Below are 222,512 nucleotides of genomic sequence, written 5' to 3' on the forward strand. Positions count from 1 at the left end.
TCTTCAACAACATTATTTGCAGTAATTCATTTCTGCACTTCATTACTGCATTGTTCTGCTTAATTTTATGCATAAATGCAGATGTTTGCATTTAAGTAATTTTTTTACGACCTACCACAGATCTTGGATGTACATTTGGTTGCAGAATCATAGGCAGGGGTCAATTTTTTCAATTTTGGAAATTCTGGTATGGTTGGGTATTGTCGAACCCCTGGAATGCTATTGATCTTTAAATAATTGAAAAACAATCAGTTTGAAAATTTTTTGCACTTGATTTGCATCAGAAGCGTAGCTAGAAAGGATCTTGTGACCGTTTTTTTTGGAATTCTTGAATATTATGCTACATATTAATAATCATTGATCATATACAATTACTAGTATTTCTAAGCTCGGGCAATGAATGACTCGGAGTTGTCAGGACATCTTTGTGACTTGTCATTAAGACGGCGACGTACCTTAGCGATCGGAAGTGTGAAACTGAACATGATTATATTTTGATCATATTTGTTCAGTTGCACATCACATCTTAAGTTCAAGTAGACTCAGTAGAGGCAATTCCTCCTTTTAATTTGTGTCACCCAGAATCAGAAACCAAGAACTCCTGGATGGAAGCTTTCGATAGAGACAATATTGCATTTGATATTGGCAATTGCCAGAAAGAAGTCAGCGATAGAGCCAGCTTTATGCGTCGATAGCGAACAGAACAGAATGAATCAGAAACTCCAACATTTCATCTAATCTGATCATAATCTGAGCAACAAGATTTATATTCCTAAGCTTGCTTCAAAAAGATCCCAATTCTAATTCTTTCTCTTATAAAAGTTTTTGCTAAGCCATAAAACAGAACTCATTAATTATTTGACCGTCAACTCTAATTTCCTAGATTTCAAAATATTTTGCTTTTACATTTTCTCTCCGAGTCACATCAAGTCATCCGTCAACAGCAGCTATAAAAACTTCTAAACATTTTTTTTTTATTACGACAATAAAAAATTTCTAAAAAAAACAAAAAAATTTGCATTAAAATCTGTGAAAAAAAGTTATCTAACGAGAAGTCCTATGGGTGGTCATGATGGATCCACCTTTTTATGCAAAATGGCAATTCATGTTAATTTTTTATTTATTGACATCAAATTTTTGTGATCACGAAGAAATTGTTTTCTTGCATGTAAATCAGACTTTTGCGACAATAAATTTTATTAACTGATTTCATATTAATTTCAAGTTTGCAGACGTGAATGAAATTAAAAGGAATCAGATTAATTAAAATTAAATGTAAAAGTAAGTCGGTTAGTTTCCAAAAAGGATGTTTGCAAGTGACGTCCATTAAAAAATTACTGCATCTGATTACGTAAGCTTTGTCTTATGGTGTCAAGCTGTCACATTGTCATCGAGACATGATGTCACAGTGTCATTCTGTCATATCGTCACAATGTAACGGTGTCATGCCGACGCATTGTCATGCTGTAATGATGGCATATTGCTACGGTGTTATGCAGTAATGTTTTCATGTTGTTCCAATGTCACACTGTCACGGTGACATGCTGTCATGTGGTCGTAGTGTCATTCTGTCATGCTTTCACTTTGTCATTTTGTTACGGTGTCACCTTTTTATGTTGTTCCAGGGTCACGCTGTCACCGCAACATGTTGTAACAATATTAATCATATTGTTGAGTTGTCACAGTATCATGTCGACGCAATGTCATTCTGTCACAGTTTTATATTGTTACGATGTTATGCTGCAACGGTGACATTTTTTACGGTGTCCTTTAATCACTGTCACGGTGTAGCCATTGTCACGTTGTCATGCTATCAATGAGTCATGCTAGAATAGAAATTTTATTATGTTCAGATGTCACGCTGTCACGGCGACATACTGTCACAAAATCTTGCTGTCATATTATGGCGGTGTCATTCTGTCACGTTGTCATGCTGTAACAATGTCATTTTTGTTACAGGGTCATTTTGTCACGTTGTCATTGTGCCATGTCATCACAGTGTTCGTCTAGCTGAACTTCAATGACGTACGTTCCCAAAACATTATATTTTTGCAACAGAAAAATTGCCCACGCATTAGACATGTGAAATGTATTTAGTGCCTATTAGTAAAGTCGAGTCTAATAAATTCAAACGATAATCGACAATATTTTTGGTTTCGATTTGTTTGCTATGGGGCATCCAACGTCAAATGCTCAATTTGAAATTTTTTCATACTTCAAAAAAAAATATTTTCTTTTTTTTTTATTGGAATTACGCGGATTGAATTTTTAATTACTTTATACTTAGTTTTTAGGACTTATTTCCATTGAAGTCGAGAGAATATGAGAAGGGGGGTCTTAGCAGATGCCACGAGTTATTTCATTTTATAGATCATTATTAAAGGCTTTATTACATCGATGAAGACTGTCGTAAATATCTATCGATGTACAATACTTGAGCATTATTTAGACATTCACAAAATGCCATTGTGAAAGGTTTTAAAATTAGAATAATTCAAGCATTTCCAATAATTTATGCATTACGGTTTATTCCTCCGTCTCTCCATTTAATTTCTGTTGTTTGTGCTGAAAATGAATTGGAACAACTTTGTAAGGTGTGTCGCCACTTGTTGAAATATGTTGTGGATTTGACATTGCGATTAGATTCTCATTTTTTTTTTTGTTTTGCGGACGTCTTTATTGCAAATGCTTAATCGAAATTGGATTCATAATAAAGGATTTGCATAATAACGTCTTAAATTAGATAAATGAATACTCAATAGGGGTGTCGATTACAAATCCCAAGTATTTGGGATTTGGGGTATTTTGTAAGGATTTGGGGTACCCCAAATACTTGGGTTTTCAACCCAAGTACTTGTACAAATCTTTATTAAATAGAATTTTTCCTATATTATGTTTTTTCCATACTATTATTATTTTAGTTTTTCAAAATTTAATTATTCATCAATATTTTCATAAATATTTGATTAGAAAAATCTAAGGCTGCTGATGGGCATTTTTTTTGCTGACCCGTAGTTGAAAATGCATCCAAGTGAATTTTATTATATATGAAAATTTGTTTTGGTTAATTTAAAGCAAATCATGGTGAAAATTCCATTTGCGAGACTCTTTCAATTTAGTGTAGGAAAATTCAGGCAAAAGCTTACAATTTTCTATGAATTTTTACTCTGATATAGGGAATTTAAGGTGAAAAGCTATAATTTTCCAGGATTTTTTACATTTTTAAGAAAATTCTGACAAAAAATTGCTATTTTTCACTTGCTAAAAAAATCAAGATAAAGGTTCACATTTTCAAAAGTTTTGAGAAAATTAAGGTGAAAAATAACAGTTTTAAGGAATTTGAACAAGATTTAAAATAGTAAATAACTATAAATGGTTGAAATTTGAATTGCAACTGGATGTGTAGGCCTAAAACCTCAGAAAATGAGCTTATTTTTTAATGATATTTTGTTCTTATTGAGGATTTGGGATTTGTACAAGTACTTGGGGGTCCTGGATTTGGGTATTTGGGATTTGTACAAATCCTGAAAACCCAAATAATCGACACCCCTAATACTCAAATAGGATTACAATTTTTTTTTGGCGGGGTTTTTGGAGATATCCATTTGTTTTTATGATTATGGACTTTTAGTCTAGTAAAGGATTTTTTTGAAGTTAGCTGCACAATTTTGGAATGAAATTTGAGTATTTCTGTATATGACAGTATATTTTGAGCAACTTGGATCTAATTGACGTTCTTTGGAACATGATTTATGTAGGAACATCTGATATCACCAAAGATCAGCCTGTGCTAGCATCTAGTCATCTTTTCTCCCATTGAAATTGATTGACAATCGCGTGATAGCTGCTTCTGATCCGCACTTACAAATTTATTTCGCTGACCATATTGTGACCATCAATTGTGATCCGTGGCCTTCCTCCGTTGTTTCCTAAAGCTGACTCTAAACTGGCTTCCGTCTGTCCATTTATAATACCAAGAGCTATCCCGTATCTGCCAACAGCCTCCTTCTAAGTGTTCACTGGATCTTTTACCACATAGCTCTTCTAATATCATGAGCAGCCTAAGCAGCCTGTTCTTCTCATTGGGTCTCTAATCTAGTAGTTAAGAATAACAGCTTGGTAGGCCAACGCATTCTGTATTAACCAGAGCCTCTTATGTGGCTTGGATATCTAACTTTGGTGTAATATGTGTCTCTGTGCCATACAAAATATTATCTAGATCTAACTTTACACCAATCCAAAATACAAGATATTAAACTTAAAAATCCCATCGAGTAAATTATCATGAAAATAATATCAAATTATCATAGGCAATTTAACGACGAAAGTATCATGGGACCGATCATTGAAAATTTCCTAAATATGATATTTATTTATGAGCTCTTTTATGTAAAATTGATAACTGCGTAAGCAAAGCCTGAATATTAATAAACACATAAAAATATTGAAATATTCATGCGAAAGAAAGAAAAAAAGCAATTAATGATGGTCGTATAGATAACACACGCAGATTCCAATTCCAAATCATAGGGGCCGTTTAGTTATTGCGTGACGTTCTTAGGCTTTTGGAGAAGGGAATGGGAAGAATAGTGGATTTGATATGTTCACTAAGCGGCACAACTTAGTGGTAAGCATCGATTGAAACCGCACAAGGCATATGCTTCACGGTATTTTCAAAAGATATTGGTGCGACACAAGTGTGCCGCGGCAGAGAAGTTGCCCACCACTGTTGCTTTTAAGCAGTGATTGTGAAGAGCAAATTTACTCATTGATTTTTTGAAATCGCTTTTTCCGTTGAGTTCAGAAAATCACGATTTTTTGAAATTTTACGTAAATCTTTACGTACGATTTTAAATACGTACGCGAAATCATACGTAGTGATTTCGGCTACTAATTTGCTCTTCACAATCACTGATTTTAAGTTAAAGAGTGAGGAAGGGGTCAAAATGTCGATTTTTCTCGTTTCGTCAATTTTGGTCAACCTGTAACGAGTAAGATTCGGCAAACCTACAGTTTATAGTGCAATCAGAACCACTCCTTAAATGACGCTACTATCAGCTTGTTATCTCTACCCTACAAAAGGCAGACTGTTAGCTGCGTTTCCTTCGCATATGATTCGAAAAAGGACATTTGAGTTTCTCCTGCCGGGTCTCGAACCCATGACTGCTTTGCCGGTATCACAATAATTAGGTACCGAGGAACGAAGCCATTTCGCCACCGAGCCACTTCAATTAACTTTGCTTACCACTGCATTACGTTATAATTGGACGAGCCCATAGAATTATACAGCTATTATTAAATATTACGATCATAGAACTCATAATTTCAAGTAATAAAAAAACTTCAGATTTCTAAGGGCGGAAATTTGGGTTCTTATTTCTTAAAAAACTCATTGTAATGCCATACATAACTTATTTATAGTACGCACAATAAGATTTCATTGTCACTATATTAATTTACTCTTCTCTTTCGTTCCTTCCTTCTTTCTACTCTCTTTTTTATATTAAGTGTACTTAAACTTTGTGTTACACATTCAATGAACCTTTTTCCTGTAATGTGCGAACGAGTTCTTATTTTCGGAATTTCAATTTCGAATGGTTCTTATTTTCGGAAACAAATTTAAATTTCAAATGAACGTTAATAATCTAATCGAAAAAACTCTAAATTAGCCTTTAATTATTGATTATAAAGCAAGATTATGTTTAAACTAAACTAAGTAATTGTAAAAAATTAAAGAAAAAATCTCAAATAATGAAGAAAAGTGAATCAAAGACATTTTAGTATTTCATTATTTTCTCAGAATGTTTGTAAACAAACAATGAAAACAAAACCAAAAATTTGGAATAATTTTTGAAAAAAACTAACTTTAAGCTGATAAGTTTAGCTTTAAACTTCGATTAAATGATTGAAAAAGCTTCAATAAACACTACTAAGTTAGTTATTTTGATTTAAATGAAACATTCAAGCTAAAAATCATGAAAAACTAAAAATTTTAAAAGTTTTGATGTTTTTCAAGATGGCGGATTTTTTCCGAAAAAACATTTGAAATATGATTCAAATTTCTTCGAATCAACGTCCGCATCAACTGTTCGCACATTACAGCCTTTTTCATTTCTTTCTTACTTCCAGTGAATGACAATTCTTTATGATGATGAGGCACACGACTGCATCTGTTCATATTTTCATACATTTATTTTGATCAGTTTTCATTCCCGGCAAAGAAGAAGAATTTTTTTTCTCTCAACTTACATCGGCGATGCTTGAATTATTTTCCTAAAACATTTCATGTACGGTACGGTACGGTTGTGTTTGTAATGTTTCCTTCCTGTTTCATCTTCAGCATATGATATTCATCACTTTTCTCGACAATATGCTCTGTGGATAGGCACAAGCCATTTGATGTCACATCTTGAACATTCAACTCATCTTTATTGTATATCGTATTTCTATGGTTAAGTCATTATCATTAGCATTCATTGGCACGTCTCTTTTTTTGTGACTACTTGTCTTTTTAGAAAAAAATTAAAAAAGAAATGAATTTTCTATGAATGAAAGGAAGAAGAAGACATAAAACAATTATAATAGAAATAGATATAGACAAGAAGTGGAAGTGGAACTATCTTGATGTGATTCCTAACTTCCTGTTCCTAAACGTAAAGGAAATTCTTATTGAATTTGATGGTTTTTTGGAAATTTTATGAGATTTTGTAAGAAGTTCCAGGTATTTTTGGAAGTAATCTAGGAAGTAATTATTGAATTTCCTGCGTTAGCCCAATACAAGAGCTGTGCAATGATTACTGTAGTATGGAGATGAAGGTTTAAGTGTGCATTGTGCCAGGTTTAAGAACAACCATCTGTTGCTCAGTAAGTAAGAGCATTCGACATACAGTCAATATGTTGTAGGTTCGAATCTCACTCGATCTAGCTCTTAAAAACTATTCAGGATACTAGATTGAATATTGTCAATGCCTGGGGAAGTAAACACACCTTTGTTACACCGTGTTGTTTAGAATTGGAATGGAAAAAACGCCCTGGAACTCCAAAACTTACACGCAATAGGAGTAGGACTTCAGATGAACTCCAAACTCTGTGCTGTTTCGCCTGATAGAAATGAGCAAACTCATCTATGATGAGCGTATTTCCTTGTTTTCTTGGGTTCTAAATGGCTTAAATACTTATTTACTACTCTCTTAAGAAGGCTCATTTAAAATTCATCGAAAGCTGGATATAGTTATGAAATTTAAAAAACCGTTAATCATTAACATTTAAAAAAACCCAAATTTTTACAGCACATAAAATTTCAAATATTGCCAACATCTGGATAATACTATAAATATCTTCAGAATTTTCTCGCTTAAAAATCCTTAAAATAATTTTAAATTAAAAATCCACATTCTCTAGCAACCTTCATCTCAATTCATTCACACGTTCATTCACAAAACAGAAGTAAATAGCGTCAAATTGAGAAAGGATGAACAATTTTTTATTTTTTTTTATTATTTTTCTTCAGTTTATTTTTGTAACAAACACGTGCTACATGTTGATGGCAGTTACACATTTAGAAAGTGACGATAAACATGGACAGTAAAGAATGAACTTCATTAATTTTTATTACAGATCTCTGTTGCTTGTCTTATTACTTGTTTAGATTTTGTATGCGTCATGCGTAGGCTTTAGACAATCCTTTGTGAGTATGAATGATGGATATTTGTTTTTTAAAGAAAGGATTATTTTCAAGAAAAAAGTAACGGAAACTCTTAAGACTTGATGAATGAATTGTGTCTGAATGGGATATGTTAAGCTAGACATCATGTAAAGGATATTGTTGTTAGTTATAGTGTTTGAATCAATTTAGTAATCCGGTTTGAATATATTATGTCTAAATTCAATTGTTGCTATGATCCAGTAAGGATATTTGACTTTATATCCATGATCCAGTAAGAATATTTGACAATATTTCTAAGATCCAGTAAGAATATTTGACATTATTTCTAAGATCCAGTAAGCATAATTCTCAATATATCTGAGATCCAGTGTGCATATTTGATATTATATCTATGATCCAGTAAGTATATTTGAGATTATATCCATGATCCAGTATCCATATTTGATATTATTTCTAAGATCCAGTTAGCAAATTCCACATTGTATCACATTGTATCACATTGTATCATATGTAGCATATTTGACTTTATATCCATGATCCAATAAGCATATTTGACATTTTATCCATGATCCAGTAAGCAAATTTTACATTTTAAATGTAATATAAGCTAGAATTATTCAAGAAATTACTTCCTAATCAACACGTATTGCGCAGCTTGTTTACCTTAATTTCAAAACATTTGATATTAAACTACAAAAAACATCCCCAGCTGTACATATTAAATTTTTGTTACATTTCCCCAAAAAAAAGTTACTAAACACAGATCATCATTTCTCCACTACACTTTAGATCAAAGAGATCAAAGGCCGACAAATATCAAACATCAATGCAATACAAAAATACTAATTTCTAAATAATCATTCAATATTGCTGTGCTTTGAAATTTCACCGACATAGTCACTGCTTTCATCTTTAAACAGACTCACAAAAAATATATAGGAAAAAATAATCAAGTGAAATTAAGTCGCCGTACTCTTGTGGGAATATTTTTTTTTAGACTCTCAAGTGGAGAACTTGTTATCAATAAATGGAATTAGAGCAAATTATGGTTTGGAGTCTATAGATGTATTTTTGTAATTTGAGTACTTAAGAGTTCAAACTAAGTCATGGAAATATTTGGGTGAGTAATTATTGTTTCTGTGGCACATTCGATTGTTTTGAATAAATTTTTTTTCGCACCATAAATCTAGTAAGAGACCACCCTAGTATGCGAGTTTATGTTTTAGCAAAATAGAACTTTGTAAACAGATTTGAATTCTAGTCTTTTATAAAACAATTGAATTCAATCAATAGCATGAATTTGATAGAATCAACTGTTACGTTAACGGCAAGGCATGAAGATGCCCTGTTGGTATCATGTCGGTTGCTTTCGCAGTGTGCCGCTTGAAAATTGACTCTTAAGATCTACAACTACAAAATTTTACTTTTCAAAACAAGTTATTAATCAATTTTTGACTGAAAAACAGAGTGACTTGAGGAAAAAATCAATCAATATCAAAGATTTGTAATATTTTAACAGGATTTTAATGTTTAACGATTATTTCTGTAATTGTAACTGAGTTTAAATGTAATTAATAACTCCTTACGAGTTGTAATTTTATTGTACGATGTTTATTCTTCGGATTTTAAATGTAAACAGGAATTTTGTACAAAAAGGGGTTTTCAACTATGCAGAATAAATATTATTTAAATCTAAAATAAACGTTATAGTCATTATAGTTCTTAAATCATATTCCGCGTCTTAGTGTATCTTTAGAACCTTCAGATATATGAATGCAAACCAAATTTTCACTAGATTAATGATTAACTATGGAAAAAACCTGCAAAGCAGTGTGAAATGTGCCATAGTCTAAACAGTTTGAGAATCATTGCTTCAAGAACATCATTATTGACTTCCAAAACCCATATTTGAGTCATCATATCTCCAGAAGTTGCCTTGACGGCACCAGGACGACTGATTTCGAAAGATTCTAACAGCAAAAAATGTGGTTCATCGCATTTTTCCGCTCGGGTCATCGAATATCTCTCTGCACATTACTGATCAGTGACTCATAGCTTATGAATAGCTGTTCTAATTCCATAGCACTTTAACTCAGTATTTATTCAAATATTTTTCAAACGATTCAAGAGAAACTAAAATTAGAACAATACCAAACAAATCTATTTTGAGCAAGTCAATGCACTTTCCAGATAAAGCAACACACACTAAAAATTAGCACAACAATGTCGTCATACTGATTATGTGTAGCTCAGCCTACAAAAATGTCAATTCGTTACCAAATAGTCTGCCATTCCTAAACATAATATTATTGTAGAATCAATTGAGAGAACTAAGCATTATCTCTGAGATTGAAGGCTACAAAATCTCATAAAAAATATTGTAATTAAATCTTCGTGAAGCAGATGAAAAAACTTAATAAAAAATGTGCGTAAGTACTTACAACTCCGTAGCTAGTAATTAATTTGTCTGTTTCTAAAATTACAATTTTTCAACACAGTAATTAATTCTCTTTAACCGGTAATATAACCTTTACTTCTTCACATTATATTCAACTCATTTTCATGAATTTTATTTTTAGATTTTGAAATACTAAATTTAAATAAACATCTCCGTACTGCTACTCATAAAAAAAACGAGAGAAATTTCCATGCATATGCAAACTAAACGATGATGGAAATGCAAATTTGCAATCTTTTTTTTTTTTTTTTTTTATTTTCCAGCATGTTGAGGGCATATTGCAACTCATCTCACAGCTTCATATCTAATTCTCTGCCAATTGCTTTCTTTCATTAACTTGCATTTTGTTAAATAATCCCGAGAAGTACAATGTAGTTGCTAGGGCACCGTGTTGATGACAAGATATAAGGAGGCTTAGAAACATCTTTAGCAAATTGGATCTTTGAGATCAAGAGATTCAGACGTTTCGAGGTTAATGATTGTTGAACTAGTGAGGTTGCGACAGAATGCTGTACTCAGTAGACCTGCAGTTCATAGTGGAATCAAAACCAATCCTTTGATGACGCTATTGCCAGTTTATTGTCTTTAGCCTACAAAGTGAGACCGTGAGTCGCATTTTTGCTGAATATGATTCCAAAAAGAGCAGATGAAAAAGTTTCTTCTGCCGAGTCTCGAACCTATGACCGCTTGGTCGATGTGACATTATTTAGGTACCGATGTACAAAACCATTCCGCCACCAAGCCACCCTCGACTCACATAGAATAGTGGTAAGCAGCACATTAGTTTTAACGGAATACGTTTGTGGAACTGTACATGTTATATGGTTTATGACATTTCTAATGGCCGTGGCATCCAGGTTTTTCCACTTATGGCTTAGGCATTTAGACTACTGAACGTCATAATGTGATCAACTGCATTTTCTGCTGTAAAAATTAGTCCAAAACAGTCGTTATGGTGCTGTCAGGATAACCTAAGGTTTCTCAATGCCGAGACTATATTAGTCACGATATTCTCCTAATTTTTTCTAGGCCGAAACATCGGAAAACCCTATTGCACTAGCCAACATGTTGTGCTACTCGGGGTTGCGAAATATTTCAGCCCATTTTTACAACGAATAATCAAATTTACCCAACTATGCTGTTCGGGAATATATAAATATTCCAGTAAAAATTTAAACTTTCATCACTTCATCATCATCGTCATTGTTTACGAGTGAATCGTCTATAAAATTATTTGCTTGCAGTTGCACATTTTTAAATTGACTGAATCGTTTTATATTAAAAGGCTTACGAGAAGAGCGAAAAGAGATAAAAAAATTATTGAAGATGAATAAAAAAAAAAGAAAAGAAATGAAAATTGAATTAATGATGAATGTCTTGTCATTGTTTAGCCTCAGACAAATTGAATTAACGTCATGTCGGGCTGGCTACTTGACCATGAAACGGGATTGTTTCATTCAAAATATTCTCTTTTTAATTATTTAGTCTGTGTATTGAAGGGTTTTGTGCTGATTTAGATCATGTGCCAATAGGAAATTGGCAACAAATTTTGATGTGCCACAAAGGACAATATTTCATTGCATTACATCCAACAAATTTGAATCAACAAGCAATATTTACAATGTCATTTTCCCCACTTCGTGTCATTTCCATATGCAACCACCCACATATTCCTTAAACATTTTTGCCGTACTTAATCATATAAAATAATCATTATATTTTCACAAAAAAAGTCAAAACAGCAAAGCCATTAAAATTTACGGCTCACAATTTTCAGATTCTCTTTTTGTAAACACGTTTTGAACATGAGTATTATTGCTTTGCTATTTTATATGCGTATACATATGATTTCCTTGATTTTTTTGTTATGATGATTTTAAAAGCGTTTCAAATGTTTTTGGGGATGAAGCTGTTGAGGTGTTTTTTAAGTAAAATTGTTACTTAGCAGAATTTTGTGAGTGTATGTATGAATGAATATTTGTAAAGGGTTGAAATTACTCCGCCGTCGGCATTCCATGCAAAATTCGAACTCTACTTCGGGGGCTCCGAGGACTTCGCGCTCTTCTCCGGGGTCCAAAACAGTGTCGAGAGCCAAAAAGGTGTATTCAATGATGAGACGTCTCTAAAATAAGTTAAGGCGCTTCCAATAGTGTTTTAGCTCTATTGAGGATGTCTCCAAATTGAAGAACTTCCTCCTCTGAATATTTGTATAATTTCTTTCATCAGCGTCCTGATTTTAATGTATAAGGCAGCTCTGTTTATATCAAGTATGTTAACATTTAAAGCTGTGAGAGGGCAACCTGTGTGCTGTGGCTCACTATTGTGCTGCCAAAAATGTTGACAATGCCATGAACGGTATGCCGTGTGCGGTTTTGGTCAATGCTTATCACCAAGGTGTAACACGAAACATAAGATTGTCCACCACTATAAAGTATATCAGTGCATTAGTAACAAGATATGACTTTATTTGTGTTATTCAAAGAGCATCTTCTAAGTTTGAATCTAATTTACATACATATATGCCAGGAGTTCTCAAACTTATTTACAGGTGAGACTCTTAAATCTTAAAGATGATGATTCTTTTGGTAAACAATCCAAAATTTTGAATTTTAAGTGTGTCGCCAAACTTTTACCGATTTTGTCTCACCCTGAGATTGCTTTTAAACATAGAATTGTATCGCGGACCATAGTTTGAGCAACACTGATTCATACATTTATGATGTACATCACGTCGTTCATTAAAAACTTCTGCTTAGCTCAAAAACTGCTCCATACCTTATGTTTTTTTTCATTATCAGTTCCAAGAAAATGTCGCATTTATGCCAAAATTATGCTAAAACATTGATGCATTAAATCATCACATTTGATATGCAAAACAAAACAAAACATCGAATAATACACTCAACCTTGGGAGTAATAAACAAACTACGACATAACAGTTTGCTTATAAAAGTATGTAAAATGATAATGCGCTTCATAATTGGATACATGCCCTGAAGAAATGTATCCATAAATCTCAAAGATTTTTCTGGGTGAACTCACCTGAGAATTGTAAATTATTAAACCACTCACATGAAGGAATTTGTATTTATGGAAGGGAGAAATTTTTCCTTTTGAGAGCTTGAAGGAACTCCTTTGAGAGAATTATGAGTTTTAGAGATGATTTTTCAGTCGGAAAATGTTATTGCTTCCAAGAAATGTTGCAAGAACATGAAATGGAGGCTGTTTAATGAGTAATTTTCCTTCAAAAGAAATGAAATGATAGAATTACGTGATTTTACTTGAAAAACACATTTTTGGATGTTTATAACAACGATTATTGAATTCTGCTAGATGTTGCTGCTTTGACTCCTTAAACCTTGTTAAATTTGATGTAATTTAAGTAATTGCTGGACATTAATTCACTAATAAATGTTAAAAGATGTTTATTGTTTGACAATTGAAAACAGACTAAGGGGAGAATCAACTTTAAAAGGGGAAATTAACTAGTTGATTAGATAATTTGAATATAAAATGACGGTTGATAAGTTTTAATAAACAATAATGAATTTTCAGCTTTATTCTGGCTTGTTATCTCTCTGTATTACATATTTTTGTTAGAATAATGTATTATCACTGAATTACAGAATGAACTTAATGAATCAGAACCTTAGTAACTCAGCAATTAATGTCAATAAATCATATTAAACTAAATCCAAGGCTTGCTTACATATTTCCACCATCTAATACATAAATTCTATTTCACCACCGCATCTTCAATATTTAGAACAGTTCCTCGCCAACGTGTCTAGCATATACCGCATCAAAATACTATCATAGTGTACAGTGTCTATTAAATTTATCCAAACAAATGCCATGTGATTGTGCAAAAAAAATAAACAGAGAGTACAGCACATTGAGAGAAACATTTATCCATCCGAGGATGTTGTTTCCTAGGAAACGTACGTGAGATGCAAAACGCGCAAAATCCCGAGGAGGAGATGAAAAAAAAGGAATAAAAAATTTTTTTGCCAGAATTTTTTTGTATTTTGAATGAAGAAAATCTTATTCTTGTGGAAGTTCGCGTGTAGACTAGTTACTTTAATTTTTATTATTTGACAAAGTAATCATTGAAATTTTAGAAAAGTGAATAAATTGATTGTTAGTCAAAACAGCAGTAAATTTACAGTTAGATTTTATAATTTTACACAGTAAAAAAATATACAAAAACATTAAAAGTTTTACCTTGATTCCGTACTTGTTACAAATTTGTGTTTCGTGTTTTTAACATCCTGTCGAGAACGAAACCAAATTTTTCAATTTTGAGTCTGAATCCATATTGTGTGTTGTTGAAAAGATGCTGAAAACTTCCAGTTTCGTTGTGAATAAACATTAAAATGTAACAAATGTGTAAAGTTCACATTTAGATATCAGAAAAAGTTTAAGTCAAAAGAAGAAGAAGGAAGGAAAAAGTTTCTTTTTTACGTATCGTAATCATTTTACTGTAAAATAAAAATTGATGAAGTTTTGAAAGAAAAAGAAGAAAAAAAAAAATGATGGCATTAAGGAACATAAAGGCCAAATGGAAGTGGCCAACATCACTAATGATACGAAAGGCAGTTCTATATCGTGTTTTAGTCATAGGAATTATTGTTTTATCATCATTATACTTAATTGATTATACATCAAATCATTTGGATGACATTTCGCACTATACGAAAATTCCGCGTTTATTTATGGGTAAGGAAGAAGACTACAATGAAATTGAGGAGGTTATTGATGAGAATTATTTTGTAAAAACATCTGGATGTCGTATTGTTAAGATGGATGTGATGTCAGATCAAATTAAAAGTTTTTTTCCATCGGAAAAGCCAAAACATATAAAATGTGGTGTACCGTCATTAACGGCATCAGATGAAAAATACCTGTGGATTAATGTAACAGAAGTTGAATTGAAAAAGTTTTATAATGTATCATCTGATCAGCTACAGTGTTATTATGCACCATTCACAAGACTCACGGACTACTTGGTTGTTAAGAATGAGACATTAAATTCATTGCATTTTGGACAGCGCACAAAGATTGATTCCGAATATATTCAAGTATTTTGTGAGAATCATAATCAGTCACAGATTTATACAGACTATCATAGCTTCTTCCCTGCCAAAGTAGATGACGAAATTGAAAATTCCGATGATGACCAGGCAAAGCAACCAAATCCTGACAAGTACAATATTATGATTCTCGGCATTGATTCCGTATCCAAGCTCAATTTTCATCGAATGATGAACAAGACCTTAACAACGATTGTCGATGAATTAGATGGCATCGAGTTACACGGTTACAATAAAATCGATGACAATACTTATCCGAACTTGATTCCACTCCTTTCTGGTCTCTCATCAGATGAACTTGCATCTGCCTGCTTATCATCAAATGCCTCTGCATACTATTTTGATAATTGTCATTTTATATGGAATGACTTTAAGAACAAAGGATATTGCACGTTGTTTGCTGAAGATTCTGCAGCATTATCATTATTTAATTACTTTAAAAGTGGATTCGATAAGCAACCAGTTGATTACTATTTTCGCACAATACTCTATCAAATGGAAAAAGAGATTGCACATAATAAAATTGGTAATTATAAGTTATGTCTTGGTCATCGAACACCATTTAATGTCTTTATGGATGGATATATGAGAAAATTTATCAAAAGTATGTCAAATGAATTATTTTTCTCATTCTTTTGGACATCATCGATGACACATGACTATATTAATTATCCAATGCTCATTGATGATGACTTGAGTAAATTATTGACATTTATGAAGGATGAGCAATATTTAGATAAGACGATATTACTTATGTTAAGTGATCATGGCATGCGCTTTGGATCATTTCGTCAAACAACGTTTCAGGGAATGGTCGAAGAAAGATTGCGTGAGTATAGATTTACTTTTTTACTTATTCATGATGTCTAAGATGGAAATTTAACGAGCATCACGAGATAACATCTTAAGCCTTAATGCCTTTGAATTTAATGCGTGTTGAGAAAATGTTTATTGCTTGAACGATAAGAACTTCTTTATATTGTATTATACAAAAGAATTGTAGGCTATTGAAGGACGAGATTCGATCTGATTTTGCTTTAGAATGATAATGTGCATGACATAGAATGGATTTTATTCAATGGATTTCTGTATTTTATTCAAAAATTTAGTCAATTAGTGTCAAGATATTATCAGCCATTTATATTCGAATGAGATTATCGATCAGATACTAAATGTTCTTAAAGTAGACATGCAGATTTATCTACAATTGTCCCGGAGGGCATACAACGCAAAAATTGCAAAAAATTCAACCCTGACCTCCGTAACTCTAGACTAAATTTAGATTCAGAGATATCCGACCTCAGGGCAGAATCAAATCAGTTTGAGACCATTTATACACCTTGTGCTTTCCGGGTGAGTGGTCAATCTGATACCAAAGATTTGATTGATTTATATCTCTTTTCTGGTACTAAAAAATATTCCTCATTAATATTATTTATTCATTCTTCATTTCAAATCGAGTGACAATGTTTCTCAAACTCTTAAGCAGAATTTTATGCTTAACAGAAAAATCACAAAGTTGTTTTCTACAATGGCTTACTATAAGGGTGGAATGGGAGATTTGGGGATCAAACACCTCTTTCATTTATTGCAAATGGACCTCTGATGTGTTTAGATACATACAAGTAAGGGTCCGAATGACGGATATCCATACCGTCCGTTACCGGTAAATATCCGTTACCGTCCAATTCCGATTATCGGTAATTTTCGGACCTCTACATACAAGATCAGGTACACAACAGCACATTAACTGCTAAAAGCTATTGTATGTCCACAAAGTCAGTTAAAACTCCGATTCAGATTTTGATGAACCAGTGTTCATCTTAGCTGTCTTTTCATTTATTTAGTAAGTTAAAATGCAATAAAAACAATTCCTCACTGACTTGCTATTTTCGAGGGCCGTACAGATCAACTGTGATCCATGGTCTAAATCCGTTCCATTAAAGACAATTCTTGGTGAATCTAGTGCTCTTGAATTCATCAACTCTTTCTATCATCTTACATTGTAGCCTAATTCTTAGTTCCTTTCATTAAAAGTATCAAGTTATAGCCAGATGTAGTATCCTAAATTCCGAAAAATCACTAACCTGATATTGGGATTCGAACCCTTACTTTACTTACTTCTATGGCTGTAAAGATCAACTGTGATGCATAGCCTTCCTCAGATGACACCTAAAGCTGGTTCTGCCGACTTCAGAATGCTCATTGCCAATATCCTGGCAATTGCCAATACTTGGGATTAGAACCTGAGAATTCAAATTCTACACTTGTTCTACACATACTTCCATGACCCATATCTAGCAAAGTAAGCTAACAAGGCCCTTTTACTTCTCTTTACAACCCGGGAAAACAACAAAAATGAAGAAAAATGACATTTCCTTCTGATATGTCTAGAGTTGTTGTTGTCCTTGGATGAAGAACATGTAAAATGAAGCATAACTCTTGTGATACTTAAAAAAGGACATTAAAAATCTCATTTGGCATACGTCAATTATGAATGACCCTAAAGTACATTTACAAACTAAATTTTCTAAGCTTACCTTTTTTCATCTCCATTCAAGCATGCTAAATTCTTATTCAGATGTAAAAGTTATGGGAAATTATTTTATCATCACTTGTTCCTTTGTTAAAAAGCCATTATAACTTTCTATATTTACTTATTGACAGCAAGATATTCATCATTACATATCCATTGTTCAACAAGTACCATCGACTGTAAAAAAAAAATTGGAACAATGACATCTTATGAACTGCATGTTTGAAGAGCATTATGAGTAAAATGGCATTAATTGTTAAAGACATATCATAATCACATCAGATGCATATAACGTATATAATCTCTAAATGGCAATGTCTGTTCCTAGAAAATATTCAAGAGAAAATCTCTCTTCGTAAAAGCATCGAGATATTCCTCATGATGTGATGCTGGATATAATAAAATAAAAGTTATTCATGTATGTTGTTAATAATTTGTCACTGTATGAGGGAATGGGATGTATTAAGGGGTTTGGGATCAAGGGACCAGAGTAAGGAGAACTCTAATTTGGAGACGCTTTCTTCCAAAGTCCTGCCAACTCTGGAAGGGTCTTTATGGATGACGGTTTCGAATGACACTATGTGCTGGTGTTCGCTAGGGCAAACCAGAGTTGCTGTATTAATGTAAGACAAGAAGTTGTGTTGGCAGTACAGCTCTTGATCCAGGCTTATCAACAGGATGATCTCGGTGGTATTCCATGCAACTTAAGTAAACGGTCTCTTAAGTATGCAATATTTCGTATGGTCGAGCATATTATGTTTGGGAATATCTGTATGTCTAGATTCAGACTTATGAACAGGAAGCTATCGACGATATTCCATACATATGGGGAACTATGTTTGATTTCCCTGATGATTTGTCATAAATAACGTTATGCTTTTTTTTCAACTCTACACAGTTGCAGGACCCAGGGTTGACCCAACGTATACCAATGCTAAGTACTTAGCCACAATATGTAAGTCGTGAATAAACAAACCGAGATATTGTGACTAGCAACAGCGAAAAAGCATGCAAATCTGACTCGGTTTTCCCTGGGATCGAACTCAAGTAGTTAGGTCCGAAAGGCCGACACTCTAACCACTACGCCACTGCTGCTATTTCTCTGCCTGAAATATGATTGAATTTGGACGTTTTTAAATAGCATGCCACCCCGTTTCCAAACCATAAATTCAATCCATTCTGTTAATAATTGAACACAATCTCATTTAAAATCAGTTCCACCTCCGGTCCTGATGTCAATAATATGTCATGACGAGAGCCTTCTCTTTCAATTTAATTAATATGATGAGGAGTAATTAAAATTGAGCACACGGGGATTTTAAATGGAACCCTCCTTTTTTATATACCATATCTCGTTCATTATTTATCTTTGAATCTCACCATCTCTTGCCATCATGAATATTTGATGACTTTTTTTTCCATTATTTTAATAAAAAAAAATTTTTTTGTTCCTTAACATCCTTCACAGCATTTTTATTCGCAATATTTCCAAAATCATTTAAAATGAAATATCGATTAGCTGTAAGAAATTTTAAACGCAATTCAAGAAGACTTACTACACATTATGATGTCTATGAGACCCTCAAAGATTTAACACATTTGGATGATGACTCATTAGCAAATGAGAAGATCCGTAAGCGTTCGGATGAATTAATGGAACGTGGTGGAATTACATTGCCTAGAGGAATGAGTTTATTTTTAGAAGTGCCCGAGCAACGGACGTGTGATTCGGCTGGTATTGAAAGGTATGTGCTGTGTATCAATTACTTTATTGCAGTTGTGGGCAACCTGTGTGATGTGGCACCTAGTGCGTCGCCAAAAACCATATGCGGTGTACGGTTTTGATCGAGCCTTAACATCAAGGTGTCCCACGAAAAATAAAAGATTGCCCAGAACTGCTTAATTAATGACTACTTTGGCAGTGGTGGACAACCTGTGTGTCGCGGCACATTAAAAATGTCATGAACCATATGCTTTGTGCGGTTTTGATCTAGACTTTTCATCTAGGTGTTCCGTGAAGTATATAAGGTTGTCCATCACTGCTTTATTGCAGTGGCGGGCAACCTGTGTTCTAAGGCACATCAGTGTTTGCTGCCAAGACAACCTGTATTGCTGGACAACATGTGTTCTGCCACCAAATAGTATTGCGCCACCAAAAACCATATGCCGTGTACGGTTTTGATGGAGGCTTACCATCCAAGTATTCCGCAAAGAACAAAAGGTTGCCCACCACTGCCATTACTGCCATTTGTCTGATAAAATATTCATATTAATGACTTTTTTCTCCTTTAACAAAATTTACATACGAAATATATTCAATTTCCATATTTTTCATTACACAGTCATTGGTGCACATGCTACGAAAAATTAGAATTGTCGAGTTCTGATCATCGAGTTCAAAGGTATGTAAATTGAAGGTATAAATTGATTCTATTTATAGACATTTCATCTCCTTCCATCCCCTCCAGAGCGGCACGATTTGTTGTAAAAACTATCAATGACATTGTGAAGCCACACAAAGCATGTCATTTTCTATACTTAAATTCAATTGTATCAGCACATATGCACGTATTAAATGATAATGTCTTTAAAGCACCTAATGAGGATAAGAAAGGAGCACGAACACTTAAGCCACCAAAAGGAAGGAAAAAAATTTATGACATTACATTGAAAATAACGACAAAACCTGGACCGAGATCAGAGTAAGTTTGATATTTTTAGATACCGAATGTAAAGTGACATTAGAGCTTTAGAGCATTTCCATGTTGCTATGACATAATTTTATGTTTATTGAAAGGGATCAGGGGTTTTTATGCCGTCATGAAAATTGATGGCTGTGTCATTTTAACATCAAAATTTATATGTTGGCGGGAAAGGCTTGAAAAGGCTGTAAAATGAATGAAAGCTCTAGTTATCAGCATAGAGCAGGGGTGGACAACCTGTGAGCCACGGCACATCTTGGTGTTAAGGCTGGACTGAAATCGCTTATGTCATGCGATTTACATCGTATTGGCTACACTTTATTGTGTCGCAGCACACAGGTTGCTCACCACTGACATATGTCATAAGCTTAACGCAATAATGGGAAACCTGTGGGCCGCGGCACACCTTAGTGGTAAGCCTCAACTAAAATTACAGACGACATGGTGTTCATGGCATTTTTGCGGCATATTAATGGGTCGCGGCACACAGGTTGCCCAACACTGGCGTAGATCATATCCTTAACACAGTGATGGACTACCCGTGTGCCACTAAATTTTTTTGGAAATGCCATGAACCGTATGCCGTGTACGGTTTTGGTAGAGCCTTACCAACAAGGTGGGCCGCGAAAAATAAAATGTTGCTCACCACTGCCTTAACATCTCCAACATTATTTTTAATGACAACAATTAATCTCCTCTCTTTTTTTTAAACAGATTTGAAGCGACTGTGAGGTTGGACGAAATAAATGAGGAAACAAAGTTAACCGGTACAATCAGTCGAATAAGCACATACACAAAAGGATGCGTAAAAGATTCATTTGTCGAAAAATATTGTTTCTGTGATCTAATTTAATTATAACTATTTGTAATTTTTGCTCAAACAATATCAAAACTTGTTAAGACATTTTAAACTTCTTTATCATGTAAAATTGTGGTAATTATAATCATAATAAAAATGAACAAATTATTTTTACTTCTTTTTCCCCCTCACACTCACGAAAAAAATCAAAAAAAAATATGAAGTTTTAGTTCCTTTTTTTTGAAATTTATTATCACCGATTTATTCTTTTTAAAAACATAGAGGTAACAGTTAACAGAATAAGCAAGTAATTTAGTCATTGGTGGCGTATTGTTGCACTTTTGTGATGTGTAGGTCTTAAGGATGTTTGGATGATTGGTATTTTATAGACAGCGGAGCTCGTGGTTTACTTGTATTTTGTATGATAAGGTCGACTCAAGTCGATTATAATCGATATTGCTCCGAGTCGACCTGGAGCTTTAATTCACATCATTTCAATAGAAGGAAAATTACAACGATGCACTTACACACTTTGCTGGCCGTACAGATCAGCTGTGAACCATGGTCACCTCAGTTGTCTTCTAAAATTGGTTCTTTCGCTGGCTGTCCTTTGCCAATTACCAATAACAAATGCTATACTGTCTCTATAGATACCATATTCCCAAAGAGTTCTTTGGATGCCTTTGTGCTCTTTTGTCATCTGTAAATTCAGATGCAGAGCGAAGTCGACACTCTTGAAGACGTTTTGAGTCGATTAGACATCGAATTCTGCTCAGAAGTATAGCATTTGGGATTGATAATTGACAAACGGAAGCCAACGATTGAAACAACTTATTATGCTACCTAAGAGTGGTTATGACCCACAATTGATCTGTACAGTCTGTGAAGTAAATGAGCATTGGCCAATAGAAGTGCTGGCACGGAAGTTAAAGCGTCTTGGAAATTCGAAATTCCATTGATTCTTAAATTTTATTTACCGATTTACAAAGCAGTGTTGTTCAAACTTTTAACGTCACACCACACCTTAGAGACAAGTGTTGACCGAAAACGCACATGGAATTCGGTTCATGGCACTTTCACAAAATTTCGGCTGCACGCACAGCACTGACACACTGGCTTAATATATGGTACGTTAATTGATGATTCAAATTAATTTTTCTCGTTAAAAATGGACCAAAATTAGTTGACATAATGAGGCACTGATGTACCGCGCCACATAGTTTGAACAACACTGGCATAAAGCATTCCCATTGTACAAACAATCATGTGTGCGTAAGAAATTCCACATAATAATTGATTTCCATTTTAGTACTTAACATCTTCATTTAACAATATTTATTCATCATCGGACGCCATAAATATGATCTATAGTTAATTGACGACTAATTGCCTAAATCCATTGACAGCTTACTACAAAAACGCCTATACGATGTATATTGAATGGAAATGTTGCGTGCATGAATCATTTAAAACTATAATTGCCGTGTCTATTAAAGCACATAATGTCAAATAGCTTAAAAATTATTAAAGCTGCCATTAAGACATTGAGACTCACTAGGATTTAATATATTCATCCCTGATTAACCATGAAAATGTTACAGTTATATTCATTAAGTACTGTGAAGCACTTTAGGCGCCATATGAACGTGCTCTGTAACTACCAAATGTTATTCATTTCCATTGATTATTCTTTAGCTGTAGCTGCTCAGTTTATTTCATTTCTGTCAAAATCTGCCAATTTCATCTTAAGTTATGTGCGTATTGAAATTTATTCCTGTCTAAAAATAGAAGCAAGTCCATTTGCATATTATTCATCTGATTGCACGGTAAATTCACATATTTTTTGGTATATTAATGTTAAAAGAGCTTGTGGACGACGAAGGAAATCTTGGAACGAAGCTGTCGATGGAGATAGAGTTGCATTTGGCACTGGGAGTTGGCAGACGGAAGCCACTGGTAATGGATAGACAGAAGCTACTGGTAATCGATAGACAGAAGCCAGCGACAGAGCCAGCGACAGAGCCAGCTATAGATGGCATCTGAGGGAAGCCTTGGCAATTGGATCACAATTGATCTGTACGATCAGCGACTAGCTGACTACCGGCTATCATCTATCAATCCCAATCTAGCTACTAATTTCTATCTAGCTACTAATCCCGATCTAGCTACCAATTCTATCAAATACACATCCATAAGACTATGTCCAAACTATACATGGACAAACCTACTTTATAGTTATGCAATAATGCGCTAAATGACACCACATTTAAAAAAATTAACATTAAAATTGCAATTAAAAATACAAAAAAAAAGTAAAATTTAACAAAAATTTGTTAATAACAAAAAGGAATTAATCACAAATAATTTGAAATTTGAGTTCCTATAAATTTTAAAGTAATCCATGTAAAATGTGTTATGACAAGAAATCCAATAAGTACTTCCATTAATCCCATAACGGATATATGATCAGATCTAACAGGTTTAATATGTTCAATTAGCGAATTAAGACCGCCTTGAGATTCAATCCATGAACCGGCTTCTTCGCCAAGAACAATACACGTTTCATCAATTAGCGGCTGTATATAGTCATGCTGTCCATTTTTAACACAATCAACAATAAATGCAGAAGCAAGTGTTAAAAAACTGATAATTTTTCCCCATGTTATTTCCTCTTGACGAAATAAAGTCTTTCCAATGCTCTCAAGTAAGTCAGGCGCCTCTTCAGGTACAACGGATATATTTGCAAATGTCCTCGGATGCATACGTTCTAGTTCCAATGCCATACGATTAAATATCAATAAGATATTACGGATATGAAAAGCCTTTGCTGGATGTACTTCTATTAATATTGAAACATTCCTCGACAGTAAACCTTCTCGTCTTAGCTTATCTTTGAAAAATTGCGCACACAGATGCTGAATCTACAAGTGTGATAAGTTGACAAACAATATTAAAATGTGTAAGAAGAGCAACAAAAACTTTAAAGTATGTACAATGAAATATGTCACACAATCTTTTTGAAATTTGAATAATTTATTGCCCATTTCAAAGCTGTTTTTTTAATTTTGCTTACCTGATCTGATATCTCAGATCCAACTTGTCCCGGCCATTTCTTCATTTGACTTTTGTCTGACAATTTGTCGTGTTGATTCTCATGATTCCATGATGGCATGTGTTCGGCTAGTATTTGAGCATTTTGTGTGAGATACATTTTTTAATATATATTAAATTCCAATGCCGACTTTGATTTTTTTCTTTCTTCTTTCTTCCGCTTGTTTTTATTTTTTCATTTGTTGATGAATTTTTAATGTTTTTTATTTTTCGTCAAATTATTACATTTAAAATTGATATTTACAGTTATTGTCCATGTACTTTAAGTTAGTTACACATCACAGTTAATGTTAGTAAAGTTTTTAAACTTGGTCGTCGTGTTGAAATGTCTAAAATAAATTAAAATTAAAATCTTTAAAATTTTGTGCTGCTTGTTGTGGACAGGAGTTTTAAAATGACTGACAATTGAGGTGCTTTGAAACATTGACGTGAAACATTGAAATATTGAAGTGAAACATTGAATATTGAAGTGAAACATTGAAATATTCAAGTGAAACATTGAAATATTGCTGCAGTTAATAATCTTCAATGTTGCTCTAATGTTGCGCCAATGTTGCTTCAATGTTTTCATTTCGGAGCTTTCGCAATACTTGATGCAGCAATCATTATCATCATCATTGAACATTAATGAGAATATTCATAAAATAAGTCAATTGAAATCATAAATATTTATGCCTTTCTGAATTCGATGCTCTTACCGTTCGTGCTTAATTTAATGTTTTTTATACGAATTCACATGAAAAAAGTTCACTTGAATGTCTTTAAATACACTTTTACTGATTCCTTCTTTTGCTTTTATTTATTGAAAGATGTCTTTTCAATTTTTGGCAACAACTTGATGTTATTGAATTCCTTTTTCACAAAATATGTGTGGATATAGACTTGTTTATAATAAGAATACGCATAATACGCTTCGTATTATGCTTCTTGTTAAGAATTTTTTGGGTGTTTATGTACGTCACACTTGAGATAATAAGAATAATTTTAGTCTCGATATCTTACAAGTTGCTGTTTACTGCATTTCTGGGGAATTCTATTTTTATGTAGTACATGAAACCAAATTTGGATCTTGGGAAAGAATTTATCGATAGAGAAAGTATTTGCATTTTTAATCGGGAATTGTCAAACGGTAGCCAGCGATTGAAGTAGTCTTACGTGACATCTATGGGAGGTTATGGATCACATTTGGTCTGTACGGCGAGCGAAGTAAATGAGTAAAGTTGAATCCTATCATATTTTGTAAAAGTTGAATTACTTCTGTTTTATTTATGTAATTTGAAAATATAGATTAGTTTAGGGAATTAGGGAAGCAGAAGTTTGATTCCAAAGCTCACCAAATGTCAAGTACACACCTTTTCGTGATCTGTTACTACTATTTCCTGTTAGCCAGGTGGAATTGGAGAAGCTGAAGACAGACTCAAAAACTGACCAAATGTCAAGAGCTTATCTTCTCGTGCTTTATTACCACTATTCCCTGTTATCACAAAATGCACCGCTTGCGACCGAGCTCTGTATCGAAATATATGATTAAAAGAATAGATTGAAAGCATATTCCAACCCTATCTGAAGGGTGGCTGCCCCACAATCAAAATATGAATCGTATGGTCGGCAACCTACCCCGATTAGTACACGTTTTCTATGGCAGTCAGGTGGCGGTCATTTGGCATCCAAGTAACAATACTAACGGCAGCTAACATAAAAATTGCAATGTGTGACCGATCGGGTACAATCCCCGAACCAACTACGAACCCAACATGTACAAAGAAATCAACCAAATGTAGACTGGACCTGAAAGTGAAACTTTGAGGACAACTTACTCACTTACTTCGCTGGTCGTACAGATCAATAGTGATGCATGGCTTCCATCAGATGACAAATAAAACTGGCTCTATCTTTGACTTACGTCGTCTGCCTATTACCAATACCAAGTGAGAACAACTGTTGTGGTAATTCATCCGCCCACAAGATGTATTGCATGCAGTATTGAAAAATCTTTTAATATCTCAAATCTTCCTCTTTTTTCATTCTTTACATCCACGACCCTTTCCCAAATCATAAACGATTTTTCAATTTTGACATTTCATTGTACCACAAATCTCACATTTATCTTTTGATCCTTTACAAGAATGTCAATGCGCATTGTACACTATGACGAAATCATCTCAAGAAGCCGTTCATATGGAAAATCATATTGTCACATATATTTTTAGACATATTTGGAATTTTTCTTATTGACAAAAGTGCTCACTCTTGTTTAAAGTCGTTCCATTCTGAGAATAAAGTTCAATTACGAGTTTATTGCCTTATTCCAACTAAACAGTTAAAAAAAGGAAGTAAATACATTATATTATTAAATTTATTGAACCATTTAGTAATTTTCATTGTTGAGTTAGTAAATTGATTTTTTTACAGGGCGTTGTGATTGGATTTTCTTTTGTGGTTATGAGCTTTTTGGCTTTTGTATGTCTAGTCTTTTAATGTCAGGTGACATAAATTTTTGATCATAAAGGGGTTTAGTGTTCCTGGAATCATCAGGTGGGTGGCCAAAGAACTCTTTGACAAAGGCTGTTGATAGATACAGTGAAGGTTTTGAATATTGGTAATTGACAAAGGGCAGCAAGCCATACAGTCAGTTTTGAACGCCAACTGAGAGAGGACATGGATCACAGATGATCAGCTCGGTCAACAAAGTCAAGGATTTAAGTCCTGAAATCATCAAGTTTTTTTGAATATTGGAAAATCTAAATCAATTCCTATTTTTAGGAAAGATTCAATTCTGTCCTTTTCATTTGGTGTTATTCATATATGGTCAGGATCAAGAGTTTGGAATTGACCAAATTAACAATGATCTTTATTTGTTCTAATATTCATTAATTACATACTTTCTTCCTTATCGAAGGTACACGAGAGCATCATTGTCGCATTTAGAGTTCGTCGAAAGATGAATCTGTCTTTAGATATCTTCAGCCAGTTTCTAATATCCATCACCAATTGACAAAAAAGTGATTGATCAATTCTACATCCATGGTATTTGTTTGGTTTGTAAATACATGCTCTTATGTTGGAGTTTGTAAGACTTGTGCAGTAAATTCAATACAGCAATAAGTGCTGTAGAACTCTGTACATGTTATAGAGAAAAAGGTTTAAGTGTGATTTTTACCATGTGCTCCGGTAGCAACCCTCTACTGGAGGGTAAGGGAACTTGAATCGTGCTTGAATCGTGTTAATCCAGAAGACGTGAGTTCGAGTCTCACGCGAGATTTGTTGGGGGAGGAAGTGAAATTTATTCTATATGCTTTCTCGCTATCGGGATCGGAATCGGGTTTTCCCGGGATATCCCATATTTTCTTTTCTTGAACATTGAAAGAAGTAAGAAAGAGAGAAGCTTCACACACTACTATCGGAGGTTATTTTACTAAATGACAAAGTGCCATACATAAATTATACATTTTCTGTATTCCCCTTTCTGTTGCACTCCCACTGATATCCTGTTGAAAGGCCATTCTGATTCCAACACTCCTGAATTTCCACCACAAAAAATCCTTTGCTAAAAATTGTTTGAAATCTCATTTAATAAAACTTTACAAGCAGCTTACTTGCTCTTCCTTATTGCCATAATACGAAGGGATTTTTATTACATCTAGTTTTTTCTATTCCAACATATTTCCAATGATATTGCGTTCGTAATTGAAAAACAGATTCTCTTTTTTTTTGTAATTGGAAACTTTGAGTAATGAAATTGCAGTCATTTCAATTATTTGAAACTTTTAATTTCTCAAGAGGAAAAAATTAAGTCATTTGAAAGTTTTCAACGACTACTTAGACTTTTTTTTTGCAAGTCAATTAAAAATAAATTGAAGAATCAATTGAATAGGAAATTGTCATTGAGTGGGAATAGAAGAACATTACAAATGGAAACGTAATGAAAATTCTTTAAATAGTTTAGATTGAAAGGAAATGAGCAAGTTGTTTGGAATGACAATTAGTTACTAACCCGGAAGGCACATGGTGTACAGATGGTGAAAATTTTGGTTTTGGGTTGCAGAGCTTGGAAATGAGTCAAATTTGAGTTCTACTCCAACTCTGAGTTGTACTTTGAGTTCCACAAAGTCTGTACGAAGTTAGAAATTCGTTTGAAATCCTTCTACTTTCCTTGTTGGCAAAAAATATTCATGGCAATAATGGTGTTGCCACATTACGTCCACATTGTTGCCACCTAGCGTCTACGTGGTTGTCACATAGTGTTAACGTGGTTGCCACATAGCGTCCACGTGGTTACTAAATTTTGTCCACGTGGTTGCCACATAGCATCCAAGTGACTGCCATATACCGTCCACGTGGTTGCCATATTACGTCCATGTGGTTACCACATAACATCCACGTGGTTACCACATAATGCCCGCATGGTTACCACATAACGTCAACGTGGTTACCACATAGCATCCACGTTGCCACATAGCGTCTATGTGGTTACCACACAGCGTCCACGTTGCAATTTTCATGATAACTGTAATGAAAATATCTGCTATGATGCCATATGTTTGCCACCTGGCTGTCTTTAATATAGCAATATTGTCCAATTTGTGAGCAACTTGTGACACATTGTGATGCTAATTTTTTATGAACATGCCATGAACTGCATACCGTTTACGGTTTTAGTCGTAACATACCACTAAGGCGAGTCATGGAGTGAAAAAGTTTGTACAGCTTTAACAGTCCTTAATTTAAGAAATCTACAAAATATTTTAAGTTAAATTCAAATTCCATCAGCATCTTTAAATTCCTTTAAACAACTGTGTCTCTGTAAGTATTTACAATGAATTACTTTTGAGGAATATTCATCAAAAAAGCAGTTCCATTTCTTCAGATTTTCATAAAGAAATCCATCAAGCTCATGAATATTTTCGCAGAATAAACATGAATGTTGCCTCAATACCAGATGTATACCTCTAAATTCAACATAATACACATCTTTTCAGCCAGAAGTCATCATCCGAGTGCACATTTTGAAGGAACATTTAATTGCTTTTGCATCTTGTTTGTTTAAAAATGGGAGACCAATAAATCAAATACAATAAATGCAGCTTCCGTGAATGTATACACAAAAAAAAAATATTATTCAACAGCACTCAGTATGAATGAATTCATTTACTAAAATGCCAACAGCATGAAACACAATGAAAAAAAAAGCTTAAATTTATGAAGAAAGAGAAAAAAATTTAAATGAAAATGTGCAGGTTTTCAAGTTCAGCACCATGTTCTTATCTTCATTTAGGGGTTGTTCTTAGGTGACATAGACAATTTGTTAGGATTGCATTCCTTTCAACTGTGTTTGGGAGTGCAGTAGTGAAAGATAGACAGAAAATGTATAATTTATGTATCGCATTTTGTAATTTAGTTGAATATCCCTCGATAGCTCAGTGGTAAGAGCATGTGACTAGTTGTCTTAGGACGTGGGTTCGAATCCCTGTCCGGATTCGTTATTTGGTCAGATCAACAAGATTTTAGAGGGTATTCAGTGGGGGTACATTAACGTACCAATTATCAGGCTCATGCTCTTAAGAGAGTCTGCTTGTCTTAAAAATACTAGATGAGCATGCTCTTAGTTTACTCTACCCTTGAGTACACCCTCTTTGCCTCCTAGGGGGAAGACGATACGCCAAATTACAAAAAGTAGAGCACAATGAAGCAATATCTTGAGAAATCCCATTTCTTAGTGACATCATTTGTGAACGACTTCCATGTCTTGTGTGTTGTAATAACAGAATATATAAGAAAAAGCATCAACACTGCATGAACACCAGAACAGAATTTATGAACTTCTTCAACTCATTTTTCATATTCAATTTCCTGAAAATAGTTTAAATCTGCAATTTTCCCCCATCCAGTAACATACAGAATTTGGAGTGCGTATCTATCGAGTGTCATATGAAGCATCATGTGCCCAATCTTATTGTAACATGATGCCATATGCCCAAATTGATCGTTTATTCATTCCCAAAAGTAATCTACAGTGAAAAAAAAGGATAGTATCGTGACGTCAACGTTCGCTGAGATGGAAATAAAAAATTGCCATCATGATACTTGTAACTTGAAATCACGTACATTTAAATGTATCCAAATGGAAATGAATTGAAATGTGAGATGAGTATGAAAAAAAATTGGGGATAATAATTTATGAGGAAGTATAGTTGTCAAGCGGAACAAGGAATTTTTTGGATGATTTTTTATGGATGTTATTCTGAATTTCAGGGATGTCATTGGACAATAGCCATGATGTGTCTGCTGTCCATTTTTAGTGATATTGACGTAACTACTCCGAGCAGCAAAATTCGCCAAATCACTGTGAAATAGAGCCAATTCAGTAATCATGGTGTCATCAGGGCAACTTCGAGTCTTACTGCTCATATGTATACGAAGCGGTTCCCTAACGAACACGATGCTGTTCGGGATATTCCTAATATGGCTTTATTGACCAATATTTCAATATAGAGTCCAAATGAAGACGGCATCAAATTTGGTACCATTTAAAGAGATTTAGCGCAACCTTTAAACTTCCGCAGTGGAGCCTCCTTCATTTGTCGCTCGGGACTGTTAGATTCGGTTAGCCAGCATTACACCACATCTGTCGAAAGTTCGAAACTACAGAATTAAAACCTGTACTTTCTATTTGAAATGGGATTACAACTTCTTCATTAGTCAAATTGCTCATTTGTTCCTCAACTATCACAAACTATCCAACACAGATTTTTTCACAAAATGAATAAAATTTCACAAAGTTTTTTCAATTTTTGTTTGTATTTTTCCGATCGACATAAATTGTTCATGGCAGCTAAATGGATGCTTTATGACAAATAAGATGCAATTTTCATGCTAATTGTTCTAAAACAGTGGTAGGCTACCTGTGTGCCTCGATATACTATTTTGACGCTAAATTATTTTTCTGGAAAAGCCATGAACCGTAAGTCGTGTGCGGTTTGGTTCTACCAATGCTGTTCTAAATCAACTACTGTTCCAAAAAATTCCACTTAGATGCCAACTTGCCGTCATAAAAATCTAGTGCCGATCGGGTTTAATTATTTTAAAACCATCAAAGGATTGTAGAATATTTTAGAATATTACGAATTTTAATTATTTGCTGCCAGTTTGTTGTATAAAAATAGAAATTTGTGTCAGGAAGTTGGAAATAGTATAAATTTAATAGCTGCAAGTTATTGCAAATAGAAGAAGATTTCTATATTGAATTTTTGATGTTACAAAGGAATTTGATCAATCTGAAGTTGATGTCCTTTGTGGAACTGTAGAAGGGGTGTTTATACTTTTTGAGTCAAGGAACACTTAAGGGATTCCAAAGTCTCGGTTTCAACAAATTCATGAGACTACTTGGGAAGTTTCGGTCTCGGTCTCGGAATCTTGAACCCTTAGACACACCTTCGTAGTCCGCATACGGCACACGGCTTGCGATTCATGGAATTTCCATGAAAATTCGGCGTCATACTAGCAGAACTCGAAGTCGACTCAGATTTATATGGAAAAGTTTTGAAATCTGAAGTTCAATTTTGAACTCTCCTTTTGAATTTTGAACTTTCGTTACTTTTTTGAATCTTGAATAACCGTTATTTTTGTATGCTTGAATTTCTATTCTCAACAATAATAAGTCGAATCAAGTCGACTCGACTCCATTCCGGGCTCTACATACTAGTGTGCCTTGTCACACAATCTGAACAACCCTGAACTATAGTATTAAATTTTATTATGAATACTTTCGAAACCTTTTGATGATCAATGAACTTATTTGATATTTTTTCCACAACAATGAGCACAAGTATTGTAATAAAACATGTATCAAGTCAATTGTTTGACAATATGATGTCAACATGTAATTTCAAATAAATTGAAACATCCTGAAAACAATTCATCATCATTTTTTTGTACACAAAATACACAACATTTGCATTTTTTTCACACTCAACCATTGCCATTGCCATTACAGCCTTTTCATCTCGCAATTGTTCAAAAAATCATTACTGTGTTTAAAATATTATATGTACAGCATGGCAAATGGTAACGGATGAGATAAATAGGAAGATCATTACCGTTCAGCAAATAGGAATTTTCACAATCGAGATTTTTGTTAAAAATTGGAAGTAATTTTATACATTGAACATTTTTCCGATTTACTGAACAGTAAAGGGAGGCATTTGAATTGTTTGACTTGTGCTTAATGAACCTTGAAGAAGCAAAATGATACATTAAAGTCCTTATCATTTATTTATTGTCGAATATTTTATCTGGTATTTGTTTTTAGCACATTTTAGCTATTTTAAGGCATGGATTTGCAGGTATCTTATTGTTGGAAGTTTGTTGGATATACAGAAATATCCTATAATGCATTTTATTAATCTGGAACAATGCCTAACAATCATATCCCGAGCGACACAGATGAGTGATGTCCAAATTGTGAATGGAACTTTCATGGTTCAAAAAGACCATTACGGAACCTAAAAGCGGTCTCTTCGCCTTTTTGGTATGGTTTCAGTCGTAGCTAACAACCTAGGGTTTGAACAATAAAATAGCTTTAATGGAGCTTTAAAAGCTCTGTGGTGAAACCATCATTCATGTGTATTGCTCGGGTAAGAAAGATAAATAATGAAACTTCAAACAAAAAAGTGTTGAAAATCACTGAAAAAAAAAAGAAAATTCAATTTGTATAGCCTGCTGAGATCATTTTTAATAAATATACCGAACAGCACAACATGTTCGCTAGGGTCAGGGTCACAGTCAGAATTTTTTTCAGAGAGGATGAATGCTAATTTAGGGGACTTTTTTTACTCCTTATATCCAAAAAGTAGGAAATTTGACCTCCAACTCTCTATCCGGCAACCTACCACATTCCCCCTCCTCTAAATACGCCCCTGGTTAGGACACTGCTATCGACGTTAAGACGCTTAGTTGCCCTGGCAGCACCATGACGACTGGCTTCGACCCGTTTGTACATCAAAAAATGCAATCCACGTTTGCATTGTGCTGCTCGGCCATATTTGTATCAAACACAATTCCGAAAAACACATTCAATATTGGCTAATTAAACAACAGCATTTAATTTTCAGTGGTGCTATTCATATTTTTATCACGATATTAATATAATTTATGAGGAATAAAAACTTAAATCCTACGCAGTATGTACAATACATATTGAACTATTAATGACCAAATTCAATGGAATATTTTTTTTAATTAACTTAAACATGCAAAAGCTGAATTTAATTAGCATTCCATGTTTTAATTTTATGAACAAAGAATTTAATTAGTTACTTAAACAAGGCACACAACTTATCGGAAATTCACAAAACTTTTCTTTTCTTTGTTGTTGAGTTTTGCTTTTGTTTTCTTGATTTTCAGCTATAATTGTCAAGTGTTGATTGTAAAGTAAATTGGTTCCATATTACACTTAGTGACACAAATGAAGAAGGTTCCTTGAACATGTGCTAGACAATGTTCTGAACTTTACTTCTTCCAAAGTTCTAAAGAGAAATGAACACTTTCTTATAAAATTGCCGGAGTGGGATTCGAACTCACGCTTTACGATTTCTGGTCGCATGCTTCTAAAACTTAGCTATGGGGGTTGTTAGGGAATGTGGCACAAAGCACACTTAAAGCTTCTTTTCTCTATCTGGTGCTCATTTTACAGCTTTCACCGTTGTATTGTACCACAGCGCAAATCCCGATCGGCACAAAAACGACCGACTCGTCGCCGTGGTGGCAACATTTCAATATGTGCCGATCGGGAATCTAACTTATAATTGATGAAGGCTCCACAACGGAACTTGAAAGAAAAGTCAGAAGAACTTTCTTTTGCTCCAATTTCTTCTTATTCCTTTCCAACCCTTTGATACCAGCATCTTTAAAAATCCAATAACTTCAATTCCTTTAATTTTAAATGTCTTTCAACAAGAAGATTATAGATTCAATAAAATGTTAAAACTGATTAAAAACAACCTTTCCAAAAAATCCACTTTATAATCTTTTTAAACACCGTGTCTTTGCTTCATCTTTTGTCTACTCATGTAAATAATTTCGGAAGAAAAAGGAAAATTTCTGATTAAACTAAATAACAAGTTCTTCTATTTCTCTCAATTCTCAATAAGAGGTAAGTAAAAAGTTTTTAAACTGTTATCGGCTGGGTTTGTAATGTAAATTAGAGTTTAGCAGCACCAATTTGTAATGCAGTATTTGCTAGTTGTTATCTTGGTGCTGTATTTGTGAAGATTACTGTGATTTGGATAATCAGCACACCTGAAATGTAACCTGAGCAACATTAATGAAGAATAATTGAGGCAAAATTAAGGCGGCTGCTATTTGGAACTAATATAAGAGTTTCGGTGGAGTCTTCAAAGCTTCGTGACGAAACCTTCTTTATTTAAGCAATTCGAGTCACTTGCGTCTGTAAAAAAATTACTTGAAAATTTAAGCTGGCTTATTAAGAGGAGCACAATGAAGTCGCTTGGAAGATCTGTCGCTTCGTTGTCAGCAACACGTAAAGGTGCCCTGACAGGCTCGAGACATTTCATGTCGGCTCATTTTCATTGCAAAGAATGAAATTTGTCTCGTCGTGCTGTCCACGGTTCAAACTAAAAGTTCATTTGATCAGAAATATAAATCAGATTTAAATGTCTAGTTTAAAATTGTCTATACAGCAAATTCCACTTTTCGTCTTAAGAATGGGTCGAAACCAGCCGTCAAAACACACTCACGTTTTGCCATCAAGACGACGATAATGCGGCGCCTTAACAACTTCATCATGCTGCTCGGGATATTTCAACAATAAGATTTATCAAAACAGCATGAATGTGGATGTCTAAAGCTGAAAATAATTCAATATTTCATCAAAAATATATTAAAAATCTTTCAATTTCTTTTCTATTTGAGTTCTTTATTCTTTATTGACTCAAAACTTTTATTGATCTTGACTTTTATTTTTCTACTATTCTAATACACATCAGGGTCAGTTTACTGATAAATAATAGGGAAACCTGATGTCCATTTGAATGATAATTTTTTTTAAGTTTTTAATGTTCATTTTTAAATAATTTTTTTGAGTGTCTTTTTGTTGTAAATAAATATGTATTGTATGTGGTTGTTCTTTAACTCTTATTACATGTCATTTTTCATTTTTTTTCAGAGCAAAAGAGAGGAAATACAAGGAAGATTCTTTTTATTTGTAAAATATGTATATGTATGTCCTTAATATCTAAAGTAAAATAAAATATCATCATATGTATTATAATGTGATAAATTTCAATTAAAATTGAGTGTGTATTTGTGTATGTGTTAGTGTATAATTTTGTATGTGTGTATTTGTGTGTCTCCCGAGCGACACAAATGAAGAAGACTCCGTCTTGGATCTGATTAGTTTCTATTAAACTTCTTCCTATTGACACATGACATGTGACGTGTGACATGTGTCGCTCGGGTGTGTATCTCTTATATACATCATGAAAGCTTCTTGTCATTCATATAAGTAAGCAATCATAAATTATTAAATACTTTTTCATCATCATCATCATTTATTATTATTATTATGAGTATGTCTATATAATATAAACTCAATAAAGTTTGTTAACGTTTAATATTATAGTCATTTTTCATGTATTGTCATGTAATTCTTTTCCTTTTATTATGTATGCCTTTTGGGGGTGATTTTTTTTTAGCATCACACAATAAAAAATTTTCTTTAATTTTTTCAGATAGTTTAAAAGGAAAAATCTTTGGTTTGTCTTACTGTGGTGTTGTCTCAGCTTTGTATTACGGAATAATAATTTAAATTGCGAATAATTAGCAAGATTTATGGCGCTGGTTAGTGCGGAAAAGACAGTGATTATGATTTTATCTTTGGGATCCATAATGTTGATGATTATGGAAATGGATTTTTTTTGGTGGTTTACTCCAGGCGACACAAGCCCGGAAAGCATACGACATAGAGATGACTGAAAATCCAATTTCAGGAAGAATTGAGTCTAGCTTAGGGACGAATTTTATCAAATTTGTCCTTGGGCTAGAGACATCCTGACCTGAGACTGAATTTTTGATAATTTTTACACAATGCGCCTTCCGGATAGACTTTATTTTGAACCCATACAGTATATTGTGTTCATTTATGCTTCCTAAAATAAATCGATCGATCGATCGGGTTTAATTCTAATCTATAACACAAAATGTCGAATGTATCATCTATTCGAGTGACACAATGTGACAAACTGCATTTTTCGCGTTCATAGTGTATCTGTAGCACCGTTATGCAACCGTCAGGCTACACTCAAGTCTTGTCACCAACATACCGTCGTATTGACGCTTCAGAGATTACATTGTGCTGCTCGTTTCAATATAATTTAATAAATCATAGCATCTTTGAAGCAAAAATTTGCATCTTTGAAGCAGAAGTTTGCATCTTTTAAGTTGAAATTTCAATTTTTACCGCAGGTTTTTGCATCTTTGAAGCAAAAATTTGCATCTTTGAATTAGAAGTTTGCGTCTTTGAGGCAGAAGTTTGCATCTCTTAAGTTGAATTTTGAATTTTTTACCGCAGACTTTCGCATCTTTGATGCAAAAATTTAAAACTTCATCGAGTTCGAAGTCTATTGGGAATCTTCATGGACTATTTTTTCGTTCATTCTTCTCCTGCAACTTTGTGTCGTCAGGATAGTAATGTGCTGGTCGAGATACCACGTCTTTAAAAATTCATAATAATCTGCTTCTCGAGTGAATATTTAAGATACATAACTGTTCCCAAACATTCCATTCTCTATTCAACGCAAGTACAAAGCCTTCAGACAATCCCTTACAACATTATGGGAAACAATTTTTTTATTTTTTAATAGTTATTATAAATATTTGTAAAGTATATTGTCTCAATATTATTTCCTTCATTTTATTTTTATTGATATTGTCATTTAAAATTTTTCATTCCTTCCTTTTCCATCCACTTTCCATGAAAAATAAGAGAATTTTTAACATTTTTTTTTTATTAAAAATTATTGTCAATTCAATTAAGATTTTTTATACTTTTTTGTTCATGTTCTTTTTATAGAAAAACTTCAAAGCATTGTCATATGCACAGCAAGAAGTAAATATTACACGGCAGAATTTCGCATTAATTTTTGGAAATAAAAAATGTTTAGAAATAGAATTTAATGGAAATGTTCAAAATTAAGACATAATTTGGTTGAATTCTTTGTGATGTACAGCATATTTCATATTTATTAGATCTGTTCCTTTGATCTGGATTGTCAAATAAAACCTAATCCATAAATCCAAAGCCATTTTCCCATAAAATTTAAGATTCCTACTAAATATGCTTTATAGGATCAACGACTAGCATCAGTGTCATTTGGAACTACGTAGCTACCTTCCCACTAGCATTATGAATCTTATCATCAAAATCATATCCCATTCATAACATTCAATTGAATTTTGTCATTTGACATGGATCATTCAAAGATCAATAAATGTCATTCATTCATGAATTAAAGTAAGTTCAGAACATATTTGTCATAATTTAAGGATCAACATTCGGATTTTGATATCGGTTGTGACAGGGAAGTCATAAAAGTATGTATAGTATTCAGAGATTGATACTCGATGGATTTTTTGTTGTTCAAATATAAAGCATCGATTGTTTGGCCATAACTTGTTGAATAACTCGATTATCAAGCTGAGCTTCGTGAGCGACACAATTGAAAAAGGCTATGGGACTGAAATATAAATGCTTCATTGAACCACTTTCGTGTGACATCCATATATCTGCCAAATAGAGGCGGCTTCCATTTTGTACTCCGTAAATGAACTTGACATAGCTTTAAAAGCTCTGACTCGGAGCCTTCTCATTTGTATTGCTAAGATTCGAAAGACTGAGTACTTTCTACAATAAAATCGACTTGATTCCATATAAAGTTCGAGTCAACTTCAATGTTCTATGGACTATCGAGTATCGAGCATGAATAAAGTATTAATCACTTATTTAGAACTAATATTGACAATCTATTTATGTTCATTTTTATACTGATCTAATTCAATATTGATCATTTCTGACAGAAGCAGTGTAAAAATAGCTATGGATTATGATTAATATTAGGTTCTGTTGATTTATAATTCATGATTGAGTTAAATATAGCTTTGCTGTAGATCCGAATAGCACAAATAATTTAATCTATCAAAAATCCAGCTTTAGACTGGCATGACTTTAATTTGGTAACCGGATTCAATTAAGATCCAAAGTCTCACTGGACTTTGACTTGGTGCTGGGGTTTTCAATATGATTTGCATGAAATACCGGAATTCAATGTCAGTTTCACATACATTTTGATACCGGTATTGAAGACCCTACTTGGTGTCTAATTTGATTTAGATCCGATGATCCGATGACTCGCCTTCCTGTTGCTGAATTTTGGATCGATTAACCAACTTCTGCTATTCAGGAGAGATTCTCATTTTATACTTAGAACCCGAATCTAATCCCAGTGAAGTAAACTTAGATTCAGTTCCTCTTTGTCTCAATCTTGCAATATTTCTCTTTTTAATGACCAAAATTGATCAATTCATTCCAAAACTCAGACATTACTGTCCAAAATGTAACAAATCCCACTCCAAACTGTGTCTTAAACATTTCCATCAAATTCCATTTCTCCATGAGATATCAAAGAAAGCATTTCCTTATCTCATCTGATAATTCGTAAACTATTTTAAACTTCCGCGTGGGATACGGAAAGCATTTTCATCTTAAAAAGGAATAAAGAAAAATCAAAAAGAAAAGAGAAAAAAAGAAGTACGAAAATTGAAAATGACCATAAACCATTCCAGCCACATGATAGATATATATAATTCGATGATGGATGGCCTTTTTCCATTCTTTTTTTCCATTTTTTTTTTGATAATAAAGTAAGCATATAGGAATCAAAATCAAATGAAATAACGTAAGTTTTGAACTAAACTGCGTTGGTTGGATGTCAAATTAATAAATGTTACGTTAATACAGGAGATTTCAATCTTACAATGATATGGCATATATGTTTTCACTTCTTTTTTCATCATCCGTAAGATATTTTATATATATGTATATTATTCATCATAATCATCATCGTCATTCTTATTACTTTGTATTGTATTTTTTTATATCTATTAATAATATTAATCATAATAATAGGATATGAAAAATCTGGATTTCATTCTTTTATTATCATATGTTTACGTGAAAAGTTAGTCAGAATTAAATAAGATTATCGGTAGCCTCAAGTCAATGAGAATTTTAATGTCAAGTGTGGGGCATGTATTACCTTATTAAGTTAATTGAACACTAATACAAGATTTAAATCATTGATATTCTCATTAAATCCTCTCAATAAAATAAAGTAAGGAGATTTAAATTTAATTGAAACCACGGAAACAATAAAATGATACGATGCTTTCAAGTTTTATTGCTAAAACAGCTTTCAATCTAGGCTTTAAAGTTTTAAAAAAGGGAATAAAATAATGCAAATTGTCAGAGTTGGATGTTGTTGTTGAGGAATATGTTGAGTTTTTGACTATGATTTCAATGTATTTTAGCTCTTCTGATTCCTCTAGATTGACTGGTTCTAACGAATTCTAACGGATTGATTGGTTCTAACAGATTCTTGCCTGAACAGCTTATAGATATTTTTGAGGAATCTGTTTAGAAGCTTCGTTAGCTCGGTGTAGTTAATTCACATGTCTAACAGCTATTTCAGACAATATAAAGCATCATTTGGAAGCCACTCATAGTTCGAGTTCCATTTGGAATCTGAATAGTCTCTTTATGGACTGTTTTTCATGATTTGTATCGTTTAATTGAAATTTCTAGCTTTAAGATAAAATATTGATGCTTATGATTGTGAATAGGATCCTTGAGGTATTAATTTAAATAGTTTTTTTAAATAGTGTGGCGCAATAACTATGAATCCGAGCAAAGCGGTGTCCTGATGACAACATCGCTACTGTTTTAAGTCTATTTTTACAGCGAAAATTGAAATTTGTAACGACCTTTGGTTTAGTTGCAGAACTAGGACATAGTATCACTAAATATGCTCCTAAAATAAAGCATTCTCAGATGATTGAGTACACTCAACTTGAATGGACAAAAGAACCGCTAGAACTAGTCAAGAATTAGTCATTAACTTGCCTTCAACTAGTTATGACGTATTTTTGTCCACTCCCATCCACTCTAGCAAGATCACACTAGTTTAGGCGAAAATGCTCTTTGTATGTTAGGGGAACACTTAAGTACTGTCCTTTATCGGCTAATTGTAAAATTGACACAAATCGACTTGAATTTGACCTCTGCTTGATTATATGTCTAAAAGTGAGCATCACCACGTCTACTTCTTGACTGCACTTAATGTCCACACTCATCCAATTAATCAAAATTCACCGACATAAACCAATATTCTTCCAAAAATATCCTTTCTAAGAACCCAAAATGATTGTTACATTTGCTCCAAAAAAAAAATGTAAACATAGAAGCACTTGAGTCAATACAGATTTAATGATAAAGTCAACGATTTCTCATCAGAAACCCACCTAACATACAATCAACTCCCAAGCAATCTTTGAAGTGCATTTTTTTGTGATTTATAAATAAAAAGTATTAAAAATAAAATGTAACAATTGAGAGCACTGAAATGAACAAGCTTGACTCCATATTTCTGACAATCATCACAACTCTGAGTAGGATAAAGTATAAAATAAAGCGGAATGATAATGAGGATTTATCATAAGTGATTCAAACACAATCTATACACAATTTTATCCTTTTCTTTTACTTTCTACCATCTATCCGAACGCCAATTTATTGCTGTTATTCTTGGCGAACGTGATCGACTGCCTGAGCGTGTTCGAACAGCAGATGATAAGCCCCCAAACGATGGATAATGATTATCGCCCATACCCCACTGACCTCTCATACCATTTGTATATTGTTGGTCTTGATCGCATCGTCTACAAGAAGTGCCGACGAGAGGAGCCGGTCGTAGTCTGTCGAGTTGGTAGAAGGATTCGCCCTGTATAATGAGGATATAAAAGAAAAATGGCAATTAAATATAGAAACACAGACATTAACTTATGCTATTGACAGGAATAAAATATATTCAATAAAACTGCAAATTTTAATTGATACAGGCATGAGATAAGGGATGGAAAAAAGGTAAATAAATGAATATCAGAAACTATAACAATGTAAACAGATGCATGCAATAAATTTTGACCATAAGTGTGTTATTAATGGCAATAAAATTGTGTTCGATTTTTTGAATGACTGGATGGATATGAACAATTTTATATTTATAGTTAAGGTACAGCTACTGCAGTTGATAATTTAAGTATGGCTTCATAAATAAATCTCTCTGTCGATGGGAAACATCATCAAAAAAATTTATCGGAAGTGAGTATTTATTGACGGTCGAACGCAAATTGTTGACGAGGTGAAACAATAGAGCCTTTTTTTGTTTTTAAAAGGTTGCTTGTGTAAGGTCAATTATGTGACATTTTGGTGGTCACTTCCGATTTGAAGGTGAACATTAAAGTCTATTTTTGATATTGAAAATGCGGAAGTAATCAAAGTTGCCAATGAATGTTTTAAAATTTATGAAAATTTGAAAAATTTTTCAACAGTTTTTTGAAAATTTAACGGAAAAATTTAAATTCAATTAAAGAATTAAAAAAGCGAAATTAATCAAAGATATCATTGAATGCTCAAAATTGATGAAATTTTGTAAAAAATTTCAGCGGTTTTTCAAAATTTTGAAAGTTTTTACAACGGTTTTCAAAAATTTGAATGTTTCTTTACAATTTCTAAAAATTTGAACGTTTTTCCAAAAACGGTTCCCGGTTTTTAAAAATTTAAAGGTTTTTTGAACGGTTTTTTAAAATTTAATTATTTTTTCAATGATTTTTTAAAATCTAAAGATTCAACGGTTTTTGAAAAACTAGAAAATTTAACGTTTTTTAAAAATTTGAAAGTATTTTGGACGATTTTATAAAATTTGAAAGTTTAAGTTTTTAAAAATTTAAAAATTTAACGCCTTTAAAAATTTGAAAGATTTTTCAACGGTTTTTAAAAATTTAACGGCCTGTTTCACTAAAGTGGATTATCCTCGATTTCGGATTATCCACTTCAGTTTTTTGGAAGAGTTTTCGAAGATATATTTTTTTTAATTTTTGTAGAGCGTACTTTAACTAATGTTTTCGTATATTTGGAATTTTGGGATCTCAATTATTGATAAATTTATAGCAATGATTGCGATAAATCTAGTAGATTTGAGTTAGAAATTGAATAATTAATACATCTTAAGGACCAACAAAAATCAAGATATATAGAATTATCACGGCCGGGTCACATTATTATAAACTGAAATCAAAAATAATTCAACTCTTAAAATGTTGAAGATATTTCCAAAAAACTGAAGCCGATAATCCGAAATCGTGGATAATCCACTTTAGTGAAACAGGCCGTAACGGTTTTAAAATTTTTGAACAAGTTATCTGTGTGTTTTGAAGGAGTAAATTCAAATTCATCAATTTTCCATCCATTTTCAATTTATTATTGCCTAACTTTTCCACTCCCACTCAATAAACTTCCATTCCCGTGAAGTTTTTAATTAGAAAATTCTAAATTTAAATAATTCCCATATATTTTTCATAAAACTTTTTTCACAATCCAAATGCGTCCAAGTTTCATAAAAAATAAACGAGTAACTTCCATATGAAAAAAAAAAAGTTTTTATTGATACGCCCACCCCACTACACAGCAATTTACTCTAGAGTCATAACCATATAAATGTACGCAGCACATACATAAACACACAATAATGAATTTCTTTTTCTATCTCTAGATTACTCGAGGAAAAAAAGGAAAAAAGCCATAAAATCAACCACCGAAAAAGTGAACATCAAATGGTTTTTGACTATATTGTATGCTATGTACTGTCAATACGACAGATATAATTTTCCATGCCGTATAATTTACTGTGTATTAACAATAATAGGATTCAATTTGTGTGAATGCAATCAGCAATCATGTTCTATTATGATTTTTTTTTCAGTAAGTAATTTAATTGGAAGTTTTTTTGCTCTATTGTCTGCATCTAAGTGACGTAATGGAAATTGTAACGTTGTATTTAACGTATAATCGATTGATTGGGAATTTTCATGAATTTCAAAGAATTTTGTGTGGTTGTAGAGTGATGTTTAACAATATTTTGGAATGTTATAATCGAATAGCACATGTCAAGGATGTGAGGAATTTTCTGAGGGATTGGTTTTGAATTTTTGGCATGAATTTCAAAAGCTTAGAAGGAATTTTGGCATTTCTGTGTGGACAAACTCAACAAATAATAGAATTATGTCCAGACAGAGGAGGCTGAGGGTGGTTTTAGCCCCATAACTCGCTTGAGTTCACACCTGGCACATGACACAAAGTAGTGCACGGACAAGTCAGGTGACACAGTTTTGCCTTTTTGTCATGTTTTTGTTAAACTTTCAGTTGTAAGTGAATTTCAGTTAGTGACATTACAAACGTCACGTAACCTAACATGTAGCATGGGGTTGCCAGCTAAGACTTGCAGACATGCCTGTAAAGCTCTCTCCATTTGTTCTAGTTCGACTAGTTATCGGAATTCACCACGAAAAGGTCTGAGATACTTACGTACTTACTGGAACCATGCTCCAACTTGGAGCCTAGGTCATTACAAAAGGCCTTCCATCTGACTCTATTAAGACTGACCATAATGTCGAATATAGTCACTTGGGTCTCCGACACAAAGTAAGAAATGTGACTTGTCCGCAGCATCATGTCAGCTTGGTGCAAGACCAATAATGATTCCGATCTTTCACTGGCCTGATGCTGGTTTTTAGCCAGATTTATCACATCTGCCAATGCATCAAAAAGACTTCTTGTTGCTGTGTATTTAAATATCTATCAAACCAGATGTCTATAATTCGCTGTTATTTTGATGACGTGGATTCGATTCCCATGAATTATCATCTCTCAATCTGTACATAAAGCTATGTTGATAATGAAGAGAACTCGCACAATGCTCAACAACATCACAACAAGGAATTCTTAGTATAACTCATTTTCCCAGAAACCTTCATTCCTTATAAGTGTAGGACTTTACAACCTGTAATTTTCTACCCACGCAACTTCCTGAAAAGTGCCTACAATCTTTTTTTTATTAAATTATAATTACTCTAATCCCGTCCTTTGCAAAATTGCACTTTATAAATGAACTGAGCATTTCAAAAGAATTAATTTTAAATTTCACGGCAAGTTCTTCTCATGATTTCTTATCTTCAGCTATGTAGGAAGGCAGGGAGAATTGATGTTAATGAATTAAAAATCATATTTACACTACAGCTTAAGTGACGAAGAAAGTAAACAGTTAACTTTATGTTTTTTAATTAAAAGCTTCCAGCTAGAAGTGCTTCACGTCATCATCGTCATCGTCTTCATATAATATAATGCCATTGGCATGAATTTCAACTACTTCAACTTGAAAGGATTTTTTTATATTATTCAATATTGATTTTTATATGTATTCATGGTTTCGCATCTTCGAGGAACATCCTTTTAAGGCAGTTATGGGCAACCTTTTATTATTCGTGTGGCACAACTTGATGGTAAGCAGAGTTGCAAAACAGACAGCTGCTTTAGGCAAAAACCGTACAAATTCTTGATAATTTATGGTATTTTCTTACAAAACGTTACAAATTACCAAGAAATTGTACGGTTTTTTTCCTGTGACGAGGTGCTTGTTTTGCAACTCTAATTTTTCTTACAAGACCATCACATTTCTTTTCTTTTATTTGTTCTTTCTTTTTTCTCTTTTTTTGTTGTTGTTGTTAGAGGAAAAAGCCTAAAGAAATTATCAAGAAATTGTACGGTTTTGGCCAGTGACAGATGCCTGTTTTGCAACTCTACAAACAAAACCATACAAATTATCAAGAAATCGTAAGAGTTTTGACTGTGACTGGTGCCTGTTTTGCAATTCTGATGGTATTCCTCGACCAAAACCTTACAAGTTATACGGTTCATGACATTTCTAAAGATTCTCGACAGCACACTATTGTGCCGCGTCACAAAGGTTGCTCAACACTCCTTTATGCAAAAGAACTTCAGCAACTCATGATTTATGCATCAAATTCGCGATCGTTTTAAATTTGCACATCATTTGACTCTCATTTGAGGTAAAAAATGGAAAATTTGCTTCTTCATCTTCTAAATTGAGCATCTACACAACAGTCAATTGTCGTAGTTGTGAACTTAACATCAAATAAATTTTCCTCTCCTTCCTTCCCCATATTCTGCATTGTCATTTTTAGATACAATTTACGTAGCATCTTATGCTGTATATGTATGTAGCTACAATATTGTGTTGTTGTTAATTTATTGCTTCCGAGAACTTGACATCGAAATTTATGATGTGAATAATTAGTTTAAAGCCTTAAAAATTATTGTGCGCATAATTTTAGAATTCTAGAAGATTCATAAGTGTTTAACCCGAACGATTAACGACTCATGAAAAAGGATTTACAACTTCCAACGCTTTTGATATTATTTTTGGAATTCTATAAAGATTTTTATTGGATATTTTTAGGCATATTCAGATTTCTTTGACTGCTTTTTGGATATTTCACATGTTTTTTTAAGAGAACCTAGCAACACAGAGGAAGTAATGCCTTTTATACCATTTAAGCAGTACCCAATGTTGTGCTCTTTACAAAACAAGAAGTTTATCTACCTTGACGACTAGACATTGCAGGTAATTCCTTCCGAATATTCAATATTTTTAGCGTTAATGGAACAATCTGCTTTGCTTCGCCTAAAAATTATTCTATTAATGAACAGCATAAAAAAAAATATTTTATAAATTTGTAGAGATGTGATGCAGAGATGTAGACATTAGATTTGTAACTCGAGCAACGTGAATGAGGTAGGCTTTGAAATCTCTCTTTTAGCGCTTTATTAACAACAAATGGAAGATTTCTCCCTATCTTGTCAATATGATTGTCAAATAGAGGCGATTCCGTTTGGTGTTGATAAAAGAGCTTAAGCGGGGCCTTAAAAGTTCCCTGGTGGCTATTATTATATGTTAGAAGAAGTTTTAAAAAAGCTAAAAATTATCAAAATTCAAATCTTTGTTTACATTCTGAAAGGATTTGTTTAAGATTTTTTTTTTCAGAATTCAGCCTTTCTGGACATAATTGCTTGTTATATTTCTGATCATTTGTTAGTTTAAAACTCAAAATTATGTATTGAACAAGTTTTGATCATATGAAATGCTTTGAAAGTACATAAATTTACGATTTTACGAAACTTTGTGACTGTTAATTTACTAAAACAAGATTTTAATAATTTGTAGTATTTATAATAAGCAGAATCTTGCAATTGTATAATTGTAATTCAATTAAATGACTTTTATACAGATTATAAAGTGATGTTTATTCTTCGGAATTCAAACACAAACTGAATATTTATTTGAAAGGGCCGAACAACTTTAAAAGGGGAAAATCAACTAATCGACTTTGCATACAGTTTAAATAAAAATTGACCGTTGATCATATTTTCAACAATTTTGATTAAATTGAGTCATTTCAAAGCAAATAATAAGTCGTAAGTCTTATAATATCGATACAAAATGCTAAAAAGTTATTCATTGTCGCTTATTCCTTCAATATCAAATCATCAGATCAGTAACCAAACAAAGTTCTTTGTATTAATTAGATTAATTATAGATTTGATATTTAAATGACTTTTTCGCATCCCACAATGTAATGAATTCTATTTGATCATCATTTATAAAATACTTATGGACAGCCATAGATAAATCTACATGACGAAATTTCAATTAAAACATCATCATTACAATCTCAAAGCGAGGTATCATTAAAGTTATCATAAAGCTCTCATCTGTCGATGATAAATGTGAAGGTAAATGTCAAATTTCCACTGCTGAATACAGTATAATAATTTTTTCTAAGGAAATACTTCGATAATGATTTCACGCAATGAAAATATCCCAAGTCATTCAGACTGTAAAGGCAATTGTACCAACATTTGTAAAAAAAATTCATTCTATTCAAGTTTAAGTACAATTTTGGCCTTTAAAATGTAGAACAAAAAATGTCAAATGGTATTTTTCGATTAAAATTCCAAAAATTCCATCATACGAAATGAAAAGTTTTGAAATGGATGGAGAGAAAATAATAAAATAGCAACAAAATTTGCACATTTACATTTACTACCAATTTAAGGAAAATGTGTTAAAAGGGTTAGGGAAAATGAGGAAGAGAACAACAGCAAAAAAACAGCAACAACCAACAATAACATCAAGTTAAAGAAGGGAAAAAGTACAAGTATGTATAAAACTACAAAGTTATTTAACATTCATGTGTACTTAAAATATATACAGTGTGGCAAACACGTCTTCATTATTCATTTTAAAGAGCATTTAAATGCTATGTATGTTCAGCTAATTTTATAACCTAACATAAATACAAAAAAAAGTGAAGAATTTTGGCGCGGATGAAAGAAGGGACATTAAACATTTACTCGAATCCATAGACAGTGGAAGAAGTCTTCTCTTAATACTCATTTGAACTTCAAGTCACAGATGTCATTTTCATTTCAACTCAGGGGGTGACGATAAGAAAATTTCATTTTGCTTCTTTATTGAAAAAGCTTCGCGTCTTGAGTGCGTTCAGTAAACAAATTTCGCCTCTTGACTGAGTTCGGTAAAAAAAAAAATTTGTTGATTGAACATTTGCTCCAAGTGAATTCAGTAAATATTTTTGCTTCTCGAGGACGTTCAGTGAAAAATTTTCGCGTCTTTATTACGTTCAGTAAACATACTTGTATTTTGAGTGTATTCAGTAATAATTTTCGCATCTCAAAAGCAATTTAATTTAATTTAAATTGCATTTACTGAAAAATTCGCATCTTAAGTGCATTCAGTCAAAAAATTTCGCATCTCAAGAGTGTTCATTGAGAAATTTTCTCATCTCAAGTGCGTTCAATGAGGAAAACTTTGCATCTGAAGTGCATTCAGTGAAAAATTTTTCGCATCTTAAGTGCATGCAGTGAAAAAATTTCGCATCTAAAGTGGATTCAGTGAAAAAGTTTTGCATCTAAAGTGCAGTGAAAAAATTTCGCATCTGAAGTACATTCAGTGTTAAAATCTTCGCATCTTAAATGCATTCAGTGTTAAAATGTTTGCATCTAAAGAGCTTTCTATGAAAAAAGTTTCGCATCTCAAGTGTATTCAATGAAAATTTTTCGCATCTCAAGTGTGTTCAGTAACATTTTTCGCGTCTTTGAAACATTCAGTAAAAAAAGTTAGTATTAAAATTTGGAAAATTAATGAGAATTTGTAATCATGCTTAATAAAATTTTCAGCATAGCTCAATAACTATAAACTAACTTTTATCTATTCGCACATCCTGGCTGTTTTGGGGACACAAAAGGGAAAATATATACATAACTAAATGAAACACAAAACGAGATAAATTGTTCATTCCCGCATCTAATCTAACATACATAACATAAAAAGAGAGTAGTGTGAGGGAAGACAAAAAAAAGACATGGAACAGTAAAATTTTTTTAAAAAGTGCTTCATTTTACAATTTGTTCCATATTCTCCGTACGTCCTGATCGACTAAAACGATTTCTTGTCGGCCTAAATGACGGTATCCAGCCACTTCGAGCGAGTGCACCAAGATGACGTTTCTCTAATGTTATTGTTGTTGCTGCTGCATCGTAATCATTATCATTATTATCATTATCAGACTCATAAGGTGCTGCAATATGTTTTTTTTTTTTTTGCAATTTCGAACAGGGATTTAGATGCAAAAAAGGAATGTAATTTATGTAGGATGATGATAGAGAGAGAAAAAAGGTATTTTTTATGTTTTTGTGGCATTTTACGTGCAATAAAATAAAAAAGTTGTAATCATAAAGAAGGATTTTTTATTCTTATTTTACAATACATACCTAAAAATCTCTTTTCAGCATATGGAAAGTCGTCATTTAAAGCCTGAAGGAGTTCATCGTAGTCAACGGGTCCATTTTGAAAGACGGGTTCGGAAAATTCATTTTCACCGACAATTTCGCGCTTCTTTCGGCCTTTGATTGAGTTCTTCAGAGATTGAATATTGCGTTTTCCGTCTTCTAAATTGATGTTTGTAAAGGACATAAGAATTCAAAGAAAAAAATGATATAAATTTTCATGCCTTAAGGATATAAAAGTCAGTGTTTTGTGGATATTTTCTCGTCCTTCTTATGCTTCCGTAGCTTATTAAAAATCACAAATGGAATTTAATATCCCTTTTGTGCACGTAAAAGATTAAGAACATGTGCATTTTTAGACTAATTAGATTGTTTTAATCTCCGCCTTGTAATTAATGAAAGCCTGGGATTTTTTTAAGAAGAATTTCGTAAATTTAGATCTATTCTGATATTTTTAGGAATGAGATTAATTAATTTCGTGATAATTACGTTATTTTAATTGCCTAGACTAAGCCTAGACGAATGGATGTTCTCGAATAAAAATGCTTGACATTTGTCAACCGTCAAAAATTTGATTTTACTGTAAACACTAACACAATTAAAGAAAATTGTTGAAATTTGATTTGCAGAATTTTATATTTTTAGACGAGTTTTGGTGGTATAGAAGCATTGCAAGTGCTTAATAATTAACTAATCTAGCCTATTTAAGCTTAAAAAATAATATATCAATTGATATTTGTGTATAAATTTGAAGATTTGGAATTTTACAAATTTCATTGTTTAGAATGACAGCACTGATATACTGTCTAAACTTTTTTGAACCATGGCACACTTTGATGATAGGCCACGACCGAAATAGAACACGACATGCAGTTTATAGCATTTCCGATAGTGTGCCGCGGCATTATGTGCAATCTTCACAAATTCTTCATGACAGCCACTCATGACTGTCATATGGCGATCAAGTGGCAATTGTTAGATACAAATTGCTGATTGTATGCCATGAGTCCGTCACTTGACTGCCAAGAATATCTTGTGCCGCGGCGAACAGTTTGAACAGCACTGTTTAATATTAGTATACGAAATTACGAATGGTCTATACCACTATTAGTACGGTTGAGTATACTTTGCCTTAACAGGCATAGAGTATGCTTTTATATTACAGAATTACTACGGTCCATAAAGCGTTATTTTTGCCTGTTAGGGTCGTAAATGAACAACTTAATATTGTCAACTTTACAATTCTAGTCTCATTAAAGTCATAGACTTGAATGACAGCTGTTATGTCAAGGCTTACAAAAAGAGTAAGTATGCATCTTGATTTGGGTTTAAGCCGGTTGAAGCACACATATTTTATTTGACGAAACCTTTGCCTCAACTCGAAATTCAATTTAAATCATGCAATTACAAAGCATTTTTCACATGCTTAGTGAGCATTGAATTTTAAAAAACATGAAAAAGTCTTCAGAAGTTGACAAAAAAAAAATAAATTCTTTCCTTGCTGACTTGAGAACACGTCCTTATTTAAATTTAAATACTTCAATATTAACTTTGTAAGCACATTTTTGGATCAATTGAGTTACGTCTTCCGTAATGCATAAGAAAAAAATTCCATCAAAATATTCACAAACACTGAATATAAATGTTTATGCCTTTGTGGCTTCAAATACTTCAAAGGACATATTTTAATACATACCATCAGCATATTTTGAGCCGCCATTTAATTTCGGTAATGCCCAGTCTCTTGCAAGTGTTCCAACATTTCTCTTACCAAAGCCATTACGTGCCAGTGCTGCAACATTTCTTTTACCCGATCCTGGAAACATGTTGTTTCTCATCAATGAGCCTATATTACGTTTACCATTCGCATACTGCCATTGTCTTGCCAGCGACTGTATATTACGCTTTCCACCAATCATTCCTGTACGTGCCATTGATGCTATATTTCTTTTATGTCCATTATCGTCTTCTCCTATTGAATCCATTTCGGTTTCAGGCTCTCGCGATGGTAATTGTCCATTTTTTGCAAGTGTTGCAATTGAACGCTTCTCATCCTCCTCGGAAGATTCATAAAGATCGGAATCACGTCCATAAGTATTTAATAAATTACCAAATATCTTCTCTAATGCTCTACGATGCATTTCATATTTCGAATTTTCTGCAAGAGCTCGTTCAATTGCATTAATTTCATCTTCAATTGTATCATCTGAACTGTACTGTCCTTTGACCTGTTTACGTGACGTGAATTGAACAGTAACAATAAAAAAGAAACAAATTTTTTCAATGGTTATTGTGTTAAGTCGTAAATTGAAATAGAGTGTAAAGTTAAAATGTATAGAATTATTTAAGGGTTTTGAATGGAAAGAAAATAACAAAAGGAATCGACCTTATGGAGTAATCTTAGCGCATTTTTGTCACAGCTATCGCAGCACGTAATAAATACAAATTAATTTGCATTTCCCAATAAAATTATAAACGTTGATAAAAATTGATATCTAACTGTTTTTAAAAATTTAAATTTTCTAACGGTTGCTTAAAATTTAAATTTATTGAAAGCAACGCTTTAAAAATGTTTTTCTTTTGTTTATGAAATGAAAAATCATTAATTAACGTGCATAGAGATGATTTTAAGCTTTCAGACCAATTGATACCGGAATAATTCGATGGCACAAAGCTTATGCTTCAAACTAGAGCTTTCTACGAGGTCTGGTTGCCGAGATCTTGTCCCTTAATCAGTTAGCCAGCCAGTTAATCAGTTATCCAGCCAACCAGCTTGCCAGTGATCATACTAGCCAGCCAACCAGCCAGGCAGTCAGTTACCTAGCCAGCCTGCCACAAAGTGTAATACTATGCGCTATTTTCTTTCAAAAAATGCGCTAAAAAGGGATGAAAAAATGGAAAAAAGAAAATAGAAAATGAAGAATAATTCCTCAATTGAACAATATGATCGATTAAATAAGGTTCGAGTGTTTTATTTTTAATAATATCAAATAAACAAGTGCTTGAGCATTAAATAAAGGGATTTATCTCCTCAAAAAATAGCTTAAAATGATAGAATTGACGAGGAAAAATGATGATAATAACTCTTCACTAAATTATTCCTTATAAATCTCATTCATTCAGACAATTTATAAAGGAAAAAGTGGAAATACTTTATCTCGCATTACTTTTGCCTCCTAGGCATATTACTTTATTTTGTAAGCATATTTCGGCGTGCAGCTGATGATTAGACGAAAAAAAATATATCGGGGTTATATTTCTCTGACGTAAATAGGAATGCTTAGTGAGGCGGAAGCTTATGTATTAAATGTTATTATGGATGCAATAGCTAGTTCTTGGCCTTTTTTCAGATCAAGAAAGAGCTGGATCTGGACTAGAGAGATATTCAAGTAATTATCAATCTCAGATCTTTAAGGATGTGGGTTAGTTAGCTTCAATTAATCATACAAAAGCTTCAAATAGACATTTAAAGTCTGACTTTTGATGATTTGTAAAGATATGGCAACTTTAATTGAAATTAAGAATATCCGAAAATTGCTAAAAAAATTCCAATTTTAAAAAGTCGTTAAAATCTTCAAAAATTCGAATATAAAAATATCGTTAAAATCTCAAAAAGTGACAAAAGAAATTCAAATTTCAAAATTTCGTTGAAATGTTCAAAATTTCCTACAGAATTTTGAATTTTTAAAATTTGTTAAAATCTCCAAAAATTACAAAAAAAAAATCAAATTTCAAAAAGTCGTTAAATTCTTAAATTCCCACAAAACTTAAAACAGCTTTCAGAATCTCAAAGATTAAGCCACATCAGCACTAATTTCAGCATTTTCTTAATCTTCCAAATCTCCCTCATCTCATTTCGTATTAAAAATAAAAATATAAGCAAAGAGATTAAACAAATAAACGAAAGAAGGAAGAAATTAAATTTATTTAGTGAAAAAAGTGCGATATGATCGTGTGGTTGTAGGAAGTTAAGGGATTTATGTCTAATAAAAGACTGATATTAAGGCGGAAAAGCTTCTCCTGATTATATCCACTTTCAATTAACATTTGTGACACTTAATTTACTTCCATTTATGCACCATTATCATTAGCACATCCAGTCGCTCATGAAGCATTTGCCACAAATTTATCGGCATGGTATTGTAATGGCTTTTTAAAGCTTCAAATGACTTTTGTGGAAATTTTTCTGATCAATTTTTTGCTTCCGTTTTGTAATTTGTTTTGCTCATTTGCTGTGCATTAAAAAGATCAATTAACATCCAGTCTGGAACTTTTAGTTAACTTTTTGAATGTTCCCGGGCAGCACAGAACAAAAATACTTCAAAAATTACTTCAAAATCAGTCGTCATGGTGCCGTCAAGTCCACTTCACGTCTTCCCGTTAATACAGCTACTTAACGTTGCCCCAGCCAACACATTGTGCAGTTCGGAGTTACCACAGCAACAATTCATTAATTTTTCATTCAAAAGCTTCAATTTTATCAATCAAATCTGGATATTTGTGGACCGATTTAAAGAATATTATTTAATTAAATCCAATTTGTGGTCACGTGTGCTTTGGATATGAAAGGAATGGAATTTTATCGGACATTGGTTGCAGAGAAGATACACATAAGCGGTTTGTGAAGGTTGGAATTTATGAATCAATTTTAATTCTCTGTATTGTATCGAAAGGGTATTAAAAAGTTAATGAAATGCACGTGACTGACATGTCTGGGTGATTATGGATTGGATCTATTCATTCAGAATTTTATGATTTACTTAAGGAGATTAAGTTTAGATTAATTTTTATGAAATGTGACATAGTTTTAAGGAGAGCTTGAAGTTGACTTGGAAAAATGGACTCAAGTCAAATTTTTATATAGAGTCGAGTCAACTCTGATTGTAAGAATGTATTTCCAAGACTTTTTTTAAAAAAAATTTGGGAAATTGAGTTGGGTTTTTCATAATTTCCTATTTCTACTTTCCTATTTAGAATGGGTTTTTACAATATATTTTCATACAACTGTGCGTCGACCATGCGATAGCTCCATTTGTTGAGTCGCTTGTGTAAAATTGGAACAAATTGAAGCATTTTTTAGTACCGATATACTATATTGGAGTTTAGAACAGGTGTAAACACCCTTTTTGATGTCACGGCAAAACCAGAGCTCTAGAAATTTTTCGCGGCACATTAACTTTTATTATTTTAATTGAGCATAAACTTCATAAACTAGTCTAAAAATTTCAATAGGCAATTTCTAGACTTCACTGGTTTTCTAACTTTTATTTTGAACTTTTTTCTAGCAAAATCTAAAAATTTTAAAGAATATTTGCTTGTTTTAGGGATTTAGGAAAATTTTACAGAATTCAGGGTTTGTTTTCCACGGGTTAATTGCATTTTAAGTGAAATTTTTATAAGATTGCTCGATCTATTAGAAGATAGTTTATATAATTTAGAATAACGGAATCTTGAGTAGAATAACCGTCGGATAGTTTACATACTAAAACCAGCTATAGAGCCAGTTTTAAGAGATGTCTAAGAAAAGTCAAGAATCGTATTTGATCTACAATGACCTGCATCGTAACTAAGTAAGAATGAGACTTAAAACCAAGTCCTAAGATCTTCGATCGCATGCTCCTACTACTGAGCAATCGGGGGGTCATTCCACAATATGACAAAGTGCTGATAACTTTTTTTACTACCACAATCTCATTGATAAACCGTTGAAAAGCTATTACTGGAAAATAATTCCAATAAGTACAAGTTTGTGCAATTTAAAACAATTAACACTAAATTTTGATATCCATAGATCAAATTCTCCCATCACGCAGCAACTTTACAACATTTTTCCCACAACCATGAATCGAATTTACAGTCCAGAAAAAAGCTCATTGCACTTAAAACTTTTTCCATTAACTTCCGCAAGCGGTCTTCAGCTAAGTTAATAACAGTTTAAATTCCATTCAAATAGCTTATCATCAAGCTTGCTGCAACATGCACCAAAAATATTTCAACAATTCCTGATTCTTTAATTTCACTTTACCGTTGAAACTATAAGCACAAAAATTATTCCAATTTTCCAGAACTGCTGCATTTTAATCCTTGATTGAGGCTTTTTTGACTACTTTTTGAAACAATCACTAATTAACTCAAGATTTTATGATTTATAGAACTTTAACACAACACTTCACATAAAATGATAAAAATTTAAGCTGTGCCTTGATACTTTATATTTTGGGAAATGTTTACAGAAAGACAACTGGTGCTTGAATGGTGTGTTTCGGCAAACGGATTCTTCTTTTATACTTACATTCAAGCATTCAACGTGTGGGGAGTTTTCCAAGAGATGCAACAAGGAAGAAAAGCTTCAAGCATTCAACATAATTTTCAACCTCAAACATCTCTGAGACACTGGATTGAACTGCGCATATGCCTAAATATGTTGAAAGCTTTCCCCAAAAGCTCGGCTATGATGACAACGTGGACTATGCTTGCTGTACTCAACACTTGTTGCGTGAAATATGAATTACAATGCTGCCCTAGTGAATTGAAAATGATGACGAAGGCGACATCGAGGGATCAAATTTGTACAAGTCATGTCGATGATATAATTATAGCATTTATTGACGTAATTTATAGACTTCCTTTTGATAAAATATGTTGCTTTATTTGTTGTAATTTTGTTTAGTCATGCTGAATAAATACAAATAAATTTAAACTGTCAAATAAAATTTAAATTATTAAAAAAATTATAGGAAATGAATTTGAATATTTAATAAACGTTAAATTTTTCCTTAAAAAAATAGCAAATTTTTATCCTTTATTGGATATTTTCAAGGTAGTTTCTTGATTTTATGCTAAGTACATAGCACATGATAACAATATTAGCCTATAAGTAGCAATAAAAGCTGCAAATCACTACAATTTATAGGAACATTCAAAACTAAATTTAAATTAAAAACCGTTATAAATTTTATAGCAACTTTCTAGCAAACACAAAACATTCAAAAATAAATAATACGTTAAATTACATAAAATAATCCCTAACTTTGCCTTAATTCCACAAAATATTTTAGAGGTTCCATTACTTTCTTTTTCGCCAAACTATCAACTAACCAAGACTTCTGATAATGCCTACAACTCGGCACATACAGCTCCCTCATATCATCCAAACTTCCTTGCACCTCCCGTCCATCATACAACACCAAATTAGCTTTTATTGATTTTTTCGTCACTTTCCCGCCATACTTTTTAAAGCCATCTATTTCGGTCGCTATCAAGTTGTCTGTATCGAATAGCACAAAACCTTCAAACAGATTCTCACTTGTTAGATTGCTGCTTTCAGAATTACGAGATTTAATTTTCTTGGAAGGCACTTCTTCATCATTGCCTTTATCACATCTCTTGTTATCATCAACTTTACGCTTCATCGCTTCCATTGAGGTTATTTTTGATGTCATTGACGATGAAGATGCAGTTTTAGTAACAAGAGACTTTTTATTAGTATCTATATCATCACTATTGCTTTTCAATTTATTAAGTTCATCAATATTAAGTCCTGCCTTTGATTCCTCATATAAATGCGTCAATTCATCTAATGTTGTAGCCTCTTTGGGTGATTTATCATTACGAATTTTTGTAATACGTGGAAATCTCATTGAAATGGAATTGGCTGTATGTACATCCGAGTTGGTAAATTCAGCAGCAACAATCTCAAATACTGGCATTTTAAATGGATCTATTGTAAGTGCATCGGGTATGAGTGATCGATCAATTTGAATCCATTGCGGTAGCTTCTTGTTGGAATTAAATGGTTCCATTAATGGTGATATCTGATTGTGCATCTTTTCCATTGTTGCATCATCCAATCCACTGTGGACTTTTGTGACTGTCTTCCATATTTTAGACTTTTCATCATAACATCCCATTAAAAAGATACTAAATCGATTACCCATCTTACCCGTACCATAAAAAGCACCCAATACAACCAAATCAGCACTGTCAGCTATTGATCCTTCCAATAAATAATCTTTTTTGACCTTTAACCATCGCCTTTTACCCGGCTCATAAATTGTTTCGAGACCTTTCAATACTAATCCTTCAAGTCCTTTCTTTAATACCTCCTTTGTCATCTCAATAAGCTCATTTTTCTTCGTTAATAATTTATATTCCGACAATTCAATGTGATGCTTTATAGGCTGCATATTTGATTCTAAGAATTTCTTCCTATCCTTTAAAGTTTTCTTTGTTAAATCATCGCCATTGAAATACAGACAATCAAATATGAAAAGACATGCTGAGGCATTTTGAAGTTCATTCTTCTTGTGCTTCCCTAATGTCCCAAATGGCAATAAATTTCCAGTTATTGTATCGACCATAATTATTTCGGAATCTAAAATCAAGTCACTTGCATTTGGGAATGCTTTTGGAAGGTATTCTTTGATTTTTCCAATTTTGTGTTCCTGTACAGGCTTTAAATTACGACTGAAGAATTTAAAGTCATTTCCTTTCTTGTGTATTTGAACCCTTTCGCCATCATACTTTACTTCACTGTAAAATCCATCACGACATTTACTTAATGCTTTATCAAAATCTTTGCATGCTTCAGCAAGCATTGGTGATATTGGTGTCATGACTTGTAAACCACTTAATTTTGTTGATGATGTTGTTGACTTACTTGTTGCACCAAGATTACTTCCATATTGTTTTATAATGTTGTTTAAATTACGAGATTTCTGGAAACTATCGTATGCATCATGATGAATTGCATCCAGCACATGACGTTCACGGCAGTTCATTTTGAGGTCCTTTTTGATGAGACGAATTAGTGTGCGAATGTCATCAGTTGTGGACTTTTTACAGATCTCTTCAAATACTTCAATTTGATCATTTTCGAGGGTCCTTGTGGATAATTCATCGAGGAACTTGTCAATGTCCATGACAGTCAATGAACTTTTGTCAATTGGTTTGATGTTACGGGATGATTCAAAGAATTTGGATATTGTCTCAGATACATCTCCAGCTTGTAGGTCTTTCAGTAAGTCATCATGCTTCAGGCTGAATATCCTTGAAAATAATTTAACAATCTGCTTATCCTGTAAATTGTACACACGATGATCAACTTTTGGAACTAAAAGTTTCAACCAAATTTCGAGATTCCCTTCAAATTTTTTATTATTGCTGCCTTCACGTAAGTACTTCTGGATAATAGCACTTTTATTGTTGTAGCTCGGTTCTCCTGCAATCTTATCAATCAGTCTATTAAATTCACTAAATAAATTGTCTTTCATTGACTTTGAGGTAGATGATGGTAAATGCAAATCTGTGGAAGCCTTAAATTCTGGACCAAATACTTTAATTGCATGTTCACGATCAGCAGCGCTAATTATATCCCATCCGTCAATATCATTTGCACAAGATAGTGAAATTTTCTGCTTGTTTGCCTTTGTTTCACAAAAACAGTCGATATGAAACCACTGCTTCAATGGACCTGATCCAAATGGATTATTGAAATTCAATTTAGCAAGCCTAAGTTCACCAGCCTATGAGAAAGAGTGAGTATTAGTTAAGTTATTTAAATTTCATAATTTGTGCAATCTTACATCAATTTTATTTTTGCATTTCTGGCATTTAGCACGTCCTTGCTTTGCTCTCTCAATAGCAAGAGGTTTTGTGGTCACTTCTTCACTATCGCTCATGATTAATTGATACAATCAGGTCAGGATTTGTGAGTTATATTAATTCTTTTAAAAAATAAACTTTTTGTAAATATTATGATTCGGCAGGTAGGGGCTCAACTGCTTAAAAAAGAGATTTTTGAAATTCAAATTCAAAACAACCGTTAAATGTTGTTGACGATTTAAATAACATTTTGTATCCAAAAATTTCCTTAAATTGTGCAATTCGGGTGATGAATCATTATAATAACATTATTCAGAATAATATGTCTACTATGACTAATCCATAAATCATAATTACATTGGTAAAAAATCAAAGATTTCATTAATTATTCATAAAAATATGTTGACACATTTTATTTTTTTTTTTGGATTTTCATTGTATTTAATTATAGAGCGACTATATCATGTCTTTAGATACTTATATTCATAAAAAATTCTTGGTCAAATACAAATAATGACTTTTACAAATGAAAAAAGGAAAATTCTAAGGTGCGGCTGTCAAATTTTGATTAATCATCCAGTTACTGGATCTAATTGCGATTGCAATAAGGCAAGCAATAGCTGACTATAACTGTATATTCGTTTGATGGCGTGTGAATCTCCAATTCTGGAGACAGCGCATCAACATTCTAATAAGGCATTACACACTTAAATCAACAATCCATAATCAGCGCACCTTAGTTCCGTCTACAAAACAAAACTTAAAATAAACATATTAATACATAAGTCTTAAAATCTCGTGATAAAAAAAATGTAGATAAAATACAAAAAGTTGAAATATTCAAAGTTCAAGCTATTTGCAAGGCTAAATGCAAAAGTGCAATAAGTTAACAGATTGTCCATACATCATGTTCCATATTCAAGCGAAAAAATGTGTAAAAATGTCTGATTTATCGAGTTATGTTAATTATTGATCATGAGAGAAAATATTTTGTGTAATGGGATTATAAATGTAACTGACGCACGCACATACTGTATCGATTCTCACGAACATGTTGGAATCATTTCATAACTATATCCATCACGACCTCGCACAACTAAATAGACTATTCGAATGTAATAGGCACCGGGTATAAACATTAATGTTCCTAAAATCATAAGAGGAATCATCCTGTCGGCATAGACTTTTTCATCAAGATGTCCAAGAAAAATCAATGAACTGACAATTAATGTGAACTAAAATTAGATATAAAGCAATATAATGGTGTAATTAATTTTCTGCGAAGCCATAGAATTGTATATTTAATCAATAGCTACTCACCATGCCCATGAAGAATAAGAAGAAAACCAGAAAAAGTGTTTTATAAGGAGGTCTTTCTTCATTTCTACAGTCAATAAACTTTGCTTCCTCAACATCTTCAATATGTCCATCGATATCATCATAATTTGATTGATTTCGTTCTGTTTTTAATGAATTATAGCCAGTTCTTCGCATTGTTTTTAATATAAAATTATTTTCGTCACTCTTATCACTTCTTGTTTGTACTTGAAAACAAAATCGCACAGAATGAATAGCAGGCTTGTTATGATTCCTGTCCTTTTCTATCTATTCTCTCTCCCGCTCTCAATTTTTTCTGTTTTGTTATGCCGATTCTCTCAATTTTTACTTCCGTGAATACAAAATATGCACCGAAATGCTGATGATTTGCACGGGTGAGGGGTAAAATCCCCGAAAAATATTATTCCCACAGCCCAGCGGGATAAAAACTCCGAAAACCGCAAATTTTTATATGTTTCCTGCGGGATAATATTTCCACTTAGAAATGTACGTGGGATTATTATCCTGCCGGGAAAATATTAATCCCACATATATTTTCAAGTGGGATTTTTATCTTCCAGGAAGATAATATTTCCACTTACATTTCCAAGTGGGAATATTATCCTGGTGGACCACGATTAAAATCCTGGTTTAACTTAAATCCGGGAATTAAAAGAGTCCTTGTGGATAAAAATTCCACTTGTATTTTCAAGTGGGGTTTTTATCCTCAAAGATTTTCATGAAGATAAAAATTTCGCTAAAGTCGGTGGCTAAATGTTCGCTTATTTTAGCGAATATTGTAGTATTGTAGAAGGTTTAATTCCAGATTTAGTTCTTGGAAGTGACTTGGACTCAACTGGATCTTGTGTTTATGGTCGAAGAGACTAAGACTCTACGCGGAAGAATTATGTCAACAATACTAATTGATGGATAGGTAAGATAAGAAGGAAGTCAGAAAGGATTGAGGGGAACACTTGGCTGGAAAAGCGCAAGCTTCTGCTGACTGTGGTAATATTAGCGGCCACTGTAATACTATTAAAGAGCTTGGTAGACATTCAGTAAGAAAACAGGCGCCAATAAAATCAAAAGAGGGAAAAGTCTTGTTCACTTTTGATGAGCAGACTGCTAGGTGGAGAGACCATTTTGAGGAAGGAACAAAGAGATGGAACAGTTGTTGAAACAATCGACAGTCCCCAAGCTTTTCCAATTAAGACGAAATCAGCAAGAATGAAAGAAATAGTCGAGGCAGTCAAGAAACTGAAAATGGTAGCAGATTGCGATGCTATTCCTTCTGAAATCCTTAAAGTGGATGCAAATGCCACGGGAAAGATGCTCAAGCCATTTTTTGATTAGATTTGGTCCCTAGAGTAGTGCATTGAGGATTGGAAAGAGGGTCTCATCGTAAAGCTTTCTAAGAAAGTGGCCCCTAATATTACCACAGTCAGCAGAAGCTTGCGCTTTTCCAGCCAAGTGTTCCCCTCAATCCTTTCTGACTTCCTTCTTATCTTACCTATCAATCAAATAGTATTGTTGACATAATTCTTCCGCGTAGAGTCTTAGTCTCTTCGACCATAAACACAAGATCCAGTTGAGTCCAAGTCACTTCCAAGAACTAAATCTGGAATTAAACCTTCTACAATACTACAATATTCGCTAAAATAAGCGAACATTTAGCCACCGACTTTAGCGAAATTTTTATCTTCATGAAAATCTTTGAGGATAAAAACCCCACTTGAAAATACAAGTGGAATTTTTATCCACAAGGACTCTTTTAATTCCCGGATTTAAGTTAAACCAGGATTTTAATCGTGGTCCACCAGGATAATATTCCCACTTGGAAATGTAAGTGGAAATATTATCTTCCTGGAAGATAAAAATCCCACTTGAAAATATATGTGGGATTAATATTTTCCCGGCAGGATAATAATCCCACGTACATTTCTAAGTGGAAATATTATCCCGCAGGAAACATATAAAAATTTGCGGTTTTCGGAGTTTTTATCCCGCTGGGCTGTGGAAATAATATTTTTCGGGGATTTTACCCCTCACCATTTGCACGCAATAAATGTTATTGTTGACTTTTTTATATTCTAATATTATTTTTATGATTCATAAACTTTATGACTGTAACTTTTTGATTTTCAACAAATAAGATTTGAAATTTTTAAAAAAGTAGGCTTATTTAATTTCAAATTCTCAAAATGCGTTAAAATTTAAACACAAATTTTAACATTTGAAAAATTAAATTTCTGTTTAAACAATCAAGCAAGCTTACAAAATAAGCTTCAAAATTACACAAAGGAAATCCTATAAATGTGGCAAATAAACTTATGAGTATTCTCCGTTCGACGAAATGCAACTGAACAACTGGTCTATTTTGCGTTTTATGGAGAAGATGTAATAGTTTTAAATAGTATTAAATTAATACGTGTTTCTGTTGTTATTTTGTCTTGGTGAGAGAAAAACAACCTAAAAGGCAGAACCTACTCACTATGATATCTTCACCAGAACAACGTGTTCGTTAGGGCATCACTATGTCGTCGTATTAATTGTAAAATGCAAAGCTCTCATGACGGCACCGTAACGGCTGATTCCGACTCATTTTTATGGTGAAAAATACTGTTCGGCGCATTGTGCCGCTCTTGAGCAGAGCAGAGAGTCAACTTCGGGCTTATATGGAGTCTAGTTGGCAAGTCGATGTCAGGCTCTGTATTTCAGGCGACCTCATGCATATATCTTAACAGCTGTTTTTAACCCATGTCTCTGTCATACAAATTACATTTGCCGGAGTGTATTGGACGGACAATTCAATATAATATGTGCTTCCATATTTAAATCAATTGAACTGAAATGACTAGGTACATAGAGCAGTCAGGCATGCCATTATGCCGAGCAAAATATTGAACAATAAGTCTTTGTTGAGTCTGAATTACTACTTTGATGACAATACTGATTGTACCCTTCAAAGGTGAGCTTGTAAGTTTTGTTTCTAAAAGATTAACTAGTTGATTGCTTTCAATCTGAGTTTCGAACCCATTGATCACTGGAATTAAGCCACAAATAACGAAAACCCTATGCCATCGAGCCACCTTGTCATATCTGATCCAAAAAAACGACTAATATCGTCGTAATGCAACCGATGTCATGGTGCAGTCAGTGCATCTTGATTATATGACTTAGTGCTACTTTAGCAATCAAGTTAGGGCGCACGAGAAACTTTCACATGCGTCTTAATAGCAACAAGACACGAACAATTACCCAACTGATTTCGCACATATATGTCTAAATTGTTGATATAAAATGAAATAAATAAATGAGTAAGCGATATATAAAGTCAATGACAAATGACTAAAAGCAAACGTCAGAGAAATTCAGGTGCTGTCTCTGCATCAAACAGAGTAAATAAAAGAAGAAATGCTACAGAAGGTAAGAAGAAATAATTTAATTTCAAACTTTATTTTTTCGGAATTTTTATGCACTTGACTAGAAGCGGATAGGCTATAAAAGTACAAACAGACATAAATCCATAAAAATAGGAAATCCACTAACAATTCGCGCAAGCTCTTAACCCGTGCATACATATTTCCTAATATTCAATAAACTTTCAGCAGAACTTTCACTATTCATTTTCAAATAGCTGAACTTCATTACAATTCTAGCACGTAGAACATGTAAAGCATATGTAATATCCAATTCATCGGTTCTCTTTACTTCGTAAATCAACGTATAAATAAATATCACATGTTCTATATTCTCTCGTGCTTCCGCCCGTTGTTGCCAAATTTACGAATGGAGCATTCCTTTGTACTCTGTGTAACTTCTTCTTATCCTTCATCTCAGATAGAATTTATTTTAAATTGTTCACAGAATATGAAGATTTACCCATTCATAAAATCCATATAATAAATAACATCAGAATTACTCTTCCCCGATCACATGTCTGAGTGCTTTTAGAAGGCTTCGAGAGAAATTGAGAGAATTTTGACTGGAAGAAATGTTGAATATTGGAAGCTTTTTAACTGAGTTTTGGGGTAGGTATGTAGATGAAGTAATTAGGTCGTTTTCAAATGACGTCAAGTACAGTGTTGCATAGATCAGGGGTGGGCAAACATTTTTGCGGCATGGCATACTGAATTTCTAGAGAATTTTGGTAATATGCCTGAGATTTGCTTCGAATCATCAGAATATGGCAACACAAAACCTACAAAAAGCATACTCACATAAATGAGCATACTCAAATCATACTCCTTTTTTTATACAAATGCTCAAGAATGTGAGTATACTCAGAGTATGCTCTTTGTCTGTTAGGGTTGCCAACCCACTAATTCATAGTGTATTTTGTGACACATTGCTAAATAGATCACTTGTATTAATTCATATGAAGGAGAATCTGCTATTGAGAGAGTTAGGCCTCTGTTGACGAGTGGTTATGTAACGGAACAAATATCTGTAAACTTCCCATTTGTAAGGACGTGGGTTCGATTCCTTTCAAACTCCAATCCCTAGCCCATTTCATAGAGTCTTGAATTGCACTTTTACACTATAGTAAGTCTTTAAAAGTGTGTCGCCTTATAAATTCAAGTTTGTGTCTTAAGGATTGCCAATTACCTCCTTCAATTCTAAAGTAGTTTTAGAATAGAACCTAACTACTTTCTTACTTAAGATCATTTATTAATCGTTGGTACTAGATTGTCAGTTCATATTACTCGAGCCTGGAATCAATTGTTTTCAAAGTCATGTAACCAAGCGCCATAAAGTGAGCAATGATTTTCTTGTTGATTCCGTACTGAATCTTCTAGAACTACAAACTCCAAAAGTGACATGTGACTTGCAAACAAACAGACTGATCTTAAGTACTTGTAGTGATCTTTCTGTACCATGAAAACATAATCTTTGTCTGTTTGGGTTTTGCATGACTGATACATGGATTTGCATCTTCCAAATCAAAAACATTAAACCTTCCTATTTCATTCAAATCGTACAATCAGCACCAAATCCTCTACCCAATTCAACAAGCTATAACATTTGAATATCCAAAGCATTTTCAACCTTCCAGTGAGAGAACAGCAAGTAAAAAAAACTGCATTATTTACTACATATGGTATTTCCAATGGAAACAACAACAGGACATTTGCATTACAATCGTACATAATAAAAGCCTTTCTCTCTCTCACTGGAATGGCAATTGAATCTATCTTAAAGCTTCATGCACATCCGTACATTGAAATGAATTCGTACAGCAAGAGAGTAAACAATTTAAAAATCATGGAAAATGAAGAAGGAAAAATTGTAGAAAATGTGAGTTAGAATATTTGCGAGAAGTTCAGTTTTTGGCAGTCATCGGAAGAGTCGAGAAGACCAAGCAAAAAATAGTCCAAGCAGCAGTAACAGACATAAAAATTTATTTTTCAATCCACATCTAGTTCTGTTTTTAAAAAAATAGTTGGAATTACGATTTGTCAGTTCCTCGCATATCCATTTGTGTAATAAATTTCATGGTTGTGAACGATTAAAGCATAAAGGAAGACGATAATATTCAGGCAGCCTTACTTCCACATCCCCTCACACCAACCTCGACTTGAAGTAGGTGGCAAAAAAATATTTGTGCAATTTTAAAAAGCATAAGTGAGTGAAGTTGACAGAAGAAGCAGGAAGACAAGGCATTTTTCGTGTGTGTTTGTTCGAGACGAAATAAAAAGAAGGGCAAGTCTGTGTCCTTAATACGCTCAAGTGGAATTCTCTGTATTTTTATCGATAAATATTGAATTTTTTTTATTTGTGCTGGAGGAAGGAATTCCAATTAATGCGTAATTGGATGTACTTTATGCTGAGTTTAAAGTGAAATATTTTTTGCAAAGTCTAAGAATCCGTTCCACATTCTTTTGATCACGACCTTTATTGTCTCATACTTCAAATAGCTACGTGCAAGTACAAATAGCTTTGAACTTGCAAAACAGGAAGGACAGTGCTTTGGGATAGGGCCTAGGAGGTCGACATTCCTCCAATCTTCAAAGGCCATTATTCCCCCTTTTTTTGACATCGCATCCTTAAGAGCAACTCAAACTCTACTTGAGAGACACTTTTACTGCTGCTGCTGAAAATCTCATAGATAAGCATCCTAAACATTTTAAGGAAGTAGGTAAGTTGCTATTTACGTACATTTTATGACAAATCATTATCCGATGAGGAGTAAAATTGCCATCGACATAACAAAAAAAGCTGTCCAAAAATGAATCTACGTACACAATTATTTTATAAATAAAATCATTCATTTTGTACACAGCATGCATGCATTCATATCAATGATAAGTTCACAGAAACATGAAGAAGAGCTTCATGGAAAATCAATTTTGAGAGTTTCGTGAATCGCATTTAAAGGAACACCAATTGCAAATTGGAGATTGACTGTGTTGTTGAGGATTGTTATGTCATAAGCATGCATTGGAGTCGAGTTGACAATAGTTTATCTAATGATTTCTGTACAGGCATAGAACGTGCTGTCAGAAGATTGCCCTACTTAAATATGCCTGCAAAGCATGCTCGTGAGCGTGTTCTCAGCTTATTATGCTCTTAATAGCAAGTTATTTCCATGTTAGAGACTGAGAGACACACATCTGGTAGAAATCGAACACATGTCCTCATACATGTCAGAGAGAACAACAGATATCGGGTCTGTTGCCTATCTACTCGAACTGGCAGATACACTTGCATATGGCTTGATATCCCAGAATCCACTCTATTTCAACACCATAAGGATATGTCGGGTCTGTTGTCTTTATACTCTTGAACAGAAGCTTTACTCTCGAATGGGCAGATTCACCTGCATATGGCTCGGAACCCTTACCCCAGATTATACTCTACTCCATTCTGTTGTCTACCCACTCGGCAACAGAAGCCTTACTCTCGACCTGGCAGATTCTTCTATATATGACTCAATACCCGACTCAAATTCCTTTCCACTCCAACACCGTAAGGATATAAATGTCAAAGTTTTATAGACAAAAAGGTTCAGTTTTTATATTTATGATTTTATGTCTTCTTGTTGGGGAAAATAAAAGTTTATAAAATCCTACAGACAAATTATTGCAGTCAATTTTCGAAGGCAATAACTTCAAAATTGTTCAAGGTTGGATATGGATTTCACTAATTATGTGCTAAACCGCAAATTTGCGAAATGACTATATTTCAATTATCCATTGTCCTCTTTTTGCTATTCAAAAATTCAGCCAGATATCCGTAAATAATGTAATTAGAACGGCACGTAAAAGCTTTTTTTGTTAGAATTTGGCGACCTGTGTGAGTGATGATGGAGATTTTCATGGATTAGAATTTATTTTGTTTACAAATGTCTAGGGGGAATTTTAATTTGTGGATCTGATGGGGAAATGCTTTTTTGGGATATAATTGATTGCTAATGATTGTTTGGCGAGTGACATGACCCATGCACTCTGATGACTTACAACGGTTCCACAGAAGGTTTTCATGGCTGCTAGATGATGACCATATTCAAGTGGTTATTTTTAAAGCAGCTTACACAGAAATTGGCAATTACGCCATATGACATTTACCTGGCTGTCATGGATAATTTGAGCAAATCGGAACAGTACGTGAGATTAGAACCATAGCATTTATGACCTGTAGCCTACAAACAAAGGCTATGAGCTGTGTTTCCACTACATACGACTCGATAAAGGATAAGTGAAAACTTTCTCCTGTCTAGTCTCGAACCCATGAGGACCGGGTCGGTATTGCAATAATTAGGTATCGAAGTACTTAACCATTCCGTTACCGAATCACTTCGTATCTTTACCCACTTAGGTACAAAACAATAAGAAATTGCATAATCCATCATCATAAGCTCCAAACCCTTTTTCTAGAAAGTTCGACATTTGCCACTTACTAAAATTAAAAAATTTGCATAACATGTGTTCAGTCGCATAAATTATTTTAACACTGCAGAAAATTTAGTTTCAAGTTTATTTATAAAAAAAACTTTGAAGGTCGAGCCCCAATTTTCATAGCGAAAGAAAATAATCCTGAGGGCTACATGCTTAATTATTTCCAAAACTCAATAAATATCCCTGATGTTTTAATCAATTGTAATTAAATATTAATTTATATTAATTTGAACTTTTCTGCATAATTTTAATGAGTTTTTCCAAGTTAATTGGTTGCAAGTTGGTTAATTGATGCAATATTTGGTACCAGGCCGACGTGACTATGACTTGGTGCTGGAATCGGTTTAATTGATCCAAATCCGGCACTTGGCTGATGAGACTCTAATTTTGAGCCGGATTAGGTTTGATGTTCATAAGTCCCGACCCAGGCCGTTGTGACTCTGACTTGGCGTCGGATTCGAATTGACTGGTTCAAAATCCGACACTGGGTTGGCATGACTCTGCCATGTGTCTGGATTCAGATCAAATGAGAGTCATGCCGACCTGGAACCGAGTATGTGGCCAATCAATCGATTTGTGCTATTCCTGTTCATGCTGAAAAATTCAAAATAGATTAAACTTCCTGTCCTTTATCAATGCTTGATTAATTTATTAAGGTGCAAAACACAGCAGTCATTCATGAATGTTTTATGATAAAAATTGCCAACATTTATCAAAACAGCAATTAAAAGTGCATTTCTCATTCATTTCCCCAGATGAAAATGCATAATCATTGTGACCACATCAAATGTGACGTACTTCCAATACAATAGTGCAAATATAAATCAGAGATTAAAATCGATATGTTTCTGTGATCTTAATCGATGACTTCAATTGAAATTTCTTTTCTAATAAAAATGAATAAAAATTGACAATAAATCCATTACAGGTGTGATAGATACAGGAATAATATTTTCGACATTTGAACGTAAAACAAATTTAAGATGAATAATTTATTCATAACATATTTTCACACAAAATTGTGACATTTATTCGATGTTTTGTCAGAATCGATCAAAAAATTTCAATCATTTGGATTAAAATGTTATTACAAAGTATTATAGCAGTAAGGAGCTTAACATGCATGCTTATTTTCTTCACAATACTTTAGTAAAAGATGTTTTATTACTGAGCCTCTATAAATCTGTCGGCTGTGTACTGTAAAAGCTTATGGACTTTAAATACAGTGATTATTTGTTTATTTCCGTCAATTTCTCTGTATGCTGAATGCATAAAAGTATAATTTTCAAAAAATTGCAATATTTTCATAATTTTTACCTCAAAATCCCAGTTAAACACATAAAATGTTTATGCAGCAGGTTTATAATGTTTGACTGTACGTGATGCGTCTCAATTTAACTACATTAAAATGTGGTTTAATTGCTTAAATTAATTATTTTAATTTTACCAATTTTTTTGTTGTCAAAACGTGTTCAGTGAACTGATACCTAATTTAAAAAATTACCGTTAAAAAGAGGGACAAAAACTATGACATGAACTAAAAATTCAAAATTTATCCGTTGAATGTTTTCAAGTTCAATAAAATCAAAGAATTTCCTGAAATTAAACGATTTTAACTCTCTTGGAGCTGATCAATATCCTCAGGCTCTCATTTATTTTTTTTAAATAACCAATGACTATCACACCAAAGCAACTCCTCATCAATAAGTTAGCAATCACCACATCTCCTTCAACCTACATTCGCAATCCATTTATCATCAATTTCCCATCAATTGCCGATCAATTTCAAATATTTATTTCCTCTTACTTCTTCTATTTAATTAGTGTATCAGAAGATGGAAATCATTGCTGAGGGTAAAAACTTTCGACTGGTACATGACGATGAATTGCCGAGCATATTAAATGAATTGGAAAAATATTTACCGTACTCATTAAAGGTGAGATTTATTAAATTATTCACTGTAATTAAGCTACAATTATCATTCCGTTCCGTCTGTAATGGTTGAACGTTGAGAGAGTTCGGTCAACTTTTAGATTGAAGTAATAAGAAGATTAAATTAACATTTTTATTACTGGGTTGGCGACAAAGTAGTGCGATGCTATGTAATTTTTCAATTCCTTCATGACCTTTGGAACAGGATTATTTTTTCTTTCTTCGTTTTGCTTCATAAAGGAATTTCTTTTGGAAAATTGAAGCTTGATAATTGAAATCCATTTCGTGCCAAAATAATTTCAATGATAATCAAGTAAACTTTGAAATTTTAACGATTTTTTTTTGTCAAATTTTAAACAAAGTATCTAAGCAACTTAGCATTTGGCGCCAATTCCAAACATAAATATCCACAGTAATTGCCATATTCAAGGTAGTCGCGATGTATACAAAAGAACAAACAGTTAAGTATGGCTTCACAATAGACTACAACATAAAGTTCGTAACTTCCGGCTGAAATGATTTAAATCACAAGAAACGCTGGGCAAAACAATTTTGTTCGTAATATGTCCTTTTATTGTAAGGTCTGTTGTCTATTTATCAGCATGATAATTATATTCTATTCATATAAATGAAAATGCTACGATTTTGTGGAGAAATGCGATTGTTTCCTTACGCTGTAATGAACATGAAGAAAGAGATGAAGTTCAAAAGTTTTCAGATTCAATAAAATGAACTTGATGCTCAAAATTGTTCAATTGAATAAATTGAACTTGATGTTCAAAATTGTTCAATTAAATGAATTGAACTTGATGATCAAAATTGCTCAGTTGACTAAATTGAACTTGTAGTTCAAAATTGCTCAATTGAATAAATTGAACTTGACATTTAAAATTGTTCAATTGAATGAATTGAACTTGATGTTCAAAATTGCTCAATTGAATAAATTGATCTTGATGTTCAAAATTGTTCAATTCAATAAATTGAACTTGATGCTCAAAATTGTTCAATTGAAAGAAATTGAAGTTCAATCTCTTTAGAACAATTGAAAACATTCAAAAGACAGTTAAGGAAGATTAAATTAATATCAAAATAAGGATTCAAACAAACAAATTCAACAGAGACACGAATCCCAAATGCATTAGTTTTGTAAAACAAAAAGCATTCAAAGAAACAATCCTAATCTTCCGTGTAGAAAGCATTAATGTGAAAAGTAAAAAAATGTGTAATTTGAATGAATTCTTTATTGATTTTTTTTAAATCGAGGCATGCGAAAAACTCGTACTTTTAATTTTCACATAAACACGTTTCTAGATTTTTTGTTCTACTTATTAAAGAAGAAAGACATTCTAATTTCATTAAGGGCACCAGACAATGAACAAAATAATTTATTGTCTTGTCTATTACGGACGGTATTTACTTTCCGTGTCACAGGTATATACAATTCATATTTCTCAAGTGCACACAAAAGTCGTTTCGTGATAACCATGATAAATATTACAGTTGATATATATTTAGTTCAAGTATTATATCCATTAACTCTGCCACCAAAAACCGTGTCAAAGACACAAAAATTGGGTAATGTAATATCAACTATGCTGCAAATTTATTTTTGACCATTTTTAACATTCATTATGAAAAGCCTTCAAGCCCTTTTTATGGTCATCGATGCGCCAACACTTATGTTCTTTGTCCTTGACATCCAAAACGTAAAAAAATTTCCTTTTTACTGAAACATGGCATGCTCTCTCAATTTGCCGTCAACTATGCAGTATTTTTCATTTCCTTTTTTTATGAACTTCATCATAAACCTAGTACAGTACAGTTGAAATAGTTCGAAGCAGTGAAATTGATCGAAACAAATTTAACGGTTAAATAAATTTTGAATTGAATAATAAAATAATTTTTTGTTACTGAACGACCTGAACGATCAAAACATAAACAGTTTTCCTTTATTGAAGTACCTTTCGTACGTTTTCCTTAACGTACTTTGTTGCATAATTGGAATTCGGAAAGCGTAAAGAACAACAATTTCATTTTTTTCAAGTGCACGAAACATTAATTTTCCTTTTACTGCTGTTATCCTTAACATTCAATAGTATTTTCACCGTATTTTCATGTTTTATTTTGCAGTTCCATCAAACAATCAAGACTTATTTAACACATCGTGTTTGGCAGTTTTATTTTTATGTCTCAAAAGAATGGCCAGATGAGAATATTCCAGTATTTCTACACTTTCCTGGCTGCACATCAACACCAAATAATCATATTTACGAAAGTTTTGGATTCTTTTGTCCAATTGACTCATTAGATTATGTTAATATGCTTCAAACTGAGGATATACTTTTTGATTGGTCAATGCCAATGTACCTGAATTATACGCATGAACTAATAGTTGATCGTATGGAAGAATTTTTCAAAAATATTGGTCATATCGAAAGGATTCAGGGTGAAGTGTATATATGCAAGGATAATATCAATAAATTGGAATTAGGTGAATTGCGGTCCAATGAAGTGGTAAATTTTATTTGGACACAACAATCAATCATTATGAGATAGTATATATGTTTACTCATCTTTATTTACAGGAAATGCGTCTGTTATGCGCACAGGACGTGAAGGGAATTCATGATCTATATCCAGCTAGTGAAATTGAGAGTATTGAGCTGTTCGAGAAGCTTTCTGAAGTTTTGCCTGGTTATGGTGTTTTTACAGTCGATGGTGAACTTGCAGCATGGATGATTCAAAGCTATTACGGTGCGATGTTTTCAATGCAAACAAAGCCAGAGCATCGACGAAAGGGGTAATTACATCCATGATAATAACCACAGTGTGGCCGTCTCAAATTCGAGTTTTTCGACATTAGATTGTCGAAAAATTCGAACATTTCGAACTTAACTTAATTTAAAATAAAAAGTTACGTTACGAAGAAAAATAAAAGTAACGGTCAAAAAAAATTTGAATTTTTACGACAAAAAAATAATGGTCGTTTTTGAAACAGCCACACTCTGATAATAACAAAGGATTAACATAATTTTTATTGTAAAATAATCTCATGACTTTTCAGATATGGAATCTATCTAGCACAAAATCTTGCACGACTTGTAATTAAACGCGGTTATAAACCATTTGTGGTTATAAGACATGAAAATGATGCTTCCAGAAGTCTATACACAAAATTAGGATTTGAAAAAGTCTTTGACATGGCCAGGATAAAGTTATATCCATTTGATAGTGTCAAAATGGACAAGGATGAATCAAATGGACATGAAAATGGGAATCACGTAAATAGTAACAAACGAGTTAACAATCATGACGTATGAATCAATTGAATGGAATCTCAGCATTATGCATTGAACATATTCTTATAGTCAAAAAAGCAATCTTCTCCTTCTTAACAATAATAAGAATTCAAATTAATTAATTTTCTCCCACTTAAAGTACTTCTGACACAGCCACACACACACACACACACATATACATACACAAATGGAAACTTATCCTATTTCAAATGATATTTAAAATTCCTAGACTAAATGACACCTTTAATTGGGTATTGCCAAAAATGAACACAAAAAATGTTATCAAGCACATGCTTAATATGATCGGCACATTTTCCAACGTTTTGGTTCATTCCAATTTTATTTGCATTTTACATAAGAAAGTGAATAAAAAGGTCATGTCCAACATGCGACGATATGGTGCCACGCGAAAGTTCATACATTCCATTGAGCTATTCAAAAGACGATAGGTGTGTGCATATATATGCACAGTATCTGACAGGAAAGAGTTTAAAGGAATTTACAGTAAGCTGGAAAATGTTCAATTTATATGCTTACCTTATGTATTTCGACAGGTCATAAAACATAAAGTTTAAAGGAAATAGTTTTGTCCTGCAGATGCTGATATCGATTGACTGTGAAAAATAAAAGTTGAGAAAAGATCCCAAAAAGAAGATAAACGATTGTTATAATGGTGCTAATACAAGAATGTAGATAAACTTAATAATACTTTGGAAAATGTGCTGAATGTCAAATTCTTGAATCGCTTTAAAAACTTTAATGTGGTTGGGTTTGTTTTGTGAATGGTTCTGTTTAGAAAATAATGGACAAAGAAACATTATAACTAGTTGAAGGCTGGTTGATGTCCAATTGATGACTAGTTTTAACGTATTTTTGTCGACTCAGATCAAAAAAGTAATTTTGACCTTTAAAAAAGCTTCCAAAAAAGCTTACAACAATTCCGAAGCTTTCTAATAATTCTGAAGAATAATTTTGATTTTATCGCCCAAAAAGCTTTCAAAAAGTCGAAAAGCTTTCAAAAAAGCTCAAAAATTCAAACCTTTGTTTACAATCTGAATTTTCAATTGTTTTTCAAAATTTAGCCTTCCTGGACATGATTGCTTGTCATATTATCGATCTTTTGTTAGTATGTAGCTCAAGGTTATGTACTTAATAGGTTTTGATCTTGCAAAATGTCCAAAAAGTACTTAAATCTGCAATTTGAAGAAATTTTGTTTTAAAACATGAACTTTTTAGACTTTTTGTTCCGGATCTGTACAAAATTAGTAAATTTGTACAAGTTTGTAACGTAATTGATGTACTAAACTAAGGAATTTGCGGTTTCAAATGTGTACTAAAATAAGAAAAAATCTGAAAAATCGTAGCATCTTTTGAGTTCTTCGGTTTCTGTATTTGGAATAGTGTTCTCGAGTGGACAAAAATGCGTTACAACTAGTCATCGACTGGACATTAACCATGTATAAGGTATTTTTGTCCACTTGAGGTTGTAAAACAGACTAAACTATAAAGTGCAATGAAATGTACAAGAATACAGCAGGAACACTCCACAAACAAACCTAACCAACCAAATATCTCTCTAAGGCCCTCAAAAATATAAATTCATATTTTTGATGATTATTTTCCTTACCAGAATAACAAATTCTTCTCTATTAAATGTTAGACCTTGCCTTTTTATCAGCACCAATTTTTGCTGCTACAAGTTTTAAAAAAAAACTTTCACTTTTTACATACAAAGGACAAAAAAAAAAAGATATTTTCACACCCTTTTATCCACTTCAGCATGATATAGTCACACATTACCGCTAGATATTTCCCGAGGTGCTGCAAACTTCACATTAAGTGTAAAAATGTTTGTAGATAGAACAGATGACAAAAAAAAATTCAAATTATAACAAAGAAAGTGAAAAAATAACTGAAAATCAATGCACAATGCAGAAACTTTAAAAATACTTTAAAGAAAATTATCGAATCTTCCATTGAAACTCAATTTGTGATATAACTAAGACATTATTTTTTTTTTCGCTAGCTAAGAATGTGATTGAGAGATAGATAAATATGCACCCTCGGGATAGATATGCTCTTTAATTATGATATACGAATTAATAGAACAGAAATAAAAAAGGAATTTTTTCTTAATTGACATTCCAATTAATCTGATGCTAAAGAATGAATACAGATGTGAAAAGTGCTTATGTGATGTGTTTTTTAATAAAAATTTTATCCAGATGTTTGCACTCGATGATCGATAAAGTTCTATCTGTGTTGCTGATAAAGTTGGAAATTTTGTAGGCTTTAGGCACTGTTTTCTCGAGAATTATAAACAAAAAAGCATTTATTGTTGCAATTAAAACAGGACTTTGTGATGACGACTTGATGACGGTCAAATAAAAGATAAATGCTTGCTGAAAGCTAGTCTTTATGAATTTATCCTTTTAATAAGCTTAACAAGCAAACAGGCAGGCAAATCTCATAATGTCAAAAGCAATGACTTTGTAAACAGTTGATCTATTTCAGCACTTGGCTTAGTTGATAGTAGAGTTTTCCGAAGTCTCGGTTTCGACTTATTATCGAGAACTAGACCTAGACTTGAAAACAAAAGGAATTCTTTGAACTCTTGGTCTTGAAAACATTTAGTTAAAATGAATTTTCTTTTTTAAAAATAAATTAAAACGTCATGCTTTAGAAATGACGGGAGTAGCCGTAAATCATATAGTTTAACTCGAAATCTCATAAAACATACAATTTAACTCAGAATTTCATAAACTTTAAGATCTAATTTGAAATTTTGACCATTTTTGATTATTTGTAGAAAATCCTTGTTTACATTCTCACATGTAAAGTTTAAAGTGAATATTTAGCTTCAATAAGTATTATTACTTATCCAAATTGTTGATATTTCTTCATTTCTAGTGAGCAAACAGTAATTCAATATGATTTCTTAAAAATAAGTCTTATAAGAGCGTAAAATTTAATATTTTCTTTGATTAAAATGGCGGGAAATCTAATTTTTTAACATTTTCCTTATTAAGTTCCTGTTTATCATTTAAAAGATTGAATCTAACAAATAAAAGTGAACCAGCCCAATAAAAGCGTGCAACAAAGAACTGTTTTCGTAGAAAAAAAGCTCAAAGTTCTCAAATATGACAGGAATCTCTGTCAACAAAGTAATTGCCAATTAAAACGTTTTTCTCAAGCTTTTTCTAAATCTAACAAACTCTAAAAAGTCATTGCATTCCTGCTTTTTAATTTAAATTTTCCTCTAAACTGAACACAAGATATCATTTCAATTAAATTAAACTCTTGTTCAGTGCACAGTGCATAAACATCTAAAGTCCGCGAGCTTTCCAACTCTAAATTGTTGTTTCTGTAAATAATTGAATTTAAATGACTCTAATAACTTAACATAATAATATTATTAATAATAATAACTTAAAATGACATAAAATTGAATTAAATTTTCCTAAAAAAAATGAGGAACTTCGCATCGAGAAGTAAGAAAAAAATTGTGATAATATGAAATTTATAATACGAAGAGAAAAATATTTTATAATACATAAAAAAAAACTTATTTTTCGTCAATCTTAAACGTCAAGAATGGATAATAATAAAGAAAATATGAATAATTAATGAAAATAAAAAAGAAAATAATTGAAAAAAAAATGGAATGAAATATATTTTTGTAATAACAACATTATAATATTAACAGCATAAATCTGTGATAATAAAAGAAATATTGTAATAACCAAGAAGATGATAAATGATGATTAAAATACTCAATATAATCTACAATTCTGCTGAATTATGCTAGCTGAGAAAAGCTGCACTTAAAATTCATTTTCATGCTCAGTAAAAAATAGATTTATTTTGGTGATAAAAGATTGAATTCTTTAAATGTTTGCAACCTGTTGCTGACATTTACTATAGCATTGAGTTTCAATTTACATTAATGCACGTCATCAAATATAACTGGGTCAGTAATGATTTTAGTTTTTTGCTTATTGATATTTTAGATTAGGGGTCTATTGATGCATACCATGACCTCGCCTAGGAGACCTTGATTATTAATTAGATTTGAGTCGTAATGGTTAGGTTCCAAAATACTTACTTACTTCGTGGCCGTACCGATTAGTTGTGATCCATGAATTCCCTCAGATGTCGCATAATAACCAGATCTACGCTGGCTACCGTTTGTGAAATTCCATCTGATTTCAAATAATCCGATAGTGAAATGGTTGCTCGAATAACAAAAATCGGATAATCGATCACAAATCCAATCCCAGGTCAATGTCACTCTGACTTGGTAGAGGACTAGTTTGAATTCGGCACCATGTCAGAGTCACGAAAGCTTAGATTTTTGCAATTAGAGTTAAGTAATTTGGTGCCCAATTGCTGTAATATCAGCCTTATAATCTTATGGGTTCTAGGCTCTTCTTTAAAGACTAAATACAGTAATGTCATTAAAAGAGTGGCCTTAATCCAACCATAAACTAGGTCAATTGGGTGCAGTGGTATAGCGCAGTGTTGCAAAACAGTCACATGTCACAGACAAAAAAAAACCGTACAATTTCTTGATAATTTGTAAGGTTTTTAAAAAACAAACACATTGTTAAGAATTTATACGGTTTTAGACTGTTATAGGCGACTGTTTTGCTGATCTGGTATGACGTACCTTCAATCTTTTTAGTTCAATCTGTATATTTGGTTCCAATTCAAAATTGTAATTTCCATAGTCGTAATTTCTACAATTTTTTCATATAAAAGTTGTAAAAATCTTGATTTTTAAGAACATTGAATTGAAGAAAAAAAATTAAAAATCTGACTCTTGCCTTTCGTAATCAGCTTCTTCAATCAAAACATCTAAACTCAGCTAGCTATCTGTTAACCTTCAAATTAGTTTCATCATAGTGTTCATCTAATTTAAAAAGTTTATAAATATTGTAAAACCTTAAGTACTTACTAGAATATAATGAATAATAAATCGAGACTCGAGTGCAAACGATTTAAAATAATCTGGATTAAATTAATATGAAAATTTAATGCGAGTTTAATGTACTTGGATATATAAAATAAGAAATTTTTTGCTATGGGCTAGACATTTTCTGTTGTTTTTGAGCTTTTATGTTGAAAATTGAGATATTTAAATGAGATTCTTAAATGCAAATGGAGTGCATGAGATGCAGTCTGACTAAATTCACGTTCAAGATGCTCTATAAGACTGGGTTGATCTAGGAATTTGAATTTAGGAGAAGATATATAAGCTACCCAATGCATTTTAAAGAAATTCTAAATTTTGAGGTTAAAAACTTTATTAAAATTGATGCTTGAATGCAGTGGTGAGCAACCTGTGTTCCGCGGCACTCTAGTATATAATTTGAACCCCTCCAAAAATGTTTGGAAACGCCATGAACCGTATATCATATACGGTTTTGGTCGAGGCCAACCACCAAGGTGTGCTGGGAAAAATAAAAGGTTGCCCATCACTGCTTTAATGTCTTATTTCCTAAAAATCACAAGATATTGACATTGACAAACTTGATTCAGTTTTGATAATAATTTATGCACTAGATAAGAACAAATTTAGAATATTTAATGAACGTACATACAATATAAGTATGGATAAAACTGATATAAAATAAACTTTAAACTGAGCTTTTATGCTGCTTTATTAAAGACAAGATTTAAATTCATCATATCGGCGTAAATCGCGTCCAATTGAAGACATCAAAATTTACATGAGACAAAAAGAATGAATTTTAAAAATTATTAAAGGTCCAAAATTGATTTTGCATCAGTTTAATGGATAGACATTCTAGCGACTTATTGTGTATTAGAATATTGCTTATTATATGAGAATCTCATTGACTTCCTAACATTTTAAATGACAAAAAGTAAATAAATGCTATTTAATTTTATATTTAATTAACTAGGCAAGAAAATAGATAAATTAAAGTATATAATCGAAAGTGTGCTCTAAAATTAAGTAAGAATGGATACTTACAACAACAAAAATAAGGAATTTGATTCTTTAACAATCTCAATAAAATTAGTATTTTTGAGAATATCATGATATTTAGCACATAAGTGGCTTATGTTTTTGAAATTTCATTATCATAATGGACTCATCCTTTTTGAAATTCAAATTGAATTTTCCTTAAATTTTTCTAAAATTTACAAAACATTGAAAAAATTTAAATATGTCAAATACATTTGTATTTATTCAAATTAGAGAATTATTCATGTGCATCTGCAGTTTTGTGGCTGCGTCAGCTTGTTTTGATTGATAATTCATAAATATTTGGAATTTGAATGAAATTAAAATTTCACAGAACCATACAATTTCTGTTTACATAATTGCAATTTCTGTTCTCATAATTTAAATTTTAAATTTTCTTTGTTTAAACTCAATTGTGTCACTCGGGACAACCATCAATAAATATGCACAGAATAAAAGAAACAAAACGTTGATCTAAATAAAATTGAATTTATTATAAAAAGCTGATCCAGCCACAAATCTCTGCAGATTCACATGAAAAGGAAAAATAAGAGACTTTGATGAATTGACATATATTTGATTATTCAATGGATATTAGCATAAAACGAGATGTTTTCCTTTTTTTATCTAATATTGCTCAATATTTGATATTCTGAATAAATTTTTATCATCAAAAAGTCATCTTCATGCCTCAAAAGTTTCATATCCAATTTTTTGATCTGGTTACAATCTATGCATCTACATCATCTTTTAGCACACAATGAGAGTAAATAAAAAAAGCTTAATTTATAGCTCTAAAATCAATTTCAAGACAAATTTAAATGAGAATCAAATTGCTAATTGAGAGAAAATGAAAATAAATAAAAAAGCATCTAAAACGCATTCATTCGTGTCTTTTCATTCAATCGATTATATCGGTCACTATCGAGTGACAATTTAATTATTTAATTGCAGCTCTACAGCTTGTGAATTTTATTTTATTTTTACTACAAAATCATTCAATTAGTGTAATTAAATATGGAACATGAAGTTACAAATGGAAGCGGTCAGTATGGGTTTGGTGAGATTGCATCGATAAGATATTCTGATGAATGTGAGTATTCATTTCCTTATTACATTACTTAATTTTAAAATTTAACTCTTTAAATCTTGAAATCCTTCAAAAATTTGAATCAATTCTGATTTAACGTCCATTTGAGATTTGATTAATATTTATAACACATAGTTGCAACCCCCTTTTTGTAATCAATCCAATTTTTAAATTTACAGACACAAAAATCCTAAAATGTTTCAATAAAATAGTCACTGACGAAGATTATTCAGACAAAAGCTTGAACCTAACAACCCAAGCCATCCGCTACAATCAGTTTAATTACAATTTCTGGATTATTCGACGAAAAATACTTAATAACATCCAATATGATCCATTTAAAGAACTCTGCTGGTTAGAGGAAATGATTGTCGAAAATCCAAAAAATTTTCAATGTTGGGAACATCGTAGATCTGTTATTAATAAAAATTTAAATTGCTGTACATCAGCTATAGAGTTTAAAGTGACTGAACAAGTTTTGGTACAAGATCCGCGGAATTATTTTGCGTGGCATCATCGCCAATTTGTTATCAACACATTCAAGTACACAAATCTTGGTATTTTGACAGATGAGATGAAATTTACGGACAGAATGATAAAAGAGGACATTCGAAATAATTCAGCATGGAATCAGCGTTATTTCATCATAAATCAACGTGGAAAAGTTGATTTTCCACTTGTTAAAAATGAATTTCGCTATGCGTTTGAAAAGATTAAATTAGCGAATGAAAATGACTCGTCATGGAATTATATACGAGGATTGTTACTCAATTTTGGTGCGAAAAGGCTATGGCAGTTTCAGGAACTTGTTAAATACTGCGAAGATGAATTCTATGAAAAAGAAAATACAAATCGAAACATTGTTGCTTTTTTGATTGATTTAAAGATTGAAATGATACTGGATGACTCAAACGATGCCAACGAACTATTAATCTCTCAGAAAATCTATAATTTATGTACTCTTATGGGCCATAAATATGATAAAATACGGAAAAACTATTGGCAATTTGTGCACAAGCACTTTTGTTTTGAGAAAATCATTAAAAGAGATACAATGAATGACAGCTTTAATAATGAAGGAGGTGTTAAAAAGGACGACAGTTGGAAAGGACGATTCGCTAAAAAGGCAAATGCCACAGAATCACCAATAATTAATGAAATAAAAGTCGATAAGAAAAAGAAAACAAAGAAAAGTTTCCACAACAAAAAATAACGGAAAAAAAATTTGAAAATTTCATAAAAATTTTTGTGAGTGCGTTCAGTAAAATAAAAATCATTAATCATCAATTGTAATCATTCTGTTTTCATAGAAATAAAAATTTAATCATAATTTAGTTATTTAATCACATCCACAATGAGCGATAGTTCTGATGAAGAATTTACTGAAGGATATGTGATGTACAGGCATCGTCGCGAGTGGAGTGATGTACATCCCATCAAGCAAAATGATGGAAAAAATCCAATAGTTGCAATTGCTTACAGTGAACGATGTAAGATAATTTTCTGTGGTTTTAAACATATGTTTTTGATAATTAATGCCTTTATTCTACAGTTTTGGATGTCTATGATTATTTTCGTGCAATATTGGCAACACAGGAGAAGTCTGAACGAGCATTGGAACTAACAAACGATGCACTAAGACTCAATGCCGCAAATTACACTGTATGGCAATACAGAAGAGAGATTTTAAAAGCATTAAAAAAGGATTTATATGAGGAGCTCAACTATATATCGGATGTCATTGAAGATAATCCAAAAAATTATCAAGTCTGGCATCATCGTCGTGTTATTGTCGAGTGGCTTAATGATCCATCGGAAGAACTCTCATTGACTGAAAAAATACTGGATCTTGATGCTAAAAATTATCATGCATGGCAACATCGTCAATGGGCAATTGAGACTTTTAAGTAAGCATTAATTAATCATCATTAATTTTTTTAAATATTTACATTGTCTGAATCATTTTAGTCTATACGATAACGAATTGGCATACATAGACAAGCTGTTATCTACAGACGTAAGGAACAATTCAGCATGGAATCAGAGATTTTTCATTATGAAACATATGGGATTAAATCTTGAAGCTGTACAACGTGAAATTCATTATGCCATAAATCGTATTCGTTTAGTTAAGAACAATGAGAGTTCTTGGAACTATCTTAAAGGATTAATAGAATCAGGAAATTACCAAATCAGTCAATTTCCAGATGTAGAAGCATTTACAGAAGAACTTTATAATTCTGGCAATCGTGCACCATACTTATTGGCATTTCTTGTGGATATGTATATTGAAAAGACATTACACATCTATGAGACAAACAGCTATGACGATCCAGAGATTTTTGCCAGAAAAGTTTATGAGTTATGCGATATGTTAGCAAATCATTATGACACAATCAGATACAAGTATTGGAAGTATATAAGTCAAAAGTTTAGAACAGAAAAGGAACGAGCAAAAGAGGGACCAAATAATGACGAGACACCTGCGGGCGATGCTGGCATGAATGTTGAGGAACAAAAATTAAACGGCGAAGCTAATTAAATTTTACTTATTAATATCAGTAAAGCTTATTAATTTTGTAGTTTTGTTGTATCCAAAAAAAGAAAGAAGTTTTTATTAAATTGGAATTGAAATTTTTAATCAGTCAAAAGTGTAATTAAGGCAGTTCCTCGTAATATCCAAAAATTTGGTGGTTTTAAAGATTTCAGCAATATTGAAAGTATAAAGTTTGTCGAATGTCCTGTAGTCGATAATACACCAGCCCTTACTGGCGTTTTGTAAAGTGGAGCTTCATAGCGGTCAGCAACGACGATTTTCTGGCAAGGCTTAAGCCATAGAACTGGAAAGACAGTTTCTAATTCACCAATTTTCGGATCTGTCAATCCACCTCTTGAACTGTCCCATTTACCAGCTTCTAAGAATAATCCATGCACATAAATTCCATCGTCTGGTGCATGCAATTCTCCATAAACATTTCCTGTATCTCCGTCTAGTCTTGCCTCGTAAATTCGTTTCTGCATTAAGGTTGTGTCTAAGACTTCAAAGTCAAATTTCAGCATATCAATTGCTAAGTTATAACGTCTTGAATGGGTCTGTAGTACTGCAGTTAGAAAGCTCTGTGGGAAGAAGAAGCCTGAAAGCCATACTGATGTTGGAACGCCATGTTCTATCCAGTTCTGTAATGTGAGACAATGAAAATAAATATTAAAGTTTTAACGGATTTTTTGGATTTAAAATTTACATTTCATGTGTAAATTCTTTTGGATATAAAATTTAAATTTTTGAAAACCGTTAAATTGAATTCAAAATTTTGAAATTGTCAAATTTTTAAAATTCAAATATTAGAAAACGGTTGAATTGTCAAATTTTTTATTTGAAGTTCAAAATTTTGAAAACCGTTAAATTGTCAAAAACCAATAATTTTCCAAATTTTTACCTGAACATGCTCAATTCTCAATATCAAGTCTTCAGTCCAAGAGCTTAATGATTTTGTTGATAAAAATCCATGCGTTGCCCATAATTTAGGTACTTGATTCATCAAGAATGAATCAAAAATGGCTTCTAAATTCTCAGACATGACAACAAATCCATTAATTCCTTTTTCCAGTTCCTTTAAACTTCGATGAATAGTTTTCAATAATTTATTAAATCGTCCAGTTTCCTGCATTAAAACAGTCGTTAAAGGCATAACGCGGTCCTTAGAATCTGTGTCATTTAGTTCAGCCTTCATGTTGTCAGTTGTTATTGATTTAGCAATAGAACCTTTAAGTTTCTGTATCAGTTCCATAACCATAGAGTCATTTGAACTTGTAGACGCGCTGACAAGCTTTGATTGATTTTCTAAAATCGTTTTAAGGAAGAAACTTCCTTCCTTCGTCTCATACACAATGTCGGCATTCTCATGCATACCAAATATCTCCGGCTCTTCCTTAAATGGCAATCCATTAACATACTGCTTAAAATCATCAAGTTTCGTCAAACTAGGACAATAATACACGCCACTCTTACTATACACGTAATCCTCATCGACGATATTTTCACATGAAAATAATTTCAATATTGTTCGTGCACAACGTCGATCCCATTCATCTGTTATTCTACCGCCATATGTTATTTCACCATTAATATACTCGAGTGCCTGCCATGGTATTTCTTTACGATATTCACGATCAATGAATAAATTTAATGTATTTAAGGCACAATCACGATCACTATCATTAAATTCATAAAGTATATTAAATCCTAAACTTCCGAATTTCTTCCTTTCGATTATGACACCATGAAACATGCACAAACCAAATATCATTTTTCTCCATGTATTACCATGAATATGAATCTCAAACATTTCCTCGTTTAAATCCATTAATGATCTCATTAAATTTGATTTCAATCCCTTTGGTGTCTCGTTCGTGAGCTTAATAGAGTTCTGTAATATGCTGATGGGAAAATATCTTGATGGCATTGATGATAAGAATAAACGAAAATCTGGATGTACTTTAAAATTTCCCAATACCAAATCACGTACGATTGCTTCGAGGGATGGCATCCATGAGATTGAGAGATGACAATTTTGTAAGTAGATCCAGTTGCCGATGGTACGTGCTTTGGTTAAAAGTGCTTCAGCTGTTACGCCTGGAAGTTGAGAATTGAAGGAGGTTAGAATATGAAGTTTGATAAATTAAGGCAATTTTAAGGCTTAATCTACCCTTTTTTAACTATTTAACAAGTTCCCAGCTCTACCATGAAGCTTGTATATTAAACAGAGCTGGAAGTCAACTAGGATTTTGGATGGAAAAGTCAATATGAAGTCCTTAAGAATTCAGCTGATAGCTTGTTATCTGGCAGATCTGTTCTGGATAATTGACACTACAGTTATCCATTTAATACCCAAACCCCCTCTGTACGGCCAACAAATGGAGTACAACGAACCTAACCTCACTCTCGAACAGCACATCATGTTCGCTAGACTGGGGCATATTCTAGGTCGCCGCATTGTGCTGCTCAGGATACCCACTAATAAGGAATATTAAATGTCAACATACCTTGTCCTTGTCCCAACGATATTGACTGCAACTTCTCACTAAACTCCTGCTCATTAGCAAACTTTTGTAGTGACGTCATCGGATCACTTCCGCTCGACAATATAAATATTAATGGTGTTGATGGTGTCATGTCTTTATAGACAGATGCTATAGATGTCGTCTTTGATTCCACAAATTCTCTCCCGAGCGTCTCAAGTATGTAACTGTTAACAGCCAGCATAAACTGTTCAGGCTTCAATACCGATACGAGAATTAATTTTGAAAATGGAGTTAAAGTCTCATTCCAGTCAGTCGGTGAGTCTTCAAAGCCATCAGTAAGATTAAATTTTTGATCTTTAAATTTTACGACAATCTTCTTACTCAACTCGACTGTAAGATTGGCAAAATGTGTAAATTCAGTCTCTAAGAAGATGCAGCTATTCCATTGCTTTTCACTTATTTTCACTAAACTATCTGGTTTATTACGGACATTATCGTCGTTGAGATTTTTACTGCCACCAGTAATGCCACGCAAGAGAAAATCAAACTCATTATCAGTAATTTTATTATCATGCTTTTCAATTTCCGTTGCTAAAAGAAAGCTATAAATAGCTTTATGCTTCTCAAACAAACCGCGACTTATATTCAAATAAATTGATCGAATTTCCTGTTGAAATAGAAACTTGATACGCTCGTTGAATTCCATTTTTGGTATATCCTGTTCAAGAACGGCTGAAAATATTTGGGTAAAGTATCTCAAGCTTACTTGATACATTGGATCGATTTCGGATAGTGATGAGACAACGAAATATAAAACAGCACCTTTTGCTGCTAAGGGACGATACTTTTCACGCTCGAGTGTTATTGCTTCCTCTGTCTTTTCCGTGTCAATTAGACGTGATTCTATAACAATTGATATTTCTTTTGATTCATTTAATGTCTCAACCAGCTCATCGTCATCGAGGATGTTTCCTTCCGATGAGAATAAAAGTTTAAGGATTTTATCTTCGAGCATTTGAAGTTGCTGCTTGTCGGAATTAATGCTGACAATTAAGTCGTTTCTTTGTTTCTCCATTTCTGGGAGTTCTATTCGGACAATGTCGCTGTGGATGAAAATATGAGAAATTTAACGGTTATTTAAAATTTAAAAAAGAATGTTCGTTAAGTTTAACGAAAATGAAGCTAACATCAAGCCAGTGAATCAAAAAATGGCATTGAAATAATAATGAGAATTTTAACGGTTATTTAAAATTTGAAATAAATATTCGTTGAATTAATCGAAAATTGGAGCTAACCTCAAGACAGAAAAATGAGAAATTTAACGGTCATTTAAAATTTAAAAAGTAATAATCGTTAAGTTTAATGAAAATGAAGTCAACTTCAAGACAGAAAATCATAACTATGTCGATGAAAAATATAACAAATTTAACGGTAATTAAAATTTCAAATCAGATATTCGTTAAATTTAACGAAAAATGAAGCCAACTTCAAGTCAGTAAAATCAAAACAAAGCAATAGCTTGGCAATAATATTGAAATATTCCACTCACGCTAACAATTGATCCTCTAATCCACCCATTGATACCAAGAAATTGATCAATGTGACTTGAATACAAATTTCGGGTAAATAATGTGGATTTGAAAGCTTTGTTGTCATATAAAGCTTGAAATTTTCATCATATTCTATGTCATTTTCACCAAATCTCATCATAACTCGTCCACCTTGATTATAAAAGGATCTTGCAAGGACTGAATTTAGTGATGGATCTAATGTCTCTCCAACTTCTTCAATTAGTACCGGTATGCCACCTATGATGGCATTTTCAAGTAGCCTCACAAGATTCGGATTATCCATTTTAGTGATAATCAGGTTGTTGTCCTTTTCCATATTCCTAATCCATCGATTAGCCTGCTCTTGAGGATCAATACATAAAGTCCATCGACTAGATTGTGTCGTTATTATTCCATTTTCAATCGACACATCATCACGTGGTAGTCCACAAATATTCCATTCCCGGATCTGATAAGGATCTCCCAAGCAGTTGATAAAATCAAAATTATCACCGCTTGGAATTTGAAGTCTCTGACATTCAACAATCCACATTTTACACATATCCTTACGATAATGTATGGGAAATGCACCAAGATATGCAACATATGCAGCAGCAACAAGTATATCACCAGGAATTGTAAAGAGATTATTATCTAATCGTTCAACAGTTTCTCTCCATCTTGCTTCCTCTTCCGACAGTGCAGATGTTAATCTTCCGGCACTTGTCAATCGCTTATTATTCAAATCATATCGCATTTGAATTTCGTGCATTTCTTTCTGCTTCCTGTCTCGTTCATCAATCAATAACTGAACTTTTCCTTCAACTTCCGCTAGTTGATTTTGCTTTTGACGTAAGATGTAAATGACTTGCTTTAGTTCATTTTCAGCAGCATCACGTTTACGAATTTTTGGTTCAATGTCCTTAAATACTTCAGCATATCGATTCATGGCAATGACCCATGCACACATTGACCGGGCTGTTTTGGAGACTTTCTCGACAATTGCTGGTTGAAAGTCCTTATGGTCGATGTATGTCTTTAGCTTTTTAACCATTGGTTCCGATATGTTATTGGCATTGTACTCTTGAAGCTTTTTAAGGAAATTGACATCGGCCATGATTTGTTTTGCATTATTCCAGTCTGGTTTGGTGTTGAGGAGAACGCAAACAGCTTCCATGACAAATTGAACAAGCTTTGGTGGCTTTTGAAAGACACGAATTTCGTTGACGTCACTCTTGTTTAATGCTCTGAGGGCATCTTGGGCGGTTCTGGAATATTAAGGTTGGAAATGTAATTGACATGCGAAAAATCAGGTGTGGACAACCTGTTGCTTTCCGGTCCACCTAGACGATAAGCCTCGACCGAAACCGTACACGACATACGGTTTATGGAAGCACACAAGTGTGCCGCGGCACAAAGGTTGTCCACCACTGTGACACTTACCTCAATTGCGGCAAAACAAGCTCTAAATCCTTTGAAGCATCATCAGCCAACTCCTGTGTCTCAGCTGCTTTAATCTTAGCCTCGACTTCATCCTGCATTACAACTTTCTTTATAGCATCAACTTGTGCTGTATCCTTTTCCAACTTTGCGTACGTATCCTTAATTTCAAGTGACTTCTTCTCCATAATAGGAACAATGACTTTAAGTTCCTGTTCCATTATGGCCACAATGTCATTAGTTTCCAAAATTTTATTCAATCCATTAGCGATTTTGTTCCTTAATGCCGATATTGAGTGCGTACGCTGTTTAATTAAAGCATGATATTGCTTTAAAAGCTCTAAGTAGCTTGACGGTGTTGTGTAGTAGTGTCGCTTTGTTTCCAAAAAGAACTCCTCAGATGCCTTCTCAACACTAGCATGTATCATGACACAAACGGATGCAATATTCTCACATTGCTGATCGTCATCAGATATTGTCTTTAATGAGCCATATGCAACTGAGTAGAGTGCTTCTTGTGGCCACATCTCGAACCAATCGATTGTACAGCAATTGACCAATGACGGAAACATTCGACATCGTTTGCGGAATGAATCGCCAATTGGACTCATGCACAGGACAACATGCAAATTTTTACGGACACGTGATATGAAAAATTCATAAATTCCGTCACGACTTTGATCCTTGTAATTTGCTTCCATGCATGGCACACGAGTGCTTAAAATCAATTTCTCATATTCGTCGCCCTCAAATAAATTTGGAACGTCTCCAGAATTAAGGACATTATTGATGTCTTCCAAAAATTCTTCTTGCAATATTTGCGTGTCATTTAAAAGGAAGACAATCGGTGTATTATTAATGCCGGCAACAGAATAGCATTTTCTTAAATCCTCACGAAATGATGAGTAATCGTAGCCACGTTTAAGTTCAATTTGCATGCATTGATAGCTGTTGATGTTCGATGCAAGACGTGTTATTGATTGCTTACCCAAGCCAGAGAGGCCAACGAGTCTGGGAATTGAATGGAATTTGGTATAAAATATTATAAATTGGGTGGTAATGGGATGTAATGTATAATAGGAATGTAGGGAATATCTGCTGAATTTCCCGAATTGCAGAAGTCGATTAATCAATTAAAAATCTGGTTCCAAGCAGACGTGACTCTGACTTGTTGCAGGACTTGGTTTAAATCCGACATCATGACAGTCATGCCAGCCTGGTGTCTGTTTGGAATGACTCTGACATGGTGCAGGACTTAGTTTAAATCCGTCATCATGTCTGTCATGCCGTCCTAGTGCCGGTTTTGGGATTGATTAACCGGCTTGTGCTATTCAGGTAAACGATGTGAGTTCTAGGTGCATAATCAGGGGCAGGGGCAAAAAGGATTCAACAAATACTCACAATCCATTTCCCCTTTCAGCTCTCAGTAATCTCGATAGTCTCAAAATATGCTCAATTGCGTCTTGAAATAGAATCAGGTTCAAATCTTTACCCGTCATTGCATTGTAGTCTTGTATGTAATCCAGCAATATACTTTTTAATTTATCGATATTTTTAATTTCCTCATAAACTCGATTCTCACGCGCTTGACCAAACACCATAAAGTCACCAAACATTAAAACTTCATTGTTTTCAATAATGTTGCATTTAAATTGATCCACAGATATTTCATTGAGTAAATTCTTAAAATACTTTTTATCGTCATCTGACACAAGACGGTCATGAAATGTGCGAAGTGCTTCATGATAAAATAATCGTAAAATTTGACTTTGATTTGTGTATGATGAGCTGTCGGCTTGTAGGACGCCTTGTATACACTTTGACAAATCTCGTAAATTGAATAAGTAATGGGATTTTGTGGGTGTTGGAAGTAGCTCTTGTGCAATTCGCTCATATAATGTTACAGCTGCAACAACAAGAGGCTCCGCTAAGCTCCAAATTGTTTTCGTAAATTCAGCAAAGAAGCCAACAATAATGCCACCAAAAATTCCAATTAATGTATTACGATTTGGTGTTGGAAACGACAAGACTGAAAAATGCCGCAAAAATCTTGGTGATAATGGATTTCTTGCACCACCTGCTGGTGCACATGCTGCGGTTAAAATTAAATCTACAATATTTTTCCAGTATAGCTTCTCACGGTCATATAATCCTTTGAAATCTAAAAATTGTCGCAGCAGCTCTATTGGCGGTGACGCACCATAAACTTCAAGCTTGGGCATATTCACATCATCAATAAAAATCAAAATTTGCTTTCCAAATGGAGCACCGAGAAGTGTCTTCTTCCTCTTTTCTAATCGATTTTCAATCATTTCTTGTGTCCTTGTGCTGTTTGTTTGAGCCGAAAAGTTCATAGACACTGGAACAATTTGTCCTTCAGCTGATAAACGTGACAAAAGCTCTTTTGCAATTATAGATTTTCCAACGCCAGCTTCACCAATGAATAGAACTGGGTGTGAAGCTTTAATTAATATTTCGCTGATGTAACCAAAACGGACGGTATCAGATGTCGGTACAATCATGTCAAAGAATTGGACATTTGGATTGAATTGAAATTTAGGAATTATTTTTTCCCACTTCTCCCATACCTTCTCTTCTGGATTAATACGATATTCCCACAAACTTGTCTCGGGCAGGTCAATGTTATCGTGTCCTTCCAATAACTTTCTCACATGAGCTTCTAAAATTATTCGCGATGCTTCAAAGAAATTTGACCCGATTGACCACAGAGTAGCAAACAGCCATAGCTTACATATGTATGCTTTTATGTCCGAATCTTCCATAAGATTCATATTTGGTATTTTCATTAGTAGAGATTTAAGAATTGTACACAGCATGTCAATTTTACTTGACTCAACTTGATTCTGTATGACTGCACATTTTCGTCTTGCGAATGTGAGGATGTCATCAAAATATTTATTAAACAGCTCCTCAATGTACGTCTTTAAGTCTGTGTCAAATTGATCTTCGTCAATTGTATTTAACCATGATTTGACCAATGCTTGCCATGTCAGATGCTGTGAATCGACATAAACCATACCGCATCGTGATACGGTAGCTGGTGATGCTTGCTCTAGATTTTCAACCTCAAATACCATATGAACCCATGGAGTAAGCTTGATTCTTTCGGAATTGGCAAGACACAACATTTTATTATCATCAAGCAGTGTATTAAGGTTCTCTATCCAAACAGCATCAACTGGACCATCACAAACAATCCATTGATGTTCCTCTTCGGTTACAGTGACAGCTGATCTTACTGCCATACCCAATAATCCATCATTCCATTCCATTGTCATTGAATTAACACATCCATAAAGTTCATCGCTTGTTATTGATTTAGGATTGATGGTTTGCATCTTTACATTACGATAATTTGGATTTTTAACTCCATCATTGTATAGCTTGATAAGGGAATCAGCCAGTGTATGTAATGTTGATGTCTTACCACTTGCAGCAAGTCCAACAAGCATAACACCCCAACGGACATTCATCGTCTCATACAATTGTACACATTTTGTTATTAATGTTGGCAATGGCTGAAGATTTCGTGCATTCATGCTATCTTCGATTGCCTTTTGTAAGTCACCATATTCCACAACAGGCAGGTCAATATTTGGGAACAGATCACTAATGATTCCATTGAATAAAGCAGCATCATCTTTAAGGAATTTTGGTAAATTTGAGTCTCTTAATGCGCAAATCAGAGTTATTTCCTCTCGTCGATTTGGCGATGCTCTTTTTAGGGCACCAGCCATGACTAAAACTGACTTTACAGCTCTCATTCCAAAATCATAATGAGATTGCTGACTTAATTGTTCACTGCATAGTTTGTAAGTTTGGACCATTTTTTGTGCCAATATCTGTGAGCCTTCAAATCCCTCAGAATACAGGATGACTTCAGCAATAAGCTTATAGTCGGGAATCATCATTGAAACAGGACGGAATAAAGCTATTAAAAGAGAATTAAGCACAAATTTCCACAGTTCATAAAATTTCACAAACCTTTTAAATTATCAGGCAATTCAGTTCGTCCAGCATAACCAGGATTCATTGTGATGAATGCTGCACATGATTGAACAAGTTTGATTTCACGTCCTTCAAAAATAAATCTCTTCAATTTCATCGCTTTAGCGTTTCTTATTGTTATTAATTGCTGTGCAATTACTGACAGTACTTCAATATCAATTCGATTGAACTCGTCGAAGCAGCACCAGCTTCCAGATTGAGCTAAACCGGAGAAGAAGCGTCCCATCTAGGAAATATTTGAGGGTGAGTTAGAATTAGAGTTGAATTTTTATAAATCCCGAGAAATACGCTACAGCTAATTTACACCCAAAAACAGCCATGCAGGTAACTAACTATGTTGCTATCAAAACGGACCCGTGACGAACAACACGTTGTGCGGGAGTCACATATTCAATACTCTAGCGACTCCATTGTACTGCTCGGAAATATTACTCACCATTTTATAGTCAAGTCCATCAGAACAATTGAATACTACACATTGAACTGCAATAGCTTTTGCTAAATCTTTAGTTGTTTCAGTTTTTCCAGTTCCTAAATTACATAAATGAAAACATTTCAATTTAATCACGAAATCAGTAATGCTATACAACATGACAGACTACAATCATGACAAACAAAAGGCAATAGATTTAGCAGACGTCGAAGTCGTCACGGATTTTGTATGGAAAAGTTGATTTGAGTTCAGAGTTGGTAGAATTGGATTAGACATAGTAGGATTCCATTGGACATGGCAGGCCTCTTTTGGACATGGTAGGACTCCATTGGATATGATAAGACTTTATTGGATATGGTAGGACTCCATTGGACATGGTAGTACTTCATTGGACATGGTAGGACCCAGAGGTCCGAGGAAGTTCTACTCTCTTAGTCCTGCCAACTCATCTTGAATTAACCCGACTCAATATAAAATTCGATTACAACTTCGAACTCTGACTATTACAAAAGAATAATACCTGCAGGCCCTGCTGGTGCACCTCCTAATTCCATTTGTATAGCACCCATCAGACAAAGATAACAGCGATCTGTTAGTGGAGTTATTACCAAGACACCACCTGAAATTTAACACAATTCATAATTTGTTCCTTAAATTTTCATATTTCTTAGAATGCCGAACTCATCAGTTCCACCATAAAAAATTTACCTGCACCCAAATATTCATACAAATATGGAACATTTGCAGACGCCATCCGAACTTGCATTAACTCTGAATCTGGTTTCCAATAATATCTCAACATTTTAAGCCAGTTAAAGTCATCACTGGAATGTTTAAAAATGTCAAAAAATTAGAAATAATGAAGGTTCTTCTTTACATCCATACGTAGAATGTCATGCACAATTGCCATTAAAATAAAAATCCTTTTTAAATTCCACATAACCAAATTTCATTAACCGAGTCAGGCTGAATAAAAATGTTCTTACCTTTTCGTGACATTATTCTGTATTAAACTGGATATTGAATCCTTTGCATGAACATCAACTGTAATGAGGGCACACAATATCTTACGGATTAAAGGTTGAAGTCTTGTTCGTGCAAGCGATGCCAAAACACCAAGATCATTTACTAACTCTGCCTCAAAATCAACAAGTCGTTTACTTTTATTATCCGTATCGTCATTTGAGTCTAAAATGTCATGAACATTTTGTGCCCACGCCTCTTGTGAGACGGTCAGTACAACTTGATTTGCATTTTCAAATATCCATTGGACTCTATCCATTACTTTATATCGAACATATGCTGACTTCATGCATCTTTTAACAGCCGAAAACATTGCTTCCTCCATTTTACTCAGCCAATCTTCAACAGATCCACGTGCCTTTAAACCTTTGGCAAACGTCACTCGTTCACCTTCTGGCGATATCATGCTTAATATGTCATTCGTTTGTACTTTTTCACCTTTCTTATCGCCCTCCTTCATGCCAAATTCTATACGTGAAATGGCATCAAAGCATTTCCTTAAATGAGGTTGAACAGCATGAGGATTTTTTGTTTGTGCCAAAATCTCAAGTAATTCATCATTTGATAAAAAGTAAAAACGTGGAAATGCTACACGTTTGACTTCCAAGTACGCCTCTAAGCAACGTGTAATTTGTTCAAGTAATATGCTGTTCTTTTGAAGTTCTTCATAATATCCGTTTTGTGTCATTGCTGGCATTGCAAGAGAATATTTTGCTACATTTCTCATAATTTCCTTCCATTTCTTGTCAACAATAACGAAAATTTTTGCTTCCTGTGGTAATTGTCGCTGTATGTCAGGTGCAGAGAAAATTGCTTCTAAATATATCCATGACTGTTGCACTTTCATCCATTCCTCGAATGTCTTACCGAAAAGATCCAGCTGTCTTATCCATTCATCTATGCGGGGCTTTAGTGTTCCTATGTGCTTTGAGGCAGCAATTGTCGCAATTGTAACATTTGAGTCATCAAGAACAGCTTGAAGCTCATCAGTTCCACCTAGAATATAAATATCTCTAGCATCACGGTAGGATATGATGGAAAGCTCTAAAGTTTTCCATACAGTGTCGACCTTTTTTAATGACTCTTCAAGCTTAGCTTCACCGATAGCTTGACCGGAGATTTCTTGGATAGCTGTTGAATTGTCACCGCCATCAAATGCATTTGCATCCTCAAAGGTATACATTGTGATATTTTCATTACCAAGTAGTTTCCTATCCAATGTCTGTTCAATTTTCAACCAATGTCGTGGCTTTAGATCTGACGAACGGAGACATTGTAAGATTGGAATTTTTTCCTTAAATTCCTCACAATTTCCCTTCAGTCGTGGCACAATCTCATTTTTTGGTAAATTCTTCTCAAGCATGCCACAATTTTTGAGTATTTTTGTATTAAGCTCAACCACTTGTTGAATATTCAATTTATGGAATGGAATTTCAATTAATTCATCATAACAGTCTTTCCATTGTTGGAGTGAATCCCACAGCATTTGACGTAGACGAACTTCTTGAAAAACAACATCAAGTGAATCAAATCGTGTAACATCAATCCGAAATTGCTTTTGCCATCCACGAATTTTTTGTGAATTTTCTTGGCATTCGTGTAGCTTCTCCATTAGTTCCGACAAATTTTCACGGACCTGAATGCTATTAGCATTTTCCTGTTGATGGAAAAATAAAGAATATTATGTTAATAAGGTGGACTAAGAAAAATTGTTGGAAGAGATTTATGGTTCATGCTGATTAGTTGCTCATGGAATAATTTTTTTAGGTTATGTCATCAAGTTTTAGGAAGGAAATGAAAAAGTATTTTTGGACGCGGATCAAATGGATTCTTTTTGAAAATGCACTTCCTGTATGGCATAAAAGTTTCAACGTAATGGAAATGATTATGGGAGAATTATATAAGACATGACTAAGATCTCTAATTGCTCGAGCAATGGGCCATCATGTGCCAATTATAACTTCATGTCAAGACCCAATGCCAAGACCAGACAAAAGCTTTCAACATATCAAATGACATGAAAATTTTCAAATGATTTTAAAATTAGTATAGGCAGCCCCCAGGAGCCACATTCGACTATACGTGACCGGAAGCCACTGTCGACTGACCGTTGCTGGTAGCCAGTGTCGACTGAAGGTTACTGGTAGCCACTGTCGATCAGCTGTTACCGGTAAGCACTGTACCCACTGTCGACTGACTGCTACCGGTACCCACTGTCGACTGGCCTCTACCGGTATCCACTGTCGACTGACCGTTGTTCGTAATCCACTGTCGATTGGCCATTGTCGATGGAAGCTGCTTTTTGAGGGCTGCTTCCTGTTACCGATGTCAGATAACATTCAGCAGACTATTGCCGATTACCGATGGCGCATTCTCAACTTTAAATTTAACTTACATCAATCAATTCCGGTTTCATAACTTCAATCCTGACAGACTCAATTTCATTGAAAATCTTAGCAATGTCCTTCTGCAAGCTTGCTGCCAACTGCTCAATAATAAATTCACGTGATTCAATTTTTGATTCCAATTCAACTTTTAATTGCTGCAAAAACTCTTCAACGTCTAAAAAGTTTTCCTTTTCGTCCTCATCGACCATAATCTCAAAGTTTTGCATGATTTGGAACGCTCGTAAGGCATAGCTGAGAACTTTTTCGATTTCAGCAATTTTACCTTCACATTTTTCCAAGAAGTCAAGATAATTGACGAAATTTTGTGCTTCTTGTGGTGTTGTTGTAAGTTTAGTCATTAAATTCTCAGCTTTCTCACGTACTTCCGTAACTGTATCTTTGGCAAGTGATGGAAGGTGTTCTTCAAGTATCGAAAGTAGTTCACGGCATGTTGGCAAAATTTTATCACGAAATGATCCTTGCTTTAACTTTAATAGACCTAAATTTATTTCTGGTAAAAGTCCATCGAGTGAATACATTTCAGTTGTAAAGCGTTCACAATATCCAATCAATAAATCCAAATCCTTTTCTTTTCGTAATTGCTCCCTGTCCATTTCTAAATCCTCTTTGTAAGCTATACGGATTGACTCAAATCTCTTTATGTAAATCTCAACCTTATCATATGCTAAATTTATTATCGTTATTATTGATTTTTTATTACGGTTCAAATGTGAATTTATGGTCAACATGAAGTCTATTGAGGCTGGATTCTTATAAAGGCATTCTTCTTGATGTCCAACGATACTTGGTTCGGTAAAAAGCTTAAATTTTTCATCACTTTGAAATGGCTTTACATTATGAATCGCTTCCCAAAACAAATCAATCATTTGTCCAACGACATAAAGTGTCACATCACGTGATGGATCGGTTTCAACTTTATCAGGCTTAAGGACAAGCTCGGATACAAGAAATGGATCTTGTGGTGCATAAATTGGCCTTGGCTCTTCCAATCTCATTTCAAATTCATTGCTGGCCTTCAACCTTTCAAAACTTGGACCGTATTTTGTATGAATTTGAAATATTTTTGTCAAGTCCTCAAATGAGTCACAGAGAATGGTGCTTAAAAGATTTATGGTAATTAAATCGGCCAAATATAAATAATTTGTTAAACGTGAACAAAAATTTTTCTTGCTGGCTCGTTCCGTAAAACTTATTTGATCCTTTAGCTTCTTAATGGACTTGCAATTCAAGATCTCATCTTCTGGCGTAAATCCTTTATGTATCATTGCCTGATAGCACGCATCAAATAGCTTCTTTTCCATTTGTTCACGAAACTTGTACAGTAAATTTCGTGTCAACTCAAATTGTGCCATTTGACTCTCAATGAAGTAGAAGAGATGCCAATTCTCAACTATATCGATGTGTGTAAACTTTTCTTTAATTAATTCACAATTTTCCTTTTGTAATTCAAGCAATGTTTGATGTAAAATTGGATTTGCAAAGAATAGATTCTCTTCGATAAAGTTACGGCAGTCATGAAACTTCTTCCATTTAATTGCTTTGTGCCAAACTGTAAAGCTTTTCCATAGACGAAACCTTTTGAATAGTTTGATCTGTAATTGAAAGGACAAGAAGATAAAAGTTAGAGATGAAATGTTGGAATCAACTTTAAAGGAGACATTTACGTCTGGGAATATTAATAATTTAAGTGATTTGAATTGAATTGAGATAGGTTTGTAGGAATATATTCGGATACTTGTTACATATGCTATTGATTAATATATAATGTACAGCTTAAGAGCAATGAAGTTGATTTTAACAAACAGATGCTAATTAATTGTTGATTGTAAACAAACTGAATGTTTTTTTGAAAGGGGTTGACAACTATAATAGGGGAAAATCAGCAAATTGAAGTTGACAGATACAATTTAAATATTAAATGACCGTTGAAATATTCTCAACATTTAAGCAGTAAAAATTCAACAAATAAGCAGTAAGAAGGGTAAAATTAAGATAATACTTGCTCTTTTCGAGTGACTTCAGCACATTTGTGTCTTAATTATTAGAAATTGATTATTAAATAACGGTTATTCAAAATTCAAATTTCTGAACAAAAATTTTCATTCGCAGCCAACTTCAGATATGTTTACAAATCTCAAAGATATCTAGTTGACGAGTTTTAAAAGACAACAGACGACCGAACGACTGTCTGTTTTCAAATACGCATTAAAATAAGGAAACCTTACCTTCGCAACATTACAATAATTTAAATAATCTCGATACCAATCGCCAATTCTCGTAAAATGATTCTCCGCTGAGCTCCATAACGTAAATCCTTCTTTAGATATTGTAAAAAAGTGAGCCTTATCAACTTTTGAGTATGGAACTTCAACAAAGCTATAAGGCGAGAACAGTTCACTTGACAATGGATAAGCATACATTAAGTACAAGAAGGCATTTTGTCTCAAATGTTTTACACGATGCTCAACAAGATTGACAATGTCTACAATTTCAATGTCTTTATTGCTTGTCGATGACTTCCTTAAGCTATCAGTTCTTGATGTCTTTCTTGAGATCGATGGCAGCGTAAATGCAATTGAATCTTTGTAATTCCTCTCAAGTGGCTTCGATTTCTTCAATATTGGTGGATATCCGTGCTATAATTAAAAGTAAATTAATCATTTCATCAATTATGTTAATTTGTAAATTATGCCTTACAATTATTCTGTCATAATCATTAACATCCAGATGCCGACAATTGCTTGTTGAAATGGAAATCTTTAATTGAATTTGTGGCGATAATTAGTAACCTTCATCATGTTGATAATTGGAAATGGAATATAAATTACCCGCTTATTATCATTTTTCACTGATGTACTCGGCAACATAATTATTTTAATTTTCTAAATTCTAGACAGCAAATTCAAGTTTTAGGAAAAAAAATTTCTCGATTGTTTGTGAAAAAAACATTGGTTACTATGACGGTTAAAAATTTGCAAAAGAATTAAGACCGTAACCAAAACAATATGCTGTTCGTGATGGAATTTTGTTATGCAGCGGCATTTTTGAATGTGCATGAAAATATGAAAATGGAAATTCCATTAAGTGTTGAGGCATTTCATATTGAGTTGTGGTTATGTGATGGAATTTCATTGTTTATATTTGTGTCAATTTTGAAAATTGGGGTGAAGGATTGTTTACAGTCTGTGATGTTGATTGTTATGATTTGTTATTACGGAATTTTGGTTGTCAATGAAATTGTTGATTGGGCTTTTTGGAATTTCCTATTGCATTTATCGTCTGTTGTTGAGAATGTTATGGTTTGTTATGGCGGGTTGTGACATTTTCCAGGTTAAACCGCATCAAATGTAGGGATCTATAGACTGTCTAGAAACCTTTTTAGCCTTGGGGACGAATTCTCCAATGGTGGTACGGTTCGGTATAGTATAGTGCAGGCGTCTACAATCGAACACTCGGTGTGGCAAAGTGGTATACCTGTCACGGTACAGTGTAGTGGTAGAATATTGATATATCAATGGAACGGTACAAATGCGCCAATTCCGATTTATTTTTCCATGCCACCAATGAATCAGGAATATACCAATGATCCACCAATACCGAACCATCGTTCCACTATTCCGTACCACCGATGTACTATTAGTACACCACTGCTTTGCCATTATACCCATGGTATACCACTTTACCAAATCTGGTATGTGCCATATTTTTGGAATATCGTACCAGAGGTGTAGCTATACCATACCGTACTATACCATCCTTACCACCATCTAAGAAATCAGATCTTGAATAATACTTTAAATCGACATTCTGCCAAGTACTTCAAATACCTATGATTGCTTAGTGGCAAGAGCTATTGATAGCAAATCGCAAGACGCGGGTTCGATCCCCGTTCGAAACAACAAGTTGGGCAAGTGATCTTTTTCTGCTATACAGTCAAGACTCAACTTACAAAGCCTCAAAATGAACTATCAAGACAAACTGAGAGCAGCAATAACCACATTTTCCTCAAATTAATTGCCAAAAACTATACAAATTGAGGAACAAAACATGAACACGCCATTAAAACCCTTAAGACAATCATCAACAAAAAAGAGCAAATTTGATCCTTATATCCATTGAAGGATAAACAATGAGAAACACCAATTATTTTAACTGTCTGTAAACCCTAATTAAATTATTCTTAAGGAATGCTCAAGGAAAGGAGGTTTAAGAAGATGAAAAAAAGCAAACTTTGCGGTATAAAAGGTAAAGGTACAGCAGCAATAAATCACAATAGAAAAAAATTTGTTCTTCTCTGAGAATTAAATTAAAATTCATTTCGTACAAGGAGCAGTAAGAAGGATGTAGAGTTAAGAGCTGAGAAGATTATTAAATTTTCTTTTGGGTTTTCCACCAAATATTTACCTTTCATCTTACCTAAGGAACTTGTTCCTTTACATTCTTGAAAAATTCTTCAAACATAATGCACGAACTGAACGTAGAACTGCTCAAATATTTGAATTTATGATAGCTGCAACTTACTCTTCTTATTGACTTTCACTTTTGAACCCTCAAAAAAGGCACTTCCATCCGTCAAGTTCCAATGGAAATTCATCATATCAAATTTAAAGCATGATTTTGTTTATATTGGAACTAAACACATGCTAATGCCACGTGTTTCCAAACATTGTTGGAATCCTTTAGTTCCAATAAAAGCTCACACGTCCTTCCACGACTCGAGAGCTTTTCATGAAAATTGTAAGGAAAATTTGAATTTTCCATCAGTCTTCATCGGAGTGTTTCAGTTGTTAGACGCAAAAAACCACAAAAATTCGGTTATCACAATATAAAAAAAACTTAGAAAAATATTTATGACAGATTTCAATAATTTATTAATTCGATACACAAGTGTAAAGCTTAATAGAAGTGAAAAAAAAAAAATAATTTAAAAAATAAAAATTTTTAAAAAAAAGTGAAAAAATTTTTTTTTGGATAAAATAAAAATAAAAAAAATTAAAAAATAGAGTTGGATATAGGAGAATCACATACATAAATTTTCATTGTTAGTGGTGTATTTTTCATTGTGTTTCTTTCTGTTCCTTCCTGCTTTCCGTCTTTCTGACTGTTGTGAAGTGTAATCTAAGCTCTATCGATTTTTATTTTTAAATGCTTTAACGTGCTCCACTACTCGGTTTTCGGTGTGGCATAAAGGAGAATCATGTGAATTGAATGAAATGTAAGACACAGTTCTTTTGATGACCATTGTTGTCTTTTTGTGGTGATGAAAATATTATTAAGAATGCTCACAGTGATATGCGATTGATTTCTCTAGTTTTTTTTGTTGATGTTCATTCTGTTAAAAAAAAAAGTCTCAGAAGAGCAATTTTCATTTCTTTTCAATTTTTTTTGGATGAATCGGAACTGGTTGAAATTTTTTTCTCTTGTGGAAATAAAGTTTTATTGAGTGTTTGATAATTCTTAAGAAATTAAAGTTTGGGAATTTTGAAAGAAAAAAAAAATGTTGAAAATTCTTAAAGTTAACTTATTAAATTTAGGGTTTAAAAAGTTTATGAATTGAAAAAAGAATTTTTGAAATTTTCAAAAAAAATCACTTATCAAATTTTTGATTTCAATAAATTAAGTTTTAACTTTAAAAAAATTGGTTTTGAAAATATAGAAAACTAGTTTTAAATTTCAAAAATTTAATATTGAAAATTTAAAAATTAGTTTTTTTTAAGATTTTTAATTCGTAAAATTTTTGAAAATTAGTTTTAAATTTTTTTTAAAAATTAAATTTTTAAAATTTAAAATTACAAATTTAAATGATTTTTTTTTAAAAAATTTGAAAACTAAATATTTAAAATTTAAAAATCAATTTTCTAAAATTTGAAACTATTTTTTTTAAAACTTGAAGATTTAAAAAAACTTTTTGAAAAATTTGTCAGAAATTTTAGAAATTAAAAATAAATTTTAAAATTTAAATCTAGAAATTATTGGAATACCTTACAAGTTTCAAAGTTCTATTTTCAATAATTAGCTACGGAAAAATTTTTATTTTTAAAAGAAAAACACCGTAAAAATTAATAAAATTTAAAAAATTGTGATTTTTTCAAGATTGTTAAACCAAAAACAGGATCAAAACCGTGAAAATTATAATTTTTATTTTTTGAAAAAATTCACTTTTTATGATTTTTTATTTGAAATTTTTCCCAAAGTGTTCGATTTTGGAAACTCAAAGTATTATTAAAATCTAGTTTGAAAAATTGAAGACTTCAATTCAATTTTTTTTTTTTTTTGATTTTCTTCAGATTTTAAAAATTTTAAATTCATTTACTATAACTATAAAACCTACATAATTTACTGACTCAAAAGTAATCAAAATTTTACAAAAATAAACAAATCGGAAGTGATTTTCAAAAATAGCTTCATGTCTGCCAATTTTCATGATAATGAACAAAAAACAATAATTTAATGAAGATCGAGCAAAAAATTGAATTTCCATGTGAAAATAATTGCCCCATTTTTTACTTTCCATCAAGTGAAATTTATTTTGTATGTTTTGCTATGGCACAGCTATCATAGTGAGCAAAATAAAAGAAGGAACAATGGAAGTGATGAACACGAAAGGAAGAAAAATTTAATTACATCAATTATTGATTGTAATAATGTTAAATTGTGTGAATCATGCTGTATAGAGTGAGAAGAAATGAAATTTATCACGTCAGATATAAGCCCGAGCAGCACAATGAAAATTGGTCGAAATTAGCCGTCATGTTCCTGTCAGAGCAACAAGATTCCGTCAGGGCAACATGGTTCCGTCAAGGCGTCATGGTCCCGTCAAGACAACATGGTTCCGTCAGGGTAACATGGTTCCGTCAGGGTAACATGGTTCCATCTGGGTAACATATTTCCATCTTAGTAACATGGTTCCGTTAGGGTAACATGGTTCCGTCAGGGTAACATGGTTCCGTCAAGGCAACATGGTTCCGTCAGGGTAACATGGTTCCGTCAAGGCAACATGGTCCCGTCAGGGCAACATGGTTCCGTCAGAGCAACATGGTTCCGTCAGCGCAACATGGTTTCGTCAGGGCAACATGGCGTCTTACCATTAATACGGCGACAAATTGTTGTCTTAACGAACACACCGTACTGCTCGGGCAAGGCAACTTGGAAGTGTCCATGATAAAAAGTGATTTGATTCATCCTTCAAATGACGATGAGAATGTTAATGAAGATTAAAATGGATTTTTGTTCAGAATAAAATGTAAATGAATGTCACCTTTAAGTCACCGTTAAAAAAGGGAGGAACTTTTGTCGTCCTCCTTTTTGTTCGCTTCCTTCTGTCATTTTCCAGTGATTGATTACAAAGCTTTTATATGCCTCATGCAAAAAAAACATTCTATTTTTGTGCTTTATTGTTATTTGAATGAATGAAGATTTGCTGTAAAAAAAAATTATGAGGATATTCTATCTCCGGAATCTTTTTTCATTATTCTTGCAGGAAAATTTCTTAAGTTACAGTCTTAATTTGAAATGTGAATTTATTGAAGGAAATTTGCTGTAAGCTTGTAATTTAAATGTATATTAGGAGTTTTTAAAGAATTTCATAAACCCGAGTGACACAAATGGAAGTAGGTTACGTTACAGAGCTCTTAGGAATGTTTTTAGGATCCAAATGGACGGCAAACGAAAGAGGCTACCATTTGGTGGTAATAAAGGAAATTTTGAGAAGCCTTAAAAGTCTCGTGGCGGAGACTTCTTCATTTTTATTGCTCGGGCTTGTTAGCAGCAAATGGAAGTAGTCTTCATAAGACATTCAAATGGGTGTCATTTGGACTCTGCACAAAGCCAGTTTCAACCAAGATTCAACCTTCAACGCGGTGACATACCCATACCCTAAAGACTTGATTGTGCTGCTCGGGACTATTTTCCAATTTTGTGCTCTCTTCCAAGTCGTGGCGCCTTACTTGCTTCATTGTATTTTAAAAATATCAATTACTATGACTTAAGAAGTGACTACTCAGGTTACATGACATTCAAAAGTTGTACACAGAACTTGAAGTCGATTCGGATTTTATATGGAAAAGTCGACCAAATTTCCGGCTCTAAACCAGTGGTAGACAAACTTTTTTGTGTTGCGGCACACCTAGGTGGTAAGCCTCGACAAAAACTGCAGACGGTCAGTTGTTCATAGCATTTCTAAAATATTTTGGAGACTCATTAGTGAGCCGCGACACACAGGTTGCCTACCACTGCTTTAAACAGTTAATTAATTTTTTTTAAAACCTAATTTTTTTGCTAATTTTCCCCAACTTCCATTCTTCTCAAAATCTCTAAAAAAAATCAAGAATTAAGAAAATTCAATTAAATATAGCCCCAAACAGCATCAATTAGCATATATGACAATATTTAATCAATAAATTATCAAACACTCGAATAAACATTTTCTCATTTCCCCTCAATTTACTTTTAATTATTGATAAACAAATATTTATTGACAAAATTTATTGAATATCAATTGAGTCAGGCGTGTATAAGTTTAATAGTGACGTACATGAATCAATAAACTAATTAATTATTCATAAAATGGACGATTCTTAAAATGAATTTTGGTTGAATAAACTCAGGAATAAACCTTGAAGCAATATTCTTGTGACATTTACTGTCAATTTGCTTCCTTTTTTGAGGTTGAGCATTTTTAAAGGTTAAAGTTGTCACAATTTTTTTTAACATGAAACTTTTTTGAACTTTAATCATTTCCAAGAACTTGCTTTAACGTTCCCGAGCTACTCAACGTATGGAACCGCATTTGCTGCCATAATAATGGGGTCAAATCCGCCGACACGGTCCCGTTAGGATAACTGCCCGACTTCCGTTCATACGGCGCAGTGGTTCCATAACTAAAACTCAATGATGTGCTGCTCGGGTTCAGATTTCCTTTCCATCGCAACCCAGAAATAAAATCCAATTGTTCTCATATGAGTCTGAATCACAAAAATATGAAGCACAATCTGTAAAATTAAGCCACAAAGGGAATTTATGCATCCTCGCTAAATGAGATTAAGTCTTCTAAATTTCAATGGATTCTATAAATAAACACAACATTCATGCGAAATATGAATATGGCATGGAATATGGTTATGGGATTGCATAATAAAAGTTAAGTCATGAAAATGACATTTTTACTGAGTGAGAGTTGAGCTTATGCAGAAAACGAAGACTTTTGATGGTGGAGATTGTGAGATGTGTTTTGGGAAAATTGAAATACATAGACAAGATGATGAAAATCGATAGTCTTGGACTTTAATCAGTGCTTATTGCTGCACTCAATCTTAATTTCATGACCAATATTATGATGGAAATCGATTTAAGCAGCTTATATATTAGAGAAGCAATTTTATCACATGCTAAAGTATTGACTCATTTAATGGAATTGCAATTCCGATTCTGTAGCATTCAGAATAACAGTCTGAAATCTAAAATTTTCATAATATTTTCGAATATCTCAAATCGACTTCAGTGATTTGCAACTCTTTATTTTTTGCGGCATATCTTGGTGGTAAGCCACAAGCTCTAATGCATTCGGAATACGTTTCGTTGCATTTCTTAAAAATGTATGTCGCGGCGAACAGGTTGTCCAACATTGTGTCAATTGATCAAAAATCCTGCTACAGATTGGTGTGACTCTGATTCAAGGGCAAAGCCAATGGAGTCTTTTAAAGGGATAAACTCCATCCTCTTTCCAGGGGCGTATTTAGGAGAGAGGTTGAGAGCACCGAATTTTGGATCAATTAACCGACTTGTGCTTTTTGGAAATTAATCATTTTAATTGACAGACCAAAAAAGAGAGCACAGTCAACATAGAAATTTTTCTCATAAAATTTTCAAAATTTCCCAAAGTTTTCCTTCAAAAACTTCAAAATATTTACTCTATTCCAAGTACTACAACCCAATCTGTTTGAATAAACAACTACGTCAGCAATGTGGAAAGTCATAAAAAGTGTTCATTCAACAAAAAATTCATCTAAAGAATCACCAAACAAAAAATATTGATTTAAACGATTTATGAATGTTGAAAGCAAGCTCAATTCATTCATAGTAAGGAGCAAGTTCAAGCAATAAAAAATCATTCATAAGTAAGAAAGTTATAGCCAACAAAATGTAAGGAACCTTCCACAATAAATTTCATGTAAAAACCTTTACCGATTCATGAGAAAAAAAAAGGCAAAATAAATCAATAGAAATGAATGAACAAAAAAAAAGTAGAGAAATTGCATAAATTATGGAAGCATACATAGTGACATGACGTATATATGAGTGCTTTATTGTGTGTGTATCACTAGAATTATTTCAGTTCTACACGGAGAGAATAAAAATCACAAAAATTGCTTGTAAATGTGTGAATTATATGAAAAATTAATAGGAAATATAGGAAGGAATGTGTAATAGTTATGTGCTATAATTAACTACAGTTAAATATACATCAAGTTCAAAGACAATGAAGTGGGTTTTCATACTATTATTCTTTATTGGATTTATTGGCCATAAAGCACGCGGCAATTATGATGATCCGGCACCAGGTCGATCGCCAGGTCCGCCATTACAACAAACATCATCATCATTACAATTAGCAAATGACTTTTACTCAATTGAGGCGAGTCATGAAGCATATCGGCCTCACGAAACTTCAAGTAAATTACAACAACAGCAACAACAACATAATAATAATAATAATCCAGAAGTAGAAACGATAATGAACAATGAAAATCGATTTAGTGACATTTTTTCAAGTATGAGTCGTGAGAATATTGAATATCATGACAATCCTAATGAGAATCATGATTTTATTGCCACGACTGATGATGATGATGATGATGATGATATGGTTAACATTCATAGACATAACTTGATAATCAATAAATCAATTGAAATGATTGGAAGTCTCCAACAAAATGATAGCGACGATGAAACGGAATTAAATGCTCTAAAAAATTCATCATTGTCCTCACAATCGACACAACATGTCTCGAGTTCAAGTAGACCTAATTTAGATACAATCATGATGAATAGCATTAATCCGATTAGTGAAAATGAAACAATAAAAATGATGAAATTGGTTGAATCGGTTGGAAGTGATCAAAATAATGAAAATGGATGTGGACCGAGTGCTAAAATGTTAAAATATTTAAGTCTTGGTGATAAAGTTGTTAAAATTAATTTAAGTGATACAGATATGGAACAAAGAACATCCAGTGGAATGGAAAGATTACAAATTTACGTCACTCATGACGTCTTTAGTACTGAAACGAGTTTACTTGCTGGAATTATTTATAAAGGTAAGGTTTCCACCTTAACATTATTATTATTACAATCATATCGCCATAATTCTGTTCAATATTAACATTGCTCGAACAGTGTCTTGATTGAAATAAGCGAATAAAAAAAACTACACGACGGAGGTAACACGGGGGCTATGGTTTCGGGTCTATTAATCATTCATAAACAGAGAAGAAAATTATGAAAAAAAGAAAAGAATTTCTTTATTTTTGTTCATTCACCACATGGAGCTCAGAAAAGGGCTGTGAAAATATTACGTAACGCTAAAAATCGACTTAATGACCAGTGCGGGGGGAAGGGGTAAGCTGACTCGTTATTGGGATCGGAACCGGTAAGTTCCGTGAAAAGTCCCGCCCCGGTTACGGAAGATTTTTGGGAATTCGGGAAAGCATAGGAAAAGGTCCCGTCTCGAGCCCTCTTCTTCTCCCTAAGACCGTTACGTAATAAATGAACAACCCCAAACGACAACATCATGAATTTTATACTTGAAAGCTGTTAGAACGCATTTTTTATGTCTTCAAAAAATTAAGAACTCAATTTTTGTTCATTTAAATTTTTTAAAAATTTTCTTAGAATTTTTACACAAAGGAAAAAAAAAGTTTTTCTGAAGGAAATGAGGAAAATAAGGAAATTTTATGTTCAATGGGAAAAATAATTCCAAACTTAAAATTACTTTCTTAACTAAGAAAGAAAGAAAGAAAGAAAGAAAGAAAAGAACATTTTTAATGATTTTTTCCTGGAAACTCGACATTGAAAATTACTTTTCGTACTTTTAATAATGGTAGATTTAAAGTACTTAATTGGTTTCGAGTTGTGATTTGTGAAACTCTTATTGAGCAGTGATTTTATTTTAAATGATGTATCAAAATTGAGTATCGTGGCTCAAAGGTTGAGTTTCTTGTCTTATCTTCCTTGCTTATTTACTGCAGCCATCTTGATTTTGTGTTCCTGTGGAGTGGGAGATTGAATCAGTCGAAGTCTTACTCCAAAGCTGACAAAAAGTCAAATGCATGCCTTCTTGTGGTATTCTAATAAATACATTGGTGATGAATGTGCAATGTATCGGCTTTAGAGGCGTTTTCAAGGGAAGTGCCTCTTGTGTAGGAGTATTGAGGTTCAATACCTGCTTTGTATTGAATGCAAAAAATTTAGGGGGTTTGGGATTTTGCCTCTAAAACCCCTATCCAAATTGATTAGTTCACCCAAGGCTAACCTCCAGGATACTCCTCAAACCCAAAACATATCCAAATTACCTTTTATGTAGGGTTATTGGATTTACAACTGATAATTTATGAATTTGACAAGATCAAAGAAAGCAGCATAAGGTTACCTTATCGTTGGCTGTAAGGCACCAATTAATTCCAAAATTTTTGAAATAATTTCAAGACAAACAAAAAATTCCAAAACAGCACGATTAGTTTTTGTAGTTCTGACAACAAATCAGCTGCTATACCCAAAATACTATTGTACAACCACGCCATAAAACAAAATTCAAAAGAAATTCTTATATTTGACTGTGAGACGGAAACACGAGAAAGAATTTAAGACATACATTTATTTCCTTCCCATATGCACGATATACATACTCTCTTCATCCATAATGTATGGCAAGCAAGTCATAAATCATAATGTATGACGTCCTTTTTTTTCACTGATGACTCATTCTATGTGTATATACACATATTGACTATCTGCATACGTTGCTGAGAGGAATGAGAAAATATTGTTCAGAGTTGATGATTGAAATCGATTGAGTGTGCCTACATGAAATATTCAAGAACTACTCTAACTGATAGCTATGTGCTAAAAATGAACAGAACTGCCAAATGAATGTAATGGAAATAATTTTGTTTAGGCTCAATTAACCCCAATGAATATTTCATATCCATGTGACAACTTACTTCATACACAAAATTGACATCTTTGAGAGACAATAATAAGAAGCTCGTGCTTGTTTAAAATAAAACAGCCAAAATGTCCTTCAACCGCAAAAACGTCAATTCATATCACAAAAGTTCGTTGAACGAGTTGACATACGAACACTTTTTTTACATTCGACCATAACTATAACCGACAATGAAGGAAAAATGTTACGATAATGCCGGAACTTAATGAAATGTAAACGCTTGTAAAAGCTCACATTTGTAGGAAATAGAAAAGCGTGACAGAAACCATGACCTTGAAGTTTTTTTCACATCTCTTTTCCTCACTTCCATTTGTGTAAATTGAAATTGCTTGAAGAAAAAGAAGGCAAGACTAGTCTTGTAGACTTTAGATCAGTGGTGGGCAACTGTTCATTTTTCGAGGCACACCTTGGTCGTAAACCTTCAACAACCGCACGCGACTCATGACATTTCCAACATTTTTTGGCTACACACTTATGTGTCGCGACATCCATGTTGCCCATCACTGCTTTAGATCAATCCTTATACTCATTTGTTTCGTTCTTAAATGACATGGAAGTTGATTAAATTTAATTTTCATTCCAGAGAATTTTTACTCTTGTATATTTAAATTTCAAGTTTAAGTACTCTAGGAGAAGTAGTTTGAAAAGAACGAGAGAATATTTCAAGACGAATGGAAATTCTTTTCGCTTAGAGTATGGAATTTGTTGCTAAGGGCATTGCGGAAATGGGAAAAATATTTGCTTCGGGGCAAGGCTCAGACACTCAACAAAAAATTGTAGAAATTGTACAATTTTTAGAATTCGTATGGAAAAAATTGTGAAAATTGTAAAAATTGTACAATTTTCACAATTTCGCAATTTTTGTATGAAAAAATTGTAAAAAATTGTACAATTTTTACAATTTTCACAATTTTTTGATGTAAATTTCAAGAAACTAATAAATTTTATAATCCAATTAATAGATGAAAATCATTGTTTTGACAGCAGGAAAATTACTTTGTGAAAACTTGGAAAAGGTGAAAAATTTCTATTTTGACTAGATTTCTTGAAAACTCACGTTTTGATGCATAATTCATTGGCGAAATGCGAAATTTTTATTGTTTTACTTACAAAATGGGAAAAATATCTTGTAAATTGCTATTTTTCGCAATAATTTTATTAAACTAAGATAAAAACTTCAACGAAATAACAGAATTTTACCTCGGTTTTCTTAATTCAGATGAAAAACCTCTCGGAAAAGCCGAATTTTGCCTTGGTTTTCATATTTGGGGTGAATTACCCCTCAGAAAAGCCAAATTTTATCCCGGTTTCCATACTTGGGGTAAATTACCCCTCGAAAAACCCGAATTTTGCCTCGGTTTCCATATTTGGGGTAAATTACCGCTCAAAATAGCCGAATTTTGCCTCGGTTTCCATATTTGGGGTAAATTATCGCTCAAAATAGCCGAATTTTGCCTCGGTTTCCATATTTGGGGTAAATTACCGCTCAAAATAGCCGAATTTTGCCTCGGTTTCCATATTTGGGGTAAATTATCGCTCAAAATAGCCGAATTTTGCCTCGGTTTCCATATTTGGGGTAAATTATCGCTCAAAATAGCCGAATTTTGCCTCGGTTTCCATATTTGGGGTAAATTACCGCTCAAAATAGCCGAATTTTGCCTCGGTTTCCATATTTGGGGTAAATTACCGCTCAAAATAGCCGAATTTTGCCTCGGTTTCCATATTTGGGGTAAATTATCGCTCAAAATAGCCGAATTTTGCCTCGGTTTCCATATTTGGGGTAAATTACCGCTCAAAATAGCCGAATTTTGCCTCGGTTTCCAAATTTAGGGTGAATTACACCTCAAAATAGCCGAATTTTCTATATTTGGGGTGAATTACCTCTCAGAATAGTTTCGGTTTCCATATTTGGGGTAAATTTCCCCTCAAAATAGCCGAATTTTGCCTCGGTTTCTATATTTGGGGTAAATTACCCCTCAAAATTACCGAATTTTGCTTCATTTTCTATATTTGGGGTAAATTACCCTTTAAAATTTCCGAATTTTGCCTCGGTTTCTATATTTGGGGTAAATTACCCCTCAAAATTACCGAATTTTGCTTCCGTTTCTATATTTGGGGTAAATTCCCAATCAGAAAAGCTTAATTTAGCCTCGGTTTTCATATTTGGTGTGAATTATCCCTCAGAAAAGCCTAATTTTCCCTCAGTTTCCTTATTTTGGGTGAAAAATCCCTTTAAAAAAATAAATTACGCTTTAATTTTCATATTAAGGATGAAAACCTCTCGAAAAATTCAAATTTCGTCTCTATTTTCTTATTTGGAGTGAAAAATTCCTCATGTAAACCAAATTTTGCCTTATTTTTCTTAAATTAAAATGAAAAATCCTCGGAAAAGGCAAACTTCATATCAATTTTTCATATAAAAAGATAAAAATCCTATGAAAAATCAATTTTTCACGTACATTTTCCAAATATGAAAATAATTCAAACCAGTTTATGTTAATTAGAAAATTGTACAATTTTGTCAGTTTTGTATGAAAAAATTGCGAAAATTGTACAATTTCTACAATTTTCACAATTTTTATATGAAAAGATTGTAAAAATTAGAAAAATTGTACAATTTTTACAATTTTCACAATTTTTGTATGAAAAAATTGTAAAAATTGTAAAAAATTACAATTTTGGTTGAGTGTCTGAGCCTTGCTTCGGGGGGAATTTTAGCGCATTTAAAATGGAGTTGAATTTGAATTTTTGAGATTTAAACTAAAGGGGGATTGATTGGTGGATTTGTCAACTGATCTACTGATGATCCTTAAGAAATAATTTTAAACCAGTGCTACTCAAATTATGTTCCTTGACACTCTACTGTGTTGTGATACGTTGACATGATTTAAAATGTATCACGACAAGATGATTCGATCTCAAAAATGTCTTGCCACTGTGATTTGATCTTAAGTGTGCCGTGATAATGTAATACGTTCCAAGTGTGTCTTAAATGTGTCATGACACGATCTCAAGTATGTCGTGACACAGCGATTCGATCTCAAATGTAACGTGACACGATCTCAAGCGTGTTGTGACACTGTGGTACGATCTCAAGTGTGTTATGATACGGTGATACGATCTCAATTGCATTGCGACACACTGACACTGTTTTAAATGAGTTGCAAAAAGCTACAGAGACACAATAAACATGAACATTTTTGGACTTTTACCAAAAAAGTAAAGACTATCATTACTAAGCTAAGTATTTTAATGTCCTACATGCTGAAATTTTTGTAGACCATTGTTTTACAGCAACAAAACATAAAAGCTCATTCATTCTAAAAGTTCCTCATTACTTGAAATTCTCAGTAATTAAGCAAACAGTCATCAGAAGTCACGCTTAACAAAATAGACCAAACATGTTTCTCTTTACTTCCATAAATCGTACAAAACAGTTTTACTCTCATAACATATATATCACGTGACAAATAAAAATAGTTTATTTCTGTCTCTTAAACTTCTTGGTCACATTCTATCGATTTCTTTAGTTTTTTTTATTGCTGCTATCGTGAATGGCATGCTACATTCTGAAAGAATTTTCTTATTCGCTTCTGCCTTACATTTTCATGTAATAGAAGCGGAAAAAAAGTGAACTGAAAAACGTACGGACTTCAATAATAATGCTCATGCCCTTGTCTTACTTTCTTCCTTCATATTACATTGGATTTATAAGTTCACTGCTTGAGATTTAATTGCCAACACGATAATGATAGAGTTAATATATATTTGTTGACTTCAAGAATAACGTCCACTTCGCTAACAATAATATAGCAGTTACAATATTTTTTTTCATGGACACAGTTGACGAATGGATGTAAAATAAAAGCCTGTGTGGAATAACAAAAATCGATTTCGAGCCAATTCTTTGCGTCACAAAAACATGGAAAAAGAAGGAAAACACAAGAAGAGATGAAAAATTTTCGATAATTTTCATGTCATACACAGAAAAAGGAACTTCCCTTCAGATGTCCGAAATTAAAACAAAAAATGTTCAGGTGCTCAACTATAGTAAATTTTAGCAGTTTCTATGTGGGGATTATTAATCAAGATATCGTCAGCTGATATGCCATGAAGTGCTTTTATACGCCCACTTAATATACAACATTTTATATACAAATAGTGGAATTCATCGATTTTTTAACGATATTTGGACTAAGGTGGGACTTTGTGGTGTTGCTATTGAGAATTTTTCAACTTGAATTGGACTTTCTTAATAACTTACAACAACTGTTGAACTGGACGTAAAAAAATTACATGGCTTTGAGGGAGGAATGGAGTTCAGACAAGTTAGTAGATAGATCTGAGCAGCATAGATAAGAAAAGTTCGGTCATGACTCCTTGAAGGACGATAAGGAGTCTATTTGGCGTTGAAAGATGTGATTGGGTTTCTTACTTACTTACTTCGCTGGCTATTCAGAATTGTAATACATGGCTTCCCATAAATGTCGTTTAAAACTAGCTCTATCGCTGGCTTCCGCTTGCCAATTCCCGATTTCAAGTTCAATACTATCTCGATTGGCAGCTTCCTTACCTAAGGATGGTTTCTTAAAAAGCAAAATCGTATGTGTCTTTTTAAAAGTATGCCTTATCTTCCGAAATTATGTACTCCGAACTGCATGCGACTTTCAAATGGTTGCCAAAAGGAGCTTTGTATCATCTGGGATGACTTTTAGAACCAGAAATGACACAAAATATGTTTTCAATTAAAAATTGTATTGAACAAATTTATCAAGTTACAAAATTTAGCCCGATCTGCACTCATTGATATCTTGCAACCACGTTACCGAGACTATAGTTTTCTAAGCACTAAGTGGTGGACAATGGATGAATTTGTTCCTTTTTCTAAATTTGCCACCACTTGACTCTAAGTACTACATTCTCGATAGCACTTCAATGTGTTCCAATCGGGCAGGTGCCTTTTAAAATATCATTGCATTCCTACTTTATAATCGTCGTAAATATAAAGGATTCCACTTGAAATGTATCTGATTTATATTGTCCAAGCTTTCTTATATAATTTCCTTCTTTTTATCAAGTTTTCACAAAAAAGCAAGCATTCTAAAAAGAATTGTCCTTGCCAATTCATCGTACCCGTTGCATACTTCCGCTCTCATTCTTTCTTTTATAAAATAGTACGACAATTCAAAATTCAACAAACTTTAGTCTGACCACCCCTTTACTCAGCTAGTAGACAGCCTACGTTATTATAAAAATTACATAAATATCTAAGCAAATAGACGCGACAAACAAATGAAAATATTTTCATGAATGGAAGCGAAACGTTAGTCAGCACAAAAGTGTTGACCACTAATTATGAAAATAATTACATTTATGAGAATTTTTGAAAAGGTTATATAATTGCTTTTGTGAGCTACACACTCGAAATGTCCAAATACAAATTCTGATGAAGTAATTTTGGTATTATGCGTACACACATCCACATACACACCCACTCAGTTGAGTCATAAAAACGTGATATGCTCAACGAAAATCAATAAATTGGTGGTTAATCCTTAAAAAGCTCAAATAAAGTAAAATCAGCTATAAAAATGACATTAAGGCAAGAAGAGTGGTAAATCGATATTGAAATTTAAGGAATTTTTCTGCTTTTCCTTCCATTTTCATGTTTTTCTTTCTTCCTCACGATTTGTGTACATTGATTTAAGTTTTGCTTTTGTGGAGATATTTAGTTATGATGTTCAATAGTTTAGAGGTTGATGTGGTATGGTTGTATGTTTTGAGATCGTGGAGATTGAGACAAAAATATGTTTGGCGATGATAACAACCTTAAAATACATTTGATTTCCGAATTTTCTTCGTAATTGAGTGTTTACTTACTGTTCTCCTGTTTGCTTAGATACTTTATGTCTTAATCTTCATTCCTAAGTCTTTTTCAGAGCCTAAATTAGTTAAATATCACCAAATATCACTAAAATGTCCTAAAATGCTTTATTCATCTCAATTTACGAATTAAATACGTCTGATCAACATGAAGTTGACTCCCCGTTTCGATAAACATAACGAAATAAATTTCGAATTTCCAATAACCGTTAAATTGATTAACACTCTAAATTCATTGAATTTTATATAAAACTATCATTATTTGAAGCAATGAAGCTGTGTAACCTATATGTACCAGATGTCACTTACGAATGACACCATAACATCCGAAAAAAATGTCTGTGACTTGCATGAAAACCTTGACGAGTCATATCAGCTTACACACATGAAGCCACTTTTTTCCAACCATTATTCACATACCTTTTTTGTCATGCTTTCCTTTCAATAACTTTTTTTTTGTGTCTGATGTAATCGTTTAAATTTGTTCACGCTCTTACTCGCACTTCTTTTTCCATCGGTTTAATTCAATTTCTACGCTTTTGAATTGAACAGAGCAAAAAAATATTATTATTGTCATCGATGATGACGAACGGAAGGGAGGGGAGAGAAGAAAATGAAATTTGAAATGATGAAAGTTTTTATGCTCTTTGAGAATATTTAGAGATATATCTCCCCATACAATGATATTTCCATATCTATCTTATCATTTTTCTCTGTTAAACTTTCATTTGTTTTCTTTTCGATTGATTTCAGGCTGGGTTTATATTCCTAATTGATGTATTGCTTACATTTATTTATTTATTTTGTCCCTTAATGTTGTTTTTCTTGGAAATTTTTAATGACTTGGGGAAAAATTTAAATGTGATTGACCTACTTTGAAATAAATTGATTTATTATTGAGGAAATTTTGGGGGAATGAAGTTGTCGATTAAATATAGAATCAAGATTTTAAGAAATTTATTACGGTAGGGGTAAGAGCGTAACCAGAATATAACGTAACAATTTAGTGGTAGTTTGGGAATTTAATCTCGAAAAACCTTAGAAAATTGAGAAATTTTGTCTAAATAGAGCACTGATGTCATTTTTTTTGTGTCACGATACATGTCGTATGGTTGTAAGTCACGACCAAAATTGCACACTTTATACCGCGGCACAGAATTTGGAAAAAACTGTAATAGAGGAAGGTTCTGGCCTCAAGCAACTTTCCGCTTCGATAAACATCAGTAATGCAGTGGTCAAGCAACACTACGTAGTCGATAGAGCAACGCTTGTCACTGTGTTAATGACAACATGTGACTGTCACGGCACCGTCACAATTGATAAAGGCTCATTTTTATGATTTAAAGTATAACTTGCCGCTTCACGCATTTAAAGATAGGAAGGTGGGGATGGGTAAGTTGAGAGATTTTCGGCGATTTCTACACCACGTGATTTCCAAGAATTTGCCCAACAATTTCCTAAAAATCCAATTTTCAAAAGCCAAATTACCCAGCAGTTGTTGTCATTCAAATTTCTTCTAACTTAATTCCAAAATAAAACAAGCCTAAATTAAGTTCTTCAAACTTTTGTGTCTGTCAAAGAAAGTTTTTTTCTGAAAATATAATTAAGTTATGGTTCTGTTAAAATATTTTATTCACAGAATTTCATTTCTCTTGACACAGCCAAAATGAGAAAAATTATAAATGCAAACATAAATTAAGCTCGTCACACGTGTGTGACACAATCGAAATAAAAAATTTGATGTTGAACTTTTCTAAAAATAATTTACCATAATGGAATTAGCATGTCAAAACAGTGAAATGGATATTAATATAATTTAGGTCAATTGTCTTTATGTCGTTCTGTCGCTCTGTTGTTTTGTTGCTCTGTCATACTATCATTTTGACACACTGTTGTCTTGTCACACTATCGTTCTGTCACACGGTTGTCTTACAACACTGTTGTTCTATTCTTCTGCCACTGTCACACTGTCGTACTGCCTTTCTGTCAGTCTGCCGTTCTGTCCTTCTGTCACTCTGTCGCTTTGTCATTCTTTCACACTGTCGTTCTGAAACTCAATCGTTCTGTTGTTCTGTCACTATGTCGTACTGAAGTTCTGTCATATTATCGTTCTGTGGTCCAGTCAAGCCACACCACCATTTCATAACTTTTCTTCGAGCACTTCCCACGATGTTTGACGGGGTTTCATTCTAGTAAGACAATAAAAAAATTTCAACTGTATTATATGTCGTGTGAGTTTTATTACTCAAAGTTTAATATAAAGTCACAAAAAAAAAACTGCCTGAAAAAGAGATGAACACCTTTAGTCGAAATCAATAAATACCGTAAAAAAAATTCAGCATAAAAAAACTTTCAAAACTTTTTCAATTTTATATTTATTTCAAGTCATACTGCCGAAGTAATAAATTCCAATGTGATATCATGACAAAATGTTTGTCAAGCAAATAAGCAACAACAAACAAAACAAAAAAAAAATCATAAGCTTGTGAGGAAAATACATCAACAAATGGAAAATGAATAAAATATAGGCAAAATAAAGGAAAAAAACAATAAAATTCATAAAAAACGGAAATTTTTTTTCATACGGGAAGCATTTTTCCTCATTTCATTCCTTTCACCATGAATTATAAATGGTAATGAAAATGTAAATGGATGTGAAAAATTTTTTTTTTATTTCATATTTCATTAAGAGTTTTAATTAGATTTTAATGAAGTTTCTAGAACAAAAGAACTTATTGTGAGTTAATTAGGATTTTATACATGTTAATTGCATTTTTGCGCTTATCAACCCGCAGTTTTATTGCTTTTAAGATTCGAGGAAATTCTGCATGAATAAGCTGCATTTTTTTATTGCTTAATTTAAGGGAGAATTGTTGGAATGAAGAGCTAGTTGCATGCTTTTTTGAAGCGTGAATTTGAATTTTTATTTCCTACAGCTCCGTGGTTTATGTTTTAACAGTCGTATGGATATTCCACACTGTAAAAATAGAATAAATTAATAAATTTCAATTCTTTTTAATGAAGTATTCAGAAAGTTTTAAAGAAACTTATAAAAGTTGAGTTCTTAACGTAAATTCAAGTTTTAAAAAGTTAACGAATGTTAAAAATTTAAAAAAAGTTAGGTTCAAAAATAAAGTTCAATAATTCATTGTTTGTAAACAATTGAAAATAGGACAAATCCGCCAAGTTCAAAAAGTGCAAAAATTTTGTTTTTTACAAATTTTTCTTTAACTCAGCACTTAGAGTAATATTGTGGTACCAAATGAAGTGTAATAACAACAAATAAACAATTTAAGGTGATATTCTGATGCTATAAGTCACTTATTACAGAGAAAATTTGATTTTTCGAGCGTCAATCGATCCTGCACACAAAAAATTATTTTCTAAAAATTCAAATAAATGTTTAATTAGCTATCTAGACGGTATAAGCTCGTTTAATTTACCTTTCAAATGTGCAATTGTATCGAAAATTTTCATCAAGTATTAAGTAATCTAACTTAATAAGACAAAATTAACAAAAAATAGCGTCAATCGATCCTGCAAAATCGATTATTGCAAAACAAATTCACGAAAATTTGGAATGTTTACAAAATTAATTTTACTTAATTTATGATTTAAGCATCATTTTATCGTGCCTAATAATAGAATTATGTTATTTGTTGATGTTAAAATTATGTTTTGAATGAGAACTTCGTCTAAAAACGTCTCAAATTAGTTTTTGGTGCCAACTTTAACGAACTTTTCGGAATTTGAAAAAAATAACAAATTTTGTCAGTTTGTGTTTTCTGCGGATTTGCTCAATATGATAAATTCACATTTTTTGCTTTATCTATACAGATGTAATGTTGGGTAACATAGATTGTAGTTCATAGGGCAAGATTTTGACCAAATTTTACTGAATTCAGCAGATTCTCAAGAATTTTCTCTCTAATTCTACGAATTTACTATCTACGACTTTCGAGTTACCACACCAAAATTGACCCAAATGCCTTCTTGATTACTCCACAGAGGCATTTACTTGAATTTTATAGATCCACTCAATAGTTCAAAGTTCAACTACTATAAACTCCGTACCCGCACTTGAAAAATCCTCATTTATATCCACATTTCCCTCTAAGATCAATATCACAAAGTTATTGCAAACTTTTTTCTACTTTTTTACTTCTAAGCCTTCATAAAATAACTTGAAAATAACAAGATATAGAAGAAAATAATCCAAGTTAATCCCTCCTCAAAATCAAACCAATAAAGTGCTTCTTACTGTTCAATAAAAAAAACTTTATTTTTTTTTTTTCTTTCCTTGAAAAGTTTTCAATCTCAAAGCAATCATAGTACGGAAATGAAATGGATCAATAAATTGCGAGAAATACGCTATTTACAGTTGATACTTCACGGTGAAATTGAATTTCCTGAATTTATTTACGGTAATTTGTAGAGTAAGAATTGTAAATTGTGAATTTTGTGGTTAATTGTGGATTTAAATTGATTGCTTTGTTTCAACTATTGATGTTACGGTACTTTACTGACAGTACAATCTGGTAATAGTTTAAATGTAGTTTAATTAAAACGACTTTCTTACGGATTTATAATTATTCGCAATAATGTTTATTCTTCGAAGTTCAAAAACAGACTAAATTTTTGTTTATAAAAGGGCTTTCAACTATGTATAATAAATATTATTCAAATCTCAAATGACCGTTACAATCGTCCGTTGAACTTTAAATTCAGATTAAATCGAAGCAAATCAATATTTGCTGCGCTGATTGCAATTAAAAATCAAAACAAAATGACTTGTGCATTAACAAAACTCAACACAAACTACAACTTTCATGATTTTTCTCACATCCACAATAAAGTGTGCATTCAATTAAGAAAATCGATTGATTAAAACTTTTTTTTACAGATCTACCTACATCCCTTATTTGCAATCAATTTTCCTCTGCCTTCATTTTCTTCGATTTCCTTTTTTTTTTCATGACCTCAAACTCATTTATCAATATAACGATGCTTACTCAACAGATTAATACACCCTTATTCCTTATCAATTTCATCGTATTGTAATCTCAATAAAATATTATTACGGAGATATCGAAATGATACAGTAATTCTCACTATTTGTCGACGAATGAGTCTGTAAACGTAGATTAATAGAGTCAATAGTCAAGAAGGATATAATGTATAAGATGCGATGGATGTGAATGAGGAAAGTGAAGTGGAATTATTTTGTGTGCAACTGAAAAGACTGTAATAAATTCTCAAATGGTACTCTTGCGACACTTTATTGCTTTCAATTTCAATGAACACTTTCATTAATTTATTTATAACGATGAAAAAGATAGAAGTACTTCAAGTCTTATGGTTTTTAAGGATGAGTTGTTGAACTGACTTTAATGAGGCGCATTTTCAATAGATTTGTAAAGTTTAAAGCAAAGCACGAATACGACATCAATTTTTATGAAGTCGAGACGACATTATGTTCTAGAAATACAAATCTATAAGCTAGCTTTTCTTTTCTGTGTTTGAAATTCGAGATAATATTAAAACCAATAAACCGTTAAATTGAATTTTAAAAATTCAGTTCAATTTTTGAACTTTAAATTATGCAAACAATAAAACGTGTAAAAATTAAATTAAATAGTTTAAATAAGTAATTAACAGTGAATAATAGTGATTATTAAGTTTAAATGATAGATAACTGAACTTAATCATATGTCTGACAGTGAAAAATCTCAAAAAGCAGCTAAAAATAGAAAAAAATTCAAAAAGTTTTTTTTTGAAAAAATTTAATACATTTTGATAGAAATTGGATACAATAAGCATGCTTTTGTATAGTCTGCAGACATTTTTGCCTATAGCTAATCATATATTGGTATGGATTACATCTAGTTAAAGTAAATATGACAAGATATGACAATATACACGATTTATCCAAGATGAGTCGACAATTTTTTATACAAAATATCCACAAGAATAGAAAAAGTGCCAACAATACTATTTCCGTACTTTACAAATCCAGTTCCTTCGAACATCAACGCTATAGAATGTGAAACACCGAAAAGATCATGAAAAATGAACGTAGACGAATGGTTAAAATGTCGAGTCCATGAAAAATGACTTTCGGCAGTGACTATTGACGTGAAAAAAGGTAAAATTGATCCTTCAAATGGGCACATACACAAGATTTCTCATACACAATTGATGGAATTTTATTCACAAAATTCTTAATTCCATTTATTTTGACTCGAAAGAAGTCAATGTTAAGACAAATGAACCGATTGCTGAAATATGACTTTGAATATTTATGACTTAAACTGCTCGTTCTTTTTTTTGTTGCGAAAATAAATTACACGATTGAATGGATTGGATTTGAAACGGAAAAAGAAAAGCCATTAAGTTTGGATGAAAAATCATAAAAAAATATATATTGAATAAGTTTCCTTTTCCTTCAATTCTCAGTAAACATTGGAGGAAGGGGACGGAAATAAGGAAACAAAGTGAACGAGTTAACTTCAAATGGCACATTTTTTGAAAGATTCTTGTTTTGGCTTTTCATGTTAAATATACAAACGTAAAACACATTTAACATAAAAGGCATTCGCACAATCAAAATATTTGAGCATAAAAATTGAAACACTTGTTTTGAAATATGAAAAACTTTTTGGTTTATAACATAAAGTTATGGTTTTGTAGGAGGTTATTTAATTTGACTGGGTGGCTGAAACAGATGTACAAATGATGTACATGCATGTTGTGGTTTAGCAAAAAATACATAACCACATGCATGTATTTTAATTCTTGTATAATCCAATGTGCATCAATCATAGTGTGTAATTTTATGGCATGAAGCTCTTAATCACTTACCGGATATAGTTGTACAAAAATTATGGTAGTTTTAGTTATGCTGTACAGCAGAATTAACATATAAAAGTTTTAAAATGTGGACATGAACAATAATTAATTAGAATCAGAGAAGTTGACTTGATGACGAAGAAGTCTGGAGATTTTGAAATTGAATGTGATGTCTTTAAGGTTAAGGTTAGTTATTGATGTGAAAGAACTCATACTAATTTACTTATACTCAACTCAGCTTGACTTGATTCGACTCAACTCGGCTTGGTTCGACTCGATTCGGCTTGGCTCGGCTCGATTCGATTTGGCTCAGGTCGGCTTGGCTCGACTCGACTCGATTCGGCTCAGCTCGGCTTGAGTCGACTCGACTCGTCACTGTTTCGTTTATCGCCAGGCTGCGCCTCTGGAAATATCATATCTACGCAAATTATACTATACGCTGTTGAGCTTTACAATTCCACAATTCTGAGAAATACGTCAAAGAGCTTCCTTTGAATTTAAGCATGCATGAAAATCTCAAAAATTACAGAGTTAAATTCTACACAAGCATTCAGTCACACTCATAATAAATTACTCAGCAATCAAGATTGCAGAAATTATGAATCTTACAGAGTTAAGCTTCGTGATATGATTACCCACATAACTCCTTAACATCAGAAAATTATAAAAAAAAAATCCACAAAGCATAAATTCCTTCGAGAAATTCACATCAAGTTTCGTAAATCTTACAACTTCTATGCTTTTACTTCATTCACATGTTTATGCCGCATAAAATTTTCTTCTTTTGCTTTTCTCCATTAGAATAATTCTTATCTTGATATGAGATAAGCTTCTCTCATAAGCAAAACAACATAAAAAATTTGAAAACAGCAAAAAACTTCCATTCTTCTTTAATTTTCACAATCTGTTGTAATAAATTAGCGCTATTAATGTTTTTTTTGTGTAATGGTAAGCAGCAAAAAATTAAGAATTGTCGCTGAAAGTGCTGTTCATGCAAATCACAAAACATCTCAATAAATAGAGTTTATTTTTTTGTTATAATGCTGATGGGAGCCGTAATAAGGGGAACCCTTGTAAAACAGACTTGGCTCGACCCAACTCGACTCGGCTTTGTTCGACTTGACTCGGTCTCACTCGACTCCATTCGGCTTAGCTCGACTCGACTCGGCTCAGCTCGATTCCATTCGGCTTAGCTCGACTCGACTCGGCTCAGCTCGACTCCATTCGACTTAGCTCGACTCGACTCGGCTTAGCTAGACTCGACTCGGCTTAGCTAGACTCGACTCGGCTTAGCTCGACTCGACTCGGCTTAGCTCGACTCGACTCGGCTTAGCTTGACTCGACCCGGCTTAGCTCGACTCGACTCGGCTTTGCTCTACTATATTCGAAAGACTAGATTTGGAACTGAAAAGCCCCCAAATTCACATAAGCTCCCTTTTTTCAAATTTGTTTGCTTCGCTACTGATTCTTTAGGAAGAAAAAATTAATAAAAAAAAGTCTTTTGACTCTCTTTGTATCGCTGAAATTAAGCTTCATCGGGCTAGACATTATGGAGTCGACAATAAATTGCGCGGCAAAACTAGAGAGAAAATTTTTCTTATCATGCAATCTCAATTCTTTCATATTTTCATATTCATATATTATACATTTTAGTGCTAATACTATTTCATGTTAAGAATTTCCCTCCTACTTCTACATATTAGTCGATATGTTGTTATGTAAACTGAATATTTTTTTTGTATGCGAAATAAGCGGAAAACATACATGTATATTATGGAGTCAGGGTGTGCCAATGGACGATAATTTTTGGCTACTGAATGGACACAAAAATAAAGAAAATTTGACCTAAAAACATTTATTCCGGTGCGATAGTATTCTCATTTGTCATATTTTTTTGAGGCGTAACTGGCGATTTTGATTCTTTAAGAAGAAATTTTTATGTTGCGGTGAGAATTCTTATTAATATATACCAAAAGTCTATTGGAAGAAGTAGACTTGGAGTAGACAAATAACTTTGAGTAAGGGGCCATTTGTTTATTACGTTTAGGAAGGGGAGAAATGGATAGGGGATGGGGTTAATTTGAACTTCTAAGTAAACGTAATAAGTAACGATCCCTAATGTCCTTAGGTTTGTGCGAATCCTTATCATACCCAAACTACTTTATGCAAATATTGAAAAATCGGCTTCCGGTAGGAATCAAACTCACGACTTTACAATTTACTTGGTTCATATATGAATCTGGATTAGTGCTTTACCACTCGGTCACAGAGACGTTACTCTTGTAATGATAGAATTGCCTATATCTTCCTTAAAAACTATTTTGTGACAGTCCCGAACGTGATTTCAATTAATGTATCTGTATTATGGACTTCCGATTTTGATATTGCCTAGTAGAGTTAGGGTCAGATTGTCTCTTAGTTAAGGTTGGATTACCTTATTTAGGGAAGCTTAGGAACTCTAATTTAATCCGATTTCAATCATTTTGATAAATTATATATCTTTAATTGCCTATATTCATCATACTTTCCCTTCACTTTTATCAAGCACTAAGTCATCTAGCCTATTGGCACACCCTTGCCCTCCTAGGTTCAAATTATCATAACTTTTATTCAGTGTTTCATAAAAATAACAGAAAAAAGAAGAATTGAGGGGAAATTACATAGCTTTGACGGCATTTAAAGGCATCTCCGCTCATTTCTTCACAACAATGATCATGACGGCGATAAAGTAGATAGGAAGAAAGCAAAGGGAAAAAAGAGAAAAAATTTTTACGATCAAATTGTAAAGATTTTTTTCTTCGTATTGAAGGCAAAATATGTCTCAATATTTTGTCGTGTGGTGGATGTTGAATGAAGCGATGAGCTTCATGCTCCATTTGGAAAAACACATGATAACAGATGATAACAACCGCTACATACGTAGGGATGAAGATGTTTTTGGTGGATAAATGGTAATCGATATTTATTGTTAGGATTTTTTCGGGTATTTAGATAAACTTTTTGAGGATTTAAGGAATTGAGACGAGGGAATAAGAAATTCAAAATTGTTGTCAGTATGAAGCAAGGTTCGAAAATTGCATGAAAATATGCGAATACAGTTTGTAAGTCTTGCATGCAATTGTCGAACCCTAGTATGAAGCCTTTGACAGTCTCACACGAGAATTCCATTAAAAACTTTTCATATACAAACTAATTCGAATTTTCCAATCATAACATGAACAAACAACATTGACATCTCCAAAGAACAGCATAAAAGTTAGTCTAATATCCTGTCTACAACTATGACACGCATTGTTTACTTCTATGCTTGCTCAAAAGCCAAACGATTAAGATTTATTCAAACACAAAATCGATTTCTTTATCAGCTAAGATCAGTGGTGGGCAACCTGTGTGTTGTGGCACTCCGAAAATGTTTGGAAATATCGTGAACCGTATATAATGTAAGGTTTCGGTCGAGGCTCACTACCAAGGTGCCCCAAAAATTGAAAGGTTGTCCACCCCTGCATCATACTCAAGCATCTAAACTATATGATAAAATACTATGAACGGGATAGATAGGAAGACTTAACATATTGAATTTATCTTTCTCATTTTCACTCATCGTCTGAGTCTGAATTGTGTGGATTTATGAAAATAGGGATTTACGTGCATTTTAAATCAACAAGAACGAACTAAGCCTGAAATGAAATGCGGAAAAGTCCTCATAATAAGCACATATTGACTTTTCTGTATTTGTGGCACTTCCAAGCAATTGATTTTTAAGCTACATAATGTAATTTAAAGAAGATGGGATAAAGTGATACATGCTGGGCTTCGCCTCGTTCTTCCTCACTTTATTTCGCTTGAAAAACTTTAACTGCTTTTAAATAAAATGTTCACGTGACGTGGCTTCATGGATATATAACGTGACTTCATGAATTTTTAAAATATTTCTTGCATTTTTTATTGTAACTTCTGCAAGTTCTGTGGATTTTTTTCTTCTATGGCTTATTTTCTCATTCGTGAAATTGGAAGTTGATTCTGAAAAATGCAAATATGGAATGTATGGAACTATTGAAGAGGCATGCAATTGAAAGCATCTGTGGCTTGATTCGAATCGAAATATATTTCAATATCGAGAATATTTGTTGTATAAAATATGTGTCGTATTGTAGAAAGTAGGATAAAAAGTTTGAATATTTGTGTCAGGGGTGTGCATTTGATTAACATACTATTCCATACTATTCAACTCCACATTTCCAATACAGCAGCTTTATGAATAGCAAACCAAGAGTCATGTAGAAATAATTTTGCAAAAGCGACGTACAATGTGCTTGAATCAGCTAAAATGCAGTACAAAGTCTCAAAATTGAGAGTCTAAAAATAGTATAACGATCATTTGAAATTCACATTTTATTGCTTCAATTTAAACATAACTTGAAGTCAACTTCAAGTTAATCGAACAAAGTTAATCCGTACATTGCGAAAAAGAAAGCATTTTAGGGCATTTTAGTGAATTTTATTTAATTCGAACGAATTTAAACAAATTTAAAGTCTGATGATTATTAACATAGGAAGACTAAGACACGAATGATGTGAATAAAGAGAAAAAATAGTAAACATAAGCCAATAATAGTCGCGAAAACTCAAATCTAAAATATAGAACAAAACAAAATGTCAATGATCTTTCACCCTAAAAATTCCTTTAAACAATCACATTTTAGTTTTGAATAAAATGCTGCCAGTATTATGTTGGCAGGACTCCCAATAGAACATAACAATAGTAACATAGTTTTAACTGAAGTATTTACTTTGTTATCCTGATCAGTAAACTTTACAACATTTGACACTTTTTGGTATGTTTCATGGCGTCGAGACGACAGTTTACATACTTAGAGCTGATTTGCCAATTTGATGGTTTGTTCCCTGATCAGACCCTAATAGACAGAGCTTTCTCTGCCTAAATATGCTACATAGTTGAGCATGCTCTGAGCTTATTCAGTTCTTAACTGCAAGTCCTTTGTCTAGATCCAAATTCTAAATCCTAGATTCTAAAACAATAGTCTGTTTGACCATCATCCAGACATAATTTCAATTTTTGCCATTCATATATGCTCTGCATGAAAATGATCTAAATAAAGAAAACATATAATAAGCTTCTATTACCATCATGTCTGCCTGTAAAGTCTTTAAACTCCATGCTGTCAAAATACTATCAAAATTACTTCTAACCACAAAAATCTCTTAACATCTATTCATAAACTAATTCAGTCTCTTGCTTAAAATTTTCATTTTTCTACTCATAAAATCTCAAAGCATCTGCTATAAAGGTATAAAAGATAATGAAAATTCCCGAATTTTCCTTCACTCAATGTTAATATAAACTTTCACAATGTGGTTCTTTAATTACAAACTCTTAACATGCAATAGAAAATTTATAATTTTTTTGGAAGAAAACATTCGTTGAAGGAAAAAAAAACAAAATATTTATAGCATTTTCTCACGAAGATTATTAGTAACGGAACATCGAGAGGAGATTCAATGAAGAAAGTTATCCAATAAAAAGTTTCGTTTCATTTCGTTTGTTAGCACATATCATTTTTAATGAAGCAAGTGTTGAGGATCCTTGTTGAAATTTCGAGGGTAATTTGAGATTTGTAACGGTTTTCAAAGATTTGAATTTTCGAAATTGTGCAAACTAAAATGAAATTTTGATTTTTTAACATTTTGGATTTTAAAAGAAAAAGAATTTCAGATTTTTAACGTTTTTTTAAAATTTGAATCTTTTTACTAAACAAAAATTCAAAAATTCGATTTCCGCTCAAATCTAACAAATTTATCAACTGACATTCAGCACAAATTTTAAATTTTTGCATTTTTAAAGTTTAGAAAAAATTTGAAATTTTAATTTTCTGCTGTCATTTTAATTTTAAAAGAAAGTTTGAAATTTGTAACGGTTTTTTAAAATTTAAATTTTCCTAACTTTACACAAATTAAAAAATTAAAATTTCCATTTAGGAAATTTCAATAAAATTCTGCTAAAATCTCCACAACAGCAGCATATTATAGCTTTAAAGAGTAATAGTGAACATAATGAAGAAATATAGACATGTCTTTATATCTGTTCATTTGTTGTTATTGCTCATCCAGCACAAAACTTTTCCACAACTTTGTGACAATAACATTTCTTGGAAAGGGAAATAAGCTGGAAAGTTTCGTAGTAATTTTGTTTTATTTTGGTTAATTCGAATTGATAAAAGTTTTTTTTGTTCCTCAATTCAGCATTTTTGTTGTTCTTTGTTCTAATTTAATTTTACCACTGCCGGTTATTAGACATAATTTTGAAATTATTCAATGATACCAATACTGAGTGCATTCAACTTTGTGGATTGCTGTTGTATCCTTGAAGTTTATTCTGAATTTAAAATGGAAGTAAAGTTTTAGAATTTCTAATTTTCTAATTTTACAAAACTCAAAATTTTCACTCATAAATTCATTTAGTTTTTAATGGATGTTTGAAAATTTTATTATAAATTATTTTGTTTAGTTTTTCATCTGTAATTAGAATTTAAATACTAAAAAAAAGAGTATAAAGTTTTTATTGCGCATTGTTCCATAGACTAGCTTTTAATGAGTTTAAATGTGCGAACAGTATGAATTAAGTTGAAATTGCTGCTATAAAAGGAAAAAAGAAGTGGGAAGAAACTTTACCTTTTTATTGAAGGTGTTCATACGGCAGCTGAGCAGACAAAGCTATGATTATTGCTTAAGAATGCAGCAAATTGAAGAAAGTTTTTTTTAAAGGATGTTGCTTTAATCCACAGTTATACCAGTGAAATGTCATCAGTGGTACAGCATTGGCTTTGCATGCCAACAGTCTTGGGTTCAATTCCTAGATCATGTAGAGTAGACGGCCTGCTATTCATTTCAAAGATCAGTCTTACATACTTAACAAAAACAGATCGTCAGAGACGTAATTGGCTGTATTGATTGACAGCATGACATTTGATCCCCTTCGGAGTCAGTCGTTGCCTTGTTCAATCATAATTTCTTCACATTCTATCAATCTTAGTTGCTCTGAGTATGATCTTTAAAGGTCATCACTCTGAAGACTACATCACTCCTACTTGCATAAACTATCGTCATATACCATAGAAATTCAAAAATAAATAATATCAAGGATCAAATCCAAGCAGAATACAATAAAAGTCACATAAACACCCACTCAATTATGAATCCATAAAACAAATTAGTTTCTTGTATGCCATCAACAGAAGATCCTCTCGACAGCAAATACATAGCTATCAAGAAATAATTACCATACTCTTAAGGCATACTCATCCATCTATATTTTCCTAGAATAAACAATTTTTTATTTGTTTTAACGCCTACAGCTTAATTCCTTACAGCCTATGATTGGCTAAAAACCATAAATGACACAACTTTTTTTTGCTGTTGTAAAGGATTCAATAAACATGAAATAATTTGTGGTTACTGAACAGAGTTTGGATCATTAAAAGTTGAATGGGGGAAGGAAACCACAATTCATTATCAATTTTCAATGTCTTACTCACGCCATTAATGACGCACGGAAAGTGATATAACGTAATAAGGTTAAGAACAATAGAATTATTTTATGAAACCGCAGATTCGTTTGTAGACATGACGGGTTGATTAGTGGAGGGTATGGAAGTTTGAATTCAGGATTTCATAGGATGTTGAAGGAGATGCTTGGATAGTCGGAAATTCAAATTTAATTTAAAGACTTAAGAAGAAATTTCTAAATTTTGTAACGGTTTTTCGAAATTCAAAAATTAACGGACATTTAATTTTTGAATATAAAAATCATGGATAACTCAGATATCTTCCTTTCTCAATCATCCTTATTGTAATCTACCACAATTCTATGTATAAAGCCACACAGTCAGTTCATCAGTTCATTGTCCTATCCCTCCGAGTAAATGAAGTTTAATCTCCCACATTCTTACTTATTCTATTCATATCTGATAAGACAAAAGTGTGTGACGTTCTAGATTTATGAAAGGCACACAAAAAAGCTCATGAAACTTTAATGTTACAAGCAACAATCAGAAACGTGAATTGAACGAGTTTTTTTTTTGTGCTTCTCTTCCTTCATTCACAAGACAATTGTAATCAAAAGCTCTTTTCAAGAATTTTATAAATGGAATGTCACTGTACGTCCTTTTATGGGAAGAAGCCTTTTCACGAGGAATGATGGTGTTACTGTCGTCATTATGTTTGATTGTCTTGTTGCACGTGGTGTTGTGTGTTATTTATATGAAAATGAGGTTTCACGTCGTATTCTTAAATGTTGTAAAACTTGATATTTAAGGTAGCAACATCTTGATTTATGGAGGGGTAGTTAAACTGCTGTTTGACTGGGTGGATGTGCTCTAGTTTAGCACTAATTTTTGCAGTAATGTGCTAATCTTTGTCTTTTGGACAACACTCTATCTCCGAAAGGTACGGTCCAACTCTGGCATTGAGATCGAGCTTTTGATGGGATTCGAACCCTTACATAAGAAAGAACGATAGAAATCCAGTCTGTTGCCTAACAACTCGGTCAAAGAAGCCTTAGATGGTAGATTAACCTTTATATGGCTCGATACCCAAGATTCCACTATGTTCAGCCACCACATGATGTTTCGTGCAAAACTGCAGCCCTGCGTGTCTAATATGCAGGAATTACAAATCTGTGGTTCTTGGTCGAACATCAAAAATTTCTAGATTTTACTCAATTTACGAAAACTTTTCGGAAATTCGTTCAATATTTCATCTGACCATAATCCTTTACAAACCAGTTGAATGCTCATTGATACTTGCTTTTCATATTTATAACATGAACCTGTTCCGCCTACATTGAATGAAAAGGGATCCTTTCGGTTTACGTAAATCTTGAACAATACAAAAATACGAATGAAAACCATATGGCAATTGCATGACTATGTTGTAACTTTTTTGTTTGGAGGTTTTATGCCTTGGTTTTGTTGCATGCTGTTTTTGTTATTTTTAGACTTTTTTGCTCTTTGAATGCTACGTGGCTAATTTGAGATTGTTGCTGCAGATGTGAAGCGATTTGAATTCTTATTACTTATTTTGATGGTGGTGCCGATCAATTGTGATCCATGGCCTCCCTCAGATGCTGTCTGAAACTGGCTTTCTCTTGCAAATTTCCAATAATTCCAAGAATTCTTCTCTAACAGGCAACGAGACCACTTTTAGGTATCGCAGTGGTCTTTCTGTTGCTAACATGATCTTTGCTTGTTAGTGCTTATTAAAGACTATAATTTAAAGTCCTTATTAAGTTACATCCATCATTTAGTTAAACTCATTACAATTATTGCCACAAAATTAGACATAAATCAACTAGTTTCTGGAAAGAATTTTCATCAATTTGCTATACAGTGCCATAAGTCATAAAGGCAAACAATTTAATCGACTATAAAATTTCTATTTGCCATGAAAAGGAACCATTATGACGAAAAATTGATTATTTATGTCATATTTTTTTGAATAAATTATGCCGACATCATATCAAATTTAATGTATATACATCTTTGGGGCTATTTCGATATAAATTTTCATTCTGGGACAAATTATGCAAATCTCTAAAAATATCAAGTTGAAAAAAAAAGCTGCGAGAACATAGAATTGGAAATGAGACAGATTCAAATTGTCATTTTCATTTATGAGACTTGAATATCGAGCCAAATGTGTACCTAGAAAATTATATTTTGAGTATAAATGATTTCTAATGGAATTTAAGCTCAATTCTTTTTTACTGGTTTTGTGGGATGATGAATAATTGAAATTTTGTGGTATGATCGAAATGTGACTTTAAATTGAAATTGAAATTGAGATATTTTTGGAAGATTCTTAAGGCAAATCTAGTGTTTGAAATTGGAGAAGAAGATATAGCTCAGTTGACATGATACATTCCTAAAGAATCTTGCAAAATTCAGGATCAAACGTAATTTTTTTAAATTTAAATCTCACAATCTTAAAGGTACAGGGCATGAAAAAGACGGAAAATAAGGAAAGATTTTGCTGAATTAAACTTGAAGCCGGAGTCACGTCGGTCTTTGGACATTATTTCTAGGCTTTTTCACATCGTGTGACTTTCCGGAGTCAGTCAAGGAGTTTTTCACATTTTGGGAAATTCCACAGAATAGATGTCTAATTCGGAATCTAATAAGATGAATTCGAATTGCACAAATTGGTTAATTGTTCAAAAATCCGTCTCAAGTCTCATTTGACTCTGACTTAATCCCAAATTCAATTAAAATTCGATACACAAGAAGATTCATGTCGGTCTGGTGCTGAATTTTGGATTAATTAACCGACTTGAGTTATTCGAGTAAGCCTTGCACTTTCCATAATCCTTGACTTCAACTGACTAGTAAATTTGAACGATAACTGATATAAATATTGCAATAAAATGAATAATTTGAAAGTATAGATTGTTCTCGATATCCTTGAAATAATTAATCCCGGAAGCTCAAAAGAGTTCATAAAATAGCAATAAAAATCCACCTACTCATAACTAGCCACACTTAACAACAGCAGCTTATCCAACTTGACGACATAATACACAACAAATTATATAATGAATCAGGTTAAGCCTTTTTTGTATCTACTTATTTATAGATATCGACTATAAAGTTTTAAAACGGAACACGAGCATGCAGCAATTAAAGCAAATGTCAATTCAGTACATCCAATTTTCAGTTCAAAATTACCTCCCAAAATCCCGTGAAGTTTTAATTGCAATTCGATAAATATAGGCACAAATAAACAAAGTTCATGATGAGGTTCAATAATAAATAGCATATCGATGTATATTTCAACAGCATGCGAATGCATTCATGTCATAAAAAATAGTCCGCGAATAAGGGTAATTTACTAACTGATGATTGCTTCAAGTGCTCATTTTCACACGTGATTCTATTCCTAACAGTATGTTTGCACGTTATTATAACTATTTCTCATACTTTGTGTACATTTGCATATATTTTAATGACTTCCAAACACAAACAGTACACACCAGCTATCTATATTAAAATGGAACAAGTTCTAAGTACAATTTTGATGCAAGCAACTCGTTGAATGCTCACGAAATATTAATATATACATTCCCAAGTGTATACATCTTCCTATCCTTTTCGTAACAACTATCTGTAGTACCACTCAATCTTAAGTGTTAGTTGTTCATTGTTTTGTAGTGCAACCGAGATTTTGTTGCATTTTCTTGAGTTTGGAAAGGTTTTTGTGCTAATTTTTACTGAGAATTTTTGGAATGAAATTTTGGAATGATGAAGTTTTTGGTGGAAGTTTATGTTTGTGTGAGATTATGGATCATCTTGAAAACAGCTAATCAGTTAATTGAATAAAAACTCGGATTATGGTCCTATTCGGTTTGAATTCGGCTCTTTGCCAGAATCAAGTTGACCTGGTGTCGGATTTAGGATCGGTTAAGTGACTTGTGTTATTCGGAACCGGCCTAGAGATGAAACTGAGTGCTTTATTATGGATTGAGGCTTATGTTAACGAGTCTGGAAGTGCAAAAGCAAAATCTCGTTAGCTGAATCGTTCCTTTCTAAATGGTTTCTTATCGAATAACGAAGTCGTGACACAGTCTTCACATTTCTATAATACGGCTTCTTATGACATAACTTAGTCGCGACAAAGCCTTTTTCATTTATGTTGCTTGAACCAGAATTCCCCCTGTCAAATGCAATTCCTCCAAAAGCTCCGCAATATATTTCTGTCTCCAAAATAATACATTTTAAGTCAGCATCAACATCCAACTTTATTCATTGATTAAAAATTAATTCTGCTGCTTTTAGAAAAGCACGAAATCACTGCAGACACAAAATATTCATCATTTTGAATATTCAAGAGCAGACAAAAGAAAGAAGATTCCTCAAAAACTTATTCATGCAGTCTCAGCACTTTCTTTAAAGCCAAAAGTAATTTTAATATTTAAGAGATAAAAATATATTCAATGACGATTCATGACTGGCACGTGAATTGAATATCGGTGGGAAAATAAAACAAATATTTGTGGGTGATGGCAAGATGCTTCCATTCAGCATGATGGGAATATCAAAAGTAGAACATATTTGTTATTTGAAGTGAACCTTGAGAGAAGGTTAAGGTCTCTAGTTTATTGTATTAAATTAAATTGGATTGAGAATTGATAGCAAATATGCAGGAAGTATTGAGGAAATATGTTCTTCCTATATATTATACATTATAGTTTCATAAGTAAACACTGAAGTACGATTTACAAAGCAATGGATTAAGATGATGAAAAGAAAACTGAAGAATTTATTGGAAGGAATGCTGAGGCTTTAATCTTGGAATGTAATGTATGTTTGCCATGAATGTTGGTTTATAGTTGAGAATGTTTGTTGATTTTATATGCTTTTTAAGTACGGATGGAAGAAGCAGAAATGTCATGAAATGTCACTTAACGAGGTACAGTCAATAAATTTAGGGTTCGAATCCTAGCATCCTAGTCTGAGTACCAAACAGTACAATGTGGGCATTTCAGACACTAGTAAGACAGTGCTGTAAAGCATAAGGCAGTCAAGGCATAAGCAGATTCAAGCTAAAGACGTAGAAATGACCAAAAATCCAGTACCAGACCAGCATGACTCTTGTCCCAGACCAGATTATATGAAATTAGATTTCAATCCATAGTCTAGTCTGCCATGCGCTGGATTTTTGCTCATTTCTACGCCATGTGCTTTCTGGGATGTTTAAGTGATTTATAATTGAGCTATCATTTACAAGTAACACACATGTGCATGTCATTGATGAATGTTCCCATTAGAGACATAACCTCAATTCACAAAAACCTCCAATTTCCATCTTATCAATCCAATTTTATTTCCACACAATCAAATTTCATCGATTTCAATTGTTGATACAACAATATCAACCAAAAAAATGTCACGAAATTTTGCGTGATTGACGTAAACAAATTTTTAGTCGTGCAGTTCACGAATCAATCTAAATTGTCGCAAACCGCGCCATTTGCTTGTGCTTTTTACAGCCATTCACAATGATGAATGAAGCATTTTTTTTTTTCATCTCAACAACATCTCAATTTCCATTATCGTCTATTCATCTTTATCTTGTTTCTTATGTTTGATATTATCATGAATGAATGAATGGATGCAGCTTGTAAGGATAGGGGTTGTGGTGATGTCTTTGACAAAAAACTATGAATGGTTTTTGAGGTTATTTTTCTGTGAGGAACTTGCTTGATATATTTGAATTTGGTCTGGATTCAGACGTAATCTACTCCCAAATAGATTTAGAGTCTGAATAAAGGACTTCTATTAATAGTAATTGAATGTCGAGCTTTAAAATCCCCTAAGTCAATGAAATATATTCTATATGTTTATCAGACTGTGGAAATGTCGAAGTTGGTCGTTATTTTTATTTTCAAAAAAATAAATGATTTTTGAATTTAGAAAGACCGTTATAAAACCTCCGAAATTTTCAATATTTAGAAAACCAAAAAATTATTACGAAATTAATTATTTCTTAATCTTTGAATCATATTTAGGTTGTGTAGCAACAAACCAAGCTTCATGTGACGGCTTAAGTTGAAAATTTTCAGATTTTTGCATCAATTTTTATAACGGTCAAAATTAATTTGAAATTTCGAATTTCAGTGTCGAAGGAATTCGACAATCAGATTTCCACAGACTGATGTTTATAATAAAAAGAAGCCTGAAAGCATCACTTTCTATAATTCCATCACTTTGCATGTATATGTTTATATATTTTCTTTGCAAATAGTCAGAACAATGGAGATGTTTGATTATGCATAAGAAACAGCTCTTTGAATCCTATTTCTGTACATTCATTTTTCTTCTCTTGATATATTCTTTCCATTTTCCTTCCTTCCTTCCTTCTACTCTTTTATATTATGTATATAATAGCAATGTCAATACACTCTCATTGTTGACGTCAATCGTCATTCCTTTATACTGACAATGAGTAATTTAAAAATGGTATTTATGGAGGTAATTTAATTTACCTCAATTGCCATGCTGATTTATACTTGAATTTCCTTTCATCCTATTTCATTTCATCTGTGACTTTGGCTTCTTTAACCGACAGTTTTATTGATATACTTTTTATTGTGATGTTGTTATGAGTAATGGGATATACTAAAGCAATCTTTTGGTTGAACAATCTGATGATTTTGGTTGTAAGGAATGACATACTTTTTTCTGTGTATTGTCTGTTAAAATTAGGTTAGATCTGGATCTGGAACTGCTTTTTGTATGAATTTTGCTGTTTCTAATAGCTGTACACCAGTTACTTAGTTAGACTCCTTCTGTAATTACTTATTTACTTACTTTGCTGGCCGGACAGATCAAGTATGATCCATGGCCTCCCTCAGTCGGAGCAATTTTATAATTAGAGCAGCAATTCTTCGTCACAACATTGTAAAAGCTCTCTTACGGATAGCTTCACTAATGCCAAGCAGAATCCGCTTCCATATTCCATATGAAAACTGCTTTAAAGTCATCCGTGACAGAGTCTATTTGCTGTTATTTATGACAGCAAGAAGTCGGGGTCACGTGCACGACTGATGAAATATGCAAAGGCTTCGTCAAGACTCTATCAAGCCTCCGTCGAGGTGGCTTTCTCATTTTGATCGTTCGAATAACAAGTCCTGATAGCACAAGTCGGTTAATCGGCTTTGAGTCAGATTCTTGATCAATTAACCGTTTTGTGATATTCGGGCTATGAATTTGTAAAAGCAACTCTTGCCTCAGCTTCAAAATCTAGCTTAGTTTCCTACGATGATACATGATACGATGATTCCTGTAAGTTGATACATGACGATGTTAAGTCATGTTCAATTGAAGACTGCTTTCTCCTTTATAATATAAGCATATATTAAGAAGCTTTTGAAATACCTCAAAAATCATAAAACCCAATTTTGATTATTTTAGCTACGTCATCATGCTAAAAAAAAAGCTTCCTTAAGAAAGACTTAATTAAAACTTTTCAATTTATTTTCTGGATTAAACAAGCGTCATTAAAAGATTTCCTTTATATTCATCATCTCATTCTACTTAATGCTTTTTCAATGATATAAAAATGAGGTTTTAAGATGACATAGATCTTTCATGTATAAATTGTTTTGAATATTTCCTTATTGTCACCGCAAGACTTCCATTTCCTAAATGAAATGAGATAAGATATAAATAAATTCATCCTTTTGAGGATTTTTAAGAACTAATCTCCTGTTCTGATTTTGTCTGCCAGTCTTTGGGCAGTTGGAATGACTTCAATGATCTCCTGATCGGTAATAAGTTACTTGAGTGTCATGTGACAGTCACTTGAGAGTCATGTGAGAGTCACTTGGGTGTCATGTGACAGTCACTTGAGTACCATGTGACAGTCACTTGAGTGTCCTGTGACAGTTACTTGAGTGTCTTATGGAAATCACTTGAGTGTCCTATGACAGTCACTTGAGTGTCATGTGACAGTCATTTGAGTCCCATGTGACAGTCATTTGAGTCCCATGTGACAGTCGCTTGAGTGTCGTGTGGAAGTCACTTGAGTGCCATGTGACAGTCACTTGGCTGCCATGAACAATTTGTTTCAATCAGATCTGTTTTTTATCAATTTTAAATGCTTTCAATACTCTCCAACACTCCATACATTTCTTTAACTTTATAAATCATATATGAATCTTCCTTAATTTAATGGGGAAACCCTTTTTTCATGATGAACAATTGATGGAAATTTTCCTCAAGTTTTTCTCGTCTCAAGAAATTTAATAGAATTTTTATTTAATTCAATCATACTTTATTTCGTTGTGGTCAAAAGGGACTTGATGTCGACTCAATTATTTGGGTTTCTTTCTCTTAATAAGAAAGCTTTGATCAGAAAGACAGACAGAAAAAGGATTTGAGAGCAATTTTAAAACTTAATTTTTATTTTGGGGTTTTTGGAATGAATTGTTAATGTGACTCGTGCTGAAAAGTTTAATTGGAATTTGATGAAAGTTTTAGAAGTTTGTGGATTTGGGAAGAAAACAAATTGATGAATTAATTGAAGTGTTAATGATTGATATGGTTATTTTATGTCTATATTTTGGGGAAAAATAGAATTTGAGTTAATTTGGTGTTAGCAAAGCATTCAATGATGGAACCTTTTTCATTTCAAGCTGCCAATTTGATTGAAATCAATTAAAAATCCTAAAAATGCTTTATTTTGCAAACTGTACGGATTAAAATTTAAGATCAATATGAAGTTGACTTCAAGTTTCGATAAATTTAATGAATTTGAATTTCCTATGACTATTATGATTCATTTCGATTGTTAATTGAATGAAGCAATGAAAAAGTGGATGTTTTACAATTTTAACATGTCGTATACCTTACAAAACATATCATAAATTGACTTTATTCAAGACATTCTTCCTTAAATTCGATAAATTGATAATCTGTCACAGACTTGCGTCATTTCATTTCGAAAAAATTCGAAATTAGTTCGAAAATATTCGAAATTGATTGCGAAAATTCAAAAAATATTTTACCGTTGATATAAATGTAAACAACGAAAAATATTTATTAAAAATTATCAGTTCTTTTGATGAAATTCCATGAAGTTAAGACTCAAATGATCATTAATATCATTGCTCATTTGAAAGAAAACAGTTACATGCATCAAAATTTGAATAAATATTGATTTTTTGTTTGTAACGTATTTTTTGAATTTAAAAATTTTCAACGGTCATTTATTTTTTAAAAATATAGTTTTCATCCCCGTTTTTTCATTCAAATAATAACGATCAATATTTGAAATGACGCTAGTCTGATCTGTCATAAGTTTCATGATGTTTTCCCATATTCTCACATCAGTCATTTCAATTTGCACAAAACATTAACTCCATAAGCAAAACGACATGACAATCCAATCGATTGAGCTATTCCGATAATATCTAAGAAGCTTTATTCTACAAAATAAATTTTAATGTTTGTCATATGACGATAATCAGTTTAATAACGTAAGAAAAATATTTTACATTCCATAAAATAAGAGCATAAAAGAACTTCCACATATTTGTATTTTTCATATTTCAATCAGCATTCTTGTACGACAAAAGGAATACTTCCAATATATATATGAAGGCATATGACAAAAATAATCTGCGAAAAATGTTTTATGGAAAAATCAATATGACGGAAAAAAGGGAGATTGTAGGTCGTGAGACAGACAAATTGAATTTTTCTCTTTTTCGGATGTGCCGTAATAGAATTACAATTTTCAATGCACATTTTTAAGTACAGACCTTAGCGACACAAGTGATAGGGATCCATATTAAGGTTTCGTGAAGTCTATATCTTGATAAATTCTCGAGACAGAAATTATCCGGGAAGTATCGGTCTCGGAATCAAGAAACCTTAATCCATATGGTTTCCAAGGTTAGGCTGCTTCCGTTTTGTACTGATAAAAAAAGGTTTATTGGAGTTTTGTCGAGTTTTATTTCCGAGTCGAGGTGGCTCAGTGGCGGGATGGTTTTGTACTTTGGTATCTAATTATTGTGATATACCGACCAAGCGGTCATGGGTTCGAGACTCGGCAGGAATAACATTTTAACCTGTCCTTTTTCGAATTGTATGCCGTGGAAATAGGTCACAGCCCTTTGTAGTCTAAAGACATTAAAATTGATGATGATATCGTCATCAAATGAATATTTCTGATCCCACTGAGGATCTATTGAGTACACAGTGGTCTGGCGTACACCTTCATTCGATAAACAATCATTAAACGTGAACCCTTCAAGGCAGTGCCTTATTCTCATTTATATCGCTCGGCATACAAGAACATATATACCTAAAGAGCAAAGGTTAAACCTTCATTCCTCATAAAAAAGTAAGCAGCAACAGAATTTATAAAATTTTTATAACTCCTCATTGGATACGTCTACGTAATTGACATACATTTGATCTGACACGGTGTATAATATCATTAATTATTCATTTGTTTTTTTTTTCTGTTCCTTAATATTTTTCTTTTCAGTTGAAATTCCACAACCTCAGCCACGCGATGTCATTGATTTCATACTTGAGACGACGACGCCGAATGGAAATGTAATGGGAATTTTTCCAGAGACACCTGTAGTTTATCATCGTAATGGTTATGCCAATGAAGTTGTACGAAATGGTGTTCAACAAATCGTAACATCGGATAGTGATAAAAAATTAGATGCAAATCGTAATAGCAATAACAAAAAGCAAAACGTTATTGAACATAATGACTGTGAACGTAACGTAGTTTATCATAAATTTAGCATAAGTGACGAAAAAGTGACATTCAATTGGACAACTGGCGACGTTAAGCTGTCGAATGAAAGCAATTTAGTAAATTTTCGGTAAGTTTCACTCTTTTTTATCCTTTTTGACAATAAAATGTTTTTGGGTTTTAATGGCTAGCGCATGTTTTTGAGATATGTAATTGAGGGTATATGACATGGTTTGTGAATAGATTATTAGTGACATATTCTTTGTGGATTTTATATGATTTGAAAGGTGATTGAACTCATACATAAATTGTCGTTAGCCCAATTGAATTGATCAGGGTTATTACTCTGCCTCAATTTCGGTTTGATTCTGAATACCTCTAGAATACACAATTACACAATACAGAAAGCTCTGCTATCCATCTTCTACAATAAAGTCAAAAAATATCTTAATGTGCGCAGTTAATAGGTTATGTCTGACAATGCCTACCAACTAGGAATCATCTTTATCTAAGATGACTAAAATAGATTCTAGCCCAGTATGCTAGATGTACCTAAGACAAGCTAGAGCCTACCAAAGCCAATGGCTAGCTGGCTGTAGGTTTACCCTTGTAAAGGCTAATTTTAATGCCTTCCCAAAGACATGTTGTTGAATCACATGACTAAAAAAGTATAATTCCGAATAGCGGATCCCGAATAGGACTCGAACCCTCGTCCTACGATTCTCAGTCTCAAGCTCTTACCACTGAGCTATTCTGGGTTACTCAGCTTTTTTTTGCAAAGCACCGTATATAAATTATGCATTTTCTGTATCCTCTTACTACAGAATTCTAAATGACACATTCCAACATATGCAGATCATAATTCAAATGTTACACGGATGATGTTTCTAATAGCTCCCTAAGCTACCTGGATAAAACGCTGTTCTGTAACACATCATCCACCCTAAAGTCCTCTCAATACTCTATTTTCTCATGGATTTTAGAATGATATGAGAAGAGTTCTTGTTTTGCAAACGAATGTTGACATTTTACATTCCATTTTTCATCATGTAGTCCAGTGTTGCGCAAACTGTTTGTCGCGGCACACTAATTTCAAAAATGTTTGATAATGTCATGAATCGCATGACATATATGGTTTAGGTCGTGGCTTCATACAAATATGTGCCGCAGCTCACAGTTTGTACAACACTGACACAGATGAATAGATAGATGGAAATGTATTTCAGTCCTCACTCAACTGAATTTAACTGCTTATGAACGAATAAATAATTCATACAGAAAATTGTTTTTTTCTTTTCTTCATAGTTTCAATCTCCATTTTATGCCTTTTAAAGCTTATTTATACAAAATCCTGCCCACTTTTGTGTGAGAACAAGAGCATGAGCGACATAAGACTAATGGACGACAAAACAAAAAAATTTACATTATACAGAAAACATGCTCGACAATTAAATGAGGCAATTTGCATGATATTTTTATTTCCTTTCTCTTTTGTTACATCATATTTCCGTTTATATTCATATCCTACCTGTTCCATTACATACACAACAGTCTTGTTGCTTCAAGCTACTTTTCATATCAATCTGGAAAAGTCGGAGCCTCTTTTCTGCTTCTTATTTTAAAACTCGAGTTTATTTTTATATTAAACATTTTTCTCTCATTTTTTTAATGTTCACATGATGATAAGGGTTTGATAGAGTGGAGCTTTAAGTTTATACATTCATGTGAATGTATTTATCTAAAATTGAAGCATTCTACTATCCTAAATTTTTCATGAAATATCAAGAATTCTCATCTTTTTTTGTTAAGCATATTGTAATTTTTGCAAGAATATGCCCTGACGGTAACTCTTTACAATATAGTTGAAGTCAAATGTAGAAAAGGTCAAGAAGCTTAATATTTTGGTAAAATGTAATGAGGGTAAATCACAAATTATGTACTCTAATATCGATCATTTTTCAAATAACAACATCAAAATACCGTCGTGATGATGGTTTTTGTCCAATGGACATTTTGATTTCTTTAAACTCTACACAGTTGCCCAGGGTATACCAATGCAATGTACCTTGCAACAATTTGTGTGTCGCGAATCGCACGGTAGTCCGACGCTCTAACCACTTGACCATTGCCGCTTTTTCGCTGCCCCAACATAATACCATCTTCTGGATATTTTGCGTTTATCCATCTAACAACATCATATTGGTCAAAGTCTTGGAACATGAGTGTGGAGGGTGAACGTTCTATTGGCGTTTTCGAGAAGGATTCTCAGAGTCATTTTTGGTCTAAAGTAGGATTATCAAAAATTCTAATAAGTCAGTAATGTGGAAACATTACTTATATTGATGCTGATATTGGAAAAAACGAATTAAATTGCCTTCGATGAGCTGGATGTTATTATAGACCTGTGGAAGCTCCATGAAGTAATGATGTTTAAGTCTGACTATGAACTGCTACACTTAAGAATCCAAAGTAATTAAAATTTTTGAAAAATCATTAAACGAATGGTGGGATTCGACCCCGGGAGTTCAAATTCCAGACCATTTTCCATGAGCTGTACCTTGCTAAGAAAGCTATCAAGGCACTTTTGCTTCTTAAATAATACGATCGTTATATTGATCTTTAGTCCAAAATTTTGTTCTTCGACCAACACAAGCAAGTTGAAAGTAGATAAGCAGTTAAGTCGCACATTGATGTAATTATTAAGGTGCAACCTTAAATATATTTAACTCGAATTCGGTGTTTTCAAATTCTGTTAAGCCACAAATTTGAGCTTTTTTGTAATAGTTTAGATGCTTTAACATCGACCTAAATTTAAAGAATTCGACTCTTCTGCGATCCTAAGAATCACTTGATTCCTATTATGTAATACCGAATTTATCGATAAACAATCAAAAAATCCATCAATCTTCCATAAAAATTCAGAAAAAATCTCCTGCCAGGATTAAAATTAGAATAACATATCCTCTCATTATGGAGAATGTAAAATTCAAGGGCTTTCTCAAGAGCATCACTGCTTACATTTCAGATTCATTTTTATTGTGATGAAACGCTTTTTTTTTGAAAATTTCATGAGAACTTTGCGAGGTTTAAGATAGAAATACAGAGTATGCTTGTATGTAATGTTGAGGAAATTGGAAAACTTCAGATGATGAAAGAAAAAGTTTATCGGTGCTGTCTATATCTCAAACTGTACAACGTCTGCATATCGTTTGACGTCAGTTAAAGTTCTCATAATTGAATTATCTTTTGATCATTTCAAACTCTGAATTGCTAATAGATTTTAATTATAGCAATCTGTGATTGAAACTTTTGATAAATGCAATAATTTAATTATCAGATTGTGCATTTGTGACTCAAGAGATGTTTTAATTAATTTTATGCTTCTTTCAGTAATTAAATGTGGATGCAAAAAAGGAAGCCTTTTGAAATTTCTATGGCAAAGCATGAGGAATATTATGGTGATTAAAATGTCTTTTAAGCTAAATTTGAGGATTAGGATGAATAATGTTAATTAAAGCTTTTTTCTTGAGTATTTTAATTTGCCCTTTTCTGGAATATAAGGCAGATTAAACTGTTTTTGGCTCAAATGTTCCTTTTCTGATGGGATTTTGAAGATGAAGATGGTCTATTATACTTATTAGACATCATGTAGATATCAGGATGTGGCTTTATTTGATCTATTGTTGATTAAATACTTCAAAAAGTTGAAATTCTAGTCAAACTAAAATTAACGGCTATGTCGGATTCAAAAAAGTAACAGAAGTTCAAAATTTAATGAAAAGTTTAAATCTAAGTTCAAAGTTTGAACTTCAGTATTTTTATGGCGCGAACTCATAGAGAAATTCATTCTGAGTTGAACAATTAAGAAGAAAACATCTAAAGGATGATAACACTAAGGAATAATTGAAGGCTTAATGCATAGAGAAAAAGGCTAAAGCCCAAAAAGTGCTTTTCACTACTTACTAAATTAAGTAATTCAAAACAAAATTAAGGATAATAATGTGAGACAAGTAAGTATCGAACGCAAATGAAGTCGAAAATTCAAAAATAAAGCATATAACTGACGAATTTTCAATACTATTGTAAGTTTATGATTCAAATTGCACTAAAGAAGCTTTGAATTCATTAAAGCCTTAAATATCTTCGAAAAATCAATAGCAACAATCCAAACATAACCTTAGACATTATCAAAAATTAAGTCACTGAATTTATCAAAGCTCAAAAGCTCAAATTCCCACAATTCAATAATCAAGCTTATAAGCTCACATCCTAATGTCATTCATCAAACATCAACTACCTAATGAATCTTTTCAGATAATTCCGAATAGAGTACATTAAGCAAATTGACGTTCCATAAGCCGCATTTTGAAAATCAATAAAATTTAAGATACAAAATAATATTAACCTATCATAATGGTAATAAAATGGCATTATAGAAGAGTCAAAACCACCACATCATCGTCGTCATCATCATCATCATAACAGTAATGACAATAATTTATATTCATACTTCCTCCAAAAGTTTACTTTTTTTTTCGTAAAGTGAATAAATGTAATGAAATCAACTTTATGTTTGTCGATGACAGACAGAATTGTGTGCATATACATGGAAATGTCTCATACGTCTATGTATCTCTATATTAAATATAATTCGGTAAAAAGCTCTTTTGGGTACATTTCGACTGTAGACAGTATCGAGCTATTTCATGTTTGAAGATAAGGCAAAAAAAGGAGAAGAAGACGAAGAAAATCCATTTAAGTAAATAAAAAATTTACGTACGGAAGACAAAATAAGCCGCGACGAAATTCGATGGGAGAGTTTGAGAAGCTTTTTGGGGTTTAGTTTGGATTGGAGCGAACTTTTTTGATGATTTTAGCTTATTTGAGATTTGTGACTGTTGCAACTTTCATTTGAGATTTGAATAATATTTATTGTACATAGTTGAACACCCCTTTTCATACAAATGCTCAGTTCATTTTTTGAACTTCGAAGAATAAACAATCAAATCTCACAATCCATTCTAAATTGCTTCATTTGCATAAGACAAACAGGACAATTAAAACTTTATCCTACAAACAGACAGTCAAACACCAAAAGCGCACATCCTTCATTACAAATACTTCAATAAGCTTCAATGAACAATTTTTTTTGGAAGCACTTAGCGTAAATTTTATTTCACTCAATGGAAATTGTGTGTAGAAAAATTCTGCTTTCCTTTACGTTTTATACGACTTGAAACATTGCCAACTTTTCTTCCCTTACCATCATCGTGTCGTACTCATGTACATATTTGTTCCTGAGCAGCATGTGGTATTAAAAAGTCAAATAAAATAAAAAAAGATCAAATCTTGTTAGCCACATAGAAATTGAATAACATTATGAATCACAATGAATTTTTGAAAAAGCTGTTGATTTTTTTAGTAGAATTTATGATTTTTCGTGTACATTTTTGTTGTTATAATGAATTTTTGATGTGCACAGAAAAGCTTTTTTCGGAAATGTTCTGAATAAAATGAACAAAAATCAACAATTCTCGGAAGGATTGTCGACTTAAAGTGAACTTTTTTGTTTAATTTTACGAGTGTCTGCATGAAAAAAATCTACAAATAAGGAAGGTTTGGAATTAGAAATGCCTGTCAATGATAACAATAGAGGATGAAGGTTTACGCACCATTGACGAAATGATGTTTCTCAAAAAAATGTCTATTGCAATGCAAATGAACTCGAGGACTGTTCCCGAGTGACACAAATGAAGAAGGCTTCACATGGAGCTTTTATGCTCTTCTATTAACTCCAAGCCTAAATGACAAGCATTTGAATGCCAAATGTCGCTCGGGTTTGATACATGAATTTGTCGTATCTTGTTGCTAGGATGAGTATTCGTTGTGTACATGATTTTTTACATGCTTTTTATGGAAATGTTTCGGCTCATGTTGAACTGAACCTTCATTGAAATTTTATATGTACATCATATTTTGCCTTTTTGTGCGTTATATCATGTAACATTTTTTTGGGGACAAATTTGTTTGTTGATTTTTTAAGCTGCTTAAATAATATTGGTTAGGTTACGCTTTGAGTAAAATAACTTAAAATGATACTTTAATTGATGAAAAGATTAACCCAATTAATTATTGTATTTTGAAGGATTGATTATTTATCAAGGTCTTAGTCATATCTACGATCGATTAATTACATTCTCCATGGGATGTTTCGAAAAATAGGTCATTAGACGACTGTCGGCTTAGACATTAACTTAACATTATGTCAAGTAGTCTACCCGGACAAGAATTAAATTTAAATCAGTGGTTGAACGTCGGCTAGCATATGTCGATATTCTTGCTTTGGCTTAATCGAATAAGCAAGACAGGAACCCCATTGTTGACTTTTCTTACTTACTTACTTCGCTGGCCGTACAGCTCAAGTGTTGTTCATGCCTCCATCAGTCGGCGCCTGAAGCTCTATGTTTATCGACAGCTTCTTTTCACGAGTTTTTTTCTGGAAAAGTCAACTGGACTCCATAAAAAATCTGAGTCGACACTGTGCACTGGTTTTGACGATAACATTTGGGTATATACCAGCAATATCGCCTAGACACCAGACTAAGCAATATGCTCGTTCTAGACAAAAAATCTCCTGTAAACCTAATCAGTCTGTAAATTCTTTAAAATTGAAGCCTCTTTCCTCCGATTTGAATTCTACCCATATCAAATTTTCAAAAAATATTTCTATTATATTCAATATTAATCAAGTATCCGTCCCCAATTGATGATTTATAAATAAAATATCAAGCTACAACTCGTGACATTGACCTTACAATGTACTCTCAAAAAGTAAAAGTCAAATCATTGATTTTTCTCATGCTAACGAGAAAAGACGATGCTAAAGATGCGAGAAAAAAGTCACTATAGAAATTGATTATTCAAGTGAATATTATTCTTTTACGCGACCCTTCGAGCATCAATAAGTTTCACAAGAGTCTATTTTGATTTCATATTCAAAAGGTTTTTCTTTATTTCATTTCCATTTCTCATTCATTTACCTTTTTTGCTACCTCTATTAAAATCTTGTCAAGTGAATAAAAAAAAAATCTATAAAGAGTTTTTCATACTTTTCAACACTGTATTTATTTCCTCTTTTACTAATGAATATGAAATATGAAAGCTACAAGTTGAATAAATCACATAAAGGAAAATTTTTTGAAACTGAAATGTTAATGCATATTTAATGAGATTATGATAGGGAAAGATACATACTTAGTTCAATGACTTGAATTTGTTTTAAATGTGAGATATTGAGCAAAGTTTATACATTGTATGTATTTTAATACTTTACCATTGAGCTACCCCAGGGAACACAAGGCTTCACTTGGAAGTCAAATCGAGCTCGCAGTCTTTTATTGCTTCATGTAGATATTGTATAAGGATTTCATTGTGACGCTTAGGTATTAGAACTATTTAAAATTTCGCCAAAAGGTCCAGGCCTGCATTGTTTGCACTTTAGGTGCGCAGGGCAACAGTCTCCGGTTGTATTTTATAATCCAGTAGTCTTTATGTACGCAGCGAGATAAACACCTTGGAACGGGCTTCGCGGTTGTTTAAGATATACCAAAACAACGCTTTTTGGACATTGTAGGCATCGTAGTGCCTACACGTTTGGACGAACTCTTAATTAACGAATCGTCCGACAAAGGTTTTCAAACATTAGCTTAAGACAAGATTATGATGTTTAAGCCTAGCTATTCAGAGCACAATCTTCGGTAGTAATTTAGTATGTCCAGCAGACATTTGAAGTTGTTTCAATATCAGCTCTCGTTTCAATTATTCAGTCAGTTACAACATATTAAAGTTCGTTGCAGTAAAAGCCCTAACATGGTGAATTTGCCGTTCTCATTTCTTTCTCGTCTATTACCCGCAAGACACATAACGTAGACACGGTCAAAAGTCCATCACCAAACTAGAGTGACTATGGTTCCCAGATTTCATAAAATTCGGACTCAGAACAGAGTCTTATAAGCCTGGGACTGGATATTTGGATATTTCTTCGTCGAGTGTATGCTTTCTTGCTATCGGGATCGGGATCAGGTTTTCCAGATCCCGATTCCGAAAATGTATCGGGACCGGAATTTCGAGAAAGCATAGTCATGTGCTTTTCGGGAATATTTATGACCCGTTCCAACGTCTTAAATATTTAACTATCGTAGAAACTATTTCTTTAGTATTGATAATTACTGGCTACACCACCAAACAATCCTTAATTGGTAACCTAAAATTTAATTACTTTAAAGCACTCTTAAAATTCAAATGCTTATTGTTCAAGTATCATAAAAACTTCTTTATTTCAATTTTACAACATTACGTTTGTTTTATTACACATCAGGGTTACATGAATTACTGTTGAAATGCTAGCTAGAAAAAGTTAATTAAAATTCAAACTGTTATTTCATGTGCAGATAAACTTTTTTGTGAAACGTAAAAGAACCGACAGTTGAACATTAAATATTATTGTATTATAATCCATTAATATGAATTATAAATGTTTATGCAATGTTGCAAGAAATTCGATTGTCATGATACCCAGAAGCACTATCCATTATTCAATAAAAATGACAAAAATGAGCTTAAAAGCAGAGACTAAAATGTATGAAAAAAAATCTTTGATGAAAAAAATCATTTTTTTCGATGATTAAAAAAATCACGATTTTTTTCATCATACGTTAATCACACGTAAAATTTAATCACGTAAGCTTAATCACTACGTAAAATTTAATCACGCAGGGCAAAAACACATGGTTTAAAATTTTTCGCAAAAGGTTTGTGTAAATCACGATGAAAAGTTTGAAATTTTTTTAGCTCTATTATTGTATTAAACTACAATATTTTAAACCATTACTTGTTATTTAGCTATTTTAAGTAAATTAAAATATTTTTCTGGTGCTTAATTTAGCTAGATTAACCAATTTCAACTTCATATTTGTGTAGTTTTTTAATGGATTTATTTTTGTTTCGCCGTGAAAAAAATACCAAACTTCATTGTTCTTTTGCATAAATCTAACTTATTTAAGCACCAGAAAACTACTTTAATTTACTTAAAATAGCTAAATAACAAGTAATGGTTTAAAATATTGTAGTCTAATACAATAATAGAGCTAAAAAAATTTCAAACTTTTCATCGTGATTGACACAAACCTTTTGAGAAAAATTTTAAACCATGTGTTTTTGCCCTGCGTGATTAAATTTTACGTAGTGATTAAGCTTACGTGATTAAATTTTACGTGTGATTAACGTATGATGAAAAAAATCGTGATTTTTTTAATCATCGAAAAAAATGATTTTTTTCATCAAAGATTTTTTTTCATACATTTTAGTCTCTGCTTAAAAGTTCATAAAAAGAACTCAAAGTCACATTTATTTGGAACAGAGTAGCAAAACAAGCAATCTTGGACACGCAAAAACCCTACAAATGTTTCTTACAAAACCATACAAATTATCAAGAATTTAAAATTCAAATTTTTTTTGACCGTTACTTTCACTTTTCTTCGTAACGTAAATTTTTATTTTAAAATAAGTTGAGTTCGAATTTTTCGATAATCTAATGTCGAAAAATTTGAATTCGTGACGGCCACACTCTGGAAATTCCATTTTAGTCATAAAGATGTGATAAATTTTCAAGTCTCAACCACACACAAAAAAAAGGTTTTGTCAATGAAAAGCAAAACTTTCATAAAAGATGACATAAAATGATGCTTTCAAGGCTTTATCTAAATCCATGAGCTTTGAAACGTGACAGCCTTTTATTCTTACACAAAAAAGGTTTAAGTCTAAATGTAAAAATATTGATTCTCACAAGTATTATTTCATTATTTAGCATGTTTTACAATATGCAATGAATCCTTTTGTGTTCCTACATATGACTGTTTGCCTTTCTTTCTTGAATGGAATGAAAGTTGTTCTTTATCTAGCTTGTTCTCACGTCCTTGACATTTTAAATGAATCCTAAAGTCACCCTCATTTTTTTAGTAATGAATAAAATTTACATTAAGTCTGAGTTATGTCAGATATGATGCAACAGATGAGTTTTATTGTAATATGTTATGAGCGACACTTTAATGTGACTTTAATAGTTTACTATTGTGAGATTTTAATGTGAATGTTTAATGACTGGTTGATAAGGAGGAGGCATTTGAGTTAAGAGAATTTTATGTGTTGATTTTTCGAGTAGTTTTAGGCACTGCTAATTGCATGCTTTTGCTTTGAATTTTTTGAAATATTTGTCCTTAAAATGTCTTTGAAATTAACAAAACCTGCTAGTAAAAGACAATCTCTTCACTTACCGTCACTATTGTGGCTTCCGTCTGTAATTTCAAATACCAATTGCAATACCCGATCGGTTTACAATGAAATATTGTCATATAGACCGGTGCTGAGACTACAGTATACTTAGATTTAAGTATTAGCCAATATCAACCAGATAAAGAAGTTTGAAGAAGCTCTGCTAAGTAAGGTACATAAATCTAATTTTGTAGCCAGCGTTAGGTGCCATTTAAGAGAGGTTAATCGATCGAATATTCCGGCACCAGAATAACATGGCTTGATGTCGGATTCAGCTTGAATCTAGTAACGCAGTAGAGTCAAGCCAGCCTAATGCTGGATTTTAAATCGATTAATTAACTTGTGTTATTCTGGTTTAATAAGATATAATAGAATTTACACACCCACAATTTATAATCTATCCACAAACTTGAAATCCCTTGCATCTTACAAGCCTTGCAAAAATACTCTTAAATTATACTATGAATTAATAATCACTATAAAATCGATATTTTGACGAAACCCAAAACCATTTACCTAATTTAACATTAAATTCTCATCCTTGAAAATGATCAAAATAATCACTTCAACCATGAAAAGTAATTATGTTCTGTTTTTTCTTCTTTAATTTCAGTCTTCTCTACCGTTATCGAAATAAACGGGAAATTTTCGAAATTAATTTTTCATTAAGTTTAATTCAAGGTAAGTCATAGAGTTGCGAAATTTCTACTATTTCATTGAAAATTGAGTAGTACTCGAGACTATAATTTCATTAATTTGAAATTAAGGATTATGAATGAGTAAAGTTCAATGCTGCATATTAATAAACTATAATAATTGCTATAATAATCAAAATTGATGGTAATTTACTTGATACTTGTGAAGGCGTTCTTCATAAATTTGTTGAGGGTTCTTAATTAATTGGGAACTTTTGTTGTTTTGTATTAGTGCTTGTTAAAGATCCCGAAACGTTTTACTGAATTGATCAGGTGTGTATTGAAATTTTTTTAGAAGAACTAGAATCAGAAAATTGTTTAATTTATCCTTACCAAGAGAAATCGGACTGTTACTTTTCTCTAAACTTGCTATTCATGTTCAGTAAGTTGTAATGCAGACTTACAGTAGATTCCTGTTCATTATCTCACTTTATTTAATTAATTAATTCAAACATTCGGTCATTTCGGTCCTTTTTTGTTTACTTTTTATACTTAAGTTCAAAATTTGAACCTTAAAATTTTGTAACAATTCAAATTTTTAGTTACCGTTTAATCATTTGCATTCATATTTTAGCCTCATTTACTTTGTATTGCTATTAGTTACCATCAAATATAGTAATAGGCATACAAACAAACATGAACCCATTCCTAAATGTTGATTATTTCGTCTGAAAACAAGCTTTAATCAACAATTCAACCAAACTAGCTCGTCTTCAAAATAGCACAGCCGAAATTTGATCTGATTAACCCCAAATCTTCTTCCACGAAATCATGCCTGCATACTAAGAAGAACTTACTCTTCCAAGCTATTCAATTTTCCTTCTTTAATTAATTACTGTGTAACATAATCATCTAAAAATACAATTTTCTAATCAAATTTCCATTTCCATTCCAACAGATTGTTCATTAACATTAAAGGATTTTACAGGATGGTTAGACTCAACATTACTTCCTTATCGTTATAAAAATTGCACATTTCATTTTCCAAAATTAATACAAAATCAATATAAAAGTCAACCACCTGGGATGCTTGTTCGATTGATGCGATTAAATGTGCCATGCACGAGTGGCGGTTTTATAAGATTTAACAAAACAATCACATTATGTGGAAAGCTTGAGGAATTATCGGAATCTCAACGCACACTTTACCTCCGTTCATTCGACAACACATCATTTAGTATATTTAATTATCCGAAATTTTATTTCGTCTATAAGCTCGTCGACTATTGTTACAATGTAACACTTATGGATCAAAATAGTTCATTTATAATACAGCCAATGGGTCATTTGGCACTTAAATGTCATTTTAAAATACATTTACCATATGGACATGATATTGCATTAAAATTGAGCCTTAATGGAAGTGATAATGTGTCGAGTGTTGTACGTGACATTCATATGACACAATCGACAACACGCAATGATGACCATTCAATGCATTTAGACTATAATAAGATCGATGATGAATTTATAGAATTAGAGAATTATGCTCCAAATACTGACTCGTTTACATTCGAAAGTCATACAAAGATTGACTGCGAATGGATTTTAATCGAAATTATCAATCGAATGAATGAGAAATGGAGTGAATGTTTAAAATTGTCAGATAGTAAAGCAAATATTGAATATAAACTTGCATCGCCCGACAATGTATTGCTTATACGAATAACAAAGAGACAACAAATGGCAATGCAACAAATTTTGAGCACAAATGTTCTTGACAGTACAACGATCATGAGTGAATATAACGTAAAGAATGAAATTTCATTTTTAAAACTTGAATATACAGCTGTTCCAATAGAAAATATAGTGTCACAATGTGCCTTCGGATGGATACTTGTTGGTGAATTTTGTGTTGCATCTTTCAATGAACTTATGAAATGGGATGGTGCTGAGAGTAAATGTAATGAGCTTGGCGGTCATTTAGCTACAATAAGTAATGAGAATGAGCAACAGTTGGTGGATAGGATGTTGATTAATAGGTGAGATTCTGGATTATAGACTTTTTAAAGGGTGTGAAATTGATAAATTGTTTTTTTTATTCATTTTGACTAGTTTCACACCCTTGATTTTTTCAGGAGTTTAATACCCAATCTACTAGATTCAAATGTTGTCAACAGTAAAGGTCAAAGCGGAATTGAATTCGCCACAGTTTGTTAAAAACGGATTGAAATTTGTATGAAATGTTATACTTCACAAGAGTCTGCAGAAAAAAAATCCTTTCAACTTTGAATCTGTTTCAAGCAAACCGGATTGAAGTCAATTCGACCTTTTGTCGACACGCAAGCTTAACTTAGAGGATATTTTGAATTTGACGGCAAATATTTCAAAATTACTAGATGATTTTTTCAAAAAATCGTTAATTTTCAAATTTCAAAAGTTCGTTATAAAATTCACAATTTTTTTTTCTGAAAACGTTGAAATGAAGAATTTAGCAAAATGGTTTAAATAACCCACAAAATTAGAAGTATGCTGATCGGGTTCGACACATTAAACTTCCATAAATTCATTGCAATTTGATAGTTTTTCATAAATCTTCTCATAACTCAATATTTGTTCCATTTTCTTAAACTTAGTTTCCTTTTCAAATAAAAACTTTGTTTATCCTTCCCGATTGAAACATTTCCAAGTACAAGAATCCCACTTACCCGCCTACATACTCCCAAACACTCTTATGTTTTCATTTCGACACGAATTCTTTGGAAAATGTTTTTTCCCATTTCATTTTTCTCACATAAATCCCAAAGTCAACATTGATTTTCATTTTTTTCTTGCTATCTATCGTTAAACAGTGCACATTACAACGAGCACGTGTCTTACTGGATTGGAGCAACGGATAAGTACTTAGAGGGTGACTTCCGGTGGACGGATGGTCAGCAATTTTCGTTCACAAGTAAGAAGTAACTTCCTTTCTTGATTTATCTTAAAAACTTTGTTTTTGTTTGTGATTTCTAAAATTAGAATGGTTCCCCGGATGGCTAGAGCATGGAAATTATAATCGACAACCAAACGATGATGGATTGAGTGAGCAGGATTGTGTAGAAATAAGAAGATTTTATCATCGACCATCCACAAGTGGAATATCCTCAACAACAACCTCACTCACCGATTCATTCATGTGGAATGATCGTGATTGTGCAACGAGAAACTTTTTTTTATGTGAACGGCCTCTTATTGATGGTAAGGAATTATAAGAATACAAATAATGTTGTCATTTCTATTATGCTGTGCATAACAAAGCCATTTTTTTATTTTGCCTGTGATTCACAATGGAATTTGAAAAATGAACTTTGTGATAAAAAAAGGGTTTTTTTTTCGAAAAATAAATATCGGAAGTGAAATGGGATGGATGGAAAATAAATAAATAAGTCAGAAATTATTATATTTTTAGGATGATATATATCTCAAGGGCAGCATGAGAATGAACTACGAAGCAGACTTTTGAAGTTTTTTTTCTCCTTACTTTATCTTGTTGAAGATAGCTGAAAAGTTCTGTCTTATGCTTCGTGAGAAATCAATGCTTTGGGTACTGACATGTACAAGTGAAATGTCTGTAGAGATTTCAAGATGAATCTACTGACCGTTGGGAAGTGCTTAGTTGAAAATGTTAAAGTTTCAGAGAAAATGCTGAAAAGTTCGGATTGTGTGTTCAGGGATTGAAGCTTTAATACAGAGTTGCAAAACAGGCAATAATCGTACAATCTCTTGACAATTTGTATGATTTTGTAACAAAACCTATACACATTATTCAGTAATTGTACGGTTTTTGCCTGTCAAAGATGTCCGTTTTGCAACTAACTGGTTTAAAATAAATCTTCAATAATTTTAAGAAAGGTTCATTCTTCCAGCCAAATTTTAAGAGCGGAAATTGAAGACAAAACAATTTTACCGAAAATTCAAAATTTAAAAAGTAACGGAAGTTCAAAATTTAAATGAAAGTTCAAACTTTGATCTTTATGAGTTTTCTGGCGCGTAATCTTAGTATAGAAGGAAGAATTCTTCTGGAAAAAGTGAATTCTGGTTTAAATTATCGAAGAAAAAGTTAAAAGGAATACTCCAGAGTACTAATTCAAGGGCCAAATTAAGGATAATTACCAATAATTATATTATTAAAGAAATACTTTTGCAAATAGAGTCGCGTTCTTATTTAGATACACTCCTCACTGGTCGTAAAGATCAATTGCGATTCATGACCTCCCTTAGACGTCTCCTAAAGCTAACTATGTCTGGCTCTCGTCTGTCAATTACCGATACCAAATGCCTCTTTGATACTAAATCTCTATAGACAGCTTCATAATATTTATAAGAAAGTATCCAACTCAAATGGTAAATCGTCAATTACGAACTTTTAAACTGTATTGACAGTGATACCATCAAGGGATTTTGGTCCCATAACACATTTAGGCTGTGTTAAAACACTAACTTTCCAATAGTCCACTAAAATAAGTTTTTGTTTTGATTTCTGTCAAAATATTTTTTCCATAGCAGCAATAATCATGAGCTTTTCAAATCTTTTTATCCCTTTTTTATTCAATTCTATCGAGTCCCATAGCTACACACAGCAAAAAATAAGTAAAAATAGAATAAACATTTAAATCCATTTTTCATGTTTAAGCTTTGATTTTTTCACATCCATCAATGACAGAAAATATATCTTTCTTCTTTCCATTCTTGCTGATCTTCTTGCTTTATTTATTGTGTAAGAAACTTCCAAAATATCACGAAAATATGACTAAAAGTTAATGTCTTTATGTGTTCTTTTCACTCAATTTCCCAGTTAACTACAGATGCTACAGATTTTTAAACTTTTTTTTTTACAAAATATTTTGTTATTTTTTTGGGGAGGAAAAAAAGTTTTCAGAACTTCCATAAGTCATTTTGGTGGAGGGGACAGAGAAGTGTATTTTTTGTTGATAAAGCACATCTCTTTTAGTGAAATATAGCTGCTTATAAAAAAAAAGCTCAAATGTTAAATTTACCGTGTGTGGGAAAATATACTGAGCATCATGAGGAATGTCGATGCTGAATAGTGATGTAACTTGAGAGAACTGTGGGAGAATTCCATTTAGTAGTGTATTGAATTACTTAATAAAGAGTTGAATTGACTTGAATCGAGATATTTATACACAATTTGAGTTGATTTCAAGCTTTAATTTCCTATCCGAGCAACACAAATGAGGAAGGCTTCACCATGGTTCCGCTCAAGCTCTTCTATTAACATCAAACGAAAGGCGCGGCGCCTCTAGGTAGCATACAAATGAATGCCATATGGCATCCACGTGGAAGAGGCTTCCATTTGGTGTTAATAAAAGATATTAGTGGCGGAGCTATCTTCATTTGTGTCGCTCGGGTGACTCTTAAAAGTTCTAATTCCGATCAGAGAATTGGCTTTTATGGCTTTTGTCTCGAAAAATTAAAGAAAATTGAAGACTTTTGTCCAAAGAGCATTGGGAAGAGGTTAAGTTGACTCCGAACGTTTCTTGCCTCTCTGTATTTCCTTAAATTCTTGATATTAATTATAATTAGCTGGACTGTTCTGAATTTGACGTCTTAGTCTTTAACAAAAATTGCCCGAATAGCGCAAATCCGGTCAAAAAACCAACACCATGCCGACATGCCTCTGACATGGTGCAAGACAAAGTCATGCTGACCTTGTGTCGGATTTTTGATCAGTTAACCAATTTGTACTATTAAAAGCTATATCCAGAAGTTAATCAAATGTTCATTCAATGCTTCCAATCTCCAAACAATACGATATAAGTGGATATGCGCAAGAAGAAAACTAAATTCTTAAATCCATTTAAATGTCATTTTTATACACAAACCTTTTTTCCTCATTATCATTCATTCCATTAATCTCAATTTCATTGTCTCCTTTCTGATCCATTTTATCTTTGTTCATTCTCATCCATATATAGAGCCAGTGGGCACTCTAGAGACAGAGGATTGCAATAAAACAATCCATTTGACACGTGACAATATGAAGATGAGCATCACAAGTCCAGGATATCCAAGATATTATATGGACAATATCAATTGTTTTACATTTATCACAGCAATCCCTGGATTTAGAATATTTATAGAATTTGAAGAGCTGGTGCTTGAAAATGAACCACAATGTTCATATGATTTTGTCGAGATGTTTGAGCCATTTTTAAATAGCACAATGAGGCCAACAAGACATAAACGAAGTATGGAGGAGATGAAGATTAATGACTTTTCAAGTATACAACAGCAACAGTTCTTTGAGTTTCAGCAATTGTTGCGTGATTACGAGAATCAAAAAGCTGAATACCGTAACATATTTCAGCCGTCGAACAGCACATATAATACATTTATACCACCGCCTAGTACATTAAGTGACCGGATGCCACGAAAAATGTGCGGCGATTGGAGCTCAAAACTAAAATTATTACGATACAGGTCAAGGAGTAATTTTCTCGGTATTCGTTTCTCTTCCGATTATTCGCACCATTTTAGTGGATTTAAAGCAAAAATATCCTTGGAGAAAGGTAAGCATGTCCATGAGCTTTATGAGTGTAAAACCAATGAAAATATATTATGTATTATTTTATGACTTTTTTTTATTATTATATCCCTCGAAGCACCTGCTGCTACCTCAAACTTCACCTTTTTTTCTTCTCTCTTCTTCACAATTCTTAAAATTTCTTCTTTTTATTTTGTTTACAATTGTTCCTTTTTTTGTCTCTATATCCTATGGAATTAAATCTATTTCTGTTTTTACTATCTCTCTATCTATCTACTATTGATATGCAGCGCACTGTCTTTCCTTGCTGATTATTTGTCTATCAATCTCTCTCTCTCTTTTTTTTTCATTTTCTTTGTGTCAATAAAGTTAGATTTCTTATAGAATAGGGAGGAATGACTTTGAATAATGGTGTAAAAATTTAATATTGAGATCTTTTTTTGAGGTTATGTTTGTGACTTTATCTCCAGGCTATGTCCTTGTAAGATTCAATCCAAGGAGCTCAGTAGTTCAAAAAAGTTCAAAATTTCAAATCTTTGTTTACTTTTTGAATTTTTATTTTTTTAAGCCTTCCTGGACTAAACTGCTTGTCATATTATCGATCTTTTGTTAGTATACAACTCAAAGTTATTTATTTGGCTTGATATGAAGTTGTAAAATGTCCAGAAACTAGGGTAAACAACCTAATTTTTTGTACAACCTATTTTTTTGTACAATACTGAAACTGATTTTAAAGCACTTTCCAGCAAAACTAATGAAAGAATTATCATTTAACTGATGTTTTAACAATCCTGACAAGTTTTCAGGATGATTAGAGCAGCCAGTTCCTTAAAAACTCAAAAAGAATTTTTCACGAAAAATTTAGATGCTTGCACAAAATTTGTAAATTTTTTACATCTCACTTTTATGGAAAACCCGATACTTTTATCAGTATGTTGTCAAGGAAAAAAGTAAGCATAATTACACAAGATTTCATTCTTCGTTTCACTAAATTACTAGCAGTTGTCTAACAATAGATATTTTGATATTTGTAAAGCCAAATTTCAAACCTATTTTTTTGTACACAAAAACCTAAATATTTGTACGTTCAAAAATAAAATAACCGTCAAAATTTGTGTTGCTCGAATTGACTCAAAATATTAATTAAGTTTTTTCGGTGGATTTCTTGCATTTATCAATCATTAACTTAATTCTTATGATTTGTATACTTTTAAAGTGTAGTTTAAAAGTCAAATTAAAAGTTGATTCACACAAATTATTTACTTTGTAACGGTAATTTTTAATTTGAACGTCCAAAAAATTAGGTTTGACGTGTACAAAAAATAGGATTTGTGTACAAATATTTAGGTTGAGACATAAAACTGCAAATTTTCAATCTTGTGCTGCATAACAACAAAAAGTATTGGTTTATACTAAAAGTACAATCAAAGAAGTATGGTTTAAAGCAAGTTATGATAGAAAAAGTTTGCTTTAAAGATGAAAATTTTTCACTTGAAGTTTAGTAAGTTGAGTTTGTACAAAAAAATAGGTTGTTTACCCTACTTAAAATTCCAATTTTGTAGAATATTGAATGACCTGAACTAAGATTACACTAATTTCAAAATTCAAAAACAAGAAAGCCGTTACAGAATTCTCAGATAAAATTGAAATTTAATTTCAAATTTTTAAAATATTTTTACACTATTATTAAAGTCTATTCCCAACCTAAATTCTATTTTTCTTGCTGTCTATTGTTAGAAATAAGAGAAAGAAACAGAAAGATTAATGCTTTGAATTTAATTAATTTTCATTCATTTTTTACCACCTTTGGATAATCTTAACATTGCCGTCAAGATGCTCTTAAAGAAATTAAACTTTGTTCAAGCTTTAATTTATTTAATTTATCGAGATTGCTCTTATATGTGTGTTGTTAAGAGGAAAAAATCTTATAACATTTTTTTATCCTCAACAATTTAATAATAATGGATAGAATATATTATATAATGCGAGCACTAGTTTACAGTTCTGATAGTCACTTTGTGCATTTCGGGCTTTTAGAGACTGAATTTTTACTTTACAGACTCCCCAAAGGTTGATTTGACGTAAAAATATCTGACATAAAATGTTTTTATGTTTGATTATGCTTGAAGGGAGAATGCAAGTAAATTTATGTTGAAGTGCTTAGTTTGATGCATAAAGTTAGGCTATGTTCTGAAGTGATACTAAAAAACTATGCAAATTAAAAGGAATTTATTAGAATTCTGGAACTAAAGTTGATTCAAAAATGTTATAATCCCTGAAATGGCATATGAAGCTATTGCAACTAGTTCAAATCCTTATATTTCTTAGCGAGACCACTGCAAGTGTCATTTAGAAGCCACACGGAGCTCTGAATTCGTATTGAATCAGTATAAACTTCAGAAGGAATCCTTTTCCTACTTTGTGTTGCTCGGGGTGCTAGCATACCTAGAGTGTATCCCTCAAAATTTTAAATCCAATCCCAGTAACCAAATTTAATAAAAGTTAGCTAAAATCTAGTCTAAACCCGAGTGGAACAGACTGCGACCTCAGAGCCCGAAGTCGACTTGATTCTTCTATGGAAAAATCGACTCAAGTAGACTCGAATACAAACCGGAATGGTACCGGAATGATACATATTGAAATGTTATCGAATTTGCACATTGGTGCTGCTAGTCGTGTTGTTGACTACACTTCAATATGTATCAATAGGATAACTATACATAAAATCGACTACTCGCAACTAGTTCCATTTCGGAGATAGCAACTGCAGCTAGTTTTCAGCAAATAAATAGACAGTCATGGTTACTAGGACAATTTACCCTTATTAAATGCGTCACCAAACCTTCCTTACCCAAACTACAAAAATCCCCAAACTTATTTTTTTTTTATATTTTCATCATGAAAAGCTTTAAACAATGTTTTCTTTTCGTTGTATACTCATTCACATTGTTATGTTCACCTTCATACCTTCCGGCATCTTATTCCGTATAAAATCGTCCAATGAACATTCTCTCTGTTTCTTCTTTTGGAAATATGTTTTATTAAAAAAATAAAATAAAAATAAATTAACAAGATGTACAAGAAATGCGCGGTAAGTTTCATTAAATACTTGAAATAAATTATATAATATAATGTTGAGGATTTCTTTGAATGCTAATTATCCTTAAAATAAATTTCTTTAGAGCTTATTGCTAGCAGATTTAAAAAAAGAAGGAAAAAAAAAACACATTTTTATGAAGGAAAAATTGCGATTATTTGTTCACTTCGACTGGATGGGGAAACAACACAACAATATTGAAAATGTAGATACTTGTTGCATTTTTAAGAACATCGTGACTTTATCTCAATAAATAATGTCCATCGTGTCGACATTGTAACTATAATATACCTGAGATCATTTCAGAATCTGGAGAGGAATCAAAAATTTGTGTAAATGAGGGAGGAGGGATAGGTTCGAAATTATTGGTATTGATCTCAAAAATTTAGGAGATTCAAATTTTAAGGATCTATCCTCGTGTACTAAAGGAACTGTAAGTTAAGATCTGATTTCCATCCATATCCTACCTCCAGGACTACATTCTTCAGACTATTATATACCATCAGTTTAAAGGTGAGATCCAGTAAGTCATAAACCTGATGAACCTTGCAATCTACCTAATTCCTAGGTAATTGGTTCCACTACGAAACTCGAAAGCGAATCAAAACTTATACCAAGTAGAGTAAACTTGATCTAGTATAAAGTTTGAGTTCAGTTCTGGGATATACTAAGCAATGGAGACAAATTGTCTGCCAAAGACCTCAATACTACACCCAACACACGAATCGAGTTTCGTAACTAGAATGAAAGTTTTCAAAATTAGACTTGACCTGGGATTGAACCCATGACCTTTGGCACAAGAGACCAACGCTTTACCATTTAGGTCACTGATACCATTTCATCGTTTTGAGAGGCTATGATTAAAATTCTATCTTAAATGTATCATTCCAAATACTGATCGGTTACAATGCATCCCAATAACGCGCTCCAATTAATAAAATTACTCACTCATTATCTTTTAAAATTGCGAAGCTTTAGAAACTTTTCTTTTTCTTTAAAAAGTAAAATATAGTAAAATGAGCTTTTTAGTGAATGAAGTTAAGTTGATTTACAAAAATATTTTTATGATGTTTATTTGAATCTGTTGTTGATTTTAATCAACATTCTTACATAACATGCTTCCTTACCCATTTTCATGTCATTCACGTTGATAGCAACAGTTTGTAAGCACAATAATAATTTAATGCTTTATGAATTTAAACTAGTTGCTAAAAAAAGGAACAAAATTTTAATTCATGTTCTCAATGTTGATGTAGCAAAAAAAAAGGCGTCAATTTTGTGAGATGTTGACTTTTGCAGAGGTGGGCAACCTTTTGTTTATCGTGGCACACTCTGTTGGTAAGATACGACAAAACTGCGCATGACGTACGATTCATGGCATTCCCAAATGCCATTAGTCACTAGGGCCGGAACACACAGGTTGCCCACCACTGCAGTATATACATATTTACTCTAAAAATAACAAATAATAAATTTCATCTTTTTACTTACGTTCGGGGTGGGGAACAAAAAGAACAAAATTTGTACGTCATTTGAGTAAAAATTTATTAAAATTCCGCTTATCGCGCACAAGAAATTTTCATCTTTTTTTACCGAATGGAAAATTCAAATATAAATATTTTCATTATTACATTTTGGATAAATGCTGAGATGCTATTTCGGGGCTGAAATGAAATTTTTATGAATTAAAGTATAGTCACGAGAATTTCTCGGAATTTCTTTATTTTTAACTAAAATATTTCAAAAATAACTGGAAATTCACAGGAAGGAATTTCTTATTCCTCACTTTTTGACGCGTGCTGCACGGTCAGTTTCTTTTCTATTTTCATTATTTCAAGGTGCTCGGCGAGAATTTTCTGGGAAATTGAAAGAAGATTAAAGTGAAATATTTAAGTTATATCCGATCTGATTCTTATTTTCAAAAAGTCAGAGATTGTCTTGGCTTGAGATGAATCAGATGAGATTATCTTCGGAATCGCCTTAAATGGAAATCTTAGATTCTTTCTTCATTAAAGTAAGTCTGGGTGATACTCAAGTGACACAAGACTAAATTTGATATTAATTTAGAGTTCTGAAACTCAACTGGAACCATTATACCTTTGAATGGATTCAATTTCTATCATTTTCCTTAAGTTTTGCTGCTCAAAATGTCCATTAGGATTCTTGGTGCTGTCCGACAAGCCTGGAAACCACAAGGAAAAGAAGTGACTTAAAATCAGATCCCAGGCCAGTATGACTCTTTCTTCAGGCCAGATTTTATGAAATCCAACCTCAGACAAGGGTTAAGTCCCCTCTGGTATGGGATTGTTGGTCATTTTAACGTCTTGTGTCTTCCGGCAAGATAATCATACTTCTTTACTATTCCATAGATTCTACAAAATCATAAAAATTCAAATTTAGTTCCTATATCTTCATCCACAACTATTCTCCATATTTTCTAGGTCAAACAAATTTACTTTTGTCTTCAAAATTTACATTTTATTCCAGTCAGCATTATCAAGGTCGTCTGTGTTTACATGTTCGAATTTCATTCAGCTTGACCTCAATTCATGTTTTAAAAATAGAATATAAACAAAAACTAAAAAATGTTTAAAAATCACAGTTTAAGCTTTAAAGAACTAAGTTCTAATTTAGCAATTCTAATCTATAATTCAATAGCTGCATAAATAAATATGATAATCAAGGAATGTTAAATTAGGAAGAAAGTAATTTGGTTTTTCGATTTACGCAGTCAATTCGAGAGTTCACTAGCTCAGAAAATTGTTTGAATAGCTTTCAATGAATTAAATTATGCTTAAAGACCAATGTTGGCAAACAAGAGGTTATGTCGTTAAACTCGAAAATTTTTAAATGTTTCGAGTTCGATTTTTTTGTATGCTAATGTAAACAATAAAATTTGTAAAATTTTGCAAAATTTCAATCAAAAATTTTCAAACAAATACAAAAAGATACATTGAATTTAGGCTTTAGTTAGCTAGACTAGCATATAATAAAGCATTTACAATGCTTCTGTACTAGAAAAATTCGTCTAAAAGTAGAAAATTTTGCAAATCAAATTTTTACACATTTTAGCATTTTTCTGTCGTGGTGTTAGTGTTTACAAAAAATTCAAATTTTTGACGGTTAAAAACTTGCTGGTAACTTAAATAAACTGTGTCCAGTATCTACACGACTACTACAATTAATAAAACAACACTGTTTAATCATTTTTAATGATTTATGTGAAAAATTACAGTTGTAAAATAAGAAAATGAACAAAGATTTTGTAACGGTTTTAAAATATTCAAATATATTCGAATAATTGGTACTCCTAATTTAGGAGTCCGAAAAATTGGTACTCCTAATTTAGGAGTTCGAAAAATTGGTACTCCTAAAATTTCTGTTTGCCAGCATTGGCTTAAAGATTTAGTCAATCAATACTTACTTGTTTATTCTATGAATTAATGCTGGAAATTTATACAAAAAAGGAGGGGAGAAATAAAGAAATTGAGAAAGTTTTGTTATGTGTGTATATCCATTAATAGCTCGTATAACTTGATTAAGGGATGAATTTTGGCAAATGCTGCGCTTTATTCAGCTTTGATTTGATATTGAATTGTATGAAGATATTGTAGATCAGTATTTGATACAAACTAGTTCAAAAGAGGAACTCGATGTATCACAGGATATCTAAATGTCCTAGCTGAATCCCAGACCCTAGAGTCATTAGAATGATTTTTAATTATGGAACATGATAGGCTTTATCTTGATTTATTTAAGAACAGCTTAATGACAGTGGGATTCGAACCACTCCCCACGACAATATTGCTTGTAGTCTACTAAGGGAGGCTGTGAGCCAAGTTTTCAGTTCTTATAATTACCCTTACCTCGGATTCATGAATCGTTGGGCAATAAATACTTTCCCGAACAGCACAAGGTATTCATTAAGGTACTGCTATACCATCGAATTAACGATAAGACACGTAGTTGCCTAAACAGAACCGTGACAGCGAGCCATTTTAAGCCATTAATTATTTATTTACTTCGCTGGTCGTACAGATCAGTAGTGATCCATGACCTTAAACAGGAGTCGCTTGAAGATGACTCTATCGTTTGCTTGCTCGGGTTTAAAGACAGATTTATATGCCACCTTTAATAAAGCAGTACAGCAAAAAAAATTGATGAATTTCAATGAGAAGCTCTTTTTTTCCAATGCATTGAGCTTTTGAATTTAAATGAATTTCCCTTTTTTTAACTCTCTTCTCGTCATATTTCTCTTTTGATATAATAATAAAGTTACTCATAAACTCAAAATCCTCGCTTATACTGCACAAAACTTTTTTCCTTCTATACTTCTTCTACACAGCTTCTGCTTTTATGCATGCATTTCATTTATTATTTATTAGTTTCCTATTGTACATATTATACATCCCACAGGGATACACTTGTACGCTACGAATTAGATTGTAAATTTATACATTCTATGAAGAAAATTTAATAAAATCTTTTTACTTTATGAATTTCCATGATATTGACTGTAAAATGTGTTAAGTCAAATAAACATGGATACGCTTTGGGACTATTAAATGCTGAATAATAATTTTAAAGTCAACATGAATATTTTGCAGTTTTACTTTTATTTATTCATGCATCGCTATCGAACAGCACTGTTTAAATTTTCATATCAAGCAAATCTTAAGTTTTCCATGCAGTTTCGTGCTTATTTCTTGTGGATTGTCAAGAGACAGCTTGAAACTTTAATCGGTTTGGTTTTGAATTGTTTATGAGCAGCTTAAAAATGCCTTATTTTGTTGTTTCGATAAAATATAGTTTCATTTTGAATATAGGCTAGTATTGAATTTGTTGCAATCTATTAGATGCTGTACAGCAATTCTACAGCCATTGTACAGCTTAAAAAGCAATGAAGTTGATTTTAACAAACAAATGTTTATTGATTGACAATTGAAAACAAACTAAAGATTTCTATGAAAAGGGTCTACAACTAAACATAGGAGTTCAAAAATTGAACTTTCGAACAAAATTCAAATATCAATCGACCGTTAACAGCTAAATTTGATCAAATCATCTTTTAAACAAATTTAATTAGATTAAAACTTTAATTGGATGATTGAAATCCCAGTTTAATTCCTTCCAATCTATACATAGTCATCTCTAATGACAAAGTTCATGAAACAAAGAACAATCATTAAAAAACCATCGATTGTCTACAGAAATGAACTTTTTTCTATCCAATTAAAGTTTAATAAATAATAAATTTACTGAGTTTGATTGACTTGCTCATTAGATTATCTAGGGAAATGTAAAGTTCCCGAGGATATTTCATTCCATTGTATGATACAATAGAGAATATTTTCTATAAAAATTAATATCAATTATTTCCTCTTTTTCTTTCTATCGCTTGAGCTTTACTTTGAGCTTTTATGTGTGTATAAGCATTATTTTTCAATTAGACAATATCCTTTAATTAAATATGATACATAATTAATTTATTTCTACAGCTATTGTATTATTTTTAAAAATTAAGTTCAGTAATGAAATTCTGAAATGAATTTTACTTCCAATTCCTTTAAATAATTAATAATATTCATTTCAATTCCCCCCCTTAGCTGCATCGGAGTGTGTCGATGAACGTTTAAAATTATTCAACGAATCATGCTATCTGGTTGTATCATTTCCCGAAGTTGAGTGGGTTGTTGCACAAAAAATATGCCACAGTTTGGGCGCACAATTATCATCGGTCTCATCCTCCGATGAGCACAGGTAATTTATATGAAAATTATACTTATATTTACTGATTTCAGGGTTGGGGATTATTAAGGCTAGGAACAGAATCATGAGTTAATGTTCTGAAAATGATTTAGAGAAGAATTAAGTACAATTCAATCTCATGCCTTACGCAGGTTGACCAAGACACAGTAATTCAAGCTTTCGTTTGTAGCTAGCTTTAGGAAAAGCTCTAAGCTAAAGCTTTCTTGACCAAAGTAAAGCCAACAAGGGTAAAACTAAGTTGATGTATCATTAAAATCGGATATGATCCTTAAGAGAGCAGAAGTATCTTGATAGCTCACTTAACAAGGTCAGGTTCTCGAAAAAGGATATTTCATTTGGATTCCCGATTTCAAATACTATCACCAGTCTAGTAACTGTTAGTACTTCGCCTTCTTAAGTATAACAGTCGAATTACTGGAACCAAAAGTTAGACAACGCCAGATTTAGTTTATTGCTAGACGTAGGGTCGACTAATCATAACCCGTTCAACTGGAAGAATAGCAAATTAGGGCTTTAGACGGTTTTAGTTGACTACAATCTACCACCCCAACCCTGTTCCAATTACATTCAATATTAATTTCCTCTCAATTATCTCTCATCATCATCCTAGATTCATTGTCACAGCAATAAGAAACAATCCAGAATATAATCATCGACGTTTCTATTGGCTCGGCGGTGAATATTCACGAGACGGCGAATTTGAATGGACAGATGGCTCAAAAATATCATTTACGGGTGGATGGACGCAAGGTCAAGAAAAGTTAATGTCAAAAGCACAAAATGATCCAGTCTGTTTGGGTGTTCAATGGAAATCGACTGGCAATTTAAGACTTCCATCAAATTTATTTTGGTCATCACAAAAGTGCTCACAATTAGGCGGTTACGTGTGTAAGCAAAATAAGAAAAGCAATACATTAATACAAAATATGACAATCACGGAAATTGAGGGACGATTAACATCACCTGATTATCCGAATCAATATTCATCAAACATTAATTATTGGGTTAAAATAATAGCACCGAAACGTAGTCGAATCGTAATGCAATTTCAAAAGATTGACATTGAATATCAGCAAGAATGTTTATATGACTATGTTAGCGTACAAGATTCCGAATTTCATTATGTACAAACAAATCAAAATGACTTAAATGCGCCATCAACGAAAAATGGCATTGTAAATAATGATGAGACATCGACACGTCACGTCCTCGATCGTAGAAGAAAACGATCAACAAATAAAATTGAAATTAAAACTGTTGGTTTAAATGACTCATCGCCATCATTTCAATCGTATGTACGATGGTGTGGAAGTCATGACGGTGATATGTCACAATTTGATTTTGTCTCGCGCTCAAATGAGATACTTCTGAACTTTTTTTCCGACAATGCAATATCGGGTGAAGGATTCTCGGCAATATGGAGATCAATTGATATATCAGCATGTCCTGGTCAAACGTTGACATCACGCGAGGGAAATTTAAGTAGTCCAAATTTTCCACATTTTTTATTACATAATCTCAACTGTAGCTACACAATTCAATCACCAATTGGACGTAAAATTTTGATCGAATTTCTAACATTTAAAATTGAGCATGATGCGTCCGTGCACATAGACCTTGGTGACGGTGTTTTATTACAGCCATACCAAGAATCAAATATTGTCAGCGATGGCGTTTATGCGAGTCTTGGTGAACGTGTTAAAATCTATTTAAAAACAGGAGGCAGTCCACGAGGGAAGGGCTTTAATGTGGCTTTTCGTACAAGTAAGTAGATTCTGTCTGTAATTAACATGAATAACTTGAATACGCACTGTACATGTACATTTTAATAATAGACGATTCTCATTTTTTGGGAAATTATGTTTTCATATTTTTTTACGTCGTTTGCCGTCATTAGTACATCAATCACTTTAATGGAGTTTGAAGGCAACGTTGAAACTTTTTTTAAGGTTTCTTCTTTTCGTCGACCTTTTTCCTGCCTACGTTTTGCTTCTTGATAATTTTATTTGTAATATAAATTTGGATTTGTAAAAATATTTTTGAGGAAATTTCACGAGAATTTTATTTTATGGATCTGCTCTTGTTGTAAAAGTTTCATTCTGTATAACAAGTAGCTATCATGTAGAGTAGGTAAAAAGTTTTTTTGCTCTGAGGAATTTGGTTTAATCTAAAAATTGTTCGATGCTTCTTCACTGTCTAATCATCTAACTTGGTTTGTGTAAATTTCGCAAGTACACATAAGTTCATTGTTTTTAACAAGGCAGTGTTTCTCAAGCTGTGTTCTGCGATACACACTAATGCAGAGGTGGAAAACTTGTGTGTTGTGACACTTGGGTGTGACATGAAGACTAGTGTGCTAAGACACGTTAAAAAGGGGAACTCTAATTTGAAACACAAAGATGATCAACAATAAAGGTTGCCCATTACTGCATTATTGAGTCGCTAAATGCTTTAAGTGTGTCGCAAAAAGAATTGCGATTCTTTACTTTATACTAAACAAATGGTTAAGTGTAGTCTCTTTCCCTGATTTAAAATGAATTCCTTAACCCCTGATTGACTGTGTTGGATTCTAAAAAGTTGAGAAACACTAGAATAGGCATTAAACTTCAATTTTAGTCCATGTCTTTAACAGTTCAAATACTGTCATATTTCTAACAGAAACTGTGTTGTTGTTTCGACTTCATATGGACTCCATTATAAATCCTTCATCTTCTTGATGTTTCTCGACTAGCCCGAAGAGCAGACGGCATAGAAATGACCAAAAATTCGACCTCAATCTGACATCACGCATATAAACGCCTAGTTATGGATCTTAAGGTCTGATCAGCAAATGTCTATCTGTATAAGTTGACTTGACGCTGGTCTGAGGACGAGTTTCATTGAATCTAGCCTGAAACCACAGTCACGTTTGCTTGAAGTCTGATTTTTAGCCATTTATATGCTGTGAGCCTTCCGATTAATTAATTCATCCAAACCAAAAGAGCTTCGTAATCTTAAACGACCTGCTCAAGAGTATAATAAATCCAAGGATGCCCATAAAAACGACAATAATGCAGATCAATCTTCTAAAATGCTTCCTTGACACCAAACGACTTTCGTCACATTTTTTTCATTCACAAAAACAATAAATTTTGATTATTTTTTTTCTTCGTGACCAAATAATTAACCCAATTTCTCATGTTCATTTCATTCTGTCCATCAACTAACACGTTAGTGCCACAAATTGTTGAACATCGAATTGTGAACTTATCAAATTTGACATTTGGACGTGTTTACCATCTCAATTATCCACATCCTAAGGGCATGCCGGAAAGTATTGATTACACTCAACATCTCATAGCACCGTCGGGCGATGTCATATCGATCGAATTACGTGGTGTACAATTTACTGAGAATGGATGTAACGATAGTGCTGTAATTGAGGTTTGTTTCTTATTCCTTTTCCTTTATAGTCTATTTTATGGTTACTATTCTTCGTTTTATGAATGAACAATGTCTGTGCTGCATGTTATTTAATAATTATATACAATTTTTGTATATAACCATTACAGATTTACGATAAATATGCCGATAGAAATGGAACATTTTGGCAACTATGTACAATAAATCCAAAAATAGAATCGAATAGCATTAAACAGACTTCCGCGCCAGCTATATTCATAACTTCATATCTTAACACGATTCATATACGACAGTATTCAAACAATAATCAACTTGGTATTCTAAATGCCACCGTACGTGTTCAGTCAGGTAAGTTGCTTTTATTTGCATAATGAAATGGATTGAATGAGATACTCCAAGTACTCGAGATAAAAGCATTGAGAGATGCTGATGATATTGAACGGTCGGTTAGATTCGAGAAAGATTATTCTACGACAGTCGTGCAATGATCTGTAAAGAGTGACTGGAATGATGATTTAGTAAGCTAAGAAGGTGTCTGAAGTAGACGAGATATGATCTTGAGATGGTGACAATGACATTGAGGATGAGATGGAAAATGAGGATTATTATATGCGATATTGATTGAGACTGTTTGATGGAATCAGCTGACATTATGTTCACGTTAATTAGTTATTATTATTGAAACTGTCATGATTATTGAAACTTATGAGAATAAGAATGTAAATTTTAATTTTGATTGAAAAAATAACGGAAGTTCAAAATTTGAAAATTTAGATTAAAAAAAGATAATGTTTGCAAAAATCTGAATAACAATGAAGCATCTTGTGGTGTCTGAGCATAGCGGAATTTGGTGTATCGAGCCATATATGGGTGAATCTGTCAGCCCCAGAGTAAGGCCGCTGTGCAGCCCCTGTGGGCAAATGGTTAAGAAATCAGACAGGATATCTGTCGTTCTCTCTTTATAAGTGCGTGGGTTCAATTCTACAACTACACGGGTTGTGGTGCATATTATTCATCACAGTCAATTGAATGCCATATGGAGTTCATTTGACTGCCATATGGCCGGCCATTTGATTGCCACGTGGCCAGCTATTTGGCTGTTATGTGACCTGCCATTTGGCTAGCCATTTGACTACGATGCGCCCAATCATTTGATTGCGATGTAGCCAACCATTTAACTGCCATGTAAAGTTGTGTCAATCGGGAATGCTTCAAACAGAGCAAAGCCATCAAAGCTCATTCACCCATCAAATGGCTATTTATATCCAAAAAATCTCCAAACTGACCAATAAGAGGCATGTCGTCATTATGTCATATTTCTCATGACATATATAAGCTATACCTTACTCTATATCTAAAAATACATCTTAAGCACCTTCTCAGAAACACACAAATATCCTTAAAAAACATGACGTCAATTACGATTGATTGAGATCGACGACAAGCATATCCAAAAATAATTTCGTCTAGAGTGTGCCTTTTTTTTTTCAATGAAAATAGTGTTTCATGACAGAACAAACAAGTTGTAAAATGTTTATTTATTGCTTCATTTCAAACAAAATGTTTATATTATAAGGAACGTGACATACATATTGGAATACTCAATACAGAATTGAAGTCAGCTCATGTACATACGTGAAATATAATTTATAATATCAAGCCATTCGAGAGTATGCATGAATGAACATTATTTATCGATTTTTACGCTTCTATCCCACTTTATTGTATGTCTATCAACAGATATAAACTACAAAATGAAACTGATAACGAGTACTGAAGATTGGGTTGAGAGCTGTAATCCAAATCCATGTCAACATGGCGGAAAGTGCATTTTATCAGGTAAAAAGCAAATATGTCAATGCATTGGACATTATACGGGTCGCTTTTGTGGATTAACAATGTGTGAACTTGAACCATGTGTGTTTGGACAATGTGAATTAACTGGAAATGGCTTTAAGGTAGACAATTTATTTTAATTAATTATAAGGATATTAATTAACAATTTTTAATATCATACAGTGTCATTGCCAATCGGGTTACTTGGGCATGACGTGCGATCAAAGACAGAAACCGTGCAATGATAATCCATGCGAGAATCGCGGTCAATGTGTTGAAAAAAATGGTGGTTATGAGTGCAGGTATGGAATGCCTTTGGGCTCAATTTTTAATTAAAATGAAAATAAAATTCTCTTTTTTAATTTATTTATGAATATGTAGATGCTTTGCATGGTTCGAGGGGCCAAAATGTGAAAGACGAATGAAAATTCCATATCGTCCACTTTCCGAACGTATGCTACAAGAGCCATTTTGGTTAGGCTTAATAACTGTTTTTGTAGTGTTGTCCGTAATTGGTATGGTATGGTGTGCCAAGAGACATTTTCCGGAAAAAATTGAAAAATTATTGCAAGAGGAAGCTGATCGAAATCGTCGTAAGTATTTTCTGGCATTAATCCATTGAGCATTAGATTTTTTTAACAGGAAGAGAATACTTTTCAGCGCATTTTTGCTGAAAACGTTCTGAAATGAAAGTTCATTTTGGTCATTTAAGGATTTGAAATGAACTATTGGTTGATTTAATTGGAAATCTATGACTTTGGCTATGTGAATCTCAAATTAAGCTCCGCGTTATACTAATATGTCATGCTGTGGTGACATCCTGAATTATTTAGCGTGTCACGCGTTGAAAAATTTGATAAAAAATGCCTTAAAATATATAAAAAGCAGTTTTAAGCAGTAATAATTATGATTCCAAAACAACACATAGTTATCATCCCGAGCGACACAATTAAAAAAGACAGTCATTCAAAAAATTCGTGAATTTAAAAATTAATTGATGAAATTTGATGATGTTATAACTAAATTACGCACTTTAGCTCCATCCATACATTGCTAGCACAATAATTAAAAAACATGACTCCTAAATCCTTATTTTTCATTATAAGTAGTTGTTTAGAACCAAAAAAGCTCAAATGAAATCACAAAAATTCAAAGACAAGTGCTTCTATGTACTCAGACATGTATTTTATATGATGCATAAAATGTGAAGATATGTGATAAAAGCATACAGTTCATTGCCTAAATCCTACAATTTATAGTGGGATTCAAAGCGTTCCCTTTTACGACATTACCGACATTACGGTCTGTGACCTTAAAATAGCATTTTATCATGAGTGCCATTTTCATTGCTTATGATTTCGTGTTGAGTCTCGAACTCATGATTGCTTGGTTGGGAGAGAGCAATTAATTCCAAAAGAACGAAAGAACTAAGCTATGGATCCATTTCGATTCACTGCAGATACAATGTCTTATTAGAATAGTCTTAAGAAGTGTGCTGGAATATGGCTGCAGAGTTGGCTGGACTTCGGGAGTCCGGACTCCAAAATTCCTCCACTGTGGAGTCGCCTTCCAAAACTAAAGTGGAGTCGCCTTCCAAAACTAAAGTGGAGTCGCCTCCAATGGAATCCGGACTCAAATAATTGCGCCAATTTTTTCGGTCACTGCCGTTTTTATATTAACATTGTGGTCCAGTCAAATCCAAAATTAGTCCTGTTAACTTTGTTCGACTGTCTTTGACTAATTTGTGTTGCTCGGGTAAGATAAAGTCAATATACCAGGTAATAAAAATTTAAAATCAAAATCTAAGCAATTCTTATTTTTGGGTCAATAATTTTTTGTATCTTTTATTTGACTTTTTATGATTAATATTGGACTTAGTTGGTTAATTATTTACCCAATTTATTGACCAAAGAAGTATGAATAATATATATCTTTAGTTTATTTATGAAATGGGTACATAATTAGGCTAATTGACTTTTTATTTGACTGATATTTATGATTTTGATGTTAGAATTTCATGTCAACATGTAGATATGTACATACAATGATTTTAGAACTTAAAATTCTTTGAAAAAATTGTAAATAATTTTCAAAAAACGTTTTATTTGAAATTTTGAATAATTCTAACCTCAAATTATTTTTTATTCTAACTCTATCAGCAAAAATGCGCTCATGTGACTCGTCACAGTGACATTCTGTCCAAAAAAAACCTTTTTTTCTCGTTTTTATTTTAAACTTGCTTCCTTTCACAGCATCACATTTACGGCACCATCATCACATATCATTGAGAGAACAATTGCAAGTAGCTGGCGCCGCAAACAATCCAATTATGCAAGGAACAACTGGACAGGCAAATGTCACAACACCCGGAAGTGACTCACGGAAGTCAATCTTTAATCGTTTGGGTATAAGAAAACCATCTATTTTAAGCCTCAGCAGTCCTCAAATTCCATCCGGTTCCACTGCGCGTACATTCTCGCTAGATGATCTTTTGAGGCCACCTCCGCGTCGTAAGCTTTCAAAAACTCTTATTAATGCTAAACAATCAATTGCCTTCTTTCCCTGTTGTTCTCTTTATCACAATTTTGCACACTTTTTTGACTGTCTTCATACACTTTCTGTCTATATCTACTTCCTATATCTACATATTCCTACTCTTTAAAACCGTCCTCCTTATCATCACGCTCCATAACTACTCATTTTTTAATGAAAAACTTCCTATTTTTTATTTTATTTCATATCCAAATCACGTACCACACCTATAAAAATGTGTATGTGTGAAAATGATACTGTTGGGAGATATTCATTGCCATTATCGTTCTAATTGTAATTCCTTTCTCCTTCCTTTTTCCATTTTCCGTTTTTTTTTTTTGGCTACATCTGAATGAAAGTATTTTGTGAGTTGATGAACAAATGGCACTAAACCCATCAAAAATTCACAAAATTTTTATTAAAAACGGATGAGAATTAATTTTTTTTTGTGTCTGTTGCTTATTTCGAGATGAAAATGAGAAAAAAACATAAATGTTTGTTGCTCTTACCTTTCTGTCTTCATTCTTCCTTCTCTTTCTCTGAAATTCTGAAAATAACTTTTTTTGTGTTGTGCTTGAATGTAAATATTATTTAAGGAATTATCTTATGCATACAAGAATGTTTGTTTCTATCTGTATCAGTTTTTTTTGTTAATCTAAATTTAATGGAAGTTCAGGGGTGTAGTTAGGATTTTAGAAATTAAATGTGAGGGAATTGGGATGAAAGAGGAGAGTTCCGTAAGCGAAAGTAATGCTAGAATGTCATTTTGACGGGAATACAGAAATTTTCTACAAGATTTGTAATATAGCTAGCAATAGTCTGAGGGAAAACCTTTTATAGTAATTAGACTCCATTTCAGAGCATGGTTCCAGTAAGGAGGGGATTTAATTCGGGGGTTTAATTATTTATGTCTGAAACACTAGAAACTCTCGGAAAAACCTTTGAAAAATGAAGAATTTGTGTGACTTGACCTTTCGGAACATGTTTTTCAGAGGTTTTAAGCAAGTTTTGAGACAACTTTAAGATTATTTCCAAAAACATGTTTGAATTTTAAGTTTTACCATGTTAACATACTAAAGTAAAATGTCTAAAGAAATGTTTTCTATCTGAAATTAAATTAAGGATTTTTATCTATATAATTCAAAAGCTTATAGGTTAAAGTTGTTTTGTAGGATTATGAAATAAAAGATATTTGGAAAGTTTATGATGGTAATAATTTGAATCTATCTGGAAGCAGGTTTAAGTCATTAACTAGTTTTAAGCATTTAGCAAAAAAAGGGCATGGATCTACGGACCAACAGAAATTCGAAAATTAGTTAAAAATTGTCTGAATTTTAGATAGATTTTGGATCTGTTCTAATTTTAATTTGGAGGCATGTTTCGAAAGATCAAGTCACACTTCCATCATCAATCCAATTTCGATTGGAATTCGACCAATTTTGTAAGGTTTTTCCCGAAATTCATTTGAAATTGAACCGAAATCCATTCTAAATCTGGTCGAAATTTGATCAAAAGAATCAAAGATTTCGAAAGATCAAGTCACACTTCCATCATCAATCCAATTTCGATTGGAATTCGACCAATTTTGTAAGGTTTTTCCCGAAATTCATTTGAAATTGAACCGAAATCCATTCTAAATCTGGTCGAAATTTGATCAAAAGAATCAAAGATTTCGAAAGATCAAGTCACACTTCCATCATCAATCCAATTTCGATTGGAATTCGACCAATTTTGTAAGGTTTTTCCCGAAATTCATTTGAAATTGAACCGAAATCCATTCTAAATCTGGTCGAAATTTGATCAAAATGCATACAAATTTCGATCGATCAGAATCAATCTTATGGACCAAAAAACTTGTAAAAGTCAAAAATGACAAAAATTGGTATTTGAGGAAACAAAATAATTTAAAATATTTCCACTCCTTCTTTAATTGAAATTAAATTTCTATCAACTTTACAGCAATCAATTCCCTAAACTAAAATTTACATGTGACTCACCTAAACTATTCCGAAAAGGTTCCATTTCCCAATTCAGACATTCAAACAAAAAAGTTTCCTCATCTCCAACCACCAAAGTGCCCATAAAACCCACAAAGCACTTTTTTTAATCAATATGATAGAAGCAACAGCAACATCAGAGCATTTGGGAATAAATAAGTTTTTTTATTGTTTTTATTTCGTCACTCCCTTTTCTAGTACAATAAAATTATTATGTTTGAATGAACCTTTTCCTCCTGTTGCACATCATAATCTCCCCATTTCTGTTGATGTTGTTCAAATGTTTTATATTAAAATAACTCCAGCAAGCAAACCTTGTTATACATATAGATTTTGATGTTTTTTATGGCATTGATGCACTTAAGTACTTCATATGTACGTGAAATTAAAAGAAAATATGTACAGTAGGAAATGGAAAATGCTATTTTATATGTGTGTGGTATACGATTAAATATATTCTTTAGAAGTCGAATAGACGAGTATGTAGGCGAGTGTTAATATAATCATCTAAAAATTGGCAAAAGCATATAAAAGGATTATGAAGTTTTTTGGCTGTGATGTTTGATGATCAAATTTGCTAGAAAAATATGCTAGATATCTATAATGTTACCGTAATCATTCAAAATTTGGCTAAGAAAGAACTACATATACATCACTGTAGACTATTTGATGAGATACTTAGATTTTAAGCTACATTTCTTAGATTCTTCCAAAATTGCTGGCATTTAGATAAAAATGCTTTGATAAAACCGAAAAATTTCAGGTCTACGCAGAAAATAGCAATGGTTCTTAACCAAATCCTCCTTTTATTAGAATTTAAGAAAAAAATCTAATTGTGCCTTACTCGAACGATACAAGGCTCCATTTTGAGGCCATTTTAAAAACTTCAGGGAGTTTGAAATGAATTGAATTGGAGAGTTTCATAGAATCTAAAAAGATTTTGGAATTAGTCATACTAGTCCATGAAATTTGTAGCTTTATAACCTTAATTAATGATTTCTGATCCGATTTGTAATTCAGGGACTTCTAGAACCAATTTCTTTGATTCTGGGATGGTACGTGACAGATGGCAGCAATTAAAAACAAATTTTACCGACAATGACGGAATTTCGATGAGTTTCAATAAACAATCTGACCATTGTCGTGCAATTAAGAACAATTTCTGGTCTATTTTGCTTTCAAATTTATTCTAAATTGTTGCGAAAGACTATGTGAACTATCTACAATACTGCTCTAATGGTGTAGTTATACCGTACCATATCATACCAGTATCAGTCCCAGAATAATCATTTCCTGATTGAAAACTTTTCTAAAAACTAACAAACTTTGACTCATCAAATTCACAACTAAAAGCTTCAATCCCCTTAATCCATTGGCAAACTGTCAAGTTTACAGTCTAAATGACTAGATCATAACACACCCATTTTCATATTTTTCACAAGTGTCAAGACAGTAATGAGAAAACTTTTGACACATCCGAAAGAAATTGGAAAGAAATTTACAAAAAATTTAATTTGTTATAAAAAAGTACAATTTGGCAAGCAAACCTTCTTTCCATTTTTTGTTCCATTCATTCATCAACATCCATATTCGTCCATTTAATTGTGATTTAAATATTTAAATAACTCGATGTGAACAAAAGCTGTTAATGCACAATTCGACATAAAAATGCAAATTGTGAGTATGAAAATATACGAGCAAGAAAATCTCGATGTTGAGGCTGCTGATGCACATAAAATAAATTATACAAAAAAAAAGTATGACAAAAAAAAAGTTTTTTTTAGTTCCGCAAAAATTAATCTTTTATTTTAAAATTTATTCGATTATAATTTGTAGCCGATGTAGCACATTGCATAAATATAAAGCATGCAGGATTCTATCTGGCAATTTTCTTTTTTTTTTCTTTTCTGTCTATCCACCTTCTATTTTTTTATTGTATATAATTGCAGTAGATGTATCTTTATGATGAACTTATATCTGAAGCTATGTATATGTTGTTTCTCTCTATTTTCTGTGTATATCTGGTCCAAAAAATACCAAAATTATATTACTTAATCATCAAATTCATCCATGAATATATCTACAAATTTAACAAAATATTATCGAACGACTACCGATTGTTGTCTATCTAAAAATATATAAATGTGTTGCCATGCATCCCCAAAAAATATTAACATGATTATCAAATATGTGTCTATTACTCAATCCTCAAATGCAAATCGATATAAATTATCCAAAAAATATTATCAATCATCTGACAAAATTAAAGATAATCATCACACTTCGCATGTAGGTACGCCGTCACCAAGAAAGAAGCGTAACAACTCGACGCCAACGCGCAAAAATAATGCTGAGAAAAAGCAAATTTTGCAGCAGCTAATATCGCCAAATACGAATAAGGTGAGTTGAATGATAAATTTATGAATGAATTCAACCTTCATATCCGATCCTTTGATATGTCCTTTGAGATATGAGTGGGATTTTTTAAAATATATAATGCTGAACTTAATCTAAAGGGTCATTTTACGTGCTAAGCAACTAAATGTTGGCTCCTACCCCCACCCCCTTCCCCTCCAAGCCTTACGTAATAAGTAACTTACTTAATTCATATGTATGTCGTACAGATCAATTGTGATCCATGAACTCCAACGTTATAAGTGTACGGCCCAACAGAGGTGTTAATGCAAGTACGAACCCACAGGGTATAAGGGTTGATGTCAATCATTCTCCCCTTTGTTTTGACAAAATTATAAAATTCTTGATTTTCGACAAGAAACTTAGTTATTGGAATGGGCCGATTCTGCAATATCCCATTTTGGCATTGATTCTGATTATAAGTACTGTTAGGCGTCAGTCAAGGTTTATTCTGAAATTTTCCTATAATCTCTCCAAGCAGAAGGAGTCAAAACCAGGAAAGTACCCACGGAAGCTTTTGAGAATAAAAACTTTCCTCTTTTGAATTCAGACCCTCCCTCGTCTTCTTGTTTTAGTACAAAATTCTTCAATTTTCTTGGATTTTTGGATTGAAGAATGCTAAAACATAAGTTTTTAAGTTTGTTCCTTCCCTCCTCACATCCTCCCTCTTCTCATATTTGACGACACTCCTTTTCATTAATATCTCAATATACTATACTGCCAGACAATGCCTGGACTCGTCTATATGTCATTGCTATATCACAAACTGTTAATTCGTCACTAATTTTCCCTAATTCTCCCAATCTAGGTAACACTCGGAGAACTGATTCAATTGTCAGAAAATTCAAATTCAATAGTACATGCAAACAGTACGTCACACGACTCTGATGATATCAGAGAGACAGCATTCAATGATAGTTCAACATCAACACTTGTAGGCACAGGTTTACTTACAAGACAATTATCGTCAGATCCAAAACTCGAGAAAAAGGTAACATTTGCACGTCTACTAAGTAAAATGTCAGCTGAAATAACGAGTGGAACTGATATTGATGTAAGTAAAATATTGTCTCAAATTTCAAAGATATTTTTAACTTTTTTAATGAAATTTCATTCGGCCAGGGCAACAATCATTCGAGTGCATTAAGTCTCCCAACCGAAGTACAATTTCGTGCAAATTCCGTTCCACAATCGCCATGTACAAATGATATTCGATCACCACACAGTACGTCCTCAAATCAAGGTAGTGGCTCGTTGTCAAGTAGCGAGCTTGCCTTACATGACTTTTCATTACGACAAAATAACAATCGAAAGCAAAGACCAAAAGTGTCAAGTGCTGACTCAATATTAGCAATGTTTAGAAACTTTGCATCATCAAATGCTGGCATCAATTTACCAGCATCCCTTATCATTTCACCATCATCAACGCCTACCGCATCATCACCACAAGATGATATTGTTGGCGATGATGAGTCATCAACATCCTCAATACCCACGCCAGTCAGTTTCACAAGTAATGCTCCAGATTCACCAGTATTTTATCGCCAAAGTACAATTGAAGTTCCAGTACTTGATGCAATTAGTGCTCATAAATCACAACCAATGCAAAATCATTTACATCCGCCAACAATACTCCTTGAGATACCCGGCAATATCAATAAATGTTTATCGCCAATACGTGAACTACCGACACCGATGCCATCACCTGCATTAACACCGGTAATGCCACGACCACATCGTATTGTCAAATCACAGCAGGTTCATGATGAAACTATATCAGTCACATTTAGCGATGAAGACGATAAAAATGTAATCACAGTCATAAGCCATATGATAATTTTTAACATAAACTTTATCCTTTTTTAACCTTTTTTTTAACGTGAAATTCGAGACATTAGCTAAGTTTAAGGCAGTGAACAGGAAATTCATTTTTAACCTTATCCATACTCTCTTATCTTCTTTTTTTATTTTACTGCTATTTTGCCACAATTGTAAATTTTTATCACGTAGTGATTGTAGTCGCTGATCGTCTATATAGCCCGTAGATACAGTATAGTAGAGAATATTAAAAAAAAATCTGTGACGAACTTTACTTTAATTTCTTGTTTTTCTTTATCGTTAAATTGCTTTTCGCCATTATCTAGTTAGACCCAAAAAGAAAACTTTTTTCTCTCTTTTTCATTTTAATAAGTTTTATATTCATTTTGTGATAATCGGTTGGTGTGAAGTTAGGTTGATATTTTTGGTTTTGTGGTTTGTGAACGATATGATGATTTGGTTTTGAATATCATGCCGTTCTGAGAGATGTAATCGAAGAAGATTGCATTAAGGCTTAGTCATAAATACATTTACCTATACCAAGCAATTTGGCTTCCCGATGAAGGCATCCGTCATTTGAGGTTAATGTCTTTAGAAAGCAAATACAAATGACTCCGTCATGGATACATTTATTAAGATCAAATGGAAGCCACCTTATTGGAGAAGATAAACGGTTACCAAATAGCATGCATCTGTGACGGAGCCATTATTTGTGTCACTCGGGATAAACATGCTCTTGACAGAGCCTATTTAACAGTAAATTAAAACTTTAGGGCCGGTAAACAAAATGTCATGATAGAACCACAGTGAAATATTGACATTCGGAGGCTAAACCATGTCTTGGATGGGATCAGTTGTTTTTTTGTCAAGAATAACCTTCGTAGATTACAGAATGTCATAAAGTAACTACAAATGTCTCTTAATCATATTAATTTTATGATTTGACTAATTTTTAGAATGCTAGAGCTAGAAGTCATCTAGGATTTTGTATGGAAAGGTCGACCCGATTCCATATAGAATTCGAGTCAACTTCGAGCTCTGCTCATCTTCCATTAGCTTCCATATCTTCTGTATCATCACTTCATGAACTATAATTTTGTCAGAATTTGTCATATTTACCATCCAATCATATCAGAGAGATTCAAATACTTTCATCCTTACCAAAGCGACACAAGAATCCATTTGGAAGCCACACAGAGCTCTTTGTCTATTAGAACTCCATATGACTTCCATTAAGAATCCTTTGTGTCTCTCTTTAAACAATCCCAAATACCAAAATAACATAGACAACTTCACACCAATATTCAATTCTACATATTACATAATACATCTGTAAATGAATACATTAAATAGAAAAAATGAAGAAGGAAATGATAAAAATGGAAAACATTTATTAAGCTTTCTCCATTTATGATGAAATTGTGTGGATAAAAAAAAATATTTCGACATATGAGATTTTCATAATAAGAAGCCTTGATGAATACTGTTTTGTATTTTTTTAGTAATGAGCTTCATAAAGAAGAAATAAACTTTGTGATGATTTTCATTTAGAGTTTGATTTTTAGGGCGTATTATGCTTGGAATTGGTTTGATTTAGGGGTTTTCAAGGAATGGAAAGGGAAAGGGGGGTAGTTAGTTGAAAGACAAACCCTTCTGTTTATGGACAAAATCCCAAAATTGGTCCAAAATCTTCCATATCTCTTATTTTAATGAATTTTGATCATTTGAGACCCATTAGGGTACATTGGGCAATTTTTGAATGCTTACAGTTTTCCAGCCAATTTCTCCGGTGGTGGTACGGTACGGTAAAGGTAAACCACTGGTACGGTACATTGATACAATACTGGTACGTTCAATTCCGTCCAACCTGCATCATCACAGGATAAACCGTTCCCAGATATCCTAATAAGGTTCAAGAATATTCAATAGGTCACCTAACATGACTCAAATCAAACCAAGAAACTTCTACAAAATCAATATCCATAAAAAATTTGATTATGTAATTATCCTCTTTTATTATGGTCGGGGGAGAAAAAAAAGAAACTCTTTCAACGTCGAAAGTAAATTGATCTTAAATCAATTTTTCATACACAATTTCATCAAAAATGAAAGCCGTAAAAAAACCATCAAAAATTCTTTCTTTTTTGTTTTTCACAAAAAGACTCAAAACTTTTTGTTTTTCAACTCTACAGCAGCCACAGCACAAGTCACAGCACATTCTGGTCGACCTATCCACCGAATTGAGTCGGAAAGACGATTCTGAAAATGAAGATTCAATAACAACGCCAACGAATACAATATCATCAAGTGACAATTCACGCTGCTCAGTACGTCAGTCAAAATTAGTATCAATGCCAGCGATTGACATTTGTCCGCCTACACCTGTTGATGTAGAACGTAAAATATTTCCCTTGTCGCAACGACCAAAGGATCTCATAATACCTGATCTTATTATACAAACGCCAAGTCCAACAAAGGAACGACTACCGTTGCTTATATTTCCGGGATCACCGCCACCACAGCGTGCAAGCATCGGAGAAACAAGTGGATTATTTCCAAATAGACAGCAACAGAAACGACTAATGATGCAATATGAGAAGCCTGGATCACTGGATTTTCAATTTGCCCCGCCGATGATAACAATAATTCCTGCTAATATGAGTGAAGCTGAATCTGACGCAGAATTCATATCGCCAGCAACATCGAAAGCCTCATTAATGCCACACAGTAAACATTTATTAAATCCATCAGGCATGACACATTTGAGTCCATTTTCGATGTGTACACGTGGCGATAGAGCGCCATCGGAGGGCAATTTAAGTTCGTCAGGATATTCAAGTATGGCAAGTCCTGGACCAAGTCGTTGTAATTCAAATAATCCATTATGTCCAAATGAAATTGATTGTAACTTATCACAATGTGGCGATATAACAATTGTCGTACCAACAATAATGCGACGACATCAATCAATCTTAAAGAAGACCGATGACAGCAAGAAGGGAAATGAAAATAATTCAAATGATTGTGAGCAGCAATTTCGAAAACGATCCGATTCCGAGACATTATCAGATGAGACACTGTTAGAGTCAAATGATGAAGGTATCGGAACAGATCACTTAGATGAGAAAATTGAAGATGGAGATATAAGAAGTGCAAAGGAACTTGAAATATTTATCGGTAAAGAATTCCTAGAGAACGGAAAGACGTTAATGGGAACTGAGGAAGTTCTTCCAATGTCACAACTTCAATTGCCATCAATAGTAATTCAATCAGAGTCCGGATATGATAAATTATCACCCGTCTCGTCACGTTCAGAAAGTCCACTGAGTGATCGAACAAATAATGGAATGGGAAGATTTTCACCACAATTTTATAATAAACGTGAACAGCAATTGCCATTTACCGACTCAGACGGTCTTTATGATTTTCCATCGTCTGATGGTAAGAGCGGTGGACATCATCGTAAAACTCTTGGAAAGAGACGAGACAAGAGAAATTTTAAATCAAGTAAGTTTGTTTGTTTTTGTGGATGATTGTGTGGATTTATTGGGTATGGGAAGGTGAATGTAGAATTTGTGTAATGATCATTAGATTTGCATAGATACTTGGATTGGGTTTGTCATAGTTTGGTAAGGTTTGAAGTTGTGTTCCTTAGATAGTCACCAAAATCCTTAGATTGATCCGACGTATTGAGCTAATTTTGAACAATTGTAAGCTTTACTTCACGTCACATCAGAACAAACCGAGCAGACAATAAGCTTGCTCTTATGGTATACTTGCATGACCATGATAAGGAGCTCATTGTCTGTCAGGGTTGAGGTTCAAATTTAAGTCTTAACACAAATTTTCTGACTCTGAACTCTCTAAAATTCACTCCCAAATCATCATCAATTCCCCAATTAAATTCCTCTTTCTCTCTCATTCCAGATCAACCGCAATCACCATCAAAGTCATCAATACTTCTGGAAATTCCTCAAAAAGCAATCACATTAAATTGTACACAATCGAATGCGTCATCAAAATACAACAGTGTCAATGTGAATAGGAAGAGTCCAAAACGAAGATCACATGCTCGATACACACCAAGCAGTTCCTCGTCTACAGAATCACTCACGACCACAAAAGAGACGTCCATGCCATCAATAAAATGTAATAACTTTAAAACGTGATCAAAAATATTGTTGTTTATGAGCTTTTTAATAATTGTGTTGGGGATATAATTGAATGTGGAAGGAGGAGTGGACATGATGATGGGATTTGTTGGGGGATGGACACTTTTGGGTAGTTTAGATAAAAAGTTGCATTTTTCTTGATTTTTCTAGAGCTTTAGAATGTACATGGTAAATCTGGAACTTTACTAAGATTCCTGAGATAAAGGTACTTTCCCAATAATAATACCACGAGTAGGATTCGAACCCACGCTCTCTTGATTACATGTTAAGTCGGGATTAAGTGCTCTTAATTACTGAGCTACCGAAGGTTGTTAAGGAGCTTGGCAAAATACTCAATTAAATCTTATTCTCTATACCAGTGATGGGTAATCTTTTATTTTTGGGGCACGCATTGATGGTAAGCCTAGACCGAAACCGTCCACGGCATTAGGTTCATTCTAATGTGCTGCAGTACACAAGTTGTCCATCACTGTTCTTTGCAGTTTTAATTTCACAGTATTTATCTAACGTAGTCCTTTCTGTTGGATAGTAAAATCACTGGAAATACCAATATTTTCAAGGTGTCCACTCCTTGGATCAAAACCTTTCTTTTTGTTTCATATTAAAAAAAACTAATTCATTTCATTTCTGATTTTAATTTATTTACAGTGCGTGACTGTTTAATAGAGAATATTGAGTCAAGGCAATATGTGAACGTGCTTGATGATGCAGATAAAGTAAGTCTGACAAAATTTTTCTTTTAGTCTATCTCATTTTTGTTCTGTTTGTTCTGCACAAATTTTTCTCTCATTTATTTAACCATATTCAGTGTCATATGCTTATCATGCACCAAAACTAGATACACTGCTCATTTTCACGTTCCTTTACATCCAAAAAAGCTTTCCTTTTATTCATCATATCAATTTCAATGTCAAACATTTTTTCATCATTTTTTAACATCACTTCCTTCATCTTATCAGACATAAATGTTTGCATCTACATCCATACCTTTTTCATTTCATCTATTCGCCCTCCTTTTATTTTCTTTTCAAATACCCTTCTTTTATGAGTGATTGCATGAATAATAATAATAACAAGTAGAAGAAAACTAGATATGACGTTGCATGCGAAAATAAAGAAGAAAAGTGTTTGTACAATAATAATAATAATGTTTGATGATTTTTTTGCGTTTAATGAACATAAATTTAATTTGTATAAATAGGTATATGAGGGATGGGGAGGGACATGGCAAGAAAAATGAGGAACTCGGGCATTTTTGTCCGTACTTTTATTAATATTCACGGCAGATGAATCATTAGGTTACAAATTACGGGTTGTTCACTGGTGTAGGTTTTGGTCACTTATTACGTAATGTTTTTAAGGGTAAGGATTGAAACCTTGTAATAGATGAGAAGTTGTGAGAAGGATGGAGGGTAGGTTCTGATTTAGTGACACAAATATTGATCAGCTATGGATAACACATATTCTGTTCAAATATTTGTAAAGAGCAGTTTGTAAAGACAGCCAAATCAAAAATTATTGGTGATTTATGTACACTTAATAAATGTGAGTCGAAGTGACTCGGTGGCGGAATGGTTTAGTACCTCGGTACATATTTATTGCAACATCGATCCAGCGATCATGGGTTCGAGACTCGGCATGGGAAATTTTTCACGTGTCTGTTTTTGAGTCACATGTAGTGGAAACTCGGCTCAAAGCCTCAACAAGTGTACGGCCCAAAGTAAACAGCCCGAATTTCTTGGTCTATAGAGTTAATGTGTATCAATTATTATGTTCAGGGAATTTGAGATTACTTCCTTAGAGCTAGAAATAAAACAAGAAAAATTCTAAGAATTTCATTGTTCTTATTTAAAAGAAGTTCATTATTGCGTAATGCAGTGTTGCACAACCTGTGTGCCACGATACAATAGTGTGCCGCTAAAATTTTAAGAACTGACAAGATCCACTTGTTTTATACAGTATCAGTCTTGGCCTAAAACCAAGTGGTCGTTCACTTTTTAGTCCAACAATTCCATTTTTTGAAAAACGTAATAAGTGAATAGACCCCAATTTGTGTGTGCAACGTATAATAAAATGTAGCCAACCACTTGCGTGACGAAATAAGTTAACGTGCTCTAAAGGTGTGTTGAACTTAAGTCAATATTTTCTCTAAAATTCTCATTTTTAAATATTTCAAACAACCCTAAATAATTAAAGTTTGACAACTTTTCTTTTTCTTTCCAACAATTCGAAGTACTTTAAAATTTCATCACTTGTGTTCACATAAGAACCAACCTCATTAAAATTGCAAATGATAATAACAAGTACTGTGGTAAAAAATAATCGATAAAAAAAAATCATAATTATCACATCTTGAAAATTTAAGCATGAATGAATTTTCTATGCTGTTGAAATTTTCTTTGTAGAAGTTATAATGAATGGAAAACTAAAATAAGAAGTTTTTCGTGAACTTGAGAACTTTTGAATAGAAAAATAATCAATAAAAATTAGATTGTCATATGCAAATGCAAGGATATTTTCTAGAGCATATTTGTCGAGTTTTATTGAAAAGTTTTTTTTCTATTCTTATAAAAAGATGTGTTATTCAAAGTTTCGAATTATGAAGAATTCCGAACAACATGATGCTGAAATCAGCCATTACGTAGCCAACAGAGCATGACGGCAAGCTCAACTCTAGCTCAGCTTTAGCTCAGCTTTAGCTCAGCTCTAGCTCAGCTCTAGCTCAACTCTAGCTCAACTCTAGCTCAGCTCTAGCTCAGCTCTAGTCTTGCTGTCATTGCAACGACGTAGCAATGCTCTAACGACTACCGAATAGCACAAATCGGCTAATCTATCAAAAATTTAATCCTAAGCTGGTGTGACTCTGAGTTGTTGTCGGTTGCGGTCTAAGTCCTGGCACCTAGCACCAAGCCAGAGTCACGCCGACCTCTTGCCGAATTGTGGATCGATTAATCGACTTGTGATATTCGGATGTTTTGCTCGGGATTGACCGACGTGTCCTATTCAAATATATTGCTCGGGTTTAATAACTCAATCTACAAACACATTATTTCACTTCTCAAATTGAATTTCAACACAAAAAAGGTATTAAATTCAATAAATATTTTTAAAACTCATGCAGAAATTTCTTAACACTCAACTTGAAGTTGTACATTTAGAAATTTGAGATTTTCAAAAAAGGTAATTCATGTAAATGAATATTTTACTAATCGACAGAATGAATTGCAGCAAGATGCTTGAATTATGAAATTGCAATGACAAAGCTTAAAATATTTTTACACTAATGTAAGCATGAAATCTTGATAGAAGTGAAGAAATATGAAGAATTTTTTAAATCAAAGTTGGAATTGCTTACCTTGGTACTATCCTTGGCTTGAGTATTAATTATGTTGAATAAGTATTGTGGTCCAATACAATGATAAGAGCTGAACACCCTTAGAAGACAAAGAGACAGCTTTTAGATACCGAAGTGTTATTTCTCTAATCGGTAGATCGGGAGTCGGCGGGAACATGCAACCAGAAGATGTAAATTATTGATTCGATTCCCACTCGGGTTATATTGCGAATAAGTGAACATTTTCCTCTAGAACCTAACAAAATGAATAAGCAAATTCCGTATAAACTCAATATGAAAACCCTGATTTCAACAATCAGCAGATTCAACAACATCTGTCATAAAATATTGATTCCTAACCTCTGTAAAATAGAATCTCCAAAAATTGTAAATCGATTTTGCATGTTATTTTGTGTGTGAATCATTCAACCAATCACATTACGTCAGCACAATTAAACTTTTTTTTTCTCTCTAAATTTCTTGTCTAAAATTGAAAAGTTTTTGAAATCTTTTTGTCACAATTTAGTTTACGTTTCCCCTCAGCACACAATTCTTCTAAGTTGAACAGGCTGTAATTAGTCGAACTTATGGTACTTGACATTTGTGGAACTTTCCATGATATGACAAGATGAATGGTTGACTAATCGCAGTCTGTTCCGCACAACCCTTTTAACTTCCTTTTTCTTTTCTAAATTCTAAATTTAATGGATAGAATAAATCAGAAAAGTCTCATTTAAATTAATACATTTGCAATATTCATTCTCTTCCTGTTTCTTCTTTCTTTTCTATTTTCTTCATTTTGAAATTTATGATTTTAAATTAAAAAACATAAAATAATTACAAAAATATATATTTAAAGTCATCAACATCTCTCTCATCGTCTGAGTAGTCCACGCTGTTCATCATCATTCTATTCATTTATGTTTGAAAAATTTGCGTTCGTGTTTTTTTGTTCCTTTTATTTCCTTTTTTGAATTTTTGATGTATTTGTGTACTTATAATTATCTAAAATGCAAAGTATGGGCCAGGATCGTCAAGTTTTGTTCCCAAAAAGGCAGAGACGATGGTCGCAAAGAAAGTCGAACAACAACAACAACCTCCGAAGAAATTGAGTCGACTGAAGGCAATTGGGAATCAGATACGGTAAATGGGATAATGTTGGAGTAGAGTAGCTGTGTCATGGGAAAATAAATTGATGGAAATTTTATGGAACCCAGTATAGAAAATAAATTAATTTAGAGAAAATTTAAAGATTTGATGTCCCTGTCAAGAGTGTGGAACTGATCAATCGTAGTTTTATTAATTTTAATAACTTATCCCGAGTGGAACAGACTGCGATTGACTTTACGCTTTGTTATAAACTTGATATCACGTCAGTGATTAAATTTGGTCAGTTCCAGACTCTTGATTCCAGTAGAACCAACGATATCAACTGCACTTACATAGATGCATTAGAACTTATCTGTTAATAATTATTGATGAGCTTTACAAAAATTAGCATAAAGTTGTAGTCCAAATAGACTGGAAGAATTGCAAAATTGTAAATTTTAGAAACTCATCTGTAAATCTGTTAATTGTTAGATTCATAGAACCATTTCAGATTTATTTTCTTAGTTAATGTTTAATTTCAAAATTTTCAGTTAGTTTTATACCTCGAAGTTTCTTAAGTATATTTATGGTTTTGGGTATTGACTGCGTACACAATCTAGCATACAACCAAAAGTTAAGTGCAAGACGTTGAAACTTCCTAATATCACAAAGTAATTTCAGTACTTCCTGAAATGTTTTAGGAAATCCCTTTAAGATTCAAAAATCATGTCAAGCAGTGCTGAGGATATTTTTGGGATTTTTAATAATTTCTAAGATTTGGTTAAATAATGTTAGCTTAGTTAAAAGCTCACTCAAAATTGGTTATTCTGAACTACACCTTGACTAAAGATATCACCAAGAGGCTTCAAGTTTTCGAACTCAAAATATGACTAACTGTTGTCATTAATATAACAAATAACTAATTAATTATAAGGTATAGTCTACAGTTTTGAGTTGTATCTTATAGAAGGCCTTTAGGCTTAGACGAACCCTAATTAATTATAAACAGTCTTAAAATCTTCCAAATTTCCATCAAAATAATTTTCCCTTTTTTCATAAAATACCTAATTACAAATAATTTTAAAATTCTTCTTGTAATCCAAACAAACTAGATTCCTGAGACGATTAGAACAAGCGTTAAGAGAACGAGACAAGAATATGTCGGATAGCTGCAATGACAATGAAAGTGACGTAATGGATTCGCCAAAAGTAACATCACCGTTATTAGCATCCAGCAAAAATAATGCAAAACAAAAATCATCAACATTCAAATTTTCACGACAGAAGCGTGTCGTGAATGTATATACATTTGAACCGGATCGTGAAAATTCATTACTTGATAAGGATTTCTTGAGTGATTAAGTGTGAAAATCTTTTTTTTCTCATATTATCTTGATTTTTTGTTTCTCCTTTTTCCGTCCCTTAATTATTCATGATTTTAATTAGAGATAATGAAGGAAGCTTCCGTGCTTGTCTGTATGGATAATGAAAAGCTTTTGAAAAATAATTTTGAACTTTTTTGTGTGATAAAAATTTTTTAAAAAGAAACTTAAAAATGTTTGCGAAATGTATAAAGAAATTGTGTGATATGTACTTTATAAAAATCAATTTAATAAGTTTCTCAATTTGGTCAAAAAAGTTAAATAAATATAAAGTTAAAAGTTAGGATATAAGAAAAAAGTTTGTGCTTATGAATAAAGTCAATTGAGCTCAAATAGCTGAAAAGTTTGAGATATTAACGTTGAAGTTGAGAAAATTGACAGATATCGTCAACATAAGGAAAGTTTTGAGCTATGGATGGATGAAAAGTTTTGCAAAACATGATGTTTTGTTGTTTTTCTTGATTAAGTTTAGTCAATGTCTTTAAACTGGAAATTTTAAGATCAATTTCTGAATTTGAGGAAGTTTTATATTGGTTTATTCTGTTTACTGTGTTCTAAAGTTGCTGTTCTGAGTGGCTAAGTTATATGAAGGAATTATATACGAATTTGTACAGAATATAATCGTAACCATAATCTATTAGAAGCACGGAAAAATACATTGTCTGATCAGCTTCCCAAATGGATGCTAACCCGGAAGGTAACGGTGTAAAATGGCCAAAAATCCAGCACCAAATCAGAATGATTCTGGTTCCAGGCCCAATTCAATGAGTTACAGATTGCTTACGTCTTACACAGTGCTTTAAAGCCAAAAATCCCATAAAATTCTTACAACATTTGCGTTTCTTACCAAATTATGTCTGGCTTCGCTCCTGAGTGTTGCCAAATTTTAACAGAGTGTTTATTGTGTCTCAAGACAAATAATGGGAAATTTATTAACTTGCAGAGTATAAAGTCTAGCTGATAAAGTATTTATTTAATAGATATAGCTAATTTTCTGCACTGTTACCGATTCCTAATGTCTGGTGTCTTTCAATTAATCTAAAGATACTTGAAATTTGTCTAAATTTAATACTAATTTGTACAAAGAAACAAAATTCTTCGAAAATAGAATTAACATAAAAGGATCATTAGTTCTGATCCATTAAACAGAAATGGGTTCATTAAACATTAACTTTCTGGTGCTAATCTATAAATTGAGTGTTGATCCTCATGACTAATCACATTTTCTCCCGAAGAAAATTAACAAGAGAACTTTTCGTCCTCAAAAACTTCTTATTCAACCGAAAGCCTTGAAAACTTTTCGACTATAAGGAGCTTTTTTTCACTTAAAAAAAGTTAGCGTGACATAAAGTTTTGTGTAAATTCTACCAGAATTAAATTTCCTCTATAAGCAATATCATTGAAGCAAAGATACTCTCATGAGACTTTTTTCCTTAATGACGTCATTGAACCTTAACGACTATTAAATCTCGTAGACAATCTCCCTTTCCATCTTGTCTCTCTTTTCCGCCCCGACCTGTCTTTACAATTGTTTTGCAACAATGACATTTTTTATGACACAAATCTTTATTCTGAATTTTATGATTTTTGTTCCTTTCTTTTGAAGAGATAAGAAAATATACCAAATGACATTTTAATCTACTATGAATCTCAATTTGACGCTGAATTTTTCTACGATAAAATGGCTATACGACAAATAAAAATTGTTCATTATTTAATTGATAAACTTGAACTAAATTAGTGTAAATTAAAAATATGACAAAAGAATCTGTGAATTATATGTCGGTCATGGATGATTGAAGTGTATTTTTGGAGATTTCCTCACATGTTCAGAAAATGTTGATTACCAATTTTTTTGATGGATCGGCTTAACGTTGATATTGTCTAAAATAGAAATTTTCATGATTATGTAATGTTATTCTAGCAGCAAACAGTTGATTCTTACCAAAATATCGACTTCCAGTGGTAAAATTTTGCAAAATTTCCTTTTTTTATTCGGTCAAAGTTTGATTCAGATTCCTGCATTAAATATGATGATTTTAATTAAATCTTCATCTCTAAATTGTTTTTTGTATTCTATTGATTTAAATTAGTTCACTTATTTGAGCTTTAAATTAATATTAAGTTCTTAAATTAACAATTTTTCAATTTCACGTGTTTTCAAAATTTTGACCAAAATACAACTGATATGACAAAAAGATAATTCAAATTTTTAAAGTCCGTTACAATTTCACCCTCTCGGAAATCTACTTTCTTTCCAATATTTTAATGCATAACCTCATTTTACTCTCCAAAAATTCACAACAAAAAAAAACTAATTTAAATAATTGATGACAAAATCACACAGAGAAACACAAAAACGATGCTGTTTTGAAAAGATGCTGTTCCCATTGCTACAGAAAACATTGTAAATTTATCAAAATGGATGGGCAACAGCTGTTAATTGAGAAAAAAAAAGTTTATAGAAAATTCATAATGTTATACAAAATTCATTGCAAATATTAAAAACAAATATCGAATTTTAAATGCTCGGTAAGCAAATAGGTGATTGTTGTTGTACCTGATGTATTAGAAAAGCTGCAAAAATGAAGCTTATATTCGAATTTTGAGGTATGAAATTCGATTTATTTAATTGATGACTTTTACAAAATTGAGGATGACCATGAAGATATTGGGTTTTTAGTCCGGATATGGCAAGTCATTGACTTGTAATAACAGAATAAGATCCAAGTCGACAGTCAGGTGATTTCTCTGGTTTCTCGATGACCAAGTCTGTAACTTGATATGGAGCTTGTTAACCATCCGGAACAAGAATTATACTCAATTTCCATCTTTGCTTTGATCAACAACAAATTCAGTCATCTCGGTAAGTTCAGCTACAACAACAACAATCAATTTGCTTTCTTCGAATAAATACGCTAAACAAAGCTGAGGCCGAAGAATTTAAATTAATAATTTAAAAATAAAATTAGAGTTAATCTTTTAATGGCAAAAGAGCAATTCGGTATGGCCTGATAAGAGACTGATTTTTCATGACAAAAAATTGTACTAATAAGAAAAAAATTTAAATGAAAAATTATTGGCCGTTGAAACTTTATTTACATGTTGAAAATCACAGAGTTAAAAATTTCATTTTTAGAAAGTCATAGGAATGCAATTTTTAAGTTGAGGATGATATAGTAATAATCAAGTTTGACATGCACATGCGTTATTAATGTAGTTTGATGGATATTTGTAATGGAATCGTGTGGAAAATATTTATGAAGTTGGAAAGTAAAAATAAAAAGTTAAGCTTTTCAAGACCATAGACTAGTAAAGTTCTAATAGCTCTGTAAATGTAACGGTTTATTTAGTACAAATTTGAAAAAATCCTTATTTTTGAACATTAATTTGCTAGAAAAATTGCAAATTTAGGTAATTTCTTGTCATTTTACAAGTAGAGATGTCAATTATTTGGGTTTTTACTATTTGTACAAATACCCAAATACCCAAATATTAAACCCCAAATATTTGTACAAATATTTTCAAAAAAATTTTGGTCTAAAAAGTAGACTTACGGACGATTTTAAGAACAGTTCGTTAAAAAATTGTCTCAAATAACAGCTGAGCTTTTTTTACATCATGGCAAAAGCCATTCATCGCTTAGTTTAATTAAAATAATGAGTTGAAAGTCAATCTAGTCAATATTTTAATTCTTGTACCCACTGAAGATGTACCCACTTTGGACCAAAGTTGCACTTACAAGAGCTGAGACAATAACAGCAGATTCTTGAATGACTTTTTTTCTTTATAAATATTAATTCACCAGGAACATTTTTGTCTAGTGAAAATCGAAAAAACTACATTTTCGCAGATTTACGCAGGAATATAATTTTCTCTCTGTAGGTCGCATATTGTGTCTTCGATTTTTTTTACAAATTTGCAGTAGATCTGATATAATCAGTATGATTGTTCGTTAGGATTTTGGTAATGATATTGCTGAATTTATGCAAGTTTACTATACTTTCTTCAGACCTTAGAATTATGTAAACAAAATATAACTTAAATTCAACATAAATGTCTTAAATGATCTTTATGATTGACTAATTTTAGAAATTTAAGCTTTTTAGGCTTTATATTATATTATAAATTTAAAATGGCAAAAAATTGACACTATAAATTTCAATAAAAATTAGAAATTTTATGAAAAATTTCCTAAAAAGTGATGATTTTAAGCAGACCCAAATGTATTTGGGTTTACACCCAAATATTTGGGGTACCCCAAATAGTTCGAAAAACCCAAATATTTGGGTATTTGGGTATTTGTATTGACATCTCTATTTACAAGCTTATAACATGTTAAATACATATTTTGAGTTGTATACTAACAAAAGATCAATAATATGACAAGCAATTGTGTATAAGAAGACTAAATTTTGAAAAACAAACTAGTTTTCAGATTGTAAACAAATATTTGAGTTTTTTAATTTGCCAATTGATGATTGGCACTTGAAAAGGTTGAGTCAGTTGACCGTATACAGATGTAGATTAAGAATTCGCATTGTTCAGCAACTTACATGACTTAACAATAGAATTTCTCCAAAAAAAATACATAGTATAACTTCCTACATGTAAATTAACTAAAAAAGAAGTAAATATAGAAACTGCATGGATCAAATAGATGTAACACAAAACCAATAGAACCAATAGATGTTAAATAGACAGTTACAAATTATTGGAATCAGTCCTTAATCAACCTTAAATATTGCACTTGAAAAAAAATCCATTTCTGTTGCCTAACTATTAATTATTCTAACTCTACGGGTACACAATGAATCTTGAAATTAAAGCAAATATTGATGTAGTTGACTATTGACTAGCTGGTCCTGGATATTGATGATTTCTTATGCGTGTTTATGTCGAATTTTGTTTTTAATTTGGAAAATTTTTATTCGAAAAATTCAAAATTTTCCGACAATTTTCACAAAAATTTAAATTTTCCAAAGAAAACTTGTTGAAAAAAAAAGTAAAAAAAAAAACTTCTGTGATAAATTTCCATTAAAATATTATAAGAATTGGATAAAAAAAAATTTACTATTGATTGTTAATGAATAAAGCACTAAGCTGTATCTTGGATCCTCCTATTTAGAAAAACTGCGCTTAACAAAAAAATCTCAAGCAATATTTTGCTTAACTTGCTATTTTTTGCAAATGTTCTACACATTTTTTAATTATTCATAATGTTGCTCAAACAGCAGATAATTAGACATGCAAAATGTTTGTATCCTTTCTCCTTTATTTTTATGCCCTATTAAAGTGTCTTTAAAGCTATTTACAGTACATTTAATCTACGTAAGGTAAATTTTATGGAAATTTAAAAGTTTTGGGAAGATTAAAATTGAGAGATTTTATTGTTGTTTAAAGATTTTGAGGTTATGTTCCGCAAGTTAGACCTCCGAGCAACACAAACTGCTCCGGCACGTAGTTATTTTAGGCTACACAAAATCTCTTTTATTAAAAGCGTCCACGTGGCTGCCAAAAATAAGCAACCTAAATTTGGGGGTAATAAAATAAGTTTAGCGGAGCTTTAAAAGCTCATTTGTATCGGTCGGGACTCTATCATAATATTAACGTTTTAAAAATTGCAAAAACTGATAAAAAAGATAAAAGATAATATTCCTAATTACTGCTCATAAATTGTCAATATATTATCATTTAGACCACCGAGTTGACAACAATTAAACAAATTTTCATCAGATTCATAGTGAGCCGAAGTGGCTCGATGGCGGAATGGTTTCGTTCTTTGGGACTTAATCATTGCAACATCGGTTATGAGTTCGAGACTCGGCATAGGAAAATTGTTCACATGTATTTTTTCGAATCATATGTACTGGATGGAAACACGACTTACAGCCTCCCTGTGTAGGTTACAGGCAGTAATGTCGTCAAAGGAGTGTTTCTGAATCCACTTTAAGCTTTAGGTCTGGGTTTGAGTGCATTTCATTAGGTATGGGTTTAACATTCACTCGCTAAACTGTCGTTAGCTCTAAGACGCATATAACATGTAGTTCTGGATGTTTCAGATCTAATTAGCTCAGATTCACACCCTAAAACAGACTCATCCCTAAAATATCATTAAAAAAGATTCTCTAAACTTTTAAAATTCCATAAAATTTTTATTGTTGTTGAAAATTACCACACATCAATTTATTTATTTTTGTGAAGAAGATAAAGCTATTAGAAGCCATATTCTTGGAAATTACATTACACAATATATATAAATTGTCATTATTAAGCATGAACAGAAGATGAAAATTAGATTTTAAGGCTTTTAAGGTGAATACTAGAAGATAAACTTATGAAAATTTAATAAATGCACACAAGTAAATTTTTATCCAAAAAATGAAGAAAATCAGATTTTTTTATGCTTACTTAGGGAACGTTTGGAGGTTACGTAATGCTGGAAATGGGGTTTTTAGACCCCCTCAACCAACCTTAACGCTTTTTAGTAAAATCATGAACCTAAATTTGTACAACATGATCAGATTGAAGCTCTACCCTATCCTCTTTTCTCTTAGTCAGTGGTGGACAACCTTATATTTTTTGTGGAACATCTTGGCAGTAAGTCCAGACCAAAACCTCACACGGCATCCGGTTCATGCAATTTGCAACGAATTTTGACGTTACACTACTGTGCCGCGGCACATAGGTTGCCCACCGCTGCTCTAAGTGTTACGTAATTTCCGAACATTCCCTTAAAATCTGTTCACTTATTACGTATTACTCACAAGAAGCAGGAGATGCTGGTTGAGACTTGATATCCATTTGTTACACCTCAAACAATCATTCATCACATCAGGCAGAGAGGAACGACTCTTAAATTCGATTTTTCACATTACGTAATAACCAAACACCACCCTTAGTCATAACTTCCATTTTATTACCTTTCAGAGCCTGCTCATGTTCAAACGATAATGCCTATGCGATTTATAAATTATTCAAATCAAAACGCATGTATAAAGCCGAGAGTCTGACCTTCGCCTTCAATGTTTTATTTTTAGTGTATACAAAACATCAAAAAAACTTAGTCAGAGTCAGAACAACATCCTTATATGTTTTTTCATGAAAATTTTATGATAAAATATGCTTTGAAGCTGATAAGTACATTCACATTCATATGTTCCCATAAAAAAGCATCAAAAGGGAGATGAAAATGCGCAATAATTGCGGAAATTTGTAGCATAAAACATACAGCTAATGCTAACGATTCATATTCGAGGGGGAAAAAAGTTTTTCATACCAAACAACAATAAAAAGAGAATTGCTTAAACAGAATTTATTTTTGCGTGAAATTCGCGCTTTTTGTGTGATTTTTATGCTGTTGAACTTTTTGGTCCTAATTTTTTGTGGAGTTTTATTTATTGGAGTTACAATTAGAGCTTGAATTTGAATAATCATTTTTAGTTCTGATTATTTCCATTTATTAAATCCGATTTTCAAGCGTAGCGTCTCGATCTGCTCACTATTATGCTGTTTGAAATTAGGCAGCAAAAATGCAGCAGCGACGTAGTGGTCAGAGTGTTATTCTACCGCCTCTAACGACCCGGGTTCAATCCCATGGAAAATCTTGGGAAAATCTAGTTAAATTTGTGTGCTTTTTCGTTGTTTCTAACATTTTCTAGTCATACTTTTACTCGGTTTGTGTATTCTCGTCCACACAAATTGTGGCTAGGTTCATTGCAACTGTGCAGAGCTGGGAGAAAGCAAAGATTTCATGAAATTGATACTTTACACAAACTCAAACTCAATACTCAAAACTGTGGCTTACTGGAAAGTTGGTCGAATATCAATCTCTCAGTTGTTAGATCCTTCACAAGTGGGGGGTACGCAATTTCAAGTTCGTGGCCAAATTTACTGTAAGGTATAGTAACTGTTTCCAGGATAATGGACCAAAAGCCAAGGCATCGACACTCTTCATCCGCTTTCATCCGGCCCATGCAGTCTTTCATTCCCATACAGTCTTCACAGTCTTTCCGGAAGAAATTTTTGTGTGTCAATGCCATGCCAAAAGCAACTGTTAGGATATGGTCAGGGAGCCTCCTGGTTTTGTCATCAAAGTTATAAACCGAACATCCTGAACAGGTAAGAATCATGCTTATGAGTATCCTCACAATACTGAGTGTTGAGCGTGCTATCAACATTGAGAATTGAGCATCTGCAATTATATTGATTGAGCTTACTCATGAACACGCTAATTTGGGTAAGTATTTGTTACGGCGATTGATAGTCAAGACATGAGCTAACCGACAACAAGACAAAATTGTAGCATAAGACAACATAAAGCTGTAAGTTCAAATAACTTGCAAAAAACAAACAACAATAACTATAACGAGAACAAACGCATATACACTACAAACTTATGTATCCTCCCAGCACAAAGAGCATTTAGTTTGCAGGCTAGAAACATCTAATTTATTACAAACAATAAAGTTATCCTTATTTCGATGATATATACATGATTTCATTATAATGATAAGAATGCGTATGCCTTCCTTTTGTTATTTTGATGAGCTATTTTAGTTCCTCCTCATAATTTGCTTCTATTTATCATTGTTTGTGCATTTTTTATGAACTAAATGCTCCATATGTGGAAATTCTTATCATGCATCAACAAAAAATGAAGCTTCAACAACTTTTACATGTGCTTTTTTTTCAGCCACAAAGCAGATTAAATATTAATGTGATTATGATGAGACGAGTCAGAAAAATATGAAATTTTGAGCATCAAAAAATTACCACTGACTGTACATATATCTGTGAAATGTGTGAAAAGTGCACTTCGGTATGATGTAAGAGCAGTGGTGGGCAACCTGTGTGCTGCGACACACTAGTGTGCCGTCAAAATGCCATGAATCGTATATTCCGTACGATTTCAATTGAAACTTACCACCAAGGTGTGTCGCGGCACTCAGGTTGCCCAACACTGGCTTAGATCATGATGTTGAGTTTAAGAGGATGATATTAAATTTGAAAGGATGAAAAAGGGGATGTAATATGATGAACATTTTGAACAATGAACATGAAATTTGATTTTAAGTAGACATTTGACTCAGTTATGCTGAATAATTGGATTTTAAATTACTAGAGGTTAGACCTTGTTGTTCGAATTGTTATTTGGAGATGTTCCAAATTCTACGAATGTATACTTGAGTCAGACTAAATACGAAGCTAACAACTGCATCCGCAAATCTTGATAATAGCACTGACTGATGCCCAATTTGTCTTAAATTTCAGTCTTGAGGAACAGAATAGTCAGTTATTACATTCATTAGCTTCCCAATTTATTATCTTTATTAGATCTCAAGATTTTATCAAGTTAGACCAGTAGTGGACAACCTTTTTTTATGTAACGGTACGCTTTGGTGGTAAGTAAGCCTCGGCTGGAACTGCACATGAATTATGGTTCATGACATTTCCCGGATATTAGGCGACACACAGGTTGTCCACCACTGTCCAAACTTTTGTGTGCCACGGCACACTTTGCTGGTCAGCCATGGTCAAAACCTTGCATGGCATGCAATTCATGGCATTTGCCCGTTCCGCGGCACACAGCTTACCCACCACTGACTCAGACCAAACATTAGATTCATCCATCTATTCATTCATGGCTAGAGCTTATGCGTCACTCAATTCTTCTTCAATTTTTTTTTTTCAGCACTTTTTTATGGTTTTTCATGAATTTCCGTTCCTCGATTAAAAGAATAATGCTAATGCTGGATAAAAATCATCCTCTTTTTTATGTTTATATACATTTATTTTAGAGCTGTCATGATGAAAAATGCTACTCATCCTGAATACTAAGATAACTAATGACTAACTCGTAAATCTCTCTCGGTTCTCATGTCTGCTGTTGAGTTCTTTCTCAGTAAATAATAATAAAGGAATTTTTTTTATTTTTATCATGCAAAGTTTTCGTTGGTTTTATTTCGGTAATGGAGTTATTTTTGATGGAATATTTGAATTGGATAGGTGCATGTGCAGGGATGTAACTAGAAACTTTTTGAAGGGGATTTTTGAATTTTTTTTCCTGCAAATTGAGCAATTACTTCCAAAAGTAAGGGGAGGGGGTGTGACCTCCAAGTCTTCTCTGAATACGGCTCTGGTATAAAGGTATATCCAGCAAGAGGTTAACCTTCCATTTGCACTTTTTTGGATGACAATTGATCCGAGTTTCTGACCAAAAATGTCCTGGATTGGTTGTAATGATAAGGACGCTAAAGTTCTCAATATCCCAAATTGGAAGAAGTTAGAGAGAAGTTAAAGCTATCTTCAGACGTTCTTTAAATTAGCAATAGGCCCGCGTGCGCCACATCCAAAGAAGTAAAGAAGTAAGGAAGTTCTGAATAATCTTCTTTTGGTAGCTAACGGCAGTCCGATAATTAAGGGGAATTCTTGGAGAAGCTTTCAAAGAGAGGAGTAGGGTAGAAGGTTAAAACGTGGTCAAGAATATTGATTTTTAGGAAGGAACGATCCCTTAGCTTGGAAGTTTGCCAAAAAATAAAAAAATGCTCTGTCATGCTTGCATTCATCAACACCAAATTGGCAGCCTCCACCATTTGATTGCCATATACTCGTTACCCTAAGCCACAATCATGACGAGCCCTTGACGTCCTTGAAGGAGTCATGAAGTAGATCCTGAATGCTCTTGCTCATTTGTGTTGCTCGGGATGAATCAAACTATTCCCTGCATATTCTACAAATTATGACCCAATACTCTAAAGCACACATTGTAGACAAAATATCGAGATACTAATCCGGCCATAAACTTTATAACGAACGTCTGTTATTCCCATAAAACAAATATCCATCCAACAGTATCTGAAAAAATGCAACTCTTTCCCAATGACTTATTTTTTTATGAATTTTTTTTTATATTTATTCCACCGAGTTAAAGATAAAAGACATTTAAAAATGAGAGAATTTCCTTTTTTTCAGTGCCATCCCGGAAGCAAATCGAAAACTTGTGCAAGCAATTGCTGTAAATTCTCCTTATGTAATTGTCATTTCAATTTTAAATGCTATTTACATTATCTTTTTATGGCATTTCTTATTACAATTTGTCGTTATAAATTGCTTTAATGTATTAAGTTCTGTAAAAATTGTTATATCCAAAATTATGCCATTAAAAGAGTTTTATTTGCGGTTTTTCAGCATCTTTTATTGAGCAGGTAACTGTCGATGCACAAAATATTGTAAAACTATTTTTAGCAATATTTGCAACAAAAATCGATAATTAATATTAATTTTTTGGAGCTGCAGCATATACAACCTTTCCGTTCTATAGAGTATTCCCATAGCTGAATTATCATAGGCTGAATAATAGCTCTCTCGTGACTTGCAATGCTCAGATGTTTTGAATTTTGAGAAGCTTAACATGTTCATTAAATTTATTGCTGAGGGTTTGCCGATAGGATGTTGATTTTATGACTGTTTTTAATGCAATTCAGTTTTATTGAGTTGAGCTTCGGTGAGGTAAAGTGACTTTGTTGTAGAGTGGTTTTCACGTTTTTGACACCGTATGCCTTCTAGATCACGACCTATCCAGAATCTTTTTGTCTCGAAATACTTAAATAATTGTAGAATTTAGCGAAAAATGATGAACGTTTGACGACCCAAAAGTCCACCTGGATGCACTTCTTGACATAGTGCAACAAGAATGCTACAACCCATCGCAATTGCTGTTCATTTTGATGGACCCTAAACTGTATTCTATTCTAATTTGAAAATTGAAACCTTCCACGTTTATTGGCTCACCCCATCATATCCTGATCCGAAATATCCCTTGGCTCACCCCATCCATATCCTCTTTACGTAAAGCCTCTCAATGAATAACAATTTTGCCATGGGAAATTTTATACAAAAAAAGATAAAAAATTGAATTATCAATGTTGATTGAGTATATTATCGGTGATTGAGCTGAAAATTGCTTTAGGTAATCTGATTAAACTACACATTTTAGTCATCAATTATTGTTATTGATTATGCAGATGAGTTTTCTTTGTTGATTAGCAATATTATGTAGGGGGTGTATAATTTAAACTGTTTAGTATATTTATTTATTTAAATTAATTGGTTTGGGGGCTGTTCAGTTGTTGCGTAACGCTTTTAAGTCTCATTGAGCCATAACGTTCCCTTAGGGGCACTTGATCTGGATTTTAGGTCGGGAAAGTGATGTGTCTCCTTCCCTAAAGTAACAAAATCTTCATCTCAACTCACTTAATTGCTTTACGTAATTGATGAACTCCTCCTTAGCCATAATTGTTCCTTAATTGAGAAATTTTCAATTATTTTGTATACCTATCGACAATAACCACATAAAATTTAACAATAGTTCTATGGAAATTCAATTTTATACACAATAAGCTCTCAAATCATGTCCTGCAAATGAATCTCATGCATGCATCGAGTACCAAATACTAAAAGTTAATTTTCCGAGCTTTTATTTCCATTTTAATTAAGTTTTTCATCATTCTCAATTGCATCTTAAATTCTTAAAAATAGAAGCTCTAACATGCTTTTTGACTGCTTTTCCACAAAAGCCATTAAAGCACTTAAACAGAATAAAAATTTTATATTTTTAACGACTTCTATGGACTCTTTAGTTACTGATAAAATTTAGTAATTAGTCAATTAATTAAGAAGTTTTTAAGTGCTTCTCCATTAGTTTTACATTCTTAAGCAATGAGAAGCTCTCTTGTGTTTTTAAATGCTTTTTTTGAACTTTGAGGGTGTAGATAAATTTTATTTGATCTGTCTGAGAAACTGTCGGACATACTTCAAGTTTCTGGGTCGTTTCACAATTCAACCTTGCTTGGAGCTCCAATTTTCTTCTTGATCTTGGATGTTGGGCAGTTTCGACTTATGAAAAAAAAGAACGAATTTGGAAATTGTAGGATTCGAGCCGACGACTTTCAAGTTACACACCAGATTTACCCCAATTGCCATGCCAATCACTTCAAAAAGTAACTTATCTGCTCATACCTGATCTAGTATCAAGAATCTTACTCAAAATTGATTCCTATCTACAAACTTTATCACTATTCTACATAAAAAAGTACTAATTAAATTAAAACCAATGTAGAACTGCAAGCAAGTATCACATTAAGTGGCAAAAATTTTGCCTGCAAATTGTAAAACTTTCACGCTATAAATTCAATTACAAGTTGAAACTTGTTCATATTGAATTGCAATTTAATGGTCGTAAAATTCTACGACAATCGGTTATAGCAGCCCTCAAGGATTGTAAATTGTATGCACGATATTGAATTTTAAAATTAATTTTTTCTCTGTTCTCGTTCAGTGAGACCGAGTGACACATAATGTAGGGTTTGCTTATAGCAACGTCAATGCGATCGATGATCTGTTGTACCATCCCATATTCTCTACAAAATATCTTTGTCCTTAAGTTCCTACCTCCCTAAGCGACACAAGTGAAGAAGGGTTCGCACGATGCTATTAAGATTCAGTCATAGCTGTTTTATTGACATCAAATTGAGCCATGATATTCATATGGCTGTCAAATAGAGACGGCTTCCATTTGAAGTTTGTAAAAGAGCTTTGGTGAAGCCTTAAAAGCTTCATAAACTTCCTCATTTGCGTGGTTCAGAAAAACATGCCAAAAATCTGAATTTGTCCACAATCAGACTTCACAAAATGCTACTGTTATCCTTAGTTCTACATTGCTTCCATTATTTCAGTTGGTTTCAGTTGTTATCTGTTAATTGGAGACATAAATCGTTCATAGAATTCATATGGATATGACCAATAAGAATGATTATTGTAGAAATTATGATGAAATAGAAAATTCGGAAATCGATGCAATAAAACTGAATGATAGCTAGTCAATCGAGTAGAATAAATAGAATATTCTTGGAATGCTTCAATAGAAATATTTACAGATTATTTATTTTTAGTATTTCCATTTATTAAAATGAATTATGAAAAGAGCTTCATTAACAGATTTTGTATTTGAATAAAACTTTGACAGTGTTTATAAGTTCTACTTGACTTACTTTCAAGGCTTGCTGTTTTGTAATCGTTGTTGGATTTAAATATAATTAAGAAGATTCAAATATTCAGAACAGTGTTTATTGTTTATTCTTCGAAGTTCAAAAAAAGACTGAACTTTTGTATGAAAAGGTTTTTTCAACTATGTACAATAAATATTATTCAAATCTCAAATGAACGTTATAACAATTTTTAATGTCAAATGTTCTTAAATCAAATTTTTCAATTACTCTGCCAAGATACACCAGATGGTCACTTTCCTTCTACAGCTTTTTCTATAGAATCTATTGAAATGCAAGAATATCGCCAACTTCACACAGCGTGAATACTCTTTCACCTCCGTCAAGTGCACTTTTCTCACACTTTCTTATTCCGTGACTTAAAATATTTCCTTCTACCGTTTCCTGACTTTTTTCTCTCTCTTTTTCATTCCCATCCATTCCATCATGCAACATTTTCTTTCATCAAAGTCAAAATGAACTTTGTTCTGTTTATCATTAGCAACAGTATAAATAATGTTTTATGAGTTCAAGGTTGTATGACAGTGGAGATTTATTATATGAGTAGCAAATAGCATTCCATTAAATGAAATTGAAGGAAAGTTCAGGAAGTTCATCATGTAATGCATTTGTGTAATCAACATAAATGATTTTCAACATAAATGTGAAAATTTTTTAAATCATTCTGATGCATTGGAGTTGAAGAATTGATGGATTTAAGTTTGAAAAATATGATTTGCACCTGTATTGCTGATTTCATTAATAATAGGAATTTATCCGATTTGTACATTTTGAAATTATGAGAATTAGTTGACGTGATGGCAGTTTAGTTTGAATCAAGTGACAGTTACACGGCAAACACAATTAAAATAATCCGTCGTGCTGGCAACATTTCATCCAAGTGACACAAATGAATAAAAGAAGGCTTCGCCATCGAGCATTTAAAGTTACATCAAAGCTTTTTGGTTTATTACAAATGAAAGCCTCCTCAATGGTTAAGTAACATGTTCCCGAATGACATAAAATGAGCAGAGGCATCCGAACGAAACCCATGAAGAGTCCTAGAAAATTTTAAATGCAATTGTCTTTCAAATGAACCTTTGTGTGGCTCGGAATCACAAATTTCAAATAAATTTTCAACTTTTACCTCACAGTTGAGCATAAATAAGTAATAACGAATGTCGAGACCACGATAAATTTTCTCTATTCAACTTCAACATTAAAAGATTCATCATTAAAGTTGAATTTATTTATATTTAATCATTATGAAAAATTTTCACTCATTTAAATCGCTTTGATAGAATTTTCTATACTTAAATAAAGTCTTTGTAGGAAAATATCAACATGAAAGGTTGCAATTATTAAAGTATATATGCGTCATAGTAGTATCTTTCGAGTTAATTAAACTAGCGCTTTTTCTATTTTAGAATACCCTGAACAGACAGGGGTATTCTAATATTTCTATTTTGTGAGAAATAATTGCATTTGACCTTCTTAATATTTCAACATTTGTGTATCAAAAATATAGAGCTAGAGTTATGATTGTTATTCATCCCATTGTACGGGATAATTTTTTAGTACCAATTTTTCATACCCAAATATTTATTCAATTCTACGGGATAATTTTTTAGTACTCCTATAACTCGTTGTAAGCTTTCAAGACAATTCATTTCAATTAACCTGACAAAATATCATATTATTCAGTCATTCTGTTTCCAAATCTGGTTGAAAAAGAATTACAAAAAAAAGCTCAAGGCACACAATTTTTTGTTTGTTGTCAGCACAAAAATAATTTGTCTGTCGTAAAAGCAGCTTTTGGCCAACATGTATGTAGCTTCAGTGGATACCATTATTTCAGAAAATTAAATTTAAAAATAAAAGGTTTGGACCTTTTTGTTTGTTCCATTTTCATAATTATTTCCTTCATTTCCTTTACCATAAGCCAGTCCATAAGCTCATACGTATGATCATATATTGTGTTATTTATATTAATATATCCTAGAAGTTTACTAATTAAGTTTGCTTAATCCACTCCTACTATGATGAAGATTTACGTACATAATCCAATAGAAAATCCAATTTACCATATGGGAATTTCATTACAAGCTTTTATGTATGAAACACAGATAAACTTTATCATCACTATATCATACACATTGCACTTTTGCATAGATGCATACTATTAATTAATGTCAACAGTTGTCATAGAAAAAGGAACAAAAAAGAAAACCTTTCCTATCTCACTAATGTTGAACAAACATAAAAAGCAATATTTCTTTGTTGAATGTGAAAATAAAAGATAATCATAATAGCAATGACAGCTGATTCCTTATTTCAATGATATGTTTAAAAGGGGTAAAGAAAAATGATGATGAATGCATTATTGCGTATTTCTTTGTGCTTTTTCAGGCTTTTTTTGTGTTATACTCAGTGATTTTGATCCTTTAAATTTGCAAGAAATGGGAGCGAAAAGTCTGAACAATCAGTTTGTCTATTGACAGAAATTTGAACAATTTTGTCGCATGGGCACATTCTACACAAGGATCTATGCTTTTCCGAAATCCCGGTCAGGTTAAGGAATATTTTGACAACTCGGTACGGGATCGTAACTGAACTTTTCCGAAATTTGTACAGGTTCTGGATCCTGACATCGACGAAGCATGCAAGGCTTCATTTGACTATCTTTAGGAAGTCACACTGAGTTTGTTGTTCATTTAAACTCCCTATGGACTTCTTCTTTCTCTTTGTGTGACTCTGCAAGGATGATTTTTAAATGACAATGTCCAGTTTAACTTTCGATCTGACAGAAAAAGTACAATTTTAAACAATATTTAGATCTCAAATGAGACTCGAACCCACGTTCGAAGATTCCCATCTTCCGTCTGGTGATTTTTCAGAAATTCTTATAATTGAATATTTCTACTTCTTAAGTAGCAGCTTAAGTTACCGTTGAAAGACCATTATCAACGTATTCCATCAATAACGTATTTTTTCAATTAAAATTTTTCGATTTTAACGAACGTTGTTCTATTCGCGAACATTAAAGTTCAGTAAACCTACAATCGTCAAACTGTCTGTACGCTTTTAAGCTAGTCTATTTAGTCATGAACTGTGATATTACACAAGAATAGCATAAATCTCCTTTATTTTAAACTATAGTTTGACTAAAGCTTCTATCAGATGTTTAGACAAGAACAAGTCAATGAAAAAATATTCAATACAATCCAATTTCAGAGAATTCAAGTTGAATCCATTCGAATGCACTTAACGTCTCGATTTCAATGAAATTTTCAAGCTAATATTATACTCACTGGAATCTATTTTTGCGCTGTTCTTTCACATTTTCCACTCATCTGATGAACTTTTTTTTCCTTTGTTTTGATATGCTTTACGTACAGCATACATATACGTATAAAATTTTGAATTATTGCTTGATATGAAAAGTTCTTTGTTTGATAAACTTTTCATATTTTTATTATTATTGAAGGAGCTTATGTGTGAATATTTATGAATTTTTAAGGAAAATATTTGGATAACTTCAACTTTATTCATGATCAAGCTCATTCGAATGATTAAGTTACAAAATGAACCATGATTGTAAGTTCAACAAGCTTTTTCAGTCCATTGTATTGATTGAACTTTATGAATAAAATTTCAGAACTGATTGAATTTTCACTCTGCATTAAGTGCTGATTCGATAGACTAATACAAACCAAATTTATCGCCTTAAGTGACATGAGTAATCTGCTTATCGTCGTTTGTATATTTTTTGCATAAAATATTAAACGAATTTCCATGTATTCAATATTTAAAGAAAATAAATTGTATTGAAACCCACGTGAAATTATCTTTACGAAAATGTCAAGGAAGAAGATACGCTTCTTGGTAGAATGTTTGTCGGATGATAAAGTTTTGTGTTTACTTGATGGGAAATCTAAGTTGAAGATTGAATATAACAGGATGTATGATAAGGTAAATGAGAAATTTAGATCGATTACACATGAATTTCTTTATTCTTGGGAAATATCAAATTTTGAGTTAGACTTATTTTCATATTTTCCATTTTCTTGATAAATTCTCGGGATCGGGATCGGGATTGAAATTTTCGGGATCACGAGATTTTTCGGGATCGGGATATCCCGGAAAATCCCGATCCCGATAGCGAGAAGTCATATGAAAATGCGAATAAATCCAGTTTGATCTAGGTCTTAACCTAAAAAGTAAGATCCAGTATGGTTCAAGCCACTTATTCGGCCTAAAGACAAGATCCAGAAACTTCAATTACTTCTTCGACCTAAAAAACAAGATCCAGTTAGTTCCAAGTCCTTTAATTTACCCAAAATCAGGATCCAGTAGGCTTCAAGTCACTTGCTTAACCTAAAAAACAAAATCCAGTAAAATTCGTATCACTTCTTTACCCAATAACATGATTGACATTAAGCTTAACATTCTGAGCAAAATGATTTTGCCAGATAAAAAAATCCCTGCAAAATGACTTTGCCCCATATAAAATTTGTGGCAAAATGGTTTTGTGCCATATAAACTGTTAATTACATCATTTTAGTTTATTTCATTAATCATGGATACAAAGTTTCTAGGTTTCATAACTTTATAAACTTTAAATAGAATCAAACTTATTACAATTGCAACAAATGTGCTCAATATTGTAAATGTAAATAAAAAAGATGGAAATGAGGACGACGCTGATTCTCTTTTAATGTCAATAAGTTCTCCTGCATCTTCGAGTTGATCAATTGATTTTTTTAAGTCATCTAGACATTCTTCTTCGACTCTAGATTTCAATGTTGAACCATGTCCCTCACAAACTATATAAATTATAATAAAAGGATATGGATTTGCCAAAGTTTTCTTAAAAACACCATCATAGCAGTAATTCTTTTCCAAAGATACTTCTTCTAGATTGATCAAACCACTGAAAGCACCAGAGTCAATCTGCTTAATGTGACATGCGTAGAATGAAATAATCCTAATTGACGAATGTCCTTTGAAGAAATCTCTGCCAACATGATCAATTGGATTGTATGAAACGTCAAATTTTGATAAGTTTTTCAATCCATCAAGATCACCAGTCATTAAGTGCTGAAGATTTGAATCTTTGATGTATAAAACATCAATGTTTCCAAAAAATCCAGAAATATTTCTCGGGATGTATTGACAATTCTCTTTGTACATAAACAACATTTTAATATCTTTGTCTGCTTTGTCAGCATCATGTAAGCCCATCACGTTAGTTAAGGTTCGGTCTTTGAATGTTGTTTCAAAATTGACAGCTTTGCATGTGTATCGTGCTGCAATGTACCAGTCCATTGGGGAAAATGTTGAAAATTCACAATGCATTTGTGCAGCATTTAATTGATTTATGGTTATTGCAGTTAATATGAGTTGAATGATGACTAATTTGAAGTGGCTGCTAAAATAGAAAACAGTAAGGCAGTTAAGTAATGCAATAATATTGTATAGACCCAATACGTTGATCTCTATAATGCACAGCTATTGACGAAGCATTTCATGAATTTCAGTCAGTGGTGGGCAACCTGTTTGCCGCGGAACTAGTGTGAAGCCAGAAATATTTGGAATCTGATCAAGGATCACCACCAAGCTGTGCCGTGAAAAAAAAAAGGTTGCCAACCACTGTTTTAATTAATTAAAAACCCGAACTCAGGTCGGAGTGACTCTGATTTGCTATCAGATTAAGTTTAAATTCGACACTATGTCATAGTCACGTCAGCATGGTGCCAGATTTTAGATTGATTAACCGGCTTGTGCTATTCTAAACAAAATTTATACTTACTTCATACTTGCTTCCTAAATTCAAACTAATCAGGCTCAAAACTTTATTGCGACTGAATATAATGATTTTCACACTTCTCGACTTTAATTGAATAATCAGCGCAACTTTATTGATTATTTTGATGTCGTGTGTCATGATTAAAATTATTCAGAATAAAAATTTAATTAGAAGAAGTAAACACTTCTATATTCTAAACTTTCTGGAGTCATCTCTGAATATTTTGATTGAAAAATATGTTTGTTCATGTTGAGAACGTCCAAAAAATTGACCGTCCCTATTTAGCAAAATCACAAACCAACCTCCCTACCCTCAAACGTCTGTTCGTGAAAATATACGATGTAGCAATGCCTAATATTGCCTAAGTCAACTTGACTCAGACCTGAGGCTGGATGTCATTAAATCTGGCATGTAACCAAGTCAGACTGTCCTAAAATCGTATTTTCTCTCATTTCACCTGTTTCACATCATTTCACCTGGGACAATCCGGGAAATAAATCCCGACCAACGTAAGTCTTTCATTGACAGCTACGTTAAGGTCATATTGAGGAAAGAGATCCTCAATTGGATTTCTAACAAACTTCCCGAATGTACAACATGACTAGCCAACATTAAATAATGTCAAGATAGACTAAGTAATGACATTAAGTGAATTTGTCTAGTTAATACCCGAGTCGCCAAAAATATGTTAGAATTAGGCATCAACTGGACATTAATTTACCATCAATTAGTCATAACGCATTTTTATACACTCTGGATAGCTAGACTTATTAATGACATTATGTTAAGTTGTCCATTCGGGATACTTTAGGGGCCGTTCTTTTATTACGTTACGCAAAAACACTAAAAGTATCAATATTTAATTAAAATACTTTATTTCCAGAAAATTATAAAATCTGACATTTTAAAAGCCATTACCATTCAAATTTGATGAGACTGTAGTGAAATTGACTTCATTCCAGTCTGATTTATAGCTATTTTTATAAAAATTATAATTGATGTAGGCTATGAATATACTTATGATGCTCAAAAAGCAAATCATTCCGATTCCAAATTTGAAGAATATTCCATAACTTACTGGTGCGATTGGAACTTCCTCAACTATGCATTCTCTAATTATCTCTTGTTCCTTAAGTAATCTACCAGTTCCTGTACATTTATCATAAACATCAATATTAAACTCACGAAGAGATTGAATTCGATAACTATAATAGTATGCACTTGCTGGATATTTTCCAGAAATGCAGTCATTGTAATTTAAATCCATTGTTTCAATTGAAACTTGCTCGTCAAAAGCTCCTTTTTCAACTTTTTTCAAATGACAGTCATGGAATGAAATTTTCTTCAATTTTTTGTGATTTTTAAAGAAATCTTTTTCGATTAATTCAATTGGATTGTGTGAGACATCAAAGTTGACCAAATTATCAAGTCCGTCAAGGTCACCAATAATCAAATGCTGAATATTTGACCTCATAGCGTACAAAGTGGTAAGATATGGAAAAAATTCCCCAACATTAGTCGGCAGGTACGGAATATTTTGGTACTTAATAAACAAAGTCATGACGTCATCATTGCTTTTTCCAGCTTTATGAGCTCCGTCCACTGCCAATATTTTTCGTTCTTTAAATGATGTTGTTAAGTTTTTCACTTCACATCCATAATTTGTTCCTATATATGTAATCATGGTCTTAAATTCACAATGCAATGTCAACTGGATGCTCAAATTTACATTTAAAAGAATCAGAATTAAAATGAGGAAATTCCTAAATTGAATAAAATTGAAAATTAGAAACTTAATGACTTAATTTAAATTTATTTACTCACATTTTATATTTTTTATAGCTTAACTGAGCTGATAAGGTGCTATTAAATCGACACTACTCTCTATCACATGAAATGAACAAATGATTGAAAAATATTCAATGTTGGATGTGATAATGAATATTTTTGAGAGAATCCTGCTTATTAAATCGTGAGAACACTGCTTCAAGTCTGAGGAATTTCGCAATAATAGAGTTATGTATAATATAATGTCTTATGATGTTGTTTTGAAGTAAATAGTAATATATTTTTAATAAATAATTAATGCCTCACAGATTTTGTTTAGTCTCCGCCTGACCCGTTGATTAAATCATGGTTTGAACTTACTAATTACATTTTTTATTCAAATAAAATTTGCTGATAATGATTATTTTGCTTTATTTCAATTAAACTTGAATTTAAGTTTTATTATTTTATACTGTTTATAAGAAAAACATAAGCATTTTCTGTAATACTTTTATTATTCATAATTCTGCAATTACAGCTTTTTGAGGTTTTAAGGAATTGTGAATTTTCTATCTGAATAAATGTTTCACAAACTATTCCGAGCAACGATAGCTGGATTTTTCGCCGTAAATGTGGGTCCAAATCAGCTGTCATGGTGCTGTTATAGAATGATGGTATCAGACGATGTATTGGTGCCCTAGAAAACACGCTGTGCTATTTGGGATCCCGGAAAGCACAACTTACTTTTTTACTACACTGGTCGTACAGATCAATTGAAACCCATGACCTCACACAAGAGTCGTTTGAAGCTGCTGGCAAGCTCTATAGATGGCTTTCATTTGTCAAATTTCAATACCAAGCGCAATACTATCTCTATCGACAGTTTCCTTCCAAGAAAATTGTCAGATCTAAAGCCCGAGACCAGGAAGACATTTGAATCGAATTCGACACCAATGAAGAGTGTCGTCGATCGGCTACACAAATGGAGAAGGTTCCACTACAGAGCTTTTAAGGATTTTAAATAGACTTCTTTGTTGTCTTCTTCATTTGCATTACTCGGGTGTGTATGCATATTCTAGCAGACAATGGGTATACTTTTCTGAATGTGCGGGCTACGGGCTCATGATTATACTCGGAAAGCATGACTTTTGACTCTCATGACTCTTGACTCTGACATGAGGCCAGATTTCATCAAATCAAGCATGAAACCAGAGTCATGCTGACCTTGTGTCGTATTTTCGGACATTTCAACGCCGTGTGGAATCCAGGATACTCAATAAATGTATTTGATTATGCTCAATTTTGTGAGCTCTTTGTCTGTTGGAGATGATTCATTCCGCAATTTGAAAACAATCAAATTCAAGCCGAATAAACTCGGGATTTTCCGAAACAATTTACTTTTCGGATGTGATTTTATTAAAAATTATCAATTTTATTTTTAAAAACCAACCACAATTTTATTGATCAACTTCACTATAATGATACTTTATGTCAATAGTTACTTAATTTTAAATTTTATGCAAATTTCTTATTTATTACTCAATTTTCTGAATTCTGTCTCTGCAACTCTCTCCATGTACCTGATGAAACTTTTCTTTGCATGTAAATTAACATCGCTGACAAAAATGCTGTAACTGTTGATAGGAAAATAACGCCAGAAACAACAAGAACATTATGTGATGGTCCACTCGATTTCAATTCTATTGGAAAATCATCGCATGTCTCCTGATAAGAGCTCTTCAATACATGAGTTGTGTTTGAGCAATTTTCAATGAGTTTTTTTTTAAATTCCCAAATTGTCACTAGTTCTCCATAATATGAATAAAGGACAGTTTTGGAGTTAATGCATTCATTGTTTTCAAATGACGCAGCTTTTAAGTTGCTTAGTGAATTAAATGCAGTTGGACTAATTTTTTTAAGATGACAATTGTCAAAATTGATTGTTTCCAGTGAACTTAAGTCTTTAAAGAAGTCATCACCAATTTGTTCAATTGGATTATTTGACAGATCCAATGTCTTTAAATTATAAAGTCCTGAAAGGTCTCCAGTCATCAAATGCTGGACATTTGATTTAAAAATCTTTAAATAATTGATTTTAGGGAAATTTTCACTTATATTAAGCGGCAGGTAAGGCATATCACTATAAGTTATTATTAATTGATGAATTTCAGCATCGCCATCATATCCATAAATTCCAGTGATATTTCGATCATCAAAAGTTGTAACAACATCTTTTGCATTACATTTATTGACATAATATCCAAATTCCATTTTGCATAATAATTTCAACTGACTGGATGACTTCATCATCACAAACATGATTAAAAAGGCAATCAATCTATGAGAAAAAATTATAAAAATAAGAAAAAAGACTTTAAAATAAACAAGATTAAGTTTACCTCATTTTTGACGTTCTGTACTCACTGCTGCAAATCTGAAAAATAATTGAAATTTATTTTAATAATCAGTAAGTTAATAGATTTCTCTGTAAAATAAAAGAGCTAAATATTGAGTAAGGAGAGAAATAATAATGAACTATGACTTTATTTATTTTGTATTTCCTTTATTCAATTAGGTATGTGTACTTATAAATAATAATATTACTTTTGAAAAAACATTATTGATTTTAATTAATATTTTTATTGAATTTTATATTGTAAAATGAAATCTAAAGCATTTCCCATGGCGACACATATGGAGAAGAGTCCGTCTCGATTCCAAACCGACCATTCAAGGGATGGCTGAAGCTCTTTTGTCAACGCTATATGGAAGCCAAATCGTAGTTATTTAGATTTCACATGGTAATGGCTTCCATTTGGCGTTAACAGAAGAGCTCAGAGCTCTAATTTTTTTCTAAGAAAGGAGGTTTTGACTGCCAAAATTCGGAAAACAAACTTGGCGGAAACTGGATCATTCATGGCGGAGCCTTCTCATTTGTGCCGTTTGGATATGTACCGCCTGCTCATAGTTAAACTCAAAATTTACTAATATTAATCAATTTTTAAATAAAATTGAAGTTTGGACTTCCATCAAATAGAGAATCCGTTATTGGACTACAATGAAAGCACCAAACCTTCCCAAATGGACAAAAATACGGTGTAACCAGTCGATGGCAAGTCCATGCCCAGTTGATGACTAGTTCTAAAGTATTTTTGTCCATTCAGATCCAATTATACTTCAATATTTAGTTTAAGAAATGGTTTGGTCATTTGCATTAAATCTCATAATCCAATTACTCATTGGATTTCGCCTATACATGGCCATGATAATAAAAATTAAGAACACATCAATCGACAATAAAAAACAAATGACTGCAATTCCAAGTTTACAGAAAAATCCAAAATTTTCAGTCAATTCAGCCATTTCAGTTTCTTCTTTTTGACTACACATATTGGTTGTTTTATGAACTTTTAGGATTCGTCCATTGCCTGCACATTTCTCATAAGCATTTGTTAAAAATTGTGCAAGTAAAAGTGGCCGACTTCTTAAATTATAGACAAATGATCCATAAACTTTTGAAATACAATCATTATCGTCTAGATTTAGGTAAGCCAGAGAATGAAGTCCATCGAAAGCTCCAAGCTCAATTTTTTTCAAATGACAATTTGAGAATGATATTAAAGTCATGTCTGTATGATTGGCAAAAAAGTCTTTCTCAATTAATTCAATTGGATTGTGGACAACAGAAAATTGTATTAAATTATCAAGTCCATTCAGGTCACCAGGGATCAAATGCTGAACATTTGATCTCATTACGAAATAACTTTCTAGATTAGGGAAAAATTCCCCAAGATTACTCGGTAGATAAGGTATATTTTGATGATAAGCATAGAGCATCTTTACATCACTATAGTTGTATCCAATTTCATGATTTCCAGTGATTTCCTCAATTTTACGATCCTTAAAGGATGTTGTGAAATTATTTACATGACAAGCGTACTTTGTAACCATGTAAAGTGATTCCATTTTAAAGTTACAATGCATCGTCAATTGATGACTCAGATGTGCATTGAAAACAAACAAAATCAAGACAATATTGTTCCTAATAAATAGAGAAATATTAAACACTTGCCACTCAAGTTTAAGTAAATTACTCACATTATACTTTGTTAATGCTCAATTCAAACTGATAAGTCTTGCCGCTGCTCTTATTATGCGCAAATAAATATGTAAATGATTAAGACTACTTGGTTGACAATTTTCAGTGTTAGAGATGAGAGGACGATTCTCAATTTGACAACAATTTAGGAGAGCATTTCAGATGAGAGCTTAAAAGTTACTAGTTGACTACTCTATGTAGCTACAAGTGTGTCTGTTAAGCCCGAGCGACACATCTATAAGTACATAAATTGACTAAATTTAGGTTTAGAATACTCGTGGTAGACCAAATAACTCCTGGAAGGAAACAGGATTGTATTTGGTATTATCAATTGGCAGGCAGAAGCCGGCGATAGAACCAGCTTTATGCGACATGTTAGGGATGCCATGGATCACAGTTGATCTGCACGACCATAGAAGTAGGTAAGTAAGTAAGCTTTCGAATAGGTTGATGATATAGAATGACAATGAAGTCCTTTGGGAGTCTTTGAGCCTTGACTGGATTATTCCTTATTTAGCTTAGGTCAAGTTTAGGTACTATATACGATTTTTCTTCTTTTATCTATACGATTTTTAATTAGACAGAACAAATTGAAAAAGCAAAATATCCCACTTTATTTAGATGACAAGCTTATATACACAAGTTTACATCATTTTATTTACATACATTGGCATTAATCCATAAAGCACGAGATAAGGAAATTGTTTAATTGAAAAGCAAGTGAGTATTTCATCACTTCAAGTGTTTATGTTTGATGTGTATTTCTATAAATTAAAGATGCCGCGACGCTCCTATATTTGATAAGGATCATGCAAAATATTGTGATTTTATAGAAACTTTATGTTAGCCATAATACTGTAGGACTCTTGCGAACCTGGAACTAAGACGTCAGCAATACAAATAAAAAAGAATTAAATTTCCATCAAATTTATTTAATTAAAGCCTGATGAAAGCTACATGAAATTTTTAAGGGCTCGTCCAAAATTGCAGGTCTGCAGACCCGTAGCCTTTAACAAACTATAAGATTCAGCTCAAAACTGCAAGCCTGCTCATTTAAAATGCAGGAAATGAAGACCTGCGATTCTTGGACGAACCCTACACATTTAAAAGTAATTGCTTAACATTTTAAGCCTCAAAATCAGCATAATCGCTGTTCACAACCTCATTGAAGTCTTTCTCACTTCTCCTACCATTAACCCTAACAATAACCAGTGCTAATAAAATACTCAATAACATACTGAGCATTCCTAGTGGAAATAAGAAGTAAATTAAATATGAATATTCTATATTTTGTATTATTATTGTTGATTGGTGCTGATTGGAGCGACATTCCTTAAAATTGATTGTTTTTATTCTATTTCCTCTCCCATGACAGCGTGAATAAGCTTGTGGGAAGAAACTTTCAGCTAGATTTCTCTTATCAAACGTTTTAATTGTGTCGATGCATTCATTGTACTGAAAATCGATTTGTGATAAGTTTTTCAAGTCTTTAAAGGCACCAAAATCTATTTTCTTGATATGGCAAGCATTAAAAGAAATTGACCTTAATGAGTTACGTCCACTAAAAAAGTCTTCTCCAATATGATCGATCGGATTGTCGGCCACATCAAACATCTTCAATTTATTGAGTCCATCAAGATCACCAGTCATTAAAAATTGAAGATTTGACTTCCTTATTGTAAGATCTTCAAGATTAGGAAAGAATTGACGTATATTTCTCGGTATAAAATGGCAATTCTGATGCAAAATTGATAGGAATTTAACATCCTTATTTCCCATTCCAGATTCATGAGTTCCAGATATTTCTGTGATGTGTCGATCATTCCATGAAGTTGTTACATTTGGTACATTACATATGTAAGTTGCCAAAGATGACATTTTGAAAAAATCACATTGAAGCTTAAGTTGATAAGATGAATTAAGGAACGTGCACAATAAGGTCAAAGTGATGAACCTGCTTTATTTGGGGAAAGGAAAAATTAATTTTCAGATAAGGATGGGTTTTTTTTTGAATATGTCTTGTTATATGTCGTTGGGGGAATAGAAAATTTGAAACAATCTTAAGCGACAAATGTAAAAAGCTTCGAAATGCCAAGATTTATCAAAACTAAATGATCCAGATTTGGTAGATGGCATTGTTATTTGGCATAGGGCAGTTAGCGATAGAGCCTTTTTAGACCCCAACTGAGTGAGACCATAGATCACCGAAAATACCAGAGCTACACATATGAAGAAGAACGGATTCATTAAACCATGGTGCATCCATAATCGTGATGTTCATGATATTCGATTGAATTTATTGCTGATACAAAATGAAACCCAACCCGAACGGCCAAAGTGGACAAGATGTGCTGTTCGGACAAAAAGCCAAACATTTACACACTTACTTCGCTGGCTGTACTAATTATCTGTGATCCATGGTCTCTCTCAGTTGGCGTCTGAACCTAGCTTAATTGCTGGCTTTTCCTTCGCCAATTACGAATCCTAAATGCTTCACTAACAGTCAAATAATTGCCATAAAATAACGGCTTGACAGCTCTGACAGTGCCTTAATAAAGCCTTATCGAACCCTTGACCTAGCCTATTTCATCTGCGTCGCTCGGGCTTTAAAGAAGCATAAATATCCCATTTTAGGTGACGATTCAATGAAATTGAGTTTAAATTAGATAAGATAATTGAATTCTTAAGAATTAAATTCAAATTTAGTTCACATAAAGTGCGATCGACATACTGTCAACAATAACAAGCATATTTAATAATTTTTAATCTACTTACTTCATTTCCACTGTATTATTAATTTCTATCTTAATGGTGTCAAATGTCAATCACAAATATAGCTATAAATCATTAATTTTCTTTATCACTTGCTTAATTTAATTAAAAAAATATGAGATTCCAGTTCCTTACGCGATGAGACACTCAACATCAATGCGAATAATTAACGATAATGCTGATAATTTTAACAAAAAATTTTTATTCAATATGGTGTAATTTATGAGCGGAACTGATAAATTTTGCATACAATTTATACTAAAACATTCTTCATCTCATGCCAGTTGCCATTAAAATTGTTCTTGACGATTCTTATTAAAACAATTGAGAAGATTACGTTAAGCAGCATCGTGAAAACCAACAAAACAGTCATTACTGTAGACCAGGAGCTTGATGTTTCCTGAACATTATCATTGTCGGATGTCAATTTATCACTTGTCAAATTGTCACTGGCATTTTGAATTTCATGACACAATTCAGTCTGATTTGACCTTAAGGTATGATCCAAGCCATGACATTTGTCATAAATATCTTCTGTAACTTCTTCCATCATTCCATCTCGCATACCTCCATAACTACTGTCAAAATCATATCTTATGTCAATGCATGGATTTTGATCGAAAAATATAGAATTAAGGCTTGTCAAGTCATCAAATGCACCTCTGTTGACTTTCTTTAAGTGACAGTCATAAAATGAGATTTTCTCCAATGTCTTTTGTCCTTTAAAGAAGTCCTCGCCTATCTGCTCAACTGGATTGTGTGAGACATCAAATATTTTCAATTTATTAATTCCATCAAGATCACCGGCCATCAAGTGCTGTACATTTGACTTCATAACGTATAAAGTTTCGAGATTAACGAAAAATTTCCCAAGATTTAGCGGAAGATAAGGAACATTTTGATGTTTTATGAAGACCTGCTTGACATGATCGTTTGATTTGCTGTATTTATGAGTTCCAATAACCTCAGTCACTGTGCGATCTTTTAAAGTTGTGTGAAGATTGAGAACAATACATGAATATACAGTTTGGTACACAGAATCATGATTATCGAAGTTGCAGTTAAGCTCTATGCATGTTGATAAATTTATGATGCAGCAAATGAAGATGAAAAGTCTACCAAAATAAGAACGATAAGCACCAAATTAAACAATTATTTAGTTTTAAAAACTCACCTCATTATCAATTATTTTCAACTTTGTACTTTCTGCTTCGACGATTTTAAAAGGAATGAAATCGTCATCACGCTTTTTTTGATTTGTTATTGGCATTATCTCAATCATTTACTCTCAGGTTTCTCTTCTATTTTGATGTTATTCTCAATTAAATGATCATATATGAACTTTGAATTGAATTATGTTAGATTTTATTGTGTTTCTTAGGTATAAAGTGCAAATAATTCTAAATGTGATCCCCCAATTGTCAGTAGACAACCAACGGTAGAGACAGCTTCAGGCGGCAATGAGAGAGGCTATTTGATCTTTTTCCAACTACTTCTGAAAACTTTAAGAAAACCGTCAATTACAGGATGGGAAATGGTTTTTTTCAACATTCGATTTGCCCTCGCTGATCTCTGATTGGGTGTAGGACATTTGCCCACTGACACTTGCCCACTGACATATTATCGTAATTAACAAAATGAATCTTAGTAAACCAAATATTCAAAATATTGCAGCTTTTTGGATTATTCATCATTGATTTACACAAATGGTGGGCAACCTGTGTGCTGCGGCACAATAGAGTTCAACTAAAAATATTTTAAAATGCCATGAATTGAATGCCGTGGATGGTTGCGGTCAATGCTCACCATTTAGTTGTGCCGCATGACACAGGTTGCCCACCATTGATTTACACTTTTACTAACCTTTCTTATTTAAATTGCGTATGCTTTTAAATCATTACTAGAGATTTAAATTCCGGGATCTTGGTATTCGGGATTAAAATTTTGGTACGGTATTGAAATCCCTAATCATTACTAAATTATTCAACTCATAAATACAAATTCCCTTAACAATTAAATCTACTGTGTCTTTTTATCAGCATATGAAGTAGAATTGCGTTAAAAAATCTCAAAAATATTGACAGGTCAAATAAATATGATTAAATGTACGGCAAATTAATTTTACTTGATAATCACGCAAAATGCGAAAATAAAAGGCAATTTGAGAAGTTAATGACACTTTAATTTGATTAATTAAACAGGATGGAGTGAAATATTCATGCTAATTTACAGGGTCAAGACATATTAACTTTAATGATAGACAATTTTTTGTTGATTTATTTTGTGAGGATAAAAACTGAGGGAAATTATTGGAATGTCAGAGGATGAGCTTGAAGGAAAAAATGTTGATTAAGTGATTTTGTTACTTTGCCGTAAATTAAGAGTCATTATTGCTTAATTAGTTTTAATCGGTTCTTTTAAGCGATAAACATTAATTTTGAGGATTGACGTCTTGGTGTATATAGTTGGTGTTGTGATTGGATCCTTGAACAGTTGGAGCAGATACTTACCTTACGCATTTTGCTTGTCGTACCGATCAATTGTGATTCAGGGTCTTTGTTAGTTGATGTCTGAAACGGGCACTGTTGGTGGCCAGCATTTGTTAAATTCCAAGGGCATTACTGTCTCTATCAGTTTTCAATCACTACGTCACCGCGTTGACAGCAAGACATGAAGTTGCCCTGACAACTACGCAAAGACTGACTTCGACACATTGCTACATACATGATTTACATCCAAAAAGAACTCTATATTCGCTAGAGCCCTTTTAAGAGAGATTAACGACGGCACTGTGGCAGCCCAATTGAACCTATTTTTACGACGAACACTATGATTCATCGCATTTTATTACTGGGGTCAGAAAACTTTTATTTGCAAAGTCGTACTGTACTTAAAGTCATAAAATCAAACATTAAAGTCAGCATACTATTAGCTTTTCAAAACGACTATAAAT

The 222,512-nt window shown here is 32.7% G+C and overlaps 10 protein-coding genes and 6 long non-coding RNA genes across 23 annotated transcripts; 5 read left to right on the plus strand and 11 right to left on the minus strand.

Moving 5' to 3' along the window:
- Window positions 1–7,461: 7,461 nt before the first annotated feature.
- LOC139087058 (uncharacterized) lies at window positions 7,462–8,578 on the minus strand. Its single transcript, XR_011544099.1, has 2 exons — window positions 8,330–8,578; window positions 7,462–8,273 (listed from the first exon to the last, which is right to left on the minus strand). It is a non-coding gene; the product is annotated as an uncharacterized lncRNA (long non-coding RNA).
- A 5,623-nt stretch (window positions 8,579–14,201) lies between these two features.
- LOC139086984 (uncharacterized) lies at window positions 14,202–21,464 on the plus strand. Its single transcript, XM_070635658.1, has 5 exons — window positions 14,202–16,046; window positions 19,222–19,498; window positions 20,096–20,155; window positions 20,222–20,455; window positions 21,170–21,464. The coding sequence occupies exons 1-5, from the start codon at window positions 14,657–14,659 to the stop codon at window positions 21,306–21,308; spliced, it is 2,100 nt and encodes a 699-aa protein (XP_070491759.1). The 5' UTR covers window positions 14,202–14,656; the 3' UTR covers window positions 21,309–21,464.
- A 24-nt stretch (window positions 21,465–21,488) lies between these two features.
- LOC139086985 (bcl-2-related ovarian killer protein-like) lies at window positions 21,489–24,747 on the minus strand. Its single transcript, XM_070635659.1, has 2 exons — window positions 24,328–24,747; window positions 21,489–24,175 (listed from the first exon to the last, which is right to left on the minus strand). Exons 1-2 carry the CDS (start codon window positions 24,463–24,465, stop codon window positions 23,609–23,611), a joined length of 705 nt encoding a protein of 234 aa, XP_070491760.1. The 5' UTR covers window positions 24,466–24,747; the 3' UTR covers window positions 21,489–23,608.
- A 10,530-nt stretch (window positions 24,748–35,277) lies between these two features.
- Window positions 35,278–55,670, minus strand: Nplp1 (Neuropeptide-like precursor 1). Of its 2 annotated transcripts, none has more exons than XM_070635618.1 (5): window positions 55,460–55,670; window positions 51,131–51,662; window positions 49,420–49,593; window positions 49,051–49,226; window positions 35,278–41,434 (listed from the first exon to the last, which is right to left on the minus strand). In XM_070635618.1, the coding sequence occupies exons 1-5, from the start codon at window positions 55,508–55,510 to the stop codon at window positions 41,201–41,203; spliced, it is 1,167 nt and encodes a 388-aa protein (XP_070491719.1). In that variant the 5' UTR covers window positions 55,511–55,670; the 3' UTR covers window positions 35,278–41,200. The 2 variants fall into 2 exon arrangements, with proteins under 2 accessions (XP_070491719.1, XP_070491718.1); XM_070635617.1 differs by having other exon boundaries at window positions 49,420–49,596.
- Window positions 55,671–56,203: 533 nt separating this feature from the next.
- DNAlig3 (DNA ligase 3) lies at window positions 56,204–59,213 on the minus strand. The gene is made up of 2 exons (XM_070635657.1): window positions 59,019–59,213; window positions 56,204–58,958 (listed from the first exon to the last, which is right to left on the minus strand). The coding sequence occupies exons 1-2, from the start codon at window positions 59,112–59,114 to the stop codon at window positions 56,460–56,462; spliced, it is 2,595 nt and encodes an 864-aa protein (XP_070491758.1). The 5' UTR covers window positions 59,115–59,213; the 3' UTR covers window positions 56,204–56,459.
- Window positions 59,214–60,080: 867 nt separating this feature from the next.
- Window positions 60,081–60,531, minus strand: LOC139086907 (transmembrane protein 230). The gene is made up of 2 exons (XM_070635541.1): window positions 60,358–60,531; window positions 60,081–60,272 (listed from the first exon to the last, which is right to left on the minus strand). Exons 1-2 carry the CDS (start codon window positions 60,529–60,531, stop codon window positions 60,081–60,083), a joined length of 366 nt encoding a protein of 121 aa, XP_070491642.1.
- A 5,176-nt stretch (window positions 60,532–65,707) lies between these two features.
- On the plus strand, window positions 65,708–76,179 carry LOC139087028 (uncharacterized). The gene is made up of 5 exons (XM_070635716.1): window positions 65,708–66,493; window positions 70,077–70,189; window positions 72,316–72,699; window positions 72,771–72,985; window positions 73,250–76,179. The coding sequence occupies exons 2-5, from the start codon at window positions 70,088–70,090 to the stop codon at window positions 73,503–73,505; spliced, it is 957 nt and encodes a 318-aa protein (XP_070491817.1). The 5' UTR covers window positions 65,708–66,493; window positions 70,077–70,087; the 3' UTR covers window positions 73,506–76,179.
- A 4,979-nt stretch (window positions 76,180–81,158) lies between these two features.
- On the plus strand, window positions 81,159–81,779 carry LOC139086908 (protein farnesyltransferase/geranylgeranyltransferase type-1 subunit alpha-like). The gene has a single exon (XM_070635543.1). The coding sequence runs from the start codon at window positions 81,159–81,161 to the stop codon at window positions 81,777–81,779; it is 621 nt and encodes a 206-aa protein (XP_070491644.1).
- Window positions 81,780–81,840: 61 nt separating this feature from the next.
- Window positions 81,841–83,223, plus strand: LOC139086963 (protein farnesyltransferase/geranylgeranyltransferase type-1 subunit alpha-like). Its single transcript, XM_070635627.1, has 3 exons — window positions 81,841–82,056; window positions 82,119–82,473; window positions 82,535–83,223. The coding sequence occupies exons 1-3, from the start codon at window positions 81,921–81,923 to the stop codon at window positions 83,106–83,108; spliced, it is 1,065 nt and encodes a 354-aa protein (XP_070491728.1). The 5' UTR covers window positions 81,841–81,920; the 3' UTR covers window positions 83,109–83,223.
- Window positions 83,204–99,338, minus strand: Dhc16F (Dynein heavy chain at 16F). Its single transcript, XM_070635544.1, has 14 exons — window positions 99,300–99,338; window positions 98,697–99,107; window positions 96,459–98,063; window positions 94,027–95,720; window positions 93,749–93,864; window positions 93,561–93,659; window positions 93,044–93,138; window positions 92,584–92,833; window positions 89,980–92,530; window positions 88,582–89,589; window positions 87,138–88,406; window positions 85,610–86,691; window positions 84,004–85,199; window positions 83,204–83,743 (listed from the first exon to the last, which is right to left on the minus strand). Exons 1-14 carry the CDS (start codon window positions 99,336–99,338, stop codon window positions 83,204–83,206), a joined length of 11,955 nt encoding a protein of 3,984 aa, XP_070491645.1.
- A 2,145-nt stretch (window positions 99,339–101,483) lies between these two features.
- On the plus strand, window positions 101,484–197,420 carry LOC139086942 (uncharacterized). 7 transcript variants are annotated; one of them, XM_070635597.1, is made up of 24 exons: window positions 101,484–101,686; window positions 106,794–107,786; window positions 140,492–140,843; window positions 151,656–151,723; window positions 152,636–153,719; window positions 154,530–154,630; window positions 154,699–154,917; window positions 157,656–158,249; window positions 166,928–167,081; window positions 167,701–168,854; window positions 170,305–170,513; window positions 170,642–170,840; window positions 172,233–172,450; window positions 172,512–172,630; window positions 172,710–172,921; window positions 174,581–174,838; window positions 179,127–179,257; window positions 180,081–180,326; window positions 180,395–181,081; window positions 183,283–184,597; window positions 185,018–185,239; window positions 185,911–185,978; window positions 189,615–189,739; window positions 190,798–197,420. In XM_070635597.1, the coding sequence occupies exons 2-24, from the start codon at window positions 106,949–106,951 to the stop codon at window positions 191,045–191,047; spliced, it is 8,823 nt and encodes a 2,940-aa protein (XP_070491698.1). In that variant the 5' UTR covers window positions 101,484–101,686; window positions 106,794–106,948; the 3' UTR covers window positions 191,048–197,420. The 7 variants fall into 7 exon arrangements, with proteins under 7 accessions (XP_070491698.1, XP_070491700.1, XP_070491696.1 ...); XM_070635599.1 differs by having other exon boundaries at window positions 106,805–107,786; XM_070635595.1 differs by having other exon boundaries at window positions 106,923–107,786.
- A 12,204-nt stretch (window positions 197,421–209,624) lies between these two features.
- On the minus strand, window positions 209,625–211,065 carry LOC139087019 (uncharacterized). The gene is made up of 2 exons (XR_011544091.1): window positions 210,925–211,065; window positions 209,625–210,543 (listed from the first exon to the last, which is right to left on the minus strand). It is a non-coding gene; the product is annotated as an uncharacterized lncRNA (long non-coding RNA).
- Window positions 211,066–211,771: 706 nt separating this feature from the next.
- On the minus strand, window positions 211,772–212,886 carry LOC139086992 (uncharacterized). The gene is made up of 2 exons (XR_011544088.1): window positions 212,746–212,886; window positions 211,772–212,684 (listed from the first exon to the last, which is right to left on the minus strand). It is a non-coding gene; the product is annotated as an uncharacterized lncRNA (long non-coding RNA).
- Window positions 212,887–214,118: 1,232 nt separating this feature from the next.
- Window positions 214,119–215,123, minus strand: LOC139087002 (uncharacterized). The gene is made up of 2 exons (XR_011544090.1): window positions 215,088–215,123; window positions 214,119–215,026 (listed from the first exon to the last, which is right to left on the minus strand). It is a non-coding gene; the product is annotated as an uncharacterized lncRNA (long non-coding RNA).
- A 182-nt stretch (window positions 215,124–215,305) lies between these two features.
- LOC139087020 (uncharacterized) lies at window positions 215,306–216,841 on the minus strand. Its single transcript, XR_011544092.1, has 2 exons — window positions 216,787–216,841; window positions 215,306–216,730 (listed from the first exon to the last, which is right to left on the minus strand). It is a non-coding gene; the product is annotated as an uncharacterized lncRNA (long non-coding RNA).
- Window positions 216,842–219,738: 2,897 nt separating this feature from the next.
- On the minus strand, window positions 219,739–221,435 carry LOC139086943 (uncharacterized). The gene is made up of 2 exons (XR_011544086.1): window positions 220,734–221,435; window positions 219,739–220,674 (listed from the first exon to the last, which is right to left on the minus strand). It is a non-coding gene; the product is annotated as an uncharacterized lncRNA (long non-coding RNA).
- Window positions 221,436–222,512: the final 1,077 nt, after the last annotated feature.

This window comes from Chironomus tepperi, unplaced genomic scaffold, assembly GCF_022539635.2.
Source record: "Chironomus tepperi strain 1889 unplaced genomic scaffold, CSIRO-AGI_Ctep_v1 contig_93, whole genome shotgun sequence".
Lineage (NCBI taxonomy): Eukaryota > Metazoa > Arthropoda > Insecta > Diptera > Chironomidae > Chironomus > Chironomus tepperi.

Coding starts and splice junctions, on each gene's coding strand:
- LOC139086942 (XM_070635595.1), top strand. Junction 167,082..167,700: donor TCATCCTCCGATGAGCACAG/GTAATTTATATG, acceptor TCATCATCCTAG/ATTCATTGTCACAGCAATAA. Junction 170,514..170,641: donor ACGATAGTGCTGTAATTGAG/GTTTGTTTCTTA, acceptor TAACCATTACAG/ATTTACGATAAATATGCCGA.
- LOC139086908 (XM_070635543.1), top strand. CDS start 81,159: ATGATAAAAGAGGACATTCGAAATAATTCAGCATGGAATCAGCGTTAT.
- DNAlig3 (XM_070635657.1), bottom strand. CDS start 59,114: ATGAGCGATAGTGAAGAAGTGACCACAAAACCTCTTGCTATTGAGAGA. Junction 58,959..59,018: donor AATGCAAAAATAAAATTGAT/GTAAGATTGCAC, acceptor TCTTTCTCATAG/GCTGGTGAACTTAGGCTTGC.
- LOC139086984 (XM_070635658.1), top strand. CDS start 14,657: ATGATGGCATTAAGGAACATAAAGGCCAAATGGAAGTGGCCAACATCA. Junction 20,156..20,221: donor TCTGATCATCGAGTTCAAAG/GTATGTAAATTG, acceptor CATCCCCTCCAG/AGCGGCACGATTTGTTGTAA. Junction 20,456..21,169: donor AAACCTGGACCGAGATCAGA/GTAAGTTTGATA, acceptor TTTTTTAAACAG/ATTTGAAGCGACTGTGAGGT.
- Dhc16F (XM_070635544.1), bottom strand. CDS start 99,338: ATGTTGCCGAGTACATCAGTGAAAAATGATAATAAGCGG. Junction 93,139..93,560: donor TGCACCAGCAGGGCCTGCAG/GTATTATTCTTT, acceptor TATGTAATTTAG/GAACTGGAAAAACTGAAACA. Junction 85,200..85,609: donor ATCGTTGGGACAAGGACAAG/GTATGTTGACAT, acceptor CTCAACTTCCAG/GCGTAACAGCTGAAGCACTT.
- LOC139086985 (XM_070635659.1), bottom strand. CDS start 24,465: ATGTATCTCACACAAAATGCTCAAATACTAGCCGAACACATGCCATCA. Junction 24,176..24,327: donor GATCTGAGATATCAGATCAG/GTAAGCAAAATT, acceptor TCACACTTGTAG/ATTCAGCATCTGTGTGCGCA.
- LOC139087028 (XM_070635716.1), top strand. CDS start 70,088: ATGGAAATCATTGCTGAGGGTAAAAACTTTCGACTGGTACATGACGAT. Junction 70,190..72,315: donor ATTTACCGTACTCATTAAAG/GTGAGATTTATT, acceptor TTTATTTTGCAG/TTCCATCAAACAATCAAGAC. Junction 72,700..72,770: donor AATTGCGGTCCAATGAAGTG/GTAAATTTTATT, acceptor CTTTATTTACAG/GAAATGCGTCTGTTATGCGC.
- LOC139086907 (XM_070635541.1), bottom strand. CDS start 60,531: ATGCGAAGAACTGGCTATAATTCATTAAAAACAGAACGAAATCAATCA. Junction 60,273..60,357: donor TCTTATTCTTCATGGGCATG/GTGAGTAGCTAT, acceptor ATCTAATTTTAG/TTCACATTAATTGTCAGTTC.
- LOC139086963 (XM_070635627.1), top strand. CDS start 81,921: ATGAGCGATAGTTCTGATGAAGAATTTACTGAAGGATATGTGATGTAC. Junction 82,057..82,118: donor AATTGCTTACAGTGAACGAT/GTAAGATAATTT, acceptor TTTATTCTACAG/TTTTGGATGTCTATGATTAT. Junction 82,474..82,534: donor TGGGCAATTGAGACTTTTAA/GTAAGCATTAAT, acceptor GAATCATTTTAG/TCTATACGATAACGAATTGG.
- Nplp1 (XM_070635617.1), bottom strand. CDS start 55,510: ATGCAGCAGTTCTGGAAAATTGGAATAATTTTTGTGCTTATAGTTTCA. Junction 51,663..55,459: donor TTGTGCTTATAGTTTCAACG/GTAAAGTGAAAT, acceptor TCACGTAAACAG/GTCAAAGGACAGTACAGTTC. Junction 49,597..51,130: donor CGGCTCAAAATATGCTGATG/GTATGTATTAAA, acceptor ACATCAATTTAG/AAGACGGAAAACGCAATATT.